The 288,358-nt window shown below is 41.9% G+C and overlaps 1 protein-coding gene across 1 annotated transcript; it reads left to right on the top strand.

The window, feature by feature from the left end:
• The first annotated feature begins 82,846 nt into the window (after positions 1 to 82,846).
• Positions 82,847 to 270,583, top strand: CTTNBP2 (cortactin binding protein 2). The gene is given in 25 exon segments (XM_073328165.2): positions 82,847 to 82,962; positions 100,632 to 100,739; positions 147,707 to 147,931; positions 160,004 to 161,663; positions 168,549 to 168,752; positions 173,865 to 173,964; positions 201,088 to 201,238; positions 204,805 to 205,059; positions 206,888 to 207,005; positions 209,690 to 209,965; positions 214,032 to 214,127; positions 214,625 to 214,704; positions 226,051 to 226,137; positions 226,218 to 226,317; positions 234,358 to 234,510; positions 234,805 to 234,992; positions 243,337 to 243,515; positions 246,674 to 246,879; positions 247,202 to 247,387; positions 255,222 to 255,282; positions 256,261 to 256,393; positions 258,986 to 259,087; positions 268,957 to 269,096; positions 269,098 to 269,143; positions 269,146 to 270,583. Coding segments are annotated over 25 exon segments (4,974 nt in total). The 5' UTR covers positions 82,847 to 82,899; the 3' UTR covers positions 269,203 to 270,583.
• Positions 270,584 to 288,358: the final 17,775 nt, after the last annotated feature.

Raw genomic sequence — 288,358 nt, 5'->3', positions numbered from 1 at the left:
ACGTGATCCACCCAGACCAGACCTACTGTCCCGGACCGCAGTATCTTTGATAACCTATTTCTGATTCAGGACCTTTTGGAATTCGGGTGTAGAGACGGTCTGTTGTTCGCCCTCCTGTCCCTAGATCAGGAGAAGGCGTTTGATAGGGTGGACCATGGGTACCTCCTGAACACTCTGCGAGCGTTTGGCTTCGGATCCCAGTTTATGGGTTTTCTCCAGGTGCTGTATGCCTCTGCAGAGTGTCTGGTTAAGCTCAACTGGACCCTGACCAAACCGGTCAGCTTCGGGCAAGGAGTACAGCAGGGGTGCCCCCTCTCGGGCCAGCTGTACGCTCTGGCAATCAAGCCCTTCCTCTGCCTCCTCCGCAGAAGGTTGACAGGATTGGTGCTGCAGAAGCTGGAGCTGCGGCTGGTCCTGTCGGTGTACGCTGATGACATGCTCCTCGTGGTCCAGGACTCGGGCGACTTGGCACGGGTGGAGGCTTGCCAGGCCATCTATTCGGCAGCCTCCTCTGCCCGGGTCAACTAGGTCAAGAGCTCTGGCTTGGCGGTAGGAGACTGGCGGCAGGCAAGCTCCCTCCCACCTGCGCTTCAGACCATCTGGTGGAGCGCGGGTCCGCTGCTCTACCTTGGCGTTTACCTTTCTGCCACGCATCCCTCTCTGCCGGAGAACTGGGAAAATTTAAAGGGCGGGGTGATAGAGCGGCTCCGGAAATGGATGGGACTACTCTGATATCTCTTCCTCCGAGGGAGAGCGCTGGTGCTTAATCAACTAGTCCTGTCCAAGCTCTGGTACCGGCTCAACACCCTGGTCCCAGCCCCGGGTTTTCTGACCAACCTCGGACATAGATTCTGGGGTTCTTTTGGTCAGGAATGCACTGGGCCCCTGTAGGGGTTCTTAATCTACCCCTGAAGGAAGGAGGACAGGGCCTGAAGCGTCTGCACGCTCAGGTCTGCGTCTTCCGCCTCCAGGCCCTACAGAGGCTCCTTTATAGTGCAGGCAGTTCGGCGTGGAGCACACTGGTGCACGTCATCCTGCACCGCATCCAAGGGCTCCAATATGACCGGCAGCTCTTTTATCTCTGTCCAGGAGGTCTTCCGCGAGACCTCTCCGGGCTGCCGGTCTTCTACCAGGACCTCCTCCGGACTTGGAAACGGTTTTTAACAACCAGGTCCGGGGCAGCCACCGAGGGGGCAGATCTTCTTGTGGAGCCCCTGCTACACAACCCCCAGCTCCATGTGCAGGTGGCGGAGTCCCGCTCAGTGCACCAGAGCTTGATCCTGGCAGAAGTCACAAGAGTCGGAGGCCTCCTGGACTACGACCGGGGAGACTGGCTGGATCCCATGACGCTTGCTCAGCGCATGGGGCTCTCCAGACCTCGTACCCCGTGGCGCGTACTTCAGGAAGTGAAGGCACGCCCGCTCGCCCTCTACCCCAGGCCCGCTGGACCTTTTAATTGGACCCCTGCCCCATAGACCCAATCGACCCCCTCATCCCTTTACAGCGAGCTGGCTGCATGAATTGCAACCAGTATGCTTCCAAACCACACCAAGGAAACATCTATACACGCTCGTGCTCCACACCCTTCACGCCCTCATCCTAGTGTCCCGCCCCGACACAAAGGGGTGAGACCTTCTGCCACCTTTGGAGGGTGAGCAGCCCCGGTGGGCCAGCCTATATTCCACCTTGGTTCCGAGGCCTATCAGGGACATCAGTTGGCGGCTCCTTCACGGAGCTGTGAGCACGGGCACGTACTTGGTGCGGTTCACCCCCTTTCCAAATACTTGTCCCTTTTGCGGTGTGAGGGAAACCCTGGCACACATATATTTGGAGTGCGCCAGGCTGCAGCCCCTGTTCCGGCTCCTCACAAATCTCCTATTATGTTTTTGGTTGCATTTTTCCCCTCACCTTTTTATTTATGCACTCCCTATCCATGGCCTCACAAAGTCACAGGATCTCCTAGTTAACCTCCTCCTGGCCCTGGCTAAAACGGCCATCTATAAAACCAGAGAGAGGAGGTTGGCCGAAGGAGTTTCCTGTGACTGTGGGGCCGTTTTCCGATCCTCGGTCCATTCACGTATAAGGGTGGAGTTCCTCTGGGCGGCATCCACCGACTCCTTTGATGCTTTTGAGGAGCGGTGGGCGCTGTCCAAGACTCTCTGTTCGGTGTCCCCGTCTGGCTCCCTTTGTTTTTACCCTTTGATTGGGGGAGAGAGTAAGGGACCGCAGCCCCAGCCATTGCTGCTGCGGACACCACCACCTTAGAGGGGTCCTTTCATACATGGCTGCATGTGCCCCCCCACCCCGGGTTGTCCACCCCACAGCCTGCCGCTTTTGTTGGGTGCTTTCAGAGAGGGAATTGTTTGTGACACTCGGGCCTGGTGCCAGGTAACTCGAGGGGGTGGCAGACCTTGAGAGTCAATGAAGCCCTCGCTCTGGACCACCAGGTAACTCGGAAGGGTGGAAGACCACGAGAGTCGAGGAAGCCCCCCGCCCTGGGCCCAGGCAAGCTTGAACACTTCCCTCCCCTGAAGCTAATGAGAAAACAATTGTGATTGGTTGCTGTGTTACACATTGCATATGCTGTTATTTTGTTTTTGTAAGTGTGTTATGCAAATAAAAAACACCTTTTTTGCTTCAAAAAAAAAATTACTCTCCTATAGCCAGCTGGCCTGACTGTGTCACACCGTGTTAATCAGAGTCATATGGGTCATTGGAGGCGTAAATGTACATGTACTGCATGGGAAGTTCAAAGGCAATAAACAACAAAAAGCAAATGAACTAAGCAAACTAAATCAAAAGAGACAGACAAAAAAGAGAGACACACACAACATGCACCGTGTTTGTTTTAAAGATAAAGGACTTCCTGTCTATTTTTTGGCTGAGGATAGTATTAGATGCTCAGTCACACGATTTTCAAATGATTCTCATCAGCTGCCATAGATGCATTAAAAGAAGCAGAATTCAATACATTATTTTTTTCTTTCAAAATAGTGATTGTGCCAACAAATAAAAGGTTCCAAAGCAAAGAGATTCATGAGCCTTTTGAACCTGGGTAGCTACTGGGATTCAGGGCTGACTTACAGCATGCATTAAATTTAAACTGCTTGGTTGCAGTTATCATTGGCGCACATCACACCAGCATCCAGCACAACCGACATTCTCTGCACACAAGAAATTTATGCTGAAATAGTACAGATGTTTCAGGTCTGGATTTAGCTGTGTGGTCCAGCTTGCAGTGTCTAACTAGAACTAAAAAGGGTGAGATGCTGCCCTGTTTTGCACTTTGCTCCTCTCTGTAACCCTAGTCAGTGGAGGTGGCAACCGGTGTGCAAAAGGCAGAATGTAGTTCAGTGTAGCTTACTTTCAGAATCACTAAAAGAAAATTCATCCATAAGGGACAAAACAAACTAGTGTTCCACAATCTATAGAGTATTTGGGTTGGGTGATTGCTATTGAAAGCTTACAGAAGTGAGTCAGTCAGTTTTTGAAAAGTGATACCTACCTAGACTTATACCAGTGGAGGTTGTCACTGCCTATTCACAGTGTATAATTGTCACGGAGTCCCTGGGCAATGCTCTGGAACTGCTCCCCATGAAGCCAGTCAGGACTCTGGGGTAGTCGCCTTTCTGTGAGCAGCCTGTCTTCAGGACACACAGCTCACACAGCTTCCACCTTCCTGGGTCTGACCTCGGAGCATTCAGCATCCTCTGCCCCTCCGTGCGCTTCCCCCCAGTGAGTCCACTCAGGTGGGGCTCCTGGGGAAGCCAGAGGGTCCTGCACCCCCAACTTCACAGTCAGACGTGACTCTCAGCCAGCCAGTAAAACAGAAGGTTTATTAGACGACAGGAACATGGTCTAAAACAGAGCTTGCAGGTGCAGAGATCGGGACCCCTCAGCTGGGTCCATTTTGGGGGGCAGTGAGCCAGACAACCACGTCTGCACTTCACTCCATGTCCCAGCCAGCCCCAAACTGAAACTCCCTCCAGCCCCTCCTCCTCTGGGCTTTGTTCCTTTCCCGGGCCAGGTGGTCACCTGATTCCTTTGTTCTCCAACCCTTTAGCTCTCACCTCCCAGGGGGGAAGGGCCCAGGCCATCAGTTGCCAGGAAACAGGGTGTCGGCCATTCTCTGTGTCCAGACTCCTGCACACACCGGCCCTCTAGGGCTCTGCAATGATCATACACCCTTACCCCACCACCCAGATACTTAAGAACTGCCTAGGGGAAACTGAGGCACACCCACACTATTCAGAGGAAACATTAAGAAGAGTCCCACTTCGTCACAATAATCAATTTTGACTGTGCAGAAAGTAAGATCTGAACTCTGTTCCTAACATAAAACACTGCATAATAGATACTCCTGCAAGCTCTATTTCCAGGGAAATGAATGTTAACATTTTTCTTTCCATACTGTGAATTTATTAGAGTTAGTTCAATAAAACAGGTATTTTATCCTGTTTCACTCTGAGAAAGATAAGGATTAGCTTGGAAATCTGCACATGGCATTATAATAGCATGATTTTGTTATTCCTTCAGGCTTTATAAGATGGGGAATTACTCTACTGTATTATGTGGGTAGAACAATGACTGACTCAGCCTGCACCATTTGTTTGTTCTTTGTAAATGTTACACCAAGAAGAGAATAGAATAAATCTCTAAAATATCTTTATTGAATAGGCCAAAAAATTTAAATGATGTGATCTACCAAGAACATTATTATTTTGAAGTGAATAGGAGTCATTTCAATTACTGTTCTGATTTTTCTTTACAAATTGATCTATCTCATGCTCATAAATCCTCTTGCCATTTTCTTAGCATAGCATTAAATCATCTCTGTTAAATGAAAACAAGATCTTCTGAGTAATTATATTAAACAGTAGAATTAAATTCTACCATAAATTTGGGAACAAAGTGTTGATGAGATGCTGGATTCTTTTACTATATAGATTCTATCACTATATACATTACCACTACAACTGCCTAATATGTCTCTGTTCCATGCCTTGTCAAGTTGTCAAAGAGCTTGTAACCCTCCCAGGAATATTCCAGAGAGAAATTTTTTTTAAATAAAACAGTAAAAATGAGGATAACCTATTTTCAAAGCATGGTGGATCATTGCAGCTTGACAGAATGAGTGTAGTGGTTACTTTATTTCCATGCAGCAGTCTTGTTTAAAGTGGTCAGTAGAGTGGCTATGTTAAAAAAAAAAAGAACTTTTTTACTTAATAGGTCTGTTCCCTTTTCATACTGTGAAACCAAGACATCTGTGGGAGAGTGAGTTGGATTGTATCCTGGCTCATGCATCATCAACAGAATTGTTAATGAGATTCAAGCGACAGGATTCTTATTACTGGTGATGTTGCAACAGGAGAGTAACCAGTCTGATATTCAGATTCCATACTGGGTTTGTAGGGTGGGCTCTCAATTTGGTGGGGGAGGAGGGGAATTTTTTCAGTAAAATCTAAGTTAATTTGCGCCCTGACTCAGGAAAGCAGTTAAATATGTATTTAACTTTAAGCATATACTTAAGTCGCATTGAACTGTGGCCTTGATGAGGAGTGTGACAGAGTGCTGGGCAACAGCCACTGTGCCACTTCTCTGATCACTGTATCACCAATAAATCGCCCTGGGGCTGTGGGGTGGGGGGAAGAGAATGGGAAACCTGAAGGGCAAAACTGTGCCTAATTGTTAGGTTAGAATGGCTGAGGCAAGTTAACATTAATTAGCCCATTAGCTCCGGGAGGAAAAGCATATGCAGAAGGATGAGAGAGATCAAGAAAGCTAAAGCAAGGCAGGATCTCAGAGTGATCTTGAAGGGAGAGATCTCCTCCCTCTCCTCACCTTGGTCTAATGGGGTTAAGGACTTACATATTATTGTAAATAAGGGGCTGCACACTGCTTTAAGGGTGATGGGGAAATATGGTAAATAACCACACCGTGGTGTTCACAAGCACAGAGTTTCTAAGCAGTCTCTGTGCACAGTGGAGGACAAGAGCAGAGGGCAAGCACCCAGTCACAAAGAGCCATGTAGCAATAAGAAATATGGACCAACACAATATTATACTTCACTATTGGCTCATAGTTTAGGGTGTGCACGATAGCTTAATAGAACATAAAAAGAAAAGGAGTACTTGTGGCACCTTAGAGACTAACCAATTTATTTGAGCATAAGCTTTCGTGAGCTACAGCTCACTTCATCGGATGCATACCGTGGAAACCGCAATTTCCACAGTATGCATCCGATGAAGTGAGCTGTAGCTCACGACAGCTTATGCTCAAATAAATTGGTTAGTCTCTAAGGTGCCACAAGTACTCCTTTTCTTTTTGAGAATACAGACTAACACGGCTGTTACTCTGAAACCTAATAGAACATAAAGCATACAGGAGCCTGGGGCTTAATTCTGCAAGGTGATGAGCATTCCTGGATGGTTCTGAGACCACTCACCTCCCATTAACTGTGACAGGACTGAAGGTGCTTCTCACCTCATGCTTGTGCTCAACATCTTGTGGAACTGAACCCCTGATGATCAACACAGTTCTTGGCACAATTTTGTAACAAACAAGACAGCAGTAACATTGAGAATCAGTCTTTTTATCTTTGATTTTAACTTTAGGGGACTTTTATTAAATCCATCCTTCTTTAAGGAGTTTTATACAACACTCATGTCTTATAATAGTTGTGTAATGTTATAGTTGCTATAAGCAGCCTTTGCGTTGTCTTTTTTCTATATTGTTATTCCTTTCCTTGCAGACTTCAAACATAACATAATAAAACAAAGTTCCTTGAAAATATACTCTTCAATCAGTGTAAACCTTCCTCTATAAAAGAACAACAGCTCATTTAAAAATCCCAAACATCAGAAAAAAAATTTTTTTTTTTTTAATACAAATTAGGTTATATCAGTATTTTAACTGAATACAGCTAATCCTGCTGGGACATAGCAGGATCTCTTACCCTCCAACAATAAACTGTCTAATCTACCCTTTTAAATTAGATGCTGATGAAATCCATCTCACTTCATTAAAGATCATTCTACTGAAGAAGCTAATAAAAGAATAAATTGGGACACAGCCCAGCACCTCTACCTTCTTGAAAGAGTTCTGACATTTTATTACTTTGTAATGAAGTATGTGTGCTGTGACATGCAGCAAATTCTGCCGCTAAAATGTGGAATAAGTTTTAGAACATTTTGCGGGGGGGGGGGGGCGGGAGAAGAGAAGGATTGTAGTTTGCTTGGAAAATTGATGGACTAATCCCCACCCAAATTCAGTTCTTGGACAAATATATCAAAGTGTGGAAGCTTATCAAAGCACACTTCAGAACTTTTTGTGCATTGTAACAGAGTCCACACAGCAGGACAGTACACAGCCAGCTAGTTATATTCTAGCTGCACACTCTGGCTTGCCATGCACTAACTTCCTGTTTAGACAAGCCCTTAGTGATTTCAGTCCAATACCTAGTAGATAGATAATCATAAAAGCCATCATTCCAGCTGTCACTTTTTAGTTGGCGCTCTCAGCAGAGAAGTTAATGGCTAAAAGGAGATGGATAGCGCATATCTCACCCCCAGATATAGCCTCCCACACCCCATGTCAGGTTGGAAGTACATTGGAAGGACAGTGTGGGAAGCTTAGAATCATAGAATATCAGGGTTGGAAGGGACCCCAGAAGGTCATCTAGTCCAACCCCCTGCTCAAAGCAGGACCAATTCCCAGTTAAATCATCCCAGCCAGGGCTTTGTCAAGCCTGACCTTAAAAACCTCTAAGGAAGGAGATTCTACCACCTCCCTAGGTAACGCATTCCAGTGTTTCACCACCCTCTTAGTGAAAAAGTTTTTCCTAATATCCAATCTAAACCTCCCCCACTGCAACTTGAGACCATTACTCCTCGTTCTGTCATCTGCTACCATTGAGAACAGTCTAGAGCCATCCTCTTTGGAACCCCCTTTCAGGTAGTTGAAAGCAGCTATCAAATCCCCCCTCATTCTTCTCTTCTGCAGGCTAAACAATCCCAGCTCCCTCAGCCTCTCCTCATAACTCATGTGTTCCAGACCCCTAATCATTTTTGTTGCCCTTCGCTGGACTCTCTCCAATTTATCCACATCCTTCTTGAAGTGTGGGGCCCAAAACTGGACACAATACTCCAGATGAGGCCTCACCAATGTCGAATAGAGGGGAACGATCACGTCCCTCGATCTGCTCGCTATGCCCCTACTTATACATCCCAAAATGCCATTGGCCTTCTTGGCAACAAGGGCACACTGCTGACTCATATCCAGCTTCTCGTCCACTGTCACCCCTAGGTCCTTTTCTGCAGAACTGCTGCCTAGCCATTCGGTCCCTAGTCTGTAGCTGTGCATTGGGTTCTTCCGTCCTAAGTGCAGGACCCTGCACTTATCCTTATTGAACCTCATCAGATTCCTTTTGGCCCAATCTTCCAATTGGTCTAGGTCCTTCTGTATCCTATCCCTCCCCTCCAGCGTATCTACCACTCCTCCCAGTTTAGTATCATCCGCAAATTTGCTGAGAGTGCAATCCACACCATCCTCCAGATCATTTATGAAGATATTGAATAAAACCGGCCCCAGGACCGACCCTTGGGGCACTCCACTTGATACCGGCTGCCAACTAGACATGGAGCCATTGATCACTACCCGTTGAGCCCGACAATTTAGCCAGCTTTCTACCCACCTTATAGTGCATTCATCCAGCCCATACTTCCTTAACTTGCTGACAAGAATACTATGGGAGACCGTGTCAAAAGCTTTGCTAAAGTCAAGAAACAATACATCCACTGCTTTCCCTTCATCCACAGAACCAGTAATCTCATCATAAAAGGCGATTAGATTAGTCAGGCATGACCTTCCCTTGGTGAATCCATGCTGGCTGTTCCTGATCACTTTCCTCTCATGCAAGTGCTTCAGGATTGATTCTTTGAGGACCTGCTCCATGATTTTTCCAGGGACTGAGGTGAGGCTGACTGGCCTGTAGTTCCCAGGATCTTCCTTCTTCCCTTTTTTAAAGATTGGCACTACATTAGCCTTTTTCCAGTCATCCGGGACTTCCCCGGTTCGCCACGAGTTTTCAAAGATAATGGCCAGTGGCTCTGCAATCACAGCCGCCAATTCCTTCAGCACTCTCGGATGCAACTCGTCCGGCCCCATGGACTTGTGCACGTCCAGCTTTTCTAAATAGTCCCTAACCGCCTCTATCTCCACAGAGGGCTGGCCATCTCTTCCGCATTTTGTGATGCCCAGCGCAGCAGTCTGGGAGCTGACCTTGTTAGTGAAAACAGAGGCAAAAAAAGCATTGAGTACATTAGCTTTTTCCACATCCTCTGTCACTAGGTTGCCTCCCTCATTCAGTAAGGGGCCCACACATTCCTTGGCTTTCTTCTTGTTGCCAACATAGCTGAAGAAACCCTTCTTGTTACTCTTGACATCTCTGGCTAGCTGCAGCTCCAGGTGCGATTTGGCCCTCCTGATAACATTCCTACATGCCCGAGCAATATTTTTATACTCTTCCCTGGTCATATGTCCAACCTTCCACTTCTTGTAAGCTTCTTTTTTATGTTTAAGATCCGCTAGGATTTCACCATTAAGCCAAGTTGGTCGCCTGCCATATTTACTATTCTTTCGACTCATCGGGATGGTTTGTCCCTGTAACCTCAACAGGGATTCCTTGAAATACAGCCAGCTCTCCTGGACTCCTTTCCCCTTCAAGTTAGTCCCCCAGGGGATCCTGGCCATCCGTTCCCTGAGGGAGTCGAAGTCTGCTTTCCTGAAGTCCAGGGTCCGTATCCTGCTGCTTACCTTTGTTCCCTGCGTCAGGATCCTGAACTCAACCAACTCATGGTCACTGCCTCCCAGATTCCCATCCACTTTTGCTTCCCCCACTAATTCTACCCGGTTTGTGAGCAGCAAGTCAAGAAAAGCACCCCCCCTAGTTGGCTCCTCTAGCACTTGCGCCAGGAAATTGTCCCCTACGCTTTCCAAAAACTTCCTGGATTGTCTATGCACCGCTGTATTGCTCTCCCAGCAGATATCAGGAAAATTAAAGTCACCCATGAGAATCAGGGCATGCGATCTAGTAGCTTCCGTGAGCTGCCGGAAGAAAGCCTCATCCACCTCATCCACCTCATCCCCCTGGTCCGGTGGTCTATAGCAGACTCCCACCACTACATCACTCTTGTTGCACACACTTCTAAACTTAATCCAGAGACACTCAGGTTTTTCTGCAGTTTCGTACCGGAGCTCTGAGCAGTCATACTGCTCCCTTACATACAGTGCTACTCCCCCACCTTTTCTGCCCTGCCTGTCCTTCCTGAACAGTTTATAACCATCCATGACAGTACTCCAGTCATATGAGTTATCCCACCAAGTCTCTGTTATTCCGATCACGTCATAGTTCCTTGACATCACCAGGACCTCCAGTTCTCCCTGCTTGTTTCCAAAGCTTTGTGCATTTGTATATAAGCACTTGAGATAACCTGTTGATCGCCCCTCATTGCCAGTATGAGGCAGGAGCCCTCCCCTCACAGACATTCCTGCCTGTGCTTCCTCCCGGTATCCCGCTTTCCCACTTACCTCAGGGCTTTGGTCTCCTTCCCCCGGTGAACCTAGTTTAAAGCCCTCCTCACTAGGTTAGCCAGCCTGCTGGCAAAGATGCTCTTCCCTCTCTTCGTAAGATGGAGCCCGTCTCTACCCAGCACTCCTCCTTCATGGAACACCATCCCATGGTCAAAGAAAGCAAAGCCTTCTCTCCGACACCATCTGCGTAGCCATTCGTTGACTTCCACGATTCGACGCTCCCTACCTAGGCCTTTTCCTTCCACGGGGAGGATGGACGAGAACACCACTTGCGCCTCCAACTCCTTTATTCTTCTTCCTAGAGCCACATAGTCCGCAGTGATCCGCTCAAGGTCATTCTTGGCAGTATCATTGGTGCCCACGTGGAGAAGCAGGAAGGGGTAGCGATCCGAGGGCTTGATGAGTCTCGGCAGTCTCTCCGTCACATCACGAATCTTAGCCCCTGGCAAGCAGCAGACTTCTCGGTTTTCCCGGTCAGGGCGGCAGATAGATGACTCAGTCCCCCGGAGGAGAGAGTCCCCGACCACCACCACCCGCCTTCTCCTCTTGGGGGTGGTGGTCGTGGAACCCCCAACCTCAGGACAGCGCATCTCATGCCTTCCAACCAGCGGAGTCTCCTTCTGCTTTCTCGCCCCAGACATATCATCTGGTCCACTCTCCGCAACGATACCTGTGGAGAGAACATGAAAGCGGTTAGTTACCTGTGTCTGTGTTACTGGAACCCGGACATTCCGCTTACCTCTTCTGGAGGTCACATGTTGCCAAGCTTCTTCACTGGTCTCTTGGCTCCTCTGTGCAACCTGCTCTATATCTGTAGAGCTTTGTGCCCCTAGAAGCCTATCCTGAGTTTCGTCCAGGAAATCCTCAGTTTCCCGTATGCAACGCAGGGTTGTTATCTGTTGCTCCAGACCTTCAATCTTCTCTTCCAATATGGAGACCAGCTTGCACTTTGTACAGACAAAGTCGCTTCTGTCCTGTGGAAGAAAGACAAACATGGCACATCCAGTGCAGGTCACAACAGCTGAACCCCCCCCTTCCATATCACCTTCCTACTATGAGCTTCCTCAGAGCAGTTTGCAAGACGTAAGCCTCACTGGGCTCCCTCCAGGCAAACTCCCAGGCAAACTCCTGCTGTGTGCTGCTCTGCTGTCCCCGCTGCTCAGCTGGTTCTCCGCCGCTCAGCTGGTTCGCGAAGCTCTGGCTATTTTTAAACAGCCAGGCTTCCCTGTCGCAAACAAACAGACACCCTACTGCCCGCCCCCTGCAGGCTAGCAGCCAATCAGACACTCACTCAGGCTTGTTCCATCTCTGCCTACATCCATTTTGTGGTTAAAAATAGATCTTCAATTTTCAGCACTAGTGACATAGTACCTTTTGCAAGTATTAAGATCCTCAAAAAGAAACAGAGGACATTTTTTAAAAAAAGAGAGCTTTGTATTTCACAAGTCAAAGTGTTAAGTGTATGAAAAAGTCTTAGGGATAATATGTGATTTTCATATCACAATCTGCAATGAAAAGGTTAAAGGAAAAAAACTGTGGATTTGAGGCACTATTATCAGTTTCATAATGATGAAAGTACCATGCTAAAAAAACCTTAGGCAACAGCCAGACAATCTGTGTTTAAAAAGATGATAAAGAGATTAGTATCTGATCAGGCTTCTATAAACAAGTAATGGGGGGGGAAAAGGCTATTTGCACAAAAAGCCTAATTACTTTGGGAGAAAAATCTTTGCACACAGAAGGGCCGATCGTGTGTTAGCTCTAATTTATGCTGATCCTTATATACACTGTACAGTAGGGATATGCCTTATCCCTTGGCTGGCTCAACGTGACATGCTATTTAGCAAACATGTCAGTGATTTGAGATATACAGAAGCAATTCAGCATGGAAAACAATAGCAAGCAAAAAATAAGTTGTACCAGCTCATGGCAATGCAATTGTGTTATCTCCAAATAATATTCAAGATAGTGCAAGATAACACTACTACTGCTTGCTCTTTGAGCAGCTGCAAAACCAGAAGGAATTTTTACAATGGGTCTTACACCATCCCTTTCTTTCCTCTCAAATATAGTTTTTCCATCTTTTTTTTTCCTTCCACCTTTCTTTTTTGTATAGGTACACTAATTTATTAAGGAAAGAAAGAGAACTTCACGTAACTCTGTGTAAGACTATTATCCAAAAGATCATGTCACCAAGAATAGACAGTTCATATTTATTTTTTTAAAAAACAATGAAAAAATACTTAGCTGATATTGATATAGTAAGTGTGGTTGTTTTAGGCAGATGTTTGTATTTCCATGTTAATAAGGGAAATGTTTAATATGGCAGTTACTAAAGTGACAGTTTCAGAGAGGAAAGAATCTTATTGTTAAGGTATTGGACTGGGATTCACATCTGGTGCTCACAGACTCTCTCGAACAAGTCATTCACATCTCTCTGAACCTCAGTTCCTCATCTGTAAAATGGGGAATGTTGTGAGGATAAATCCATTCATGTTTATGACGTATATAAATAATATTGTTCAGTATCAAAAAGCCTGTGAATAATTATTGTGATTGATTGAGGCAGCTCTTAGGAGCCCCGGTCATGTACCAGGACCCATTGTGCTAGGCACTGTACAAACACAGAACGAAATGACTGTCCAGGTCCCTAAGATCTTAAAATCTAAGAAAGGAGATACATTATCTGTATTCCTTTTCAAAAGACTGTGTTAAGGCTTCCCTAAATATACCCAACTTCCTTTTAAAATAATCTTTGTTATGCCTCAGTTTCCCATAAGGGATGGGCTTTTGCTCCTGGAAGATATGCAAAGGTGAAATGGGCACTTACAATCATAATGTGCAAAATAAATTGGGATAGCCCTGTTCCTGACCTAAGGGAATCAATGGCCTCTTTTTAAATGAGGGGTAAAGAAACTTTGATTTTGAAGGAATATGATATAGCACAATAATCTGCCATCGGCATTACCATTTCCATTTCCTGCCTGGAATTCTTCATTTAGCCCATGTGGGCAGCATTGATACTACTGCCATTTAACACAGTGCAGAAGGGCTTGGAAGGCCTATTATACCCATGTGCTTGAGCTAAGGGTTCAGCACCCAAGACACATCATAATCCTGCTTAGACACAATGTGACTTAAAAACCCAGCTTTAGATTTCAGTATTTTTCTCTTCATATCTAGATGCCTTGGCCTACACTTCAGTTTTGAAACTAATTGCCACAGCTCAGCTCAGCTAATTGTCCAGAAGGCTGAAAGAAATACTGGCATCTTCTGAGCTTATCCCCTTCAAAGCACTAGAGAATATGAACAACAATCTTTGCCGGTCCACAGGCACAGGGTAAACTGAGAATATAATGCCTTCTGTCAAGGTTCCTTCCCCACTCTGCACTTTAAGGTACAGATGAAGGGACCTGCATGAAAAATCCCCTAAGCTTATTTTTACCAGCTTAGGTTACAACTTCCCCAAGGTACAAACTATTTTACCTTTTGTCTCTGGACTTTATTGCTGCCACCACCAAGCATCTAACAAAATATAACGGGAAAGAGCCCACTTGGAAACGTCTTTCCCCCAAAAATCCCCCCCAAGCCCTACACCCCCTTTCCTGGGGAAGACTTGATAAAAATCCTCACCAGTTTGCATAAGTGAGCACAGACCCAAACTCTTGGATCTTAAGAACAAGGAAAAAGCAATCAGGTTCTTAAAAAGAATTTTAATTGAAGAAAAAGTAAAAGAATCATCTCTGTAAAATCAGGATGGTAAATACCTTACAGGGTAATCAGATTCAAAACATAGAGAATCCCTCTAGGTAAAACCTTAAATTACAAAAAGACACAAAAACAGGAATATACATTCCATTCAGCACAACCTATTTTACCAGCCATTTAAAAAAAACAGAATTTAACGCATATCTAACTAGATTGCTTATTAACCCTTTACAGGAGTTCTGACCTGCATTCCTGCTCTGGTCCCGGCAAAAGACACACAGACAGAGAGAGCCCTTTGTTCCCCCACCCCCATCCAGCTTTGAAAGTATCTTGTTTCCTCATTGATCATTTTGGTCAGGTGCCAGCGAGGTTACCTTTAGCTTCTTAACACTTTACAGGTGAAAGGGTTTTTCCTCTGGCCAGGAGGGATTTAAAGGTGGTTAGCCTTCTCTTTATATTTATGAGAGAGTTCTTCAGCAGGCATTGTAATATTTAGTAAATTAGATTAAAATGTCACAGTATCTTCGGAGAGCCCGTTCAGAATGAGCCATGTTCCATTTCTGAGCTCTGCTTTTTTTCCCCCCTCCTCTTTCTTTCCCTTTTAAAAAAATTGGCTTGTTTTTTTACTTTAGAAATACCGGAATTTCAAGTCTGGTCTTCCCTGGTTTTGCAGGAGACCCTCTGAGTGGTTCAGGGGAGATATACTGTGAATTCTTATACCTTTATTGAAACGGCAGGTGGTTGAATCTCTAAGAACATTTTTCTCCAAAATGTTAGTCATTAAAGTTGACTAGTGTTAAGAATAGCAGTCTTTAGTCCAACTAAATCACCCTTTTCACCTTTCACTTGCTCACTTTTCACTCGCTTGAGTTGTGTGATGTGGTTGTTTCACTAGTTTCCCAGTTGTACTGGAATCTTCTAAGCTAGACATAACTTGAATTTCTACTGTAAAAAACAAGCTATTTTAAAGTTTCAGGATCCCAGGTTTCTTTCAAGTTGAAAGCCCAAAGACTGCTGAAATGTTTGTAACGGCTGTGATGTGCTATTTGAATCTATTAATGCTAGGAATGCATGTATAGTATCTCCACCTATGTATATTGAGCCAAGCAGAAAATTCTTGATTAGGGAAAGCTAAAGTTGTACATGTGAAAATGAACCTTCCTACATGCCATAAAACAGAGGGATAATGATACTCATGGGAATTCAAGGACTGTGGTACTTCGTTGTTTCCATTATAATAGCCACCAGCAGAAACTGAAGGCTTTCCAAATGAAAGGCCTATGACACGTGGAATGCCAGTAGTGGGCCTTTCTTATTGTAATCACTTCCCCAACTGACCGTCCATACAAACTGAGTATACTGGAGAGTGCTAATTTTTCTGAAGAAATGTAAGATGTAAGTAAGACACTGACAGTGACTCATTTCACATGCATTTGGGGAAATAATGTACAGTGAGTTCTGAGCAACATCAATTTTCATATTAAAGTTAATAAACTGGTTGGAGAAAAGGAAAGCTAGAAAACAGTGGATACAAGGGCTACATGTTAGTGCAAGAGGCATTATCATGGACAAACACACCCAAAGGAGAATTAATGTGCGGTGTTTGAAGTTAGGGAGAGGATGCTTTACAATGCTCAGCAGATATAATTATACGTATACAGATGTAGGACACGGAGAAAAATCTGATGATTTACTGAAGGATTTAATGATATTCCACTTGCATAAGCTGTTCATCCATTAGGCACTGAAAGATTATGGTGTCTTTTCCCACTGATGCCTTACTTGTGGCATTTAAGCAAATATAGTGCATACTGGAACTCTACTAGGAAGGATGCAAAGAGGGCTTCTCAAAATGGAAGGATGCTTACTACATCATGGATATTTGTGTTTGTTGTAGTACAGCTTTGTGTCATATGGATAATAGTTAATGATATTTAAATCAGCTTATTCTTAGTGTTAAAGGATGCTGTTAAGACACTTTTAGAACAGTTTGTATATCTACATACACACGCTTTTGTTTGCAACTGCCTCTTAAATTAGAAAGTAATGTTCTTGAGACTTTTGATGTTTCGAAACCAAATAAGGAAGTTAATCACTCCTGAGCCAGATGTGTAGTGGCCAGCTCTCCATAGCAGCCTCAGGGCTGTTCTAGCTTAAACCAGCTACCAGTATCCCCAATATGGCTGCTACGATTGCCAGAGGGAAGCCTCGGCCCCAGACATATAGAAGTGGGGGGTAAAGGAGCCACTATGTTGGTTCTCTACCACCCTTACTGAATGGGGGAGGCAACATAGTAACAGATGTGGAAAAAGCTGAAGTACTCAATGCTTTTTTTACCTCAGTCTTCACAGGCAAGGTCAGCTCCCAGACTGCTGCACTGGGCAACACAGAGGAGGAGGTGAGCAGCTCTCAGTGGTGAAAGAACAGGTTAAGGACTATTTAGAAAAGCTGGACATGCACAAGTCCATGGGGCCAGATCTAATGCATCCAAGGGTGCTGAGGGAGTTGGTTGATGTGACTGAAGAGCCATAGGCCATTATCTTTGAAAGCTCATGGCAATCAGCAGAGATCCCAGACGATTGGAAAAAGGCAAATATAGTGCCCATATTTAAAGAGAAGAAAGAGAACCCAGGGAACTACAGCAGCAGCAGGACAGAGCCCCGGGAGAAGGCAGCACCAAGCTTCTGCCCCCATAGGAGAGAGTGGGGGGCGGAGAAGAGCGGCCAGGGCCCCTTCTGAGCATGGGCCCTTTAAATAGCTGCTGGAACTCCACCACCACTACCCCAGGGCTCCAGCAGCAGGGCTCTGGTGGAAATTTAAACGGCGCGGGGCTTCAGCCACTGCTGGGAGCCCCAGGCCCTTTAAATTGCCGCCTGGGGAAACCAGTCCGCCCCGGTACGGCACGCCGGCTCCTGCCGGTACGCCATACTGGGGTGTACCAGTTTACTTACACCTCTGCTATAAGGTGGATAGAAAGCTGGCTAGATTGTCAGGTTCAATAGGTAGTGATCAACGGCTCAGTGTCTACATGGCAGCCACTATCAAGCGGAGTGCCCTGGGGTCGGTCCTGGGGCTGGTTTTGTTCAACATCTTTATCAATGAACTGGATGATGGGATTAATTGCACCCTCAGCAAATTTGCAGATGACACTAAACAGGGAGGAGTTGTAGATATGCTGGAATGTAGGGATAGGATCCAAAGTGACCTAAAGAAATCTGATAAGGTTCAACAAGGACAAGTGCAGAGTCCTGTACTTAGGAAGGAAGAATCCCATGCACCGCTACAGGCTGGAGACTGACTGGCTAAGCAGCAGTTCTGCAGAAAAGGATCTGGGGATTACAGTGGACGAGAAGCTGGATATGAGTCAGCAGCGTGCCCTCTTTGCCAAGAAGGCCAACGGCATATTGGGCTGTATTAGTATTGTTGCCAGCAGATTGAGGGAAGCGATTATTCCTCTTTATTCATCACTGGTGAGGCCACACCTGGAGTATTGCGTCCAGTTTTGGTCCCCCCCCATTACAGAAGGGACATGGACAAATTGGAGTGAGTCCAGCAGAGGGCAACGGAAACGATTAGGGGGCTGGGGTACATGACTTATGAGGAGAGGCTGAGGGAAACTGGGGTTATTTAGTCTGCAGAAGAGAACAGTGAGGGGGGATTAGATAGTTGCCTTCTACTACCTGAAGGGGGATTCCAAAGAGGATGGAGCTAGGTTGTTCTCAGTGGTGGCAGATGACAGAAGAAGCAATGATCTCATGTTGCAGTGAGGGAGTGTAAAGATTCTGACCCACCCCTGAGGCGCCTCCTGCTGGTTACTTCTTTGGGAATTAGCTGGTCCAGCCACCAGAACACCCTCTGCGAGCCAGTGATCCGCCTTATCCCAGGCCCCATATCCCAGTTTCCCTTTCTCTGGGGTGCTGCCCCCCTGGCAGTACCCCAACACTCCCAGGTTCTGGGTCTCCCCACCCAGGGAAACCTCCACCCTCTAACCCCACCTCACCTCAGTCTGGACTACTGCCAGTCCCCACTTAGACCCTTGTATCGGGGTAGACTGCAGTTTATATGCCTCTCATCACAGGCAAGGGGGTTTTGGACCCGCTGCCTCTGCCTCCCCATAGGCTGCCCCTCTGCAACCCTGCCTCTCTTCAGCCTGTAGCTCCTCTGACCCTTCCCCAGCCCTGCGCCAGTCTGGGTGTCCTACTTGGCACCTAGCAGCCAGGCCCTTTCCAGGCAAAGGGAGACTGATTAGGCTCCTGGCTCACAGCCTCTTATAGGGGCCAGCTGGGCCTGATTGAGCTGGCCACAGCTTTGGCTGCTTCCTTAATCAGCCTGGGCTTTCCCCCACAACCCCAGCCCTCTTCTAGGGCTGGAGCGGGTAACCACCCTGCTACAGGGAGGTCTAGGTTAGATATTAGGAAACACTATTTCACTAGGAGGGTGGTGAAGCACTGGAATGGGTTATATAGGGAGGTGGTGGAATCTCCTTCCTTAGAGAATTTTAAGGCTTGACAAAGCCCTGGCTGAGATGACTTAGTTGGTGTTGGTCCTGCTTTGAGCAGGGGATTGGATTAGATGACCTCCTGAGGTCTCTTCCAACCCTAATATTGTATGATTCTATAAGATCCCCATATGCCAGGGCAGTCCTTCTAGAGCTGGGGCAAAGCAGTAGCTTCTGGGCTATTGAATTAAAATTGTGAGTGTATTTATTGTATCTAGGAACATTTTTCTCTTTGTCTTTTGGATGAATCTGGTGGTTTTCTTACATTAATTTCCCCCATCTCCATTATGTTTTGTGTGTGTAGGTGATCAATGATGTTGCACTAATTAGTACTGGTCACTGCATTTTCATATAGTCCTTCTGCCAGGAAGGAGACATTGGGATATATATTTTCTTAGATGGTAATGTTAATTTGGATGGCGCATGTACAAGATTTTTAAATGCTACTTTGATGTAATTCATATAAATAAATAAACTTATTTTACCTACACAAGCCTGTTCTTTTTCCTCTGGCAAATATTTATTTCTTTTTTCCTTGCATTTTTTGAATGGAGATGAAATGAACATGGCTATTCTGTATAATAATAAGAAAATGCCATTTAAACAGCACAATCACTAGAAAATCTTCTTGTTTGTAGACAAGCATCATTGACTGATGTCAGTGCAGAACTTGGAAGAGAGCTTTTTAGTTAACTGGTGAGGAGGAACCAACAGAATAATGCAAAATGTGTGTGTGGGGGGGGGTGGAGTTGTATTTGCTTTTGTTTTGTGGAATCTGCAAAGAGTATGCATTAGAGCTGGTTAGAACATTTAAGGAGATGAATTGGTTTAAATGATGTTTTTATTGGGAAGTCTTTGAAAGAAAGAGAGAGATTCTGTTGCCTGGAGATTAGAGCTCTGGGCTTGGATGTGGGCCAGCCTGGTTTAAATCCCAGCCAGATTAAAGCTGAAAAACTTTGCTCTGACGCAGGGAGAGCAGGGACTTTAACCTAAATCTCCAACATCCCAGACCAGTGCCTCACACACCAGGCTGCACACTTACCTTCCCAATCAAAAATGGACATTTTGACACAATTCTGTTTTCAGAAAAATTTTCAAAAGGTTCTGAAATCTTTTGAAATCTTTGAAATCTCAAAAGTTGCCATGAAATTGAATTGTCATCCTCTAAGCAACCCATGTGCGGTGTGTGTGTTACTCCTGGGGGAATTCTTCACCACTGCGAATGTGCAGAATTTATGTCCCCTACAGCTTTCTTTGCTTCCCTGCAGAAAAATGACTTTCTGACAGGGAAGCCACAAGAGTGGTCATGTGACCCTCCCCATAAGTATGTTTTGGGTGCCCAGGGCAGCCAGCAGAGACGTAAATCACTGTGAGTCAGGAAGCGGGACTGGGAAAAACCCTGCTAGTGGCTCCTATCCTATGCCGGGCTCAGCTGCTCGTCCCAGCTGGACTGGGGATGACGGGACTTCCTCTTCCCTTGCACAGCATCCAGGACTGAGTCAAACCCACCCTCAGATTTCCCCCACAGCTGAAGGAAGCTCTGCAAACTCCCCCTCCCCGCTTCCTTCACCCATCACTCCTCAGCTGCAAAGGAAGGGATCCCTGTACAGGGAGCTGCTCCCCCATCAGCCCAAACACTGTGTATGCAGACCCTCTCATACCCAGACCTTCCCGCCAAGCCTCACACCCCTGAACTCAGAACCCTCCCCCACGATGAGCCCCACTCCCCCTGCACCTGGACCAGCCTGATGAGCCACCCAGATCCTCACCCAACTGAGCCCCAACCAGCTGCATCTGGACCCTCCACTGAGCCCATTACACCCAGACCTCCCTGCCGAGCTCTATCCCCTCCACACCCAGACACCCCCCCCAAGCCCCAACCACCTTCACCTGGACCCCCTGTAGAGTCCCCTTACCGTTGCACCCAAAACCCCTCCCAACAAGCCCCTGTGCATCCAGATCCCCCTGCACCCAGATCTCCTACTGAGCTGCCCACACCCAGATTGCCCCACACAGAACCCTCTCAACTCATACCTGGATTCCCACACACTAAGCCCCTTCACACTTGGGTCCTGCCTTGCTGAGTCTGCCTTCCCACACCTGGCGCAGAGGGGCAGGGCCGTGGGGTGTTTCTGGGGCAGGCCCAGTCTTTGCACTGTGTCCGGTTTGGGTGCAGCCTCACCACTGACTCCCTGTCCTGGGGGAGCTGCACAGTGATCTCCCACCTCTGTGCAGCCAGTGGTCTATGCTCCCCAGTGCTATGCTGGAGCCTCCACATTTATTTGACAAATAAAATTTATAGAATTTTGCAGAATTATAAAATACAGTGTGCAGAATTTTTATATTTTTGCCTCAGAATTCCCTCAGGAATGTGTGTAGTATTATATATATGGACCTGATTCTAATAGTCACTAAGACCCCCTTCACACCGGTCTGGCAGCATAAAAGGGCCTTAAAGAGAATTTATATTACACTACTTCACACTGTACTTGGTGTAAAAGGGCCTTAGTATATCTGAGAATCAAGCATATAAGTAAACACACATATATTTGGGGCTATTTGTACTGTTAACTGTATCCGATAGGATTATTTTGCTAGCTATTATACCCTTCTAATCCAGCCAGCAATATCAATTAACATGTTTCTTTTTCTGAAATTAATCCATTTTATTCTTATATTTTATCAGTATTAATTCCTTGGAATTTAGGATGTGTTGAGGCATGTGTTTCCTAATAATAAATTTTGCTGAAATGCAAGAAGCCTACCGGCCTGTAAAATCCAGTAAGATCTGCTACATAGCAAAAAGTATAATCAGTTAAGAATATGTCAGCATAAAGGCTGGCAACCTTTGGCACAGATGAGAATAGTCCCTGAACTTTGGGGAACCGCTGATTCGCGGGAAACCAGGGGGTGGAGAAGCAGAGCCGGGCAGCGCATTCAGGGAAGGAGGCGGAGGCAGAGTGGAGGTGAGCTGGGGCCAGGAGCAGGGTGGGGAGCTGCTGAGCACCCACCAAATTTTACCTGTGGGTGCTCCAGCCTCAGAGCACCCACGGAGTCAGTGCCTAAGGTGCCACTTTTGATGTGATCAGTGGGGGGAGCGGCCGCTTTCCCTGCTCCCCCCCAGCTATGCTACCCTGCCCCTAGGAGCCAGAGAGACCTGCTGGATGCTTCCTGGGAGCTGCCCTGGGTAAGCACCGCCGGAACTCCCCACCTCGCCCCCCGGCAGGTCCCTCTGGCTCTGAGGGGTGGGGTGGGCACCCACTACGGTGGCCCAGGAGACCCTCCTGCCTCATTCTGGGGGCAGTGAGGGGACAGGGGAGGGGGGTGTCAAGGAACCCGAGGGGGTTGGATGGGGCAGGAGTCCTGGGGGGTGGGTGTGGACCATGACCCCCTTGTGGGGTGAGGAGGGAACCTGCTGTTAAGATTTTGGCAGCTCATCACTGAGTATAACTACTCAACATTCTTAACCATTGGGGAAGTCAGCACCATTGCGTAATCAGGCATGTCAGGAGTGAGGCTGTTCCTTCACCTCTGTCATAAATATAAAGAGAAGGGTAAACCCCTTTAAAATCCCTCCTGGCCAGAGGAAAAATCCTCTCACCTGTAAAGGGTTAAGAAGCTAAAGGTAACCTCGCTGGTACCTGAACAAAATGACCAATGAGGAGACAAGATACTTTCAAAAGCTGGGAGGAGGGAGAAAAACAAAGGGTCTGTGTCTGTCTGTATGATGCTTTTGCTGGGGACAGAACAGGAATGGAGTCTTAGAACTTAGTAAGTAATCTAGCTAGGTATGTGTTAGATTATGATTTCTTTAAATGGCTGAGAAAATAGCTGTGCTGAATAGAATGAATATTCCTGTCTGTGTCTTTTTTGTAACTTAAGGTTTTGCCTAGAGGGATTCTCTATGTTTTGAATCTGATTACCCTGTAAGGTATTTACCATCCTGATTTTACAGAGATTTTTTTTTTTTTTTTACTTCTGTTAGAAGTCTTCTTGTAAGAAAACTGAATGCTTTTTCATTGTTCTTAAGATCCAAGGGTTTCGGTCTGTGCTCACCTCCAATTGGTGAGGCTTTTTACCAAACCTTCCCCAGGAAGTGGGGTGCCAGAGTTGGGAGGATTTTGGGGGGAAAGACGTGTCCAAACTCCATTTTTTCAGGAACCCAGCTAAAGTTTGGTGGTGGCAGTGGAAATCCAAGGGCAAAGGGTAAAATTAATTTGTACCTTGGGGAAGTTTTAACCTAAGCTGGTAAAAGTAAGCTTAGGAGGTTTTCATGCAGGTCCCCACATCTGTACCCTAGAGTTCAGAGTGGGGAAGGAACCTTGACAACCTCCTATTACCGGGTCCTCAAGGAAGGGTGTGAGTATGCTAGGTTAAGGTACTTAAAATAGAAATTGTACCACCAGGAGTTTTCTTTTACTGTTTTGCAGTTATAAGTTTCATTGCATTTCTTATTTTTATGTTAATTTCAATGAAGGTTTTTTCAATTTGGTATTGTCCTCAGTGTACATGTTCTTGCCAAGCACCCCGAGAATCCTCTCCTGATATAGAACTCTGAGTTCTTGAATTGGATAAGAACCTATAAATCTTCTGGTCAGATGCGATCAGTGGCAATCCATACCAACTAACCCATCAAATTCAGGTCACCATAACTAACTAGCATTCTTCCCAGAGCTTCTCCTTCTCCACAAAAAATGACAGTTGCCTGAAGTCTAGGACAAATAACATTCAATCTTGCACCAGTAGCAGGTTTTCCATACATAAAAATGTCATGAATTTAAAGCTTCTGGGGTATCTCAGAACATCCAGAGCTAGAAATGGGAGCTTTATCCACTTGGGAATGAGAAAGTCATACCTTCTCAATGGGACCCAGAACTAGCTATCAGTCTTAGTATGTCCCGAGATGATGGGATCACAGGTGCCAACTTCAGTTGGCTCCGTTGGGAGCTTGCACCCGCCCCCCGGCCCCAGCCCTGACCCAACTTCACCCCCTCCTTGCCCCTATTGGACCCCTCCCCAAATCCACACCTCGGCCCCATCTCTTCCCCAAGCATGCCACGTTCCTCCTCCTCCTCCCCCCTCCCAGCACTTGCTGCACAAAACAGCTGTTTTGTGGCGCAAGCGCTAGGAGGGAGGGGGGAGAAGCAGGACGCGGCAGTGTGCTCTGGGGAGGAAGCAGAGGTGGAGCTGAGCTGGGGTGGGGTGGGGAGCTGCCAGTGGGTGCAGAGCACACACCAATTTTTCCCTGTGCATGCTCCAGCCCCACAGCACCCACGGAGTCGGCGCCTATGGATGGCATTGAAAGGCATAGGTCATTAAAGATTTTTATACTTCCTCTGAACCTTATGTAGGTGTACCGATAACTGGAACATCTGGATTTACGGGGAGAGAGAGATGAAAAGTAGGTCAATAACATTTCTAAAACCTCGCTAAAATGTTTTTTCTGTAACACATGGCATCTCACAACATCATGTATTCTGTACAAAGGTTTTAGGATGAGCTGCATGACTTACTCATGTTTTGACACTGTGTAACACTGCTATCCCAAAATCATGCTGATATCATCTTTATACCACTACGTACCTTTATACTACTACATACTATCAAATATTTTTTATGTAGTACATGATCCTTGTATTCTTTTTTTTTAAGAAGACACCAATGAAATTATACGTGTGTATGGTCTCAGTGTGTGTTTCATTTGTTTTTTTAAAAAACAAGACACAAAGGACCATGACTTTCCTTTGATATATGCACACACAAGGGAGTTTTGATCTGGATTGCTTAGAATTGAATCCAGAGAACTTTCCCCAGGAGAGTGACCACTTCAGTGAAGGTTAATGTTTGTGCCTAAAACTTTGATAGTGTCCCTTTAATCACATTAGAAACATATAAATGTGTATGGATGGGAAAGAGGGTTCATGATGCATGTTTGTCAGAAGGAGCTTGGACAAACATGGCTCAGTGTATAATTTTGTTTTTAAAAGCCAGATTTATAGATTACATCTTACTGGATCAATTATTTCTGTAAATATGAGAGAAATAACAGACTTTACAACTAGAAACAGCTGTGTTTTTCCAATACTATTGAAATTTGAATTAATACTAAAAGGAACAAAGAAAGAATGGAGTAAGTGGATTATAGACATTACTTGTTCCAAATGACATAATTCTACCACAGATTCTTCACAGAGTATCTATGGTAAAATGATACTTTTGTTTTAAACCATTATTGCTGAGCTATTTTTCCTGTTTAAAATAAACTCTTTTCTAAAGACTTGATCTCTTTCTTGGACAATCAAAAACAAAGGCAAAATGAAAATAAATAAAAATGCTTTTGTTTTAAAATGTGATTAGTTTAATCGCAACACAACTAGCAATGAGGTAACAATAGTTTCATAACATATGAATACGGGATTAGAGTAGATGAGTTTTTCTGCCCACACTCCCTCCATCCACTTTTAGGGCTGTTTGCCAGTAACTCACCTATTTATAATTAGTGGAAGTTTTGCTGGCGCATGCTTAGGCTCCTGCAGGTTTATCCATATCAGGGAGATATGTGGCTTCCAATAGTTGAACCTAGATTATTAAATAGCATACACATATACAGGAAATGAATTTATTTTAAAGACCTAATCCTTTAAATCATCTCTTAAATGAGCAGTTTCATTGGAGAGAGACAAGGTAGGTGAGGTAATGTCTTTTATTGGACAAACTTCTGTTGGTAAGAGAAACAAGCTTTCACATTACACAAAGTTATTCTTCAGGTCTGGGAAAGGTAACCAGAATGTCACAGCTAAATACAAGGTGTAATAGAGGGCAAGTCTACACTACAAAATTAACTTGACCTAAGCTATGTTAACGTACAGCCACTGCAGTATTTATTTGAATCGGTTTTACATGTCCACAGTATGCTCCTTGTGTCAGAGGTGCGTGTCCTCACCAGGAGCACTTGCACCAATTTAACTGCCACAGTGGGGCATTGTGGGATGGTTTCTGAAAGGCAGCAACAGTCAATGCAGTGTCTACACTGACACTGTATTGACCTAACTATATCGACTTAAGTGCTACGCCTCTTGTGGAGGAGGAGTTATTAAGTCAGTATAGTGGGCGAGTTGCATTGGTGGGAGCTACATTTTAATATAGACACTTGCAGAGGTAGGTTGACCATAAGCTGCCTTACGTTGACCTAACTCCACAGTGTAGACTAGGCCAGAGTCTGGAGCATAAGGAGTTAACACATATTGCAAGAGACCATTCAAGATGAAGTGGACAATTAACACGTCTTCAGTCAAAGGACAAAGCAGGGTTAGTGGGTTACAGGTTGTTGTAATGAAGTTGTAATTGAAATCAATGAAATATTTTTCTATATAAGGAGGCACAATCAGGTGAGTAAGGGCCTCTGTTCCAAAGATCCCTCTCTCAAATTATATCTGAACTTTAGCAGACAGACAACTGAACATTTTCACACAGGATTTCTAATTAAACAATATTATAACTTAGCTTCCTAGAAAGTAGAGTAAAATTTCAATTTCTATTGTAGATATCTGGAGCACAAGGAGTATCTTAATTACTAGATGATTTAAAAGCCTAGACTGGAGCATTGTAGGAGTGTTTGTGATTCCAGGGTGCTTATTCTTTTCAAAAGTGCATTTTAGAATAGATATTGAATGAGTACAATATCTAATTCATCATGCTCTAGGGAAAATGTGGGAAGAGAATAGGAAATTCCAAGGTTTCTTGTATGCAGAAACACCTACTGGAATCTAAACTCAGGTCTCACTAAGAATACAAGGTGTTTGTTTTACTGGTGTAAGAGTTGTGCATCTCCTTGCAATGATTTGCCATTGCTAGGAGGTTGAAGTCAGCTTTATAACATTCTCCTCATGTTTTTATCAATGGTCAGGCTGCAACCAGCCAGTGGGAAGAGGAGTTATCAGAATTGCTATGAAACAAGCACACTGAATGACCAAATAACAGTCACAAGAAATAGAATATCAGGGTTGGAAGGGACCTCAGGAGGTCATCTAGTCCAACCCCCTGCTCAAAGCAGGAGCAATCCCCAATTTTTGCCCCAGATCCCAAATGGCCCCCTCAAGGATTGAATTTAGAACCCTGAGTTTAGCAGGCCAGTGCTCAAACCACTGAGCTATAGCATCATGACAAGTGGTAAAGAGAGAAATAGATCTAATATGGTCTAAATGCCTGCCCTAAATGGGTCTCTTGAATGTGTTTTCATCTTTTGTGTGCATTGCAATAATACTAATTAAAATATCTCGCTCTTATATAGCTACTTATGCTACTGTTATAGTGCACAGGCTAAAATTAACTTCTGTGTCTATTGTATTGTGTTGAATGAGGCGCCGAAGGACAGGCTTTACTTAACTTGTTTTTGAAGCAGCGATACTGGAGCTAGAATTGCAGGAATAACATTCAGCCTTCTGTTCCTCAATGCACCACCACCATCAAATCAAACAAAAACAAAAAAGGAGGCTTTTTTACCTGTAAAAATTTTGATACACAAAGTTTTTTGTCCCAAACACTATATTTTATCTGGTTTCACAGTAGCATATTTTATCTATGATTTGTGCCTCCTTCGTGAATGAATGTGTACTTTGTTCTCTGAAATTGTTTCCAGCTGCAAAACTGCTACTAATAAGCACTAATGTATTTTGTTTTTTAACTTAGCTTTGGGAATTACCAGCTTTCACCAACAAGATCTTGGCAGTAGTTTACTTCAGGATGGCGTCATACCAAGATTTATCAAGTCGCACTATGTATTTTTAATATTTAATTAATATTTAATTTTTTCTAGGGAATAGCATGCATCCTGGTATTTAATAGAGTACTAACAGTCATGTAGTCTTCCTCTCTCGCTCTGTCATACTATTTGCCACACTCATGCAATGCTCCTATTGTAATTAATATGGTCTTAACTGAGGTCCTAATTCAGGGAAGCATCTCTATTCAGCAAAGCAATGTTTAAATCCCATAGTGGTCCTTAAGCACATGCTTAATTACCCCAATAGGGATGTAGTTAAATACGTGCTTAAATGATTTCCTGAACTGGGGTCTAAGGTAACAGTGGAATATGCCCCCAAATAGATGAAATTATACTTGTTTTTGTTGTCGCTTCTTGAAATATTGTAACTTTAAAACTTGTACATGAAACTTTCAAAAATGTAAAGCAGTAGGAGGATTTTCAAGTCAAGGGTTTTGGCAAGTTCATTGTTCCAGCTCTCACCCTATTCCCCCCCGACATTTGGGAGTTAAAGTTATGTTGACCCTAATCCAGCAATGAGCTCTTCCCTGCAGCTGGGTAGAACTACACTGAACTCAGTGGGGCTCCCCGCAAGCACAGGCATCTGCCCATGCAGCGGTTATTTCACAATAATTTGTTTCCCAAACTAGATATGATTTTGTAATATTCTGCTGTGCTACTGTGGTCACACTGTATATATGACCCATTCATGTGATGACAATTTCTAAGGGATTAAAAATTCCAGTGTATTAAACATTACTTTGCCATCCTCCAGACAGGAGATTTGGATGTACTAGACTGACCTATCTGACCCTTCTCACTCTACTGCCATCTCTCCAAGGGGAGAAAAGAAAAACCAGAGAAAATGGGACACTGTTAAATTTGGTTTGGGAAATGTCATTAATTTTTATATGAAATCAAATATAAATTGCACTCTGCTGCATATGCTGGCATTAGAATCATAGAATCATAGAATATCAGGGTTGGAAGGGACCCCAGAAGGTCATCTAGTCCAACCCCCTGCTCAAAGCAGGACCAATTCCCAGTTAAATCATCCCAGCCAGGGCTTTGTCAAGCCTGACCTTAAAAACCTCTAAGGAAGGAGATTCTACCACCTCCCTAGGTAACGCATTCCAGTGTTTCACCACCCTCTTAGTGAAAAAGTTTTTCCTAATATCCAATCTAAACCTCCCCCACTGCAACTTGAGACCATTACTCCTCGTTCTGTCATCTGCTACCATTGAGAACAGTCTAGAGTCATCCTCTTTGGAACCCCCTTTCAGGTAGTTGAAAGCAGCTATCAAATCCCCCCTCATTCTTCTCTTCTGCAGGCTAAACAATCCCAGCTCCCTCAGCCTCTCCTCATAACTCATGTGTTCCAGTCCCCTAATCATTTTTGTTGCCCTTCGCTGGACTCTCTCCAATTTATCCACATCCTTCTTGAAGTGTGGGGCCCAAAACTGGACACAGTACTCCAGATGAGGCCTCACCAATGTCGAATAGAGGGGAACGATCACGTCCCTCGATCTGCTCGCTATGCCCCTACTTATACATCCCAAAATGCCATTGGCCTTCTTGGCAACAAGGGCACACTGCTGACTCATATCCAGCTTCTCGTCCACTGTCACCCCTAGGTCCTTTTCCGCAGAACTGCTGCCTAGCCATTCGGTCCCTAGTCTGTAGCTGTGCATTGGGTTCTTCCGTCCTAAGTGCAGGACCCTGCACTTATCCTTATTGAACCTCATCAGATTCCATTGAAGCACATTACACACATATACTGTAGCACTCTAACAGAGAATAATCTGGGCGCTAATGTATCAATAAACAATATTTTAGACATAACATATGCACCTCTGAACCCAGGAGCGAGACAGAAGAGTGTTTATTCACAGGTAGGGTTGTTGTGCTTTCCATACTTGTTACTGTTTTAGATTCATCACTCATGAATGGAGCTTTCCCACTGAATGCATCTTGCTGAGTTTGATAGGTACAGTACAAAGAGACATATGTGGCCTGATTCACATTTACACAAAAGATATGGCAGTGCAAAGGGGCCTTTAAAGCAAGTGTAAATGTAATCTACATCCATTTTAAGGCTCCTTATGCTCAGAGCAGCGTGAAAGGGCCTTAATATAAATGACAGTCAGCTCTAGACATGATCATCATTTTTAATTTTAAAAAATGGCACTTCAATGACAATGATATGTTCTGCAAGAAAAAAATCTCTTTGAATTGTTTTCATTTTTCAACACATTTTTGAACGAAAATTTTCCAATAAAAGTTTTGAATTTTTTTTAAATTCTCAAAATTTTCCATTCAACTTGGTGGGGAAAAAGTGGGAAAGTTTTCAAAAAGTGACAGATTAAGGAACCTCTCCCCCACACCCTAAAAATTTTGAAACAATATTTTTTTAACCAAAATGTTTTGTTTCATTTTGAAAAATTTTGTGTGGAAGTTTTACATTAAAAAAAAGAAAAATTTCAAATGACACAAAAATATGCATCTTTTTCACTACATGAAATAAAATCAACCAGCTCTAATCAAGCCCCTGCATCGTAACAGCACTATTTGGCCCAACACTTAATTACATATGATTTAAGATTGAAAGTGTCTTTCAGTGGAGCTGAGATTACAACTATGGAACATTATTACAAAACTTCCCTACCTTAGAAAACAACAGCAGGTGTTTGGAAATGAAGAGATAAGGAATCTAGCCACTTCTCCACTGCTATACAATACCTTTTCACTCACTGACACCCCACCTAACAAACTTTGCACCCCTAGCCTTAACATTGCCCTCTAACTTTTACAAAAATAGAAGCAAAAATCAAAAATAACAAATTCCTATGAGATTATGGGTTGGATTCTCCCACCTGCAAGGGCCCCATTGCATTATCCTCTCCCCTTACCTCCAGAGTAAAAGGAGAGAAGGGGCACACTGGAACAGTTCTACTGGTGGGGGTGGAAAGGGGATGTGACAGAGCAGAGCTCTGCTATATGATTCTCCTCTGTTATAAGTCCTCAAAGTCCTGTGCGGCTCTAACATGCCCCAAAGCTGGGTGACTCCAGATCAAGGAGCCACATCCAGCTCCTTGTGCCCCCCACACCCCCAATTTACACTCAAGACCGATAAAATCCTGTTTGGTATTTAAGGGATCAATTTCTAATATGCCATAGCACTAATACATATTGCAACATTACGCGGATAAACTACTTATGTTAGTTGCTACACAGTGTAGTTAAAAGTAGGCTTGCAAGTTCTAGCTATACTTTTATAAATGTAATCATCATCTGATCAACATAGTTCAGAACACCAGCCAGATCAGTCATTCATCTAATATTTCTACTCCACCAGCACACCACCCTATAAGAGAGCATATAAAACTCTAACATAATCTAATGGACTGAGGCTAGACTCCTTTTAAACTATTATACTTTCAATTTTAAAAATATACATAATCAACAGTGTATACCCAACAGCATATTTCCATTACAAAATGAGGAAATAAAACTAAGGGGGTTGGCTGGACTGACAGGGGGTGATGGATGGCTCTGTGGCAGTGAGGATCTGGCCGCATCCTTAAGTTGCCCCTTTCCAGGCTTTCATTCATTTGGGTTTTCGAAAGGATAACATATAATATTGGTCTTGAGGAGGTAGCTGGAGTTCACTGAAATACACGATCAACTAAATCTTTTGTGTGTGAATTTTAAAATTATATTCTAGTGGCAAGGTGTTAAAGCAGCGAATTAGGAATCAGGAGGTCTGAGTTCTGCTGTGTACCACTCTATCCCTGACTTGGGTGGGCTCTTGAGAGGTCCCTTAACCTTTCTTTTCTCAGTTTCCCCATCGGTCATAATGGGGCTAGTAATCCTGAACTACCTTAAAAGTACTGTGAGAGCTTTAGATGAAAGGTGCCATATAAAGGTAAAATATTATTTTCATTAACAGTTGTACATAAAAGATATGCTAAAGACTCTGGGCCAAAACCTGCCTATATTTAGACACATATAACCCCACTGAAATCAATCAGGTTCTACAGGTATAATCAAGATAAAACTTTGGCCTGATATATTAGGTGTGAATCGCTGGTGCTGGATAGGTGAGGATTTTAATCAATATATATTAGGTATCCCAGTGAAGCCATAGATACTATACTCCCCTTTTATCCAGGTAAGGATTTTCCTTGAGGAAGAATAAACTGTTTAAAAATGTATTGTCCAATTGGCCAATTTATAAAAGAACCCTACATTTAAAAGCTCAGCCCAAACATTCCATTGGTGTTTTTGCAGGAGGCAATACCCCATTTCTGGTTTCATTTAGAACTAGTGTTCATTTTTGGTGAGATACACAGTAGTCAGTACAAAGTTACAAGCTGTTCAGAACCATTTAATAATTTATCCTGGAAAAAAAGATATTGGCATGCTGAGCTAATTGAACCATCAGGTCGGCTGAACATTGGCTGATGTGTTACAATACATTATTGACTTTTCCCAACTCATCACCCAGTTCAACCTCCTGCACGTTAATATGACCCTGAAAGAGCGCACACATCACAGGAGTGACTCCTCTTTTTCTATTTGCATTGAATGTGAATGTTTTTAAATGCTAGTCAGTACTGGTATAGGACCTTGCACTGCCTAAAGTCAGTATGAACTTTTTATGGCTGCCAGACTATTGCTTTACTAAAGAGTCTCTAGAAAGTCACATGACTTCTATATTGCCATTAAAAATAAAATCTATTACAAAACAAAGCTCTCAGCTCTTACACCTGCCTGTTGTACCATCTCAGTCAAGCGTTTACATAATATGTAATAATGGTTTCATGAATGCAAACCTACATGCATATATAATAATCATCTCTGTGTCATTGGTGTAATTCCAAAAGGAAAGAGAATATATCAGTGATTTTAACTGCAGTATTCTTTCATCATCTCAATAATTTGCAGTCAAAGAGAATTTCTGGGAAAGCTTTCAATCGCTGCCTGAGTCTTGCATCACTTTTGCACCCAAAGAGAAGTACCTCAATTGCTACCCACCCCAGACAGCTCAGAATCTTCCATCCATCCTGCTAAGAGAAGTCTGTAGCTTCTTCTCTGTCCCTTCACTGCTGCTATTGGCAGTGGTTAGTTTTGGTTTTTATCAAATCTTTTTATTTCTAGTGAAAAAACATCAAGGCAAGGGATATACTAGCCCTTTAAGGCCAGAGGGGGAAGTCTGACAGGCCAGTCTACCCCTTTTCAAGATTTGTGGGGTAGATCAGGGTGTGTAGGGAATGGCAGAGGGAAGAGAAGGTGGTCCCATGGTTACAGTGTCTGTGGAAAAATCTAGCCTACTGTTTCTTTAAGGCCCAGGACAAGGAGCTCTGTTGTGTTGGGTGGGCCAAGGCTCCTCACTCTCAGCCAACCAGGACAAGTTCTGGGAAGATGGTCAGCATATAAACTGCCTCTTCCCTTATCATAATGTGGGAGATCTGGTCTCCAAGAATGTCCCAGCAGAGATGCCTGGGAGGGAAGGACTTTGCAATGAAGGTAGTGTTTTCAGGTCTTTTTGTTTGGAAGGCTTTGCTGCCAGTTTGGATGGAGCTGTTTGAGGGCTGGCTAGAGCTGCAGCCTGCTACAATATAGTTGAAATTGATAATTACAGGTAGCAACTCAACAGAAAGAATCAAATTCAGTAAAAACTCTTATGTATGCTCATGGAACCCAGATAGAATCCTTTTTCATTCAAGACTTATATGACGTACATGTATCCCTGCTGTTGTGCTGCAGGGTAGAGGTTTTATAGACCTTTTGGGCCAAATTCTGCTTACAGTGGTGTAAATCTAGAATAATTTAATTGGCATTAATGGACTACAGTGGATTTACACCACTGAAAGCAGAGCAGAATTTGACACTTTGTTTCCACTGTCCCATGAAAACTCTGCCCTTCATAGTTGTAATCTGCTGGGAAAGCCCTAGTCACTGCTCTTCTTTTACAAGTGGACTGGCCTAGCTCTCGCTATTTTTTTAGAGTATCCTTTCAAGCTGCTGCAGGGGCTATTTAAGATAAACAGAAGTTCGAATAACCAGCTCTCCCTCTACACCAGAGGGAGAGTAAAGTTTTGCAGACTTTAAAACTTGGCTGCAATCAGGGGGGAAAGCTGGTTGTTGACAAATCTCTCTATTCAAGGAGCTCTGTTCTACGCAATTTTAAAAGGACAGCTAAGAGTGGTAACTGCACTGATTCCTACAGAATTTAAAGGCGTGTTTTTATATTTTAAATATTTAGGGCCAGATCCTGAGCTTGTGTAAGCTCTGATAGCTTTGTTGATTTAAATTGAACAGCAACATTTTATACCAGCAGAGGAGAAAGCCCTTAGTGTGTTACATTAATTTGAAATTAAATTAAAGGGAAAAATACTAAAGATAAAAGGTCATTCTCCTTTGCTTTCTGTTGTAATATTGGATGTGAAATGGCTTTCATAGGCCAGGAAATGAATATTTTATGAAGATGAACTATGGATCCTATGTGGTGTCAGACAAAAATCCATTCTTCATTAAACCTGCTGCTAATTCTGATACTAGATTTGCTATCCCTCTTCACCATATGGAGAGAATTCACACTTTGGAATCAAAACCCTACCCTGAGCTCTGTCCTTCTGCAATATTTTCTCGTGTTCTGTGACAAAAGTTGTGTGTGTGGGGAGGAAAATAAGAACTGAACACTTTTTTTTGCATTTTCTTAAATCAAAACATGTTGTAAAACATTTCGGTATTGTCACTCGAAATGAAGCTGACCTAAGGCCTTGTGCCTAATTGTGCAGTAGATGTGAATCATTGGAACCTAGTTCAGAACCTACGGTGACTTCTTGTTTAAGGAACAGTCAATTATTTCTCTGTATCACTTTTGATAGCCACTTTTACAGCTAATGACATATTTCCATAAATAGTATTCTTAATGATCATTGTGAGACAATCAGCTAGTCAGGGCGATCAGCATCCTAGAATATTATGGATATTAACAAATGACCTTCCTGTATCCCCAGCATTCATTTTAGAAGGGTCATGGAATAGCATGGAGAAAGGCAAAACCAATACTGATTTTTCAAAACATTGAAAGATGTCTGTTCCTGGCAATCAATATCCAGAGGCAGAAAGTCTGACTTCTAGGCCCAACAAAATAACTGAACAAATGTTGAGAGGTACAAGAACCAAGTGAGGAGGGAAGAATCTAAGGGACAATTCTCATTTACATAAAGGCCCCTTTACACTTCTTAAGGTTTTACACTGCACTACAGATATAAAAGACATAAAACAGGTGTAAATTAGATATGCTATAAAACCAGTATAAAGGGACCTTCCTGTAAATGAGAATCAGTCCCTAAGCTGTCTTATCTAACAGCACAGTGCAGTACTCTATCATGTTAAGAGGGTGAAGTAAGACTTCCTTATGGTCTCAGACATAAAAGAAGCAAAATAAGAGTAATATGGGTAGCAGCATATTTAACTTCTAATTTTCTATAGTGAAAGCCCAGTGTGTTTACTTGTTAGGGTGAGTAGATGCCAGTCTGGACAACCATTCACTGTTACGAAATTCATAAAAATGAGACTAAAACCAATTGTTTGCTGGAAGGTATAAAATTTGTGACTCACTGGTGTATATTAATGTGACTGAAGTTCATCATTCTCAACCTCTGTAAAAGGCTCCAGAGTGAGCCTTTATCCAGTGGCCAGGAGTTTGCACGGGTATCAGCCACTGAGGACATGGACAGAGATTGCATGGCAACAAGTACACAATAGGTGCACTAGCTCAGCAGATTTTTCCTTTAGGCTGAAAGCTGTCTCTTTGTAAAGTTTACTATTACTTTGCAAAGAGACAGTCTTCAGCCCAGACACATAGAAGAGAAGTCTGCTGATATGCCATCTATGCAGTTTACCTATTGTGCATTCGTTGCCACTCTGTGTCTGTGTCTTCAGCGGCTGATGCCTGTGCATCAACATGTTGACTTAGCTTACATGACACTAACAAGCATTCATTGACTGAAAGAGATTTCTCTGACTCTAAATAAATTAACTGACAGAAATGAAGTCATTGAAGTTAAGCTTAGCATGATGTTTTCAAATCCTGAAAACTGTTAATGCGGATTTGCATTCCTCTCTATACACAGTATAACCCAAATTCTGCTCTGTTACACCTGTGCAACCTGTGCACCTCAATGACGTTATGCTGATGTAGCTTAAAGTAGAATTTGCCTCATGCCTATCCAACTCTTTGACTATGGACAGGCATAGCTTACAGTGAAACAGAATTTCCGTCTGGAACCAACCAAACAATTATTCTCCCTGGCCACAACGTCCACCAAAACCAACCAAAAGAGGCATTCCAAATTGTGAGGTCTGATCTTCTAGCACACCGGGTTTAGGAGAGTCCAGCTACCTACTTGAAGAAGGTGAAATAGTGTCTTCACAACAGCATGCTCAGCATTCTGAAACATCCTTCCGAAGGAGATCAGGAAGAGTTCAAGCTTTGCCATTTTCAGATCATAATGTAAGACTTGCCTTTTTTGCTATAGCATTCCCCTGTGAACCAGAACAGAAGAAAATCCATGCACATGCTCCAACGATGCAACCCACGATTAAATAAAGTAGGATGGCATATTTGACTGGACTTCCGCAGAGTTGGAATTTTATAATTTATAGACAGCACCTAAATGCTGTAATGGTAGGCATTTGACATGAACTGATAATAGATATCCCTTGCTGAGGTGATGTATTGCAGAATGTAATTGCTCTGTGTTTTTTTTGTTTTTGTTTTTTGAGGGCAGAGGGAAGGGTCTGCAGCATTCCAAGCATTTACTTCTGGTGAAGAACAACTGTTATCTGATTTATTATTTTACTTGTTCTTCCCCACTGGTGCCATGTATTCTCTGACTGTTTAAGAATAAAAATGTGAATAAATAAGTTAATGAAAAATATAGCGCTCAGAGAAGATCAAGCTAACACCTTTATTTGAACAAGCACATAACCTACTTAGAGTTTGTGAAGCAAATATATATTATCCTGATAGGAGTTACTGATCACATTCAAGACTATTATTGTGTGAATTGTAGCAGTGCCCAGCCCAGTGGTCCCAGTTCGGGATTGGAGCCCCTTCTTGTTATGCAATGTACAACAAAACAAAGATCCCTGTCCCAAAATCTTACTGTCTGCACATATGATGAGAAACAGGTACATACAACCAACAGATGAGGAGCACAAGGAAACAGTGAGACAATTAGTGCAATAAGCAGCAGCCACAGACTAATCAAAAGCCAGACTTGCAGCATTTATACAAAACAAAGTCTTCCATTATCTCTTACATAGATACAAATTTTATTATTAAACAAAAAGAGCCAGGGATAGAAATATATCACTCTTCTTGTCACCTGCCTAGATTGTGATGTCAAAAGAAGGCTGCTTTCCATAACTTTGATGATACAACCATGAAATACGCATCTTTTAACTTGCCCAACAAAACAGGATGCCCAATAAAAAACTAAAAATTTTTCACTCTATAAATCAATATCAAAGAAATTTCCAGCTCATTTAATACATACTTCATTGTTATTACTAATCTTTTACAATAGTTAAGTACTAAGACTGCTGAGTAACTTCCCATTATGATGTAAACTGGCTAGGTATGAAAAGGGGAAATATGTTTCTTCCTCCTCAGACACTCCAACATTAGTCAAGTAGAAAAGAAGAAATATGTGGAGGAATCACCTTTAAACAGTGAGGGTGGGAACCAACAAAACAAATGAGGTCATAGACAAACTCCTCTGCCCCCAAGGTTATCTCTAAACTGTTTCAACTTGAGCCTTTATTGTTTAACCATTGTAGTATCCAGACGTCCTAATCAAGATCAGGACATACATCTACCACTAGACACATACTAGACACCATACAAACACATAGAAAGACATGCTCCATACCTGAAAGAGTTTACAATCAAAGATAAAAAGAAATATATGGAGGCGGAGGAGGAGGAGGAGAAGAATAGAATACAACTGGGTACACTCTTTTACATAGGTTACATAGGTCTTTTTTTTTTAAAGTAAAGAAATGTATATCAGTTATACCTGACTGCTCCAACCTAATCTTAATTAGCAGGCTAATTGCTTATAGGCATCCTGAATAGAGCTGACCAAATTCTTTTTTTTTTTTTCCCCTGAGGAAAATTTTGATTTTTCAGCAAAAAATTCAAATATCACTATATTGCAGTTGAACATGGAAAAAGTTCAATTCAGAAATGCTGCACGGTACCTCATAGGAGTTGTAGTTCTGTGCCTTATTCTCCTCTGTAAACAGGGTTCCCTGGCCAGACTACTTTTCCTAGGATGTACCACAGGCAGGGACTCCCAGTAGGAATGGCTTTGATGGTAAATGTTCAACCAGCCCTAATCATAAATTTGCCCTTGCAACAGTGGATTGTATATAGTATTATCCACCCTCTATCTAATTAGCGATTTCTTGTTTATTGTATATAGTACATACTTCAGTCTCTTTGGGATTACCTTGCTATGGTACATTCAAAACATTGCATATATCAATCATCTAATATTTTGAACACATAGTGCAACAATCCTAATCTAGTGCAAAACACAGGAAAGGTTTGCATGATGATATACATGTGATCATGAGACATCACTGTCAAGACAACTTCACTACGCTGACACAGTCCCTTGCAAAATGTAGTTTACATATGTACCATCCTTTTGACAATGAGCCATTTTTTGATAATGAGATGAATTCATTATCAAGCAGCCAGATGGCAAAATACAGACGATAACTCACAGAAAGGAATTTGGCACAGATCAGCAGAATTTGGCACAGATCAACACTTCCAGTCTGACTCCTACACCCCAGGAGCAGTAAAAAGATTAATAGCAAGGAAGTTTGTGGGCAAGGAAATAAAACTCTGCCCCCTCCCGGCTGAAGAATTGTTCAAAGAGGCTTCAATAATTGCAAACTCATTGATATGCAAAATGGCAACTACCAAAAGCCTCAAGAAATGCATTGAAACCCAAACCACAGCAACCTCAGACCAGTGAATAGCCATAGCATATATCCTGACTGTTGAAGACATAAACGATTCCTTTATGAGGCTACTAGAACAGCATGAAATGAGACAATATTATAGCACATGGGATAATTTAGGCATCATTCTGAGCAAACCAGAAGATAAACTTCTACCACAATCACAGAAAACTAGATCTGAGGGAGACTGTAGAGTTCTGTATTATAAAGATGCTCAGATACCATGGTGATGGGCAAAGTATAAGAACCTGAATAAAAAAGAATTTGCAGAAAATTGACCGCTGGTAAATGCCAAGAATAGGGACGGATGAATCCATTAAAACAAGCAAACAACCTGTCAAAATCCCTTTAACATTTTTGTTCAGATAAATTCCCAGCCAAAAACCCTTCTGTTTTTCCTTGTTCATGTCCATCTGTCCTCTCAAAATACATCTGCATTTGATCACAGAAATTGTGGTAGAAAAAGACCTATTATGTCATCCTCAGCCAATGCAGGATTCTTTTTAACAAACACTAACTTAATACTTTGTCAAATCTTAACGAAAGTGTTCACTGTGATTGGTTTTCACCACTTCCCTGAGGAGACTAGACTATAGCATGCTCTAGTAGATCTAATGTCCCGCTATTCAGCTAAAGATTTCCCTTCCTTTCATAGAATCATAGAATCATAGAATATCAGGGTTGGAAGGGACCTCAGGAGGTCATCTAGTCCAACCCCCTGCTTAAAGCAGGACCAATCCCCAACTAAATCATCCCTGCCAGGGCTTTGTCAAGCCTGACCTGAAAAATATCTAAGGAAGGAGATTCCACCACCTCCCTAGGTAACGCATTCCAGTGCTTTACCACCCTCCAGTGAAAAAGTTTTTCCTAATATCCAACCTAAACCTCCCCCACTGCAACTTGAGACCATTACTCCTTGTTCTGTCATCAGCTATCACTGAGAACAGTCTAGTCTAAGTTTTATTGCTTATGGAAGGGAAGCACTGATAACATCCGTCGAAGTGGGTATTCGCCCTCAAAAGCTTATGCTCCAATACGTCTGTTAGTCTATAAGGTGCCACAGGACTCTTTGCCACTTTTACTGATAACATAGGCTACAGCCACCCTTTGCAGAGAGACTATATGTATGCTTACCTCATAGCTTGACAATACACCTTTATCCCGACCTGTTGAAATATCCCTACTATTCTAAATCTTAGCCTTTCATCCTATTACTATTAATTATACCCTTATTCACAACATAATAATTCCGCTCCCTCCCTTAGGTTTACATCATTCAAGAATGTGTAGATTGGGATGTCCCTCCTCCTTTTAAATACAGCTTCACCAAACTTTGCAGTCATGTGCAGGTTTAGAACCTCCATCTAGCTGCCTGCCTCTAGCTGTGTTTTTTTGCTTGCATGATTACTTTGGGAATCTTTTAAAATGTGAGGGCTTATGATCTCTAGAGAAGATAAAAGGAAGGTGGTTACTAGATAGATTCCTGGAGATGGGGCAATACTGCCTGAAGTAGTAAATTCAGGACACTTGATATTAAATTTCCTCAGAGAAGATCAGAGGAATGTAGTGGGAGTGGGAAAATGTTCAATTCTATAGGGGAACCAAGGATCTGGGGTCTTGGGCCTATCTGCACCAATCTTATGGCTACCTGACATATTGGAATACGTGAATTTTTTTTTTAAAGCTCTAGCAGGGAACCAGGCGGGAGTGGTTCTGAGAAGAAGCTATGCAGCAGAGCAGAGAAAGAGAGGGAGACTAGTGGACTAGTGTTAGGGATAATGCTGTTTTGCTTATATTAAGTTCCTTGTTCAATATCAGTAGTAAGTAACTCTCTCTTTGAATTTACCATTGCCACATGACACCCCACTCTTGGTACAACTTCCTTTGGTGCCTCGGTGCCAGTGGCTTCCATCCACAGAGTACTCGCTCTCGCAGGGAGTGGGGAGGTGTTCTGCCAGCCATTCAGATTTCCGGTGGAAATCCAAATAGTACAGTGGGGATTGTACATGAAGGGGAGCTGAGAGGATAAATGAGTGAGTGAGATCTGGTTTTCCTTTGTATTCTTGAATTGCTGCTGTATTCTGTTATGTAAGCATGAACACCTGAGCTGGGATGTCAATAGAAAAGGGTATTGTGAAAGGCTTCCTGCTCCTTCAAGAGCATCTTTTGCTTCTGTATGGGGATGTCTGCTCTTTGTTTGGAAAAGAGGATTAGAAATAAAAATAAATGAAACTAGCTAGCGCTTGCATCCTCTGAGTGGTTTCTTTATTAAAATATCATAAATGTTGGTGGGTCACGAATTAAGAAGCAGACTCTGATGTAGCCAAGCCCCAGCCTATCAAGATGTGCATCAGATGTAAACTCAGAGTGACTGGACAGTGTAGAAACCTGATATGGTATGTTATGTGTGGCTTTTCCTACTATAGACATGGGCTGCTGTAATTTATACAGATTGGAATCTCTATGTTGCCTTTACCCTGAGACCCACATGTAGTGAGTTTCACAGTCAAATAATCTGAAGGCAAACACAGGGAGCACTGTGACTAGATCTTTGCCTGGGAGATTGTAGAAGAGAAGTAAGCTATTTTGCTTTAAAATACTCTGCCCTCATAAACATGCACAACTCCCACTGCTGCCTGTGGCAGTACTGTGTGTTTTATCTCAGGGCAGAATGTGGCCAGTACTTTATAGTTTAGCTTTCTCTATGAATCAGAATGCAATGTGCAGATCTTTTCCTTTTACTTTGTGTAACTTACTCATGAGTTTGGGACACTGCATGACCTAATTATAATAATGAAATGTCAGCCACTGTGTTTATTAGCTGTACTCATAAAATATATATGCACACACATAGTGTGAACAGGGCATTTAATCATTTTTGTCTACAAGAATTACTGAACTGCTGATAGCAGATTTATTTAAATTAACCTGGCTATAGGAGATTTAACACCAGGAAGCAATAGGAATGGAAATGTCATTTCTTAGCTGATAAACAGTAATCTTTCATACTCAAATGCTAATTGGTAATTTTGCCTTTCAGGCTCTTGCTAATATACTGGCCAATAAACTGAATAGTTCTAAACAACCCCTCCCCTCTTCTTCCTCACTTCCTTCATCTAGAGTTACAGGTAGTGTTAGAATTCAGCTGTTACTATTAACAATACTTAGGGTCATAGCTGTGTGGCCCAGGTAAAGGTTACAGAAAGCCAAAACTTCAGAAGAACTGGTGCAATTCTGTTGCCTAATGTGAAGCAGGCTATAGAGATCCTGCAAAGGGACACGCGCACACACACACAGTATGCTGCAAAGCTGTGCTCTGTTGAGGCTCCATTCACACTCCTATAAAGTAGTCTGTTGGAGGGATAGACTAGATACATTCCACAGTTCAATGACTATGCAGATCTACAGGCCAAATGCCTCCATTGTCACTCCACTACCAGAAGCAGGAGGATTTGACTGTTCCCACTCATCCCCTGGCACTGTATAAACTCCCTACTGCAAAGCCTATTTACTTGGACTTTTTGAAGGGTACAGGATTTGTCTCTGAAGACTTCACTGTACTTTTAAACTATATATGCACACACACATACACACATAATGTAAACAGGCCATAAGTACACAGCTGTCACTTCAAAGGACTTGAGGGAGATTCCCACACCACAGTCATTCTTTTTAGGTGACAAATCTGAGGAACTGTCCCAGATTGAGGTGTCAATAGAGGGGATTTTGGAACAAACTGATAAAGTAATAAGTCACCAGGACTGGATGGTACTGGCCCAAGAGTTCTGAAGGAACTCAAATATGAAATTGCAGAACCACGTATGTAACCTATTTCTTAAACCAGCTTCTGTACCAGGTGACTGGAGGATAGTTAATATAATGCCAATTTAAAAAAAGGCTCCAGGGGTAACCCTGGCAATTATAGGCCAGTAAGACTAACTTCAGTACCAGGTAAACTGGTTGAAATTATAGCAATGAACAGAATTATTGAAAGCACAGACGAACATGATATGTTGGGGGAGTGTGAACATGGCTTTTATAAAGATAAATCATATCTCACCAACCTATTACAATTCTTCAAGGATGTCAACAAACATGTGGACAAGGGTGATCCAGTCGAAATAGTGTACTTGGACTTTAAGAAAGCCTTTGACAAGATCCCACACCAAAGGCTTTTAAAAAAAGTGAGCAGTCATGGGATAAAAGGGAAGGTCCTCTCATGGAGCAGTATCTGGTTAAAAGAGAGAAAACAAAGGGCAGGAATAAACCGTTAGTTCTCACAGTGGAGAGGGGTAAATAGCAGGGTCCTCCAAGGATCTATACTGGGACTGAACAGCATTAGCTGTTCAACGTATTCATAAATGTTCTGGAAAAGGGGGTAAACAGGTGGCAAAGTTTGCAGATGATATAAAATTACACAAGATAGTTAAGTCCAAAGCTGATTGTGAAGAGTTTCAAAGGGATCTCACGAAACTGTGTGACTTGGTAACAAAATGGCTGATGACATTCGAAGATGATAGGTGCAAAGTAATGCAAACTGAAAAACATAATCCCAACTATACATACAAAATGATGGTGTCTAAATTAGCTATTACCTGTCAAGGAAGAGGCCTTGGAGTCATTGTGGATAGTTCTCTGAAACCATCTGCTCAATGTGCAGAAGCAGTCAAAAAAGCTAACAAAATGTTAGTAACCATTAGGAAAGGGATAGATAATAAAACAGAAAATATCATAATGTCACTATATAAAGCTATGTTGTACCCACGACTTGTATACTGCATGGGCAGTATGCACCCAGTTTTGTGAGTATGGTCACCCCCTCTCAAAAAAGATGTATTAGAATTGGAAAAAGTGCAGAGAAGGGCAACACAATGATTAGTGGTATGGATCAACTTACAAAGGAGGAGAGATTAAAAAGACTGGGATTGTTCAGTTGAGAAATGAGACAACAATGGGGAGATATGATAGAGATTATAAAGTCATGAATGGTGTGGAAAAAGTGAATAAGGAAGTGTTATTTATCCTTTCACATAACACAAGAACCAGGAATCACCCAATGAAATTAATAGGCAGTAGGTTAAAAACAAATATAAGGAAGTAATTCTTCACATAACGTACTGTCAATCTGTGGAACTCCTTGCCAAGGCAGGTTGTGAAGGCCAAAAGTATAACTGGGTTTAAAAAAAGAATTAGATAATTTCATGGGGGACAGGTCCATCAATGGCTATTAGCTAAGATGGTCAGGGATGCAACCCTATGCTCTGGGCATCCCTATACCTCTGCCTGCCAGAAGCTGGGACTGGACAACAGTAGATGGATCACTTGATAATTGCCCTGTTCTGTTAATTGCTTCTGAAACATCTGACACCAGCCACTGTCAGAAGACAGGATACTGGGCTCGATGGACCATTGGTCTGACCCAGCATGGCCGTTTTTATGTTCTTATATAGTGTTTGACGTATTCAAACTGCTTTACAAATATTAAGAACCAAGCTCAGCCAACATTACTGATATTGATAAGCACTTTTTCCCACAAGTAGCTGAGCCAGAGAAGTCACTGGGTCTACTTGCACAGTAAGGTGCTATTCAGTGTAAGGAAGCATGTGGTCCAGATGAACTAGGCACCAGGATGAGGATGATTGCTTGAGTCTGATATCCCCATAGTGATAATGGGACTCCTTCATTTACTACTATGTAGCCCTATAACTGCAGCATTTATAACTAACGTGACGATGAATTTGAGGCACAGATCATATAACAGAATTGCCTTCAAGGTGTTGTATACAATATGGTGATAACCATGATGGAATAGGATTTCAAAAATAGGAAGAGGTGGCTTGTCCCTCCCCTGAACACTGCTTTGCTTACACAGTGTAGAAGAGTTTTGTCCTATGAAAAATGGGCAAAGCAGATAATGTATGTGACAGATATGGCAGTATCCTTGGAAGACTTTGTTGTGTTTAGTACATGTATTATTGTGGACAGGAGTGTATGTAAATTCTCTAAGGGAGAGATGTGACAGAAGTGAGATCTGGGAGTTCAAAAGACTATGCAGTATTGAAAATGTGCCAGACAAGTATGGACTTTCGGGACAATCAGTGTTAAATGGGAAATCCCTGTGGAGAGATTAATGCACGTTTCCCTACTCCAGTTATGCACAAATCCTGCCTTCTGAAGCTATGCCCTGAGGACAATCCAGTGCATCCGATGAAGTGGGTTTTAGTCCACGAAAGCTTATGCCCAAACAAATTTGTTAGTCTCTAAGTTGCCATAAGTACTCCTCGTTCTTTTTGCTGATACAGACTAACACGGCTACCACTCTGAAACCTGTCTCCCTGAGGACAGAGTCACTGTCTTCTGATTACAGGGGACAGAAGGCCAAGATCAAAGGCCTGAGCTGTATAAAGAAATGGCTGATCTGCCTGGTCTGTGGTCTGGGTGTGGATCTAAGATGGATAAACTTGTAACCACAGGGAAAACCCAGTTGTGGGATTTGAAGGACTAACCCCTACCAGAGCCTTATATTGGAGTTGGAGGTGACCTCTAACAAGCTTTTTAGCATACATGTAGGTTCTTTTATTGTTTTAATATGTTTTCCCTATAGAATTTTACTTTAAGAATAAATGAGCCTGCTTAGAAAGAGCTGTGTGGTAACTTAAAACCGAGGGCAATATGCTGGTCATATCCCTTGGAAACCATAACTCTGGCCTTTTCAGATAGTCTGTCTTTTGGGGACTTCACAGAGTAAGGCAGGGAGCTGTGCAGTCTTAAAATCCCCAGTCAGGAGGAAGAGAAATGCAAGTCTCCACACAAAAGAAGTGATGTCTGAGAGCCAAAAGCCTAAATTGGGTGCTCTTGGTGGACCTTGGAGGGGGAAATACAGGGGCGGTTAGACTGAAACTGTGACAATGCATATAATACCTCTTTATAGCTGGCATTTCCTTGAGAGTGAAATGGAGATTGCAGAACACAGAGAAGTCTTGATAACACTCAGGGCTTGATCCTAATCTCAGATATGGGGTTGTGCATTGTGAAATCAGCTCCTGTGCATAGCACAATAGCAAAAACTGATTTTATAAGATCCATGGGGAGTATTTATCTGAGATTAGAAGTGTGTCCTTACTGTGAAACCATGTTGACAAAGCAAATTACCCTGTGAAATAAAGGAAAAATTATTTCAAAACAAGCATAGATATAGAATAGTGAATTCCCTAATAATTCTGTTGATGCTTAGAGATGTCTCTTCATTTGATCAAGTACAGGCATGTGTGACACATGTCAGTAGACTATGTTTATGGACAGCTTTCTTTATATTAGGGGATAGATAGTCAAGCATTAGTGATATTTTACATTTTTGAATGCTTGAAGAATTAACTTTAAAAATCCTACTTGATTTTAGGAGGGAAATCTACAAACATATTCACTAGGTTTGAAATTTACTGCAGTGCCAAAAGCTGCCCTCTCAGGGCCTATACACTACTTAACCTACACAATAAGGGCTTGATTCTGATCCGACTTAATCCTGTTTTATACAAGTATAATTTCCATTGACTTCAGCAATTATTTTGATTTAGACTGGTGTAGCTGAGATCAGAATTGCTCTCTTTTTGTGGGACTTGAGTGGTGAACAAGTCTCTGTGGGTTCCCTCATCCTACAAGAAAAGGATTTTTGCAAATCAAATTTAGACCTAAAAATCTTGACATGTTTTAAATTTTGTCTCTGCTGTGGTACACAATATCAGTACATAAATAGTTTATTTAGAACTGAAAGCTTTACAGTGCACTTGCTGAAAGTTTCACGTATTCATTAGACTAACCACTGCACCAGTGCAAAGAATTATTCTCTGCAAAAGGTCATAGCTTATTTTATTTATTTGTACTTATTTTTCACAAAACATGTATCTAGGCTAGCCATTAGTTTAAATTGTAGATCAGTAATTTACAATCTTGCTACAAACTCTTGCAGTCTGGCAAATAGCAGAATTTATTGGTTTCACTGAGACTAGTCCATTGCATTTCTCAGTGTAGGTGAGGATTTAGTTAAGAGCACTGATTGAGCAATTCTAATCATTCCTCGTTTGACACTTTCATCTCTAGAAAATAAACAAAACACAAAGTATGTTTGCTTCTGTGGTGTGTTTTTACAAGGCTACTTCATTTTCTTATACATTTCACATTAATTACATGTTTCCCTGTTAGAATCATAGAACTGGAAGGGACCTTGAGAGGTCATCTAGTCCAGTTCCCTGCACTTGTGGCAGGACTAATTATCTAGACTATTTCTGACAGGTATTTGTCTAACCTGCCCTTAAAAATCTCCAATGATGGAGATTCCACAACCTCCCTAGGCAATTTATTCCAGTGCTTAACCACCCTGACAGTTAGGAAGTTTTTCCTAATGTCCAACCTAAATCTCCCTTGCTGCAAATTTAAGCCTTTTGCTTCTTGACCTATCCTCAGAGGTTAAGAAAAACAATTTTTCCTCCTCCTCCTTGTAACAAGCTTTTACATACTTGAAAACTGTTGTTATGTCCCCTCTCAGTCTTCTCTTTTCCAGACTAAACAAACCCAATTTTTTCAATCTTCCCTCATAGGTCATGTTTTCTAGACCTTTAATCATTTTTGTTTCTCTTCTTTGGACTCTCTCCAATTTGTCTACACTGTTCCTGAAATGTGGCTCCCAGAACTGGACACAATACTCCAACTGAGGCCTGAGTAGAGCGGAAGAATTACTTCTTGTGTCTTGCTTACAACACTCCTGCTAATACATCCCAGAATCGTGTTCGCTTTTTTTGCAACAGCCTTACACTGTTGACTCATATTTAGCTTGTGGTCCACTATGACCCCCAGGTCCCTTTCCACAGTACTCCTTCCTAGGCAATCATTTCCCATTTTGTTTGTGTGCAACTGATTGTTCCTTCCTAAATGGAGAAATTTGCATTTGCCATTATTGAATTTCATCTTATTTACTTCAAACCACTTCTCCAGTTTGTCCAGATCATTTTGAATTTTAATCCTACCCTCCAAAGCACTTGGAACCCCTCTCAGCTTGGTATTATCCGCAAACTTTATAAGTGTACTCTGTATGCCATTATATAAATCACTGATAAAGATATTGAACAGAACCGGACCCAGAACTGATCCCTGTGGGGCCCCACTCATTATGCCCTTCCAGCAAGACTGTGAACCACTAATAACTACTTTCTGGGAATGGTTTCCCAATCAGTTTTGCACCCACCTTATAGTAGCTCCATCTAGGTTGCATTTCCCTAGTTTATGCAAGACAGTATCAAAAGCTTTACTAAATTCAAGATATACCATGTCTACTGGTTCCCCCCATCCGCAAGACTTGTTACCCTGTCAAACAAAGCTATCAGGTTGTTTTTGACAAATCTATGTTGACTGTTACTTATCACCTTTTTATCTTCTAGATGTTTGCAAATTGATTGCTTAATTATTTGCTCCATTATCTTTCCAGGTACGGAAGTTAAGCTGACTGGTCTGTAATTTCTTGGGTTATCCTTAAGAACATAAGAATAGCCATACTGGGTCAGACCAAAGGTCCATCAAGCCCAGTATCCTGTCCTCTGACAGTGGCCAATGGCAGGTGCCTCAAAGGGAATGAACAGTCAGATTATCATCACGTGATCCATGCCCTGTCACCCAATCGCAGCTTCTGGCAAACAGAGGCTAGGGACACCATTCTTGCCCATCCTGGCTAATAGATAGATCCTTCCGTGAATCTATCTAGCTCCCTTTTGAACTCCATTATAGTATTGGCCTTCACAACACCCTCTGGCAAGAAGTTCCAGAGGTTGACAGTATGTTGCATTAAAAAATACTTTCTTGTGTTTGTTTTAAACCTGCTACCTATTAATTTTAATTGGTGGCCCCTTGTTCTTGTATTATGAAAAGGAGTAAATAACACTTCCTTATTTACTTTCTCTATACCACTCATAATTTTATAGACCTCTATCATATCCCCTCTTACTCAATTCTTTTCCAAGCTGAAAAGTCCCAGTCTTATTAATCTCTCCTCATATGGAAGCTGTTCTATACCCCTAACAATTTTTGTTGTCCTTTTCTGAACCTTTTCCAATTCCAATATATCTTTTTTGAGATGGGGCGACCAAATCTGCACACAGTATTAAAGGTGTGGGCGTACCATGGATTTATATAGAGGCAATATGATATTTTCTGTCTTATTATCTGTCCCTTTCTTGATGATTCCCAGCATTCTGGTCACTTTTTTGACTGCTGCTGCACATGGAGTGGATAATTTCTGAGAACTATCCACAGTGACTCCTAGATCTTTCTTGAGCAGTAACTGCCAATTTAGACCCCATCACTGTATATGTATAGTTAGGAGTATGTTTTCCTGTGTGCATTACTTTGCATTTATCAGCATTAAATTTGATCTGCCATTTTGTTGCCCAGTCACCCAGTTTTGTGAGATCCTTTTGTAGCTCTTCACAGTCTGCCTAGGACTTAACTATCTTGAGTAGTTTTGTATCATCTGCAAATTTTGCCATCTCACTGTTTACCCCTTTTTCCAGATCATTTATGAATATGTTCAATAGGACTGGGCCCAGTTCAGATCCTTGGGGGACACCACTATTTACCGCTCTCCATTCTGAAAACTGACTATTTATTCCTACCCTTTGTTTCATATCTTTTAACCAGTTACCGGTCCATGAGAGAACCTTCCCTCTTATCCCATGACTGCTTATTTTGCTTAAGAGCCTTTGGTAAGGGACCTTGTTAAAGGCTTTCTGAAAATCTAAATACACTATATGCACTAGATCTCCTTTGTCCGCATGCTTGATGACCCCCTCAAAGAATTCTAGTAGATTGATGAGGCATGATTTCCCTTTACAAAAACCATGTTGACTATTTCCCAACAAATTATGTTCATCTATGTGTCTGACAATTTTGTTCTTTACGAAGTTTCAACCAATTTGCCCGGTATTGAAGTGAGGCTTAATGGCCTGTAGTTGCCAGGGTCACCTCTGGAGCCCTTTTTAAAAATTGGCGTCACATTAGCTATCCTCCAGTCATTTGGTACAGAAGTTGATTTAAATGATAGGTTACAAACTACAGTTAGTAGTTTTGCAATTTCACATTTGAGTTCCTTCAGAACTCTTGGGTGAATACCATCAAGTCCTGGAGACTTATTACTGTTTAGTTTATCAATTTGTTCCAAAACCTCCTCTAATGACAGTTCAATTTGGGACAGTTCCTCAGATCTGTCACCCAAAAGGAATGGCTCAGGTTTGGGAATCTCCCTCACATCCTCAACAGTGAAGACTGATGCAAAGAATTCATTTAGTTTCTCCGCAATGGCCTTATCATCCTTGAGTGCTCCTTTAGCATCTCAATCTTCCAGTGGCCCCACTGGTTGTTTAGCAGGCTTCCTGCTTCTGATGTATTTAAAAAAAAATTGCTATTACTTTTGGACTCTTGGCTAGCTGTTCTTCAAATTCTTTTTCGGTCTTTCTAATTATATTTTTATAGTTCATTTGCCAGAGTTTATGCTCTTTTCTAATTTCCTCATTAGGATTTATCTTCCACTTTTTAAAGGATGCCTTTTTGCCTCGCACTGCTTCTTTTTCTTTGTTGTTTAACCACGGTGGCGCTTTTTTGGTTCTCTTACTATGTTTTTTAAATTGGGGTACTACATTTAAGTTGAGTCTCTATTATGGTGTCTTTAAAAAGTTTCCATGCAGCTTGCAGGGATTTTACTTTTGGTACTGTACCTTTTAATTTTGGTTTCACTAACCTCCTCATTTTTGTGTAGTTCCCCTTTCTGAAATTAAATGCTACAGTGTTGGGCCTCAGTGGAGTTTTCCGCACCACAAGGATGTTAAATTTAATTATATTATGGTTACTATTACCAAGCGGTCCAGCTATATTCACCTCTTGGAACTGATCCTGTGCGCCATTTAGGACTAAATCAAGAATTGCCTCTCCTCTTGTGGGTTCCAGGATTAGCTGCTCCAAGAAGCAGTCATTTAAGGTGTCAAGAAACTTTATCTCAGCATCCCTTCCGGAGGTGATATATACCCAGTCAATATGGGGATAGTTGAAATCCCTCATTATTATAATTGAGTTTTTTTTATCTTAATAGCCTCTCTAATCTCCCTGAGCATTTCAGAGTCCCTAACAGCATTGTTACGAATTACACCTGATAGGACACGCACACAAATGCTATGAATTACACCTGGTAGGACACGCACACCAATGCTGCGAATTATACCTGATAGGACACGCACACCAATGCTGCGAATTATACCTGATAGGTCACGCACGGTTCGAATCTAGGCTGAGGCACAGAAACAAAGTCCACAACTGCAGAGTTCCCAAAAGACACTAAGTTTATTACGCTCGAGCGTGGTGCCCCCCTGCTAGCCAGGGGGGGACCCTGAATACAGATTATACAAAGGTTATATACTTTTTAGCAAAGCATGTTGCCCTCGTGCATCGGAAACCTTAGCCAATAAACAAACCCTTGTCTTATCTCCCACCTATCCCTGCTTGGTGCATTCCTCGTGCTATACCAGTATGTTAATTACACAGCATGGTCCTAAAGCCATGCATCAGTAACTTTTATTATCAGAATGGGAGGCTTCACATCAAGGCCAAGAGACAGGGAGTTAGAGACTAACAAAAACCAGATACTGGGAGTCAAGGCAGGCTGGAGACAAGGAGGAGGATTTTCACAGGGATTCAGTATCTAAGGATCACTCCTCCTGGTGTATGATGTGCTGGCATTTAAACAAAGGTGGGCCCCAAACCAAAATGGAGTCACATGTGCTAACTTTTCCTTAACAGCATCCTGGTCAGGTGGTCTATAATATAGCCCTACTGCTATTCTTATTTTTCAAGCATGGAATTACTATCCATAGAGATTCTAAAGTACAATTTAGTTCATTTAAGATTTTTACTTCATTTGATTCTACGCTATCTTTCAAATATAGTGCCACTCCCCCACCAGCACAACCTGTTCTGTCCTTCTGATATATTTTGTACCCCAGTATTGCTGTGTCCCATTGATTATCCTCATTCCACCAGGTTTCTGTGATGCCTATTATATCAACATCCGCATTTAATACTAAACACTCTAGTTCACCCATCTTATTATTTAGACTTCTAGGATTGGTATATAAGCATTTTAAAAACTTGTCATTTTTTGGCTGTCCCCATTGCATGACTTAATTGAAGGCGACTTTTTCATTTGACTGTTTCTCATCAGATCCTCCCTGTATTTTATCATTTTCCATCCTCTCCTCCTTATTAGGACATAGGGAATCTCCATTTATAGAGCCTCCCTTATTTCCCCTCCTTATTTCCCTTTTTATAGATGGGCACTATATTTGCCCTTTTCCAGTCTTAGATTAATAGATTCATAGATATTAAGGTCAGAAGGGACCATCATGATCATCTAGTCCGACCTCCTGCACAACGCAGGCCACAGAATCTCAAACAACCAATCCTGCAATAAACCTTTCACCTATGTCTGAGCTATTGAAGTCCTCAAATCATGGTTTAAAGACTTCAAGGTGCAGAGAATCCTCCAGCAAGTGACCCGTGCCCCATGCTACAGAGGAAGGTGAAAAACCTCTGCCAATCTGCCCTGGAGGAAAATTCCTTCCCGATCCCAAATATGGCGATCAGCTGAACCCTAAGCATATGGGCAAGACTCACCAGCCAGATACCCAGGAAAGAATTCTCTGTAGTAACTCAGATCCCATCTCATCTAACATCCCATTGGGCCTATTTACCATGAATATTTAAAGATCAATTAATTGCAAAAATCATGTTATCCCATCATACCATCTCCTCCATAAACTTATCAAGTTTAATCTTGAAGCCAGATAGGTCTTTTGCCCCCACTGCTTCCCTTGGAAGGCTATTCCAAAACTTCACTTCTCTGATGGTTAGAAACCTTCATCTAATTTCAAGTCTAACCTTCCCGATGGCCAGTTTATATCCATTTATTCTTGTGTCCACATTGGTACTGAGCTTAAATAATTCCTCTCCCTCTCCAGTATTTATCCCTCTGATATATTTCTAGAGAGCAATCGTATCACCCCTCAACCTTCTTTTGGTTAGGCTAAACAAGCCAAGCTCCTTGAGTCTCCTTTCATAGGACAAATTTTCCATTCCTCAGATCATCCTAGTAGCCCTTCTCTGTACTTGTCCCAGTTTGAATTCATCATTCTTAAACATGGGAGTCCAGAACTGCACACAGTATTCCAGGTGAGGTCTCACCAGTGCCTTGTATAACGGTACTAACACCTCCTTATCTCCACTGGAAATACCTCGCCTGATGCATCCCAAGACCACATTAGCTTTTTTCACGGCCATATCACATTGGCGGCTCATAGTCATCCTGTGATCAACCAATACTCCAAGGTCCTTCTCCTCCTCCGTTACTTCTAACTGATGCGTCCCCAGCTTATAACTAAAATTCTTGTTATTAATCACTAAATGCGTGACCTTATACTTTTCACTATTAAATTTCATCCTATTACTATTACTCCAGTTTACAAGGTCATTCAGATCATCCTGTATGATATCCCTGTCCTTCTCTAAATTGGCAATACCTCCCAACTTTGTAGCATCTGCAAACTTTATTAGCAAACTTCCACTTTTTTGTGCCGAGGTCAGTAATAAAAAGATTAAATAAGGTTGGTCCCAAAACCGATCCCTGAGGAACTCCACTGGTAACCTCCCTCCAGCCTGACAGTTCACCTTTCAGGATGACCCACTGTAGTCTCCCTTTTGACCAATTCCTTATCCACCTTTCAGTTTTCATACTGATCCCCATCTTTTCCAATTTAACTAATAATTGCCCATGTGGAACCGTATCAAACGCCTTACTGAAATCTAGGTAAATTAGATCCATTGCGTTTCCTCTGTCTAAAAAATCTATTACTTTCTCAAAGAAGGAGATCAGGTTGGTTTGGCACGACCTACCTTTTGTAAAACCATGTTGTATTTTGTCCCATTTACCATTGACCTCAATGTCCTTAACTACTTTCTCCTTCAAAATTTTTTCCAAGACCTTGCATACTATAGATGTCAAACTAAAAGGCCTGTAGTTACCTGGATCACTTTTTTTTCCCTTTCTTAAAAATAGGAACTATGTTAGCAATTCTCCAGTCATACAGTACAACCCCTGAGTTTACAGATTCATTAAAAATTCTTGCTAATGGGCTTGCAATTTCATGTGCCAATTCCTTTAATATTCTTGGATGAAGATTATCTGCGCTGCCCGATTTAGTCCCATTAAGCTGTTTGAGTTTGGCTTCTACCTCAGATATGGTAATATCTACCTCCATATCCTCATTCCCATTTGTCATGCTACCATTATCCCTAAGATCCTTATTAGCCTTATTAAAGACTGAGGCAAAGTATTTATTTAGATATTGGGCCATGCCTAGATTATCCTTAACCTCCACTCCATCCTCAGTGTTTAGCGGTCCCACTTCTTCTTTCTTTGTTTTCTTCTTATTTATATGGCTATAGAACCTTTTACTGTTGGTTTTAATTCCCTTTGCAAGGCCCAACTCTACTTGACTTTTAGCCTTTCTCACTTTATCCCTACATGTTCTGATCTCAATAAGGTAGCTTTCCTTGCTGATCCCTCTCATCTTCCACTCCCTGTATGCTTTCTGCTTTTTCTTAATCACCTCTCTGAGATGCTTGCTCATCCAATTTGGTCTACAACTCCTGCCTATTAATTTTTTCCCCTTTCTTGGGATGCAGGCTTCCGATAGCTTCTGCAGCTTTGACTTGAAGTAATCCCAGGCCTCCTCTGCCTTTAGATCCATAAGTTCTTCAGTCCAATCCACTTCCCTAACTAATTTCCTTAATTTTTGAAAGTCAGCCCTTTTGAAATCAAAAACCCTAGTCGCAGATTTATTTTTGTTTATCCTTCCATTCAGTTTGAACTGAATTAGCTCATGATCACTTGAACTAAGGTTGTCCCCTATAACCATTTCTTCTGTGAGGTCCTCTCTACTCAAAACCAAATCTAAAATAGCATCCCCTCTAGTCGGTTCAGCAACTATTTGATGAAGGAATCCATCAGCTATCGCATCTAGGAAAATCTGAGCCCTATTATTATTACTAGCACTCGTCCTCCAGTCATATCTGGGAAGATAAAGTCTCCCATGATCACGCAGTTTCCATTAGTATTTACTTTATTAAAAACATTAAAGAGGGCTCTATCCATATCCAAATTAGATCCCGGCAGTCTATAGCACACCCCAAGCACTATCACAGGGGAGGATCTAGTAGTTTTCTTCCCCAATGTGATTTTTGCCCAGACAAACTCTGTCTTATCCATTCCATCACTTCTTATTTCTTTACAGTCTACCTCATCATTGATATACAATGCTACTCCACCACCTTTACCTTTATTTCGGTCTTTCCTAAACAGCACATACCCTTCAATAGCTGTCGTCCAGTCATGACGACTATTCCACCATGTTTCTGTTATCCCTATAATATCTGGTTTCACTTCCTGTACCAGTAGCTCTAGTTCCTCCATTTTGTTACCTAGGCTCCTCGCATTGGTGTACAAACATCTTAATTTTTGCTGTTTGGCCTCCCTCACATTCTTTACCCGATTAGGCATGGTCATTCTACAGCCAGTGTGACCTATTAAACTGGTATCCACACTGCCCTCCCTCCTTATGTCCATTCTCCTACCCATGACTGTACCCTTTCTTACTTTGTTTTCTTCCCTCTCAATGCTAAAATCCACCGTGGAGATTACCTGGACATCTCCCAACCATATCCCCCAAATTCCTAGTTTAAAGCTCTCTTAATCAGGTGTGCCAACCTCCATCCTAGAAGTCTATTTCCTTCCCTACTCAGATGAAGTCCATCCCAAGAGAACTGTCCTCTGTCCATGAATGCCTCTCAGTGGCCATACATCCCAAAGCCCTCCTTATAGCACCACTGCCTGAGCCATCTGTTGGTAGTCATAATCTTGTCACACCTTTGTTGCCCTTCTCTAGGAACGGGCAGAATCCCACTAAAGATCACCTGAGCCTTGATTTCCTTAAGCGTCTTCCCCAGCCTGGCATAGTCTCCCTTGATACATTCCAGCAAGAATCTACTGGCATCATTTGTTCCCACATGAAGGATAATTAGTGGATTCTTTCCTGCTCCTTTTAGGATCCTTTTCAACCTCAGGTCTACATCCTGTATCTTAGCACCTGGAAGACAGCACACCCTTCTATTCTCTGGATCAGCTCTGGTTACAGGCCTGTCTATTCTTCTCAGTAAGGAGTCTCCGATCACGTAGATCTGCCTTTTCCTGGTGACGGTGCTATTCTCCAGTCTATACCCTGTTCCCTCTAGCTGCAAGTTCTTTCCATTCCTATTCTCCCTTGTAATCCTCTTCAACCCATTCTGTATCCTCCTGGGGCTCATATTTCGTGTAGTCTCCATTGACTCTTCCCCTTTTCCTATAGGACCAGCCGCTCTTCTCTTCTTCCTTGCCCTTCCACCTTCAGTGACCACCTGCTGAGCCTCTTCACTTTCCAACTCTGCAAACCTATTCTTCAGGTCTATTTCTCCTTCACTAGCCAGTCTTTTCCTCTGCCTGGTTCTCTTCGTCACATGCTTCCACTGACCACTTTCCTCACCCAGCAGTCTCCCCTCAGAATTCTTCAGTCCTGCTTCCGTCTGCAAGTCTGAGCTTTTCCCTTCAGCTGCCTCATGTCTTTGCTCCATAATCTGCTTGAACCCCTTTCTAAACTCTACCAGACTTTCCACCTGCATCTCCAAACCTTGGATCTTTTCCTCCATCAGCTCTATCAGATGGCACTTCATGCAGACAAAATTCTTACAAGGTACCCCCTCCAGGATCATGTACATACCACAGCTTCCACATCCAGTCATCTTCATTGTGTCTTCTGCTACATGGGTCACTCCCACTGTTGCCTCTGTATCTGTCATAGCCTTCCCACCTAAATCCTGTTAATCTGGGAAACACAAACCACACCAAAACACCACCACCCACAGCAAAAACAAACCCCAAACACACACCACAAGACAAAGTCCCCTTGCAAACTCCCCTGTTTACAGCTGTTTGCTGGCTCCTGTGCCGCTGCAGCTGTCTGGAATCTCTCCTGTCTTCCATGACTTTTCAAAGATAATCGCTAATGGCTTAGATATCTCCTCAGTCAGCTCCTTGACTATTCTAGGATGTATTTCATTAGGCCCTGGTGACCTGAAGACATCTAATTTGTCCAAATAATTTTTAATGTGTTCTCTACCTATTTTAGCCTCTTCTGTTCCTTCTTCATTTTCACTGGCAATCATTACATTAGACATCCAATCAGCACCAACGTTGTTGGTGAAAACCAAAACAAAGATGTCATTAAGCACCTCTACCATTTCCACAGTTTCTGTTATTATTTCCCCCCCACCCCCCCCCACCATTTGAGTAATGGGCCTACCCTGTCCTTGGTCTTCCTCTTGCTTCTAATGTATTTGTAGAATGTTTTCTTGTTACTCTTTATGTCCCTGGCTGGTTTGATCTGGGTTTTGTTCCTTGGCCTTTCTAATTTTGTCCCTACATACTTGTGTTCTTTATATTCATCCTTTGTCATTTGAACTAGTTTCCGCTTTTTGTAGGACTCTTTTTTGATTTTTAAATCATTGAAGATCTCCTGGTTAAGCCAGCGTAGTCTTTTGCCATACTTCCTATCTTTCCAATGCAGTGGGTAGTTTCCTCTTTTGCCCTTAAATAATGTCTCTGAAAAAATGCCAACTCTCTTCTATTGTTTGTCCCCTTAGACTTGCTTCACATGGGATCTTACCTACCAACTCCCTAAGTTTGCTAAAGTCTGCCTTCTTGAAATCCATTGTCTTTATTTTGCTGTTCTCCTTCCTATCATTCCTGAGAATCATGAACTCTGTCATTTCATGATCACTTTCATCCAAGCTGCCTTCCACTTTCAAATTCTCAACCAGTTCCTCTCTATTTGTCAAAAACAAATCTAGAACAGCCTCTCTCCTGGTAGCTGTCTCTATCTTCTGAAATAAAAAATTATCTCCAATACATTCCAAGAACTCATTGGATAACCTGTGCCCTGCTGTTATTTTCCCAACCTGTGTTATTTTCCCACCAGATGTCTGAGTAGTTGAAGTCCCCCATCACCACCAAGTCTTGTACTTTGGATGATTTTGTTAGATGTTTAAAAAAAGCCTCATCCACCTCTTCTTCCTGGTTAAGTGATCTGTAGTAGACCCCTACCATGACATCAACCTTATTTTTTTACCCCTTTTATCCTTACCCTGAGACTTTCAACAAGTTTGTCTTCTATTTCCATCTCAATCTCAGTCTAAGTTTATACATTTTTTATATATAAGGCAACACCTCCTCCCTTTTTTCCCTGCCAGTCCTTCCTGAGCAAGCTGTAGACTTCTATACCAATATTCCAGTCGTGTATTATCTCACTAGGTGTCAATGATGCCATCTATGTCATAGTTGTGTTTATTTACTAGCATTTCGAATTCTTCCTGCTTATTTCCCATACTTCTTGCATTAGTATACAGACACCAAAGATACTGATTTGATTCCCCACCAGTTCTGGCTTGTCTCTCCTTTATCCCGGCTAAAACAGTCCATGTTCCAAGCCTTTGGTCACCTGCCTCCTTCACACCTACTTTAAAGCCCTCCTCACTAGGTTAGCCAGTTTGTACCCAAATATGCTCTTTCCTTTCCTTGATAGGTGGACCCCATCTCTGGTTAGCAGTCCTTCTTCCTGGAACAGCATCCTGGGGTCAAGGAAGCCCGTAGCCCTCCTGGTGACATCATCTTCGTAGCCAGGCATTCACCTCCAGGATGCATCTGTCTCTGCCTGGGCCTCTACCCTTGACTGGAAGGACTGAAAAGAATACCACCTGTGCTCTGAACTCTTTCACCCATACTCCCAGAGCCCAGTAGTCACTTCTAATCTGCTGAGGGTCATACCTCGGAGTATCATTAGTGCCCACATGGATGAGTAGCATGGGGTAGTAGTCAGAGGGCCGGATGATCCTCAACAATCCCTCTGTAACTTCTCGGATACAGACCCTGGCAGGCAGCATACCTCCTGGGATGCCATGTCAGGATGCTAGATGGGTGCCTCCATCCCCCTCAGAAGAGAGTCACCAAGCGCCACTACCCTACGTTTCCTCCTGGGAGTGGTAGCTGTGATCCTCTCAGCCTTGGGGATACATGGATTCTCCTCCTCTGCTGGAGGTGATTCCTCATTGCTCATTGCCAGGGTAGCATATCGGTTTTCATCACCATGGGCAAGGCTGGCCCACAACATTTTGGCACCTGAGGCGAGGAGCTCAAATGATGCCCCCATGCCCCCTCGCTTGGGCCAAAACTTTGAAACTCTGGATCGTAGTGGTGCTCCCCCCCCCACAGTCTGGCACCTGAGGCAGCTGCCTCAGTTCGCCTCATGGTAAGGCCAGCCCTGCCATGGTGGCTGCGTTGGGAGTAGGGGTAGAGCACTGCCTGCTGCCAGAAATAACCAGCTGCCAGTGTCCTCCCTGTAACAGAGCATATCCTCCTCCCCTGGTGGTGTGACAGCAGTCCTCCCTAGCTGGATAGCATCCTCAGCCTTGGAAGGCTCCATATGAATACTGTCAATGAATTCCTCATGTGCGTGGATGCTCCTCAGCCTAGCCACCTCCTCCTGTAGCTCTCCTACCTGCTTCCTGAGAGATTGCAGCATGCAGCTTTCACACTCAATGGTCCTCCCAGCCTGGCTTTCTGTGAGTGGGAAATGCAGACCACAGTCTCTGCAAATCCACACCAGGATCTGGGTAGAGGCATCCATGGTTAGGTTCTATGTCTGGCTACAGGCGCAGGTGGAGGAGACAGGAGCAGCGTTGGCAGTGGCGATGCAGACCTTCCTAACCATAGCAACTATATTACGTCTCGCTTCCACAAAAACTCCCTCTCAAACTTCCCAGTTCGCTAGCTCCCCTTGGTTGCTTAGCCCCTGACTTTTAAGACCTTCTCTCCTAGGTCAGCCCTATCCCCTTGTTAATCACATGGGGGAGGGTGATCACAAGGCTGACTGGGGCTGATCAAAGATGATTAAAGATGATTCAGGGAACAAAGTCTCAAACAGTCCTCACACACACAATTCCAACTGAGCTAGTAACTGAAATAACCTGAAAGAAAAAGAAAAACACAAACAGCCAAACAAACTCCCTCACCCCAAAGTTAGTGCTCGCACCTTGTTCGTTCAACAAGGGGATCTCCTTTCCCCCTCCCCAAATCCCGTGTTTGAGCTCCTCTGTTTGCTAGCATGAAGTACACAAAGGAAAAAGTTAATTGTTCGGTTCCTTTAATGCCATTTCTCTCTCTCATGTATTCAGCATTCTGTTTTCACTCTTAACTGTATGTAACCCAATGACGATCATCTTTCTAATAACAAATACTCTCTTTAGTGCTCAAATGTTTGTTGCTAAAATGTGGGCAACGTGTCTAAAGCTATTGCAGCCAACTGTAAAGTTCATTATGAATATTTCTCTTACACCACACTCTTCTCTGTAGCACATACATTTATTAGACCCCCCTAGGCAGTGCATGACATTGGGAGGACAGAGTGACTAAAATAATGAGTAGTCACTGTGCAATAACATGGCAGGTTACAGCAGGAAACCTTTGTTTGGTAGGCATGGTGCCACAAACTGATTGATTAAAACCAGATGGTAAAAAACGCATTGCAAGTAGCACCCCAATGAGCTCTTTTGAGTAGTTATTGAAATGGTAGGATATTCTTCTTTAGAAAATATGTGCATTCAATGAAAAGATCTCTAAAGCATTTTCTGTTGTGGTCGGAGTTCCACAGTTCCAGAGTTTGGTGTTGGGGTGGGAGGGAGTGTAGCTGACTGTAAGGCTACTTAGATGTAATTATCTGCCTGTTATAGTCCAATAATTATAACCCTATTTAACTATAATTGAGAAGAAGGATGGTCTTGTAGTCAAATTACTGGACTAGGCCTCAGAAGATCTGGGTTTAATTCCTGGCTCTCCCACATACTTCCTCTGTGATTTTGGACAAGTCAGTGGCCCCACCGAAGTCAATGGCAAAATTCCCATTGACTTCAGTAAAGCCAGGATTTCATCCTTCATCTTCTTGTGCTTCTGTTCCTCATCTGTTAAATCTAGATAATGATACTTTTCTCCCACGCCCTGTCTGTCTTGTCTGTGTATTTAGATTGTAAGCTCTTTGGGGCAGAGACTGCTGCTTGCTCTCTATGGGCTTGTCTTCACTGAAAAGTTAACTCGAGTTATAACTTGAGTGTTGCCCTAACTTGAGTCCTGTCAATACACAAAAACCCTTAACTCCAGTGTAGTGCTGCTTTGATCTCAAGTTGTCTGGCTTCTCAGGGGGGTATAGGCTAAAGTGCAAGTCAGCACAACATGTCACCTATTAACATGACCATTCTGTAGTGTGGATGCAGGCTAGCTCCACTCTAGTGCCATTGGTCTTCCAATTCCTTCCAACAATTCTTCCTGTGTGCCCAGAGATACCAGACGAGTTTTCCCACAATTCACTGAGAAAGAATTCATAGATTGGCTCATCTTGCTGTGGCAAAAAGAATAGTGGGATGTGCTCCCAAAAGTTTTCATGCCAAACACGAATGACTGCAGCACTAATATGACCACATCAGCGTGAATGTTATTTCACAGTGTGGCTGCTCTCACTTGACTGGGCTAACTCAAGAGAAAGAGTATCAAATGTATGTAACCCCACCAGACCCCAGTCGTTGGCAGGTGAGATCGAACCTGGGACCTCTGGAGCTGAGTGCATGAGCCTCTACTGCATGAGCTAAAAGAAACCTGGCTTTTAGCTAAGGCTGTTGATCAGACTCATTCATCTCTAAGTGGTCTCGGTGCCACTACATGGGACAGAACACCACACCCAGGAGGTGTGTGGGTTACATGTAGATAAATCGAATGAACTCTGCAGTGAAGACATACCCTGCAAGTAGAGCAGCGAGCACAATGGGGCCCTAATCTTGGGAGGGCTTGTGTTACGATAATTAATGAATTGTCACTGTTGTTGTTATTCCACACAAAGTATTGTGGAAATGAGCTGATATTTAACAGTCTTAGTCCGATTAGAGAGAGACTTCTTAAACAAACTAAGATGGAGTGATAGAGTGTATTGCTTGTGGAAGAACAATAATGATTACTAATCACCGCAAGATCTGTCAAGGGTAGAAAATGTGATGGTGAAGTCTCCTAGAAAGTTTATAACAAATGACAGATTTGCAGCATTAGAATGTGTTTAAAAACCCTTGTTCTGCTAGTCCCACCTGTCCAGTTAAAAAGTTTTAAATATTTACTTACTGCAGCAGTTATTTCTTGTCCAGGGTTGCCTAATTTTAAAACTATTTTTGCAACCTCTTCTGCAGTAAGGCAATTAATTCCATTGGCGAGGGCTTGTATTTCTTCATCCTAGCAACACCTTTTTCCGGTGTGATGGATTTTCTCTTTTGCTACAGCAAAGAAGTGAATAATTTTCCATTGTAAGTAGGATTGTTTTCTCACTTCAGCAGAAAAAAATGCTTAATTTTCAGCGCCCTAGCAGTTAATTCACTTTGGGTCTATTTTACATTTTAACTGGTTGAGTAATTCATGCCCATCTGTTTCTCTCTAAGTCAAGTGATCATTTTTATTTCTGAAATGTGTTTTTCTTTTTGAGTACTGCAGTAAATCTCAGAATATTATTTTGTCGACCACTTGTCTATTATCATTTGCTTCAGAGGGGATATAAAAAGGAACATAAAAGAAAGATTCCATAACATCTATGTGAGGCAGTGCACAGTGGGTGTGAAAATCACAGCAGAAAGGAAGAAGCAATTTTTGTCCGAAATGCAGGTTTTATACTGTGCCTCCCCAGTCAAAGGTGAACTGTAGTTTCTAAATTCAAACAGTTTAATATCACCTCTCAACTGCAGGAGAATGTTTTATAGGAACACAGAACAGAAAATCCATGTCCTACTTCTGCTCTGCAAAACTGGATTCAGTTCTTATATAGTGTGAGAAAATAAAATACACTGGAGAGGTGGGGCAGGAAAAGCAAATAGAACAGAAAATGGAGCTTCAGTTACTTAGGAAAAGAGAACAAATTGCAAAGCATTCTCTGGAGGGTCATTTGCAAAGCCAAATAAGGTTCTTCCATTTCAGATGAAAATATTAAACAAGCTCTATATGTTATTCATTGTGGAGCATCTTTATATTCATATTATACCATTTGAAGATGGATTGTCCTAAATTTCCCGTGGCCAAGCAGGGGAGTAAGGCCCTGCTTATTTGAGATAGGGCTACTCAGATTATTGCTGCAGCTGCAGGTGTCAGAGCACAGTGTCTTCTGGGGTTGCTCCTGGGATGGTGCAGTTTACCCAACACCCCTTGCTCAAAGTCACGCCTAACATCACGTTGTTCTTGGTGTCCCAGCTTCTGTGCAGTTGTAGTTTTTCCTTTCAAATTTATGGGGAAATCAGCAGAGTTAATGGAACAGATCAAATAATTTCACCTGCCAGTGAATAACTCTCTTGGCAGAAGGCTGCAACATTTTTGTACTTTCATAAATATTTAAAGCACAGAATTAAAGTGGGTCTGCTCTTAGCCACGGTTTTCATCCAGATTCGGCTATTAGCAAGTCTGTCTTGTACACAGGTCCTCTCCTATGCAGCTCCCTCCGAAAAGACATCCACCGAGTCATTTCCTGGCTGATTTTATGGCATGCTGCACATCCTCTTTATTTCAATAGGCCTACCTTTGCCTATTTTCTAGCATCTTCACCGTGTTTTTTTCATCTGCTACATGGGAAAATCCCTTCCAGATTCCCACTCGTGACTTTAGAATGAATGAAGAAGAGACCACCCCTAAAAAACCATACCAGCTATTACACTGAGCCCAGAACTTGCTGGGACAGGATTTGGGGACTATTTAGACAATACTGTGTGACTACTCCTGCAGTGCAGGCCTGATCAAGAAAGCCAATAGTTACATTCCTCAAGAGTGAGTGTGGGTGCATTGATTCAAGAAGATCCCAGTAACCTCAGATAAATCAACCCCCTTTTATTTTCTCCACTCCTCTAAATAGTTGCAAATTGATCAATTTTGGGTTGGTATATGGGTTTTTTATGTTATCTGGATGAGATTTATTTGGCTAACTGCTCTCTATTTAGACTTTAGGGCCTGATTTTCTTTTAACATACACGGATATAACTCCATTGACTGCTGATTTACACTGGTACGAGTGGAGAATCCAGTCCTTAGACCCCAATTCTCTTCTCACTATTCAGTGTAAACCATGAATTACTCCAATGAAGCCAATGGAGTTACAACGATGTAAAACAGGCTAAAATGAATTCAGAATCAAGCCCTTAATAGTTTGATTTATCTTTACTCTATAGCATTTATCTGTTTAGGTTTTAATAATGCCTCCCAACATCATAATATCTGATCACCTTCCACAAGAAGTACGCGCAAAAGTATCTTTGGCTTGGTCTACACTTAAAAGTTAGGCTGACATAGCTGCATTGGTAAGGGGTGTGAAAAACTACACTTCTGACCAACGTAGCTATGCCAACTTAACCTCCAGTGTAGACAAAGCTGTGTCAATGGAAGAATGCTGCAGTCAACATAATCTTTATCCAGCTCTTGTGAAAATTCTAGCTCCTACAAATAAGAGTGTTCCCTTCTTTTCAGACCACTTCATTTTTCCAGTGAAGAGAATCTGTTGTGTGAGGTTATCATTGTGGAAGGAAAGGGTGAGCTCTTGGATGGCCACAGCCAATCCTATGCAGAACTTAGAAAGTCAGTATTGCCCCCATTAACTGAACCCTTTGCCCAAAAAAGAAACAGTGTATAGAGTGAGAAAACAGGGACAATATGTTCCTACTAACCTATGTTAGTGAGTAGACAAGCTGCTACATTCTGGACCAGCTTTCTTAGATGCCTTGCAAGAGGAGCCCTTTAAATAGATTAAATATCTAAACAATAGGTGGGCATCTTTCACTAAGAGTTAAAAGTCATTAAACAAACATACTGCAGGAGCATTCTTGGGGCCATCCCAGGATAATGTGGGCATTCCCCATTATTCCTCATGCATGTCAGGTTACAAGCTTCATGTTGTGTCATTTGGAGTCAAGCCACATTATTCCATGACTTTTTTTTTTCTAAATAGAAATACTCTTCTCTCAGCACTGGATATACAATATTCTAGTGCCAAAAAGCATCCATGTTATCTGCCTTTCAACAAGCACCACTTGTTCAACACCACTTGACTTGACAAATAAATAGTTTAATACAACTCTCAAAGGGTCAGATAAGCTGCCCTTGCTAGTTTCATGTGGTCGCTCAGAACCAGTCATCAATCAAGTATGTATACAAGTCTTTCCTGCACAAGGAATAGACAGCTAACAGTATAAATTTTCTTTACTAATAACACCTCAGTTCATTTGGAAAAAATTAAATAACACAGCACTTGCATCCCAAATAACAAGACACAACAAGAAAATACCCTGCATTTTAGAGCAAGCACAATATTCTGATACACCATATAAATTTAGGTTATATGCCAGTAAGTGGTTCTCAAGCTTTTCCATACCAGGACTCACCTACTGGCTAGCCAGAATCTAGCTGGGACCCACCTCTCATTTTGTAAGTGAAGGGCAGGGTAGTCATGACCCCTTGATGTCTTTTCTCAGCCCCCTTGGAGATTGTGGCTTCCATGTTGATAACCCCTACTTTAGTGATTACTAATAGGGAGTTATGGAGAGATCCTGTCACAGGTGAATGGTGCATGAGAATCAGGTCCACCTTCCCTCTGAAAAGGCCTTACTCCCACTGAAATCAGAATCCAGATTGGGAGCCCCCCCTTCATGTAGCTGTGTGATAACACCCTTCCCCCAACCCATGCACCCCATGTAATGGTTGCCCAGAATTGCAGCTGCTCCCCAGGCCAAGGAGAAGCAATTTGCAGAAGGGGAGTGGGCTGGAAAGTGTAAGGTCTAGCTAGAACTCTGTCCACTGTGGCCCAGCCTGTGTACTAACAGGGTGGTTTCCTTGGATAGCAGTATATAGTGATCTTCTTCACTCACTAGCTCTACCCATTGCTCCTAACTCACCTAACCAAATGGAGATCACTGCTGAACTAACTAAACTCATTTCTTGGCATCTGTAAACTTACCAGCTATCAAAAGTTATTACTAGAAGATAATGTCATTCAAAAGACAGTGGATTGTGAGGGTTTACACCCCTTTTTCTAATTTTAATGTGTTGGTCTGTCTAGTATCAAGGTCCTGGTTCTTACTTCAGCAAGCTATAGGTCTTGCATGAACAATGAAAGAAAACAGAAGTGAGGAAACAGAGGTTAACAATGGACAAAGCATGAATTCACAAGTGGCCTTGTAAATAATATGTAGCTAATGGATAAAGAAATAGTAAGAAGAAGATAATGTGTGATAGGCTTGCAGCTGCAGCTTTGCTAACTAGCACATTTTTTAGTGCATTGACAGCTCGTGATCTATACAGGGACTGGTTCACAAAATTGGTAAATCCATCATATAGCATGTGATGCAATGTAGAATGTAATGTGAATGTGTTAGTCTGTTTTAGAATATGTATATAATCTGATTTGTAATTATGTACGTTGGAGTTGTGGTGCACCCTAACCCACCCCACTATACATGAACCTGATCACCTCAGTTGTAGCTTTATGAAATGGCAATAAAGACACCTCAGTGATGAGTCCGAAGTCAAACCAAGTTTTTGGATTCGAGAGAACTGGATAAAGTGTTCTCACAGAATGGGACAAGGGGTTCTGGATAAGGTCTCAGAGGACATCCCAACATAAATTACTAGTCTCATCCAGCAAAGGAAAGCTTAAGTAGGAAGTAATTAAGCTAGTTCTAAGCAGCAGTACTAAGTGGTGTTTTACCATTCTTCCTGTGTGGTGGTAGATCTACAATAAACACAGAAATGTGATTGACTATAATTCCAATAGCCAAAGTTTTAAGGTTCTGTTCATACAATAACAGTTGAAATGTCTGAGGTTTGTATGGTATTATAGGTGGCATGGTTTCATATTGTCTTATGCACAAGGGTGTCTGTGGTTCTTTCATAGCTGGGGGCACTTCTACGCTACTGCACCTACAAATTCTGTGCCTGTCTTCAGTACATTAGCATTTTGAATGTTGTCTGGAGAGCATTTTATTTCTACAGTGATGCTGGTGCCAATAGTGTGGGTTCATTTCATATCAATCTTGGTTTATTTATGTCAATGAATGCATTATTTTCAGCTGCATTTCTTTCATTCCTGCATCATGTAGGTCACTATAATTATATGCAGTCAACCAGACTAAAACATTTTCTAAAATTGCCAGAATGTTTAGAAAAGATTGACAAATTGAACTATGTTCCTGTTTATTAATGTGCCATTATGTTTGGAAAACAGAGCATAAGTAAACACTTTAATTAGGAAAATAGGTAGAAAGTTCTGAGAGTTTGGACAAGGAGTTCAGAGCTTAGAAACAAACATAAGAATTTGCAAGAAAAAAACCCAGAGAATACCAGTTTCACAGAGAGTGAAGTATTATGAAACTTTCAAGTAACATTATGGCTTAGGAAAAAATCCAGGAGGCTTAGCAGGGCTGCAGCAAATTCTTTGTTGTTGTTGTTCCAGGTTTGTTGGGGTTACTTAGGTTCTTGCTGCTATTATTTACCATAACATGCTTGCAGTGCAGGACAAGTCTGATTTACTGATCTACATTTTAAGAAGGCAGCAATAAACCAGATAAATGAGCTTTACAAACTCTAGGCACTGAAGATGCTCCACAAATAGTCCATATCAGTAACATTCATGGAATTTTTGTTTTTAGGGTCTTTTGTCCTTCCTACAATATTTTGGTCACCAATGTGTGCTGGAGCAGGCATCTGTTTCCAAAAGTGATGTAAAAAGTGACGTTTGTATTTCCATCTTCTTATACTGAAGTTATTTTGTACCTCATTTTTCCATTTTCTGTGGGAGTCTCATTATCTCCTAGATATTTGGAGTAGCATGGGATTTAAGCACACTATTCCCAGAGATGTGGGAAATGCTTACCCCAATCTTTCTCCATAGTTGGCTGCAATGCAGCTGGATTGATCACTAATCAGTAAATACTAAGAACCCACTGTTCCCCAAACTCAGTATTGTGCACTTTCTTTAGCCCAGAGAAAGTAAAATTATCCTTACTGCAGTTCAGAATGTTCACTAATTAATCTTTTATATTAATTTTTTTAAAAAACAAGATAAATTGCAATTTCTTATTAGATCAATAGGCCGGTGAGTGACAACAAGTTGTCAGGGAAAATAAACTGGGGGAAGATGTAGTCGAAGTGACTGCTGTAGAGAAGCATGCACTGACTGTGTTGGAATAATCCATTGCCATGTCTTTATTTCACTGGCACACTCATTACATATAACAGTTAAGTGGTATATCTGGGCCTACCCAAGACAGGAGAGAGAAGATAGACCTAAGTTAACTTTAAATAGGATTATTCCTGTTACTGTTACTTTATTCCATATAACTGGGAAAATGATGGTGTAACTGAGGGCTCAAAAGGGAAGGTAACTAACCAGCCAGCCACTGGTAATAAGAACAAGGTAATTAAGATAATAGTAGCACTTAAATGTGGATCATGTGTGATTTGGTTGTGACACATAAGCTTCACTGTCCACAATTCATCTTTGATATAGAGTAGGATTAATGTTAAGATTTATTGTAGAGTAAAGGAAACCTGTATCTTTAAAAACAATTGGTTTCAGGGTGACAACAACCATGAAAATTAATATGCCAAAGGTAGACATCTTGGAGAGGAGCATGCTTATTTGGCGGGATAAGATGCAAAATTGGGACAGGAAACAGGAACTGAAACTGTCTAGGCACAACACTGAACACAGTCCTGAATGCATGGACTCCAAAGAGCACCACTTGTGGGGCATGTGTTTTATGACAATAAACGAGGTATACCAAAGGCATCTACCAGGTGTAACAGGGCTGTGAGAGACAACAAGAGGAGGAAATCCAAGAAGGAGGGAATTGTCTCTGAGAGGCGGAGTAGCCAAAAGGAACACCTGTTAGATTAAGACAGACTATACTCTAGAAACATCATCTTGTTCCATTATTACAAGTGATCCGAGATGTGTTGACCTAGTTTAACTCTGCTCAAGTATAAAACTATAGATGTTGCACAGCTTCTTTTTTAACTTGATTTTCTTTTTCTGTTCTTAAATCTTGTTTTTAATAAGATTTGAGTTCTAGATTGTACTGAGGTAAAGTCATTGAAGTATTGCATCCTTCATGGGAAGGATACCTATTGACCCTTTGGTAAGATGCACTGCAGGAGAAAACAATATTACCTATCTAAGAGGAGTTGGTTCAGAACGCCCGCTTAGAAGTACCACCAGATACTGGCTGTGGTCAGCAGAGGAACTGGAAAAGTTGGTGCACTATAAGAAAACACAGGAATAGGGTGCTGAAGGTTACAGGGTGTCCCCTAGAAGAGATGCTATGTCCATGTTGGTAAGGAGAGGCCCTTCATCCTTGAGGATGAAGTTTTGGGGTTAACTTCCAGACAGTTAAGAACGGGATAGGGAGGCACTCCCAGCGGGAAGCTGATTATGTGCATCTGATCCTATTTAGATCCAGCACTTTAAAGAGCAGCTGAGGGGAACTAGAACAAGCTGCTTGGGGATAGGGTGGAGGATAAGAGCATAAGAATGACCTGGTTTAGTTTGTATAATCAGGGGGTTGGCATAACTCTGCAGAGGGGACCCAGACAAAGGCTGGTTGCCAAGGTTATATCATTTTAGTTAACCAGAACCCATGCTGAAAGTAGGCTGAAACCCCAGAGAAGCGTATTTGTGCTTAAAACTGAGCTTCCAGTGAATTCTCTCTCTCTCTCCATTCCAACCCTGCCCTTGCCAGAATTTTCCTAAAGATGTATTCATTTTAACCTGGTTTAAGTGCTCCATAAATCAACATTCTTGGGATGCAAGATCTTGGTAGCACCTTAAAGCATGGGGCTAGTCAGTAGACATCTGAGTATCATTCAGTTCTTGGGGATAGTGATACTAGACTGCAGTCTTGGTGGCTAAAGACTGGGCAAGAATGGCTCTTATTGTTCAATAATTGTATAAGCCCTAGCAAACCTACTACGAGGACAAGTGGATTAAGCTCTTATTAACCAGTATTGTAGAACACTAAGCTGGAATTTCCGGGTAGGTTTTTTGTTCTGTTTTTAAATAGGTCAATGGAGAGTGCTGTACTGGACTTAAACAAAGCACAGGCTTGAGACTAGCTTCTCAGCTGGTAATAAATTGGCATAGCTACCTTCCCTTTGCTGGAGGTGAAGTCAGTTTATGCAAGCTGAAGAGCTGGCCCTCAGTAGCCATGGAGCTGCACCATGTTAGTACTGACTAAGTTGAATTCAAAATTCTCTAAGACAATAGATGACTGAAGAAGACTTGATTAGAGAGAGAGATTATTTACCAAGATAGACATCTGAGCAGGAACGGTATGGAAGTTGTAACTAACGGACATAACTAAAGGCAATGGTTAGTTTCAAAAAATTTCTAATCAAAGAGATGTAAAATAATAATAAAACTAATTGGCTCACTCTGATTGGAAAACTAAAGAAGAGGGGAAAGATGTACCAGAGTTACTGCATCAGGCATGATTCTAAGCTCAGTGTTCTGTGACAAACAACAGGGTATGCTAAAAGATTCCGAGGAATACAATTGCATTTCCCAATAAAATATAAATAGAAAATGTCTAAAACATTTATTTTCCTTTTCTCACTGATGCTTTCTAAACAGACAGCTACCAGAAAAGACAAACCTGTAGATCAATTGCATGAGAGAGAGAGAGAGAAATAAAGGGAGTATTTATAAAGTTGCATGAATTGGTGGTGAGCAGCAGTGGACTAGCTTGTGTTACAATGTAACGGTTTGATTCACATCTGCCCATTTCTCCTGGCTAATCATTACTTTTGCTGTGCCAGAAAGTTTAATCAAATCTTTAATATTGTAACAGATCTTTGGTCACCTTGGAATTTATGGTTACTACTGTGCTACATTGTGAGCGCCTAAGAACTTGATGGTGACAGCAGATCCACCTGATTTAAAAGCACTGGCCCCAACCTTCTGAGCTAAAAAAACTCTTTATTATCTGTTAGCAGCATAGTGCCTATGACAGAAATTTGAGCAATTCTGATTTTATCCAGACGAGAGCACATGTGCACTCTAGTTCATTACAGCATTTAATATTGCATATTAATTTTCTTTTCCAAGAAGACTAATTGAAGTATGCTAACTTGTCTCTGAATGTATGTGGAATAATCTCTCATCAAATTATGTAAATTACTTTACTGATTTCCTGAAAATAACGCTTTATTGAAAAGCATCTGTGGTGGATTAAGGCAGGATCCTTGGAAAACCAGGACCTGGGAACATGTCCGTCACAGTTTGGATTATGGAGCAGCATGTTCCAAGGATCTTCCACCCATAACTGGAGAGCAAACTGTAGTTCATCTCATGATCTGTCTACCTAAAAGTAGAGGGAAATGGTTGAGGCTCAGATCCTTCTGCCTGGAAGCAGGAGCAGAGAACAGTATAGCCATTCGTGAGCTCAGCACAAAGATATCAGTGCTTTTGAACAGCCAAGTCATCACTTAACTATCTGGGAGGCAGACCTGAGCCTTTCATGGAGCCAGGCCCCATTTAATCTAAAGTAACCCCCTGAATGTTCAGAGTCCTGATTGTCTCCTACTTGAGCAAGCAGAGGTTCAATTTTTTCCTGATCCCCCAACCCTGCTTTTATTGCTCACTCAAGTCATTTTTCCTGCTACTCAGATCTGTGGACACTTAGAGCAGCAGAGTACCAGTCATATTGACTAATACTCCAGGTGTACTGTGTCGGTATTCTGTGAAGCATTCTGTGTAGGTTCAGCAGATATCCATTTCACTGGTATGATTTGCTGCCAGCAAACCCCATCCCAGGGCAGCACAGCAGGGAAGCAATACAAGGGAGGGGTTTGGTTCTCTACCACCTTATATCTAGTGCAGCCATTTACACCTGTGCAAAGTCAGTGTCAAAATGCTCTCTTTCTTATTTGGTAGCATTTACTGCTCATGTTGCATAGGTGTAAATGTACACAAGTTACAAGGCCATGGAGAATCAGAATGTGCAGAGAAAATTGGGTATGGGAGGAGGAACTTCTTATGTGGACAAAGATTTCCATTTACAGAGCTGCTTCTCCCCTGTGTTGTCTTGGTCCCCTCCTCTCCCATCCATATTGTCTCCCTCCCTTGATTAGAAAACGATAGGCACTCTTTCACATACCCATGCCTTAGTGACCTGGAACTTCTCAGTGTTTTGTGATGTTTAAAATTTCAAACATTTCTTTCTATACTTTTTTTTTTTGGTCACTCAGTTCAAGTGGTGGAGGTGCAATTTTCTGGCTACACTGTGGTTATATACACTTTTGCCATCATCACTTCACTATAGTCTTCAATATGCTGCCAGTTTACTTTTCACCTCTGGTAGCACCATGGTTTTGTTCAAATTCAGTTTTTCTTTCCATTGGCCAAATGCTTCTCTCAGTTGCACTTGTGTAAATCTGGACTTACTGCACTGATTTCAGTTGGGTTACCCTGGATATACGTGGGTGTTCCTGAGAAAAATGTGATCCTGTACAGATGTCCAATGGAAGAACAGTATTACATAGGACAGAATTTTTTCAGCAGTACCCAATCATAACAATGGTATGTTTTACAATATTCCATCCCCTGCTATTGGGGATAGTTGCTGTTGAGTTGCTACTGCTCCTTATTTGGCATCATGTGCCTAGTATACACATTTATTTTACAGATTTCAGACACTAAATGTAAAGATATATTTATGCCCAGCCTGCAGCTTGACCTATCCTAAGTAAATCCTTATAAAGATCATTTTAAACTTGCATAATGACAGGTTTCAGAGTAACAGCCATGTTAGTCTGTATTCGCAAAAAGAAAAGGAGTACTTGTGGCACCTTAGAGACTAACCAATTTATTTGAGCATAAGCTTTTGAAGTGAGCTGTAGCTCACGAAAGCTTATGCTCAAATAAATTGGTTAGTCTCTAAGGTGCCACAAGTACTCCTTTTCATTTTAAACTTGTATACCTTCATCAGGCAACTAAAGGAAACAATATTACAGTTTATGCCTAGATTTTTTACACAATGTATTCGTATTATTCCAACTCTCAAAACTAACATGACAAAAGGAAAACTATTAGGCTGGATATAGTAAATCAACTTAGAATAATTGGTAGAATTTGTCTGAATTTTCTAAACATTAATAGTACTTGTCCGTCAGAATGTAAAATTACTTCTTATGATGTGTTTAATTACATATTTTCAGAACTTTCTACAGCAAAAAAAAATGACAATAATTAATACCTAATGGTATAAACATCACTGCTTTTGTGGTTGCCTGGCAACAAACTACTGTAGGCCTGTCAGCTTTTCAAGGGGGGCTCAAATAAATGAAAGAGAAGGATCCATTTCTTTCAGAGATGGGTGAGAGGCAGCTTTGTTCTGGACAAGCTTGTTCAAGTTATTTTCTAGAGTGACCTCAATAAGCCAAATCTCCTTTGTGGTCTAGCATGTACCAATGTCTTTCAGCCATTGTGAAAGGAAACAAGATGGTCTGGGAAATAAAGAAAACCTGTAATTGAATAAAACAATGTTATTTTTACACTTAGCGAGAGCTTTTATGGTCAGAAATACAATAGTAGGATTGTGGTTACTCACAATAGTCATAATATTATAATGTCTTATTTCCAAAGAGGGTGTTTTTGTGGGTTCACTTCTAGTTCCAATGGGAATGGTTTTCCCCTCGTCCCAGACATGAAGAGGATTGATTTCTTGTGCAGTGGTCTTAACCCTTTGCCAAATCATAAAATTGAATTTAAAAGGGGTTTTTCTTTGAAGCTGATGCACTATGCTGACATCTCAACAGCATAGGGAGTATGAAATGGAACAAATCTCACTGAAAAGTGGTCTCTTCCAGCTGCGAAAGCATTAGTTCCTGGTGCTATTTAGTTTGTCTAGGAAAGTATCAGTTAATTTCCAGTGCAAGTTCTTTTTCTTGGCACTGGGACATCTAATTCCCAGTCTGTTCAATTTATATATTTAGACAGATGGTCTACTGAATAAAACAAGGGACTGGGAATCAGTACCTCTGGGTTCTTGTCTCAGCTCTTGTTGCTGAATTGCTGTGTTGTCTTGAGCAAGTCACTTAGTTTTCCTGTGTCTTGGTTTTCCACATCTAAATAATGGCTCAAATATTATTTGATTCACAAGGGTGTTGTCAAGGCTGATTCCCCACTCTGACACTTTGAGTGCAGAAGGTGGGGGCCCACAAGGATTCTAAAAATTAATAGTGGCCACTCCCGGCTGGTATTAAACTCCCAAGGTCACAGCTTCTCTCTGACCTTGGATGCCACCACCCAAGTGCAAAAAACCCCTTTGGACCCAGGAAAGCGCACTTGGGAATTCCTCTCTGTGGGGTACTCTCAAGCCCTTTCACCCCCCCTCCCCCCCGGGAAGAGCTGAGAAAGAAAAACAAAGGAAATCAGCTGTTGCCACCAGCTAATTAAACAACATATGCACAAACCTCTTAGGAAAGACACACAAAAAACCCAATCCTGTTCTTAAAAAAGGTAAATTTTATTAAAAACAAAAAGAAAAAAATACACCTGGAACTTAGGTTATTGCTAGATTTTAAAAGAGCAAATATAATAATTAAGCATCAAGAATGGTTTTCTTGAGGTCCAGCTTAATGGTTACAAGCAAAACAAAAGCATTTGGGGGTTAGCACAGAGGAGTCCAGAAGCCAATAAGGTGGCGGGGGTGGGGGTGGGGGGGGAGATAAACCTACTAGCATCTTCCTAGACATTCCCTGATCTACTTTTACATATCTGGGGGTTTCAAATAAGTAGTCCCTAGGTATGATCTGACAGTTTTTCATACCTGGCTTAAAGCTTCCTATAGCATAGTTCAGCCCTGTTCCTGATCTGCGTCTCCTCTCTCTGGAGAACAACAATAGACAGACAAAGGGAACACTTTTTTCCCAATTTTAAAAAGTTCTAGCCCGCCCATTGGCTCTTTTGGTCAGGTGCCCACTTTCTTCCTTTTACCTATGGATTCCCCTGCCATCACAGGTAAAGCAAGTAAAGAACAGTTACTAACAGGGATTTTATAGCTGACTGGGTGTCCATAAAAGGGAGCTACCTCCCCCCACTTAATTTATCACAGGTGTTATGAGGCTTAATTAATATCTATAGAGTGCTTTGAAATCCTTTGAGGAAAGGTGCTAGATATATATTGCTGAACATACCCAATTTAACATATTTAACGTTATTTGAATCTTATATATTGTAGTAAGTATTAAAATAAAAGTGCTCAAATTATACTAAAATACTCCTCATTCCCAAACTAGTGGTATTCTGTCTCCCTGGCTCTGCCCCCACAGCAAAGTTTTTTAGGCCTGGACTTTTCTAGGTACCCAACTTTTAGGCATCTAGAAAATCACAGGAACAATACCATGTTCCACAAAGCCTGACTTAAGTGACTAGGCTCCCTAGACAGTGAATGGGGAGAGACAGACACCTAATAAAACATGCACTAGGCCAGTGGTTTTCAAACTGTGGGTCGTGACCCAGTACTGGGTCACAGAATGGAAGGCACTGGGTCGTGGTAGCTCTGGTCAGCACTGCTGACTGGGCCATTAAAAGTCCCGTTGGCAGTGTTGCCTAGCTAAGGCATGCTAGTTTTACTTGTTCTGACATTGCGTTGTGCCCTGGAAGTGGCCAGCAGCAGGTCCAGCTCCTAAGTGGGGGATAGGGCGCCATGGGGCTCCACGCGCTGCCCCGCCCCGAGCACTAGCTCTGCATTTCCATTGGCCGGTTTTCACCAGCATAACTGAGAACAGAATCTTGCCTAAGATCCCTCCCACCTAAGATCTTAAAATCAGTGTACACTGAAGGAGGGGAGGCTGCTTCGTCTCACACATTATTGCTAGTTGCTCTTCCTGCAGCCTCCTCTGTGTACAAATACACTAATTTTGCACACCTGTTGAATGCCAAGTTGATGCAAGTTCCTCTGCAACTTAGACCTGTTTTCTCTACTTACACCTGATGGATAACTTTCATCGCTATTTATGTAATCACTGAATTTGGGCGAAGGACTTATGTGTCAGTTGTATCTCTTTTCCTCAGGCTGAATTTGGCCCTGAATGTTAATTTCCATACCAGAAGTTCAAACTAGCTTATGAAACAGAGAAATCCTTAGATTACTGTAGTATTGATGAAGGAGGTAAGTTTCAAAGTTGGGAGTGTAGAAAATTCACAGTACAATGGTTCAGTCTCAGCAATGAGCCAGTGCACAGCTTTCATATGGGCTGCAAGTCTGTTTCTTTACCACTGCAGATGCTGAATTTCACCCCTGAGGGAGTAAACTTCTAGTAAACTTCCATATCAGCAGCAAGGGAACTAATTCCCCTGTGTTGTGGTTCTATTGATGGAGCTAATGACCTAGTAAAGCAGTTTTACTTCATTAGTAAGTAAACTTCTCCCTAGTGAAGCATTTCAATACAAACAGCATTTCATTACCAACTCCCTAGCATAGAAGTTTAATCCAAGTGCTAAGGGAGTTAATTCCTTAGTGTGATCAATCCTTCTTGGCAGTCAATTGCTTAAATTCCCTTGTGATTTTTATTTGCCCAGTTATACAGTTAACTTCTCAGTGAAACTGTTTCATGCAGTGAGTCCTTATTTCCTTAGCACAATATTACAGTCTGCACAGCAAGATAGTAGTGCAACACTGACAGCAAGAATAACCTCCACTGCACTGGAATTTGTCCCCCATTACAGTTGTTCCATTTTGGCAACACTACACTTTCAGCTTGGCAGGAGGACGGTCAACTGTCCCATTTTGTGGATGGGATGGCTGTGCCATAGGAATAATTTCAAAAAGCATCCTTTTGTATCCTAAAAAGGGAGGTATGCCAGAAGTGTTAAGGATAGCAATACATTTTTATTTTTTTTAAATGAGGTCCTACAATAATATCATCTGACATTCCCAGAGGAAATTAGCTCCGCAGGATAGTGGTTTGAGGGTTAAAAGTTAAATTCCAAAACAAGGGCATGTACTCCCAAGCACTGCAGATTCCTGCATCATTCCTGCCAGTGAGGGAATAAACTCTTACAATCCTGGAAGTTGGAACATGAATTCTCCTGCCATCACCATCACAGCCAATATGATCCCAGCAGCATATATTTTTACTATGTTCAGGGAAAACCTTGTTTTCTGACTGGAGTTGCTGTTGCCTTTAAAAGCAAATTAGTTACCAGTGCCTCCTCTTGAAAGCTGTTTGAGAGATATTGATTTACACACCCTTATTAGTTCAGTTAACTAATTCTTCACATTCCTTACTAAATCTGCAGATTATGTGAGTGAAAAATAAAGTAAGGTCTTTCTTTTTCTAAAAAAGAAAAGAAGTACTTGTGGCACCTTAGAGACTAACCAATTTATTTGAGCATGAGCTTTTGTGAGCTACAGCTCACTTCATCGGATGAGGTGAGCTGTAGCTCACGAAAGCTCATGCTCAAATAAATTGGTTAGTCTCTAAGGTGCCACAAGTACTCCTTTTCTTTTTGCGAATACAGACTAACACGGCTGTTACTCTGAAACCTTTCTTTTTCTAGACACTCTCAAAGAGCTGATCTCCTACATAACATGGACTGTAGGACTTCCCTGAATTAATTCCTGCATCATGTCCAGCAGCTATGCTTGAACATGATTGCATATTATTTCTAAAATGTATGTTCTATTTTAAAACAACATCCAAAATTTTAGGTGATGGACAATCTGTCAAAACCCTTTTGAAAATTATTACAATGATTAATTATCCTCACTGTTAAAAATATACACCTAATTTCTAGTCTGAATTCGTCTAGCTTCAACTTCCACCCACTGGTTCTTGTTGTACCTCTGTCTGTTAGGCAATGTCTACACTATAAAGTTAAATCAACTTAAGTTACGTCAACATACAGCCACCGCTGTAATTAAACCGTGGTTGTGTGTCCACACTATGCTCCTTGTGTCGGCAGGACTGGCCACAGGGTATTTTGGGAAGGGTTTGCAATGCTTCATGGGGGCAGGTTCAGTGTCCCATGACGCAGGCGTCTCAATCCCATTGTTCCATAGACATCCTACTAGGTTTCCAGCTGCTTTTCAACTGCCCTGGTAACCTGTGAGCCAGCCATCTGTGTCAGAAAGCATGGGATCCTGCCCTGCTCTTCAGTATTGTGCTAAGCATTATAAACACAGACTATAAGAGAAGCTCAAGGGAGGGAGGAGGGCTATTCACTACCACTGAGATCTCAGCCCCCTTCTCATAGAAGTGGTATGTCTGTGGCTCTGCACCAGAGGCGACTATTTGCCTCCCTTGCCTTCTGATATGCTTGCCGCAGCTCTTTGATTTTCACATGGCACTGCTGCATGTCCCTATCATAGCCCTTCCCCTCCACACCCTGAACAAGCTCCTGCGGCTGGGCAGGGAGCTGTGCCTGCACAGCCTCTTCTCCCCACAGACCCAGGAGATCCAGCACCGCCCGTGTACTCCAGAGTTTGCTGCATGGAGCCACCATACTCAGCTGGGCAGTTGCTATGTGAGCTCTCCACACCGAGGAAAAAGGAAGAGCAAGTTCAAAACTTCCTGGGACTTTAACGGGGGACGGGTGTCCACTTACGTACCTGGTTGTAGGGCAGTGGAGTTCAAAAAGGTGACCTGAATAGTCATGATGGGCATTGTGGGATACCTCCTGGAGGCCAGTTATGTCAATGTAGGCGACACAGGGTTTACGCTGACACTGCATCGCTCTAACTATGTCGCCCTAAGCTCTATGCCTTTTGTCAAAGTGGTTTTATTAGGTTGGCATAGCAGGTGAGTTAAAGTGGCAGAAGGAGCATTGCAGTGTGTACACCTCCATAGTTAGGTCAACGTAAGCTGCCTTATATCAACAAAGCTGTGCAGTGTAGACATGATCTTAGTCTGAAGAAGCCTCTATTATCAAATTTCTGTTCAATATGTAGGTTTTTATAGACTGATCAAATCACCCGTTAATATTTTTTTAAAAAATCTAGATTGAGCCCCTGGAGTCACTCTCTATAAGGCATGTTTTCTAATCCTTTAATTGTTCTAGTGGCTCTTGTCTGAAGCCTCTCCAATTTATCATCAACCTTCTTGAACAGTGATCAGCTTTGGGACTTTATTCTGATTGTACATAACAAACATGATCCAGTCATGATCACTTCCACCGGATCCCATCCCAGTGGTTGCTTAAGTACTTTTTATCTGTCAAGAGGTCTAATTTAGAATTCTCCCATGTTAGATGCATCACTTTGAGTTAGGAAATTGTCATTTATAATACTTAGAAATTCCAAGGAAGTTTTAGTATTAGTAGCATGAGACTTCAAGTATGTCACTCAGTTTGAAGTCCCCCATGATAAGTTTTTTTCCCTGCATATTTTAGAAAGGTGCTTAAGGAACCAGTCATCCTGTAGTGCAATTTGGTGGCAGACAATACCCCTAGCCTGTGCTTAAACTGTTAGAACATTGATACATAAGCATTCATGATTATTTGCTTCCTAGTTGTTAGTGATTTGGAAACAGGTTATGCCACTTTTGACATAGAGTGCCACTCCCCAACCTTTTTGCTCATTCAATTCTTCTTAAATAGGTTATAATCAGTCATTTTTAGCATTCTAGTCACGTAAATCTCTCCACCAGGTTTCAGGAATACCAGCTCCTAGCATTAGTGTATAGAAAATTAAAGAATATCTTCTGTTCATGTCCCTTGGCACCTTGATTAATTTTGTACTTGACATCTTGATTTTGTGCTAAATTAATGTTCGTTTGTTCTCTTTTTCACCTTCCCCTTTTGCTGTTATATTCTCCTGACTAGTCCTGCCAATCTGCTCACAAGAAAACTGGTTATCCTTCCACTGACATAGAGGCCATCCAAACTGTACAGTCCCCTCTCCCTATCGAAGGTGGCCCAGTATTCCACAAAACCCTTTTCTTTACACAACTTAACTAACTAGCAGTTCACTTCCAGAATCTTCATTCTCCTAGATCACTTGAAGAAAAGGAGTACTTGTGGCACCTTAGAGACTAACCAATTTATTTGAGCATGAGCTTTCGTGAGCTACAGCTCACTTCATCGGATGCATGCCGTGGAAACTGCAGCAGACTTTATTTATACACAGAGAATATGAAAAAATACCTCCTCCCACCCCACTGTCCTGCTGGTAATAGCTTATCTAAAGTGATCATCAGGTGGGCCATTTCCAGCACAAATCCAGGTTTTCTCACCCTCCACCCCCCCCACACAAATTCACTCTCCTGCTGGTAATAGCTCATCCAAAGTGACCATTCTCCCTACAATGTGTGATGGGCTATCACCAGCAGGAGAGTGAATTTGTGTGTGTGGGGGGGTGGAGGGTGAGAAAACCTGGATTTGTGCTGGAAATGGCCCACCTGATGATCACTTTAGATAAGCTATTACCAGCAGGACAGTGGGGTGGGAGGAGGTATTTTTTCATATTCTCTGTGTATAAATAAAGTCTGCTGCAGTTTCCACGGCATGCATCCGATGAAGTGAGCTGTAGCTCACGAAAGCTCATGCTCAAATAAATTGGTTAGTCTCTAAGGTGCCACAAGTACTCCTTTTCTTTTTGCGAATACAGACTAACACGGCTGTTACTCTGAAACTAGATCACTTGGACATTCTCCTTCTTCAGCGCCCATCCATGTTCTCTCAAGTCACGTATATTTTGGGAGGTATTGTGAGAACTGCTTTACAAGTTGGCATGATGAGTCTCACCTGGGGGAGATGGCAGAAGTGATCTAAACTCGCAACTAGGTTCACCCCTGGGAAAGACTCTGATACCTGAGGAGTCACTTTCATGATAAGCTCATTTTCACGCATTTAGCTTTCTGTAAACATTTTTCTTTGGGCTGAAGTATCTCCTGTGTGCTCTGAGCCCACACATACATTTTTATTTGATTTTATGAAAGCTTGGTAAAATCCCATTGTACTATTTTTAGTTATCTGAGTGAGAATGGTCAGCAGCCATGTAGACAGCCCTCTTGATGCAGGGTGGTTCAGTGTAACCAGGAATTCCCTTCCCTGTTGTTGTGCTGTGAAAGCAAGCAAACATCCCTTTCCGTGAGGGCAGTTTGTTTGGTAAGGGAGGGAGTGAATGCTCTTCTGCACAACAACTGTATCGTGAGGGTGAGGGACTGGACTTCCCAACCCTAGTGTGCCAGTTTTGTAACCACAGGAAGGAAAAGAGTTTAACTCACAGGTGTAGGGACCAGGCCTAGCAGCAGAGTGACCTTTCCAACCATCTCTTGAGCTCAGTAGAGCAGCCGCATCAGCGAGAATGCTATTTCTCTGCAGCTGGACAGCTACATTCCAGCCATAAAAAAGTGAACTTCTTCCTGCAACTATACAAACTCCTTTGCCTCACTACAGTGATTAAAATAAACCAGCCACAGCAACACAGCAAGCAAGGCCCTAGCATGAACATGTGGTGAGGGGAGTTTTTCTTCTCTAGCGTGGTCATGGCAGTGAGGGTGTTTTTTGTTTCTCCACAGCCCCAAAAGAGGAGACAAGACCATTTTTAGGGGTACAGAGGACAAGTAGCAACATGGAGCATAAAGAGGGAGGAGCATTCACCAATTCAAACCTCCCATCTGACCCCCATTTACCAGGTCTGGGACACTATGCTGCTTGGGGCATCAAGTCTGCAAAGCCATTCTTAGGTGAAGGGATGTCTCTGGCACAGTCAGAGCAGCCAGAGAATGACCATCACTTACTGCAGTGCCACAGTCTTTGTAAGCAAGAAATGAATAATTCCTAGTATGGAGAGAGTCAAAAAGTGAGGGAGTTCTCTGTCCAGCAAAAGCTCAAACAATCCTGAGCACAGTAGGTACCACTGACAATGGTGCAGTGACCAATGCCCAGCATGGCAGTGTGGTCCCTGTAGTGATTAGTCTGTAATTAAGTGCTGTGGGGTCAATAAAGGAATTAAGCACTGATGCTGTCATGACAAGGAAAGGGTTAAGCATGTAACCAACCAATAGGTGCTAGAATAACTGTAGTGGGAAGTCGGGGGCAGAGCTAAGGTCAGCCCTATGTCGGGAGTGGAGCTTGGGCTAGCCCCACAGGGCGACCCACTTTCCCTTTGGGAAATATGGTCACCCTAGTTAAGTGTGGCCCTGAAACAAGAGCAGCTCCAGCAATGATGGGCTTAAGCATGGTCCTGCCAGGGAGAAAATTAAGTGAGGCTGTGGTTTTAGAGGGGGTTAAATGCAGATCTAGCTCCACTACGGAGCTGGCTAGCTGCGGCCCTTTGCAGCAGAAAAGCAGTAACATGAATCTGGAGTGAGCTCCACGCTCCCGCAGCTAGTGTCATGCGTGGAACAGCCGGGGCGAGGAGAAGACTCGCTGCTCAGCCTGGGAGGGAGCGTGGGTGTTGTAATTTAAGCACAGCTGCCTCAGGTCTGGCATGGAGGAGTTAAAGGTGGGTCCGAGGGGGGCTTTGCTTTGAAAATTAGAGGGGGGAAATACAGCTTTGGTCCCAGCATGGGGGGGAGATTACGTGCAGTTCCGGGGTAAGGGGAGAGGACTGGATTAAGGGACATCGCTGCCCTGTCTGCCCCCCATCTCACTTTCAGGAGTGGCCGCAGCCTCCTGTCTCCCCTCCCCAAAGAGGCAGACGTAGCAGCTGAGGGGTCCTAAGCAGCTTGGGCAGGTGGGCTGGGCCCACCACGCCCCCCGCGGGCACCACGCCGGGACGCTCCGCGGTGGGGTGGGCAAGGCAGAGCCGTGGGCCCCAGGGTGGATCCCCCCACTCGGGATCCCCTGCCCCAGCTTTCCCTCGCCCCCCGCGCCTGGACGAGCCGCGGCCGGGCCCGGCCCTACTGGCTGCCCTCACTCCGCTCTGGCGCGCAGGGGGTTAAGGGCTGCCGCGGGCGGGCGCGGCCCGGCAGGGAGGGGGTTAAGTGCTTGGCTGCTGCGGAGGCTGCCACTCGGCTCCGCGGCTCGCTGGGAGTCGGAGTCGCTCCAGCGGGAAGATGGCGACGGAGGGAGCGAGCGGGCAGCCCGGCTCTGGCGGCCCGGAGGACCCGGCGGGAACGGTAACCCGGCTGCGGGGACAGGGCGGCCACCGGGGCTCCGAGCCGGCCGGGGCGGCGCTGGGCTGGGGCGGCTGCGGGTGGCCCCGCCGCGGTGCTACCAGCGGGGGCGTGGAGCCCTCCCGCGCAGCTCCCCGAGGCGGTAACCCGCCCTCCAGCGGGGCGCCCGGGCTGCCGCCTCCCGCGCTCTCTGCTCGGGGGCTCTGGGAGCCCGCCCGGGCCGGGGGCGCCGGACGGGGGCTTGCGGGGCTCCTGTTGTGGCCGCGCCGGTGTGGGAGGGAGGTGGTGGCGCGGGGCTGGTGGGATCGCTCTGACCCAGTGCCGGGCTCACACCGCCCGCCTGACCCCCACTCCGCCCCCAGGCGAGCGGGCCGGCGGCTGCTCCCCCCCCCCCCCCCCGGCCAGGTCCCCGAGCAGCCCCTCGGTCGCAGGGTCGCGGTTTTCAGACCAGTCAGACTCGCTTCCTGGGGGTTTCTCGGATGGCTGAGGGTTGTGTGCTTTTATGGCTGGAGGAGGCAAAAGCAGCGTGGTGGGGGAGAGCAGGATGCGGAGCTTGATGCCAAGGCAGATTCATTTGCCTTGCTTCAAACGCTTTGAGTAGGAAAGAACTGTCCCCGCTTAAAGAGCCAAGCCGGAGGTTTCCTTTCATGCTGACACACGCTATATCGGGGTTAAAATATCCCATAATGACCGATGACTTTCACTTTGGCTGCTTCTCTCTCCAGTTATGCTGATCAGTCTAACGCGGCTAGACTGATTTTGCTGCTGTGGCTGTTTCTCTTGGTTTTCTAGTAAACTAAAATCTATGGAGTCAATTTCTAGGGCATATGCCTGGGGATTTAATCCTGTAACTCCCATTAGTACAAATAAGAATTGTATGGCAAAATCTATAATCAACTTCTAGACGTACAATTTGTAAACAACATTAAATTTTCACTATGAGAGAATGCATTGCTTAGCATATCAAAGCCCTTACATTTTCACTTTTTTTTTATTGGATCCCTTGCTGGGGCATTGACCCAAGACTAGAGAAGAGCACATCTTTCTGTGAAACTGCTCATAAAATTGTATATGAAATATTCCATACATGTTTTTAGTCTCTTGCTTATTTGTTTTTCAAATGAAAAAAGAAAAGGAGTACTTGTGGCACCTTAGAGACTAACCAATTTATTTGAGCATGAGCTTTCCTGAGCTACAGCTCACTTCATCGGCTCAAATAAATTGGTTAGTCTCTAAGGTGCCACAAGTACTCCTTTTCTTTTTGCGAATACAGACTAACACGGCTGTTGTTCTGAAACCTGTCAAATGAAAAAGCTATCCTAGGATTTGAATGGTGCTTCTGAAAATAACTATTGCAAGATGAAAGTCCATAAAATAACTAGTATGTCAAACTAGTCTAATTGATCTACTAAGTATTTTTAAATTAATATCCATAAAACTGTTCTGAATTGATATTGGAATCCTTTAAAGGGAATTTAAACCCTTAACTCAAGTTTATAGCTTTTTTAATGTAAAACCTAAGACCAGTATAGCACTACAACTATTTCTACAATAGTATTTAAATATTCCAGAGAAAATAATTGTTTTTAAACAATAAACTTTGTTTAAATATTGCACCATTAAGAGGCTCAAAATGATAATAAAGAAGTGTGTAACTGGCTTCATTAATTTTCGTTGGTGAAGCTGCCATATGCAAAGTGATAAGTAAACCTTTTTAAACATTGTTGGTTTTAGAAACTTCAAGTAATTTAAATAACATAGGCAAACACGTTTACTTGTTCAAGCATTGGCATATTTAGCTGTCTAAATAAATGGGCTGGTTTTTAAAAAATACTGAGCAAAACTCAGGCCAGATACTTTGATTCCTAAATACTATTTTACTAGCCAAGCCTTGGGCACCCATTTAGTGAAAAATCTTATTTTTAATTTGCCAATTATCCTTCAAATGTTTAAATTGCTTGTCCTCTGTTTTTGCTCAAACTAGATTATAAATTTTGTGTTTGAGTACATTTCACTTCCTTGTAGCTCAGTCCAAAATAATTCTCCAATAGAACAAAACTGGGTGTGTGTGAATATATTGGAGTGAGTAGTTTTTAAAAGGGCAGATACAAGTAGAATGATCAGTTCTCTTTTTTTCTTAATTATTTAGAAGAGAAATCAGTGTTTTTGGTTATTGCCAGGACACAGGATTAATAATAGCTTGAAGTTCAGCAAGATTTCCAGTGGAGTTTATTAAATTTGGTTTGATGTTTTGTTTGGTGGTTGGAATCCTGAAAGCATAGACAATCCAATGAATGATTTAGAGCGAGTTATACAAAAAGAAAAGGAGGACTTATGGCACCTTAGAGACTAACCAATTTATTTGGACATAAGCTTTTGTGAGCTACAGCCCACTGAAGTGAGCTGTAGCTCACGAAAGCTTATGCTCAAATAAATTGGTTAGTCTCTAAGGTGCCACAAGTCCTCCTTTTCTTTTTGCAAATACAGACTAACGCGGCTGCTACTCTGAAACTAGTTATACAGTAGTATTCTACTATACTTAAATAGCATCTAATACTGTCAACAGTTCAGCTAGACTGCTCTTCACTTGTAGGTATTGGATGCTAAATAGTTATCCTGATGTCTTGGTACAACATTAAAAAAAATAATTTTTAGGTGCTGGTTGGCTGCTCTTGGTCCTACTTCATTGTCCACGGAATTTGACTGAAAAAGAGTGGAGTATTTTTTAATGTGCTATAGTTGGGAATGAAGCCAACATTCTTGTCGTTCTGAGTGTGTGTGTTCCTCTCCTCTCCCCCCCACCCCCTTCCCTGAACTAAATGCTGCAGCTGGTATGCAAAAAAAAAAAAATACTGGGTATTCACATTGTTGTCATGGTAATAATGACAGTGGAAAACTGGGAGAGAAAGTGTATCTGAGTCTGTTCTCACACCTGTGTGTATCAGGGATGATTGCGGTAAAGTCAGTGGAGTTGAATCAGCATAAAGCCATTCTAATTTAGAATAGAATGGGGTAATGGTTTTAAAAAGAATAAAATTCCACCTGCATGATACCGATTGATAAGGATTGTATTATCAAATGTATCATTCCTTTTGCTGATATTTTGGGGGCAGCAACCTACACTGCAGTGAAACCTGGCTTGACAGATGTGGTAGTCTAACAGTATATTTAAAGAGGACACTGTGTAAAGCCTTTCTAACAGCTCTGTTTGTTACTATTACCCAGTAAAATATTGCTTTTTCTGTTGTGATGGACTAGCAACTGTGGAAACGATAATCCACAATTTGGCCAAATGTGGGAACTCTGTAAAACTCTGCATAAAGTACATATAGAATGGAATATTGACACCATTGAAGTCTGTGGGAGTTTTGCTGCTCATGTCAATAAATCGACGATTCACCAATAGTGTTAAGTGCAGTCTGCAAATATCAGTCTTTATTATTGCTCCTTTATATTTGTTTTCTTTCAGTAACTCTGTATTGTTGCTGATTTAATAACAGGAACTTCCTAGAATCACAGGAAAGAGTCTTAAATGGTTGTATGATATTTTAGACCCACAACTGATGTTGATACCTTGAGCTTTCTACAACAACTAAAACAACCCCTATGGTCAGAAAGGTTAAGGACAATAAGAATCTTTTAAATATATTGGGAACAAACTAAAACTTAGTGGTCTAGGTCTGATACTGGACAAACATGGTAAAGTTATCAATCATGATGTATAAAAAGCTAAATTTGTAAAGAAGCAGGATGATGTATTCATATCTTACAGTGATAATGAAATTCTTCCTGTTACATCTGTAACTAGCGAGGATGTTAAATATTAAAGTGACTATTAAAACTAAACATTTTTGAATCTGCAGTCCTGCATATCTCTCTTAACTAGGAGCAGTAAAAGAATTGGATGAGGAGCTCTCTCAGCCATTAGTATTTGTTTTTAAAAAAACAAAACCACCCACAAATCTTGTAAAACTGTGGAAGTTCCAGAGGACTGGGAAAATGTTTCAGCAATATTTTTAAAAGGTAAATGAGATGACCCAGGAAACAATGTCAGGTTAGTCGACCTATAAATCCCCAGCAAAATCAAGGGAAGACTGATATGGGATGCCATCGATAAAGAATTAAAAGACTATAGCATAATTCATGCTAATCAACATGGTTTTATGGAAAATTGGTCTTGTAAAACTTCAGTCAGATCACAAGAATGGCTGCTGTAGGTAACTCTGACATAATATACTTAGCCTTCTGAACGGCATTTGTCTTAGTCCCACATGACATTCTTAGATTTTTAAAAAAGCAGGATACAAAATACAGCCTCGGTGAAATGGATTAAAAACTGATAAAGTGATTGTAAATGGGGAATTATCACGTTAGTGGAGTATTTCTAGTGGGGTTTGACAGGGATCTGTTCTTGGCTCCATGCTAGCTAATATCTTTATCTATAATTTGGAAGAAAATATGTAATAACTGGTGGGGAAATTTCTAGAAGTGGTTGAATACTAAATGACTAGGACAGATCAGTAATGTAGACTGACCTGGCTCACTTTGAAAGCTTACCTCATTTGAAGCATGTCTTAGCACCACCAAATGCAATGGCGTAACATAGGAACACAGAATGCAGATCATACTTCATAGAATATCAGGGTTGGAAGGGACCTCAGGAGGTCATCTAGTCCAAGCCCCTGCTCAAAGCAGGACCAATCCCCAATTTTTGCCCTGGATCCCTAAATGGCCCCCTCAAGGATTGAACTCGCAACCCTGGGTTTAGCAGGCCAATGCTCTAAGATGAGGGACTGTATCCTGGAAAATAGTGACTCTGAAAATGACACATAGGTGTTGGTAGACAACCCATTGAACATGAGCTCCCAGTACAATGCTGTTGCTTAGGGGGAAGATATGATTCATGGATATATAAGCAGGCGAATGTCAAGTAGAAGTAGGCTGACCAGACAGCAAATGTGGAAAAATTGGGACGGGGGTGGGGGCTAATAGGCGCCGATATAAGACAAAGACCCAAATATTGGGACTGTCCCTATAAAATCAGGACATCTGGTCACCCTAAGTAGGAGTAGGGAGGTGGTAATATCTTTGTACATGGCATTATTAAGACCATTACTGGCATAATGTGTCCAGTTGTGTTGATAACACTTCAAAGAAGATGTTGACAAATTGGAAAGCAATCAGAAAAGAGCTACAAACATGCCTTGTAGAGAGAGACTAAAGCAGCTCAATCTACTTACCTTATCCAAGAGAATGCAAAGAGATAATTGATCAGTTTACAAGTATCTACATGAGGAAGACATTTCTGATGGTAGATGGATCTTTTAATCTAGCATTAGAAGGCATAATGAGATCCAGTGGTTGAAGGCTGAAGCTAGAAAAGTTCATATAAGAAATAAGGCACATTCTTAACAATGAGGGTAATTTACTAATGGAAAAACCTGGGAATGTGTTGGAGTCTCAGTCACTTGAAGTCCTTATTTAAAGACTGGATATCTCTTTAAATAAAAGTTATGGCTGAAACAGAAGATAAAATTGGAGCAAGGTTCTTTGGTCTCTTTACACAAGAGATCAACTAGATGATCATCATGATGGTCCCTCTTGTCCTTAAAATCTGTGAATAAAATTAAGTATATGTGTAGGTGTTTGCAGAATTGAGCCTTACATGCACTTCAAATTTTATATCATGTTGGTAGTAGGAATTAAAAATCTAGAGTTGGTTGAAAAATATAAAATTTCTTGAGAAATTTTCCACAATTCTTTTCACTGAAACAGGAAATTTTTGATATTTCCATCACTAAATTCAGTCAAAACAAATTAAAAAAAAATTTGAAATTTTGAAAGATTTAAAACAGTTCTAAAAGTAAGGTTGAGACTACCGTCTGCCAGGCAAATTAGATAACTGAAACCTCCAATAACTACAGAAACAGAACACAGAGTAACTTTAACAACTTTTAACTGTTTCTAGATCTAATCATGTAGTGGTGTTTGCCTTAGAAATTACACTTATTTTTAATGTAATTTTTGGTGACAAACTGGATTAGCATTGCATGTAAACTAATTGGTATAAACATTATCATTAAATAATAGTTTCATAAAAATGATTCAAAGTTATGAGAACCTCTTTAGCTGCATAGGTAGTTTTGAAGATAAATGCAAAACAGCAGAAAGATTTATTTTTTTGGCTTTGATGGAATATACTTACTTCAACCTCTGTAAAAAGAAAAGGAGTACTTGTGGCACCTTAGAGACTAATCAATTTATTTGAGCATGAGCTTTCGTGAGCTCATGCTCAAATAAATTGATTAGTCTCTAAGGTGCCACAAGTACTCCTTTTTCTTTTTGCGAATACAGACTAACACGGCTGTTACTCTTCAACCTCTGTGTACATCATAAAACAAATTTGTTTACCCACCTTGTCCCTCTAATCAATTTAATAGTCAGTGTGTTTAAGAAAACAAAACAAAAACAACCCAACTCCCCAGCATTTGAGTAAAACTCCACCAATTTAAGCAAAAGTACAAATGAGTAAATAAACCCTGAAAATTAAACTCAGGCCATGGGACCCTGAAAGACTTAAACGTGCTTAATTTCATGCACTAAGAGTGGTTGACTGTAGGGCTGTTGAGTTAACTGTGATTAAATCACACAACTCATTTTTTGATGTTTTCTACATTTTCAGATATATTTATTTCAATTACAACACTGAATACAAAGTGTACAGTGCTCACTTTATTTTTTGGTTTGAAATATTTGCACTGTAAAAAAACAAGAAATAGTATTTACAATTCACCTAATGTGTAAGTACTGTAGTGCAATCTCTTTTTATCATGAAACTTGAACTTACAAATGTGTTTTTGAATGCAGTTATTTATTTTTATAATTTGACAGTGTAAAACTTTAGCACCTACAAGTCCACTCCGTCCTACTTTAGCCAATTGCTAAGACAAACAAGTTTGTTTACATTTGGGGGCAGGGTACTGCTGCCTGCTTCTTATTTACAATGTCAGTGAAAGTGAGAACAGGCATTCACATGGCACTGTTATAACCTGCGTCGCAAGATATTTACGTGCCAGATGCACTAAAGATTCACATGTCCCTTCATGCTTCAACCACCATTCCAGAGGATATGCATCCATGCTGATGAGGGGTTCTGCTAGATAACCATCCAAAGCAGAGTGAACTGACGCATGTTCATGTAACTTTCATCATCTGAGTCAGATGCCACCAGCAGAATATTGACTTTCTTTTTTGGTGGTTCAGGTTCTGTAGTTTTCACATCTGAGTGTTACTCTTTTAAGACTTCTGAAAGTATGCTCCTCACCTCGTCCCTCTCAGATTTTGGATGGCACTTAAGAGTCTTAAACCTTCGGTCGAGTGCTGTAGCTATTTTTAGAAATCTCACATTGGTACCTTCTTTGCATTTTGTCAAATCAGCAGTGATGGCGTTTGTAAATAAAACGATGTGCTGAGTCATCATCCGAGACTGCCATAACATGAAATATATGGGTAAAACAGAGCAGGGGACATACAATTCTCCCCCAAGGAGTTCAATCACAAATGTAATTAACACACTTTTTATATAAATTAAACAAAGTGTTAATTTAAATTCATTATAATAAAAATGAACATCATCAGCATGGAAGCATGTCTTCCGGAATGGTGGCTGAAACATGAAGGGACATGCAAATGTTAAGCATATCTGGCATGTAAATGCCTTGCAATGTTGGCTATGGAAGTACTATCTGAATGCCTGTTCTCGCTTTCAGGTGACATCGTAAATAAGAAGCAGGCAGCAGTACACTCCCTTCCCCCCCGCCCGAATGTAAACAAACTTATTTGTCTTAGCGATTGGCTGAAGTAGGACTGAGTTGACTTCGTTTTATTTTTGAATGCAAGTTTTTTGTATATAATTTGACATTTGTAAGTTCAACTTTCATGATAGAGATTGCATTACAGTACATACTTTAGGTGAGCTGTATATACTACTATTTTACAGTGCAAATATTTGTGATAAAAATACAAAGTTTACAGTGTTCACTTTATATTCGGTGTTGAAAATGAAATCAATATAATTGAAAATGTAGGAAACATCCAAAAATATTTAAATGGTATTGTATTTAACACTGCAATTAATTGCAGTTTTTTTAATTGCTTGGCTGTCCTAGTTGACTTCAGTGGAATTCCTCACGGTGTGTAAGGTTAAGTGCATGTATCTGCAGGATCAGTGTCTCGGTATCTAGCAGACTGATGAATAAGGTAGCAAATTCCAGTTAGTCTCCCCCTGGTTTTCTCCAGTCTCTCAGAACTCAGATTTGCTTCTGTTAGCAAGAGCCTTCCAGCTGATCTGAAGTGAGCACTTGAACTCTTTTCAGAGTAACAGCCGTGTTAGTCTGTATTCGCAAAAAGAAAAGGAGTACTTGTGGCACCTTAGAGACTAACCAATTTATTTGAGCATGAGCTTTCGTGAGCCGCAACTCACTTCATCAGATGCATGCCGTGGAAACTGCAGCAGACTTTATTTATACACAGAGAATATGAAAAAATACCTCCTCCCACCCCACTGTCCTGCTGGTAATAGCTTATCTAAAGTGATCATCAGGTGGGCCATTTCCAGCACAAATCCAGGTTTTCTCACCCTCCACCCCCCCACACAAATTCACTCTCCTGCTGGTGATAGCCCATCACACATTGTAGGGAGAATGGTCACTTTGGATGAGCTATTACCAGCAGGAGAGTGAATTTGTGTGGGGGGTGGAGGGTGAGAAAACCTGGATTTGTGCTGGAAATGGCCCACCTGATGATCACTTTAGATAAGCTATTACCAGCTGGACAATGGGGTGGGAGGAGGTATTTTTTCATATTCTCTGTGTGTATATATAAAGTCTGATGCAGTTTCCACGGCATGCATCTGATGAAGTGAGCTGTGGCTCATGAAAGCTCATGCTCAAATAAATTGGGTAGTCTCTAAGGTGCCACAAGTACTCCTTTTCTTTTCACTTGAACTCTGGTCACCTGCTCCTCCCTTAAAACATCTCTGGAGTGAAGTGCTACCAGTGCTTGTCCTATCCCTATCCTCTTCCCTCCCCCCTCCCCACCCCCAAATTAATTCAGGATTTGGGAATGTCCTCCTCTCTGATCAGCATCCATCAGTTTCAGGTGATGGGGAGAACTAGGGCCCTCCAAAATCATGCTCCATTTTGGTCAATTTCACGGTCATAGAATTTTAAAAATAGTAAACGTCATGCTTTCAGCTATTTAAATCTGAAATTTCACGGTGTTTTAATTGTAGGGGTCCTGACCCAAAAAGGAAGGAAGTGTGTGTGGTTGAGGGGGTGGGGGTTCACAAGGTTATTTGGGGCAGAAGTAATGGTGGCATGGTATGGTATGACCACCCTTCTGCACTGCTACTACCATGGCGCTGCCTTCAGAGCTGAGTACCTGGCCAACAACTGCTGCTCTCCAGCCACCCAGGTCTTAAGGCAGTGAAGTAAGGGTGGAATAGCACAACCCACCCTTAAAATACCCATCCCCACTCAACTTCCTTTTTGAGTCAGGACCCCCAATTTGAGAAACGCTGGTCTCACCATAAAATCTGTATAGTAGAGGGTAAAAGCACACAAGACCAGATTGCACTGGGGAGACCAGATTTCAGAGTTCATGATGCATTTTTCATGGCCATGAATTTGGTAGGGCCCTACTTATAATAGGAAATAAGACTAATAGCTCCTTCGTGTCCTAACTAAACACTCCCTCTGGGGATAAGAGAAAATCAAAGATTCTGATTAGAGCTTCTGTTGGTAGCACTTCTGCCTTGATCTGTGAAGATGCAGGTTAGCAATTTGCCCCTCTCTGGCCTAACTATGGCCCATGGGCCACATCCGGCCCGCAGGACCCCTCCCTCTGGACCCCGAGCTCCTGTCAGAGTGGGGTCAGGACAGGCTTGCGGAGGAGCCAGCCCAACTCCCTGGCAGCGGGGTGGAGGCTAGCCCCTGACCCCTCCCTGCTCCATCACAGTCACAGTTCCCCCAGCACCTGGGCAGTGTGGCTGCAGCTCCTGCCAGGTGGCACAGCTATAGCGCCTCCGGACCTGGTGCTCTAGGGTGGCATGGTCAGGGGAAGGGAGGGTTGGAGGGGGACAGTTAAGGGGCCTGGGCCCTGCTGCCAGGGAGAGGGGCAGAGCAAGCCGAGGCCCTCTCTCCACTCCCAGCATGCTTCGCCCCTGTCCCCAACAGCCAAGCCCAGACAGGGAGCGAGCCCTACCCGACTGCCAGGGAGAGCAGCCAAACGAGCAGGGCACATGCACAGGGAAAGAACTGAGCCTCCCATTTCCCCCCACTTCACAAGTAACATGGGGCAGGGAGGGTTGGATACGGGGCGGGGGCCCCCAGAGGGACAGTCAAGGGGTAGAGAGCAGGGGTGTCTGGATAGCATGTGGGAGTCCCAGGGGCAGTCAGGGTGGGGAGCAGGGGGGTGTTGGGTGGAGGTTCTGGGGGGCTGGATAGGGGGCAGGGGCTAGGCCATGCCTCGCTGTTTGAGGAGGCATAGCCTTCCCCAGCCTTCCCTACCTGGCCCTCCATACAGTTTCTATACCTGATGTGGCCCTAGGGCCAAAAAGTTGGCCCATCCTTGAATTAGGCTGTGCTAATGTTCAGGATGGGCACCCAGCAAATTGGTTGGGGCTGAGCTAATTAGTTGTGTGGTTTAATGACTCTCTATCAGCTGCTAGGCAACACTAACTTCTTGCAGAATTGGATTTTAAAAAACGACATGGCATTCTAGAACACTCAGACTCCATGTGAACAGACTTCATACAAATTTAGTTTGAGGTGGGGGAATAAGAATTTTCCTGTGTTTGGGTCTTGTGAATATGTTGTTCCAAGGTGAAATTTAGCATACATCTCTGTTGTAAAACCAATATAACAGAATGGTGGTTACAGGCTCAGTGCTAGAAGTGTTGTAACTAAGTCTCATAGGACACATGAGTGGAGAGCCACTAATGTAGAATATATTGGCTGGCATGAAAACGAATGATTGTCCTGTTGATTATAATGCCCAATGCTTGAGGCTCAGTAAATTAGGGAGGTTGCTTTTTCAGCCTGAAAGGCAATAGTTTTCACTAAGCAATTTTGTTTGTTAATGCAATCATTCACAAATCAGAAAACAATTTTATTGCTTGCTCCCTGCCTGCCCAACTCCTTCCCTTATGCTTCCCTTTTTTTTAAAATTTTCTTAATACTGCCAATTTCTCCACTTTCTCCTGCCTACTGCCTATAAACAGAAGCAGGATTGTGGGTACTGGGTGCTTATATGTATATAATTGCTCAGGTAACTGCAACTGCTACTCTGAGGCAAAACAAGAACCTAAGCAAGTCTGTTATGGTGAAGCCCTCCTGCTTCCAGGAAGTGGCAGGCAGGGAAATATGTGGGAGTTAGTTGACAGCATAATCATATATAAAATATATATTTTAAGATCTTAACTTGAGGTAGTCAGGAAAATACACAGATTTATTTGTCTAGTCAAGTAGCCAACTGGATTGCATGCTGGCCATTCAGGGGTGTAAAATATTGTACATGAATAAGTTGAGTGGATGGCCTACTTTACTCCTGACTTTGTCTTTTTTTTATTATTAGCGTTATAGATCTGGTGCAATACTGTATCTATAATTACACTAAAATCTTCTTTTCTGTAAAGAGATGCAATTCTTATTTTATAAATCAAAGCCAGGGAATACTTCTTCTCCCTGCCCTCCAAGTATCTGAGCTGCTTTTTCTCTTGCATCTTATTTTGTTTTTTAAACTTCAACCCACAAAATTGTACAATAAGCTGCTTTTGCCAATTCTGAATTTTAAAAAAAATATTTCAAATGTAAAATATAACCATATAAAACAGTGGTTCTCAAACTTGTGACCCCTTCCACATAGCAAGTCTTTGAATGCAACCCCCCCCACCCCTTATAAATTAAAAACGCTTTTTTATATATTTAGCACCATTATAAATGCTAGATGCAAAGTGGGGTTTGAGGTGGAGGCTCACTGCTCATGACCCCCCCCCATATAATAACCTCATGACCCCCTGAGGGGGCCTAACCCCCAGTTTGAGAATCCCTGATATAAAGCATACTGTACTTGTATCTGTTGTACGACTGGCAATTCAGACTTCAATTCTCAAGGAAAAACTTGACAGGCCAGTAGTCAAATATAGTTAAGAAGATAAGGATTTTAATCCTTAATCATCTCCTTCCTCGAGGAATAAAAAAGATTTCAGAATAAAACATTGCAGAAAATTACCTAAGAAATAGGTTCTGGCTCTTTTTGCTTGTGTATTATTGTAGCTAAACTAAATTTAAGATGACCAGCTGACCCTCTTAACCACCCATTGCTGCTACCATTTTTATGCTCTGGTTCATGTCAAGAAAGAATTTTATTTTAATTTATTTTAAAATACATCACCTGATCAGGTCCCCATTTAAAATGCTCATAATTGCATCCTAAGTGTTGAATAGATGTCTCAGGTTATTATTGGGGGGATAAGAAACTCTTCATTTATGTCTCTGGCTCAACTCTGGTCAAGGACTAGGGTGGATAAAAATCATTTAAAAATTGAATTAAAAAATTAAATTTCAAATTGACAAATTAGGGTCTAATTTATTAGCTCTTAATCAATTTAAATATAAAAATTATTAAGCAGTATGTTTTCTGCCAAGCTTTAAAATAACCCAAACCACAGAACTTTAGAAGTCACTGGCTAAGCATCTGGAACCAGAGTTTGCTGAAATGCTAACCTGGCTTTTGACAGCAGTAGCCTCTTCTGCAAAAGAGTATATTTTCTTCTTTTCAGTTTATTCACCTAGTTCAGTTCAGTGACTAATTCACTGTAAGATAAGAAACCAGTTGGACATTGGACAAGCAGGGAAAACTTTTTTTTCTTTTGCAATTTATAATAAAACTAGGGGGAGGAGAGGATCTACCTGAATCAATACAATTCACTAACTACAGATACTTCCTTTTGTTTAATGAATGTTTGTTTTTTAAACGCAAAATGTTCTGTTAAAACTTTTGCTAAGAAAATATATTTATGTATCTGGTTGTTTTATAAAATTTACATGTATTTTTTTAATTTGAATTTGAATTTCCATCCAAATAGACTTGGCACATATCACAAGTAAAAATAAATGCAACATTCACAATTTTCTAAATAACATCTATACATTTATTCAGATACTGAATTTTAATTGAGCTATATAAAAGTTTAAATATATAGATACGATAGTTTGGGGCTACTTTTTGCTTAATGTAAAAGCTGCATTTAGTTGCAAATCAATATGTTTTAATAATTACCAACCAATACGAATAAACTTTCCTTAGAAAAATAGCTAAATGCAAAACATAATTGAAATCAAATCAATTATTTAAATCCAGGTTTTCTACTTGCTGGTTTAAATCATGATTAAAATTGGTGATTTTAAACAGCTGTGATTTAAATCAGTCTACTTTGTCAAGGTTCATAGTAACTAAAAGTCTTCACCAATGGTGTGCTGCCAAGAAATTAACAGGGAACTTTTGTGTACTTTACCTATTGACAGTGAATTCTGGACTGGGAAAGACCACACTGCCTCCTCTGTCCCCTAGTGGCTGCATCCCCTACCTCCTTTGGATATGCTTATCAGAAATATCCTTATGGGCTAGGAGTGGAATTACAGTGTACAGAGGAAAGATGGTCTTGTAATTAAAGCACTGGATGAGGTCTTAGAATATCATGGTTGAGTTTCTGGCTCTGCCATACGGACTTCCTGGGTGACTCTGAACAAGCCACTTAATTTCTTCCTCAATTCCCTATCTGTAAAATGGGGACAAGAATATTTCCCTACCTCACAGGGCTGCTATAAGATTAACTTATAGTGTTTATGAAGTGCTCAGATACTGCTGCAATCTAGGTCATAGAAGAAGGAACATGGGGAGGTATTGCTGGCTTCAGAGATCAATTAGATAGAGGAGGGGAATTCTACTGCTGGGAGGGAGGAAACTAGAGGCTTTATACTAGTATTGATGATCGGTGTAATGTGCTGTGTTAGTACAGTGAGTACTGTAGAGCAGGGGTTCTCGATCTTTTTCTTTCTGAGGCCTCCAACTCCCCCCCCGCGACATGCTGTTAGAAATTCCGTGGCACAGCTGTGCCACAACGGGCTTTCTGCGTATAAAATCCAGCGTTGAGGGGTAGCAAGCAGGGCAATTTCCCGGGGCCCCATGCCATAGGAGCACTGCAAAGCTAAGTTGCTCAGGCTTCTACTTTAGCCCTTGGTGGTGGGGCTCTGGGCCCTGGACTTCACCCCCTTGTAGTGGGGCTTTGGACTTCTTTGCTGGGCCCCAGCTAGTTTAACGCTGGTCCTGTTTGGCGGCCCTGCCAGGGGCCCTGGACCTCTGGTTGAGAACCACTGCTGTAGAGAGTTTTAAAAGAAGTAGTGAAAGAGGTTGCTTCTGCATGTGTGAGAATGCAGAACAAGGAAAAGAAGCTTTCAAAGTGACCTGCTGCTTTTTTGTCCACTTGGCATGAGATCAGCTAAGGAGGGGGTAGTTCTGGGAAAGCAGGTTGGGAACTTTTTCTAACCTCCAGTGCACAGTTCTGCATGTAGCTTGACCTGAATGTGGAACAGCAAGAACAAAACAAAGGGCATTTAAAATGAAGGGTTTCAAATGTTTACTCTACTTTCTTTACTGGTATTTACATATCAAGGCTATTGGTCTATTTGTAAAGAGTTAGTGATTTCAGCAACAGTTTCTGAATCCATCAATACTAATTATAGCCCTGTTCATTGTTTCTCAAAGGCTGATGCATGTTGGCTAAGTAGCCTAGGGAAGCTTGCCCTGATGTTTTACATGTACAGATAAATAAGGTTCTGGCTTGCAAGTCCTTTTCATCTAAACTCACTTCACATGTGGGAGGGAAAAACAAGTATCTCAAAATTACAAATTCATTCAAAATCAGAACAAGCAAAGTAATGATAGCTGAAACCAAAGAATTAGAGATCGGTGTGGGTCGTGCACTAATTCCCTAAGAAAACCCCCATGTCGTAAGATACTGTTGTCACCGGCCTAAATTTAATTTTCATTGGGTTTTGAGGTTCTGCTTTCTGAAAATCAAGCCCTTCTAGGGTTTGGGAAGTTGGACATCCATAAATTGATCCATAATCACTTGTCACTTAAGATTTAATCCAGTGGTATATATCTTTCCTCCTAAGGACTATATATTTTTCTCACTCATCTATTTTCTCCTGTGGAAGGCATGTTCCCAAACTTTCAGATCATAATAACTATGCCCCTTTTAATTGCTTTTCAAGACTAAGCCCTCATTACAGCTACAGAATTGACGCAATGTTTACTAGCTACACTTACACCCACATGTTCACCCCCTCACACAGGGTTCCTCTGCATGCTTCAGCTACAACAGTAGCAGTATTTGGGGCAACTTTGCTTCCTTGCCCATCTGAGGAAAGAACAGCTTATCTGCTCTACTCCCATTTTGAGAAAGCAGCAGCATCACTTGGGCCAATTCGCTGTCAAATTCTCCTTTTTAAAAAAACAGGAGTACAACTTTTGTTCATTTTCTGAGTTTGCTGCCCTCCTTCAGTGGAAGTAGCCAGCAGTTCTAATTGCTTTGCCCCTTGGCCGCTGCAAATTCCTACTCATTGTGGACTAGTGAGTGTCTGCAAGCAACATCCATAAAAACTGACTGAAAACAGCTCTGTTAAAAGGCTAACTGAAAGCAGACTTGCACAGTGCTGGTCAAATGTCAATGATTTAACTATTAAAAAGGGAGGGAGGGAAATAAAAACTAAAAAGGCTTAGTTCTAGAATCCTGATTGCTCCTGGATTCCCAGGAGCAGTTGCCCAACGGGGTGGATGTGTGTGTTCATGGAACAATGATTGTGACAATTTCTTCTGGATGTAGACCTTGATACAGTCATTCAGGCCTTTGTCACCTCCCACTTCCGTGTTTGTCTACATGGGATTACTCCTGAAGACCTCAGAAACCGCAGTTGGCATAGACTATGGTGGCCAATTTATATAGTGGGATTGGTTGAAAAGAGCATAGTGCCTCACTGCTGCAGAGTTTGTACCTACCTATCTTCTTCTGGGTGCAAGTCAAGGTGTTAATATTGTTCTATGATACTCTGTGGCTTGGGCTGTAGCCATCCAGGAGCATGCCTCTCTCCCTGTGTCCTGTCATGATACTTGAGCTCAGATGAAATATTCAAGCTAACAGTAGCAGGAAAATAGGAATTGCCATACCAGATCAAACCAGTGCCCAAGTCCTAATATCCTTCCTCCTGATTATCAGCGCCTTTTGTGAAATCCTCAAATTATGGAATAACTTCTACTTTGGGAAAGTTTCTTCCCAACCATAGGCAATCAGTAGCTGGTTTACACTCTGAAACATGAGGGCTTATCCCCCTTGCAAAAATTTATTTTACTGTATAGAACTGTGGATGATATCTTAATCCTTATAAAAGTCTGGTACTGTTTTTGTGTTCAGTTGGCTGCTTTGCTTCAATGATATATTGTGGCAATGAGTTCCAAAAGCTAACTGTGGGTTTTTAAACATAAAAATACTTCCTTTAATAAAATTTAAATTTAGTATCTTTCAATTGGATTTTAATGCCTTTTTTTGGGGGTGGGGGTGGGGGGGAGGAGGGGACTAGAATTTCCTGATTTACCTTATCTATATTGTGCAGTAGTATTCATCTGTATCATGTCTCCTTTTATTAATCAGAGCTCTAAACAATTATTTCAGCATCTACTTGCACAGAAGTTTTCCATGAATTTTTAATCACTTTTGTTGCCTGTCTTTTGGACCTTTTTCTGCCATGTCTTTTATTAGATGGGGTGACCAGTACTTGATTGACTTATCCATGGGCTGTTGGGCAATTTTTAGTGAAGGGATCTTAGCTGTGGAATTAAATTTCTCTTGTTGGTCTGAAAGTACTTTTTTATTTTTTTTCACCCTTTAGGGCAGGGCTCATCTGTTCACAGAGGCTCTTCTGTGATTGTGTGTTCTTATTTACCTACTGGACTAGTCTTTTTGTGTGTGTGGTTTTTTTTTGTGAATTTGATTTAAACTTTCTTATGTGTAATTGATCTGAAACACTGTAGATGGAATCATTTGATAGGATGGAAAAATAGAGTTCAGTTATTTTGTAGGCTTTTAGTTGACAACGTGAAGCCCCAAGACAGCTAAAATACAAATGCTTAACTTTGACTGAATTTGACTTCAGTGGGACTACCCTTGCTTAAAGTTAAGCACATGCATAAGTCTTTTCAGGAGCTGGCCCTTTGAAAGAAAAATTATTTGAAAACAGCATGTCATACTGGTAAACTCCTTGTACTTCATCTTAAATAAAAAGGGTAAAACTACTTGATACTCACCTTGACCCTGATTGTTACAATTCAGATCATGTCAAATATTTACAACACAATAATAAACCTTAGAAAAATATGGTCTGTGATGGAAATGCTGACAGACTTTGACTACATCAGCAGAAACTAGCACTATTATCATGCCCTTTCTTTTTTGTTTTTGCTTTGTGGTTTTTATCTTGGTTTTCCCCCCTATTTACTGTAACCATCATACCCGCGTTTAAACAGTGTATTCATCAATTGTACCTCTCTTACAGAAAAGAGAGTTTGATGTGGATAATCTGAGCAAGCAAGAACTGCGGATGCTCCTTAGTGTAATGGAAGGGGAACTGGAAGCACGGGATCTTGTAATTGAAGCCTTGAGGGTAAGTTACTGTTTTTTAGATATCCTCCCTCCCACCCCTGTTTTAAGCATGGTTTGTAACACTTTCTTAGTGTTCAAAAAAAAGAGAGAGTATAAATTGTGATGTGTAGCGCTCTTCGGCTGTTCAGACCCTACCACTCATAAAGTGCTTTCTTGGCTAAGAGGTACAGTCAATCCTTGTTCCCAAACCATCATAACAAAATATACAGTAAATGAATTTGGAATTTGAAAGGGTAGAGCATGGGGTAAATAGTAAAATAACAGAATGTTACGTTGCATCATACTCCATTTGCAATAGGTGGGAATAACTTTAAAGAAGGGCTGTCTATCACAGTTAACTCAAGTGATTAACTCAATTAAAAATTGAATCGCAGCTTTTATTGAACTGTTAAGCAATAATACCAATTTAAATAAATATTTTTGGGTGGATTTCTGCATTTTCAAATATTTATTTCAATTTCAACACAGAATACAAAGTTTACAGTGCTCACTTTATTATTTTGATTATAAATATTTGCACAGTGTAAAAGCAAAATAGTATGAGATGAATTAAAAATACTTTTTTACAGTGCAAATATTTATAATCAAAATAATAAAGTGAGCACTGTAAACTTTGTATTCTGTGTTCTGCATTTTCAAATATATTGATTTCAATTACAAAACAGCCACAACTATTTAAATTAATGGTATTCTGTTTTTGTGTAACAGTGCAATTAAAACTGTGGTTAATCATTTATTTTAATCTCATAACTAATCGCAAATTTAAAAAAAATATTAAATTGAATCAAGTCTTCATTTATTTCAGCAGTCTTGATGCTTGGATTTAATAAATGTTTAGTGGGCATTGCCAGACTTCTGAAGTGGAGATGAAAGGGAAGGTCATGTAGATGTAGAAAAGCGTGATTTTATTTATTTTAAACCCTGGGACCCAGTTTTGATTAGGGCCTCATTCTGCAAGGTGCTCTGCAAACACACATTGGTGTGTGTTTCTTACCCCTGTCTAAAGACAAGTGACATACAAAGCTGCCTGGAAACTTTGTAGACATAACTTTGATCCTCATCTGATGGAAAATATAACTTTAAAAATATTCATTAATGCAAGAAAATATAATGCAGAGTATCCAAATAAGCCTTTAGTAACAAAATAAAGATCCTTCTAAATTGCTTCAATTTATAGCAAAATTAAAGTTATAGTTGGATATCAATAAATGTACATCTTTTAAGGTCTTCTAAAGAGAAAACCCAATGTAGTGGAGTATGCTTCATACTAGATGTTAGTAGTGTGTAATATATTATGGTTATCAGGTACTGCATTAACACTTTCAACTGTAATGTCACAATAAGAGATACCTGTCTTAATTTTTTAAGAATTGCTTTTGGCTTTAGACCACTTGATACAAATGGAGCTGTCTAAATAGCTGTCACTAATATACCTATATTAATAATGATCAAGGGCCTGGATAGGACCTTCTTTTATGAAATAGTTTTAATTTTTAATGGAAATAAAACACTAGAGACAATAGGTTTCTAGAGGATTACTGCACTGTGAAATAATTTAGTCTGGGGTTTTCAGGTGCATGCACTCCCAGAATTGCACTCTTATAATTTCAGATCTTGTGCCCTGACTGCCAGGTTAAACTAAACTAAAAATAAAAGAGGAGTGCAAATAGGATATTTGAGCACTTTCTCTTTTCTCATATGCATTTATGGGCAGTTGACTCTACTGCTCAGAGTACAATAATGGTACACGTGCCAAAAGCACACATTGGCTATATTACGCTAGTGTACAATGTAGAATCATAGAAACATAAGGCTAGATGGGACCTCGAGAGGTTGTCCAGTCCAACTCCCTGTGCTGAGGGAGGATCAAGTAAACCTAGATCATCTCTGACAGGTGTGTGGTGTTTGTGTATATTTTTTTTTTAAATCTTATTCTTAAAAATCTCCAACAATGGGGATTCCACAACCTCCCTTCAAAATATACTTCAGTGCTTAACTATCCTTATAATGTGTTTCATAATATCTAACCCATAATATCTCCTTTGCTGCAGATTAAGCCAATTATTTCTTGTCCCACCTTCAGTGGACATAAAGAACAGTTGATCAACATCCTTTTTGTAACAGCCCTTAACATATTTAAAGACTATCAGCTCTCCCCACTCCCTGCTCCCCACCAGTCTTTTCTCAAGACTAAACATGAGAAAAGAGTGGGAAAAAAAAAATCGGGGCACAAGTCAGGTTTTCTAAACTGTTCATCATTTTTGTCTCCCTCCTCTGGACTCTTTCCAGTTTGTCCACATCTTTTGAAAAGTATGGTACCCAAAACTGGGCATGGTACCTCAGGTGAGGCCTCCCCAGTGTCAAGCAGAGTGGGACAGTTGCCCCCCCTGTGTCTAACATATGACACTCCTGCTAACACAGCCCAGAATAAAATTTAGTCTTTTGCAAGTGCATCACATTTTTGACTCATTCAGTATGTGATACAGTATAACCCCCAGATCCTTTTCAGCGGTACTACTGTCTAGCCAGTTATTCCCCATTTTGGGTGTGCATTTGATTTTTTTTTTTTTCCCCCCCTCCCTAAGTGTGATGCTTGTCTTTAATCTACAATTCATCAAAGTCACGGTGAATACTAATCTTATTCTCCAAAGTGATAGAAACCTTATCAGGTTGGTGTAATTTCAAATTTTATAAGCTTTCTCTCCACTCCATTATCGAAGTCATTAATGAAAATATCAAATAGTACCAGACCTAGGACAGACCCTATGGGACCCCACTAGATATGTCCTCCAGTGTAACTGCAAACCATTGATAATTACTCTGAGTACCGTGTCTCAACCAGTTTTGCACCCACCTCATAGGAGTTTTCTCTAGACCACATTTCTCTAGTTTGCTTATGAGAAGGTCATGTGGGACTATGTCAAAAGCCTTATTAAAATCTAGATATATCTCATCCACAGCTTTCCCCTCTCCAGCCCCCCCCCACATCCTCTAGGCCAGTAACCCTGTCAAAGGAGGAAATAGGTTGGTTTGTCATTATTTGTTCTTGACAAATACATGATGGCTATTTTTTTATAACCCTATTATGCTCTAGGTGCTTTCAAATTGATTGTTAATTTTGTGCCAGTATCTGTTCACGTATTGAAGTTAGGCTGACTGCTTTATGATTCCCCAGGTCCTCTCTGTTCCCCTTTGAAAATATAGGTATTATGTTTTGAGACTTCACCCGTCCTCCATAAGTTTTCAAAGATCGCTAACGTTTCCAAGATCAGCTAGTTACCATTCACCATAGGGTGTATGTTTTTTATCAGGCCTTGCTGACTTGAATACGTTTAACTTATCTAAATACTCTAACCCATTCTTTCCCTATTTTGGCTTGCATTCTTTCGCCTTGTTGATGATGATGATGATGATTGTGCTGAGTATCTGGTTACCATAAACTTTTTCAGTGAAGACTGAAGCAAAATAGGCATTAAACACCTCAGCCTTCTTGATGCCATTAACTCTTTCCTCCCTAAGTAGAGGACCTACAACTTGCTTTGTTTTCTCTAATATATTTAAAGAACCTATTCTTATTGCCTCTTATGTCTCTTGCTAGGTGTAACTCATTTTGTCTCTTAGCGTTTTTGATTTTGTCCCTACATACTTGTACTATTCTTTTGTACTCATCCTTGGCAATTTGTCTGCTTCCATTGTTTGTCAATTCCTTTTTGATTTTTCAGGTCATTATAGAGTTAGTGATGGCACCATATTGGGTTCTTCCGGTCTATCTTTTGCATTGGGATAGTTTGTTCTTTTGCCTTTAATATTGTCTCTTGGAGTTCAGGTGAGCTGGCAGTTTCACAATCACCCTTTCATTTTCTTCTCATGGGACCTTATGTACCAGTTCTGTTTTTGTGTAAGGACAATTGACTTCAAAAAAAGACTTTTTCTGCTGCTTCTACTCCTTCCTTTCCTTAGAATCATAAAATTTAGCAGTTCATGATCACTTTCACCAAAACTGTTTTCAACCTTCAGAATCCCAACCAGTGCCTCCTTGTTAGTCAGATTTAGGCTTAAAATGGTTTCCCTCAATTACTTTCTCCACTTTCTGTAACAAAAGGTTGTCTCCACTGCATTCCAAGAACTTATAGGATGTTTTGTGTCTTGCTATTTTACTTTTCCAACAGATGTCTGGGTAGTTAAAATTCCCCATTACTACCAGGTCTTGTGTGTTGGATACTTCTGCAGTTGGCTCTAGAAATGCATTCTCCACCACCTTGTCCTGATTTGGTGTCTATAATAGACCCCTGCCATGATATCACCCCTGTTTTTCTGCTGCCCCCCCATTTATATTCATCCTCTGACTCTCTTGCCCACTTCTAGACCTCAAAACAAGTGTATACATTCTTCACTCCCCCCTGCAATCTCCTGAACAAGCTGTACTCTTTTATACCAATATCCCAGCACATTTCTCCCACTGATACCTCTCTAGTTGCTCCTTTGGCCCTATTTTCCATTTAGACATCTGTTAAGGTCACATTACTTCATACTTGCCTGTGGGCTTTTGACACCTGCCCCTTTTGAATCTAGTTTAAAGACCTCCTCACTATGTTGGCAAATTGGTGTCCCAAGATGCTCTTCCTCTTATTGGTCAGATGGACCCTATCTCTCCCCAGCAGTCCTTCCTAGAACAGTGTCCAATGTTCAAGCAAGTCAGAGCCCTCCTGTCGACACCATCTACTCAATCACACATTCATCTCCAGCATGTGTGTGGATGGAGGATGGGAATATGTAAGCATATGCATTGTACACTAGGGAGTATTAAAATGGCTCAGTATAGTACAAGTCCAGGAGGGACAAAATACAAAGTGCAAGTACCCAGCCACCTGTTGAGGTTGGTAGTTTATGCATAACAGGCTGTATTAAAACTGCTTTCTGGAGAGAGAGAGAGAGAGAGAGGCTGAGAGTGGTAATTCTATTTCATGGAGGATTTCAAGACTTCAAATTTGGTTTCATTCTGATTTGAATAAAAACCAAAAGTTTAGAAATTCTGTTCCAAGCTCTACTGTAGGCTCTGGCTTTAAGGCAGTCCACCGGGCAGTTGCCTGGAAGCCCTGATGGCCTGGCCTGCTGAGGAGCTGAGAGTCAAGGCTTCCAGACTATTGACTCCATATTAGCCACTGGGTGGAGTGCTAGGAGCCAGGAGTCCTGGGCTTCCCAGCAGCCCGCCAATTGGGCTGCTGAGGAGTCAGGCAGGCAAGTTGGTAGGAAATGAGGCAAGTTTTGAAGCCTGTCTGGTAGGCAAGGTTGTATCAGAGTTTTTCCAAACTCAGCATGGTCTGCAGAATGTTTTGATTTTGACAAATTGGCAAATTGGGTCAAAACAAAAATAAGTCTCAAAATTTTCCAGACAGTTCTAGTGATCATTCTACAGCTTGCTCCGCACTGCACAGTTTCCCAAGGTCCCTGCTGGTATAGGGACCGGGGTCAGCAGTGTGGAGTACCCTGTAACTGTCTGATAAATACATTGAGCTACTCAATTCTCATGTGTCAATCTATTTTAAAATTTCTGATTAAAACTAGTTACTCATAGTATACATTATGCTAATGACATGAAAGGTCCTTAACCTACATTTGAAATGGAAATGTAATTGCTTCTAAAATGACATACCTTTTCAAAGAGACTGACTAGCTAATCTGAGTGATGCTAAACTTTTTATGTTAGTCATTACTTTTTTGTGGAACACTTTGCATAATTTGATTCAAATCTTATTTTGTATAAATTTTATATTTAGTTGTATCCATTTTGATAACTAAATGTATTTACCATAGTTAAAACATTCTCAAATATCATGCTAGTTAAATAGCTTCTTCACAGAATATCTTAATGATATTTATCACTGAAACTTTCCTTAAATACAATATTGAAAATATGAAGCTCTTTCCATTAGATTGTCTTAAATTCATGTTACTCTTAAGGTAAAATTGGTGAAATACTGAACATATTGTAAAATAGAATTTATGAAAAGGTTTTGGGTTTTTTTGTGATTGGATGGTACTTTTGATTTCAAATGGAAAGGAATAGAAGGCAGGCTTAATGTCTTGGATACTGGCTTGTTACATAAAAGTAGAAAACCAATGTCCCTTAAACAAATAACTGTCTTCTGGTAGCTTATGAAAATCAGAATTTCAGCTGCAGCATTTAGAAGGCTCTATTTGAATATGGAAAACTTTTATGAATAGTCTGTTTTCTTTGGGAACATGAAAATTTGCTTTGTTTAATGGTATGAAAACTCTTTAATGCTAACAGTCAAGCAGGTGACCTAGTAGTGGGCAAAACAGTGGCTTTTATGTCAACATAAGACATTCACTTTATTAAAATCATTCTTGTAACTACCATTTTCTGCTAATTAGTACATGTTGTGCCCTTCTTCCTTCTACAGCTATAACAGGTTAATTTACTGGACCAAAAATTTCTTTAGGCTATTTAACAATATATTCATGAGCAAAACAAAGCTGTAGATGTGAGTTTTTCCAGCTGTGTAAAATTCATGTCCTGCTTGTTGTTGATACTGTATAAGGCTACAGTTCTACATGATGTATCATCTTAAGAGAACTGAGTATTTTCAAATTCCTACTGTGGTAGATAGTTTTTCTTGAAACTACATTAACGCACATTGATTCCTTGCTAAACTTACTGTCCTGCATTTTGAACAAAACACAAACATGTGGGTGGGAAAAATGTTAGTTGCTCCTAAACTACTTAGTGATAAATTCACAAACTATTTCAATATTTACTTAATTTCTGCACACTGCTAATTATTTGCATGTTTTCTATAGCACGTTAACACTATGGCAAGTAGCTGCGTAATCATTTAATAGATTAATATTGATATTCAGCTTATTATATATAACAGTTTATATGTGTTGAACCTGGAAATGTCTTATGCATTTAACTGTAAGAAGCTATAATGTAAGTAGCATGATTTTGCTCAGATAAAACAAGGAAATGATTTTAATTCTAAATGACAGCAGGTGAACCAGTTAATCTTCATTTCAGATCTTAAAATATAGATATGTGCCAATATATTCATCAGAAAACATTGACACCTATCTTTTGACTCTTATAGTCTAAAATGGCATTTTATGAACAGCTAGGTTTATTTTGTGGAGCAGCCTCTCCCACTCTTTAATGCATGAAAATGACATTTAACCTACTTTCTTGTTGGCCATGTGCTATTGAAATGTCAAAATTAATGACCTGGAAGAAAACATAAAATCAGTATTGATAAAGTTTGAAGATGCCACAAAGATTGGTGGAGTGATAAATAACAATTCCCTGCTACAGCATGGGCAGAAGCAAACTGTGTTTCAATATGCCAAATGTAAGGTCATACACATCTAGGAACAAAGAGTGCAGGCCACACTTGCAGAATGGGGGAACTTGATCTTGGGAAGTGGTGACTCTGTTTATTGGGAATCATTGTGCAGAAATCAGCTGAACATGAGCTCTGTGTGCATGTCTATACTGTAGCATAAGCCCAGGCTCAAACTCCACCATGAGACCAACCCCTCCCTCTGTCTGTGTACAGTTCTGTCTGACTCCATACCATCACAGACTGGTCCAAGAGGATGCATTTTTGTGATGAACTTATGGTTGACGTTCTGGATAGGGCCAACAAGCAGGTGCGGTACCAAAGAGAGAAGGATTCACAAGAAGTGGAGAGGCAGACGGAAAGGCACAGACAGTCCACAGAGCTCTAGGACAGAATTACAGTACATGAGCAAATACTTGCATTGCTGTTTCTGGAACAGGAATGTCCATTGAGGGAAAAGACTGAGCACAACAAAAGACCTGTCTGAGCAGCTGCTTTTGCTAAAGGCCTCAAGAGTTCAGGCTTCTGTTACACCCATACCATGGCCTGAGTCCCCCTCTCCGTAAGAATACTTTGGACAATTCCATGGTTGGGTAGCCTGTGCAAGTGGCTCTTAGCAGCAGCAGGGCAGGGAGAATCTACTCCTAGCACACTTCCACCTCCGTACTGACCCTCTCCCTCTCCTTTATCCAGCCTCCCCCTTGCAGTCCACCACCTTCTCGAGGCCTACACACCTGTACAGTGGCGTCAAGTGCATGCTAAATGCACAAGGAAAGGAGAACATGGCAGGGGACATGCAAAATTAGGGAATTTTATTTGCGCTCTTCAGTTTATTTATGCACTTTGTGGTGTTGGCTTATTACTGCTGTTTGGTGGTCTAATGGCAGCTGGCCTGTCTGGCAGTGCTTCAACATGGTGGTTTCTTTATAATTTAAAAAATTATTGCTATCACTACATCACATTTTATGTGATTGTTGAATGATAAAGATAATACAAGGTAAGGTAAATACAACATGTAGGTTGTATCCAACACTTAATAAAACTGTGTGTACATAAATCAATACTGTAAATGCAGTTTCTCCCCATTACATTAACAAACCTCTCATCCATAAAAAATTTCATAATAATGAATACCCATCTGGTCATTGTGTACAGTGACAGTATCCTTCCTCCCACTTCATTTTGTGGTGTGGTAGTACCTCCTTTATGTTTATGAATGGCTTTGCAAGTTTACAGTACTGTTCTCCCCCTTCCCTTGGCCTATGCAAGTCCATAATCTAGGAGCACAGAGCATTTCTGTTGACTTGCAGCATCCTGCTTCAGCTGTGACAGGTACACTGAGTGTACTGGTTCAGCAATCCATTACTGTCATAGGTCCATTCAGGGCAAATGGCTCATCTTTGTCTGTACAAAGATTGTGCAGAGCACAACAAGCCACAATAATGCAAACAGCATTGATGATACTGGGGTCCAGGTGGGCATCAGTGGGGTTTCAATCCGCCAAACATGCGATCAGGCAGAAAACCCAGCATCATGAACTTTTCCTGTAGAGCCCATGTTAGTGTCCATAAATCTGCTGCTGTGGTCCACAAGGGCCTGCATCATAATAAAGTAGTACTCTGTGCTTCAGGTACTTATGTGCTTCTTGAGAAGGGCAAATTGTGGGTGTAGTTTGGAAAGTCCATTCTCTCAAAGTCAGCAGTTATTTAAAGGATTTGTTTATGCTCACCCCCTTTGGGTATAATCACATGCCTGATCACATCAGACTGTACCCTGGCCACCCTTTTATCCACAGTTGACTTTCCAACACCAAACTGGTTAGCAATAGACCTGTCTGGGGTAGCAAGCTTTCAGAGAGTTATAGCAACCTGCTTCTGGACTGATATGGCCATCCTCATTTATGTCACGGTGCTGGAGATTCGAGACAAGCTGCTCACAAAGCTTCAAAAATGTAGCTCTTTTTCATGTGAAAACTCTGAACCCACTGTTGGTCATCAGAGATCCACGTGACTATAAAAAGCACTGGTCTACATAGTGTCATCAACAGCTATACTGAGAGTCCTGAGCAGCATCAGCCAGTTTGTCTTCCATGTTTGTATTGTTTAGCGTCCTCTTTCTCCTGCTCTGTTAGCTCTTTCAGATGCCTTTGGTGGGTCATAAAATGCTGCCAAATTGTCCACCAGCATTTTACAAAAGCTCTTCCCGCTTCCTGAAACGGGAGTGAAAACCCAAGCAAGAGAAGCTCTTCAAAATGGTGACTCCTCCATGTTGCTGGCTCTGCTTGCTGGGAGTGTGCAGTTCCAAAAGTCAGCTCTTCATAATCCGTTGGGAATTTGGGCTGTGACAGTTTTCTTTAATGTGCAGGGTGGACAATCAAGTTTTCCCATGCTGCACCATGAACAAAAGGCTAAGAGCGGCCACATCTCAGGAGAGCACTAGGAAGTCTGGGTTATGATTGGTTGGACTTGAGCCTGGGCCTGACACAGGGGCTCCAGCATCGACACTGCAGTACCCAGACCCAAGTGTTGATGCTCCAGCCCCAGGTTTTCAAACCCAGTGACCTGTAGATTTGAGTTCCACTAACCCCAGGCTTATGTTGCAGTGCAGATGTAGCCAATGTGATGCTATGGCTAAAACAGCTAATGAGAATCTTTGTTATATAAATGGGAATCTTGAGTAGGAGTAGGGAGATTATATTACTTCCTGTATTTGGCATTGGTGTGATCACTGCTGGAATATTGTATCCACTCTGATGTTCAGGCTTCAAGAAGGATACTGAAAAATTGGAGAGGGTTCAGAGAAGAGCCCCGAGAGTGATTAAAGGATTGGAAAATAATCGGAGCGAGAGACTTGAGGAGTTCACTCTATTTTATCATAAAGAAGGTTAAGGGGTGACTTGATTCTGTTGAGCATGCAAAGATACAAGAAGCTCCAGTGGCTGGAGGTTGAAGCTAGATGAATTCAGGATAGATATAAGGTGCAAAAATCAACAGTAAGGGTAATTAACCATTGGAACAACTTACCAAGGGTTGTGCTGGATTCTCTATCACTCTACATTTTAAAATCAAGATTGGGTGCTTTTCTAAAAGTTTTATGCTCTAGTTCAAGTGTGAATTAATTCAGGGAAGTCATGGCCTGTATTATGCAGGAGATCAGAGTAGATCACAATTATGCCTTTGGCCTTCAAAATCTATGAATACACTCAAATGATCTCTGGGCTGTTTATTACTTCAGATTCTAAAGTAATAAGAACTTTGTCCATTGTTTGGAAGTGTTTATTCAGACCATAGTTAATGTTGTGTTCAGATTTGCGTTTAAAGCAGGTTATTGATTATGATCAGAGCAATTTCCCTGAACATGAACTATGTGGTATACAGGAGACTTTTTTTTCCTCTCAATGCATGCATTTAAATCCAGCCTATGCAACTAAGAATTATGTGTACATGTTAAGGGGAGAATAAGGGAGGGAAGGTGGTCTTTTACTTGAGATGTGAGACTGGGAGACAGGACAACTGAGTTCTGTTACTGGCATCACCAATAACTATATGCTTGTCTAAATGATTTACTCCACACTAAAAGTGCCCATTCTAACAACATGGGCCAGGTAGTGCGCAAAAGGCTCATGTGGAGCCCACTGGTGTGCATAAAAATTTCCCTAGTGCACATTAACATAGCCCATTTCAAATACTACTATATTAATGAGCACTGCGGAACTTTTACTACATGCCAGCATGATCAACATGTGCCATTTAGTATGCAACATGCTAGCATTTACACCCCTCTAGTGTGGACTAACACACTGTGTAAATAAGCCCTATGTGACATTGGACAAGGCACTCCTTTTTTTTGTCCTTAAAATATGGATAGTATCTACCTGCTGCTTAGGGGAGTTAATGAAGTTTAATATTTTTGTGAAGTACATTTTGATCCTTGGATGAACTGAAGGTGCTAGTGCTACCTGAGAATGGAACCATAAAGGATAAATACTATAGTTATTGGTAAAAGAATGAGGAGTTCTTGTGGGCTAAAACCCACTTCATCGGATGCACGCAGTGGAAAATACGGTGGGTGGGTGTGTGGGGGTGTGTGTAATATCTAACAAGACTAATCAATTAAGGTGAGCTATTATCAGCAGGATGTGATATGTGCAGCAGCGCTCCTCTATCATGTATATTGGCGAAACCAGACAGTCTCTACGCAAAAGAATAAATGGACACAAATCGGACACCAAGAATTATAACGTTCAAAAACCAGTCGGAGAACACTTCAACCGCCCTGGACACTCAATTACAGACCTAAAAGTTGCAATTCTTCAACAAAACTTCAAAAACCAACTCCAATGAGAAACTGCAGAACTGGAATTAATTTGCAAACTGGACACCATTAAATTAGGCTTGAATAAAGACTGGGAGTGGATAAGTCATTACACAAAGTAAAAACTCTTTCCCCATCCTAATTTTCCCCTCACTGTTACTCACACCTTCTTGTCAACTGTTTGAAAGGGGCCATCCTGATCATCACTACAAAAGGTGGTTTTTTTTTTCTCCTGCTGATAATAGCCCACCTTAATCGGTTAGTCTGGTTAGAGTTGGTATGGCAACATCCATTTTTTGTGTGAATATATATATATATATATATATATATATATATATATATATATATATATATATATATATATATATATATAATCTATCTTCCTACTGCATTTTCCACTGCATGCATCCAATGAAGTGGGTTTTAGCCCATGAAAGCTTATGCCCAAATAAATTTGTTAGTCTCTAAGGTGCCACAAGGACTCCTTGTTCTTTTTGGTGATACAGACTAACATGGCTACCACTCTGAAACCTATAGTTACTACTGATTTTCCAATTTTAATTAAGTCATTTGCATTATTCCTTTTAAGGTGGTGGGTTTTTTTATATCAAACATAGCTGGCACGCTTTGTTTAATGTTGTTACTTCCTTACTAATTTCTTTTGTCTAAGTCTCTGTAGGTAGTAAATGAGTTGGAATATGAAAATAAGTTTGCATTTCACCTGATGCTATGATGTGCATGTAATTAAATAGTGCAAGAGAATAATGACTTACTCCTATGGCTACTTTAATTTTCTGCACATGGGATTAGAATAAATTCTGTTGATTTCTGGAAAAAATTACCACTATGGATTTATTGCAAATATAACTCAAACTTTAATGCCAGAGGGGACCATCTAATCCAACCTACTGCAGGCCATAGAATCTCATCAACCCACTCCTGTAATAGACCCATAATGTCTGGCTGAATTACTGAAGTTCTCATAACATGATTTAAAGACTTCAAGTTTCTGTGAATCCACCATTTACTGTAGTTTAAACATGTACATGATCTGTGCCCTATGCTGCAGAGGAAGGCAAAAAAAGACCAGTGTTTCTGCCCATCTAATCCTGGGGGAAAAAATCCATCCAGACCCCAAATATGGATCCATTGGACCCTGAACATGTTGGCAAGACCCACCAGCCAGACACCTGCAGAAGAATTGTCTGTAGTAACTCAGAGCCCTCCCCATCTAATGTCCCATCTCTGGCCATTGGGGATATTTACTACTAGCAGTTGCAGATGGGTCACATGCCGTTGTAGGTAGTCTCATCATACCATCCCCACCAGTTTACCAAGCTCAGTCCTGAAGCCAGTTAGGTTTTTTGCCCCCACTTATTCCCTTGGAAGGCTGTTCCAGAACTTCACTTATTGGATGGTTAGAAACCTTTGCCTAATTTCAAGCTTAAACTTGTTGATGGCCAGTTTATATCCAATGGTTCTTAAATTAAAGAACTCCTTTCCCTCCCTGGTATTTATCCCGCTGATGAATTTATGGAGAGCAACTGTATCTCCCTTCAGCCTTCTTTTGGGTTGGATAAACAAGCCAAGCTCTTTGAGTCTCCTCTCGTAAGGTAGGTTTTCCATTCCTCAGATCATCCTAGTAGCCCTTCTCTGCACCTGTTCTAGTTTGTTTAATCTTTCTTAAACATAGGAGAGCAGAATTCCACACAGTATTCCAGATGAGGTCTCACCAGTACCTTGTACAATGGTACTAACCCTTCCCTATGTCTTCCCTGGAAATACCTCGCCTGATGTATCTTAGGGCTGCATGGCATTGGTGGCTCACAGTCCTCCTGTGATCAACCAGTACACTCAGTTCTTTATCTTCCTCTGCTTGTTAGTCCTTAAGTGCATGACATTGCACTATTAAATTTCATCCCATTTCTATTACTCCTGTTTTGAATGTTGTCCAGATTTTCTTGCATGATATTCCAGTCCTTCTCCATATTGACATGACCTTTGTGTCGTCCACAAATTTTATTAGCACACTCCCACTTCTTGTTCCAAGGTCATTAGTGAAGATCTTAAATAAGATTGGTCCCAAGACTGATCCTGAGGAACTCCATTAGTAACCTTCCTCTAGCCTGACAGTTCACATTGTCGTCTCTTTAACCAGTTTCTTGTGAACCTTCCAATTCTCATATTAATCCCTATCTTTTTGAATTTAACTAATTTCCCATGTGGAACTATATCAAATACCTTACTGAAATCCAGGTAGATTAGGTCTACTGCATTTTCTATGTCTAAAAATCACTTATCTTCTCAAAGTAGGAGATCAGGTTGATCTGTCAAGATCTCCCTTTTGTAAAACCATGTTGTGTATTATCCCAATTATAGGTAAATGGTATGCCCTTAACTCCTTTCTCTTTCAAAACTTGTTCCAGGACCTTGCATACAATTTGATGTCAAACTGTCAGGTCTGTAGTTTCTCAGATTAAAAAAAAAAAGTACTATATTAGCAGTTCTCCAGTCCCTGAGTTTACAGGTTCATTAAAAATCCTAGCTATTGGGCTTGCAATTTCATGTGCCACTTTCTTTACTGTTCTTGGCTGGAGATCATTCAAGCACCCTGATTTGGTCCGATTAAACTGAGTTTGACTTCCACCTTAGAGTAATTTCTACTTCCATATTGTCATTTCTATTAGCCACCCTGCCACTACCCCATATCTCCTCATTAGCCTTTATTAAAAACTGAGGCAAAGTATTCAGTCAGGTGTTAGGCCATGTCCAGATTATCTTTAATTTTCACCCTATCTTCAGTGCTTAGTGGTCCCACTTCTTCACTTGTTTGTTTTATTTATATGGCTATAGAATCTTGTACTATTGGTTTTAATTTCTTCTGCAAGGTCCAACTCTGCTTGGCTTTTGGCAGTTCTATTCTTTCCCTGCACTTTCTGATGTGCAAGAGGTAGCTTTCCTTGCTACTCCATCCTATCTTCCATTCCTTCGAGGATTTCTTCTTTCTCTTAATAACCGGTTTGAGATGCCTGCTCATCCAGTTTGATCTGTAACCCTTCCTATGAATCTTTTTCCCCTTGTTTGCGGTTCAGGCTGCAGAAAGCTTCTGTAACTTTGACTTACAATTACTTTTAAGTCTCCTCCACATTCAGATCCTTGAGTGCTAAGCTGTTTTGCCAATTACCCAACCTTTTCCACCAATGTGTTGATTTGGTTCTTTTTCCTAGCTTCCTAATACTGGTGGTAAAGTGGTAGAAAATGAAAAAAGGAGACAGTCACTTTGAGGTCATTTAGCAGAGAAGGCTTGGCTGAAACAAGGATGGGAGACTCAGTGAAGGTGCAGGATCCACCTCAGTGTACAGCTCAAACTACATAATCACTCTTCTAGTGTGGACTAACTCATCATTTAGACAAACCCTTCTCTAAATAGCTGCCTTTGAGATGCATATGCACAAGTAGAAGGTGCCTGACAGTAAGGAGGAAATTTTGCACTGGCAAATAGCTTCTAAAGTGCTATGGGCTTAGTGGACCCGGAAGGGGGTAGTTCATTGGAAATGGGGATACAACAGAATACGGGAACTGACAGAGCTCCTCCCCCCCCCCCCCCCCAACCAACCCACATGTTCCCTCTTCCTAGTGTCCTGTCTCTCCTCTCCCCCTCCACCAGACTGAGACCCCAACTTCTCTCTCCTCTCCTTGCCATAGCCCCAAACTACTCTCTCCCCTGTTTTTCACCCCCAACTACTACCCTCCCAGCAAGCAATTGTGTGTACCTGTTCCAGTTTTAAGGGGCCCCTGCTTCTCCTGGGGGTATCTGAGCCCCTCTCCATGGCTCCCTAGGTAAACTGGGATGGGGGTGGGGTGGGGTCTGAGGGTATCACAAATTTAAACTTCTGAAAACCAGGAAATACAAAATTTAAAGTACAATCACCACCTGTGGGGTGGAGGGGTTGGCTGGAGTGGGAAATGGACTGTATGTGTCAGGGGCATGATTGGGAAGGGCCTAGCTGAAGTAGGGGTTGGGGCTTAGAGGGACCATGGGACTCATCTTGGTATACCGCTAAAGCAATATAATCAAGGAAATGTGCTGAGACAGATATGGTGATTTCCTCTAATAGCCTGGACAAGCTATATTGAATTTTTTAGTATCTTAAAATCTCATTGTATTAAAAATGCAAACGTTTGTTTTGTGGAAGTGTATGTAAGGTCTGGGGGTGATGGGAAAAGATGACCAGTGTAAATCCTGGGGAACAGTATGAGCTTCAAAGGACTATTTTTGAAACAACGGGCTAGACAAGAATGAACTTTTAAAGTTAAGTGGGTTTCCCAAGAAATCTCTAGGGGGAGGTGTATGTAAATGTACCCTCTCTGCATATGCGCGCACACTGCCTTTTGAAGCTTCACTGGGAAAAGGGAACCTTTGTCATCTGATCACCTGTTGTATGTGGACAATCAGAGGCCCGATTTGTACAAACTCATGGGTATGCTTGTTCTGAGCCAAGGTGGTTATTAATTTGTAAGCCCAGAAAAACTTGCTGGTAGTTTGAAGGAGTGATCACCTGCCAGTCCTTTTTGAAGTTGGTGATCTCCAGTAGGCTTGAACAATAAAAACCTACATGCATGCTAATGTCTTCTCTGTAATGATTTCACTTAAGAATAAATGTGCTTGCTCAGAAAAATCCATGTGGTACCTTATAATTGTGGGCAATTAAACTGTTTATCTCTGAAGAGAAATGCAAAGCAGGCCTGCTTAGTAATCCGACTTGCTGGGGAATTTAGTGAAGACAGGAAACTGTGCAGCCTAGGAAAACCGTGGTCCTCCAAGAGTGACAGTTGTGGAGCCAGGAGCCTAGAGTGGATGCTTTGACAGGACTGGGGGGGGGATAGTTACCTGAACTGTGACATATGTAAATCCTCCAGTAAGTACCTGCCTGTAATTTTTATGTATGTGTCAGCAGAAGGTGGCAGACAGCAAGGACCAACTTTTTACATGCTAGTGTTTTCTAAAGTGCTAATGGCTTAATGGGAGGGGAAAGGTAACATGAACTGGAAATAGTAGAGTAGGAGTGATGCAGGGAGATGTAACAGGCTTGCTTGAAGTTATAGTAACCACTAGGAATAAAACTGTCATGATTTTGGGACACTGATCATACAGCCTCAGTCAGTCATGGCATTTCAAGGCACTACTATTTTTCTCCATCCTATTATAGCAAGTGCACAGGAACAGGATGGACCTAGATTTCAGGGATCTGAGTTTTGCTAAACTCATTGTTCTGGAATGGCATAAGATAACACAGGGCAACCTCAATTCTGTGTTAAAGAAATGAATATACAAGTTGTATGTGAGACACCGATACCACATGAACATTTTCTAAAGCGTTTCCTCTGAAAAGTCCTCTCTTGTTTTCTGTCATATGATAAACAAATTTGTGTGAAATTAAGATCTTTATTAAATTTTTCCAATAACACCACAAGGGGAGCAAACACTACTGTTTGGTCTACACATAAATGTTGGGACTACATACTAACATTGGTTAGATGTGAAATCCATACCCTTCCCCCATATAATGATGTTAACCTAACCTGCAGGGTAGATGCAGCTATGTCAACAAAAGAATATCTTTTGCAACATTAGCAACCATTGTTTGTGGAGGAAAAATCTGTTCTAGCAGCATAGGCTGCAGCTACACTATGGGGTTACACCGGTAGGTCATCAGAGCTATGCCATTTAGTCTCCCTCCTATAGACAATCTAAATGTAAGGGGTAGGTCTAGACTGTAGCTAGAAGTATGCTTCCCAGTGCCAGCAGACAGACATGTGCGATCTCTGCTAAGCTGTGTAGCCAAGGGTAGCACAGGCAGCAGCTCGTGCTAGCTGCCTGAGTACAAAGCCAGCTGGAACCCCCCAGCTATGTACTTGATTGGTTAGCACAAGTCACAACCTAAATACTAGCCCCTCCTCAGGCAAAAGCCCAAAAGAAGAAAGGAACTCTGAAAAGATTAATTGATCTAAATTCATCAGATCAGCAAGGGAAATGAATACCAGAATCCAGAACCCTTCACTAAGAGTGCCACATACTTGTCCCTAGATATTTTAACCTATTAACTGTTCGTTTGACACCTCAATTGATCACAGGGCAGCACTCCTACATCTAGGAAGAGATGCCTAGCATTCAAACCATACAGGCCCAAGGGTTGGAGACCCTGCTTTTGTCAGCATCATCCTCTTGCCTAATCCAGGCTCCTCTTAGGTGCTGATTTTCCTTCATTACCTCTATAGTCAATACACAGGGTGAGTAATGCAGCTGATGCTGTGTAGTGGTGTTCCTCAGTTGCAGGCTGCAACCTTCCAGCTAGTTCCACTGACTCCTTTCACTGAACTGTTGCCTACATACATTTAGCTGTGCTCCAGTACTAGGGTTCTGGCCATTGCCAGTGGCACAAGAGAACCGTTCTGTTTGAAAAGTCAATTTTCTCCTGCAGTAGCTTATCTGCATGGTCACTGAACCTAATCAGAAGATCTGTTCATTGTGATGCCTCACTTCATGGCCAAAAAGTTACTTTATCTAGGGTAAGCGGGAGTCAGTGCCCACCTGTAGCAAAGTAGTGATTAATTACTACACACCTGTAGCAGCCATTCCATGTAAGCAAATCAAACTTTTCCAACTTGGGTACCTATCTGACACTAACAGCGAGTTAGTGGGTTTCTGGTTCCAACAAATGAACTGTCTTAAAGTGCTGAGGATATCAGGTCACAAAAGGTAAAGATGAGCCGGGGGCTTTGGAGACCTCATATTCCTCCGCTATTGTAGTGGCGGTAGAGGAGAATCTACAGGAGAGTTTGCATTCCTGCCAGAGCTGTTAATCTGTAAAAATGGGGGGGGGGGGGTGGATGACCAGAAAATTAAGGCAGTCTTTTTAGAGTTTAATGAAGGATCACAATGCTTAGCTATCTATTCTAGACATAATCCAGTCCACAGCCCATTTCAGAGACTGGCTTCTGACTTGTGAACAGTTAGCTGAGAAAAGGGGCTGCAGCAGTGGGGTTTACTTTTTGGCTATATCTTTCAAAAGCATCCAAGGAAAAAAAAAGTCTGGAGGCTCAACAGTGGGACAATGTACCAAATAATGAAGAACATATGTACGGCTCATCTAATTCATTATGTTGGATCTACACAGTGTTTCTTATGCACAAAGAAGATGAACAGGTTTTTTGTTTTCCTTTCCTTCCAAATGACTTTCCACATGCAGTTAATTGCTAAGGGTTCAGCTCTTTTAAATGACCATGTGCTTCTCTGGGCAATATAAATATATGGAACTAGATGACTCAGGATAATGGAATATGGAAGTAGAGCTGGGTGAAATTTTTTTCAATAAATAGTTTATTCACTGTGAAAAGTCATTTCAATCAAACCCAGACTGTTAGTGAATTCATGTTGGAGTCTGTCAAATAGTTAAACTGAACTGAAAAATACTGGAGTGTTTCACTAATGTCAAAGTGAAATGTTTTGTTTTGACCTGACTCAAAATTTTTCATTTATAGTTTGAGCATTGACAAAAATAAGAGGATCGGATTTACAAAACCTTGAGGAGATTGAGGGAGGAGTGGCAGCCTCCCTTTAACCTATAGCCCCATGGTTAGGGAACTCACCCACAGTGTGGGAGACCCAGTTCAATTCCCCTCAGCCTGAAATGGAGCAGGGCCTTAAACCTGAATCTTCCCAAAGTCACGACTAAGGCACGATGGAAGGAGAAAAGCTGCTCTTTCTCTGAGAAAGTTATAACATTTTCTAGGGTAAGTAGAAGACTGACAATGCAAATTGAAAGCTGCCTTGTTTAAGGAGGATTAAATTCATTTTTTTTCAAACCCCACACAGATTTTTTTTAAACTCATTAGCATCTTGAAGTGCTGTATAATAAAGAAATGTGTCAAAAATATAAGTAACGTAACCTAGTAGATTAGAAGGAATTCATTTTGAGATTTACGATGAACTGGGAAATAGATTCTATAATCATTGCTGAAAAGGTGTTCTTAAAGTAGGTAATCTAGAAGTATGTTCACCCAATGACAAACCGAAATTTATACAGACTATGCTGGATATTTATAAACCTAGAGAACAACACAGAAGTAGCAACCAGCATTCAAAAGTAATTAAGGAAAATCATTTCACTTACTGACCAGTTCAAGGGTTAAAAGATCAAACTTCAGAGTACAAGTTCACAAATTCAAACAGCTTGCAATATTGAAATAATGCTTTTTGGATGCCAGATGCAGTGAATTACAAAAAAGCTAATATTTAAAAAGGATTTAATCATAAGAGATGCAGTGTGATAATCCGTGGACAAATAAATACTGTCTAGATCCTTGAGCAGATAAAAAGCAAATGTAACCACATTTAAGCAATCAGCGACACTCGCCAAATCAGTAAGAACAAATTACACACAAACTGTGTCCATAAAATTTCAGTAGTAAAGTACATTTCTAGTTTTAAAAAAAAATAAAAAATTTCCAATATGAGGAAGTTACAAGGTAAGCACTGTCAGAGTCACTCCTTTTTGGCTCACTTTTCCCCTCAAAAACACAGGCCTACCCTTGCATTCCACAGAAAGCCTGCAAGCAAGTTCTCTCCTCATACATATATGTTGGCATCCCTCCTCCGTGTGTGGTCTTTCTGATTTCCAAAAGGCACTTGTTGCAACACAGTCTGTCTTGTTGGCAGCCAGAAATACCAAATTCAGCCTTTCACCTATTCCTCAAATTTTCCTTTTTGGCACACGGAGACATAGGACTTCTTGCAGAAGAAATATAGATTTATTCATTAACTTTATCATTACCAGGCACACAAAGGACCAAACAAGAATATATTGTATCTTCTAGATAGGCAGAAATGTTATCAGCCATGTGATTATTTGCTAAACAAAACTATATATTGCTACTCTTTTGCAATTCCTCTTAAAAACAAAAACAAACAAACAAAAAACCCCACAGTTCCCAGGCTCTTCTCCAGTAACCCGAAGTTAGTTCCGAATAATAGTAGGTGTTAACTTTGCGGCTCTGATATTTCTGTGTAATTATGTTTTCTCCTAAGAGTTTAACAACATACAGAACAATTTTTTGTTTGCAGTAATTCTATTTGTATGTGTGGTGCATATATCACTGTCAAAAATGTAGTATCACATTACATGACAACCAACACAAGACCGTAACAATATACAATGGGCACTCAAATTCAAATTGGTGTATAAAGTTTTATTATATACAATTTATTATTGCACAGGCAATGATGTGAAAGCATGATTCCAATTCAGCTGTTGAAATGCCAGTCAGAGGTATGCATAAATATCTCCACTTTAGATTAATACTCATAAATTATGCACAAGTCATTTTCAGTAATCTATAGTATTTTGTTCTAAATTACCCACCAAGAAATTAAAATCATGACAATGATAAACTTACAGTATCAAGTGTCGGGGGTAGCTGTGTAAGTCTGTATCCACAAAAACAATGAGGAGTCTGGTGGCACCTTAAAGACTAACAGCTTTATTTGGGCATAAGCTTTCGTGGGTAAAAACCCCCACTTCTTACAGTATGCCACAATATATTGCTCTGTTTTATTTAGATTTGTTTTTGTGAAGGTTAAACAATATATCTGGAACAATTTAACTGCAAGCCTGTGTATATGTATACATGCTACAAGTGAATATGACAAACACCTGATGCTTTCAATCAATATTAAAAAATATAATTGCACTAGGAAGTCCTAAATCAGTGAGGAGTCTGTCTGCAATTAAAAGACAGATCTTCTAGTAACAGCATTCCACAATGTACAGTTCAAGACTTGAATTCTATCTTCTGTAACCAGACAGAGCTTTGGGGTCAAATGTTTTCTGCCCAGGGGAAGCAGAGTCTTAAGACCCATATGGCCATTTTACATGTAGTGTCTACCCATCTGTCATAAACCCAGAGATTGTCACAATGATAGGAGGCTTTAAAAAAGAAAAAGTGAAAACAGGGAAGGTGACATTCACAACTTCACCTCTTCTAAATTTAATGAGTAGAATGAGTTAGTAACACAATGCTGTTGCAATAAAAAAAGCAAAGTGCAGTTTTGGGTTGCATTAACAGAGGCATAGCACACAAGTCACAGGAGGTGATAGTACCACTCTACTCAGTCCTGTCCCTGTGAACAAAAAAGACATCACATAGATGTCCCTGTGAACAAAAAGAAACAGGGCAGATTCTGTAACCAGCGATTCTGGTCTGCCCCATACACCCAGCCTCAAAGACATTATGACCAATGCCGCAAGCAGTGCCAGAAGAGATGCTGACAAACGCAAGAGCAGTCGTCTACATCTCAACCATCCACTTTCAGGCAAACATTTTGAAGTGTTGGTTGAGGACACTAGAGCCTCACATTCTCCAATTCCAGAGACACTTTTAATTTCCAGCCCATTTGGGGACTGCTTTACACCTTTCTACCCAGTCTGGAGATCCATCACCTCAGACAGGTGGGTTCTGGAAATTATACAGAAGGGCTATTCCATCCACTTTGTTTCTATTCCACCTACCCACCTCCTTCCCCATCCCTCTTTAGAGACCGATCTCATGAGCATCTGTTACAGCAGGAAATAAACCATTTCTTGCCGTTAGGAGCAGTGGAACCTGTACCAGCTCAGCACAGGGGCAGAGGGTTTTATTCACATTACATCCTCACTCAGAAGAAAACAGGCAGATGAAGGCCCACACTGGACTTGCACAAACTAAACAAGTTCGTGAGAATACAGCACTTCAAGATGGTAACCCTAGCAACCGTAATTCTGGCATTGGAGAAAGGATATTGACTCTCGGCCCTCGACCTATAGGATGCTTACTTTCACGTCGCCATCCACCTGACGCACAGGAGGTTCCTCCGATTCACTCTTGGGAACCTGCATTACCACTGCAGGGTGCTCCCCTTCGACCTATCCATGGCCCCACGAGTATTTTCCAAAGTTCTTGCTGTTAGGAACATAACATAAGAATGGCCATTCTGGGTCAGACCAAAGGTCTATCCAGCCCAGTATCCTGTCTACCAACAGTGGCCAATTCCAAGTGCCCCAGAGGGAGTGAACCTAACAGGTAATGATCAAGTGATCTCTCTCCTGCCATCCATCTCCACCCTCTGACAAACAGAGGCTAGGGACACCATTCCTTACCCATCCTGGCTAATAGCCATTAATGGACTTAACCCCCATGAATGTATCCAGTTCTCTTTTAAACCCTGTTATAGTCCTAGCCTTCAAAACCTCCTCAGGCAAGGAGTTCCACAGGTTGACTGTGCGCTGTGTGAAGAACTTCCTTTTATTTGTTTTAAACCTGCTGCCCATTAATTTCATTTGGTGGCCCCTAGTTCTTATGGGAAAAAGTAAATAACTTTTCCTTATTCACTTTCTCCACACCACTCATGATTTTATATACTTCTATGATATCCCTCCCTTAGTCTCCTCTTTTCCAAGCTGAAAAGTCCTAGCCTCTTTAATCTCTCCTCATATGGGACCCGTTCCAAACCCCTAATCATTTTAGTTGCCCTTCTCTGAACCTTTTCTAATGCCAGTATATCTATTTTGAGATGAGGAGACCATATCTGTTCACAGTATTCAAGATGTGGGCATACCATGGATTTATATAAGGGCAATAAGGTGTTCTCCGTCTTATTCGCTATCCCTTTTTTAATGATTCCTAACATCCCATTTACTTTTTTGACTGCCGCTGCACACTGTGTGGACGTCTTTAGAGGACTATCCACGATGACTCCAAGATCTTTCTCCCGATTAGTTGTAGCTAAATTAGCCCCCTGTGATGAAGTGGGACTGTTCTTAATGTTTTCTCTGAATATTGTAGGGGTGCCTCAGTTTCCCTTATGCAGTTCTTAAGTGTCTAGGTGGTGTGATAAGGGTGTATGATCGTTGCAGAGCCCTAGAGGGCAACTGATGGCAACTGATGGCCTGGCCCTTCCCCACTGCAAGGTGAGAGCTGAAGGGTTGGAGAACAAAGGAATCAGGTGACCTCCTGGCCCGGGAAAGGGACAAAGCCCAGAGGAGGAGGGGCTGGAGAGAGTTTCAGTTTGAGGCTGGCTGGGGACATGGAGTGAAGTGCAGACGTGGTTGTCTGGCTCATTGGCCCCCAAAATGGACGCAGCTGAGGGGTCCTGTTCTCTGCACCTACAAGCTCTGTTTTAGACCATGTTCCTGACGTCTAATAAACCTTCTGTTTTACTGGCTGGCTGAGAGTCACGTGTGACTGCGAAGTTGGGGTGCAGGACCTTCTGGCTTCCCCAGGACCCTGCCTGGGCAGTCTTGCTGTGGGAGGCGCACGGAAGGGCAGAGGATGCTGAATGCTCCGAGGTCAGACCCAGGAAGGTGGAAGTTGTGTGAGCTATGTGTCCTGAAGACAGTCTGCTCACAGAAAGGAGACTTCCCCAGAGTCCTGACTGGCTTCGTAGGGAGCAGTTCCAGAGCATTGCCCGGGGACTCAGTGACACCCCCATCATACAGTATGTATAATTTTTTCCAATGTGCATTACTTTACATTTATCCACATTAAATTTCATTTGCCATTTTGTTGCCCAATCACTTCGTTTTGTGAGATCTTTTTGAAGTTCTTCACAGTCTGCTTTGGTCTTAACTATCTTGAGCAGTTTAGTATCGTCTGCAAACTTTGCCACCTCACTGTTTACCCCTTTCTCAAGATCATTTATGAATAAATTGAATAGGATTGTGTTGCAGCAGCACATCTTCGCAGGCAGGGTGTGATAATATTTTCCTACCTAGACGATTGCCTGTTCAAAGCACCAGCATACCAGGAGGCAGTTGACGCCACTCACACCACTATAACCTTGCAGGTTTGACCTGTAAATGCAGACACGGTTTGCCACTAATTATGTGGCAACTCTCTTAGAATACATTAGTTTGAAAGCTCTAAAAATACTTAATCATAAAAATACTTACTAATAGAGTAGACGTGAAGTAATTTTAGATGTATAAACTTGAATGTTATTATGGTGCTGTAATAAAGCTTCAAATCACATAGGGTCAAATTGTGACACCTTCCTCCCTCCACTGTTCTCTCTCTCTCTCTCACACACACACACACACACACACACACACACACACACACACACACACACACACACACACACACACACACACACACACACACACACACCCCCCCCCCCCCCCACTGGCCTGCAAGAAGCTCAGCACTGACTCTCAGTGAAGTCAGTGGGACTGCTCACATGGTAAGATTTCAGCACATGCTTTAGTGCTTTGCTGGACAGGATCAAGGCCAAAGTGTTTGGATCCTTGCAGGACTGATCACCATTTACATACTTCAGTTTGTACCTCATTTAATAGAAGGAGATAAAATCTGTTCCTTTGTGGGAGCAGCCTTACCTCCCTTCTGGAAATCATGATGGTCCACATGATTAATCCCACTGGAGCATCTGTTTTTGAACATATATTAAATATTTTAAAAGCAGTAGGTTGAGCAAAACATTTATTACACACAGTGCCTTATGTGCTAAGTGAAACATATATGAAGAGAGAGTCCCTGCCCTGAAGCACTTACAATCTAAAAAGACAATATGATAACAGGTGATGTAGTGTGATACAGCATTAGATCAAATTAGTCAGAGTGATGAATGGCACTTGCCTTGTCAGTTACCACATTTTGTTGCTAATCTTATACTTGTCACTCAATATTTTAAAATATTTAACCATATTTGATGTCTTAACCCTTGTCTTCTCTTTATTTTTTTAAATTGTTTCATTCTTACCTAGTTTTAAAGTTATATTTGTTTACTTTTCAATGCTGTTGTAAATAACTGTAGCCCTTTTTATTTGCTTTAAATCCAAGATGGATTTAACAACTTGATACAGACACTTAGTGACTACCCCATTTCTGACAGTACCAGTTACCATTGTTGTTCCAACTTTATTTCTAAGTAAATATTAGAGGGTGAAGGATTGCACAGCCTTGCAATATCTGATGGAGTTGGAAAATTACTGCTGTACAGATTAATATATATAATTCGGTCTCTAATTAGTATAAAAATGTTGTCTTGTGAGGCTTAACGGTAAACGATGAGGCTTAACATTTCATAGGTTGTGTGAATTAAATGAAGATGAAATGCTATCCCTACTCCCAATGGACAGTGATGACCTCACGGTCAACCTGAGACTCTTATAGTGTGATTGAAAATTGGTCTTGGATTTTATTTTTTTTTAAACATACAACAAGAATCTCAACAGCTACAGCAGAGGCAAGAGGGAGAGCACGTGAACAGATCCCTTTCTGCCAGAGGATGGCAGATGGGTCTGAAGCAGCGCCGGCTACAATGAAAAAAGCTGCCTGCTGCCTTTATTTCAGATGTGTCTTGAGGTAACTGCAGATTGTTATATTTACTATATATTCCCCGCAATTTAAAATTATTGGAACTGGTGTGTTGAAACAGAACTTGTGGTTCCAATCCTACCAGATCTCTTGTCCCAAGGTTGGAGTGAGATTCTTAACCCAGAATCAGTCCCGATGAAGTGGGCTGTAGCTCACGAAAGCTTATGCTCAAATAAATTGGTTAGTCTCTAAGGTGCCACAAGTACTCCTTTTCTTTTTGCGAATACAGACTAACACGGCTGTTACTCTGAAGCTTGGCTTCTGCAATGCTGGGTATACTAGTATTCTGTGTTCCGTGAGGTCCAAAAGAAGCCTGTTGGAAAAGCTGGGAGACTTGGACCAGACAAAACTAATCAGTGAATTAGAAGAGATTCTTTAGCAGGACAGTTGCAAAGGTTGAAGACCAGAGCCTATATAGAAAGTCTCTTTTATTTTGGCGTGTCTTACTATACTTGTACCTGTTAACTGTGTAATCATGCTCAAGTATGAGGTTCCCCTTATCTGTCACTCTAGCTTTCTGTACTCCACTGCACAGATTGGCAATCTTTGCTCACTGTACCAGCTTTCTGAAAGGCATATTCGTCTCAAGGTCCATAGACAATGGTCCCTAGGAAGCATATTTACTATTGTAAGAAACAACTTTTATAGTTCTAAAGGCTTAATCAACCCATGCATTATTTTCATTTTACATTTAAATGACCTCATCTTCTAGTTTAAACTTCCTCCTACAGTTCCAATAGGTTTTTTTGAAGTTACTGCATTTTAATTTAACACTTTTGAATTTCTTCCAGTTTCAGTTTTAAATAACTCTCTCAAAATATATATAAGGGATTTAGAATTATAAGTTGAATAAGCTTTGAACATAAAACCATTCTTAATAATTCTCTGACATCTCTCTAAATAATATCTATCCTTTAACCTCTGTGGTTTATCTTAGTAAACATTACTATTTAGCCAGGAAACAAATACTTTGACAAATAACCAAATATTTTTGAGACAAGATTAAACTAACTAACATCTGTATTATAAATAGAATTCATATCAGTAAATTCAGGTACCTAATGTCAGAGTGCGATAGAAATGTATAGTAGTATTACTATGATGAACCTAAGCTGCCAAGGGGAAATCATATGCTACTTATTCATGCACAATAGAAAATCATATTATAAAGATGTATTTCATCAGCAGTCATCCGCACTTAAGTCTTTAGTTATAACTTTACCACATTGTATATACCAAGCTAATGCATCAGCATCTCCATTATTAGATTTTAAAAATGTCTCCCTAATCTGTATTTAAAAACAAATAGAAAACTATTTAGGATGCAGACATTCCACCCAATGGAGTTTCTTTCAAATGTGGTCGTTTCATAGTGTTTGTATTCCCATTCATGCGCTCTTTACTCAGGCAAAACTTCCATTGAAATTGTGAGAGTTTTGCCTGAATAAAAACTTCAGCTTGATACTTGGTGTATGGTGTTGCATTTTTTAAAATCTTTATCTAGCAGTTATCCGATGATACTTTTACCAGGTAGTGTTTAGAAATTTGAGAATATGATTTATTGTAAAACACATTTTAATACAAATATTTGTATGGCTAACATTGCTCACTAATGCAGATGAGTGACTTTCATTTTTTTAGCTCTCTAAAAGAGTCATTTTTAAAAGAAAAAAATAAAATATAAAAATGTTCCCAAAGGGAAGGCAACTTCAACTAACAGATAGTATGACTTTAGTTAGTAATTTGACAAAGCTACTTAATGTAATTTATTAGAGTTCTAATGTAATGTCTAACAGAATGACTGACCTTGAACAAATCAGATGATTAATCATAGTAAAAGGTTCATTTTTTTTTTTTGCTTGAGGACCCAGGCGTAAGTAACTCTACTGTTACTGCTTTTATTCTTAATATGTGTGCACTAGTGTCTCTTAAGTTTGTATTAATAGCTCCTGCAGATGTTTGAAATGCATTCACAGTACTACATAGAATGAGGTCTGGAAACATATTTTTCTTTCCACCATCCCCATATTTTCTTTTAAAACTTTGCTCTGTGCTGGTTTTGTTTATAGTTAAGGCTACGTTTTAGTCACGGGTATTTTTAGTAAAAGTCACGGACAGGTCACAGGCAGTAAACAAAAATTCATGGCGCGTGACCTGTCCATGACTTTTACTATATACCCCTGACTAAATCTTGGCGGGGAGGGCAGCTGGGTGATGATGAAGGGGGTATGGGTGCTGGTGATGAAGGGGGTATGGGTGGCGGCGCATGGCCCGGGACACCCGTTGATGCTGGGGTTGTGTGGGTGGGTGGGTGGTGGTGCATGGCCCGGGCCCCTCACTGGTGCTGAGAGGGGTTGGCGAGGCCAGCAGGCTCCACCTCCTGGCTCTGTGCCTCCGCCCCCTCTCCCCCCCCACAGCAGCAAAGTTTCGGTGTGGGAGGAGGGGGTTGGGGCACAGAACGGGGTGAGTTGGGCTCTGGGCAGTGACATCCCCCTTGCTCAGCTCCTAGGCAGAGGTATAGCCAGGCAGCTCTGCGTGCTACTTGCGCCCAGAGCACTGGTTTGCAGCTCCCATTGGCTGGGAACCGCGGCTAATGGGAGCTGCAGGGGTGCTGCCTACAGGTGGAGGCAGTGTGCAGAGCTGCCTGGCCCCCACCGCCTAGGAACTGAGTGAGGGGATGTCGCTGCTTCTGGGGAGCCCCCCCCCCCGGGTAAGTGCTGCCCACCTCACCCCATCCCGTGCCTCAGTCCCCTGCTTCCTCCCACTCAAACTCTGCTGCTGCTGGGGGGGGGGGGGTGCAGTGGCCAGAGATTGCCCCAGCAGTGGCCAGCGCGACTGGCACAAGGGCTGCCTGAGCAGAAGTCATGGAGGTCACAGAATGTCACAGAATCCATGACCTCCGTGACAAACTGGCAGTCTTATTTATAGTTAAGATCTTGTTTACTATCAGTAACTTGTAGAAAGTAGGCTTTAACTATTTCCTCTCCCACCCCACACTTGTGTGCTTAAAAACTTTTTGCAACAACTCCACAATACAAGTCAGTGAAGGTCTGTTAAAACAGTCTTAGTACAGGTTATTATTTGGAAAAGGAAATTTAATTAGAGGAACAAACTCTGACAAGGAAGGAAATTTTGTTAAGGGTGCTAAAGTAGCCTTAATTCAGTTCTATTGTTCTGTAACAATGCTGTTATGTATAGTCGTGTATTTGATGTTTATCATCAGCTGCAGCATGGAAGACTTGGAATTTCTGAACTTCAAATTTGGAAGGTAAATGAAGGAGAAACTCAAATATTTTATGTTTAAAATAAAAATAAAAAGATAAAATTCACTTTTAATCTTAGTCCTATAGATTGTATATTCTATCACTGATTAGGTGTATTTGTTTAAAATGTATTTAAACAAGATTGTCCAGTCTCCATAGCTAATTTTCACCTGGGATTATTAACTGAAAGACTGTTAAACATAATATAATTTATGCTTTATATTTACTTTTTGTATTTTAGTTAGCTTGGAACATTTAAAATTCTATTTTGTCATAGCAAACATCTGTTCAGATTCACTGTCTGATTCTTGTGTACCATCACATGGTTGGTTTTAGTTCTCAACAAAGCAATGTAATGTTTAAATTGCCCAAAACTTACTCATTTAACTTTAAAAACATCATGAAACATTGGTATTCTTACTAGGTTATAAAGCCCCCCTACGTATTTTTAAAGTCTGTATTTTGTAATTTAAATAGATGACAGTGTCACTGCTGTGAACAATTGGGGGTTAGGGGAGGGAAATCTCTGCAGATCCCCTCTCAAACTTGTACTAGCTTGTGCATTTTGTATCCTTCAAGAAGTAAATATTATTCTCTTGATATAGAAGTATTACAGACGAGCAAATATAGCCCAATTCTGCAGGTATTTTGCAGGTGCAAGCTAAGTGTGTATATTTTTTCAACAATTTTTTGTAACAGCGCCTGTCCTCTGAACTAATAGGCAGATTGCTGAAGTAAGGAATAAAAATTAAAATATTAACACCATATTAGAGGAAATTACTAGTGAGGATTTAATTGCCTCAAACAAATTTCTCAGGCACAAACTTGAACAAAATGGTAATGTAAAATGTGCTTCATTTTTCCTGTACCTTTATTTTTGAAAATATTCTTTTGAATAGATGCTTTTTCCCTTCAACCCAGATTCTGCCTAATCCTTCAGTGAAGTCATAATTATATGTTTGTGGCATGAGTCTGTTGCCATGGAAATGAGTGTGATATAACAAATTCGGTGCTACAGCTTCACTGCAGCATCAAATAGGAAAAAGAGAGTTTAAACACTATTCTTTGATTATTTTCCCCTCCCCCCGACACTTTTGATAATTCTGGAAAATATTTTTATTTTATGTTAATTTATTCATTTTCTAGGTTCCTTTCCAAATGTTAAAAGTAAAACAACAGGTGAATGTCTTTAGTACAAAAATATTTTTCCACTCTGTGTTGGGTTTGGCTGCCCTGCTATGCGTCCTAAGCCTATATGCAACATATCAAGATCACAAATTGCCTTGTGAACAACAAAGAAACTTTTCATCCCTTCTGGCCTTCAAAATCTATGACTCTTTTCATAGATGATAATACTCCATAATCCGCTAACCGAAGTCCTTTAATTTAACCCTTAAAAAGATGGAGAAAATAAATTAGCCATGCACCATTCCCTGAATGTCAACCAATCTGTGTTTTGTTGGACCATGGGTAGGAAACAAGTTCCAGAAGTTCTAGGATTTGGATCCAGGGGGTAATTATCTATACAATATTTGCTTGTGCATGGTAAATTAATTTTCCATTTGATTGTCAGGTAAATTTATTGCATAATTACCAAATCTATTTGTGGATTTTTTTTTTACAGTGTCTTGTTCTTCAGTTCTGTAAATATAGATTGTAACACTATGACAAAGCTCTGGCAATATCCTTAATGCTGTAAACAAATGGAAAATATTTACCCTTATGGTTTTGCACAGGAATAATATATTTTGTTTACAAGTGTCAAAGTCAGATTCAAGACTCACTGAATTTGTCAGACCACTCTGTTTATTAGCAAACCGCTTTGCCAATGCACCCAGATATATGTGAGCCTTCTGCAAAAGCTCAAGCTAACTTATTTATACAGATAAGCCAAAGCCAATTTAACATAGGAGACAAAAGGAAGCAGAAACTGACAAATATACATACATATCTTATTTGCATACTAACGTTTACCAGTCTCCTAGCTCAGCAAGAGCTCTAAGTTAATTAGTTTGAGGACCCATTGTCTCACACTCCTTATTGTTTCTCTTCCTGACAACTATATTTTAACAAACTCTTCAAGCAGCATTTCTTTAATGAATTATAATTTCAAAATAATTCATTCTACTTTCACAATCCCTCCTTTTGGTCAAGCTACGCAATGACCAACAATGACTGGGTTCCACATATCAATCGTTCTTTATCTCTTTGTTCATCAGTGATATTTAAAATCATCAAATTAGCACTCTGGTTTGGGGCAGCTATCTGTGTAGCATGCCTGACACAATTTTGGATACAACAGGAAAGTAACTGAAAACATACAAAAATTATTAGGATTCCAAACAGGAGAGTTAGGGCTCCCTGAAACAACCAGTTTCCTATGCCAGAGAAATTGAAAAGGTTACATAGCCACTTCCATAAAGAACTTGGCTCTTCGTGGGGAAGATATGCGATTTGTTCTAAGTGGCTAGCACGATCTATTACCTCATTGGTGTTGTCTGGTACATACACACAGCAGTCTTTTCCAATGAGAACACAAGTCCCTCCTTTTGCTGCCAGCACTATGTCCAATGTCTGATGGTTTTGGAGGGCCATCTGTCGGATTGCCCCTGTTTCTTTGGCCAGGGCTCTTTGAAATTGAAATTTCAAATTCTCCGGTTTCATTTGCCATTATTTCAACTACTGCTTGTAACCGGAGGAGCCTTTTTGCATGGTGTATTACTCCCCCTAACGGTATTAAGGAATCGCCAATGGCCTCTTCCCAGGTTAAGGGGCTTATGTTATTTACATACCATTGGGCATCTGTTAAGTCCCTTCTTTTTCACCTGAAATTGCGGAGGCATTCTCGAGGGAAGGTTCCTAGCACTCGGAATTGTGGGAAGAATCAGGCGGGATAACAATTTCCTGACCAATTAGCTGGTAGTGCGGTATAAGCTCTGGTCCCACACACCTAGTGATGGCCTATTAAGGCCGGGAAGGGTCGGTTGCACCCATTTGTCGTATAGGTGTTTGCAAAGGAGGAGGAGTATCCCCCAAAGGGTACAGGGTAATTCTCCTTATGAGGAGTGGTGTTATTTGCATGACATTGAAAGATTGTATTGTTTTCACTAAGGTTACTGTATGGGGAACATGAGATTGATTTCTCTGTTTGATCACAGGTTGAGAAAAAATTCATATGTCCATACCCAGCCTGCCACTTTTTAGTTTTGTTTGAATAATCCCATACACCATTGGCCACAATATGCTGAAGGCAATGGCTTTTCCCCAGATCCAGCCCTGTCCCATTACACACCCAATGACCCTTTCTCTTCACCATACTTATCCATTTAGATGCATTTATTCCCACCACTTCCCAAGTGTCATTGCTGTTCCATATTTTGTTAAACGGACGAGGCCCTCCAGTGAGTTCTGGGGACTTGAGTGGGATAGCCAGGACAGGAACACCAGTTTGAGAGTGGGCTGGGATGTGGCTGCAGACCCAGCAATTAGAAATAAGGGTCTGAGCTATCCACACCTGCTGCTGGATAAAAGAATTGTCATCGTGGTCTCCCCAGACCGTAAGATACCAGCAGCCGAGGAACAGGCAGAGGTGCATGTTGGAGGCAAGGCTCTTCTGGTTCTGACAACCTCAACTGAGGGAACTGCAGTCACGGTTTTATGCCCACCAGGCAGTAGGCGCTAGGCTTGCTACTGCTTTTTTTTGTTCGTCGTCTGCTTCTGGCAACCCTTACGAGAGTGTAGATTGCAAGGTATTGCAGACTGTTTCTCTACATCTTCTTCTGGAGTCAAAATTAACTCTGCGTTGTCCTGAGGTGATGATTGGTTCTCTGGGGATGGTGCCTTCTTATACTGTGAAGCATGTATCCACGCTGCGATGCCAAATAGTTTAACAGCTGTCTGTGTAGTAAGCAGTACCTGATGAGGACCCTTCCACCGGGGCGCCAAGGCACGATTTCGATGAGGGCACCGTACGTAGGCCCAATCACCTGGGTCGAGGTTGTGGCAAGCGTCGGAGGTGGGTTCCGTGAGCCAGGCGGCTTGAACCTGTGAATGGAAGTGACTTACAGCTTGCATTAGTCCCTTGCAATACTGAAGGAGCGCACTGTGAGTCAAGTTCAAATCTGGAACGGAAGTAATGGTAGTCATAGCTCGCATAGGGCGTCCCATAACAATTTCAAGGGGACTTAATTTATGCCTTTGGGATGGAGTGGATCTCATGTCCATAAGGGCTAATGGTAAGGCTACTGGCCAGCTTAATCCTGTAGAGTTACAAATTTTAGCAAGCTTATTCTTAAGTACACCATTTCGTCTTTCAACTGCACCTGCACTCTGTGGGTGGTAGGGACAGTGCAAAAGGTATTTGATATGCAATATATGGTCCAGGTGTTGAACAAGTTGTCCAGTAAAATGTGTACCCCGATCACTGGACAGAGTAGCAGGAATTCCCTTGGCAGGCATAATATTATTTAACAAACATTTGGCAGCAGACAGTGAGTCAGCCTTGTGACAAGGAAAGTCTTCAATCCAACCAGAGAATAAACATGCCACAACCAATATAAATTCATACTGTTGACACTTAGGCATTTGTACAAAATCAAGTTGCCAATGCAAGAACGGTGCTTGAGGCAGGCCCCGGCACCCTTGGGCCACTTTTACAGGTTTACCAATATTATGGCTTTGGCAAATGGTACAGGCTGCACAGTGGCGGGCTGCAAAAGAGCTAAAATGGGGGGCCCACCATCCTGTCTTAGTTACAGCAGAGACCATCCCCTCCTTTCCGACATGCGAAACACCGTGTAGCAGGGCGGCCAGAGATGGGTAGAGTGAAAAGGGGCTACAAAGGTGCCAGTAGGCGAGCGCCAAAGAGAATCGGGATGTAGAGAGCAACCTTGGGCAACCCAGGATTCTTTCTCGGTTTCTGGGGCAGAGTCTTGGAGCAGGGTGAGGTCAGTGAGGGACGGCGGTGGTATAGAAACAGAAAGGGAACCTAGAAATGCATCTGGGGAAGGTTCTATGGCAGCAGCATGTTTAGCAGAGGCGTCAGCAGAGGCGTTACCCTTAGCAACATCAGTATCTGCCATTGAGTGGCCAGGGCACTTAACAATAGCTAGGGCAGACGGAAGTAAAACTGCATTAAGGAGGGCAGCGATGTAGGGCCCATTTTTAATAGCAGTACCGGCAGAGGTAAGGAAACCCCGAGTTTGCCAGAGGGTACCAAAGTCATGTACAACCCCAAAAGCGTAGCGGGAGTCAGTGAAAATGGTGGCGGAGCGTCCCTCCACCAAAAAGCAGGCATGGGTGAGGGCAACTAATTCAGTGACTTGTGCTGAGGTTACAGAAGGTAAAGGCACAGCTTCCAGGGTTTTAGAGAGAGAACCTACAGCGTATCCTGCAAGGAGACGACCATGGTCATCTCGAAAACAGAAACCATCAGTAAATAAAACAAGGTCAGAGTTAGGGAGAGGGACATCAGAAAGGTCAGAGCGTGGGACGGTGACAGCAGAGACAGTTGCAAGGCAGTCGTGGGGATCACCGTCAGTAGACAAAGGAAGGAGAGTGGCAGGGTTTAACTGAGAACAACACTTTATGGTGTAATATGAAGCTGATAGTAGTAAAAGTTCATACCTGGTAAGGCGTAAGAGGAGAGGTGGCCTGTGTTACGTTGTAGCAGGAGAGTTTCTACAGAGTGAGGGACCAGGAGGGTAAGAGGAGAGCGGAGAACAAGGGAATCAGACATTTCGACTAGGCGCGCTGCAGCAGCACAGCATGCAGGCGGGGGGTAAGCCTTGGCAACAGGGTCTAAAGTGGCAGAGAAATAAGCCACTGGGCGGTTCTTTTCTCTGTGCATCTGAGTGAGAACTCCAAGTGCGCACCCAGATTGTTCGTGGCAGAAAAGGGTAAAAGGCTTAGAATAGTCAGACAGCCCTAAGGCAGGGGCAGAAGCCAAACCCTGTTTGAGGGAAACAAAGGCAGAATTGGCCTCAGGGGGCCACAGCATGGGGTCAGGCACAGAGAATCGAGTGAGTTCCTGGAGAGGTTTTGCAAGGTAGGCATATTGGGAAATCCACTGTCTGCAAAATCCAGCCATGCCTAAAAACTTCTGGACCTGGCGTGGGGAGTGGGGTTGAGGAAAGCTAAGGATAGCTTGGACGCAGGTGGGAGAAAGTGCGCGGGAACCCTGGGGGAGGAGAAAGCCAAGGTATGTGACAGAAGCTTGACAGAGTTGTAGTTTAGAGCGAGAAGCTTTGTGACCCTTATTTGGTAGGGCAGTAAGGAGCACTAAAGAGTCAGTTTCAGAGGCAGACAATGAAGGGGAACAGAGGAGTAGATCATCTACATATTGGACTAGTGTGGACCTGGACGGGAAAACAAGGTCAGCAAGGTCTCGGGCTAATGCTTGGGAAAAATATGACGAGCTTTCAGTATACCCCTGAGGCAGTGTGGCCCATGTGTACTGTTGCTCCTTGTAAGAAAAGGCAAACAAGAACTGGGAGTCAGGGTGAACCGGGACAGAAAAGAAAGCAGAGCACAAATCAACAACAGTAAAATGAGTTGCATCTGGTGGGATAGAAGCCAGAATCATCGCTGGGTTAGGGACAATGGGAAAGGCAGGTATGACAATGCGGTTAATGGCCCGAAGATCCTGAACAAACCGCCACGATTTACCATCAGCTTTTCGAACTGGGAGGATAGGGGTGTTACAGGGGCTGGAGCAGGGGATAATAATGCCTTATTCCGCAGGGCGGTCATGACTGGAGCAATTCCAGCCTCTGCTTCGGGGTTTAAAGGGTATTGAGAGAGGCGAGGCAGAGGTTTAGAGGAATCAACAATAATGCAGACGGGGTCAGTATGTAAACGGCCCACTTCAGACGGGTGGGTTGGCCACAGAGAGGATGGGACCTGTGAAATTAGGTGTTCAAGGGACCGGACCAATGGGCAGCAGGGGACCGGAGTGGAAAGGGGAGTTTCAGACAGCAGGGAGGCTACAGAATCACTCAGAGAGGACTGGGGGATTTGTAAGTGGACACCATCCGGGGAACAGTAGATGGTACAGCCAAGTTTACATAACAGGTCCCGACCCAAAAGGTTCACCGGAGTGGAATCCGAGAGGAGGAATTCATGGTCCGTGGAAAGGGGACCAACCTGGACTGGTAGAGGTTTTGAAAGGGGATAAGGGGTTGGGACTCCCGTAATGCCCACAGCGGATATGGTTTTTTTTCGGAGCGGGAAACCTCAGGCAGGTCAGCAGTATGAACTGCAGAGAGCGAAGCTCCCGTATCAACAAGGAAAGGGAGAGAAAGATAATTAATAGTCAAAACACATTCACCCGTGGGAGTGAGAGGTAGTAAAGGAGCTAAAATTTCCTGAGGTTCCCTGGTGTTCTGTCATTGCTGTGGGACAAAGTAAGTCTGGGGACTGTCGGGCTGTGCCAACAGGGGGTCTAGCTGGTTGCTTACAGAGCTATTAGGCCGGCGCGGACACTCGTTTTGCCAATGTCCAGGTTGTTTACAGTAATTACAAACACCCCCAAAACCCGAAAATCCAGTACCACGGCCCCTTCCGTGGCCCCATCTCCCTCCCCGGTACTGTTTACCTTGCCCTGAATAATGCTGTATTTGTAGGGCCATTAGCTTTTGGGAAGATTGTTCCTCCTTTCCCTTTAGAGTGCGATGGCAGTGTTCTGCCACTGATGGCAATTTATCCATGGTTTCAGTTTCCTACCCAACACTTACTCGCTTTAGCATACTGCCAGTAGCAGGTAGGAGGCCATTAACAAACGCATGAGCCAGGGCGCCTTTCCCATTTTCACCCGGTTGCTGTATACCAAAATGTTGCAGAAAAACATCAGTCAGTTTGGTGCGATAGTCACCCGGACTTTCTCCCTGTCGCTGTTTACAGCAATGTATGGCTGCCCAGTTTGTTTTTGGAGTCCATACTTGAGGGATGGCCTCATGTAGGTTTTTAGCTCAGTATTTACACTTTTTCCGGTGTTCAGCATCAGGATCGGTGTCTGGTAAAGTTGAATGGCGCTCACTGATGGGCCAGTTGGCTGCTGTGAGCCATTTTTCATGCTCGCTAGGGGTTACAAATAGCTTGCACAGCTGCAGGAGGTCTGCCTCAGAGGGTTCATAGGTATCGCACACTCACAAAAATTCCTCTGCAAATGTGGTAGGATTTTCCAGGGGCTTTGGAAAGCCTTTTACAATTGAAAGGAGCTCTGTACGAGTCCAGGGCTTATAGCTCCAAGTGGGACCCTCTTCTTGGCCCCCAGTATCCAGGATTCAGAGGGGAGCCTGGATAGGTTTAGAGCCAGAATGTAAGCGTTGGGCCCAATCAGTGTCCAGGCTATCTTCGTATGTATAGGGAAAAACAGAGAAGTCAGTCAGACTGGAGGGTTTCGAGGGAACGGGGGTTGTTTTTTTTACGGGTCTGAGTGGTACTGGAGGAATGGGCCTGGGCGGTATTGGACGATCCGGACCGGTCTGAACTGGAGACCCCTGGGAGTTGTTGTGACCGTCTATTGATCCAATGCAAGGATGCCAGGCCAATTAATGCATCTTCCTCATCGTATGCCAGGCCAATTAATGCATCTTCCTCATCGTCATCCCCAGAATTTAACAAGGGGGTTTCTTCGTCCTTTCCCACAATGAGATGGGAGTATGAAGGGGGATGGGATCGATCCTGATCTTCTCAGAGAACGGGATAAAGGGAAGCGCTCGGTCTGGCAGTGGGAGAGGAGGCTTCTAATAAAGCTTTTAACTTATCATTTGAATCCTTGAGAGAGGCAAGTTTTGATTCTGTCCACCTATGATTTGCCTCTTCCCACCACAGCATGAAACAATCAACCTCTCCTTTTGCCAATTTAGTTTTAGGTTGGCCGAGTTTGTCTTTTAAGACGTCTACTCGGTTTTTGTCCCAAGATCCTAACAGTGGCCACTGAATTTTGGGATTCTTCTGAGTTAGCCTAGACCATTTTTCCAGAAATTTACAGGAGTCCGGACCCTTCCTAAAATACATAAAATGAGCTGGTGTTCCTTTAGGGAACTGTCCTGACTTAGACATCTGGTTACCCATACAGGAGGACTTTACACACCAATCACACAAGAAGGAAAGTCGGTTTTGTCAGAGCGATGCCTGGTGCAACACACAAAAGGAGCCCACAGGCTACTGCCTCAATTGCCCTTGCTTTCACACCAAGGGTTTTACCCAAGGCGCGGTGCGGCTGCGACTGTGCAGATTTCACTCACTCAGACTGTGGGGACAGGAACCCTTTGGTCAGCTGATATCCGGACGGAGACGGCGCCCAGACTCAAACACAGCACAGGGAGGATGGATAAACACAGAGACGAGACAGTCCTCAGTCTGGACAAATCACAGAAATAATTACCTGACCAGATTCCTGATGTCAGATCCTGGGATCCCTACCAGAACAGAATGGGAACCAACAGGTTCGATGGCGTAGACTTCACTGTGGTCATGCACCCTTCCGTTCTGGTGGAGGACCACTCGGGCCAAATGCCCAGGTGCCGGCTTGCCACGGCCGTCCTAAGAATGGTCAGGAGTCACACGGCCCCAGTGAAGACAGTTGCCATCTCGGTGGGACCTCCAAATTGTCAAAGTCAGATTCAAGACTCATTGAATTTGTCAGACCACTCTGTTTATTAGCAAAGCGCTTTGCCAGTGCACCCAGATATATGTGAGCCTTCTGCAAAAGCTCAAGCTAACTTATTTATACAGATAAGCCAAAGCCAATTTAACATAGGAAACAAAAGGAAGCAGAAACTGACAAATATACATATGTATCTTATTTGTATACTAACATTTACCAGTCTCCTAGCTCAGCAGGAGCTCTAAGTTAATTAGTTTGAGGACCCATTGTCTCACACTCCTTAATGTTTCTCTTCCTGACAACTATATTTCAACAAACTCTTCAAGCAGCATTTCTTTAATGAATTATAATTTCAATATAATTCATTCTACTTTCACACAAGTTAAACTAGTTATGAGAATTAAAAAATTACACTCAGTGAATTGTCTTCCTGTCTCAGAATCTTATTAAATCACTTAAATTATTTCAGAAAAAGTGTTTGCAGTTCTTTACCATTAACATTAATAACTCCTATATATTAATACCCATGAAAATTCTTTTGTTATCTCTAAGTAATGAAATACCTCAGCCAGTACCCTTCCAAAATAATATACACCAACTTTAATAATGTCTTCTATTACTCTGAAAGACTTGTTGGGTAGGATTCTTTCCCAGAAGTATTTAAAAAATAGACGTTTAGTTCTTTCACTTCTCTTCACTGTAATCTGTTTCAAAGATTGGGATTTGCCTCAAAACAGCATAGGAGTGTTGATTTACAAGTTAAATTTTAATTTACTGTGTCCTTTGGGATTATTCAGATGTCAATTAAAGATGAATTTGGAAAGCAGAGTCTGTGGTTTGTCTATTGATGTAGGTAAATGAAATAAGAGTGAAGCTGTACCATCTCTGCTGGCATCTCCAGCCTGTCAGCACAAACCTCTGTCTTTCATCGGTCTTTAAGAGACTGCATACAGAAGTACCCATCCCTCTGAAGATACCCTCAGCATTCTCTGCAACTTTCTTATTCCTAGGATACATCTCCCAAGATTCTACCTCCTTCCTATGCTCTCACAGGATCTTTACTGGTAACCTTGTGTGACAAATAGGGCAACTTAGAATCATAGAATATCAGGGTTGGAAGGGACCTCAGGAGGTCATCTAGTCCAACCCCCTGCTCAAAGCAGGACCAGTCCCCAATTTTTGCCCCAGATCCCAAACAGCCCCCTCAAGGATTGGCCTGGGTTTAGCAGGCCAATGCTCAAAACACTGAACTATCCCTCCCCTCCCATCTTTTTATCGTATTATATTAAGTGTATGAATGGTTTATATGTCATTGTGGGCCAGGGATTGAATGTGTAACCTTTTGGTTAAAGAGATATCTCCCTATTAAGCATGTGGGTTACATATGCACTCCATGGGGGGAGAGGGTTACCACAGCTCTTCCAGGAAGTGAAAACAGTAGGGGATGATTAAAACCAATTACTCAGGTTATAACACCTCTAGAGAGAAATTACTTCCTGGGGAGGCTTGCATATTCTTGGTCAAACTGCATTCTCCAGAGATCAAGAGACAAAGAAAGGACTTTTGGATAAATAGCCTGAGCTTAAATTGACTGGAGCCTTTGGTCAGGTTCCTGATCTAAAGGCTCATATAGACTTGTAACCACCGGGAAAACCCAGTTGTGGGGTTGGAAGGACTGACCTGTATCAGAGCCCTATGCTGGAGTTGAGTGTGACCTCTGGTAATCTTTTTAGAGAAGCTGGTAGGCCTACCAAAGTCTGTTGGCCTCCAAGATTACTGTACTTGGCTTGCCTCCAGCGTACCCTCACAGGCCCTCCAGGTGCTTGACCTTTCTTCTGGGAACATACGAATTACTGTATCAAATTAGACCAGTGATCCATCCGTGTCCCAATAGACAATTGTGGAACAAGTATCCCATAAAGAAAGTTTCCTCCTACTCCCATCAGTTGGTGGCTGGTTTATGTATTTGAAGTGTGAGTGTTTATAATCTAATTCATTATTTTAAGTCCTATAAAATGTAACTGTTGGTTATTTTATTTACATAAATGTCTAATCCTGTTTTAAAGCCAACTAAGCTCTTGCTGTCAATTATATTTTATGGGAGTGTGTTTCATTGGTTAATATATAATATGTTTTAAAAATTAAAAAAAAAAGGGTTTTCTTTAATCGGTTTCAAATTTGTTTCCTTTTCAATTTGATTGGCTATCCCCTTTTTCATGTATTCTGAGAGAGGGTAAATAAGAGCATTTGATTTAACTTCTGTATACCATTCATCATTTTGCACACTTATATAATATCCCTTATTCTTTTTCTCTCTCAACTAAATAGTGTTAAACTTTTCTATACCTCTTCCTATGGAAATCTTTTCACGTCTCTAACTACTTGCTTTGTCAATCTCGTCTCCTTCTCGTTCCATGTCTGTGTCTAGGTGTGAAAAGCTAGTGTGTTTGTGTGTGCAAAAGTACAGTTTACTGTTTATACAGTCCCATCCAATCCTTAAATATGGCAGTGCTATAGCAAGGGCCCTCGGAAAACCATGTTTTCACGGAATGTGTGGAAAATGTGACGTTAGCCCAACGCTGTGATTTTCCCGACAGAAGGGAGGAGGAAGCCGGTACCCGCACGTGGAAGTCTCATGCTCGGTACGGCTCATCGCACACGGTAGTGTCATGTCAGAGTAGCAGTTCTAAACAACAGCGGCACTGCCTCACATAAAACTCGCCACAAAGTCCCCCCTCCGCCCCCCAAATGCTTTGATTTACTCTGGTGACTGCAGAGTGTTTTCCTTTTCTCTCTTCCTTTCTCCCACTCAGTGCCCATCTGCCCACCAAGCTGGATGATATACTGCAGCCTTGGGAGCCCATTTTGTACAAGGCAGTGCTGCCACCACTTGGAACATGAGGAGCTGTGGCTTCAGCAGGGGGGTGGAAGTGCTTGCTGGTTGCTGAGTCCTCAGCCAGAGTGGTGCTGATTTTTCCACTGAGCATGATACTGATGCACATGGATGCCTGCTTTCGCCTACCTGCTGTTGGAAAAATCGCAGCAGCTTGGGGGCGATTTGGTGGCCAATGTGCAATTCAACCTCTCCACTGAAGTAGTTGCTGCTCATGTTCCAAGTACCTCGCCTAAAACTGACCACAAAGTCCACAGCAGTGAGCCAGTGTAGCAGGTGGGCAGGCACGGAGTGGGAGAACAGGAGCGACGGAGGAAAGAGTAGGAAGCCACCATATTAAATTGCAGCAGTTTGGGAGGAAAATGGGGGCAGGAGAGCTTGGCGGCCAGTTTTATGCATAGGAATGCAGCGGTGACCTTTTGCTGACTGCATTCCGTGCATATCCTGTGGAAACTGATATTTTACCGCTCACACTGCTGCACATTTTTAAAACATAATCTGCAATTTTTTTTAGGGCCCTAGTCATAACCATACTTCCCATAGTAAAGGATGAATTTTATAACTTCAGGTTTTAAATTATATAATGAATTTAACAGTAGTTTAATTGTACAGCAATAATCACAAATTAAAATTTGCTATGTACAAACATTTTTAAATTCATTGTATAAGAAATTGATAATTTTGTACTAGTGCGACCATAAAATAATGCAAATAATGCTGTAAGGAAGTGAGTATTCAAGTGAAGTTAGGACTGTACATTCTGCAAAAGATGAATAGCATAAAAATCGACTTCTTGACATTGGCAACATTAGATTTGATGACTTGAGGCTCACAGTATAGAGAGAGAACTAGAGATAGCAAAGGTTTTATGATTTGTGCTTCCGTGGGCATGAGAAGTACAGCCAATATATAATTCATCTACGGATGCTCTTTGTACTCCTACTCACTAGCTTCTCATGCCTTTCTAAAGGTTGTGAATGGAGCAGTATTGTAAACACTGAACATATTAGTTTATTCAGGTAGCCCAGAAATTCAGCATTTTGGCTAAATTACGGTTATAGATCTGAGGAATGTTTTGTGCTGAGGTTATGCTGTCAGCTTCTCTTCCATAGTGAGTCTGTGTTGACAGTGTAATTGTTGGAAGCTGATAATCTCAAACAAATATACCGTGACTAGTCAGCATTTAGTAAAATTCCATAGTTACCTGCAGTGCAAAACTTCCAACTAGCACTTACTTAGAATTTGGAGCCTTATTTTGAAGGCAGTTCTTGGCAACTCAAGAATTTATTAGATAAATTATAATACATGGATGTTGGTGCAGTGGAGAGTCTGTGTACAAGTCTGATACTTTCAGTGGGAGAAGTATACATTCTATGTATGACTGGTCTGTCCGTAGACATGCTATATTTTAACATGAAAATGTTTTATCATACCAGTCAAATGCTAATTGCTTCTTAAACTGCTAAAAATTTTAACTGTGTAAAGCTAAATATAAATCATGTATAGTTATAAATAGTGACCTTTCAATGTATTGTGCTATTTGTGCTGTCTGTACAGTACATTGTTTAGTGTGTAAGAGATAGCATGCTCCAGAAGTGATAAAGGTTTCAGGATTTAGAAACACCAGGTGTCTGTAAGTAACAAAGCTGCACTTGTTTAGAAGCCAGCAAAAGCTATCCTGTAATGAAAAAGAAAACACTTCTGGAGCAAAAGAGCTAATTAGTAATTTTTGGGGGTAATTGTTAAGGTAAAGTGTACTGATTTAAGTCATCTTTCATTTGGTAATAAGAAACAGGGCAGTTATTAGCTTTTAAATATTGGCCTGAAAAATGGAACAGTGGAGTCTCTCTCATTACAGTCTATAAAATGACAAATTGTATTTAATGTACTTTCTCCCTAACACACATTTAACTTTTTCTAAATGCAGAGAAACAGATAATTTCTTGGAAGTTGATCTGCTTTTTCCACTGAATCTGGCAGATGATCTCTAGAAACCTACAAAGTAGTGTGTATTTTTAAAAAAAAACTCTGAAAAATGCATTTAAAAATATTTCTGTACGAATGCTATCTGTGCAGGCCACTCCTTGGTCTTAGTTTCCTAGCCTGGGAAAGGTGGAACTCTCCATGCACTTCAGGATTCCAGTCTCCAGTCCTTTGTTGAATTGGCCTTGGCATTTTGGCACTCTTCCTTCAGTGCTTTTTGACACTGTTGTATCAGTGTTAGCATTTTACCTTGGAGTTTCATTGTGATTGTTGTTGTCTTCATTTGAAACTTCTTGCTTTGAATTACTTATATATTTCCAGGTCTTTATGGCATACTGGCCAGATTCCAGGAGTATGGAACAAGCATGCAACAAGCATGGAGCTTCTGGCATAGAGTGCCATCTCATAGATACAGTGGGAGCCTCTGCGTCAAATTTGCTGAGTGACATACTGACATGCTGCTGGCAGAAAGGGCTGCTGGAGTCCTTTCATCCAGTTCCAGCCATCTGCTGATGTATCCAAAACGCCTTGCTGGGAGCACCAATGGAGTTCCTATGTTGAGCTCTGGTCACTGACATATCCTGGGTGTGTGCATAAAGCACAGATGGGAGGCCCTGTATTAAGCTCTGGCTGCTCGCAGGTGCATCCTAGTTCAGCCATTGCATCTGGACTGCGAGTGCAGAGCACCAATGGGGAAACTGAGCAGTAGATCAGTTTTGATGTTTTAAGTATTTAGTAATCCTTAGCAATCTCAACATTGACAAAATGCTGTTGCATTTAGGTCATCTCTTGCCTGAAGAGCCATTTGCATTTGTATATGAAGCGCTTAACCTTGATTCTGATGTCCTCGGCAGCCTCTGTGACAATTATCTTTTTATTGAACCCCAGATACATTAGTGGAACAGTTGAAATTGATGCTTTAATGAGTGAAGCAGCTAGCCTACGGAGTGATGGCTTCTGCTTAGTAACAGCAGATCTGATGCTGAGTATGTTTCTGCAGTGGTCCAAAAACACTCCTTTATGAGGATGAGGGGTATTCTTACTCAGAGGATTTGGTTTTTTTCATACAGGTGCTACGCCTCTTCATACTAGAAACCAACAGTACTGAACAACTTACAGACCTATGGTGTCCTGAAGGGTGATCCTACTTCAAACAAGTAATCGGGCCAAATGGTTCTTGACATTCTTACTTGCTATGTGCCTAAGCAGAGGGAAAACGTTATCATGCAGACCAAATCTTGCCCTGTTTCCAGTCTTCTTCTGGCATCCCACAGGAGATCATATTTGCAAGGCATAACTTCCCTGTCCTCTGTGTAGAGGCTCAGATACGTCTTTCTACCAGTACTTATGGTAGCAAAGGCAAACCTCAAGAGATTAAAAATACAAGCATTCAAATAGGACTCACATTGTAATGGGATCTTATTAATTGGCCAAGAGTTCTTATTTTTTCATCAGTCTAAAAACCTGCTCTTGGATAATCACTGAAAACCAGGGCATCTTTCTCCATTCCAACCAAGGAATCCTCTTCCTGACAAATGTGGCTTCTGAAGAATAAGGCTTTGCAGGCCTGGTGTGTCTGAGCAGATGGTCTGATTTTCCTGACTTATCAGAGATCCCCACTGGAGGGAACACAGTATCAAACAGAAAAGTATCAAACAGAAAAGGTTTGTAACTGAGCTCCCTTTGTCCTCACATATGTACTACTTCCTTTGTTATTGCTGTCTAACTCAAAGTCTACCCTAACTTCTCCTAGGTCTATTTGACAAATATTTTGCACGTTCAGGGACTACACTCAAGCAGACTAGTATCTTTACAACCTCTCTTCAGATACTTAGGAGGCCTGATGCTTTTCAACCTCCAGCCATACATTCCCTTGTGTCTGAGATCTTCTTTGGATCTTGAGTAAAATAGTGAAAGCTTTTCCTGAGCCACATTATCAGACAAATGTCAGGTTTTCTTTCATTTAAGTTCACTTCCCTGCTAGCAGCGAGTGGCTCATAGTGGTATTGTGCTTATAAACTTAGGCTGTGTCTACACTGCCACTTGCAGCACTAAAACTTCAGTCTTCAGGGGTGTGAAAAAACACCCCTGAGTGACAAAAGTTTTAGCACTGAAAAGCGCCAGTATGGACAGCACTTTATCACTGGGAGCCGGGCTCCCGGCGATAAAGCTACCACCACTCGTTCGGGGTGGGGTTTTTTATCGTCGGGAGAACTCTCCCGGTGATAAAGCATGTCTACACTGCCCACATCACAGCATAGACATACCCTTTGTGCCTATTTCTGTACATACCAGCTTTTTCAGAATAAGGTGGGGCTACAAAATCTTTCAACATCTCTTCTCCAGATGGGGATGGGCTCCCACCTTTGCCTGTTATCATGCCATCTTTCGCACATCCACATGTCCAATCCTGTGAAACCTCACTTCACAAATTCAATGGGAAAGGTTGCTGATAAAGGTCACTAGAGGTGGATATTCGCTTTTAGGCAGTCCACCCAAATTTCTGGTTTTGTTTGAGATCCATGTGCTGCTGTTACAACATTGTATTCAGCTATGACTGAGCTAGAGCTCTGGGACCCTCCAACCCGAACCTGGAAGTCTACACAGCAGTGAAACAGACCACAGCCCGAGCCCCACGAGCCAGAGTGGAGTGGTGTGGGCCAGCTGCAGGTTTTTCTTTGCTATGTAGACATACCCTGAGTGTCATTCTTTTTTGTAAACTGAAGTTTTAAAAATCATTCTACAGTAAAGAAATAAAGGTTTTTTTTTTCCTTTTCCCTTCTTTTCTTCTCTGCAAATCAGCAACTTTATAGGTTCTTCCTTCTATGGTATTCCTGAAACGATTCCAGAGAATTTAAATTTCTGTAGTCAAAAGGAGAAGACTTTGTTTGCTTACATGATACACTACTTTGATAAAATCAAATCAAATCTCTGTGTGTAATATATCTGACCACTTCTATTTAGATATAAATTATGAATAAATGTGCTCATACAGAATATTTTTTACAACTGTAAGTATTTATTGTCCTTCTCCTTTAGGTTTACAGCTGTTGTGTGTATGGATGTACTCTGAAAAATCCATTAATTACTGTTTTTGTTCATCTGTTTATATTTTAGGCACGGCGGAAGGAGGTTTTTATCCAGGAACGGTATGGGAGGTTTAATCTTAGTGACCCATTTCTGGCTCTGCAGAGAGACTATGAGGCAGGTGCTGGTGGTAAAGAAAAGAAGTCCATCTGTACCAACCCCCTCTCCATTTTAGAAGCTGTCATGTCTCACTGCAGAAAAATGCAAGAGAGAATGTCAGCTCAATTGGCTGCTGCTGAAAACAGACAAAAGAAGGTATCATAGCTACTAACTTTTTAAGATTATTATCCACTTTAGTATTGTACAAACACTAATTGCTGATGGTATTTTATGTGCAGATTGCTGTTCCGTGAATTAAGGATTACGTATGAATGAAATAAGATTTAACTCTTACAAACCCATGAACTATTTATCTCTGCAGTACTAGCTGTGCTGGGTTAAAAGAAAGTACCACATTTGAACAGATCTGTTGTTTTTTTTTTTTTTTAAATCCAACCCTGTTTCAGCCTAAAATAGCTGCTTTTACATAATTTCTGCTTTAACTAAACAGCATAAAGTACAGATATCATTTATTGATGTGTGAAATGAGGACAGAATAACTATAAACCAAGCAGCTCTGTTTTTAATACATTAGTAAATAAATTTCTATTTTAAAAACAAAGCGTATTTCTGATCCTTTAAAACATTAGGAATACAGAGAGAATTCTTTTGGAACCAACATAACAAAAAAGGATTGCTGTCATACTCAAAAAGAATTCTTTTCCATTTTGAAATTGTGTTGTTGATATGCAACGCTGGGTACATATCCACTGTTATAAAAGACCTGTGGCTAACTCAGGTCAGCTTACTTGGAGTTATGGGGCTCGGGCTGTGGGGCTATAAGACTGCAGTGTAAGTGTTTGGGCTCGGGCTGGAGCCTATTCCCTGGGACCCTTCTCCCACAGGGCCTCAGAATCCAGACTCCAGCCCGTATACACTGCAGATTTTTAGCCCTACAACCTGAGCCAACTGACCTGGGCCAGCTGTGGGACTTATTGCAGTGTAGGCATACCCTCTGACAGAATTTTCTGCTCCAGTGTCTCTGCTTTGTGTATGAAGAAACATCTGATAAACCATTCTTAATAAATTCTGTATGCTACCCTAAAAATCAAGGGCATATCTAAGCTATATCATAGCTCTTAACAGTTTCCTTTTCTGAGGTTACTGGTGCATTAGATTCCAAGCTTGTCCACAAAGTTTTCTAGATCATCTTCCATTAATATCACCGGTTTTTTCCTTCAAATTCTATTCTCCAGCATAATTTACATTTGGCTTTCCATTAGTTTCTCGTTAGGAAAACGATTGCTAGAAATGAGAAATGTAGTACCACATTTTAATTAATAATAATAGCATAAAAGAGATGTTTTTATCTCAAAAAGTTATGTAGTGAAAGGGTCTGGAACTGCAGTACTCTTCTCTGTGAATTCCTTTGAATAAATTAGGCCAGGTCTTCACTAGAAATTTGTGCTGGTTATAGTAAAGTTGGGTAAGGTGTGTATTGGGTTAGGGGTTTTTTTGGCCATTTTTTTTATACTTGCAAAAACCCTGGTGTAGACACATTTATACCATTATAAAGGTACTTTTCCCTATATTGTTTATTTTACTTTGGGGACTGGTATAAGCTATATTGGAAAAAGCACTCTTTTTTGACAGAATAAACTGTGTCTGCGTTAGGTATAACTAAGCAAGCAAACCTGTTCTAGTGTATTTAGACTATATGTTCTTCTATAGACTATGCCACTATATAAATCCATGGTACACCTATACCCTGAATACTACATGCAGTTCTTCAAGTAGATGCAGCAATGTATTTCATATAGGTGTGTGTGTGACCAGCGCATCAGAGTCAGAGAACTTTGCCTAGCAGTTCCTGAAGGGGCAGCGCTCGCATCTTGTGGCCATAGCCCCTCCCCTGGCTATATGAGGTGGCACCGCCCCCTACCCCCGTTCCTTCTCACTGCCTGAGGCTGGAGTCAGAGCTCTGTGTGGTTTTCACCTCACAGTCCTTCTCACTGGCTGAGAGTTCTCTTTGTATACAGTTGTATAGTTAGCACCCTTCTTAGTGTTAGTTTTAGTTAGGACCAGTTATGGACCAGTATGTAGGCAGTCTGGCCTAGTAGTTAGAGCAGGATTCAGGTCTAGTGGGTGGAGCAGGATTCAGGTCTAGGTTGGGGAGCTAAGCCAAGGGTGAGCACCAGAGTCAACTGCCAGTTAGTAGAGCCAGGGGTCAAGGAAGAGAGAGAACCAGGAGTTAGAGCTGAAGTCAGATGCCAGAGCCAAGAGTCAAGCCAAAGTCAGAGGCTGGAATTGGAGCCAGCACTGGTCACTGAGGATTAGCAGCGATGCATAAGGACTGAGAGAGGCAAGGGTCAAGCACGGAGCAGGAGCACTATGGGAACAGGAGTGAAGGTGGGAGTAAGGCAGGATCCATAAGGAGAGCAGGAACAGGGTTGGGTGCAGGAGGCAGGCACAAGCAGGGCCCAATGCAGCCACAACAGGAAACCACCTTGTTGCTCAGGCAAATTTGCTATTCCTCCTCCTAGCTTAAATAGCATAGTTATACCAACCGGTGGAGCCGGGTGATCCTGCAGTCAGAGTTCCCATGGGTTGTGCCTTGGCTGGGGCTATAGCTGCTCAGCCCACCTGATTTCAGTAGCCATTGGGTAGAGCCAGGATGTGGTAGCCTTCTGCAGTGACTTAGGCTTGGGTTCAAGACTCGGGACATTACAGGACCCTGGTGGTGACCTGACCTGGGTTCAAACGCTGTCCATCAAGGGGTGGGGGAGATCTCCACTTGAGGTGCTTGCTCTGTTTGGGTGAGGGTCACACCAAAGAGCGGTGTTCAATTTGCAATATTTCACAATATGGACTCAGGTGTCTAGAGATCTTTGTTTGAAGCAGCACTTCCTCGAACAGGCCATGGGACCTGTTTCATCACTGAGGCCCACGTTGGATTGGACGTTGTCCTTGGGCTCAGTGAGTGATGGAACCCCGATCTGGGGCTGGTGTCTCCCCTTGAGTGTGCTGAGGAAGAAGTCTCAGAAGACCAATCAGGACCACTCCAGGTCTTGTGGAGACTCCTCTTCTTCCACTAAGAAGAGTACATACAAACTGGCATAGTGCTATTGCCGGCATGTGGAATGGATCAGTCCTTCAAACTGCTCCCCAGTACCATGTAAGGATGTGCAGGATCCTGTATTGTTGACTATGGTTCTGATCTGGATGTGTCTGTTGAGTCTGGTACTGAGGACCTTGATGTCGGCACCGGCTGTGTGCATACTGGTAGTTTGCAAAGTGGCAAAGGATCTACTCTGCCTATTGGTTGTGGGCTCCCCTCTAGTCCAGGACTTTGCCAGGATTATGGCATCCGCTGTCTTGTTGGCACCATCTGGGAATGTCACTGAACCTTTGGGTCTGTTAGCATCGTAGCCTGATCTTTCCCTGCCACAGACTGCTGAGTTGAGGCCGGCACCGGGCATGGCACCAGTGCGCTTCTTGGAATCAATGTTGCTTTGGCGGCAGTCCCTGTCTTCCACCTCAGCCCCGTAAGCTGCACCAGCAGTGCGGCTGACTTCAGTACTGACAGTGCTCCCAGCACGGGAGGCAACTATAATGTATTTGGTGCCAGCTATGCCACTTCCATTGTTAGCACCAATATCTCTCCCCTCTTGAGTGGCTGATGAGTCAGACTGGCTGTTTGCACCCTTGGGCTGGCTGTTTGCACCTTTTGCACCCCTGGCCCCGCCCTTGTCCTCAGAGACCCAGGGTTCCTTGGGATCCAGGTTGGGGTTTTCCTCTTGCTCTCCATTGCCTGATCTGCATAGAGTACTGTTTTCAGAACAGCACTGATACCAAGATTGCCATCTTCCCGTAATATGGATGGGACACCTGGCCTGGAGCCTTCTGGTCACCAGTGTCACTAATGCCCTGTCCTTATCCCCAGGGACCTCTTTGAAATCCGTGGGAGGTTCTTTCATCTTGGAGGTTGCACTCCAGTGGCTGCGACCAATGATCTGTCACAAACTCAGGCATTGGATGAGAATCTGTGGTGTCTGCTGGAGTAACCCGTCCTGGGTTCAACAAGTCAGGGGCAGGACCCATCCCCTGGCACAGTTAGCTGCTTCTTCATCATCTTCTGATGGTGTGTTGGTGTCCGGTTCTTCTTCCCCCTCAGTTCCTGATGACTTCAGGACCTACCAGGACCTTTTGCAGTACGTGGCTGCTACTTTGGGCATCCAGGTGGAGTTCTTGTAGGAGAATACTCAAAAGTTGCTGAATATTCTCCAGCTGCCTGTTCCAAGGAGGTGGCCCTCCCTATTAATGATGCACTTCTAGAGGCTGTAAAGTTTCGTTGGAGTACACTGGCTTCAGTGCCGCCCGTGGCAAAGCCTTCAGAGAAACACTGTTTTATTTCTATACAGGATTTTTATTCCCATTTGGACCATAATTCCCAGGGAGGAATTCAGAGCCTTTGTAGCTGAGGGCTGTCTGGTGGCCAAGATATCTTTGCATTCAGCTTTGGACGTGGCTGATGGATCGGCCAGAATTATGGCCTCAGCGATAACCCTGAGGGCTGCAAAATTCTGGCATTGCACCTGACATACAGCAGACTATTGAGAACCTGCCCTTCAATGGTCAGGTGCTTTTTTTTTCCAGAAAAGATGACTGATAAAACTCTTTGCATTCATTTAAAGACCCTACAGCCACCTTGCGCTTGCTGGGCATTGCACTTAACTTGTTGAGGGTGAATCTGGTGGCAATTTTGGAATTTCATCTGCCCCTCCATGGAACATCGGTGTTTTCCAATGGCGTGGCAGGAATGTTCTTAGCAGCTCTGATGGGACGTCCATTCAAGCCTCTGGCATCTTCCCTTTTTACTCTTTTGTGTCAAAAAACTGCATTCAAGGTGGCAATAACATCTGCAAGGAGTGTGTATGTGTTACAGGCTTTGATGGCAGATACAGAAGGGTACAGCTTGCTCAGAAAGGACAGTCAGGGGAAAGGGTGTTTCCTTATTTATTAAAAATGTATACATTTGAATTGAGGTTGAGATGGAAATAAGAGACAGACCTGTTGAAAGTCTCTGGGTAAGGATAAAAGGGGTAAAAAGCCAGAGTGATGTCATGGTAGGGGTCTACTACAGACCACCAAACCAGGAAGAAGACGTGGATGATCCTTTTTTTAAACCACTAACAAAATCATTCAAAGTATAGGACTTGGTGGTGATGGGGGACTTCAATTACCCAGACATCTGTTGGGGAAAATAATACAGTATGGCACAGATTATCCAACAAGAATGTATTGGAGACTATTTTTTATTTCAGAAGTGGAGTCATGGACTGGACTGTCTTAGCAATTGGCTGAACAAGAAGTAGGACTGAGTAGACTTGTAGGATCTAAAGTTTTCCATTGTTTTGTTTTTGAGTGCAATTGAGTGCAACAAAAATCTACATTTGTAAATTGCACTTTCAGGACTTCAGATTGCACTACAGTACTTGTATGAGGAGAATTGAAAAATACTATTTCTTTCATCATTTTCACAGTGCAAATATTTGTAATGAAAAATAATATAGAGTGAGCATTGTACAATTTGTATTCTTGTTGTAATTGAAATTAATATATTTGAAAATGTAGAAAAACATCCAAAAATATTTAATAAATTTCAGTTGGTATTCTGTTAACTGTGATGAAAACTGAGATTAATCGTGATTAATTTAATTCTGTTTTAGTTAATCGCATGAGTTAACTGTGATTAATTGACAGCCATAGTATAATTCTATATGTAGGTTTATATTTGTCTTAAAACTTTATTGTAGGTAGCATGCGGGGCAGTATGTTTAATCCAGGTTACTAATCATATCCATTCTAAAAGATCTCATGTATTTGTCAAGCTGAAATTTTTCTTGTGTGCTCTAAGCCAGAGAACAGTTTTGTTTTTCAAAAAGCTTTAGCTAACACAATTCAGATACCTTTGAGGACAAAGAAAGTGGGAGAAATACACTTTTTTGCCATTATAAAAATCTTTTTCTACTTTTTTTGCCAGATTTATTGCCTCATTGGTTTTGAAATTCCAAATAGCAGATGAAAAAAGAAAAGGAGAACTAGTGGCACCTTAGAGACTAACAAATTTATTAGAGCATAAGCTTTCATGAGCTCGAGCTCAGTTCATCGGATACATACAGTGGAAAATATAGTGGGGAGATTTTATGTACACAGAGAACATGAAACAATGGGTGTTACCATACAGACTGTAACAAGAGTGATCAGGAAAGGTGAGCTATTATCAGCAGGAAAGCCAGGGTGGGGGAGGAACCTTTTGTAGTGATAATCAAGGTGGGCCATTTCCAGCACTTTACAAGAACAGTAGGAGGGGAAATAAACAAGGGGAAATAGTTTTACTTTATGTAATGACACATCCACTCTCAGTCTTTATTCAAGCGTAAGTTAATTGTATCCAGTTTGCAAATTAATTCCAATTCAGCAGTCTCTCGTTGGGCGTCTGTTTTTGAAGTTTTTTTGTTGAAGAATTGCCATTTTTAGGTCTGTAATCGAGTGACCAAAGAGATTGAAGTGTTCTCCAACTGGTTTTTGAATGTTATAATTCTTGACGTCTGATTTGCGTCCATTTATTCTTTTATGTGGAGACTGTCCAGTTTGGCCAATGTACATGGCAGAGGGGCATTGCTGGCACATGATGGCATATATCACATTGATAGATGCGCAGGTGAACGAGCCTCTGATAGTGTGGTTGATGTGATTAGGCCCTATGATGGTGTCCCCTGAATAGATATGTGGACACAGTTGGCAACGGGCTTTGTTGCAAGGATAAGTTCCTGGGTTAGTGTTTTTGTTGTGTGGTGTGTGGCTGCTGGTGAGTATTTGCTTCAGGTTGAGGGACTGTCTGTAAGCAAGGACTGGCCTGTCTCCCAAGATCTGTGAGAGTGATGGGTCATCCTTCAGGATAGGTTGTAGATCCTTGATGATGCGATGGAGAGGTTTTAGTTGGGGGCTGAAGATGATGGCTAGTGGCGTTCTGTTATTTTCTTTGTTGGGCCTGTCCTGTAGTAGGTAACTTCTGGGTACTCGTCTGGCTCTGTCAATCTGTTTCTTCACTTCAGCAGGTGAGTATTATAGTTGTAAGAACGCTTGATAGAGATCTAGTAGGTGTTTGTCTCTGTCTGAGGGGTTGGAACAAATGCGGAGGTATCATAGAGCTTTGCTGTAGACAATGGATCATGTTGTGTGGTCTGGATGAAAGCTGGAGGCAAGGAGGTAAGTATAGCGGTCAGTAGGTTTCCGGTATAGGGTGGTGGTTATGTGACCATCGCTTATTAGTACTTTAGTGTCCAGGAAGTGGATCTCTTGTGTGGATTGATCCAGGCTGAGGTTGATGGTGGGATGGAAATTGTTGAAATCATGTTGGAATTCCTCAAGGGCTTCTTTTCCATGGGTCCAGATGATGAAGATGTCATCAATGTAGTGCAAGTAGAGTAGGGGCATTAGGGGACGAGAGCTGAGGAAGCGTTGTTCTAAGTCAGCCATAAATACTGTGGGGCCATGAGGGTACCCATAGCAGTGCCACTGATTTGAAGGTATACATTGTCCCCAAATGTGAAATAATTATGGGTGAGGACAAAGTCACAAAGGTCAGCCACCAGGTTTGCCGTGACATTATCGGGGATACTGTTCCTGACAGCTTGTAGTCCATCTTTGTGTGGAATGTTGGTGTAGAGGGCTTCTACATCCACAGTGGCTAGGATGGTGTTTTCAGGAAAGTCACCGATGGATTGTAGTTTCCTCAGGAAGTCAGTGGTGTCTTGAAGATAGCTGGGAGTACTTGTAGCGTAGGGCCTGAGGAGGCAGTCTGCATAGCCAGACAATCCTGCTGTCAGGGTGCCAATGCCTGAGATGATGGGGTGTCCAGGATTTCCATGTTTATGGATCTTGGGTAGCAGATAGAATACCCCTGGTCGGAGTTCTAGGGGTGTGTCTGTGCGGATTTGTTCTTGTGCTTTTTCAAGGAGTTTCTTGAGCAGATGGTGTAGTTTCTTTTGGTAACCCTCAGTGGGATCAGAGGGTAATGGCTTGTAGAAAGTGGTGTTGGAGAGCTGCCTAGCAGCCTCTTGTTCATATTCTGACCTATTCATGATGACCACAGCACCTCCTTTGTCAGCCTTTTTGATTATGATGTCAGAGTTGTTTCTGAGGCTGTGGATGGCATTGTGTTCTGCACAGCTGAGGTTATGGGGCAAGTGATGTTGCTTTTCCACAATTTCATCTGCTAGGAATGTTAATGAAATTATTCTTTGGGATGCCCTTTAAACTTACTTGATTCATTGTTCTGTATAAAAGTTTGTTGGGGGGGATCTTTAAGTGTATCTCCCAGTTCTCCCTCAATGTCATAATGCAGAGGTGGAGCCCAACTGCATATGCGGTCAGCTGGCATTAGTATGATTTTAAAGATATATCTTCACAGGGAAAAGGATTAGAGAGTGATCTATTACTTCTGTTAACAAGGGGCTTGACAGGCCTGATCCAGCTCATTAACGCTGTTCCCGCAAAGAAGACGACAAACCTTTCAGATAAAAGCCTTATATATAAAGATATTTTACAATAGAATGAGGGAAGAAAGTGGTCTTTGACTTTTGAAGAGTGGAGTCCTTTCAGCCAAGAGCAATATTTGGAAGCAGGACGAAAGCAACCATTTTTGAAACTTGGATGAGAGCATTCCTGGGCTGCAAGCTAAGAACTAATTTTAGCTTGATGTGTCAGATAATAGATGCTGCTAGTTGACAGCTCAGTGTAATTAGATCAGTTGCATGACACTTGAAACCAAACTTTCTTCTTTATTTACATATGCTTTGCCAAGTCATTATGATAAACATGCTTCATTTCAGCATTTTGGTTCCTGTGCATAACAGTCTGATGTATTGCAGTATTAGCTGAGTAAAACTTGCTTGGTTCTTGGTGACTCTACAGTTTGAATGTTGATGAGGACAATGTTGCATGCTTCAGCTTATTCACAAGTTAGTTATCTATGAATTCATTGTATAAAAGCTATTATTAAAGGATGGCTGTTTTCCCTTTTTCCCTAGATGTTAATTTGATCTGTGAGCTCTTAAGTGCCTATTTAAGGGTTCTGAGTTACTAGCAACTTGAGCTATATTAGATTATTATCTGTGTCTGTAACAACTTGAAAATAAGTTAGTTTTATTTCAGTTAACGTACAAAACCAACCTCCCTCCCAACATGCAGTAATGCTCAGTGTAATCTATTGTCTTCAGTTGGGTTAACGTAATATGGGTAGTCTGCAGAGGACTGAGACATTTTCTTATTGTAAAATAATCTACAGTGTCAGACTCTGTCATATGTACCTTTTCCATGCCTTTTTTCAGTCACTCTAGCAACATTAGTACAGCTGTTGCTGGAGAGGTTTGCACATGAAGGTGCTAATTCCTAAGTGGTAAAATGGCAAATGGAATGACTTTTGCTGGACAAGGAGCATGATTTTCTGCCTGTGGTTGACTGTAACTGAAGTCTCAGGGACAGTCCTAATTGCAATCTGATAAATCACGGTAAATTAATCTTTGCTGGTGTACTATCATTGACAAATGCTGCTGCTACTCTTCACTTAGCAGTGCCTTTGGATTTCCTATTATCCTTTTTATACTGCTACTGAATACTCTCTTGTTAATGAAGAGCAAACTAGTTTGGGCCAATGGAGGTGGGCAGGATGGGTTGTGTGATGGTGGGTGTTGCTGTTAAATCATCATAGGGCTACTGTCACTAGTAAATCTAGAGCTTTAGTTTTAGCCACTGCAGTCTGAGGACCTCTTTTGATATGGGAGATCAAAATGAAACTTGTAATGTAGGAGCTTGGTTAGTCACAATGTCTTTGTTTTAACTTGACCATCCTCATGATGATCAGGCACACCAATAAAATTTTACTGTATGTAAAACATCTACCACAGTTGTTAACATCTAGGGTGATAAGATGTCCCAGTACTGGGGGCTTTGTTTTTATATAGGACCTATTACCACCCCCCCTTCTCCACTCCATCCCAATTTTTCACACTTATTATCTGGTCACCCTATCAACATCACATACACCCACTCTCCCCACATACACTTTTTGCCCTCTTTCCTCCTCCCAACAAAGCAGAGGAAAAATTTTCAAGCAAGAGAACACTAATTATAATAAGAAAAGGAGTACTTGTGGCACCTTAGAGACTAACCAATTTATCTGAGCATAAGCTTTCGTGAGCTGTAGCTGTAGCTCACGAAAGCTTATGCTCAGATAAATTGGTTAGTCTCTAAGGTGCCACAAGTACTCCTTTTCTTTTTGCAAATACAGACTAACACGGCTGTTACTCTGAAACTAATTATAATGTTGGGGAGTTGAGACAGCCATATCATTTTACCAGCATTTCATGACGATTATCCCTCCAAAAGATTTACCTAACATTCCTTCCGTTTTCAGAGTTCTCTGTTGTGTATCTGAACTGGACTTACCAAATGGGTAAAATGTAGCTTCCAAAAATGAGCGACAGCAAGTGGAATCAAACTTCTGACCTGCAGTCCTTTTCCCTATTCTGTTCCCCTCCTGATGTGATGCAAGTTTTGTTTCCACTAAATATTAGATAACAGTAGAGGACTAACTGAACAACCCTAAGAAAAATTGTATTTATTACCTTCGAAACAAAATAGAGACTAGTGAGAGAGAGCGAGAGAGAGGGAGCGCGAGCACACATGTAGAAATAAGGAAAACATTTCAGAAGCTGTCCAAGAAACTGTCAGTCTTCTACTGGAGGAGGACCTGGGATACCATTGGGTAACAGCAGGCTCCCTCAAAAAGTCATCATACTGTAATTACTTTCTTTTGATAGCAACTAAGGCCAAAACCCACTGACTTACAGATGAAATGCTCCATATCCCATTACCAATCCCCTGGGCCATCTGTTTCCCCAGATTACAGTTTACATGAAATATATTCACTGTACAGTATCTTCTTACAAATCTGAAATGAGTGTCATTTATCATCTAGTTTAACATAAAATCCTTCCTACCTCTGTAGTAATCAGCAGTGCTGAAGTGAAGCAGTTATTCCAAGTGAGCTCATTTTAAGTATATTGCTGTTTGCTCTGACCCTCTATAGATCAGCTCTTAATCCATCTGTGCAGCAAACTGTTAATTGCTGGAAAGTGAAAAATTCTAGTAAGATGGAAGCAGGAAAGAACTTTCTTACTGAAATCAGAGTGAAGCTTGCAAGTTTGCAAGCACTAGACTTTTAGTTGCCTGTAAATATTTTCCCAGAGTTGGTAAAAATATTAAACAAGTAAATGCACTTCAAAAGTGTAGTGGTTCTTGATCTTTCTGCACATGTACAGTAGGTAAGGTTAACCTCTTAATTTGTGGTGGTTATGGTGGGGTGAGAGGGAGAGACTTTCAGGCTGCATAGTAAGATCATAGGGTCAAGTTAAAGAAATTGTAAGGGTATTTGGAGAATGCAGAATTTTTAATTTTTTTTAGCCAGTCATTCAGATAAACAGCATAGGAAGAGGATGCTGCAGCATGGGAAGTGCTAGTTAGCAATTTTCGTTTGACGTGTATATGAGGCTGATAGGGAAATACTGAAGTGTTTTAGGTTGTATTGCCATCAGTAGAGCTAGGTGATGTTTTTTCAGTGAATAGTAAATTTGCTATATTTATGTGGGCAATGGGATGGATCACTTGATGATTATCTGTTCTGTTCATTCCCTCTGGAGCACTTGGCATTGGCCACTGTCTGAAGACAGGATACTGGGCTAGACGGACCTTTGGTCAAACCCAGTACGGCCGTTTTTATGTTATTTTTTAAAAAAGGCAAAAAAGGGTGAAAAACATATGAAAATGAAACAAAATGAAAAATCACAAAATTTTGTTTTGGATAACACAACACCCCGGAAATTAAACATAATCCTCTTACATTTAGTTTTGCTTTGGTTTTTTCGGTTTGTGTGTTTTTTGAAACTGAAATGATTTTCCCCCCTCATTCGTTTGAGTGAGTAACTGAAGAAAATCAATTTTGGTTTCAAATAAAATTTTTTCTGGATTTTTTTGGTTTAGTCCGCAAATATACCAACATTTTGTACCTCAACTTTCATGTAATGGTAGAATATTGGAATTTGCTTACATAATACAGCATGTTTTTTAAAAGGTTGAAAGAACAGTGTCATGTTAAAAACATGCCAAGTTGAAAAGCTGTATTTTGTATGTTAATGAGAATTTACCTATACATTTTTATTTCAGTTGGAAATGGAAAAGTCTCAGTTACAGATGCTTGAGCTGGAGCATAAGAAGTTGTCTGCTCGTCTTGAAGAAGAACGTGGCAAGAATAAACATGTAGTATTGATGCTAGTGAAAGAATGTAAACAGTTGTCTGGGAAAATTGTAGAGGAAGCCCAGAAACTGGAAGAAATAATGTCAAAATTTGAAGAAGAAAAAAAAAAAGCTAATGAACTGGAGGACTCTCTTGCAGCTGAGAAACAAAGGAGTACACAAATGGAAGCTCAAATGGAAAAACAACTCTCTGAGCTTGACACAGAAAGGGAGCAACTGCGTGCCAAACTTAACAGAGAGGAAGCACATACCAGTGACCTCAAAGAAGAGAGAGAGAAAATGAGAAAAATGGTTGAGCAGTTAAAAAAGGAAAATGACTGTAAACCAAACCTTTCTCTCACTTGTAGAAATAAAGATAAGGGTTTTGTTTCTGTATCTGTTGGAACAGAAGTCCCAGCTTTAAGAACTATTGCTTGTCAGACAGATACAACACCGACAGACATTAGCACTGAAAATGTTAGGAAGCTGCCTTTGACTGTGCCTGTAAAACCTTCGGCAGTGAACTCTTTGGTTTCTGGCAGTACAAAAACGAATATATCCTCCAATGCAGCATTTGTGAAACCAGTCATTGATAGGCACTCTTCCTGTAGTGAACTGATTGTCCCATCCACAACTCCTGTTCTGACTCCAAGTCAAAACAGAATTGAGGAAAATGGGCCAAGTACTGGCTCATCACCAGATTTAACAAATAACACTTCCCCCTTTCCAAGTAATGCTGCCGTCTCCGTTTCTCCAGCATCAAGTATTGCATCTCAGAACTACCCACTAGCTTCGTCTGTGCACAGTTTACAGTCACAGTCTGCGAACACTACTGTGCATCCAGGCCTAAATCCTCGAGTCCAAGCAGCTAGATTTAGATTTCAAGCTAATGCTAATGATCAAGACCAAAATGGAAACACTACTCAAAGCCCTCCGTCAAGGGATGTGTCTCCCACTAGTCGTGACAACCTAGTTGCCAAACAGCTAGCTCGGAATACTGTCACCCAAGTCCTTTCAAGATTTACAAGTCCTCAAGGTGGTGCTACTTTGCGGCCTGGAATGTCACATTCAGTGGAAGTTGGCACCTATCCCCCAGTTGGTAGAATGGGTTTAAAGACTCCCAATGTATCAAGAATTGACAGAGGAAATCCGCCACCTATTCCTCCAAAAAAGCCAGGGCTTTCGCAAACTCCTTCTCCACCACACCCACAGCTTAAAGTTATTGTGGATAGTAGTCGATCCTCTAATATAGGTGTAAAATTTGACAGCAAAACCATGATTTCACCTCCTTCCAGTTCACCACAAGGAATCAGGGTAATAAATGAGGAAATTATTTCTAAGTCCTCACCTCAGCTGCCACCAAAACCAACTATAGATATATCTATGGCATCTGCAGGCTGTGCCATACCAGCCATGGCCACATCTCAGGTGGGTGCCTGGCCTTCCCAATCCCCTGGACTGAACCAACCTGCATGTTCAGAAAGTTCCTTTATCATTCCCACCACCATTGCCTGTAGCTCCTCCATAAATCCTGTTAGTGCTTCATCCTGTAGACCATGTGATTCAGACAGCCTACTGGCAACAGCATCAGGTAAAGGGATTGATATACTTCAAACTATCTCCCTCTAAGAATGTTCTCTGTCTTTTTCTCTGGGTCTATGTCATTTGCTTTATTTATCTTTTACAGCTTTTTCCCTAAACTGGTTTATCTTTTTTTAAAGTGGAAATTTACATGTATATTATTTTTTCAAAGTTTCAGGGGTATGGGAATTTATCTTACTTCATAATTATTTTGTTTTTAACAATGATCATAAGTCAGTTTCCTTTTAAGGAAGCCTTCATTTTAGTGTATCCTTAATAAGAGAATGAAAATTGATGTTTTGAGCAGATTGGCCATTCTGAGCTGATGTTCTAAGAAAATTCTGGAGTACTCCAGAAAAGGGAAATTCCTTAATAATACTTTTGGCTTTCTGTAAGTGTGAGGATATTAGAGCTCTACAAACATGAATAAATTTTTAAAATTGCCTATGTATAGTCTCTCTGATGGTATGTACTCCTCCAATGCCACTGAGTTTTGTGAACCTTCTAGAAAACAGTGCCTATCTGGAGCCATTTGATCCCCTTCTCCTGGCACCAAACAATTTTATGACCGCTTATAAAAGAGCAGTGCAATCCTAACCACCTTTCTTCACACCTGGAGAAATTCACATTTAAGCAGTATGTTTGGTGTCCTGCTGTATTTCTGGAGTGTGTGATGCATGCACCTGCTGTTGAATTTCTCTGAGAAAGAGGCTCACTCCCTACCTCGCTAACCAATGCTTAGCATGGAGGACCTTTACATCTTAGCAGCTCCAGATTTTCCTCATGATGAAGGCCTTATGAATCAGGGCCGTGATCCACCTTTGAATCAACTGCTGAATCAGTCATCATCTTTGTTTCCAAATATTCCCTTGTTGGAAAAGGTCAGCACAAGAATAGCAAGTATTAGCCCCTTTGTAGGGCATGACTGCACAGGGAGAGAGGACCTCTTCAAAAATGAAGTCAGTCAATGCTGGGACCCTGTAAATTGGGGGTAGTCAATAGGCAAACCGCAGGCCAAATCTGGACTACCAGACGCTTTTGAAAGGACCCTGAAATCTTTTTATTTACTACTTATTATTGTCATCATTATTATTTTTTATTATTTTTTCTGGAGTCTGGACCTTGACTATACCTTGACCAAGAAATTTGGACCTTGACAAAAAAAATGGACTCTCCCTACTGTAGGCACAGGAACTTTCATTAGCACTGATGAGCACTTAGATGGTTCAGAGGTTTTGGTGCTGTCAGTCTCGGTCCTGGAAGACTCCTCCAGCCCTTTCTATACTTCAGTCCCTGAGGATGTCTCCTCCTTTGTGAGATGATGTGAATCCCTAACGCTGCTAGTATGCTTCTCTCCCAGGAACATCTACTCTTTACCAATGGGATCCGGTAGCAATGCCCCTCTCTAATCCAGGGCGTTAGACTAAATATCCTGTCTCAGACAACAGTTCTAAGGACTGCCTAGGTTAGTCCTTGTGCCATCTGGTATGGGCTTCAGGGTTCACCCAGACATTCAAGACCTCCCATTCTGCATCCAATTGTATGAGGCATTTCTATAGTTTCTTGGAATAACACCTGTCAATTTTCCTTCCCTAGTCATCCCTTTAACTCTTGGGTTATGAGAGCATACTCGGAGGGAGCACCTTCTCTTCCCCATCTACACTTTGGTGGTCAAGAGACCACAAAATATCAGGTCATAAATTCACCACTCCTCACTCTTCCGTAACTGCTAAGAGTGAGCGAGCTGCAGGATTTAACGGTGGGCATTTGCTTCACTATATTTCATGGAGACAAAGCTGTCCTGCATGCTAATCCCATGTTGTTACCAATAGCTGTGTCTGAATGCCACTCAAATCAGATGATAAATCAGGATTTTGCAGACCTCATTTGAATCCAGGGGAAGTTAGACTTCATACTGTAGAAACTTGAGTTTTTATTTGATAAGACAAAATCATTAAGGGAATTAACTACAATCTATGTAGTTTTTACAGTGACAGTAGGACAGAAGCCATCTTTGTATAAATTCTATCAGCTCTACATATGGAGAGCTGTTTTACATGTTAACTGGTTCTCAAAGCCGGTCCGCCGCTTGTTCAGGGAAAGCCCCGGACAGGTTTATTTACCTGCTGCGTCTGCAGGTTTGGCCAGTCGCCGCTCCCACTGGCTGCGGTTCGCCGCCCCAGGCCAGTGGGGGCTGCGGGAAGCAGCAAGGGCCAAGGGACGTGCTGGCCGCCCTTCCCACAGCCCCCATTGGCCTGGAGCGGTGAACCGTGGCCAGTGGGAGCCACGATCGGCCAAACCTGCGGATGTGGCAGGTAAACAAACCAGTCTGGCCCGCCAGGGGCTTTCCCTGAACAGCGGCGGACCGGCTTTGAGAATCACTGAACTAGGTGATGGTACATCAAGCTGTCCGGATCACTCTATTGTGACTAAGGCAGTTTTGATGCCATACCTTCATAATGCATAGAAATCTGTCAGTCTGCCTGCTACATGGTATTCTTAACCTGTGTTTTGAGAGCACTTTTCAGTCAATGTGGCATCTAGATATGATCCTTGCTTTGTTGTATTGCTTGTCAAACTCCTATATGTGGGAATATACAGAGGTAATTCTCAAAGAAAGAAAGGTTATTCATCACAAACCGTTTGTGTCCTTTTCCTCTTGTAATTCAAATTTTATAGTTTAGGACTTTGAGGTTTAGTGGAGGGAGCTGAAGGAGTTTGGACCACTTGCTCTGAAAGTTTGGTGCGGTCAGAGGGCTCTTGTGTGACTGTAACTGGGACTGCTTTCTACAAGATTTCTAAAGCTCAGTGGTAATGGGAACATATCCCATAAATTGGAATGTGCAGAAGTAGGTAAATACTAATAACTGTAATTTATAGACCTAGAAACTGAGTCAGAAAGAAGAAAAGTGACTTGCCTGAGATCCCCCAGCAAAACATTGCAGTGACAGAATTTGTCGAAGCCCCTTGCTTTAGACTTTTAACCATACTTCCCCTTGTGTGTGTTTTGTTCCTTAAATGTGGGGCTTGATGAGGAATTTAATCTGCCTTCATATATTTTTGGGATATGCTAAGAGAACTAAGCTTTTATGTGCAGGATGATGTACAAACATGAAAGATCTGGTCCCTGCTTTGAAGTAGCTTATGCTTAGTAAAGGCAAAACAGACAGATAGTAGTTAGTTTGGTATATGGGGATAGATTTAAATAACACCTTTTAATTTACAATATATGGTTAGTAACCACCTGACAGTCTCTTTGTAAACCCCTCCCCCTGATTTACCATCTTTGTTTATTTTGCCTTTTTAGAGGTTGAACTCTTGGAGGCAAAGATTGTTTTCTAGAGTTTGTACAGCACCTATCGTGTTATAGGCACTACTGGAAACAAACAATAGTATTTAGGTTTCCAAACTCTCTCAATGGCCACAGATTCAGTTATTAAAAATAACATTAAACTTAATTTAAACCTTATTTGTTTAATTTTTGCACAGAATGTTTAATATTTTAATTTGTATCAACAAGATTTAACTGTCATTTAAAAATTAGAGTGCTGAAATGTTGTTTGTATTTTATTGTATAGTAAATCCTGGTGAAAATCAGTCAGAATTTATTAGTATTCAAAAACATAGTAAGCCGGATTGGTTAATATATTTCAAAGATTTTTAGAGTCAGATTGAAATCTGATGTTTCTTGGCAGGTCAGTAAATCCATGACTTAATTTCCTTTTAATGTGAAGTCAGGAGGAGTGTAAGAAAGCCTAATCATTGAATTTTTTCTTTCATTAATGGCAAATCGGTTCACCTGCTTAGGTCAGTTTCTTTACAGTGCAGCATTTGCTTTAAGAACACTGGAATAGTATCACTTTCTGTGGTGGAGTATTTTGGTTCTAAAGAAGAACGAACACTGATATAGAATAAAAGGAGATTACAAGTTGCATCAGTAATATGTCCTTTTATATCAACATGACAATACCTACAGCTTTAAATACAGCCGAGAAAAGAAACCGAACTTTTGTCATATATGTTGAACAAGGTGTATGTGAAAAAGTGAAAATGTAGTGTTTCCAGTTTGTTTTGATTCCTAAATATCCATGGATTTGACTTCCTAGAGAAATAAGTGTTTAAAACTGAAATGATTATAGTGAATTGGATTTCCATACCCCTGGAATTTCTTCTTTCTTTTTCTTCTTAGTTTTGAATTTCTCTTCAATTTGAGTATGTATTTATTCAGTTCATTCCAATATTGATTGATTTTTCCTTTGTATGTGATTGGCTTAGAAGGTAAATAGGATATGAGGAGAGATTGATCTCGGCTTTGAAATTAACCATCTCCACATTCTGAAGCTGATGCCAGAAGCTGGTTTTCTATCCCTCTGCCCTTCATCATTGTATGTCCTGCAAGCTGTCACAGATGCTTCACTTTTGCATATGAAACCATATACCTTACTGATATTTCCTAACCCTATTATACAGTATCCTGGATGAATACAAATCTGTTATTCTGCTTTGCAGAAGTTGATAACAGAAGTTAAAATTTGCGTTTATGTGATTACTTGGTTTGTGCAGTAGAAGCTTTTCATCCATTTTTAATCCAGCACAATGAGTTTCATAACTGGAATGCAACAGTATATTTGCCCTTTCAAGAAGCTGAAAATGAGAATTGAGGTATCAGATGTCCGTTTACAGTAATGCACAATAAGCATTCTTTCTCTGATATTCTTATTAATGATGCTGAAAAATCTTGTGCTACTTTTCAACAAAAGCAGAAATCTCAGAAATGTTGTTAATGTTTCAAAATGGCTTGGCATAGTGAACTTTATGTGTTCAGTAAAGTGTTAAGCCCCCTACTCACCCTACCTCCCAGTGTCCAAAAATCATTCCAGCACAAACAAGACTAATTCCTAAAATGGAAAAGCAAGTTCAGACAAAGAGGATTAACATCTAAGGAGATGCTGATACACTAGATATATCCACAGGAAGCAGTATCAAAAACACAAGTGAAATACAATAAAGTCAGATAATACCATTTGTTAGTTCAAACAAAATTTCTACCTACAGTAACGGTTTAAACACAGGTTTACAAGATGATACAAGGCAGAAACAATGGAAAGAAAAACAGCTTTCATAATTGTATTTTATTTTTCTTTCCATTATTCCTCAGTCACTTTTGTACCTTGTAAGAATAAATGTTCACAAACTTCTGAACTGCTACTTTATATGTACAGTATTTCTGACTTCTCAAAAGGTGTAGTTTGGTTTATATTTTTGTTAGTAAAGAAAAAATAGTTCTTGAGGATTTTTCTGTAATCTAAAAAGCACAAGGTATAGAATTTATGAGAAGTAATTTAAATTGTATTAATCCTATTTTATAAACCTCTAGATTCTCTTTCGTAGCCTGTTTTTAAAAATAAGAGTAAAACTATTGATTATATCTTCATACAACTTCAAAGTTGGCCTTCAATTTGAAGTAGTATACCATGTAACTTCAAATGATTGATATGGCTGCTGATATATATGGTAGTGGTTTTTTATAGTCGCCTATAAAATTTATAAAAAATTATAAAATGAGTAATAAGTTAATTTATCTTTCTGAAAGTACTGCAAATAAATGTTATGCTGCCTCTCTGTACTACAGTAGTAAAATTTATTTTATTATGAAATTATCAAGCTAAAAGTACCTTATTTTGAAAACAATTCTAAAAGAACCCCAATTAATTATTTTTGTTAGTTTGAGCTGGGAATCTGACTATGTACTTCGTTATGTTATCAGATTTCAGGATCATATAGGAGGGTGTTTGTGCACATACAAGCGCTGCAAATAGAGTAATCCATTAAAAAATGAAAAATGATGTGAATTCTCATTTTCAAAGTGTAAAGTGTGTGTACACACACACACAAATATATTAACATTTATATTTTTCAATCCTTTTTCCTATTTTCTTTTGCAGTCTTTTAATCAAGGAAGAGTACACAAAGTCTTCCATACTATATGCAGCAGACTGCATGCATTTAACAAACTCTCTTCTAAAGCTGCGAAGTAATAATATGTGGAATGTCTAACAAGATAACTCCTAAGATTTCTAAAGCTCTGTTTTGTAGATTGCCGTTTTCATTGGATGACTTGAAAACTTTTATCAGTAATTTTGATGTAACTAGCTACTTATTCTACATTGGCTCTTCTCTCAAAATAAAATAGAAATCACACTACTGCTGAGTAAAATGAACATATATATTAAGGCAAAGTTCAACAACAAATATGTTTATTACAGGGCTTCTGCAAATCTTTATGTTGAACTGTCCCCTTGTTAATTCTTTATTTTTAAAGTATAACTGAAGCACTTTGAACCAATTTTTCTATCTTATTTGGCTATGATACTCTTTCAGGTTTAAATATTATTATATATTAGGTTAAGATTTTGAAGAAAAATCAAGTTTGCAGATGAAAGTAAAAAGCACCTACTTATATGAAAATATATCTGTTTTTTTTTATTTTTATGATTTTGAATGATTTTAAATTTAGCTACAATTAAACTAAAACCAGAATTGTATAAGATCTTTATTAGTTTTTGAACTTAAGGTAGTAATGTCAGAAATTTTGGACTGTGGAAATTATTTGTGATGTTCCCAAAGTGTTTATTTGTGTTAACCCATGATGATAGAATCCTATTAATTTGAGTTAACAATGAACATAACTTCTTACCACTGTGTGTAATTTTAATTATCTTTTGATGTAGGGAAAAAAATAGCATTACAAGACTCATGCTAAACCATAACAGACCCTATAGTGTTGATGAACCTGTTTAGGTTTTCTTTTATATATTTGAATAGCTCAGAAATAATGCACAGCCGTAATTTATTCATGTGTCTTCCCTCTAACATCTATCGCTTTAACTCGCAGGCTGGTCTCCCTCCCTAACCCCTTTGTTAACGAGTGGTGGTCCTGTCCCCCTGGGTGGCAGGCCCACCCTTCTTCACCAAACTGCTGCCCAGGGAAATGTCACTTTATTGTCAATGCTGCTTAATGAAGAAGGATTGGACATTAATTATTTCTGTGAAGATGGTTATTCTGCCTTGTATTCTGCTGCTATGAATGGACATACAGGTAAGGGGTTCACAGTTTTGGTAAACCATATACATAAAGTAATGGAAGCATTAACAATTTGAAAATAAAGCCCACTTTGTGCCTGATCCAAAACCGGTTTGAAGTCAAAGAAAAGACTTCTGTTGACTTCCATGAGATTCTGATCAGATGTTTTAGCAGTAAGAATGTCCGTAGATGATAAATTTGAGCAAAATATCAGTTGGCATACACTTACATTTGAAGTCTGTTGTCAGTGATTTTCTGTGGAAGAGATCATGGATTCCATTATTAGTATGAAATTAGAGATGAGAGATTTAAAAAAAAAAAGAGGAGTACTTGTGGCACCTTAGAGACTAACAAATTTATTTGAGCATAAGCTTTCGTGAGCTACAGCTCACGTCATCGGATGCAAAAAGTGATTTTATCTAAGCAAGTTAAAACAAAGTAGTGTCGTTCATTCAAATAAATTTGAACATGCATTATGCATAGGTAGTACTTATGCTTGAAATGTATGTTGGTAGCAAAGTAAAATGCTCCATCTAAAATTACTTTCATTTGAAACAAAGTAGCCCTAATTTCCTTTACATAACAGATAACTGATGTGAGCGTTTGTAAATTCATGATGTATTTGTTAACTTCTGTTTCTATTAAATTAAAGAAAAAGAGTTCTAGAAAAGTTCAAGTGCCTGAAGCCTTTCAGCGGTATGCTGTCTTGCACCATTTTCTAATCTGATCCAACCAAGTGTCAAGTATATTAGAAATGAACAAAATATTTCATTGATACAAACCAGGAACAATATTTTTAAAAATAGCTGATACAAGTGTACCACGCTTGCCTTTTTACGAGCACTTTCTCTCTAAAAATTGGAAGATACAAACTAAATCTGAATCAGTATTGATATAAAATTCTGCTTGGTATAGACACTGCAAACCCTATATTTTTCCTCTTTGAGACATCACAGTTGAAATCCTGTTTCCACTGGAGTCAATGGAAGTTTTGCAATTGACTTCAGTAAAGCTAGGATTTTACCCCAGGAGAGGTGATGGAGTACAGGGGGTTTGATTTATAGTCACTGTTTTTAATATTGTGGGTTTAGATCTATTAAGTTTAGGTTGGATATTAGGAAAAACTTTTTCACTAGGAGGGTGGTGAAACACTGGAATGCGTTACCTAGGGAGGTGGTGGAATCTCCTTCCTTAGATATTTTTAAGGTCAGGCTTGACAAAGCCCTGGCTGGGATGATTTAGTTGAGGATTGGTCCTGCTTTGAGCAGGGGATTGGGCTAGATGACCTCCTGAGGTCCCTTCCAACCCTGAAATTCTAACTGGAGATTGTGTAGGGAGTTTCTGATTATGTGACTGGTCTTAAATTGTTATAGAAAGGCTGTTCTAATTTTGTTACATTCACAGGCCATGTTTTCAAACTAAAAGCATAAAATTAGCTCCTAAATCCAGAATTAGGCACCTAAACAAATGGCCTGATTTTCAGAAGTGCTGACTACCCAGCAGCTCCTATTGATCTCAGTGAGAGTTTATGGGAACTCGTTTTACCCTTGAAATACCCAATAAGAAAGTTTTATAGAATTAATGGAGACAGCATTCTTTAAATATTTAATTACAGTAATATAAGTCTTATAATTGTAGCTGAATATATTCTGTAATTTTTAGGTATTAGATTGTTGCTTTTTAAAATAAGTAATATGATGCAGTAGTTTTGATTCTACGTCTATATTTAGAACCAATAGTATCTGAAAAATATTTAATAATTGTATGAGTTAGGTTTTCACCCTTTCCTTAGCTACCAACTGGCTTGTATAAAATAGGGCTCTCATTTGTTTCTGGTGTGATCTTAAAGTACAGTTTTCAGAGTAGCAGCCGTGTTAGTCTGTATCCGCAAAAAGAACAGGAGTACTTGTGGCACCTTGGAGACTAACAAATTTATTTGAGCATAAGCTTTCGTGGGCTACAGCCCACTTCATCGGATGCATAGAATGGACTATATAGTAAGAAGATATATATATCTATATATATATACACACACACACATACAGAGAAGTGGAAGTTGCCATACAAACTGTAAGAGGCTAATTAATTAAGATGAGCTATTATCAGCAGGAGAAAAAAACTTTTGTAGTGATAATCAAGATGGCCCATTTAGACAGTTGACAAGAAGGTGTGAGGATACTTAACTTAGGGAAATAGATTCAATATGCGTAATGACCCAGCCACTCCCAGTCTCTATTCAAACCCAAGTTAATGGTATCTAGTTTGCATATTAATTCAAGCTCAGCAGTTTCTCATTGGAGTCTCAAAAAGAAAAGGAGTACTTGTGGCACCTTAGAGACTAACCAATTTATTTGAGCATGAGCTTTCGTGAGCTACAGCTCACTTCACGAAAGCTCATGCTCAAACATTGTTGGAAACATTGTTGGAAAGGAGTCCAGGAGAGCTGGCTGTATTTTAAAGAATCCTTACTGAGGTTACAGGGACAAACCATCCCGATGTGTAGAAATAGTAAATATGGCAGGCGACAAGCTTGGCTTAACAGTGAAATCCTTGCTGATCTTAACCACAAAAAAGAAGCTTACAAGAAGTGGAAGATTGTACAAATGACCAGGGAAGAGTATAAAAATATTGCTCGGGCATGCAGGAGTGAAATCAGGAAGGCCAAATCACACCTGGAGTTGCAGCTAGCAAGAGGTGTTAAGGGTAACAAGAAGGGTTTCTTCAGGTATGTTAGCAACAAGAAGAAAGTAAAGGAAAGTGCGGGCCCCTTACTGAGTGAGGGAGGCAACCTAGTGACAGAGGGTGTGGAAAAAGCTAATGTACTCAATGCTTTTTTTGCCTCTGTCTTCACGAACAAGGTCAGCTCCCAAACTGGGCAGCACAGCATGGGGAGGAGGTGACCAGCCCTCTGTGGAGAAAGAAGTGGTTCAGGCCTATTTAGAAAAGCTGGACGAGCACAAGTCCATGGGGCCGGATGCGCTGCATCCGAGAGTGCTAAAGGAGTTGGCGGATGTGATTGCAGAGCCATTGGCCATCATCTTTGAAAACTCATGGTGATTGGGGGAGGTCCCGGACGACTGGAAAAAGGCTAATGTAGTGCCCATCTTTAAAAAAGGGAAGAAGGAGGATCCTGGGAACTATAGGCCAGTCAGTCTCACCTCAGTCCCTGGAAAAATCTTGGAGCAGGTCCTCAAGAAATCAATTCTGAAGCACTTAGAGGAGAGGAAAGTGATCAGGAACAGTCAGCATGGATTCACCAAGGGCAAGTCATGCCTGACTAATCTAATTGCCTTCTGTGACGAGATAACTGGCTCTGTGGATGAGGGGAAAGCAGTGGATGTGTTGTTCCTTGACTTTAGCAAAGCTTTTGACACGGTCTCCCACAGTATTCTTGCCAGCAAATTAAAGAAGTACGGGCTGGATGAATGGACTATAAGGTGGATAGAAAGTTGGCTAGATTGTCGGGCTCAACGGGTAGTGATCAATGGCTCCATGTCTAGTTGGTAGCCGGTATCAAGTGGAGTGCCGGAAGGGTCCTTGGGCTGGTTTTGTTCAATATCTTATTAAATTATCTGGAGGATGGTGTGGATTGCACCCTCAGCAAGTTTGCAGATGACACTAAACTGGGAGGAGAGGTAGATACGCTGGAGGGTAGGGATAGGATACAGAGGGCCGTAGACAAATTAGAGGATTGGACCAAAAGAAATCTGATGAGGTTCAACAAGGACAAGTGCAGAGTCCTGCACTTAGGACGGAAGAATCCCATGCACCGCTACAGACTAGGGACCGAATGGCTAGGCAGCAGTTCTGCAGAATAGGATCTAGGGGTTACAGTGGACGAGAAGCTGGATATGAGTCAACAGCGTCCCTTGTTGCCAAGAAGGCCAATGGCATTTTGGGATGTATAAGTAGGGGCATTGCCAGCAGATCAAGGGATGTGATCGTTCCCCTCTAGTCGACATTGGTGAGGCCTTATCTGGAGTATTGTGTCCAGTTTTGGGCCCTAAACTACAAGAAGGATGTGGAAAAATTGGAAAGCGTCCAGTGAAGGGCAACAAAAATGATTAGGGGACTGGAACACATGACTTATGAGGAGAGGCTGAGGGAACTGGGATTGTTTAGTCTTTGGAAGAGAAGAATGAGGGGGGATTTGATAGCTGCTTTCAACTACCTGAAAGGGGGTTCCAAAGAGGATGGATCTAGACTGTTCTCAGTGGTACCAGACGACAGAACGAGGAGTAATGGTCTCAAGTTGCAATGGGGGAGGTTTAGGTTGGATATTAGGAAAAACTTTTTCACTAGGAGGGTGGTGAAGCACTGGAATGCATTACCTAGGGAGGTGGTGGAATCTCCTTCCTTTGAACTTTTTAAGGTCAGGCTTGACAAAGCCCTGGCTGGGGTGATTTAGTTGGGGATTGGTCCTGCTTTGAGCAGGGGGTTGGACTAGATGACCTCCTGAGTTCCCCTCCAACCCTGATATTCTATGATTCTATGAATGACTGAATACAGCCTTGAAACTTTACTATGCAGAAGAAAAATGCTGCTTCCTCTTTATTACTTTAATAGTTTACGTTTAACACAGTACTGCACTGTTTGCCTTTTTAAATATTTTTTTTGTCTCTTCTGCTGCCTGATTGTGTACTTCCGGTTCCAAATGAGGTGTGTGGTTGACTGGTCAGTTCGTAACTCTGGTGTTTGTAACTCTGAGGTACTGCTGTAACTATGGAAATTTTTCTTGTAAGAAATGTACTTTGAGCAGGTTATATGCTTTCTTAAGTTTAAATGCATGTAGATGGCATTCCAATCTCTTGTGGAAGAAAAGCCAGAAAATTATATTATTAATATATACTTTAAATACCTTGAATGAATTGGCTGTGGAATGTAGTAGTAGTTTAGTAGTTTAATTTTCTACTCTTTCATTTAACATGTTATTTTGGAAAAAGTTCACTATAGAATGTGTTAAAGTTTGCAAATGTAGTTCAGTTATAAAGTCATCTGTAGTAATATGATGTAATTTTAGAGCATTGTGACACCTGTGGAAGTTTTTAAAAGATCAAGTACATGCTCTAGTTTTAACATATCTCATTTATCTTGTCGCACCACTCTTCATTTGTGTCTACTTAATAGATTGTGTGAGATTGCTGCTGACTGCAGAAGCACAAGTTGATGCTGCTGATAAAAATGGCTTTACACCCTTGTGTTCAGCAGTTGCTCAGGGACATTTCAGGTAAGTGACATAAGTTTTTTTTCATGAAACTGTAGTACTCTTTAACCATTATATTTTTAGCCACAGTTGCGCTTTTATCACGTATGGAAAACAAAATACCCAATCTCATACTAATGGTTATGGTTGAGAATGTAAACAGATTTGTATGTTTCCCATTGCAGCTTTAATTTGACCACCCACTGTGCACATGTACTATTTGTAACTGTACCATGACAATTACAGTTTCCTTGGGAACTACGACTTTGAATTTCCTGACTTTCTTATACACAAATTCTCAGCTATAATGTAGGCTTTTTCATTCATTTTCTTTGTTTGATTTTTCTAAAACAAAAAGGGGAGAGAGCCAAAAGGAAGAGACTGATTCTACACTCAGATAAATAACTGCATTTATTTTAATTTGTGACATGAAATTCAAATGCATAAAATGTATTTGAAGTTCAAAAAAATTCTCTTTACACAATGACAGTCATTTAAAATCAAATAGAGTTTAACAAATAAAAAAAGTCCTAAATAATCTGACTAAAAATTCCTTCCCTTTTCTGTTGCTTGGCTTGCACTACTATGTGCTGTCATTATTTATTTATTTTTATTGCAGTAGTGCCTAAGAGCCTTAGTCATGGAACTGCAACCCACCATACAATACAGAACAAAAAGACACTCTCTGCCCCTCCATCATAGAGTCTTTCACACCCAACGAACTTGTATTTCTAGAGCAAAAATGCCTTTGAGACCTGCCTTCCTGACGTAACTGAAAGAAGCAAAAAAGAGCTCAATGCTTTTTTACTTTCCATTGCAGGACATTTAGAAGTGGAAATTCTGCCTTTGACTGAGTGTCTCTTCTGACATAACTGTATTGTGTGTACTGCAGATCTTGCCTATTTTTAAGCACCACTTCTTCTTTAAAATGAGAGTGCAAGGAGCATTGAAGATTCTTGCTATATCTAGAAGGTTTTCAGATTCACGAACTCAGGGAGTACCAGGAAATGGATACTCAGGGTGGATGACCTGTAGGGATTCATGACATTTTCATTTATTTCTTAGTTTCTTGTTTTTTGTTTTTTTTGTTTTTTAAGGGAAACATGGAATTTATCCAGACAAGTGTGTACTGAATCTGTAACCTTGTGGTCACATTGCTGCTATCCTTGTTTCCCCAAAACTCCCCCCCACCTCACCCCCGCCCCTTTCTCCATATGCCACACCCATTTATTGTATGTTGTCATAATATAAAATCATCTGGCCAGGGACTGCCAATAGAGTTCCAGTCCTGAGAACTACTCTACAGATAATAGTGTATCTAGCCAAATCATAGAATCATAGAATATCAGGGTTGGAAGGGACCTCAGGAGGTCATCTAGTCCAACCCCCTGCTCAAAAGCAGGACCCATCCCCAATTAAATCATCCCAGCCAAGGCTTTGTCAAGCCTGACCTTAAAAACTTCTAAGGAAGGAGATTCCACCACCTCCCTAGGCAACGCATTCCAGTGTTTCACCACCCTCCTAGTGAAAAAGTTTTTCCTAATATCCAACCTAAACCTCCCCCACTGCAACTTGAGACCATTACTCCTTGTCCTGTCCTCTTCCACCACTGAGAATAGTCTAGAACCATCCTCTCTGGAACTACCTCTCAGGTAGTTGAAAGCAGCTATCAAATCCCCCCTCATTCTTCTCCTCTTCTGCAGACTAATGTTGCACTATTTAATGTAATATTTGTAAATTGACAGTAACTAGAGTAGGAGATGCCGGCAAACTTCACCAGTTCGCATCCTATCACTAAAATACATGTAACTTAGATATTTTATTTTACATATTAAGTTATTTATTTCTTCTATTTACCCTGTCAACACTTGGGTAGTTATGGCTCTGTTATGCTTGTGGCACAGCAGAGCTTATGCTCTCTCTGTCTCTGAGGGCTATTTATAAAGCTTGACATCCCTAAATATTTGTTGCTTTGCTTGTCCATCTTTTTGATGTCTTGAGCATGGACTGCTTTATCATGACATTGTGAAAGAGAGTGTAATAATAACAAAGCTGGAAATATACAAACAGTGCTGAGAGATGGAGTAACTTCAGTAATGCTTTAGGCTGCTTGATCTGTTGATCATTTTAAACTTCCTGCTTTGAAGAATTCTGCCATGGGCAATGCAATAGTGTGTTCTGTCCTTCCTTTCTCTCAGCATCATATGGTCAGGAATCTGAATTGAATGACAGTGATGGACTATGAGTATTGGCTAGTGCCAAGAATAGCATAGACAAGTTTGATGCAAGTTTCCCAGTATGTATGTCAATTAACCTATTTCCTGAATTATGACAACCTTCCTGTACCAGCCATAGACGTAGTCTCTTGAGCAAAAATTGACAGTTCTTCTGAATTGTTTGGTGGTTTTGTGGTTTGAAAAAATGTCCACTAACAGCTGAGACCACTAAACTCATTTTACTAGTGGCCCAAACCAGATTTTGACCCTGGATTTCCAGAGGTGAAAGGTTAGTTCATAAACTCTTGCACGACCTAGTCTCCCAGAGACTAGTCTAACATAACATGAGGGGAGCAGGAGCTGTGATTGGGAGACCCAGAAGATGACAGGCCACTCTGAAGTATTGTAAGGCAGCAAGATGTATTGAGTTTAAGAAGACCTGTTAGCTCAGTAATATCACGTGAATTAATATTTAGGCTTTTTTTTTTAAATTGTAGACTCACAATATCATGGTTTCACTAGAATCATTATGCATATTGTTTCTATAATATTTGAAATGTCAACCTATACTGTAAACCTTCTACAGATAAAAACAAGAAAATAAATATTCATAAATTATACTTGTGTTTAAGGCCATAAGGTGATTATGATCACCTCCATCATAACACAGACCACAGAAGTTCAACTAGTACAGTAACTCCTCGCTTAACATTGTAGTTATGTTCCTGAAAAATGCTACTTCAAGTGAAACGATGTCAAGCGAATCCAATTTCCCCATAAGTATTAATGTAAACGAGGGGGCAGGGGGGGGTTAGGTTCCAGGGAAATTTTTTTTTGCCAGACAAAAGACTATATTTTTATATATATATTCTATTCTATATTATAAATGTGTATATATATATATATATATATACACACACACACACATATATACACACACATACACAGCAATGATGTTTGTGAAGCTTAGTTGAGGTGAAGTCAGAGGGTGGAAGAGGGTGGGATATTTCCCAGGGAATGCCTTACTGCTAAATGATGAACTAGCACTCGGCTGAGCCCTCAAGGGTTAATATGCTATTGTTAATGTAACCTCACACTCTACAAGGCAGCACAAATGGATGGAGCGGAGACAGCATGGCAGAGAGAGACAGAGACACACGCTGTGTGAGAGAGAGAGAGAGACAAGCATTGCCCCTTTAAGTATGCTGACGCCACGCTAAGTACATTGCCTTTTTAAGTAGATCAGCAAGATAAGACAGCAGCTGCTGCTCCCTCAGTCCTGAGCCCTGTCATGTCCCCCCCTGCTCTGTGCGGTGGGGAGGGGGACACTCTGACATTAGCACCCCTCTTCCCCCCTCCCCTTACATAGCAAGCAGGAGACTCCAGGGAGCAGCTCCAAAGCAGAGGGCAGGAGCTGCACATAACAGTGGGGGGAGGGACAGCTGAACTGCCCGGCAGTTGATAGCCAGCTAGGCGGCTGCCACACAGGGAACTTAGGGGAGCGGGGAGCTGACAGTGGGGCTGCCGGTCCGCCCTCATTCCCCACCAGCTAGCTCCAGTGGGCTGCTCTTTCTGCAAGCAGTGGACAAAGCAGGAGGCTGCCAAACAACATTATAAGGGAGCATTGCGCAACTTTAAACGGGCATGTTCTCTAATTGATCAGGAACATAACAACGAAACAACATTAACCGGGATGACTTTAAGTGAGGAGTTACTGTAATTCCTGCATCAGACTCATGACTTCTAATTGTGCTAGAGCATATCTGTTTAGGACATCAAGTCTTGATTTAAATCCATCAAGTGATATAAAATGCAGCAGATGCCTGTATGAGTTGTTCAAATGGTTAATTACCTACACTGTTAAAATAATTTGCCTTATTTCTAGTCTGAATTTGTCTAGCTTCAGCTTCCAGCATTTAGATCTCATTATGCCTTTTCCTGCTAGATTAAAGACCCCTCTATTATCAGAAATATTCTCCCCACGTAGCTACTTATAGGTCATGATTAAGTCAGCTCAGGGGTAAGCAACCTATGGCACGTGCGCCAAAGGCGGCACGCGAGCTGATTTTCAGTGGCACTCACACTGCCCAGGTCCTGGCCACCAGTGTGGGGGGGCTCTGCATTTTAATTTAATTTTAAATGAAGCTTCTTAAACATTTTAAAAACCTTATTTACTTTACATACAACAATAGTTTAGTTATGTTTTATAGACTTATAGAAAGAGACCTTCTAAAAACGTTAAAATGTATTACTGGCCCGCGAAACGTTAAATTAGAGTGAATAAATAAAGACTCGGCACACCGCTTCTGGAAGGTTGCCGACACCTGAGTCAGTTATTAATCATTTCTAGGGTAAACTGGATGCTCACCTCACTAGCTGGGCTACAGTTTTGATGGGGCTTTGAGCAGTAGAGACACCTTTTAGTGTCTGGAGGTGGTGGATGGAAGTGGGTGGGTGTCTCAGCGGAAGCAGTAGCTCAGTCTCCTTTTCTTTCACTCCCCCATCCCCTTTTGTTTTCAGCATTTGGGGGCTGTTTTTTTCCTGCTTTTTCCTTCTTTCTACTGAGAAGTAATTCTTCTGCTCTACTCCACGCTGATTAGGCCTCAACTGAAGAATTGTGTCCGGTTCTGGGCGCCACATTTCAAGAAAGATGTGGACAAACTGGAGAAAGTCCAGAGCAGAGCAACAAAAATAATTAAAGGTCTAGAAAACATGACTTATGAGGAAGATTGAAAAAACTGGATTTGTTTAGGCTGGAAAAGAGAAGACTGAGGAGACATGATAACAGTTTTCAATTACATAAAAGGCTGTTACAAGGAGGAGGAAGAAAAATTGTCCTCCTTAACCTCTGAGGATAGGAGAAGACTCAATGGGCTTAAATTGCAGAAAGGGTGCTTTAGGTTGGATATTAGGAAAAACTTCCTAATGTGGCTAAGCACTGGAATAAATAGCCCAGGGAGGTTGTGGAATCTCTAGATAATGCTTAGTCCTGCCATGAGTGCAAAAGACTGGACTGGATGACCTCTCAAGGTCCCTTCCAGTCTTATGATTCTATGATTCCTCATGCTCAGGGTATTTGGATCTGGGCTCTGGTATCTTTCCCACCCATTGCTGGGGCCAGGTGATTGGCTCCTGTCTGAGGGTGGAGTGTGAAGAGGATTGATACAGTTTGTTGTCTGGGTGGGGTAGCCATTCTGGATTTCCTATTTTAGGCTCACCCTTCCCACCCTTAATTTAGTTGCTGGATCTCTGGTGATTCTGTGGGCTAAGCTGATCACCAGTTTTGGGGTCTGCAAGTGTTTTTATAACATGGCAAAATTTGCAGACTACAATGCCTTGACAGCATTTTGCTGGACATCTGCTGGGAGATCTTGGGAAAGTCATTTCACCTCTCTGTGCCTCAGTTGCCAATTCTGTAAAATGGAGATAGTGTTACTGACCTCCTTTGTAAAGTGCTTTGAGACCTACTGATGAAAAATGCTGTATATGACCTAGGTATTATTTAATCTCTCACTATAAGGCAGGATAAGAACATAAGAATAGCCATACTGGGTCAGAACCGTGGTCCATCTAGGCTAGTATCCTGTTTTCTGACAGCGGCCAATGTCAGATGCTTCAAATGGAATGAAAAGAACAGGGCAGTTATCAAGTGATCCATCCCCTGTCATCCATCCCCAGCATTTGGCAGTCAGAGGGTTAGGGACACCCAGAGCATGGGATTGCATCTCTGACCATCTTGGCTAGTAGCCGTTGATGGATCTAACCTCCATGAACTTATCTAATTATTTTTTGAACTTATACTTTTGGCCTTCACAACATACCCTGGCAGTTTTATGTTTGTTTTAAACCTACTGCCTATGAATTTATTGGGTGACCCCTGGTTCTTGTGTTATGTGAAGGGATAGTAACACTTATTTATTCACGTTCTCCATACCATTCATGATTTTATAGACCTCTGTTATATCCCTCCCTACTTGTCTCTTTTCCAAGCTGAAGAGTCCCAGTGTTTTAAATCTCTCCTCATATGGGAGCTGTTCCATACCCCTAATCATTTTTGTTGCCCTTCTCTATACTTTTTCCAATTCTAATATGTCATTTTTGAGATGGGGCAGCCAGAACTGCATACAGTATTCAAGGTGTGGTGTTAGGGGGCTTATTCCTTCACCCACTTACTTCCCTGGTCCTTCTCGCATGAACAGAGAGCAATAATACCCAAAGTCCAAAGATACAAACAATTCGATGTTTATTGGGGTGAATGTCCAGCAAGCATGATTCCAGTTTCCTTCCTTAGTGTCCCCCTTCCCAGCTCTGACACCACAGTCTTACCTGTGTCCCTGTTCCCATTCCTGCCCTTAGCAAAACATGATTCCAATTTCCCCACCCCCATTACCTGTTCTCATTTCCCCCCGCCACACACACACTTCCTGATTGACTGCAGACTATATAGTAAAACTGGAGTTCTGCTTATCTATACCTTAACCAATCATTTTACTGAAATTTAACTAACCAATTGTAACATATTGTAACATGATTATGTAACCAATTATATCCCACCATCTTAATTCGTTTACACCCAGCAAAATTAATTATACAGCAGACAGAAACAATCACAGAACCAGACAGAGATTATACAGACAAACAATAGGGAAATGGGGACTACAATGATAGACCAACACAGAAATGAGGATTTCACATCCCAGCTATTGGTAAGTGAGTTCTTGCCAGATAGGATGCTATCAAACTAAGTTTCCTTTTACATCTTCTAGGCTCTTCCCTTTCTCTGGAGGTGATAGGCATTATCAGGACAGGATTGTATTCCTAACAGCCCAGTAGCACCTTATTTCAGTGTGACTAGTTTGGAATGTGAGGATGTGACCATTCGCTTGTGGCTGCCTCTGATCTATATCCTAACATGTGGGTGTATCATAGATTTATATAGTGGCATTATGGTATTTACTGTCCTTATTATCTATCTCTTTCCTAATGGTTCCTGAATTCTGTTAGCTTTTTTGAATGCCGCTGCATATTGAGCTGATATTTTCAGAGAACTATCCACAATGACTCCAAGATCTTGTTCTTGAGTGGTGATAGTTAAGTTAGACCCCATCATTTTGTATGTGTAGTTGAGATTGTTTTCCAATGTGCATTACTTTGCGTTTATCAACATTGAATTTCATCTGCCATTTTGTTCCCAAGTCACCCAGTTTTGTGAGATTTCTTTGTAACTCTTTACACTCAGCTTTGGACTTAACTATCTCGAGTCATTTTGTATTGTCTGCAAACTTTGCCACCTTACTGTTTACCTCTTTTTCCCAGGTCATTTATGAATATGTTGGACAGCACTGGTCCCGATACAGAACTTGTGGGACCCCACTATTTACATCTCTCTATTCTGAAAACTGACCATTTATTCCTAGTCTTTGTTTTCTATCTTTTAACCATGATCCATGAGAGGACTTTCCCTCTTATCCCATTACTGCTTACTTTTTGCTTAAGAGCCTTTGGTGATGGACCTGGTCAAAGATTTTCTGAATGTGCAAATACACTATATCCACTGTATTACGCTTGTCCACGTGTTTGTTGACCCCCTCAAAGAATTGTAATAGATTGGTGAGGCATGATTTCCCCTTACAAAAGCCGTGTTGACTCTTCCCCAGCAGATTGTGTTCATCTCTGTGTCCGATAATGCTGTTCTTTGCTATAGCTTCAACCAATTTGCTGGTACAGAAGTTGGGCTTATTGGCCTATAATTGTCAGCATTGCCTCTGGAACCTTTTTTAAAAATCTGTGTTATATTAACTGTCTGCCAGTCATCTGGTACAGAGGCTGATTAAAGTGATAGGTTACATATCAGTTAGTAATTCTGCAGTTTCATATCTGAATTCCTTCAGAACTCTTGGGTGAATACCATCTGGTTCTGGTGACTTATTACTGTGTAATTTATCAATTTGTTCTAAAACCACTTCTATTGACACCTGAAACTGGGACAGTTCCTCAGAATTGTTACCTGAAAAGAATGGCTCAGATGTGAGAATCTCTCTCACATCCTCTGCAATGAAAACCAATGCAAAAAATGTGTTTAGCTTCCCCACTACAGAAAGGATATGGACAAATTGTAGAGAGTCCAGCAGAGGACAATGAAAATGATTAGTGGGCTAGGGCACATGACTTATGAGGAGAGGCTGAGGGAACTGGGCTTATTTAGTCTGCAGAAGAGAAGAGTGTGTGTGCTGGGGGATTTGATAGCAGCCTTCAACTACCTGAAGGGGGTTCCAAAGAGGATGGAGCTCGGCTGTTCTCAGTGGCAGATGACAAGGATCGATGATCTCAAGTTGCAGTGGGGGAGGTCTAGGTTGGATATTAGGAAAAACTATTTCACTAGGAGGGTGGTGAAGCACTGGAATGGGTTACCTAGGGAGGTGGTGGACTCTCTGAGGTTTTAAGGCCCTGCTTGATAAAGCCCTGGCTGGGATGAATTAGTTGTGGTTGGTCCTGTTTTAAGCAGGGGGTTAAACTCCTGAGGTCTCTTCCAACCATAATCTTCTATGATTCTCTGCAATAGCCTTGTCTTCCTTGAGTGCTACTTTAGCATTTCAATCATCTGGTGGTCACAATGATTATTTGGCAGGGTTTCTGCTTTGGATATACTTAAAAAAAAATTGCTGTTAGTTTTTGTGTCTTTTGCTAGTTGCTCTTCAAAATCTTTTTTGACCTATCTAATTATACTTCAAGTGGTTGCAGATGTATATTCCACTCAGGTGTGTGAGCGCCTAGCACACAGAAGCTGGAGAGCTTTGCTTAGCAGTACCCGTTGTGATGGCACAAACACCCTTTGGCCCTTGTAGCTTCTCTAATGGCTATTTAAGGATGCCACCCCCTCCCCCCCTCGATCCTCCCCCTACCTCCAGCTCCTTCTCAATGCCTTCGGCTTGAGTTGGAGCATCCTGTATGGTATTTACCTCATGCTTTTTGTTGTTAACTTGGAGAGATTTCTTTCAGTATTTTGTTATGTTAGTAATTATAGTTAATAGAACCCTTAGTATTAGATTAATTAGTTTGTTTTTTGCCTGGTGTAATGCCTTCCCTGCATTTTAAGCACTGTCCCTCATGTGGAATAGCCATTCCCAGTAGCAGTCCCCATACTCATTGTTTACTGTGCCATTGAGAGGGACATATTAAGAAGTGCTCCGTATGCAAATCCTTCGGAAAGAGTATTCAAGAGACTTACACCTGAAGCAGTACCTGATGGATCAACCCATGAGACCCATGTTAGTGCTGGGATCAGATTGTCCAGCCGCTCAGAGACCTTCGGTGCCATCGCGAGACTCAAAATCTTTTCTTAGGAGAATAGACCATTCTCCTTCCTCTTCTTCCCCCAAGAAAGAGGACTCATAAAACTGACCTCATTTACTCTAAGATATGGGAGATTCTTCATCCCCTTCAAAAAGGAGTGCTGGTAGGAACTGGAATTCCTCAAATACTCAGGTTAGAGCAGGGCTCTCTACCCACTCTCCAGTTCAAAGACAAAGTCATTCAGGCAAAATACCATTGACTTTGGTATCTTCTGTGGGGCAGGCATTTAATCTGGTACCAACAACATTGGTCTCTGCACCAATCATATCAACACCACTGGTTTTTGAAGCAGCGTCAGATTTACTTTGTCTCTCTTTGCCAGACTTGCCTGTGATACAGGAGTCCTCAGCTATAGTGGTGTCTTCGGAGTTCTCTGGACCATCTGGGTTGATTGCCGGCTGTTGCAGGCACTGCTTAAAAATCAGATTGTGGAGACAAGACCAGCACCAAAGGCTATTTTGTTGGTGCCGATTCCATCTTTGGCCCTGGAGACAGTGTCTGCTTCTACAGGTTGAGTACAGGCTAGAGCTACAAATGCAGTACCGACCTCTACTTCAATACCAATGTCTAGTCCTGGTGTCTGAGTGTTAGGGCTGTCTCCGTGACACTGCTGATATTGAAGGCTCCAACTGCTGTCTTTTTTGATGTGGCCAGTGTACTGGGTTTCCAATGAGTTAAGACTTGGGATGACTCTGTGATGCTAGCAGACTGGGTGCCAGCTCATGCCAAGGCCCCTAGGCCCCAACTGAACACTGATGAATACATAACTGGAAACTAGTCAGGCTCACCTGTGTATTAGTATTTTTAAAATAGGTATTAGATTTATAAAAATGTGTTTTGTGTTTATATGTTATGAAATGCTTGTAAGATGCTGCATGTATTAATCTCACTTAACTTCTGTACCCCATGCTATATAGTTACACTGAGGGCAGGTCTTCACTACAAACTTTCAATGGTGCAGCTGCACCAAGGCAACTGCACTGCTGGTGAAGATTCTCTAAACCAACGAGAGAGAGCTTGGCTTAATAATTAATTGGCTTAATCCTGTTGGCTTAATAATTCCACCTATGTGAGAGGCAGTAGCTGTATCAGCGGGAGAAGTTCTCCCACCAACATAGTGCTATATATACCAGGACTTAGGTTGGTATAACTTCATCGCTCAGGAGTGTGGATTATTCATATCCCTGATTGACATAGTTATACTGAAGTAATTCTGTAGTGTAGACCAGGGCTAAGTTTTTGCGTTGTAAACCTCTGTAACTGTGTAGCTCACCAAACAGAAAAGAAGCTTTAATTAATGTAAAGGCTGGCTTCCTACAGAAGATGCTAGGGCCTGGACACAGGAAGGCCCATTGAAACCAAATGGGCCATTGTGAAACATCAAAGAGCAAAGACTTTGTTTGCTCCTCCCACACCCATGAAGAGGAAATGTGCACAAGGACTCGTCCCATTAGCTTGAACTCTGGGGGAAGAGAATAAAAATCTCTGATCAGAAGAAACTGGATCTCTCTATGCTGCTTGAACTCTGAGGGGCAAAGATTTCTAAGCATAAACAAGGGATTTCCAACTGTTTGGCCTGGGTCATCCCCTAAAGGACTTACAGAACTTAATATATTATAGCAGCTTCTATTATTACCTTTTGGAACCTAAGGTTATAACTCCTTTGTGGGTTTATGTTTACCTGCTTTGACCTTGTAAATAACTCTCATTTATTTTTCTTCTTTAATAAATATTTAGTTAATTTATTATAGGATTGGCTAAAAGTATTGTCTTTGATATAGGATCTAAGGTACAGTTGACCTGGAGATAGATTCAAGATAGATTGGAGTACCCAAGAGGGCTATCTGTGACTCCATATTAAGGCTGTTATAGTGCCTGAGAATTCACACTGGATACTTGGTAGCTGAAATCTAAGTATAGAACTCACAACCACTTTGGGGTTTGTGCTCTGCATCTTCACAGTCTGCCCTGAGGTTAGTACTCATGTTCCTGAGCCACTCCAGACATCTTAACAGGCTCCTCCAGATGTGGCTCCTCTGTTCTTATCAGATTATTTAGAGAGTTTCTCCTGCTAAAGTTCAGAGTCATCTTCCACTTCTTCTTCTTCATCTAGACACCGAGCTCAAAAACGCTTTAGATCTTTAGGAGACCACCATTGGTACTGGGATTGGTACCATTCTCACACCAGAGATAGGGGTTTGTGGCCCGGTTCCTACAGGCAGTCGATGTCATATCCCTTTCCTCAGTGGTATTCGTGGAACCCTTGGGAGATCCCTTGATCTTCAGGGTCTTGATCCTTGGTTCACTCCAAGGTACAGTCACCAAACTTTCCTGCTCTCTTGCCGCCTGACCCAAGTAATCTAGAGACCATATGGAGGTTCAGTCTGAGCCTTTATTGCAGGAGCAAGTAGAATCATAGCAGATCCCTTTGGCCTTGATTTCGTTTTCCTCTTCATCGGACAATTCTTCTATATCAGATTCCTCTTCTCCTGTGCCTGTGAATTTTAAATAGTGTCAAGATCTCTATGGTGAATGGCTACAGCTTTGGGCAGGCAGAGTATGTTTGGGAGAATACCCATAAATCGGTAGATGTACTCCAGTCTTCAGCTCCAGGGAGGGCAGCTCTCCCTATAAATGAAGGACTTTTGGAATCTGCAAAGCCTTTGTGGCATACCCCAGCTTCCTTACTACCCATAGGGAAGCCAAATGATTTAAATTGGTGCTGAAAGACATAGTGTCTTAAAATTGAATTTAATGGGAAGACAAACTTATTCAACCTGATCTTTATAAATGTGCATTGCCAATCAGCAGGTTCTATTGTCAAAATATGATTTTGTGAATTGTGAATATGACAGAATTTTCAGGTAAGCTGCCAGAATCCTCCAGGAGAGATTCAAGCTTTCATTGCAGAGGGCTGGTTAGTGGCCAGGATGTCATTACAATCAGCACTGGGTATAGCAGACACCTCCTCTAGGATTATGACCTCACCTGTAAAAATGAGAAGAGCTTTGCAGTTACAGAATTCTGGCACAGTCCCTGAGGTCCAACAAAGTATAGAGGACTTATCATTTGATGGTCAATTTTTGTTTTCAGAGAAAACTGATGAGACATTAAATTTGTTTAAAGACTCTTGAATTACTTTACATTCACCGGAAGTTTATACTCCAGTGATAAGGAGATGTCACTGTTGGGGTCAACAACAACAGCAGCAACAATAATGACTCTATTTGAAGAACTATTTTCAGCAGTTGGCTTATCCAGCTAGACCACAAGACTTGTCCAGGAAGAGACATTAATCTCAAAGGAAAAGGCCTAGTTCCAACCAGCCATCCCATCCGCCATCTGCTTTGGACAAACGGTCAATTTAACTCTTCTAACAAGGGTAGTATCCCAATGAGCTGGGTGCACACACAGTCAAGTGGAATACGTGTCGGCACCCTTGTCTTGAAGAACAACTGTTGCAGTACAGGTAAGTAACTGTTTTTGTTTTTGTTTTGTTTTTTTTTATTGTTGTCATATCATTCTTTTAGCTCTTTCCTCAGTCTTTTCCAGTCAGAACTGGAAACAATATTCTCGTAATGGTCTTACTAATACTGTATCCAGAGTTAATACCATCATCCTACTCCAACTTGATATTCCTCTTCTTTTATAGGCAAGGATCAAATTAGCTCTCTTAGCTACCACATCACATTGGGAGCTCAGTTTCAGCTGGGTATCATCCATGACCCCATGTGCCTCACAGTCTCACTGCATTCCAGAATATACTCCTTCATGCTGTAAATTTGACCTACTTTCTTCGTTCCTAGATGCATGATGTTGCTTTTGGCGGTATTCAAATGCATGCAGTTTAGATGAACCCAGTTTACTAATCGATCCTGTTTGCAGTGTAGAAATGACATGTCAGTATAATTGAGAAGAATACAGCCAGGGATTGGGATGGTTGGGTCAGATGTGCCTGGGGTCTGGTACTGTACTGATCTCTGCATTGGCCTTATTGGATGCCCCCAGCATCCAGATCCACAGTTTCGCTATGCTGTATGAACAGATCGCCAGGGAGGGAACCTTCTCCTGCTGGTATTGAGACCAGTGACAGTCAGTACCAATCAGCCTATGGACTCTCAAGTTTGGGACTTGTCTTAACCTGCTCCAGAACTGCACCCAACCCTAGCACAACAGAAGCAGTCTTAGGAGCCCTCCCCTTTACACATCCTCTTCATCACCTGATAAGGAAGGCTCTGGTACTGGAGGCACGCTCCCCTGGTGCTAGATGATTTTATGGTGTACCAAGAGTTCTTCTGGAGAATGGCATTCAGGTGGAGCTAGTGGAGGAGAGTACCCACAGACTGATATGCTACATCCCACGATGGCAGGAAAGGTGGCCCTGCCTATAAATGATGCTATGATGCAGTTTACTAAAACATTGTGGCGAACCCCTTCGTCCATCCCATCTGTGGCCAAACAAATGGAACATAAATACTGGGTTCTGTCCCAGGGGTTTGAGCAGTTTTATTTACGTCCTATGCCAACCTCACTAGTAGTGGCTGCAGCAAGTGAGGGGAGTTGTCAAGCCTGGGCTAAGGCTACCCCTAAGGAAAGAGATGTGAAGGTCTTTAACCATTTTGGTAAAAGTATTTGTTCTACAGCAAGTTCACTGCTCCATATTGCCAATCACCGGGCATTGGTGTGTAGGTACAACTTTTCTAACTGGGAGGCAATCTCTCAATTTGCAAACAAACTGCCGGAAGGTTCTGGAGAGCAGTTTTGGTCCCTTGTTGCTGAAGGCTGCCTGGTCTCTTGATGCAGGCCTCCTTTTACACAGTGGATTCTACAGCTAAGGCTATGGCGATGGCAGCGACTATGCACCTTTACTCCTTAAAGTCTTTAGGGATTTCTGTGGAGGTGCAACAGACAATTGAGGACCTTCCCTTTGAGGAATGTGCTTTGTTCTCTTCCAAAACGGACAAGGCTTTCCATATACTAATGGACTTAAGAGCAGTTTTAAAGTCCTTTGGTCTCTACATGCTAGCTATGAAGAGGACAAAGTATCGTCCTCAATACCAGCCTTGACAGCAGCATTACCTATTCCATCAGGCTGACCAGTGTAAGAGGAAGAGATGATCTCAGAGGAGGAGACCTATGCCTTCTACTTCCTTGGTCTTTTCTTCTAGACATCCCCAGATCTTAAAACAGTCAGTTTGACTTCTAGGTCAAGGACAGCATGCTATCCATCCAGGATCTCCCTTGCCCCCATTTCTGGGACATGTTGTCTTATTTCCTACTTGTGTGGTAGTCCATCACTTCAGACAAATGGCTGCTAAGCTGGAGTTGGGATATACCTTGCATTTTCTTTCTGTCCCTCCATCGTGTCCCCCCACTACACAGTTCAGAGACCCCTCTCATGAGGTGCCCTATCTTCATTGGGGCCATGATATTTATTCCCGATATTTTCTAATATCCAAACCTTGGGGGGTCTGAGACCCATTGTACACTTTTGGCATCCCAACAAATACATGAAGATAAAGGTCTGCATAATGTCCCTGGCTACAGCTATCTCTTCCCTAGATCCAGGAGATTGGTGTGCTGCCCTCAGTTTACAGGATTTCTGCTTCCATGTGGTGGTCCGTCCTTGCCACAGGAAGTTTCTGAGGTTCATGATAGAAGACAATCATTGTCAATTTGCTATTCTGCCCTTTGGTCCGTCATCAGCATCCAGAGTATTCACACAAGTGCATGGTAGTGGTTGCAGGCTACCTCCTCCAGAGAGATTTCCACATTTGTCCTTACCTGAACAATTAGTTGTTTCAGGCTCTCTCCAGACAACAGGTCGAAGTTGCTGTTCATTGAATTCTTTCTGTTGGGTCCTGAAATTAAACACAGTTGATGTTATTGCCTCTAAAAAGGGTCTTTCCAGATGTACCTCTGTACATCCCTCAAGGATCACTGGTGGACCACTATGAGGAATTGCTTAAGACTCATGGGCCACATGGGTGCATGTTCTCATGTGACCCTTCAGGTGAGGCTGTACCTCAGAGCATTACAGGCATGGCTCAAGTCTGCCTATTGCCCTCATATCTACCACCTGGACAAGTTAGTGTGCATCCCTGATGAGTATTCTCATCTCTGAGCTAGTTTATGAGTCAAGACCATCTCTGTCAGGATGTTCCCTTTACTCCACCTCTCCCTTTTATGACTTTGGTGAGGGATGCTTCATTATGGGATGAGGAGTTCATCTGGACGATCATCAGGCTCAAGGTGATACTCTTAGTACCTTTCTGAGACCCGAGGAAGAACTCTGTGTGGCTCAAAAGCTTGTCTCTCCAACTGAAGTTGGTCCAGTAAACGATATTACCTCACCCACCTTCTCTCTGTAGCTTTCTTAGTGGCCATCATCATTGCCCGCAGAATGGGAAACCTGAATGCACTGCTTGAATAATAAGAATATACCAGTAGGGATATACTACCGACCACCTGACCAGGATGGTGACAGTGACTGTGAAATGCTCAGGGAGATTAGAGAGGCTATAAAAATAAAAAACTCAATAACAATGAGGGATTTCAACTATCCATTATATTTCAACTATTCCCTATATTGATGGGGTACATGTCACCTCGGGACAGGTTACAGAGATAAAGTTTCTTGACACCGTAAATGAGTGCTTCTTGGAGCAGTTAATCCTGGAACCCAGAAGAGGAGAGGCAATTCTTGATTTAGTCCTAAGTGGAGCACAGGATCTGGTCCAAGTGGTGAATATAGCTGGACTACTTCATAACAATGACCATAATGTAATTAAATTTAACATCCCTGTGGCGAGGAAAACACCACAGCAGCGCACCACAGTAGCATTTAATTTCAGAAAGGGGGACTACACAAAAATGAGGAATTTAGTTAAACAGAAATTAAAAGGTACAGTGCCAAAAATGAAATCCCTACAAGCTGCATGGAAACTTTTTAAAGACACCATAATAGAGGCTCAACTTAAATGTATACCCACAAATTAAAAAAAATAGTAAGAGAACCAAAAAAGTGCCACTGCAGCTAAACAACAAAGTAAAAGAAGCAGTGGGAGGCAAAAAGGCATCCTTTTAAAACGTGGAAGTTAAATCCTAGTGAAGAAAATAGAAAGGAGCATAAACTCTGGCAAGTGAAGTGTAAAAATATAATTAGGAAGGCCAAAAAAGACGGACAGCTGCAGCGGCACAGGAGCCAGCAAACAGAGCTGTAAACAGGGGAGTTTGAGTGGGAGTTTGCAAGGGGAGTTTGGGAAGAAGACTAAGAGAGCCAGACAGAGGAACAGACAGGCTAATGAAGGGAGTGTGTGGTGGTCTGGCAGTGTTGTGGTGCTCACTGGGGGTTGTTTTGCTGTGGGTGGTGGTGTTTTGGTTTGGTTTATGTTTCCCTGACTAACAGGACTAACTAGGTGAGAAGGCTATGACAGATACTGGGAATTGGTCCTGCTTCGAGCAGGGGGTTGGACTAGATGACCTTCTGGGGTCCCTTCCAACCCTGATATTCTATGATTCTATGATTCTATGATACAGAGGCAGCAGTGGTAGTGACCCAGGCAGTGGAAGACACGATGAAGATGACTGGATGTAGAAGCTGTGGCATGTACATAATCCTGGAGGGGGTACCTGAAAAGAGTTTTGTCTGCATGAAGTGCCACCTGATAGAGCTGATGGAAGAAAAGTTCTGAGGATTGGAGATGCAAGTGGAAACTCTGGTTGAGTTTAGAAGGGGGTTCGAGCGGATGATGGAGCAAAGACATGAGGAGGCTGAAGGGAAAAGCTCACACTTGCAGATGGAAGCAGGACCAAAGACCTCTGAGGGGAGACTGCTGGGTGAGGAAAGTGGACAGTGGAAGCATGTGACTAAGAGAACCAAGCAGAGGAAAAGACTGGCTAGTGAAGGAAAAATAGAGGACTTCAGGTACCGGTTTGCGGAGTTGGAAAATGGGCACAGCAGGTGGTCACTGAAGGTGAGAGGGCAAGGAAGAAGATAAGAGCAGCTAGTCCTATAGGAAGAGGGCAAGAGTCAATGGAGATAACACTGGATGTGGGATGGGTTGCAGAGGATTTCAAGGGACAATAGGACTGCAGAGGATTGCAAGGGACGAGAGGATTTGCAGCCAGAGGAAACGGGATGGACAGGAGAATCACACCATCACCAGGAAAAGGTAGGTCTACATGATTGGGGACTCCTTACTGAGAAGAATAGACAGGCCTGTAACCAGAGCTGATCCAGAGAACAGAAGGATGTGCTGTCCACCAGGTGCTAAGATACAGGCTGTGGACCTGAGGCTGAAGAGGATCCTAACGGGAGCGGGAAAGAATCCACTGATTGTTCTTCATGTGGGAACAAATGATACAGCTAGATTCTAGCTGGAATGTTTCAAAGGAGACTATGCCAGGCTGGGGAAGACGCTTAAGGAAATTGAGGCTCAGGTGATCTTCAATGTGATTCTGCCTGTTCCTAGAGAAGGGCAACAGAGGTGTGACAAGATTATGGTGATCAACAGATGGCTCAGGCAGTGGTGCTATAAGGAGGGCTTTGGGATGTATGGCCACTGGGAAGCATTCATGGACAGAGGACTGTTCTCTTGGGATGGACTTCACCTGAGTAGGAAGGGAAATAGACTTCTAGGATGGAGGCTGGCACAACTGATTAAGAGAGCTTTAAACTAGGAATTTGGGGAAGATGGTTGGGAGATGTCCAAATAATCTGCACGCCAGATTCTAACATTGAGAGGGAAGAAAACGAAGTAAGAAAGGTTACAGCTGTGGCTAGGAGAATGGACATAAGGAGGAAGAGTAGTGTAGATACCAGTCTAATAGGTGATACTGGTGGTAGAATGTCTGTGCCTAATTGGGTAAAGAACGTGAATGAAGCCAAACAGCAAAAATTAAGATGTTTGAACACTAATGCGAGGAGCCTAGGTAACAAAATGGAGGGACTAGAGCTACTGGTGCAGGAAGTGAAACCAGATATTACAGGGATAACAGAAACATGGTGGAATAGTCGTCATGACTGGAGTACAGGTATTGAAGGGTATGTGCTGTTTAGGAAAGACAGAAATGAGGGCAAAGGTGGTGGAGTATCATTGTACATCAATGATGAGGTAGACTGCAAAGAAATAAGAAGGGATGGAATGGATAAGACAGTCTGTCTGGGCAAAACTCACACTGGGGAAGAAAGCTACTAGATCGTCCCATGAGATAGTGCTTGGGGGTGTGCTGTAGACCACTGGGATCTGATTTGGATATGGATAGAGCCCTCTTTAACGTTTTTAATGAAGTAAATACTAATGGGAATTGTGTGATCATGGGAGACTCTAACTTCCCAGATATGACTGGAAGACAAGTGCTAGTAATAATAATAGGGCTCAGATTTTCCTGGATTCAATAGCTGATGGATTCCTTCACCAAGTAGTTGCTGAAACAACAAGTGGGGATGCCATTTTAGATTTGGTTTTGGTGAGTAGTGAGGACCTCATAGAAGAAATGGTTGTAGGGAGCAACCTTGGTTCGAACGATCATGAGCTAATTCAGTTCAAACTAAATGGAAGGATAAACAAAAATAGATCTGTGACTAGGGTTTTTGATTTCAAAAGGGCTAACTTTCAAAAATTAAGGAAATTAGTTTGGGAAGTGGATTGGACTGAAGAACTTGTGGATCTAAAGGTGGAGGAGGCCTAGAATTACTTCAAGTCAAAGTTGCAGAAACTATCAGAAGCCTGCATCCCAACAAAGGGGGAAAAATTCAGAGGCAGGAGTTCAGAGTAACAGCCGTGTTAGTCTGTATTCGCAAAAAGAAAAGGAGTACTTGTGGCACCTTAGAGACTAACCAATTTATTTGAGCATAAGCTTTCGTGAGCTACAGCTCACTTCATCGGATGCATACTGTGGAAAGGTAGAAGATCTTTTTATATACACACAAAGCATGAAAAAATACCTCCTCCAGGAGTTGTAGACCAAACTGGATGAGCAAGCATCTCAGAGAGGTGATTAAGAAAAAGCAGAAAGCCTACAAGGAGTGGAAGATGGGAGGAATCAGCAAGGAAAGCTACCTTATTGAGGTCAGAACATGTAAGGATAAAGTGAGAAAGGCCAAAAGCCATGTAGAGTTGGACCTTGCGAAGGGAATTAAAACCAACAGTAAAAGGTTCTATAGCCATATAAATAAGAAAAAAACAAAGAAAGAAGAAGTGGGATTGCTAAACACTGAGGATGGAGTGAAGGTTAAGGATAGTCTAGGCATGGCCCAATATCTAAACAAATACTTTGCCTCAGTCTTTAATGAGGAGCTTAGGGATAATGGTAGGATGACAAATGGGAATGAGGATATGGAGGTAGATACTACCGCATCTGAGGTAGAAGCCAAACTCAAACAGCTTAATGGGACTAAATCGGGTGGCCCAGATAATCTTCATCCTAGAATATTAAAGGAACTGGCACATGAAATTGCAAGCCCATTAGCAAGAATTTTTAATAAATCTGTAAACTCAGGGGTTGTACTGTATGACTGGAGAATTGCTAACATAGTTCCTATTTTTAAGAAAGGAAAAAAAAACTGATCCAGGTAACTACAGGCCTGTTAGTTTGACATCTGTAGTATGCAAGGTCTTGGAAAAAATTTTGAAGGAGAAAGGAGTTAAGGACATTGAGGTCAATGGCAATTGGGACAAAATACAACATGGTTTTACAAAAGGTAGATCGTGCCAAACCAACCTGATCTCCTTCTTTGAGAAGGTAACAGATTTTTTAGACAAAGAAAACACAGTGTATCTAATTTACCTCGATTTCAGTAAGGCATTTGATACGGTTCCACATGGGCAATTATTAGCTAAATTGGAAAAGATGGGGATCAATATGAAAATTGAAAGGTGGATAAGGAACTGGTTAAAGGGGAGACTACAACGGTTCATACTGAAAGATGAACTGTCAGGCTGGAAGGAGGTTATGAGTGGAGTTCCTCAGGGATCGGTTTGGGGACCAATCTTATTTAACCTTTTTATTCCTGACCTTGGCACAAAAAGTGGAAATGTGCTAATAAAGTTTGCGGATGACACAAAGCTGGGAGGTATTGCCAATTTAGAGAAGGACCGGGATATCATACAGGAATATCTGGATTACTTCGTAAACTGGAGTAATAGTAGGGTGACCAGATGAAACGGACAAAATATCGGGACACATGGGGGAAAAAATAGCCGAAGTGGAGTTGCCAAAGCAAAATAAAAAAAAAAAAAAGCAGCCAGACCAGCCAAAGCCACAATATCGGGACAAATGGCATCCCAACCGTGCATCAGTCGGGACGTGGGACAAAGAACTAAAAATCGGGAGAGTCCCGATTTTATCGGGATGTCTGGTCACCCTAATTAATAGTAATAGGATGAAATTTAATAGTGAAAAGTGCAAGGTCAAGTATTTAGGGATTAATAACAAGAATTTTTGTTATAAACTGGGGACGCATCACTTGGAAGTAACAGAGGAAGAGAAGGAACTCAGAGTATTGGTTGATCAGAGGAGCTGCCAAAGTGATATGGCCGTGAAAAAAGCTAATGCGGTCTTGGGATGCATCAGGCAAGGTATTTCCAATAGAGATATGGAGGTGTTAGTACCGTTATACAAGGCACTGGTGAGACCTCATCTGGAATATTGTGTGCAGTTCTGGTCTCCCATGTTTAAGAAAGATGAATTCAAACTGGAACAGGTACAGAGAAGGGCTACTAGGATGATCCGAGGAATGAAAAACCTGTCTTATGAAAGGTGACTCAAAGAGCTTGGCTTGTTTAGCCTAACCAAAAGAAGGCTGAGAGGAGATATGCTTGCTCTCTATAAATATATCAGAGGGATAAATACCATGAAGGGAGAAGAATTATTTAAGCGCAGTACCAATGTGGACACAAGAACAAATGGATATCAACTGGCCATCAGGAAATTTAGACTTGAAATTAGATGAAGGTTTGTAACCATCAGAGGAGTGAAGTTCTGGAACAGCCTTCCAAGGGAAGCAGTGGGGGCAAAAGACCTATCTGGCTTCAAGACTAAGCTTGATAAATTTATGGAAGGGATGATATGACGGGATAGCCTAATTTTGGCAATTAATTTATCTTCAGCTATCCGTGGTAGATATGCCTAATGGCCTGTGATGGGATGTTAGATGGGGTGGAATCTGAGTTACTACAGAGAATTCTTTCCTGGGTGTCTGGCTGGTGAGTCTTGCCCACATGCTCAGGGTTTAGCTGATCGCCATATTTGGGGTTGGGAAGGAATATTCCTCCAGGGCAGATTGGCAGAGGCCCTGAGGGTTTTTCGCCTTCCTCTGCAGCGCGGGGCACAAGTCACTTGCTAGAGGAGTCTCTGCACCTTGAAGTCTTTAAACCATGATTTGAGGACATCAGCAGCTCAGACATAGGTTAGGGGTTTGTTACAGGAGTGGGTTGGTGAGATTCTGTGGCCTGCGTTGTGCAGGAGGTCAGACTAGACGATCATAATGGTCCCTTCTGACATTAAAGTCTATGATTCTATGAAAAGAATTTGAAGATCAGCTAGCCAAAAATGCAAAAAGTAATAGCAAAAAAAATTTTAAGTGCATCAGAAGCAGGAAACCTGCTAAACAACCAGTGGGGCCACTGGATGATCAAGATGGTAAAGGAGCACTCAACAACGATAAGGTCATTGCAGAGAAACTAAATGAATTCATTGCATTGGTCTTCACAGCTGAGGATGTGAGGAAAATTCCCAAACCTGAGCCGTTCATCTGAGTGATGAATTTGAGGAACTGTCCGAAATTGAGCTGTCATTAGAGGAGGTTTTGGAAGAAACTGTTAAATTAAACAGCAATAAGTCACCAGGACCAGATGGTATTCACCGAAGAGTTCTGAAGGAACTCAAATGTGAAATTGCAGAACTACTAACTGTAGTCTGTAACCTATCCTTTAAATCAGCTTTTGTACCAAATGACTGAGGGATAGCTAATGTGGCACCAATTTTTAAAAGGGCTCCAGAGGTGATGCCAACAATTACAGGCCAGTAAGCCTGGCTTCAGTACCGGGCAAAACTGGTTGAAACTAAAGGGTAGAATTGTCAGACACATAGATTAACACAATTTGTTGGGGGAAGAGTCAACAGGGTTTTTGTAAAGGGAAATCATACTTCACCACTGTTCTAGAATTCTTTGAGGGGGTCAACAAGCGTGTGGACAAGGGGGATCCAGTTGATATAGTGTACTTAGATTTTCAAAAAGCCTCTGATAAGATCCTTCATCAAAGGTTCTTAAGCAATGTAAGCTGTCATGGGATAAGAGGGAAGGTCCTCTCATGGATTGGTAACTGGTTAAAAGATAGGAAAGAAAGGGTAGGAATCAATGGTCAGTTTTCAGAATGGAGAGAGGTAAATAGTGGTGTCCCCCAGGGGTCTTTACCGAGTCCAGTATTATTTCAACATATTCATAAACAATCTGGAAAAAGGGGTGAACGGGGAGGTGGCAAAGTTTGCAGACAATGCAGAATTACTCAGGATAGTTAAGTCCAAAGCAGACTGTGAAGAGCTTCAAAGGGATCTCACAAAAATGGGTGACTGGACAGCAAAATGACAGATGAAATTCAATGTTGATAAACGCAAAGTAGTGCAGATTGGAAAACATAGTCCCAACAATACATATAAAATGAGGGGTCTAAATTCACTGTTACCATTCAAGAGAGAGATCTTGGAGTCATTGTGGATAGTTCTCTGAAAACATCCACTCAATGTGCAGCAGCAGTCAAAAAAGCAAACGGAATGTTGGGAATAATTAAAAATGGATAAATAATAAGTCAGTAAATACCATAATGCCTCTGTATAAATCCATGGTACACCCATATCTTGAATATTGCGTGCAGAGGTGGTCGCCCCATCTCAAAAAAGATATATTGGAATTGGAAAAGGTTCAGAAAAGGGCAACAAAAATGATTAGGGGTATGGAACAGCTTCCGTATGAGGAGAGATTAATAAGATTGGGACTTTTTAGGTCGGAAAAGAGACAACTAAGGATGGATATGATAGAAGTCTATTAAATAATGACTAGTGTGGAGAAAATAAATAAAGTGTTTTTTACTCCTTCTCATAATGCAAGAATTAGCGGTCACCAATGAAATTAATAGGCAGCAGGTTTAAAACAAACAAAAGGAAGTATTTCTTTACACAATGCACAGTCAACCTGTGGAACTCTTTCCCAGAGGATGTTGTGAAGCCCAAGGCTATAGCAAGGTTCAAAAAAGAACTAGATAAATTCATGGAGGATAGGTCCATCAATGGCTATTAGCCAGGATGGACAGGGATGGTGTCCCTAGCCTCTGTTTGCCAGAAACTGGGAATAGGTGATAGGGGGTGGATCACATGATGATTACCTGTTCTGTTCATTCCTTCTGGGGCACCTGGCATTGGCCACTGTTGGAAGGCAGGATACTGGGCTAGATGGACCTCTGGTCTGAACCAATATGGTCGTTCTTATGTTGTTATGGTTTCTGATCTGCCATGCACCATTTTCCATAAGCATAAGAGTGCTGCAGCTGGTGATCCATTTAGAGACTGTCTAAATGGATCACCAGCTGTAGCAGTCTTATGCTTCCAAAGGGATAGTGCTCCCTGGCAGGCTGACTGCACACTCAACCAGAGCCCATTCAGCCTCAACAGCGTTTGTGGCACACATCCCTATTGTGGACATGTGCAAGGCAACTATGTGGTCTTTAGTTCGTACATTCACCAGACATTATGCACTGACTGCAGCATCAAGGGAGGATGCAAATGAAGGTCCTACAGTCCCTTTTTCTAATGAGAATCCAAGCCCCACGGTCTGGGATAAGAGCTTGGGGGTCACCTACAGTGTAATGGACATATTCAAGCACTTGAAGAAGAAACGGTTACTCAGCGTCTCATAACTGTTGTTCTGTGAGATGTGTTGCATATGTCCACTATATCACCTGGCCTCTTCCCCCAGTGCATCGGAGACTACCCTTAGTTTCTGGTGTGAAGGAACTGAAGGAGAGGCGAAGCAGCTCCTCCCTTTTTTCCCTTGGTTTGGAGCATGAGGATCTCAAGTGTGGGCAAGGCCGTTAGGGGTACTGCTAGGGTAGTGTTTTTCAAACCAGGGGTTACGACCCAAAAGGGGGTCGCAAGGCTATTCTAGGGGCGGTCACTGTATTGCCATCCTTAATTCCGGGTTCGTTTTAGAGCTGGCAGCCCGAGAGTGGTGGCTGCTGGTCAGGTGCCTGCCTCTGAGGGCAGTGCCGCCGTCAGCAGCAGTCCGCAGAAGTAAGGATGGCATGGTGTGTGTGTGTGTGTGTGGAGGGGTCATTGCAGCTTGAAATATTTTCAAAGGGGGGCCCATCAAAAAAAGTTAAAGAACCCTGGCGCTGGGGAAAACACTCTAGCACTGGTGCACGGGACAGGCAGGCACATACAGTTGCAAAGGACATATGCAACACATCTCAATGAACTACAGTTATGAGAAGGTAACTTGTTTTTTCCAATGAAAACTTTTTCATTTTTTTTATCAGCTTTACTTGGTAACATTTAAGATTATTAAAGCTGGTTCTTAGACACTAAGTCAGTGCTTGGGTTGCAAACACTGCAGAAGAGTGTTTTAAAAAAATTCCACCGTAATGTTTTAATGAATGATGGAAGCATTTCTGATAGTTTTAGGTTTTTATAAAAGGCTGATAGTATGCAGTCTAAATGTTGGACCAAGTTTATAACCTCACTACATCCCTTTAATCCATTCCACCATCCCTCTTGTTGATCCAGCCTGTCATCTTTAACTGGTCTCCTCCCTTGCCAGACATATTCAGGCTGTGTCCAATTCCTGCAGCTCGTTCCTCCATAACATTTTGAAGATTCATCCTTTCATTGCTGTAGAGACAGCCAAAACTTTCATCCAGGCTGTCATCATCCTCCCATCTTGATTACTGTAACCACATCCTCTCTGGCCTCCCAAACACCATGTCCCTTGAATCCATTAACACAGTTGCTAAGGATGTAATTCTTGTCTATCACTTAGAGCATATTAGGCATCTCTTTGAATCCTTCCAATAACTCCTTCTGTTTCACTGTATCAAGTTTAGCTTCTTGTCTTCACCTTGTAAGACTCTTCACACAACTTTGCTCCTCAGGGTAAGATTAAAGCAATTCAGAGTGCTAGTCAACCACAGCATGGGGCTCCTGTGACCCAGCCTTCTCACTTTCATTGGTGGTTGTTGGAGAGGCTCCTTACCGTTCCAGAGAGACAGTGGCATGGGCATTCCCTTCTCCCAGGAAGACAAGCAGTACCTCCCCTCATTGGGAGTAGCTGAAAGATGGGAGTGGCAGCAGGTGGCCCACATCACTCTTCTCCTCTGACCACAGTGAAAGTGATGATGTTGGGTTTCCTCGCAGCTTTTTTGCTTTTGTTACAGCCTCATTGAGATGCATGGGGCAGTTCACACATCTCTTTACAACCATTATGGCTAGAATCTTCATTTTTTAGTTGAAAGCTGAGATTCTGATGTAATCACATGGCTCCATGAATGGAGACCCTAGTTATACATGCCTGACTTTATCTGAATACCCCTCCCTACTTGTATTTTCTTGCATTTTATTCTGTCACTTCCAACTTTACCTTCTCAATCAAAGATTCCAGCCTCCTCTGCCTACCTGTCAGCTGCACTGTCATCCATCTCCATGTGTTCTTTCATGTGTCTCTGACGCATGGAACATGTTCCCTGAACTAATCCATAAAACCCTCTCGTCAAGACCCAGCTGTATTGCAGTGCCCTTATGAAATAAGCCAATGAATGACAGCTGGGTAGAGGGACATTTGGGAATATGTCTATTTATAATTGCAAGGGGGAAAAAGTGTATACTGTATACAAATTATACACACAAACATACACACACAATTGTGTCCTCTTCCATTCTCTTTATGTTGCTTCTCTTTGGTCAGAGATTGTGTGTTTGAATAAAATGTTTGAATAAATGTTGAATAAAAAAGTATGTTATGAGGAGACAAGAGTGTGTATGGCTTTTGTGACAAATCTTTAGTCATCTGAAAAGCAGTCTTTCACAGCTGTTATATTTCATGAGTAGGAGACCTCTCTACAGTTCTGTTTGTCACTTTAGATGCTGTTTTCTAATGAAAATATTGTAAAGCTTCACAAGTTTGTGTTTTCAGTATTTGCTGCTTTGTCGAACTATAACTGCTGTGAGAGGAACAGAGGGATTGCCAAATATTTAAAGAGCTAGCACTCTTATGTCAGTGATCAGGGAAAAAAAACGTTCCTTTGTTACTCACACTTGAAGTCTTTTATTCAAATAGCTGTCAACTACAAAGTTTTTGTCAGCTCTTGTAAAATACAGTTTTCCAATCTCTCCAGTTTTCAACAGAACTTTAATATATCTGCAATAATTTAGGATTGATGTGATTAGTTTAACTAAATTAGTCTGTGCTAATATATACATCAATACATTTAAATATGGTTTTTAAATGTGCATGTAAGTTCACATGGCATTTAAAAAGTCAAATACAGGAATCTTTTATTGTGTTGTCACCTGATGTTTCCACTCATAGGTGTGCAGAATTATTAATTATGTATCAGGCTGATGTTAACCATGCTGCTGAAAGAGGACAGACACCTTTGTACCTAGCCTGTGGAAATGGAAATAATGAATGTATCAAACTTTTGCTGGAAGCTGGAGCACATCGAAGTGTAAAAACCAGTGTAAGTTAAAAGAATTTCTAAAATCACAGTGTGAAGTGAACAGCTGCAAAAATCAGAATTCCTTGCACTGTCATTTTTAACTCTTTAATGATGTAATACTCAGTGTGTTTTGGAATTAGTAAAAAGCTTTGATTTAATATTGCTTTGTCTCATTGTAAAATGTTTTCTATTTGTTTAGGTTGCATAGTTTCCCTAAAACCTTATAAATCACTTCGCTTTCCTCTCGATTTTACCAGCCTCAGTTTCAAAATGCAAGATCTTGTATACCATGTTCCTGTGTAGGATAGCAGAGGTAGAATTGATCTGCTTCACTGTCAACTCTCATGGTATGCAGTGTTGTTGTTGCCTTACTGTTCCTGGTAGCAGTCATGAATGAGGTGGGGATAAGTGGTAGCCCATGATACCTCTATAGCTCTGGGGCAACTTGTCTAATTACAGATCAATGTTATCCTTGAAGAAAACGTTCTTCACAAATATTGTGAAAGAAATTCTTAGACATTTGTCACAAAGGGAGAGTGAGGAGGACAAAGAAAGTATCTGTGCTCTGTGGATTGGATGAGAGTAGGTGAGAGTCTTCAAATTTGAAGGTTAGGCATTCCCTTATTCACGTACTTCAGGGCTATTGCTTAAAAACTTGACATGTACACACAATATTGAGACTTTTTATCACTTAATGTTGTGAGATTTAGACTCTCCAGAAATATTGTATGAAAGATATTTTGTATGTGTTGTAGCCTTTTAAACACATACTTCGTGTTAATTAGGTTGAAAGGGGCTGATTTTTTTGTGGAAAGTAACCTGAATTCATTTTGAAATTAGAGGAAAAGAGGATATAGAAAACATTATTGAAAAGTTCTTGTCTGGTTAAGAAGTTGACTTTTTATACCAAGTGGTTACAGAAATTGCTATTTACTAATTGCTTCTTTGTTGTAATATTAAGCCACACCCTATGGAAGGTGGTGCTACAGAAGTGCATCACCATGAGGAGAAGACCGAGAGTGGTACAATGCATAAAATTTTCAAAAGCACTTAAGTCCCATTGAAATTCAGTCAATGGGACTTAAATGCTTTTGTTACTGAGACACTTACACATTTTTTCCAAGTAGCTCCAGAGTGCTCCCCACTGCCACAGAAGTCTTGCCACTGCACTACCTTTGGAGAAGGCACGGCGTGCTTTTCCCCCACATGGGAACAGACTCCCTATCTGGTGTCAGGAGGCCAGGTCCATGAATCCATCCTTTCCTACCAATTTTGAGGAAGATACCATAGTCAGAGGAAGAATCATGAATCGTGGCTAGTCTACGCTGGCAACGTGCCTTGTGTGGTTGTGGCACAGCACTGGGAGGGAGCTCTCCCAGAGCTCTAAAAAAACCACCTCAATGAGGGGCGTGGCTCCCATCGCTGAGGCACTGTTTACACTGGTGCTTTACGGCGCTGAAAGTTGCTGTGCTCAGTGCGTGTTTTTTCACACCCCTGAGACAGAAAGTTGCAGCACTCTTAATTGCCAGTGTAGACAAACTGTGGGCTTGTCTACATTACCCACTGGATCGACGGGCAGTGATCAGTCCGGGGGGGCGGGGGATTAATCTAGATGCGATAAATGAACTGCCGAGGGCTCTCCCATTGACTCCGGTACTCCACCAGAGCGAGAGGCACAGGCGGAGTCGACGGGGGAGTGTCAGCTGTCGACTTATCGCAGTGAAGACACCTCAGTAAGTAGATCTAAGTATGTTGACTTCAGCTACATTATTCACGTAGTTGAAGTTGCGTAACTTAGATTGATTTCCCTTCCCCCCCCCCCCACTCCCCCCCGCCCAGTGTAGACCAGGCCTCAGACTTTGCTGTTAAAAGTGTGTAAGCACTGCCATTGTGCTCTGCTCTGCTGGGTAATACGGGGGAATGCTCCTAGTGCCTTTTTGCCCACTCTCATTGTGGAATGCTGGCTGCAGATGACCAATAAATGACTTTAAAATTTAGTTTTTGAGGTCAAGATCTGTGAATACCTTAAACGGTTTCATTTTTTTTTCAATTGGAAAAACAATCTACTGCAAGACATTTCTCTCACTAGGGCATGCATTTTCTAAGTGGATCTCTTTGAAAGTAAAATCCAAACCATCAAGCATCCCTGAAATAAAAAAAAATCTTTTCTCAAAGTAGAAAATGCAGTAGCAAAATGATGAAGGGTGGAACCAAAGGAGGGTGGAACCAATATTACAGTGTTGAGTTCTATGAATGTGAGTGTTGATTTTTCCAAACTAAGGAGATTGCAAAACTCAGACCATAGATATATGCTGACATAGGCACGGGAAGTAGAGCTGCGGGGGGATTTTGTACCCGGCATCCTGGCTGCTGGCTGCCCTGCCACCCTGGGTCCTGGCTGCCAGCCCCCTATGGGCTGGAGGTTCCACTGCTGGTCCAGGGTCCTCCTTGGCTGCCGTCCCTGGGGGCTCAGCTGCCAGCCCCAGGGTCCCGGCCTCCAGGCCACCTGCGAGGTCCTGGCCGCTGGGGCCCCAGATGCTCTGCTGCCAGCTCCAGGATCTTGCTGGGCCCAGGCTCCTGGCTGCCAGCCCCACACCCGGGGGCTCCACTGCCAGCATGAGGATCCCAGCTTCCGGCTCGCATGCGGGTTTCCAGCTGCCGACCCGGGGTCCTGCTGGGACCCCAGGGGCTCCACTGCTGGCCCCAGGGTCCTGGCCGCTTACTCTGCATGCAGGTACCTGGCTGCCAGCTACATGCCTGGGGGGTCCTGGCCGCTGGTCCTGCATGCAGTGTCCCAGAGGCCAGCCCCATGCCTGGGGGCTCTGCTGCCTGCCGTAGAGTCTGACTGGGGCAAGAGGGGTGCAGCTCAGTATCCCCACTCCAAAAACTCTTCCAGCGCCACTGTATGCTGATAATCTTTTTGTCACTTACAATGGAAAGAAGCTTATTTGGTCAGCTCAAATGTAGTGATAATTTAGAAGAAAATAAGAAGGAGAGACAAGTTCAGACTGTGGCCTTTTAAATGAAGGACATCAAAGGAGAATTAAGGATTGAAAATTCTTCCAAGAGCAGCTGCATTGGCTTTGTTGTGCTAATGCAGAGAGAAGCTAACATTGTGCATAGCCAAAGAGGAGAAAAGTGCTATATAAAATTGTACACAATAGTATATAAAAAAAATCTGACAAAGGTCCAGTTACAATATTACATTAGCGCACAATGTGCAACCCAAAACATCCCTGGCAAAGGGTTGCTTTGATTCAGTTTGACCTGCACTGGGCATGTTTTCTGTGGACCCTCACGACCTGCGGTGACTCAATAAATGTCTTTTTCCAAGCAGGGATTATGGGACTGTAACCCACCTTTTTCCTTTCACACCAGGCATCTCACACACATACTTATACATAGAGCACAACAGATGGGCTGTCTCATACAAAACTGTGACATTTGTTTATAGCCAGCCATTGTTGGATGCTTAAAAGCTTTACAGACAGCATGTTTGATAGAAAGCAATTAGTAATATAAATTCTGTAACTAACCACTTTTCTCCATGTGTGGTGGGGTTGTGCTGTTCATTTTTATCTCTTTAGGATGGCTGGACACCAATTCATGCAGCTGTGGATTCTGGTAATGTTGACAGCCTCATGCTCCTTATGTACTATGGACAAACAGACAATGGAAACTTTATGAATGATACACAGCCTAATTCAGACTTCTTTGACTTGGACTGCAGAGAAGACAGCTATCCGAGTAAAGCAAGGCCTGTTGTTTCTGCAGATCTCATCAACCATGCTGACAAAGAGGGTTGGACTGCTGCCCATATAGCAGCATCAAAAGGCTTTAAGGTCTGTCTGTATGTTGTTATAACTATTGTAGCGATTAAATGACTTTTCCATTAATTGTGTATCTATTTAATATAGACACGTCAAGTTAATGATCTCCTTAATTGTAAATGTAACTGTTCATAGTTAAATGAAAATTATCTTAATTTTGCAAATACAGTCTCTACAGAGATATTTTTTATTTTATTTTTTTAGTATCTGTGCTTTGTGCAGGCTTTTCAATACGAAATGAGTAAGTTAGCTGGAAAATTTTATGTTATGATTCCAGGGGGAAATCCAATCTGACCTACTCTACCCTGGCTAATTGATGTCAGCAGGGCAGTTTCTTGACACCAGGCATTAATGCAACATTTGGCATCAGAAGCTTTATGCTACTAACTCTGAATGGTTAATTGATTTTTTTTTATTTTTTTTTTTAAATGAGAAGTAGGGTTTGTATCAATTCAAAGCTGAGACTGTTGCTGGAAGAGAGAATGGAACAGAGATGTCATTGAGGGGCATAGGGAAGGATAGTTTTGAGACACAGGGCCCAAGATTTTAACAATTAACTAGTAATTTTGAGTGCCTAATCTGAGACATTATAAAAGAGGCTTGATTCTCAGAAAAGGCACCCACCCTGTGAAAATGAGGCCTCTTTAGGTATCTTGGATTGGGCACCCAAAAATGGATGCACTTAAAATTTCTCAACACTTTGAAAAATCTTGGCCAGATCTGTTTATCATCTGAGTCTGGCTAGGAGGTTGTGACGTTTTCTTCATATGAGGACCTTGCCACTATTCGCCATTCTTTGTTACCTCAAGATTAAACTACTGCAATGCACTCTACATGAGGCTACCCCTTAAAACCATTTGGAGACAGATGCTGCTGTGGAATGCAGTGGCTTTCTTAATGAATGGGGCATCTTGCTAGAAGCAAATAAATGACACTTGTGCTTCAGGATCTGCACTAGCTGCCAGTTGATCTGCAGGTGGAGCTTAGGTTAGTTATGACCTATAAAGCCCTAAATGGCCTGGGACAAGATAGCTTGAGGGATGACCTTTCTCCCTGTGCCATACTATCACAGCTGCAGTCAGCAGGGTCACTTGAGCTACATTTCCCTCCTTATAATAGCTTCAAAAATTTGGGCTGGTGTGCCTAAATGTTCCTATTCTGTTGTTTCAAACTAAGATTTCTTTGCATGATTGATATTCTTTCAGAAATTCAAATTTACTTGCGGAAGGAGGGACTTGTAAGGTGAATTTGCAACTATCATTGTTGGGTTATTGTGTATCACTCACATACCAAGCATGGATGGGAATTTGTACCCTGCTAATGTTTCTGTATTGCTAAGTAAACACTGGTTCAGTGGGTTGCTCTTGTCATCTGAATACCCTAGTAGGTTAGTCATTACTAAACCTTCAACTTGCCTTTTAATATAAGCCAAAACTGAAACCAAGATTTTCAAAACTGGATGCTTAAAGTTAGGCTCTTAAGTAAGTGACCAGATTTTCAGGCGTGTTGACTTCACTGGGAGCTATAGGGTTCCCAGTGCTTAGAAAATAATGACTTTAGGTATTCTGTTTTAAAAACCTTGGCCTGAGAATTTCAAGTCCAAGGCAAAACATTTGACACCTGTACTTCAATTCTGTGAGAAACACCTTTTGGAGCCTCAAGTTTAGTAATTCTGTTAGTTGCCTTTCTTTGGATATTTGAAAAAAGCATGCATATGTATTGAATCAGAAGTCTAATGGCTAATTGTAGGACTGCCTGCTTCAGGAAGCAAACAATTTTTGAGTATTTAGCCCAAGTTAATTTAGTTAAACTGCAAATAATACAGCTCTTATCTTTCCAGAACTGCCTAGAAATCTTGTGTAGCCATGGTGGACTAGAGGCTGAAAGGAAAGATAAGTGCGATAGAACACTGCATGATGTTGCCACTGATGACTGCAAACATCTCCTGGAGAACTTGAGTGAGTTACTGTTTGCCAACAGCACTGCACTAAAATATTTAGCCGCCAGGGTCTTGTGGGACACAGAAGAAACATTTAATACAATGTTTGTTTACCCTTAATCTCACCCTGCTCACATTTTCCCACCACCAGGCCAGTTTATTTTTTAAAGAGTGCAGACATATTACTCAGAATTCTGCTACAATAAATGACAAAAAACATCTTGTTGGAAGATATTGGGTGACCTCTTATTCTGATTTTTAGTAGTACCTTAAAATATGCCAACTTTAAAAAATCAAATAAATTGCTCAATTCTGGAAACAAACCTAATCCTTTGGAATTGGTAAATTAATATTTAGTAGTTATTTTTCATCAGAACTTTTACCTTTCTTCCTTTCATTGTTCTTATCCTCCTCTTTTCAGACTCTTGGGGAAAAATCCGCATCAGGTTTAAATGAAATCATCTGTTTGTCATTGGATTTGGAGTAGAACTGGGTGATTTTTATCCAGACTAATAGTTTATTCACCAAAAAGTGCAAGTTTTTTTTGCCCTGAAACTACGAGTGGATTTGATACAAATTTGCCAAATAGTATTGGCTCAAAACCATTTTTCCATAATTTAGATGCCATTCAAAAATGGGAGGAGGAGGTGGTGCTGGTGCCCTGCTTACAAGTTTTTGCCCAGTGGTTAGGGCTCTTAACAGGAATGTGGGAGACCCAGGTTCTAGTGTGGATCTCTTTCATTCTCTCCTGTTGTAACTGTTCCACTATGTATAAATAGAGTCACTGAAGCAGGGACTCGAACTTGAGTCTCCCATGTTGCAGGAAAATGCCTTAACTACCAGGCTAGAAAGTCATTCTCACTCTCTTTTCCCGGCCCAGTAGCTAGTCAACATCATTATGGATGACTGTGAATTGTCGCTGGCTGAGAGTGCCCAAAGCACTGGGCTAAATGTTACAGGTGGCAGCACTATCCCTACCAGACATTTTGTGAATCTAGCCTTTTAAAAATCCCCGAAATAAAATGTTGCAGATTAAATTAGATGGTTTCTTCTACCTGAAATGGATTTTTTTTCAAATCTCTGACCTTTTTTGCCATATTTATATCAGTTTGACCTCAATCAGTTTTTTCCCCGATAACCTACAGTGAACCAAAAAAATTAGATTATTGCCCAGCTCTGTGTTGGAACTATATTGGTTAATATCATCTGAGGACCTCGCCATTGAACTATAAGAACAAAACCAAAACAGCATTGAAAGTCGTGTTACAGCAAAATTGCTCCCCAAACCAGACAGCATCTCTCCTGTAGCTGCACTTCCTCAGTATTTCAGGGTCATTTGCTGATACGTATTATTTTTCCAATGAAGGTGTGGGAGAGTGAGGCTTGCAATCCTAGAGTGACCTTTAATGATGCATATAGCAGGGATGGCCAAACTTACTGGCCTTCTGAGCCGCATATGACAATCTTCAGAAATTCGAGAGATGGGGTTTGGGCTTTCAGCCCTATGGCAAGATGGTGGGACTAGGGGGTTTCTGCCCTGCAAGGTCCTGGGTGCGGGGTCTCGGGGCTTCAACCCTGCAGGGCACACTTGCTGAGGCACGGGGTTTCAGCCCTGCTCCCGCTGAAGCCACACGCCCCAGCAGGCACCTCCTGCAGGGCTGAAGCCCCAAGATTCCTCTCCCTATTGGGCAGAAACTCCTAGCCCCACCATGTCACCACAGGGCAGAAGCCCTGAGTGCCTCCAAACAATCTGGTAGGCAGAGAAGCGAGGGAGGGAAGGGCATAAGGGGCTCTGAGAGCTGTAGTTTAACTGTAAAAGAGTCACATGTGACTCACAACTCACTGTTTGGCCATCTCAGGCATACAGTATAAACAGATATTAATCTACTTAATCTATTGCTAGTATGGAATTTTGTCCCGATTCTCAAAGTACAGCAAGATCCAAAAATTATTCCTCTAATGTGTTATGCTGTGTATGTAATGCGCCCTCCCCCCCACACACACTTTGTTCCTTTATTATTTTTTAACTTTTTTTCTCTGGTGACACTCTAAAAATGTTTACACACTTAAAAATAGACAACCCAGTGGAATGTCTTTATTTTGCTATGAGAGAAAATGTCCACAAAGAGAAATCCATTTCAAAATTTTTGCTTTCCAGACTCCCATTAAAAATGTTTTGATTGGATATTTTCCCCTGTAACTGTAACAAAATAATTATTAGCTTTTTTCTATAATGACAGTAAAATTGCATTGACATACATATGCATAACCACAAATGAAAGCTCTTCCCTGTTAGAAAATGAAACGTTAGGAAACCACTAGCCATATGACTAAATCTGTAAGAATTTGGATCTGGAAAGAGGAAATAAAAGATTATTTAAGCTTGTCTTATAGACCAATAGTGTATTATTATTGATACTTATAAAATGAAGGTAGTGATGCTGTGTGCTTTGTATAATAATCTGTAATTTAATACTGGTTTTATGACGTTTTTGCATTGTGATATGGACCATGCTCTTTCTCCATATTCCCTAATGAATAATAGGTGTTATAATACTTGTCTGTCTCCAGAGGGCTATTGAGATACAGTGCTCTAAAGATGTAAAAGTGCTTCATATTATTAATCTTATTTACAATAGCTCTTTTATTGTGTTTTTTGTGTGATTTTAACTATCTTAGGTTCTCTAATTTTTTTTTTAATAGATGCTCTTAGAGTACCTTTAAGGATTTCAGTCAGTGAAATAGAACTAGCCTACTGTGGTACAGAGGACTGTGACACAGAAAACACAATATGTTCTTTAAATATCCGCAAACAGACATCATGGGATGATTTTTCGAAAGCTGTGAGTCAGGCGGTGACAAACCATTTCCAAGCAATCACCTCTGATGGATGGAGGAGTCTAGAAGACCTGACATTTAATAATGCTGCAGAATCCAGCCTTGGCCTCAGTGCAAGCAGTATATTATCCATCAAAATAGGTATGAATAATCACTGTTAACTTGAAAGAAAAGCAAAACCTTTTTCCTGTTTGTGGGGTGCATGATGTGTTGTTTAATTCCTTAGTTAAGTATATTTAAGATTACTTGTGGCAGCTTCTGGGCTAGATCAGGCCATCATGATTGCATTCATTACACAAAACACTCCTTTGGATAAAGATAATGACTTAAGTATAACTTACTCCATAAAATAAAATAGTATGAAAATATTTGATGTGGTTTCTTGATATGCTGCTTTAAACCTTAGAGACCAAGGAAATTCCCTTTTGGGAAAGGAGGAACCCATCCTAAAACAAAATGAAGCCAGATTGCTGGCATGTAAAATTAAAAACATCACAGGGGAGTTTTTAAACTATGTGCTGAGGAAAAGCTGACAGGTGTGGAGGAGTAGACAGGTCTGACAGACACATCCATTAGGGGAGGATTTGTTAAAGGGGATACTCTATATCCTAGTAAAGAGGAGAAGATAGATGATAGATTACAGGTAGGAACTAAAGAGAAACAGTGAAATGAAAGAGTCCCATTCAATTACAGCACATGGCAGACAACTAAATATTGACAAATTTTATGAGTGCTTGTATGCAAATGCAAGAAATCTAAATACTAAGATTGGTGAACGTGAGTTCCTGGTATTAAATGAGAATACTGACATAATAAGTATCACAGAAACTTGTTGGAATGATGATGATCAATGGGGCACAGTAATTCCAGAGTACAAAATATATGGGAATGACAGAAGGTCTCACTAATGGTGGAATGGCATTATATGTGAAAGAAAGCATAGAGTCAAATAGCGTGAAAATCTAAATTAAACTTTACCATAAAATCTCTATGGATTCCATGCTTGAATAGTAAGATATAGCAGTAGGAATATACCACGAGCCACCTGCCCAGGATGATGAGTGACTGTGAAATGCTCCAGGAGATTAGAGAGGCTACAAAAACAGAAAACCAAATAATTATCGGGGATTTCAACTGTCCCCATACTGACTGGGAACATGTCACCTCAGGATGGGGATGCAGAGATAAGATTTCTAGACACCATTAATGACAGCTTCTTGGAACAGCTAGTCCTGGAACCCACAAGGGGAGAGGCAATTCTTGATTTAGTCCTAAGTGGCACACAGGATCTGGTGCAGGAGGTGAAGATAGCTGAACCAATTGGTAATAGCAACCATAATGTAATTCAATTTAAAATCCTTGTAAGGGGAAAATACCAAAGAAACCCACCATAGTAACATTTAACTTCAAAAAGGGGAACTATGTAAAAGTAAGAAGGGTCATTAAATGGAAATTAAAAGGAACAGTCATAAGAGTGAAATGCCTGCAAGCTGTATGGCACCTTTTTAGAAAACACCATAATAAAGGCTCAAACGATATGTATACCCCAAATATATTTAAAAAAAAAAAAACAATAAGAGGACCAGAAAAATGCCAGCATGGTTAAACAACAGAGTAAAAGAAGTAGTTAGAGACAAGACATCACTTAAAAATTGCAAGTCAAATCCTACTGAGGAAGATAGAAAAGAGCATAAACTCTGCCAGGTCATATGTGAAAGTATAACGAGGCAGGTCAAAAAAAAAAAAATTGATGAGCAATTAGCAAAAGACACAAAAACTAGAAGCAAATTTTTTTTTAAGTACATCAGAACCAGGAAGCTTGCCAAACAGTCAGTGCATCCACTGGATGATCGAGGTACTAAAAGAAGCATTCAAGGAAGATAAGGGCATTGCAGAGAAGCTAAATGAATTCTTTGCATTGGTCTTCACTTCAGAGTACATGAGGGAGTTTCCCACATCTGAGCCATTCTTTTTAGGTGACAAATCAGAGTAGCTGATGGAGATGTTGATAAGAGGAAGTTTTGGAACACATCGATAAATTAAACAGTAATAAGTCACCAGAACCAGATGGTGTTCACCCAAGATTTCTGAAGGAACTCAAATATGAAATTGCAAAACTGTGATATGTAACCTATTGCTTAAATCAGCCTCTGTACCAGATGACTGTCAGACAGCTAATGTAACACCAATTTTAAAAAAAAAATTAGAGGCAATCCTAGCAATTACAAGCCAGTAAACCTGACTTCAGAACCAGGCAAATTGGTTGAAACTATAACTATCAGACATACAGATGAACACAATTTGTTGAGGAAGAGTCAACTTGGGGAAGTTTAGCTTTTCTAAAGGGAAATCATGCCTCACCAATTGATTTAAATTCTTTGAGTGGGTCAATAAACATGGACAAGGATGATCCAGTGGATATATAGTGTACTTGCACTTTCAGAAAGTCTTTGACAAGGTTCCTCACCAAAGGCTCTTAAGCAAAGTAACAAGGAGTCTGGTGGCACCTTAAAGACTAACAGATTTATTTGAGCATAAGCTTTCGAGGGGAAAAAAACTCACTTCTTCAGATGCATGGAGTGAAAGTTACAGATGCAGACTTAAATATATTGACACATGAAGAGAAGGGAGTTACCTCACGAGTGGAGAACCAGTGTTGACAGGGCCAATTTGATCAGGGTGGATGTAGTCCACTCCCAACAATAGATGAGGAGGTGTCAATTCCAGGAGAGGCAAAGCTGCTTCTGTAATGAGCCAGCCACTCCCAGTCCCTATTCAAGCCCAAATTAATGGTGTTAAATTTGCAAATGAATTTTAGTTCTGCTCTTTCTCTTTGAAGTCTGTTTCTGAAGTTTTTTCTTTCCAGTATAGTTACTTTCAAATCTGTTATAGAATGTCCAGGAAGATTGAAGTGTTCTCCCACGGGCTTTTGTGTGTTACCATTCCTGATGTCCGATTTGTGTCCATTTATTCTTTTACATAGGGACAGTCCAGTTTGGCCAATGTACGTGGCAGAGGGGCATTGTTGACATGTCCAAACCGGACATGTCATGTAATGGATCCTGATTGATACTTACATGTATAGGCAAAAGAGAAGTCCCATTTTATTTCAGTGAAAACTCTACTTATCTAGGAACTGATAAGGAAAATTAACAGATTATCATTCCAGTATGATACTTCCATCTTAGAATAATCATGGAACAATACTGGGAAAACCATACTACATGAATGTGTTTGGCCAATATATTAATAAAGCTACTGTTTTCACTGTGGCCCATCTTTTCATAAATAGCCACTGCAACACAAAATTCAAGCATATCTTAGGGCTTGATCTTCCATCACCCTGTACCTTTGTGTAGTCATTCCACTAGTGCAAAGTGTGCTTAAAATGCTGTTCTTCAGCTTTCATGGCTTTTTACACAAGAAGTGAATGCAAATCAGACTTGGTAGCATTTTATGGTCACTTTGCACTGGTGTGAATGACTATGCAAGATATAGAGCAGTGGAAAATCAGGCCCTTCGTCTAACATATATATTATGCTTTGAATCAAGCAAATTGCCATGGTTTTATTCAATGTTTACTGTTTAATATATTAAATGTAAAGGTTCGTTCTTCTTTGAGAGGTGTCCCTATGCGTGCTCCACTTCCGTTACTTCAGATCAAGGTGTGTCCCAGAGCCTTCGATCAGAGATTTCTACAGCAGTACCCCACGCACTGTGCCTGCCTCATGAGCTGTCAGTGTTTGCATAGCACGTGCACGGCCTTGGCTCCTCAGTTCCTTCTCTACCATCCCCACTTAGAGACGGAGTTCAGCAGTGCTCTCTGAGATTTAGCTAGCTAGTTTTGTTTCTCAGTTTATTTAGATAGTTTTTAGTCATTAGAGTTAGTATTTAGGTAAAATACCTTAGCTATTACATTTATTTATTTTATTTATTTTATTTTAAAAACCTCATTACAAAGTGATATTTTAAACTATTGTTTTAATCTCCATACAACAGCAAATGTTCAAATGTCATCACCCATATATAAAATAATTAAAAGTTCTTATACATGGAACTGATCCGTTTTTCAAAATAGCAGAACTGAATATATATGTACACATTCTGTGTGGGCGGATAGGTTTACTGCGTGTGTGGAGGGGTGTATGCAGATATAGTATGTATATGTCTCTATTCTCTCTCTCTCTTGTTTTTTTTTTTCAAACAGGAAATGTTTCCTGGTCAACAGGTCAGATTTTTCCACAAGCACCATGGGATTTTTTGAAGAGAAATAAAACGGAACACATAACAGTGTTTTTGTTCGGTAAAGGCATTTGCAACTATTTTGTTTTTGAAAATTGAAAAATTCCATAGTAATAGAGATTATGAATCATTTGCTACCATTTGTTTTCTTTAGTATTTCATGCGACTTTCCTGCTTCCCATAAATTTGCGATTCAGTTAGCAAAATAATTATTACTTAATTTGGTTGAAACCAAATATGTGGGCCTGGAGCATTTAGAAACACATGGTGGCACTTAGGAGCTGTAAACATTGTAGGTACAGTTATTTTATAATATCTATACCACCTATAGTACCTCACAGATATCCTTTTAAACCTGTATTACGAGATACGGGTAATTCTTTTCCTGATAAAAGAAGTTGATTAGCAACTCTGATTGAATCTGTGATGTCCATATAGAGTCTTAGAGATTCTTCAAAGTCTCACAATAGCTAGTATAGGAATGTTTGTTTGTTTATTACACATTCTTATAAATCATGAGGATTGCAGGTATTAGATAATAACATATGTATTTTAAAGGTCCTCAAGAAGGCTGCTTAAACAGTGTGACTTACGCATCTATGATCCACCTTCCGATACTGCAGAACTACCTCCGGCTGGTAGGTACCAGACTAGCACCTGTCTGCTGGCTCTCATCTCCTTTAGGCATATGTGAAAACCTCTGCTTAATCCAGTCTGCAGTGCTGCTACCATCTCGCCCTCGATTTCTGTCTTTTGTCGCCTTATTGATCAATGATTGATTAATACTGATTATTGATTAATCTCTTAGACCTCAGTGGTCAATAAAGGTTCAGTCTTTAGTAGCATCAGGAATATTATAATCAGTATCATTAGAATAAGAGACCCTAGAAGCACATGAGAAACAATCACAATTTTTCACAATTTTCTTTATGAACAAATCTACTAAACTAATAAATAATCCCACAAACACTAAAATATAATATCAGATAGAGAGTGTGATGGGTTGGGTCACAGAAACCCGCTTGGGACTACCACCTGTTGTGCTTGGATTACATCTAAGCCCGTTTTCCCTGGCAGCTTGGGACTTCAGTGCCCTGCATGTTTGTGCCAGACACACTAGCCTGCTACAAACACAGAATGAGGTCTGAACCAAAAGCTGCAGGCTTAACTGAAAACAGCTTAAGAAGTGCTCCTGTCTCCAACACTCAGATACCCAGTTCCTAATGGGATTCAAACCCCAAATAAATCCTTTTTAATCTGTATAAAGCTTATACAGGATATACTCAGAAATTGTTTGCCCTCTATAACACTGATAGAGAGATATGTACAGCTGTTTGCTCCCCCAGGTATTAATACTTACTCTGGGTTAATTAATACATAAAAAGTGATTTTATTAAATATAAAAAGAATGATTTAAGTGGTTCCAAGTAATAACAGACAGAACAAAGTAAATTACCAAGCAAAATAAAACAAAAACACGCAAGTCTAAGCCTAATACAGTAGGAAACTAAATGCAGGTAAATCTCACCCTCAGAGATGTTCCAATAAGCTCCTTTTACAGACTAGACTCCTTTCTAATCTGGGCCCAATCCTTTCCCCTGGTACAGTCCTTGTTCCGGCTCAGGTGGTAGCTAGAGGATTTCTTATGACTGCAGCCCCCTTTGTTCTGTTCCACCCCCTTATGTATCTTTTGCACAAGGTGGGAATCCTTTGTCCCGGTGTGGGTTCCCACCCCTCCTTCTAAATGGAAAAGCAACAGGTTAAAGATGGATTTCAGTTCAGGTGACATGATCACATGTCACTGTAAGACTGCAGTACCCACTTACCAGCACACAGATATACAGAAAGACTTACAAGTAAACAGAGCCATTTACAACCAATTGTCCTGGTTAATGGGAACCATCAAGATTCCAAGCCACCATTAATGGCTAACACTTTGCATAATTACAATAGGACCTCAGAGTTGTAGTTCATATTTCTAGTTTCAGATACAACAATGATACATTTATATATAGGACAAACACACTCAGTAGATTATAAGCTTTGTAATGATACCTTACAAGAGACCTTTTGCATGAAGCATATTCCAATTACATATTCACAGACATTAGCATATTTTCATAACATTGTATGGCGTGCATCCTCACAGAGAGAGTGCAAAGTGTTTAGCCCTGTGGCTGGCATCTCTCTCGTCTCCTGCTGAGGGACAGTCATTGTCTTCTTCATTATCATCTTCATCGTCATCAAAATTCCGATAGTAAGCCTCTGAGCAAATATCTCCCCTTGAAATCCTCCCCTGAGGCCACAATTCCCCTACGCTGCAAGGAAGTAATCAGGAATGATTGGGATAAGACAGGCATGAGCAAGCACATTAACAGAAATTATCTTAGGTTCAGCAGGATCCAGGAACCAAAAATCCCAATTACTGAGATACCAAAAGTTGACGCTGCCATAGTGTCCCTGGCTAAAGATATGGTTATCCCCTCAAAGGGAAGTTCTAGCCTAAGGACTTCCCAGATAGAAAAATGGATGCCACTATCAAAAAAAGACTGTGAGGCCTCCTGAGCTCCCTCAGTGCGTCACTAGTAGCTTTTTTTGTTTGTTTGTTTTTGGAGGGCATCTCTCTACTGGGTGGAAAACTCAGAGCTCTCAAAGGTAGAGAGCTCTCTGACTTTGGTTCTATTTTAAAAAAAGTTACCTTGGAAACAACATTCATTGCTGACACCTCAATGGATGTAATTAGATTCTGAGGCAAACACATGGACTCCAGCTCAGTGAACAAATGCCACCTACGGCTCTGGAAGATGGATAGCCACTCAGAGTGGGTGTTGTGCTCTGCCAAATTCACAGGAGCCCTGTATAGAAAGAAGCTATACAAGTTAGTGGTAGACAATGCCACAAAAATCTGAACAGTTCCTTCCAACATTACACCATGCCTTTAAAAGAGAATGCGGACTGGCCTTCAAAGGTGTTCTTTTTGGCCTTTGGCCTTGCAGAATACAAGTGAAGAGACAGCAGATTCTCCAGAAGAATGCCATGGAACCAATGCTTGGGAGGAAAGCCCCAAGGAAACCCTCCTCTCCCAAAGCCTCCATCCATTTGTGACAGAGACTGCAAAGGTCTCCCCTTGAAGCTGAAGATTGGGAGCAGGATTTCCCATTTCCTGGAGGAATGAGTTGCTTCAACCGCAGACTAGTGGGTCAGGGATACTCGCTTGAGTTACGGGCTCCACCCTGTCCATTTTTCATCCAGTCCCCCATCACCTAGTAGGCTCACCACTAAGAGTGTCAACCTGAGGTCAGACTGTCAGAAAATAGGGCAGACGTCCCAAGTTGGTGGTATATTCTATAATGAGATTTTACCAAGCCAGTAACAAATGTGCACTCCTGGATTACTATATTAGTCTTACAGTGGAGCCATAGACAGTCCCGTTATGCTTGCTCAGGCCCCTCTTTGCCTCCCAGACAAACTAGACTTTGTGTTGAAAGGTTATTAAAACCAAAAAATCACCTCACATTAGGTTACTCCCAACCCCAAGGGGTCGGTCACTTACTCCAAGTTAATGCATACTCTGAATTACACACCAAAAACAATGCTGAGAAGCAAATTTCTCTAGTAAACTAACTAAAGGTTTATTAGCTAAGAAAAATAAATGAGTTATTAAGAGGTTAAAGCAGGTAAAGTACATTAACAGATGAGTCCAAATTTGTAAATCCAAACTGATAGCAAAGATGTAGCAATCTGCTAGTTTCCCATAAGTCTCTCAGGGTTGCCCAAAATGACTTTGTGGATTTCTGTCTTTGTATCTAGAATGCTCTCTGTACGTGTCCATGGCAGCTCAGAAATACAGGATCGATCCCTGGATTCATTAGTGTAGCATCGTCCATGGAAGGCAATTAGGCCAGTGTTTTCATTCACAGTGGGGCTCTTCCTTTATTGACTAAATGCAAACTGAGCTTGTGAGCTTTCAGTGTCGAACATAATAATCCATGCTTTAAAGTTAGCAATCTTTTACATTTTCCAGGCTCCAATCTCATGTAATGGGTAAATGTAATGTAAATACAATGTGATAGTCAGAAACAATCCTTCATTAGTTTTCATGAAGTTTTACACATTAATAAATTTTCCTCCTAATACTAATACACGTTTGATGTAGGATTATCTAATTGAAGGGCATAGATAATGTAATTACATGTAATGTGATAGCAGAAAACAGAATACAGATAGGTGAAAACAGTACAATCGACATCTTTTGATCTATTCTCACAAGTGAATTGGCTTGAACACACTAAGACCTTTTAGCATTTCTTTGATATTCACACACAAGTGAATTGCCCTATTGCTCTAGCCTGAGCTGGGAATGTGTTAGACAGCATCACGCCCCCATCTTGAACAACCCTGTAAAACTCTAATTCAGAATGAGATTTCTCACCTCCTAGATATGGGAGTAATGGGGTATGTCTACACTATGAAATTAGGTCGATTTTATAGAAGTCGATTTTTAGAAATCGATTTTATACAGTCGATTGTGTGTGTCCCCACTAAGCACATTCAGTCAGCAGAGTGTGTCCTCACTACCGTGGCTAGCATCAACTCACAGAGCGGTGCACTGTGGGAAGCTATCCCACAGTTCCCGCAGTCTCTACTGCCCACTGGAATTGTGCGTTAAGCTCCCAATGCCTGATGGGGCAAAAACATTGTCGTGGGTGGTTTTGGGTACATGTTGTCAATCTCCCCTCCCTTCCTCCCTCCGTGAAAGCAGCTCCAGACAATCATTTTGTGCCTTTTTTCCTGGGTTACCCGTGCAGATGCCATAGCATGGAGCCCGCTCACCTCACCTCTGCTGTTGCAATCATTGTAAATATCTCGCTCATTATACTGCAGTATGTGCAGAACCTGGCTAAAAGACGGCAGCACGAGGACGATTGTGAGGAGGACATGGACACAGATGTTCCTGAAAGCCTGAGATGTGGCAATTGGGACATCATGGTGGCAATGGGGCTGGTTGATACAGTGGAATGCTGAGTCTGGGCCCGGCAAACAAGGACAGACTGGTGGGACTGCATAGTCTTGCAGGTATGGGATGATTCCGAGTGGCTGCTAAACTTTCGCATGCATAAGGCCACTTCCCTGGAACTCTGTGATTTGCTTTCCCCTGCCCTGAAGCGCAGGAATACCAAGATGAGAGCTTCCCTGACAGTTGAGAAGTGAATGACGATAGCTCTGTGGAAGCTTGCAACGCCTGACTGATATCAGTCAGTTGGGAATCAATTTGGAGTGGGCAAATCTACTGTGGGGACTGCTGTGATTCAAGTAGCCAATGCAATCACGTTCTGCTATCAAGGGTCGTGAGTCTGGGAAATGTGCAGGTCATAGTGGATGGCTTTGCTGCAATGGGTTTCCCTAACTGTGTTGGGCGATAGATGGAACGCATATCCCTATCTTGGGACCGGACCACCTTCCCAACCAGTACATAGACTGCAATGGGTACTTCTCAATGGTGCTGCAAGCAGTGGTGGATTCACAAGGGACGTTTCACCGACATCAACGTGGAATGGCCGGGAAAGGTGCATGATGCTCACATCTTTAGGAAATCCGGGATGTTTGAGCAGCTGCAAGGAAGTACTTACTTCCCAGACCATAAAATTACGGTTGGGGATGTTGAAATGCCAATAGTTATCCTTGGCGACCCAGCCTACCCCTTGCTCCCATGGCTCATGAAGCCATACACAGGCAGCCTGGACAGTAGCAAGGAGCAGTTCAACTATAGGCTGAGCAAGTGCAGAATGGTGGTAGAATGTGCCTTTGGACATTTAAAAGCTTGCTGGCTCTGTTTGCTGACTAGGTTAGACCTCAGCGCAACCAATATTCCCATCGTTATTACTGCTTGCTGTGTGCTCCATTATATCTGTGAGAGTAAGGGGGAGATGTTTATGGTGGGGTGGGAGGTTGAGGCAAATCTCCTGGCTGCCAATTTTGAACAGCCAGACACCAGGGCAATTAGAAGAGCACAGGTAGGCACACTGCGCATCAGAGAGGCTTTGAAAACCAATTTCATGACCAGGCTACGGTGTGACAGTTGTATGTGTTTCTCCTTGATGCAAACCCGTCCCCTTTGTTGATTTTAATTCCCTGTAAGCCAACCACCCTCCCCCCTTCGATCATAGCTGGCAAAGGAAATAAAGTCACTATTGTTTTGAAACCATGCATTCTTTCTTTATTAGTTAAAAAAAAAAGGGAGATAGCTGATAAGGTAGCTCAGGTGGGGTTGGGGAGGAGGGAAGACAAGGGCACATTGCTTATGTAGCCACACTGCAAATCAAAACTGTTTGAATGACAGCCTTCTGTTGCTTGCCATCCTCTGGAGTGGAGTGGCTGGGTGCCCTGAGGGCCCTCCCCCCACATTCTTGGGCATCTGGGTGAGGAGAGCCGGTGGTTGTACAGTGGATGCAGCAGCGGTCTGTGCTCTTGTTGGCTTTCCTGCAGCTCTACCAGACACCTGAGCATGTCCGTTTGCTCCCCCATTAGCCTCAGCATTGCATCCTGCCTCTTTTCATCGTGCTCACTTAATGCTGTCCCGGACTCTGCCACTGAATGCCCCCATGCATTCAGCTGTGCCTTATCAGTGCGGGAGGACTGCATGAGCTCAGAAAACATGTCATTGCGAGTGCGTTTTTTTGCCTCCTAATCTGCGATAACCTCAGGGACGGAGATGATAGGGGGAGCATAGAAACATTTGCACCTACAGGGAGATAAAAAGGGAGAGAAAAATTTAAGATAATACATTTCTGAGAACAAAAGGGAGACTCTTTCCACAGTGAATCAAGCAATTCATAGCAGACAGCACATGCTTTAGGTACAAGGTTGCATTTTGCCTTTCACATTGAGCGCCTGCCAGTATTGTGACACATCACACATGGCTGGGCAACAGAATTTGGTTTCCCAGCAGCCATGGTAAGCCAAAGGGTACGCAGGTTTGGCTTCTAACACCTTCATAACATGTGGGAATGTTTTCAAACTGCAGCGTCCTCCTTTCCCATAGCAAGCAATGCTGATTGGGTTTGCCATTTAAAAGGAAGGGCTGCAGTTTTCGAGTGGATGTGCAACACACAGCTCCCTGCACCCCTCCACGTGGCTATTTGGGATGACCCCTTCACCCCTCTCCCCACTGCATGGCTATTCTCAGGGATGATCCCTTTTAGCCAAGCACAAACAGCCCAGCATGAATGGGGTCCTTTTACTGTTCCCTTACAAAAATTACCCTACTTCAGCCAGGTGACCATGAATGATATCACTCTCCTGAGGCTAACACAGAAAGATAAAGACCGAATGTTGCTTGAATGCGACCAAAACCCAGGACCAATCACTGCCATGCTTTGTGCTGCAATGATTCCAGACTACGTGCTACTGGCTTGGCATGGTAAAGTGTCCTACCATGGAGGACGAAATAAGGCAGCCCTCCCCAGAAACCTTCTGCAAAGGCTTTCAGAGTACCTCCAGGAGAGCTTCATGGAGATGTCCCTTGAGGATTCCCGCTCCATCCTCAAACACATTAACAGACTTTTCCAGTAGCTGTACTGGCTGCGAATGAATCCCAAGTCTTCAGGGCAAATCAAACATTAAACACTATTGCTTTTAAACTCTGTACTGTAGTTACAAATGTGCACTCACCAAAGGTGCCTTCTCCGCCTTCAGAGTCGGGGATCCCACCTTGCGAGGGTTTTGGTTCCAGGGTGATGAAAAGGTCCTGGCTGCCGGGGAGAACGGATTCACCGCTTGCCTGCTGCACATTCTCCTCCTCTCATCCACAAAATCCTCCTCTGTGTTGCATGAGACTCCCCCCTGGCAGGTGTCCACAGACAGTGATGGGGCAGTAGTAGGGTTCCCCCCCCTAGAATGTCATGCAGCTGATCATAGAAGTGGCATGTATGGGGCACTGACTCAGAGCGACCGTTTGCCTCCTTTGTCTTTTGGTAGGCTTGCCTGAGCAACTTGACTTTCACGTGGCACTGCTGTTTGTCCCTGTTGTAGTCTCTGTCCATCATGCCCTGTGCGATTTTGGCATATATATTTGCATTTCTTCTTTTTGATCAGAGTTCTGCCTGCACAGATTCTTCTCCCCATACAGCAATCAGATCCAGTGACTCCCGTTAGCTCCATGCTGGAGCTCGTTTGCGATTCTGGGGGGACTGCATGGTCACCTGCGCTGCTGAGCGCGCCACCCCGACCAAACAGGAAATGAAATTCAAAAGTTCCCCGGGCTTTTCCTGTGTACCTGGCTAGTGCATCAGAGTTGAAAGTTCTGTCCAGGGCGGTCACATTGGAGCACTCTGGGATAGCTCCCGGAGGCCAATAACGTCGATTTGCGTCCTCACTGCCCCAAATTCGACCCAGCAAGGTTGATTTTAGCACTACTCCCCTTGTCGGGGAGGAGTACAGAGGTCACTTTAAGAGCCCTTTAGGTCGACGGAATGGGGTTGCTTGTGTAGACGCATTCATTATAAAATCGCAGCTAAATTCGACCTAACCCTGTAGTTTAGACCAGGGCTATGGTAATAGATATGGGAGTAATAGAGAGCATTCCCTCAGAAGAAAGATTCTCAAGGTGCTACTCCATCTTCTTTATCGTTCAGAAGTGTATGGAAGGAGTCTGAGCCAATCCAGATCTCAAAAGGCTCAACAAGTGGATGAAGGAAACGTAGTTCCAGATAGAGACTCTAACTGCTACAGTGTCATCCCTGTCCCCAGGGGAATCTTCTGACTTCAGTGGATCTGACAGATGCACATATCCACAACCCAATCAGACTGGGCCATTGCAGGTTCCTAAGGTTTGCCAATGGCAGGTAGCAGTCTCCATTCAGGACACTCCTATTCAGCTTGTCATTGGCCCTTCTGGATCTTTACAGAGATGGTGGTGGAAATTGTAGGCAAACTCATGTCACCTTCCCTGACGACATCTTAATCAGAGCTCTGTCCCTAGCAACAGCACACTGAGCTACAATCCTCGACCTTGAATCTCCTGCAGGAGCATGGCTTTATTATCAGCATCAAAAAAGCCTTGAGAAGAACCACATCCTGATTGTCAGACAACATGATCCCAGTCACATATGTGAACAACCAAGGGGGCAGCAAGAAGCCCAGCACTACAAGCTGAAGCAATGAAAATCATGCTGTGAGTGGAGAGTTCTCTCCTCTCCCTCAGGGCAACTCATATAAAGGGAGACCTGAATGAAAAGGCACACTAACTCAGCAGGCACAAGGTGAACAGATGCAAGTGATGCCTGAAGCAGGAGGTTATCTAGTTAATCATCCAATTGTTTGGCCTTTCCTTAACCATTTAAGAACCACATAAATGTGTAGAAATCAAAGTAATTCCCCAGGAAAGTGAACCCCAGATCCATGGACAACTCTCCTTACTCCATCGAGTTGGTGTCAGACACCCTGGACCTTGGCTGAGGTGCGCACCTTGGAGATCTTCAGACCCAGGGTATGTGGTCCCCGGAGTAGATGGCGCTCCATATAAACATCATAGATCTCGGAGAGGTCTGATTGGCGTGCGGTGTGTTCCTACCTCACCTGTCAGGCCAAGGTGGTGAGAGTCCTGACGGACAACACAGCCTTGATGTTCTGCATCAACAGGCAAGGGGGAGCGCACTCATCGGCTCTCTGCCAGGAGGCACTTTGGCTCTGGAACTTTTGCGTCAACCACGAGATCCACCTGGAGGCTTGTCACCTCCCTGGCATCAAGAACACACTAGTGGATCACCTCAGCAGGGCCTTTTCCTTTCACCATGAGTGGTCGCTCCACTGCGATGTAGCCTACATGGTCTTCCAGAGGTGGGGAACTCCTCAAGTGGACCTATTCACCACCTGGCAAAACAGAAAGTATCATCTGTTTTGTTCTCGGCAAGGACTCCCTCTCCAGTGACTTCCTCCTGTCGTGGGTGGGGGCCTGATGTACATGTTCCCTCCAATCCCACTCATCACCAAGGTCCTGGCAAAGATCAAGAGAGACAGGGCGCGGGTTAGCATGATCACCCTGGCGTGGCCTCACCATCACTGATTTGGCACATTCATGAACCTGTCAGCAGCCCTTCCCTGGCCCCTGCCCAACTAACCGGACCGGCTGTAACAAGACCACGGTCAGCTCTTACATCTGAATTCATCAGTCCTTTGGTTCAGTAAAAACTATGTAACTCATTATTTCTTTCAAAATGGCCCTAACTTGTTCTCTGGACATCAGAAAAACTGACAGTCTGATATGTTGACATTTTTCCACTAGTGCTTCATAATTTCTGTGCACCTTTTTAGGATTCACAGGACTGTTCTGATTTGCCTTTGTGTGGGGGAAGGAGGAGGAAGGTATGCGAGGGAGTAGTATTTTAGTTAAAAGATATTTTTTAAAACTCCAGCGTGTACTGTATGGACAACACTTAAAATAACATTTTCTCTTTTCAAAAGGACATTTTTCCTTCAATCCCTTATTTTCTGTCACATAAAAAATAAATTGCAAGCCTGGAAATGAAGTCATTAGATTAATTTGTACTAGCTACCAATTGATTGATGAATTATTTATTGAAATGTAATATACAAGTGATTATTAGCAGCTTTAAAGAGGAAACAAAATTAAAATAAGTTGGTTCATATCAACCATTATTAGAGAAACCCTATTCCTTACTGAGCAGCAGCTTTGTTTGTATAAAAATATCATTTTTCATTACACAAGTTATTTGGTGTATGAAAACTGATGAGAAAGCAAATCTGGGTAATTTAGCTTTTGGAGGTCATTGTTTTCATAGCGATAGAGCCAGTTTAAACCTAATTAAAACACAAGTAAAAATTTACCTCCAGAGCCCTCTGCTGGTAAATTAGGTAAACAATGTTTGCAGTAGTCGGATAATTACCCAGTAGTTTAACTGTGCTCCCTTGACAGTTAATTAAACATGAGCACTACTTTAATAGCATTTTACAAAGTGAAGGCCCACAAGTAGTTTTGATTTGAAATGGGTTTTAGTTCTCCAGAACATTATACAGTGCATTTGTGAGTTTCAGTTCGAGATAAAGCTGCAGCTTTGTCATTCAGTTAAAAAAAATAAAACATGTTGAAGTAAAATCATCATAGAGAACTGGAAATATTTTTTTTTAAATGTGGGCATTATAATAGTATGGAACAGGGGTCAGCAACCTTCAGCACGCAGCCTATCAGGGTAGTCCACTGGCAGCTCCTGGTGGGCGCGGTTTGCCGTTCCCGGCCAATGGTTATATAAAAGTAGCAAGATGGTTATATAATGGGGAAAAAAAAGTTCTTGTTTTTAAATAAGAGAGACTGATGCATTTAGATAATAGGTAGTAAACCCAAAGCAGCTACCTTTAAATATGAATAGTGGGATAATTGGTTTACATTTCATACTTGTAGAACAGGTATCTCTTTGCCTCTTCAGCATGCTTTTTATAACCCAAGAGGTCAAATTAAATCAGCTTAGTCAAACAGGTCTAATATTATGACACTGGGTTACTACATTGTTAGTGTAAATTATATTTTTGGAGTTTGAAGAGTAGTTTTTGCCTTAACTTAAAATAAATCTGGCAAAAACTTAAATGTTGATGGGTTTTATAGAATAATTTGGGTTTGAGGGGTTGTCTTATGAGTTCTGCCCACTCTGTCATTGAATTTGATTGTTAACTATAACCCTATTGTCTGGGTTTGTCAGATTCAACCATTGATGGGACAAAAGAATGTTTTTACATAGCTTTATAAATTAAGAACAATCCCATGTCATTTCTATGTAAAAATCGCTCTTTAAAAGCTGTGACACACCAATACTGCACATGTAGAACACTGTATTGTAAGGCATATCAGTTTCATGATTGTGAAGTGGAAAATTCCAGACATACCCAACCCCTTGGTTTTTGGTTGTTTTGTTTTGATTAAAAATATCCAGGTCTATGAATATTCATGTAAAGTTTACTTTGTTTATGTGTAGGTTGAACAATACCATAATGTCATCTTTCATGGTCCAGAAGGAAGTTTGCAAGACTACATAGCACACCAGATAGCGCTCTGTATGAAGGTAGTAAACAAGCGTACAAAATAAATAATTCTAGAAAAGAGCATGTAAAGCTTCCCTAAACCTGTGAATTTTCAACACAGAAAAAGCAAGTGGCTGCCGGATTCACCTGTGAAATAGTTAAAGTTGAAGTGGATGCTGATTTCTCCAAGGAGCAGCTTGCAGAATTATTCATCAATAACGGTAAGATTATTTCAGTAGATCTATTTTGATAAGCAGAGGGCTACTTCTAAAGATGCTTTCACAAGAAACAGTAAAGCATGTTGTATAGCTTACAGCATATTTTTAATAGAGATCTGAAAATCTCACAAATTCTGGAGAAGGAAACAAGGGTCTCAAGTGAGCTAGTGCTAAAGATGGCAGTCCAAAAATGAGCTTTGTGTAAACTTTATGCCTTTTACATTAATGGATTCTTAATATTTTTTCTCCTATTCCCTTTCATGTTTCCTTATGTTAGTGAACATTTCACTTGATTTCCAAGGTTCAGACCTGTTGAACCAGAAATATAAGAACATTGCTACTTTATCATGCCTGCTGGCTGAATACAGCACTTTATTCTCCAGAGCTGTCAGCATCTTTCGCAAGCAATGAAAAATAGTTTTTAAAAATTCTATAAAGAAGTTGAAAAACAGAATTGCAGGTATTATTTTCTGGAAAAAACAAGGAAATTATATATATAGAGAGAGATCCAATAAACTGGATTAAAGAAAAAACAAATACTGATTATCCTAAATGGAATATTAGCTAGAGTTATTCTACTTATCCAGTTCTTAAGTTTTGAACTTATTTGTACTTTTACTGTCTACTGGAATTTTTCACAACAGCCATAAGAAGAATGCCATTTCTCAACTTCAGTTTATTAAAACAATAGGCTTCAGACTGTGTGAGAGTCCATATTAATGAATGTCTCCAATTCCAGGAGACCTGGATAAATGTAGTGAGCCATTTCTATAGGATCACTTTTAGTCCTTTTAAAATAAGTGGGTTGTTTGTTGTTTGTTCTACATAGCCTTTTTTGAAAACCCAGATTGTTGTGATACTTCATTATTTATTGCTTAAATACTATATTTTTCTGATTGGTAGGTGGTGTGTTAAATATTGAACTAATCGTATTCTCCAGTTTTCCATGGTATTACATTTAACAGCATACAAGCACATCTCTTATTTGGAATACTAGAATAGTGTTATGTTAACACAACGTTATTTCCCCTTAAGAGAGCTTTCACTGCATACATCTTCTTTAATCTGTCCAGTACTTAATAAATACTTCTCTTCACTGTGGCTCAAAGTTTCAACTGTCAGTGAGAGCAATGGGTTTTCAGCACCTCTGAAAATCAGATTTGTTCTTTAGATATTTTAAATGTGGATTTAAGTGCCTAACTGTAGGCATCAATCCATGTGTATTTTGTCTCATTGCGACAGAACAAAGTTAAATTCCTGTTGTTAGTGTAATGTGAACCACTTTTTAAAACAACAGTAAAGTTATACAAGGGTTGAAATATCCCACAAAGATATTTTGAGCAGCATACTAATTCTTGAAATTGTTCTGGTCAGTATGCCCTAACTATAATTTTGGGATGACCAGTAAAGAAGAATAAAAAAGAGAGATGACTAAGTAACGAAAGCTGATAAGGAAGGCAGGATGGACTAACACCAAACTTGGTAAAAAAAAAAACCGGGAGAAAAACTAAGGAGGGGAGAGCATAGAAGAGGAATTGAATGTGGGAAAGAGAGGGATAGAGCAGACACATAATGGGATTCTGCTCTGCCCTGTAAGGTTTGTTGTTTTGTTTTGTTTTTATTTGTAAAAAAGAGAGAGTCTGAGAAAAAGAAAACGGAATAGACAAAAAAATTGGGGGAGAATCAAGAAATGGTAAAGAAAAGAGAGAATACATTTAGTATTTAGGCTAGTTAAATGTGTTTTATTTTCCCCAGGTCATCGTATTTCTGTGAATAGAATCCTATAGCCTTCCTAGTTTGATGAGAAGGCAGGTGTTGATTAATAACAAGAATTTTTGTTATAAACTGGGGACGCATCACTTGGAAGTAACAGAGGAAGAGAAGGAACTCGAAGTATTGGTTGATCAGAGGATGACTATGAGCTGCCAATGTGATATGACTGTGAAAAAAGCTAATGCGGTCTTGGGATGCATCAGGCAAGGTATTTCCAGTAGAGATAAGGAGGTGTTAGTACCGTTATACAAGGCACTGGTGAGACCTCATCTGGAATACTGTGTGCAGTTCTGGTCTCCCATGTTTAAGAAAAATGAATTCAAATTGGAACAGGTACAGAGAAGGGCTACTAGGATGATCTGAGGAATGGAAAACCTGTCTTATGAAATGAGACTCAAAGAGCTTGGCTTGTTTAGCCTAACCAAAAGAAGGCTGAGAGGAGATATGCTTGCCCTCTATAAATATATCAGAGGGATAAATACCACGGAGGGAGAAGAATTATTTAAGCTCAGTACCAATGTGGACACAAGAACAAATGGATATAAACCGGCCATCAGGAAGTTTAGACTTGAAATTAGATGAAGGTTTGTAACCATCAGAGGAGTGAAGTTCTGGAACAGCCTTCCAAGGGAAGCAGTGGGGGCAAAAGACCTATCTGGCTTCAAGACTAAGCTTGATAAGTTTATAGAAGGGATGATATGACGGGATAGCCTAATTTTGGCAATTAATTTATCTTTAAATATTCATGGTAAATAGGCCTAATGGCCTGTGATGGGATGTTAGATGGAGTGGGATCTGAGTTACTACAGAGAATTCTTTCCTGGGTGTCTGGCTGGTGAGTCTTGCCCACATGCTCAGGGTTTAGCTCAGGGGTTTCAAACACGCAGCCCGCGGGCTGCATGCAACCCGTGGGGCTATTTTCTGCGGACTGCCAACTCCCCGCAGCCCCCCCCGCCCACCAGCATTTACCTAGAGCGGCTCTGGCCTGGCGCGACCAGGGACAGGGCAGGCTCCCTCCCTGCCCTGCCCCCGTGCCGCTCTGGGAAGCAGCCGGGACCTGGGGGCACAGGGGTCTGTGTGTTGCCCTGGCCGCTCCTCCAGCTACCTTCCCCGAAGCTCTCATTGGCCACGGTTTCCTGTTCCCAATGGAAGCTTTGGGGGAGGTACCTGGAGGAGCGGCCAAGGCAACACACAGACCCCTGTGGCCCCCCGCCCCCACTTCCCTCAGGTCCTGGCTGCTTCCCGGAGCGGTGCGAGGGCAGGGCAAGGCAGGCAGGGAGCCTGTCCTGCCCTCGGTGCGCGCCGGGCCGGACTTGCCCCCAGAACCCCTCCTGCAGCTGAACACCCTGCTGCACCCTGCACCTCTCCTGCACCCCGCACCCCTGCCCTGAGTCCCCTGCTGCACCCTGCACCCTTCCTGCACCCCCTGGGGGCAGGGAGGGGGTAGAGTTGGGGTGGGGATTTCAGGGAAGGGGTTGGAATGGGGGCAGGGAAGGGCTGGCATGGGGGCGGGGCAGCAGAGTGGGGATCAGTGATGCGGCCCTCAGGCCAATGTACTAGTCCTCTTGTGGCCCTCGTGGTCATTTGAGTTTGAGACCCCTGGTTTAGCTGATCGCCATATATGGGGTCGGGAAGGAATTTTCCTCCAGGGCAGATTGGCAGAGCCCCTGGGATTTTTTCGCCTTTCTCTGCAGCATGGAGCATGGGTCACTTGCTGGAGGATTATCTGCACGTGGAAGTCTTTAATCCATGATTTGAGGACTTCAGTAGCTCAGACATAAGTTAGAGGTTCGTAACAGGAGAGGGTGGGTGAGATTCTGTGGCCTGCGTTGTGCAGGAGGTCAGACTAGATGGTCATAATGGTCCCTTCTGACCATAAAGTCTATGATTCTATATTATTGATGAGACTGGGGCAAACTGCTGGTTGCTACTGTCACTGACAAAATTTAACAAGATAGCGTTCTAAAATAAATAAAATTGACATGAAACAGGTAACTTTTTTTTTCTGATTTAAGTGCTAGCATAATAATGCATTTTAATGGGCTTTTTTATATTTATATTGACAGAGCTGTGATGATTTACCCAAGCTGGGAATCTGGCCCATTATCACTTTAAAAAATAAAACAAGTAATAGCTGAGGATGGGTTCTTGAGTTTCTTATTGGGATGAGAAATTTTGAGAACTCATACAGACAAGCATACGCAGAATTCTTAAGCAGGGCCTTTGTTTTAAAATACACTGGTTTTTTTGTGATTTTTCATTTGTGCTTCATTCTCTGGTAGTCAAAAAAGCGAACAGAATATTGGGAATCATTAAGAAAGGAATAGATAGTAAGACAGAAAATATATTGCCTCTATATAAATCCATGGTACACCCACATCTTGAATATTGCATGCAGATGTGGTCGCCCCATCTCAAAAAAGGTATATTGGAATTGGAAAAGGTTCAGAAAAGGGCAACAAAAATGATTTAGGGTATGGAACAGCTGCCATATGAGCAGAGATGTGTAAGACTGGGACTTTTCAGCTTGGAAAAGGGACGACTAAGGGGGGATATGATAGAGGTCTATAAAATCATGACTGGTGTGGAGAAAGTAAATAAGGAAGTGTTATTTACTCCTCCTCATAACACAAGAGCTAGCAGTCACCAAATGAAATTAATAGGCAGCAGGTTTAAAACAAACAAACGGAAGTATTTTTTCACACAACAGGCAGTCAGCCTGTGGAACTCCTTGCCAGAGGATGCTGTAAGGCCAAGACTATAACAGGGTTCAAAAAAGAGCTAGATAAATTTATGAAGGATAGGTCCATCAATGGCTATTAGCCAGGATGGGCAGGGATGGTGTCCCTAGCCTCTGTTTGCCAGAAGCTGGGAATGGGTGATAGGGGGTGGATCACATGATGATTATCTGTTCTGTTCATTCCTTCTGGGGCACCTGGCATTGGCCACTGTTGGAAGACAGGATACTGGGCTAGATGGACCTCTGGTCTGAACCAATATGGTCGTTCTTATGTTCTGTGTTCTTATGCTCATACCTAATTGAGATTTTGTCATGAATGCAGTTCTTCACTTTTTGTACAGAATTTGAGTATGGGATCATGCTCTTATGTATGAAGTTATTCCCAATAACTCATGTGAATAATGATACATAAAGGTAAGAACCAGTGCCTTAATTGCCATGGCCACAGTGTCAGATAATTTCTGAGCAGCATCATAGCTCTTATCAAAACTGGTAAAATATAGATGTGAGAAAGGTAAATTTAATAAATTGATAGAATTTGTAAATTTTGTCCTCATAGAAAATACATTTTTATCGTTGTACAGCGGGATAGTTGGTTTCACATTAAGCAGTAAAATACATAGGATATTTTTATATAATGTCTTTCATATAAATAATCAGTTGCGGTGGAACACCGTTATAAGTGGGGTGCTGAAAGCCAGCCCCCTTATACCTGTCTATGCCCCACCCCGAGCTGGGGCCAGGAACAGCGCTGTGTCTCCAGGAGGGGGGGACCTAGACAGAGGTAAGGGGGCCGATGCTGGGGCCACAGCTGGGGGCGGGCACAGGTCCAGGAGCAGAGCCCCAGGGTGCAGGGCTTGCAGCCAGGATCCCGGGAGCAGAGCCCCCAGAGCAGGGCCGGCAGCCAGGACCCTGAGTGGGGGGGAGGAGGGAAGAAGCAGAGTCCCACATAAAACCTGGGGGTGCTGCAGCACTCCCTGCACCCTTAGTTCCCACACCTATGTAAATAGTATTCAAAAGCATTTTACAAAGTCACTACAAATAATACAGTAGAGTTTAACACACAAAGAGACGTGATGCTGAATTGGAGATACAGAAATGCTATCTCACAGTGCAGCAACTTCAAAGAAAGATGAGACTTGTGCCAACCATGACCAGGTTGCATGGAGAGGCAGAGGAGGCTGGAGTAAGTGGTTTGGGGATTAGAGAGAGACTTGACCTGTGCTGTTGGGTGGAGTGAGTTTATGGAGTTTTAAAGGGGACAATTTTGAACTGAAGCTTGATGTTATTGGGGAGCCAGTGGAATTGTTTGAGGTTGGGGATGATGTGGTTATGGATAGAAACCTTCCAGACTTGCCTCACCCTGGAGAGCTAGGATTCAGAAAAGCTATAAAGAAAGCAGTTGTAGTGAGAAGTGATTGAGCCATGCAGATTTGAACAGAGGTGAAATCAGTGCAATATCTTAAGTGGATAATGTTGTGAACGTGATAAACAAGTACATTTGAAAACATGGAATATATCAGAGAAGAAAAATTTCAAGTTATGATTGATGTTAAGGTTAAGTCACATACACTGTCCTCATGCTCAGTGTTCACTCTAATTTTTCCCACCCATGTGCAGAATGTATTTTGTTAGGTGCATCAGTATGGAGGTGATGTGTGACACGTGTGATGTGTGACCTCCATATTGGTGCACATAACAAAATTCATGTGGCGGGGTGGGGCCGAGGTGTTCAGAGTGTGGAAGGGGACTCAGGGTTGGGTAGAGGGTTGGGATTTGGGCTCTGAGGTGGGGCTAGGGATGAAGGGCTCAGGCAGAGGGTTGGTGGGTGTGGGGGGCAGTGAGGGCTCTGGCTGGGGATGCAGACTTTGGGGTGAGGCTGGAGATGTGGGGTTCAGGGTTGGGGTGCAGGGGTGCAGTGGAGCTCCCTGGGGCTACAGTGGGGAGAGAGGGTTCCCCTCCAGCTCTTTCCCCGCAGCAGCACCTGGGCTGGTGGGGAGAGGCGCATGTCCCCTGGCTGCAGCAGGCTGGGGGGAGGCCACCTGTTGCCGACCGAAGCAGGTTCGGAGCCAGGCTGGGTTGGAGCTGGGGAAGAGGGGGGGTGCCATGGCAGGTCCAGGGCTTGGGAAGAGGCACCTCTCCCCACCTCAGTCCTGAGCGCCTGCGCAGCACTAAATAGGTAGCTGCATGGCCGCGCAACTTAGAAGAAACTTAGCTCATAGGAGGGATCATCCTAACTTTAGGAAAGGCAGTTTAGGAATGTGGAAGCTAGTTAAAAATGCGTAGCCAAAAGACTAGCCATGTGGCACATAATAGGGGCCTGTAAAGAACAGACATGCCTTTAGAGCCTATGATCCCTAGTGTCATGCATTAGCAGATGTTTAAGCAATGAAGTACAAAGTTAAAGGATAAATGGTTAATTTTCGACATGGAAATAGGTTAATAGTAGAAAGTTCCAAGGACCTGTACTAGGACTGATTTGACTTTCATATATTTACTCATGATCTGAAAAGAAAAAGAAAAAAACAGTGAAGTAGCAAAATTGTGCTTGACACAGTTATTTAAAGACTAAAGATTGTGAGAAACCTCAAAAAGGTCTAACAACGTTGGGTCAGTAGGTAACACAATGGCAGCTGAAATTCAATCTTAGACAATTTGTTGTTTTTATTGTTTTATATTTATATTGCAGTGGCACACAGATGCCTTAGTCAGAGTATGGTACCATGCATATATATATATAGAGAGAGAGAGAGAGACACATCTCTGCCCTGAAGAGTTTATGGTCTAAGAAAACAAATGGCAAACCAAGATTAGGCAAGATGGAGGGTGGAATATAATCACATGTATACAATTTTTATATACATTTTGCAATTTTTTTGATGTTATAGATAAAGAGGCAACTATCCCCAACTATGCCTCAACCTAGCTATCATTAATTGGCTGGTTTCCTATAGGCATCACATAAGAGGTGGGTCTTGAGGAGGAATTAGAATGCAGAGCGGGTAGTGTCCCCATGAGTCAGTTCAGGGAAGGCAAACTAACACAGTGTGGGAAAAAAGAGTGTCTTATGAATCTGGAATGACCATTACATCACTGCCTTGTGTACTGGTGTAGGCTTTACGGTGTGCCAGAACGAGTAGGAACAAGCACATTCCCAGAGATCTTCTTGGCTCACCATCTTTTCTTCTCCACCTCTGAAGCAGGGATCATTGTATTAGGATACTGAAGTTAGTAGTAAATGTGAAGATGAAATGGTATTCAGTTTAGGATTCTTTCTTTATATAATAACTTCAAAAAACATTCTTTTCTTACTATATAGTATAATTTTTTTCCCCTGCTGTTTGGTATTTCCATTTCGTTTTTGAACACTAAATGTTGCATAATCCATTCAATCTGTACTATTTTCCCCATAATTTTAAAAGGCAAAAATAAAAAAAAGTTTCTCAAGCAGCATGCTAATGCTAAATGTAATATTTGTAAATAAAAAGTAATTTGCACAAGTAGATATTAATGGGTTCTTTTTGTTACAGCTTGTCTGGTCCCAGTGAAACAGCTTTCTGTGAGCAAGAAAACCATTGTGATTTTAGAGAATCTGGAAAAAGCTTCATTATTTGATTTACTGGGAGACTTTCTGGCACCTCTTGAGAATCGTGGTTCTGAAAATCCTTGCACTTTTCAAAAAGGTATTAAAAACAAAGTTGAGTAGAGAAATATTTTTTATAATAATACAGGTTTAATATAATAATGTGTGGAGAGTTTATTTTGAGGATTAAGATTCTATAGTTTTGCTGGTTTTATATATAATTTCAAACTATCTGTTCTCAACTGTATGTGAGAAATGTTAGTTATTTTTTATTTGTAATTTAATTGCATTTATTAGAAACATATATAATGCTGCTTGCTTTTAATAATCATTTACGTAGATTGTAGGAAAGCTTTTGATTATTGCAGTAAAATGTCTTTTGGTTCATTTTTAGCAAATGGTGTGCCTGATGCATATTACTTTCATGAGAACTGCTTTCTAATGGGGACAATTGCAAAGTCTCGTCTCCAAGGCTCTGACTTGTTGGTTCAGCAACATTTCCGCTGGGTTCAACTAAGGTGGGATGGGGAACCAATCCATGGCTTGCTTCAAAGGTTTTTAAGAAGGAAAGTTATAAATAAGGTAAGAAACACTGAAATTGGCTACAGTATTTTGTTCAGAAGAAAGTATGCAGTGCTATTGCCGAAAGAATAGCCAGCCACATAGTGAATTGTTCAGAAAAAGTGACCCTTTTATTTAAAAAACTTGTGAGCATACAATATCATAACTATTCCACACCAAAAACTACACTAAAATAACAATGTTACAGAACATTAAAAACAAACAAAAGTCAGTTAGAAGGATAAATGTACCATGTCTATAAATATAGTTATTAGTTAATTAGCATGACCTCACTTGATTGGCATAAAGACACAGGGCTGCCACAGACAGTAGTAAAGGTAGTTACCTTTTGTTTGCAAATATCTACATGAAAAAGATCTCTTTGAAGGTGTTTATAATCCTGTAACTGTACATGGTAATAGAATATGAAGCAAAAATAGAAGTCTTTTCCCAGAGAGTCTACAATCTAAAGATGTAAGTGGATCTGATACAGTTAAGTGTCCTGTGTATCTCTGCTAGGCTTAACAGAACAAAAGCGTTTTCAGAAGCAATTTGGAGAAAAGGAAGGGCTTAGCATACATTGGAAAAAAAAAGTTAACATCATTCTGGGGTGTATTGGCAGGAGTGTTGTAAGCAAGACACAGAAAAATAATTCTTCCGCTCTACTCCATGCTAATTAGGCCTCAGCTGAAGTATTGTGTCCAGTTCTGGGCACCACATTTCAGGAAAGATGTGGACAAATTTGAGAAAGTCCAGAGAAGAGCAACACAAATTATTAAAGGTTTAGAAATCATGACCTATGAGGGAAGATAGAAAAAAATGGGTTTGTTTAGTCTGGTGAAGAGAAGACTGAGAGAGGACATAACATTTTCAAGTTCATAAAAGGTTGTTACAAGGAGGAGGGAGAATAATTGTTCTCCTTAATCTCTGAGGATAACACAAGAAGCAATAGGCTTAAATTGCAACGAGAGCTGTTTAGATTGGACATTAGGAAAAACTTCCTAACTGTCAGGGTTGTTAAACACTGGAATAAATTGCCTAGGGGGGTTGTGGAATCTGCATCATTGAAGATTTTTAAGAGCAGGTTAGACAAAAACTTGTCAGGGATGGTCTAGATCAGCGTTTCTCAGACTGGGGTCTGCGGACCCATGGGGGTCCCCGAGGATACTCCAGGGGGTCTGCGAGCCCCGCTGATCAAGTCCTCCCTCTACTACTCCCCCTCTCTCTATCTCCCGGAGGCTACTGAAGCCAAACAGGGAGATTTTAGGCTCTAAAAGTGCAGCAGGGCTAAGGCAGGGTTCCCTACCTGCCCTGGCTCTGCGCCGCTCCCGGAAACGGCTGGCACATCAGGGCTCAGGGGGTCTCTGCACACTGCCCTCGCCCTGAGCACCGACTCCACAACTCCCGTTGTCTGGGAACTGTGGCCACCTGAGGTAAGCACTTCCCAGCTGGAGCCCACACCCCTCACTCCCTCCTGCCCGCCAACCCCGTGCCCCAGCCCTCTCCTGCACCCAGACTCCCTCCCAGAGCCTGCACCTTGCACTTCCTTCTGCACCCCTACCCCAGCCCAGAGCCCCCTCCTGCACCCAAACTCCCTCCCAGAGCCCACACCCGGCATCCCCTCCTGCACCCGAACCCCCTGCCCAGCCTGGTGAAAGTGAGTGAGGGTGGGGGACAGCGAGCGATGGAGGCAGGGGGGATGGTGTGAGTGGGGGGGGGGGGCGGGAAGAGGTTGGGCAGGGGTGGGGCCCTTGGGGGAAGGGTTGGAGTGTGGGCTGAGCGGGGGGGGGCATGGGAGGTCCCCAGAATTTTAAATCAAAATGGGGGTCCTCGAGTTGCTAAAGTTTGAGAATCGCTGGTCTAGATAATACTTAGTCCTGCCATGAGTGCAGGGGACTGGACTCGATGACCTCTTGAGGTCATTTTCCAGTCCTAAGAATCTATGATTCTATAAATTGGAAGTTTGTTCTGAGCTGAAAGGCAGTATGCAGTAAGATATACATGAGTAGGAAAAGGACACAAGAGGAGGAGAAAAAATTGAGTATTAAGAAGCAGCTGGGAATAAGGGCAGAGATAGGCAGGAGCAGAGTTGTGGAATTCTTTGAAAGCTATTTGGTAACAGATAATACTAACAAGATGGCAGCCATTGCAGAGTTGAGAAATATGGGGGTTTGGAATGGGAGCTTGGTCAGAACATCTGCAAAGGAAGATAACCTTGGATAGCCTGAAGAAGAACAGGTTGCTGTCAGAGTAGAAAAGATGATCTGTTGTTCAATTTCTGGAAAAGATAGGGAATTCAGAAGACCTATTGTTCAATTCCTGTTTCAGCTACAGGCTTTCTGAATGATCTTGGTTAAATCACCAGTCTTACCCCTGTGCCTGATTTCCCTTTACCTGTTAAATGGGAATAATACCTCTCTCCCTCAGAGAGGTGTTTCGAAGATAAAATCTATTAATGATTATGAGGTGCTGAGATGCTGTGATGAGGCAATATTTATATAACTTTTTAAATTAGACAAATCATTCTGATGCTAAAAGTGGTGCTTGTGGGATGCCATACTTGCTAAATCCACTTGTGCTTAAAATTGACTAAGAAGCCTTAAATAGTTTCTCTATCCATTATGAATGTCCTCAAATTACTTATTTCAAAAGGCTAATTCCTTTCATATACTTTTTTCTGTGTGAATTGTTTATTTTTACAGTGCAACGGAACTCGTAGAATTTATTTTAATACGTGAATTTCTGTGATTTTTTTGGTCTGTGAATTAAAATTTAGTAGTGTATTTTACCCTTCATGTCTGCCATTAATGATGAAGATTATATTTACACAGAGAGTAAAGACAAGGGGTAAAATGTTAAGAGGCTCTTAAGTCCTATTTTCAAGAGTCCCATTTTCAAGAGTGACTTAAGCTCCTAATTGAGACACTTTGGACCAGATTTTTAAAGGCATCTGTCTGCATCTTTAGGTGCCTGAATACCTTTAAAAATCTGGTCCAAAGTGTCTCAATCAATTTTGAAAATGGGACATAGGTTCCTGAACCACATAGTGGTTAGTGTTAAACTCTCTTTCATAAAACAACCTTTAGGATTGGATGCCTGTTAGTTGACTTGGCTGCAGGTTTCCAGATTATACCTGAAGAAAGATCTAGGACTGGTTTTACACTGGCGACAACTTGTTTGGGGAGCAGGAGGAGGCCATAGTACAGAGAGTGAAGGAAAGAAAGGCCATACTCCATTCCTCTGGACCTGTGTCTTGCTCTTTAGTTCCTCCTTTGGAGGGAAGGGAAGGGAAAGACCTTTCTTAGACAGCTTTTACCTCATCAGTTGGCTTCAAGGGAGCTCAGTACTACTCAGCACAGAACTCTTAGCCTCAACAATATTAGAAACCAAGGGTTCTAATCCCTTTTTCAGCAAGCAACAAAACCTGAAGAGTTTAGCTGGCCTGTGACTACCAGTAGCTTGCCAGAATCTACTTCTAAAAGGCTCCCCATCTAGTTCTGATGTCTCTGGGGATCTGATCACTGGTCATCTCCTTGGCAGCTTGGCTCCTGACATAGTAGTGATCTTTAGTGCACGGATGGTGCATTTGAGGGTTGGGTGTGCACTGCTCATTTTGTGTGAAGACTGCGGTTTGTGAGATTCAGGCCATCGTTACTTGTCTCTAGCTTTAAAAGTATAGAATCATAAATTAATGCTGTATGACAGTGTGCATAACTATTAATGAAAGAAAATTGTTAATATGCTTTTCAGTTTCTGGCAATCTGAATTTTTTCGAATATTCTGTTTTAGAAAATGAGTTCAAATCAAGCATCTGGTACAGATCTGTTCAAATCAATGGTCTTGGAAACGTTGAAATTCCGGTCCTATTGAAGTCAATGGGAGTTTTGTCACTATGTTCAATGGGTCAGCATTTTACCCAATATCTTTACAGGAATTTGCAAATGTTTGCTGCAAATATAGATCACAGAGTTGTATAGTAGTTAGATTTAGAAGAAAAGGTTCTTTCTCACAAAAATAATTCCTTTTTATCTACTGCCCCAAAACAAAAAGTATGTCTTGGTTGAAATATCTATTTTGGGACTTGCAAGAAAGAATAGCGGCAGTACATTGGGAAACAAAGCTACAGAATTAAATTGATTTTAATAGTAGCAAACTGTCATAAATATATTTATATTAGGTCACTTTGTGGAAATGTCACTTTTGAGTCCTCCTAAATAATAGTTAGATAAAATAAAATAACTTTTTAAAGATGTTTTTTCCGCATTGTTGTTCCCAACTTCTGCTTCTATTTGTACATAAATATGTTAAACTATTTGTACAGAAAACAAAACTGATTTCAGTTAGTCTTCAGATTGAATAACACACTGAGGCTGCCTTCTAGGGATGACCATGATCAGTTAATTCTCTTTTAAGCACAACTTGCACTATCTACCTTAAGTCTAAAACCTTAAGGTAGATATAAGATAGATCAGGGAACAATTTTGACTTTTCAGTGAGAAATTGAAAAATAAAATGTTTTAGCAAAAAAAATAATTTCAATTTGGAAATGCTGCCATGATACCTCATTGCTCCCAATTTCTTCTATAGACTGAGCTCCTTGGTTGGACTGCATCTCTCATGATGCTCTGTGATCTCTCCTCATAGTGAGGAAACCATTTGCATCCTCAGTCTCTGGCTATGGTATATCACGGGAGATGTAGTCTAGCTGGGGTGCCAGCCCATCAAAGACAATGGGGACATAGGGAAACCAAACTACAACTCCCATGAGGCACCACAGCAGGATATTCTAATTGAAATATTTTGTGTTTCTTTTTTAAGTGTCCTATGCATATTCCCATCCATGAGATGCTCCAACCGGTTCAGCTGAACAGTAGAACCCTAGTTAGCAGCAGCTATTGGAATGGTTACATGCCTCCCGCACCTCTCCCGTCAGTGAATGTTGAATGTTCCAGGGCAAGGGTACAAAAGAGACATGGCGCTCCAGCCACCTCCGTTCCTTCCAACTGTGACCAGCTGAACAGATCAGGAAATGCTCCAGGGAGCTTATGGCTCTGTACCTTGTTAGCTAGATAATAATTTTATAGCTAGAATTAGTAGTTTGTTAAATAGTATTAGTTTAAGTTAGTTGTAAATCTTTGGTTTTGAGATAGCGGAACCAAAGGCTAGAAAGCCTGGTTTTAAAAGTTGTGTGTCGTGTCCGGTAGTTTCTAGCACCCGACGAATGTACCAGATGTCTGGCATGTTTGGATGAGGGACACTCAACGTCAGAATGCTCAGTTTGCTCGACTTTTATAATGTGAGCAAAAAAAGGAGACAAAACAGGCTTCAAGCAATTTTATTACAAGAATCATTGTCAGCAAAACCACCCAGAACTGAGTGAGTGAGTACAAAGTTCAAACAAATCTCAGTGACCAGCATCAGCTCTAGGCAAGTCTGCAGGGAAGAACAACAATTTCTCCACCGTAGTACCAAGTATTAAAGGATCCATAAGTGGGAAGGATCCAAAGAGGAAAACTACTGTGGTGTTAGTCTCAGTTTCCAGAGCCAATCCACTACAAAAGGAAATCACTGTTGAGGCAAACATGAGCGCTTAGTCCTCATTGGTGTCAGCCTCTTTGCAAAGAGCTAGTCAACATGAGAAAGACCCATCTGACCAGAGGGTCTTCAAAGAACTTATCCTGAGTACAGATTCTCATGGTAGAATAAGGAGACATTCTTCTTCGGATCCAGTCATGTTGATCCAAATGAGGCAACTCTGAAAGCAAGAGCTATGGAACCAATGAGGCAGGAAAAAGATAAGTCAATACCCTTTTACTCCGGGTACTGGGTCTCTTAGCATCAGTCACCTCAATGACCCCATATGCTTATCTTTGGATGTGAGACCTGCAATACTGGCTAGCAAGAAATTACAAACCAAGCTTTGACAATGTGCATTGCAAATTGATAACTTCACAGCAGGTGTTAACAGCACTGATGTGGTCGACATGTGCTCTAAATGTAACGATGATGAGTATACCTTTCAATCTCCCTCTACCTTCAGTACTATTGACCTCTGATGCATCTACACTGTGATGGGGGCTATTAGTCATAACTGTGGTCACCAAATGAAAAGAATCTGCATATAGGTATCTTAGAACTGAGAGCAGTCAGGTTAGCTCTAATGTCATTTCTGCCTGAGACTGAACACAAGATACTTCAGGTTTTGACAGATCATGTGACAGCATGAAATTATTTGCACAAAGAAGGTGGGACTTATTCCTTCCATGACCATTTTTCCTTGGCTAGACATACTCCAAGGTTGGCAAGTCTCATAGCTGTATTTGATGTAGAGGTATTTGTGAAGCTGACCTCTCTCTTTGGAAAAATTGGGCTGAGACTATCCACAGAATGGCAATATTTTCCAGTCACTAATAACCTAGCTTACATTTGATCTAACAATTTAAAAATGAGAGGCTGCGTAGAAATGAAAGTAGATGACCAGTCTGCTGAGCCATCAAGACTCACTTAACCACACTTCTCTAGCTCAGTTGTGATTTTTTTTTTTTTTGGTCCAAAAGTTATGGCCGCAGTTTGTTAAAGTTGCTGTTTGGGGTGCAGGTGTGTGTAGGTGGATGGGAGGTGGGGCATTGTGTAGGACTAAACTCTGACTAGATGTCAAGTTGACAGTAGGGTCCTTTACTCTCTAACAGGGGTTGGATAACACCTCCACCCATTCCTCCAGTCTGCAGAAAGGGTGAGGCAGGGGGGAGGCAATCCCCTGCACCTTAAAGTCAGCCCCAGCTCAGAGATCTGTGGATGCCCTGTAGGTGGCTGACACCACTGGTGCTCTTCTCTCCAAGCCCTTTAGGAGGCACAAGCCTCAGCCTGCACCCATCCCCACTCACTGAGGCCTCCCTAAGCCTGTCCCTTGGAGTGGGTGGAGAGACAATGGAAGAAAAGTCCTCAGGGTCTCACAGGAGTTGCTGCTGCTCAGAGCAGGCCCAATACACACCACCGGGTGAAGCTGGAACTGTATCTGGGCATACTGTGAGGCCAGCAGGACTGAGTGGAAGTGGCAGCACTTGGCAGAGCCAGAGCCAGGGGCAGGAAGCAGGGCGAGCCCCCCAGGGACCTTGGCCAGGCTCCATCATCTTCCTTATCCACCACTTTCACTGCCCGTACCAGGTTATGATGGAGGGGAGTCTGGGCCATATTTGAGTGAGTGGCATTGCAAAAAAGTTGTGGCAAATGTTGAAAGTAGCAGTTTACCTCAACAAAATCGTGGCCTGTGATTTTCTTTCTTTTCTTTTCATATACACAGCCTTATGTATAACATAGTAAAGAATCTGTCTACGTTAGCTACATGTTGTGACTAAAATGAATTCAACTGGTGGAAAATATTTTCCTAATTACTTGGTAGTGCCAAGAGTCCAATCTTACCTACAATTTGAAAACAAAGAATCTTTGCCATAATCTTTGCCATAATCTTACACAGTGAGATGCATATTGTGGGACAATATAAAATAATCACAGTGCATACCTTTATTTGGCTGTATTGTTAAACAAAGAGTAGGGAGATTTTATTTTTTTGATTTTTAATTTCTAAGCACCAGGAAGAGATTTGTGATCCTATGAAAACCAAGTGTTTTACTGCATGTCATTTTAAAATTAGCACATTTTGCATTTTGAATATAAACCCTCTAGAGCCAACAAGACAGTTCAGCATTCATGTGATCTTAGCACCTGAGCTTCATAGGGATTTTCACCTTCGCAGATTTTTCATTTTCACTAGGAATACTAACATGCAAGTTATTTAAGTCCAGATGCCTAGATATCATGAAATGTTAATTTAGGAAAAATGTCATTCCCAAGTGTATCACTCTTATTTATTTAAAAAAGAACCTGCATGTTTTATAAATCTGTGTAAGCCCCAGCTTGTCAAAGTGAGGTTACTAAACAGTAGCATCAGTCATCTGTATGTTATTCTCTGTAGGAATACATAAGCTTCTTATTATTTATATCATTGTGCTTTGTTTCTTCTTTTGCACGTGCGTGTGTGTCTGGTGGTATGTGTAACTTGCACGTTCTAGGTCACTGGAGCTTTTTTCTTTGACTATGTTCACAAAGTTATTTGAGCTCTTTGTTTCTATGAAAATGTGTTTAATATATGTTTAAGGCAATAAGATTTAATGCAGCAGTTCAGGATACTCAATGAAGATTTGATCGTCTTAATCTTTCTTTTCCTGATTATTTAGATGAGGTATATTAAGTGGTTTTTGAAATGTACCTGATTTCACAATGGGCAACATGCCAAAGAGCCGATCCCTTTCCTTCCTGATAAAGGTATGAAATTATGTCAAACCCTTTGTCTTTTCTGTCTTTGTAGTTCAGAGGTAAAGTGCCCCTTCCATGTGATCCAGTGTGCAAGATCATAGACTGGATTCTTGCCGTTTGGCACCAGCTGAACTCCTGCTTATCCCGTTTAGGTGCACCTGAAGCACTCATAGGGCCAAAACATTTCTTCTCTTGTCCGATGGAGCCTGGGCATGGCCAAGTCACACTGAAGTAAGATTTATATTCCCTGATTGCCAGTGTTAAGGCATAGTGAGGTACTAAAAATATTTATGAACATAATGATCATGTGTTTCCCAAATCCAATAAGATATTTTTATGATCTTGAAAATAGAAGTATCATCTTTTAGTTACAGTTATTAAAACTATGGTGTGCATAGCCTAAAATTAAACAGCCAGTAAAATTGTGCAGAAAACATACAAAGTTTCCTGTTTTTCCTGAAAATGTCACAATTGTTTGGTATGTTAAATCAACATACTCTGCTTCTGAAAAGAGCCTATGTTCCAACACTTTTGAAAACATGTTTGTGATTAATCAAAAGAATAGGGAAATAGCTAACATATTTGTGATTCATAACTGTCAGCTAAAACACACTGCATGGCTACATTAGATAGTCAATGAATCTTCAGTTCATATTTGTTTTGTGTGCCAGTCTGGCTACTTGGCATATTCATACAAAACTCCTCCAAACACATTGTCCAGCCTGCTTTCCTACACTCTCACTAATGCCACTATTAGACCCTGACTATTAGTCTCCTCCAGATCCTGCCTGGCCCCTGGCTCCAGTCTCCTCTGCCGAGCTCCTGCAGCTGCCTGACTCCTTCCTGTCACTCTGTTATTACGTCCAAAGCTCATTTACTTGCATTTTCCCTCCACCCTCTTCTATCCCAAAGATGTCCCAATCCCCACCAGGTGTCTCCCCAAAATATCATTATCCAAATGTGGATTTGGTATCTGCTTGAAGCTTAATGGTTGTTACTGTTACACAATGAATCAGTTATGGCATTGGGCATGGGCAATATGGAAAAAAATCTGTGTCTATAAAAATCAGTTAAATCTAATCTGGGACCTTAAACACTGAAATGCCTTAATCTTAACTATGTGGTTATTGCATGGCATCACAACAGGACAGAGTTAAAGTTGCTGGAGTACTTTAACTATAAATTTCCAACCATAATGGATTTAGATTTATTTTAAGTGTAACCTTAACTCTGAATTAACTAGTTTTGGGATAATATGTAGTTTTGGGATAATTACAGCATCGCTGTAATGTTGGTTTTTACCCTTAACTTTTTGATATGTACTTTCAACCTTAACTCCATCTTAATGTAGTTTTTGTCAGGGAATAAACAATAAAAATAAACATAGCTACAATGAATACTTACTGGATATATCTTGCTTGGTAGTGTGGTAATTAATAGTGTTGGGATTTAAATGGCGATAATTAGGTTTCATTGATGGCTCACTGGGTGCTGTTGTTTCAACCTATCCGCCTGAACAGTATGCTCAGCAAGACATCAGTGGCAGCTGTTTTTGCAGCCAGAAGTGTGTTATACCTTCCTCCTTTGAAAGTGGCAACTTAGGCCTGGTCAACACTAAAATATTAGGCCAGTTTAACTACATCTGTCAGGGATGTGAAAAATCCACACTCCTGTGTGGTGTAGGTAAGCTGACCTAAGTCCCTGTCTAGACAGCTCTAGGTTGATGGAAGAATTCTTCAGTCAACCTAGCTACTGTGTCTCAAGGAGGTGGATTACCTACACCAATGCCAGAATCTTCCTATTGGCATAGGTAGCATCCATACTGAAGCACTACGGTGGCACAACTGCAGCGGCTTAGCATTTTAAGTGTAGACAAGCCCTTAGATTCTGGAGAGCAGAACAAGTAAATTCGGAAGACTCCAGTTCCATCTTGCTGATTTTCTATGCCCTTGTATTTCTGTTGTCCTTGGTCTTGAGAATTAAGTGTCATCTTCCAAAGGGAATTTTTTGTTTTGTTTCATTATGATGTATAAAGGAGGTGTGAAAGAGACTTTTTGTAACCCTTTCTTTCCCACCACCCCCCTTGTTTTAAAACTTATACCTTAGAAATATCAAATAGGCTCAAGGCTAGCGTTTGTTTATATTGTAGGACTTAATAGTATCTCATGTATTTGGGGAGCTTGAGCAGGAGATGCCAGAATGAAAAACAGACACAAGGACTGACTTAAGTGGCCAGATGCAACTTTATTAACTTAACAATAGGGAGGGTGTTATATGACCACCCCTCACATACCAGACATTTCACTGGCTGCAGGTTAACAGGACTTGTATCATATAACTAATAACCAAGATAGATGCTCTTCAGCCTACCCTTCATATGCTGTTCACTTCTGTAGCCTGTCATCCCCTGCACATGGAAGGATGTGGGTACAGAGTGTCAAAGGGGACCTGGGTCTGCAAAGACTTCACGTTCCCCTTCTCTTTATAGGCCCAAGTTCATCTGCAAAGTCCCGGGTCTCATTTTCCTTTGGGAGCTGATCTTGTATAGCCTTTATCTGCATTATACACTAGCAGCAAGTTGCGACAAACAACATTCCTATATTATCTCTTAATATTATTTGCTATTTCTTCTCTTTTAACCCAGCTGTGCCTCCACAATGCTGTGAGGAAGGCAAAAAAATCACCAGACTGTTGCCAGTTTGACCCAACGAGGAAAAATTCCATTCTGATTCCAAAAACAGACAAGTGGTCAGACCACTGCATCCTGAAGCACAGCTTAGTATACATCAACTACAGGAAAGGAAGGCAGAGCAGTCATAAAACAATATGGCTCATGAAGTCCTGGACAGGTTTCAAATTTGGGGAAGGAGCATAATAGCTAACTGGTTTCTCCATTCCCTCCCCCATCCCCAGACCAGCAAGGGGCAGGCAGAGAAAGCCTCTTCCTCATGCACATTTCTCTATGCAACTGATATTAGAGGCGCTACCTGCTCCAACTTTCCCTCCTTCCCTTTATTTGGGAGTTTGGGCATCATGCATTTTAGTTTGACCAAACATCATCCCTCTGCCTTGCGCTGATTGGGGAGAGGGTGGTATTTCAGACCTCAAATTAAGAAAGAAGGATATCAAATTTTAATGGAAACCACTTTTCTTCTAACTCTTTGGACAAGCATTTGAGTTAAATTGTTAACAACAATAAAAAATGCAAGCCACTTCCTCTTTTGGTCAGGCTAACCAAAGATGTCAGTTTCTAATGTTAAAACAAAAACAAATTAAAGGCACAAAATCCGTTTCCCTACCCTACTTGTAAGTCATCTTTAATAAATAAGTTATGTGTAAAACATGTTTGATAACTTGTCCTGATTGTAAAGTTTTCTGTATGCTTCAAGGTGGCTGTCCAAATTATGGAACACTGTCATTGCTCCCAGAGTTCAAGAAGCAATACTCTCCAGAGTGTCTGTGAAGAGACCGTCTGCACTGGGACAGACAGCAGCCAAAAAAAGTCCTAGTCAAGGCCAACAGGCTGTAGTTAAAGCAGCTCTCAGTATCTTGCTAAACAAAGCTGTTCTGCATGGCTGTCCTCTTCCACGAACAGGTAACAGTGAACAAGCTCAGCTAGAAAGCAAGCAGTTATATACTGGAATTTCTTAAGCAGGATTAACATTATTTAATGATTTTTTTTTAAATAAATGTAGCACTTCTCATCAGTATATCTCAAAGCACTTTAGAGAAGACGTCAGTACATAACAGTAATTTCACAGATATGGTAAGTCTTGTGATTAAAAGAGTTTGATCCCATTGAATGGAATAGTGATGAGAAATCTTAGAGGCCATGTTAGTTCTTTGCTAACTGCATATCTCTAAATGCTGCAATGCACTCAGCATTTTTTTTAAAATGTGTATTAATATTGTTTCAGATCTGGATAGATGCATAGCAGACTTTAAAGGAGGAAATTTCCCCTTAGCCATGGTTTCAAGCTACAAAAATTGTAATAAGAAAAGAGGAGAGAATGCTTCCTGGAGAAAGGTGAGCACAAGTCCTCGTAAGAAGTCAGGCCATTCATCTTCCCAATCATGGAGTAAGCAGGAGGCAAATACAGAAGGTAAAGCTTGTTATTTGGGACCACGGAAAACATGTTAGTCTTTTGTGATGGGGGAGGGTGTTTTTTTGAGATGAGTAGATATGACCCTGGAAAGAAACTGGTTTTTATTTTTTTCATGTTTGAACTTCCTTTTAATTCTCAGCAAAAACAAGGTGCATTTAATGTTCATGTCTTTTGAAAATTGTTCAACTCTTTTGCTCTTTTTCTGGTACTTTTGCAATAGCCTACTTAAATTTATTTTTGTTCTCGTTAAATGTCCTTCCTGTTATTTATAGCACATAAAGTGTTAAATGACATAGTAAGTATGTCAGTTAAATAATCTCATTGTTTTACATGCTTTTTATATATACACAACAATAATGTAAATGGTTATCATAAAAATCAGACATACTTTCTCAATCTATGATCTTTTCACTTTTGCCAGCTAAGTGGAATCAAGCCAGTTTTGGAATTGAATGGGAGAACTCCAAAGAATAAGATAGGGACTGTAGGAAATGATGGTGGAGATGCAGTTGGTGGCATTCTTTCCTCTACCTCAAAATTATCAGATGGGCAAAAGTCTCTGGTTTTTAAATTGCAGGGTTTTTTCTAAGGTTTCCTCTTCATTGCCAAAAATAAATTCAAAAAAATCCAGAGTTCACATAGGGAAAGACATTGTATTTTAGAGGTTCTAAGATGTTCTAGGCCAAGGCGTTCGAAGCACCGCAGGCTAGCAGAGGTACTCTGGAAAACGAGACCCACATGCAGCTAAGCAGTGAGTTATTGGCTTTATTGAAGGTTAGTGACACACTTGCAATGGGGACTCCAAGCATTGCTGTCACAGAGGCGGAGAACCCAGCACACCGGAGCTTTGCCTGGGACGGAGTCCGACGAAGGGGCAATCAGCGAGCCATAATAAGCAGTACACAGAAACAGCTCATGAATATATAATTAGGTACTTTCCTAAGGGGGCTTTCCGCTACCTGGCAACGGGCCATGCAAGGCAGACAAAACCGGCCTAAAACTGGTTACAGTTGGTTCTCCATGTCCTGCAGTGACCGGGCGGCCTTGAGAAAGCGGAAGTTCCCTAGCTAAGCCGTAACAAAGGCTTCCACAGTTCCTTACATAAGAGGTTACTATATAGTTGATAACTGGTTTAATGCAGCTACAATAGTGTGGCAGATATAATTAATAAGTGGCATTTATAAATTTATAATGCCTGTCACCCAGAGATCATGAATCAGCCAGTAAATGGTTAACTATAAATTATACACGGATTGCATTATCGATATGTAAAATCAACTACTTCTGGAATACAAAAAATAGCATTTTTTAAACAGCACAGAGAGGACTTCAGAGGGTGCTGTAACCAAGGTGGATGCAGGTTGCTTGAGCTCTGAAGTAGTCCATGGGGAATCCCTGAACATCATCCCCTAAACCCACCATCCCCAACCCCAAGAAATATTGTGCCTGACTGCTGAAACCCCCAAGGTGCCCTCTAGCTCTGCATCTTCCTCTCCAAATCTGAAAACACTGAAAAAATAGAGATCTGCCTTCCTGATTCTGCAAACAAAATGGTGCCTGAATCTGATGGAGCGCAGCTGATGGTTGTATTGCAACAGATGGCTGCAGAGACTGTTGAAATTAAATCTAGTTTCCACCCTACCACTGTGCCTCAGTTTCAGAGTTCCCTTACATGCTCTATCCAGATGAATGGGGAAGTAGAACACAGAACTTCTGAAGTGGAAGATAGTCTCAAAGAGAACAAATTCCAGGTTATGAAGAACTGTAATGATATCAAGACTACTGAGACCAAGCCAATTGATCTAGACAATGGCTCACAACAATGTAACACAAGAATTGTGGGTGTCCCTGAGGGAATAAGAAAAGGCAAACCCTCTGAATTTGTCCCTAACTAAGTTGTTGGATCTGCTGGTAAATTTTTGTTTTGAAATTGAGTGGGCACACTGGGCCATAGCCCTTCCCGCCAGCTCCAGGAGGTCAGCCCAGAGCATTGATTGTGTAGTTCCTGAAGTTTACCACTAAGGAGCTTATATTGCAAAAATCCAGAGGAAAAAAGGAGCTCTTGGGGGAGAACCAGCAATTAAAATACTGCTTTTTCAAGTTTCAGAGTAGCAGCCGTGTTAGTCTGTATCCGCAAAAAGAAAAGGAGTACTTGTGGCACTTTAGAGACTAACAAATTTATTTGAGCATAAGCTCAAGATTATCCCTGTGATATGGTTGCAGTGAGGGCAGCTTTTAACCAAGCACAACAATTGGCTAGGAAGATGGACTAGAATTATTTTATTAAATATCTGGCAATGTTCAATATTAAAGATGGCAACAAGATAGTATCATTCAGGTCCCCTCAGAAGGCAGAAAAATACCTCAAAAATCTGCAAACTCCTCCCTCACAGGAGGAGATATATATGGAATGATTTGACTATATGTAATTTATGTATTGTTCTCTGAGATCTGATATGGCTGCTCTAAATAAGTTGATAGGTGGTAGTTGAATGATATGTATGTTCATTTTCTTTTCTTTTTTTCTTTCAGTCCTTTATAAATCTGCTCCATCTCCATATAAAAACATGATTACTTGTCAGGTACTTCATACCTACATACATGGGTGATTTAGGTTTACAGGATGTGTGGAGATTGGATAATCCAATGGCTAAAGACTATAGGTTTTTGTTTTGTTTATTTGTTTGATTTTTTTCCTGCAGCTCATTCAACTTATTCAGAATTGGACTATTTCTTAGTGTGAGAAGACTTGATCAGTTCTTTCACTGATTATGGCATTTGTGCTATTGTTATAGCTGACTGTGCTCCTAAATATATTTCATAGCATCATAGAATATCAGAGTTGGAAGAGACTTCAGGAAGTCATCTAATCCAGTCCCCACTTCAAAGCAGAACCAACACCAACTAAATCATCCCAGCCAGGGCTTTGTTAAGTCGGACCTTAAAAGCCTCTGAGGATGGAGATTCCACCACCTCCCTAGGTAACCATTCCAGTGCTTCACCACCCTCCGAGTGAAACAGTGTTTCCTAATATCCAACCTAGACCTCCCCCACTGGAACTTGAGACCATTGCTTCTTGTTCTGTCACCTGCCACCACTGAGAACAGCTGAGCTCCATCCTCTTTGGAACCCCCTTCAGGTAGTTGAAGGCTGATATCAAATCCCCCCTCACTTTTCTCTTCTGCAGACTAAATAAGCCCAGTTTCCGTTAGCCTATCCTCATAAGTCATGTGCACTAGCCCCGTAATCATTTTTGTTGCCCTCTGCTGGACTCTCTCCAATTTGTCCACATCCCTTCTGTAGTGGGGGGACCAAAACTGGACACACTACTCCAGGTGTGGCCTCACCAGTACAAAATAAAGCAGAATAATCACTTCCCTCGATCTGCTGGCAATGCTTCTACTAATACAGCCCAATATGCTGTTGGCCTTCTTGGCAACAAGGGCACACTGCTGACTCTTATCCAGCTTCTCATCCACTGTAATCCCCAGGTCCTTTTCTGCAGAACTGCCTCTTAGCCAGTCGGTCTCCAGGCTGTAGCGGTGCATGGGATTCTTCCTTCCTAAATGCAGAACTCTACACTTGTCCTTGTTGAACCTCATCAGCTTTCTTTTGGCCCAATCCTCCAATTCGTCTAGGTCACTCAGGACCCTATCCCTACCGTCCAGCCTATCTACCTCTCCCCAGAGCTTAGTGTCATCTGCGAACTTGCTGAGAGTACTATCCATCCCATCATCCAGATCATTAATAAAGATGTTGAACAAAACCGGCCCCAGGACCAATCCCTAGGGCACTCCACTTGATACCGACTGCCAACTAGACATGGAGCCATTGATCACTATCCGTTGAGCCCGATGATCTAGCCAGCTTTCTGTCGACCTTATAGTCCATTCGTCCAATCGATACTTCTTTAACTTGCTGGCAAGAATACTGTGGGAGACCATATCAAAAGCTTTGCTAAAGTCAAGGTATATCACATCCACTGCTTTCCCCATATCCACAGAGCCAATCAGGTTGGTCAGTCATGACTTGCCCTTGGTAAATCCAATTTGACTGTTCCTGATCACCTTCCTCTCCTCCAAGTGCTTCAAAATGGGTATCCTGAGGACCTGCTCCATTATTTTTCCAGGGACTGAGGTGAGGCTGACCTGTCTGTAGTTCCTTGGATTCTCCTTCTTCCCTTTTTTAAATATGGGCACATTTGTCTGTTAGGCCCCCAGGGTATATACCCCTATCTAAAATGTGGAGCTTAAATACCATTCCACTGTTTGATACATCATTTGTTAACTCTCTGCAACAAGAGTTAGAACTTTTAAAAAAAAACACACGTGCCCCCACCACTTCATCAGCTGCCACGCTTTGGGAAACCTTTAAAGCCTTCATCAGAGGCCATATCATCTCTTATGCCTTCTATAAAAAGACATGGAGAGAACACAGAATTGAAATCAATACACTTCTGTCCCAAAAAACAGAGTTTGCTTTATTCTGTTTCAAGCAAAACTACTGGGAATCTGGCGAGAGAGCTGGCAAGCTGTGGGCACACAGACTTAAGCAAAAGGCTAACGATAATTGCTACATAGTCCAAGGTCTTTCCTGGGTGTAATAATAACTGAAATTACAATTCATTTAGAGTAGGCTGGAGAGTTTGCTCATTCTTGGTCTCACTGAACATGTTCAATAATGTAGGTGTTAAGGTTTCAGAGAACTTTTTGTAAAAATTCAGTTGGGAACCTGTCTGTGCCAGGAGTCTTTCCAGCCTTCATTTCTTTTATAGTCAGTTCCACAATTTCTAGAGGGGTATCAGAGATCTGTGGCAGAGGCAATCTGCTAAAAATGTTATCTAGGGCATCTTTACTGATCCCTCTTCAGCTAAATATAGCTTGCATAAAACTGTTGACATTGTTTATTAATATCTGACTGTGTGGTATGTAGCAATAAATGGGACAAAGCACTGTTACTCCTTACACACACAAATCTTCCATAACAGACATTGCTCCGATAATTTGCATCATCTGATTGATAATATTGCCACTTAGAGAGATTCTAAAGAATCTTTAGCTGTTGTTTCTTTAGATGCTGAAAAAGCTTTTCAACGCATACCCTCTTTTACATATTAGCAAAATTTTGGACTTGGTATATAATTTATTTCTTGCATTAAGTTTTTATACTCCAATCTAACTTCCAGGATAGTTACCAATAGTATTATTTCTGCCCTATTTCCATCACAGAGAGGTATGAGGCAGGGCTGCCCCCTTTCTCCTTTTCTCTTTGATTTAGCTCTAGAACCTTTAGCCATTGTCATCTGAGCAAATCAAAATATTTATGGCATTACGGTGGGCCAAACAGAGAACTAAATTGTGCTCTATGAGGATGATGCTCTTGTATCTACACCTAAGATTACCATTCCTAACCTTCTAACACTGTTAATAAGTTTAAATTCAGGATGTAAAATTAATTAAGGTAAATCAGAAATCTTGTGCATTAACAAATATGTCCACAAAAGCCTTTTCTCAAACTGGGATTTTCAATGGCAATCCTCTTATATGAAGTATTTAGGAATACTGATCCCCAAAAATATTCAGGACATCCCTAAAATAAATATAGAACCAGTTACTGCACAAGTGGTTAATGATTTGGGGAGATGGAGTTTGTTAACTTTCAGTGTGTCCGGTAAAATTAATGTCCTTCCTAGAATTTTGTATGTCCCTATTTCTATTCCTCAAACTGTTTTTAAGAAATTCAATAATAATTTAAGAACATTCCTTTGGGTTGCAGGTTATTTGGGCTCTGAACAAATTACACGTCCCTGAGTCTGTGAGGATTTCATGTTCCCAGCTTAGAAAATTATTTATATCTCCTTTTTGTTAGTTCATGCACCTTTGTGGTTATTAGATGTGACCACACACATTCCTCTTTGGGTTCACGTTGAACAAGAATTTGTAAACCCTACCTTCCTTTCAGGCATTGCAGGATCGTATTAGGGCAGATTTGATGGCTCCAGAGTTCCCACAACAATGAGGGAGGCAAGCTTGGTCAAACTTGGCCAGAAAATTCTGCTTCCATCCATTCTTCCATGTAGAGGTGATCCTGTGGAGCAATCCTGTCTTTAAAATGAGTGGCAAAACCTTGGTGTGGAGGAATTGGATGGACAGAGAGGAGTTATAACTGTGTTACAGCTAATTGATGATAATAAATAAATTGAAACCATTTTTAGGTCTTCAGCAATAATTTGGCTTGCCCTGCTCTGGAGCATGAAAATATCTCTAGTTAAAGCATTTACTTACAAATGTATTTGGACCGGATGCAATGGAATGGATTTACTCAGCCAGAGGTATCCTTTTATGATTCCCAGTCCCTAAAAACTCTGTCAAAGATTGATACTTTGAGAGTTGCTTGAAATAGCAGTTTGGATACACAGTTATCATGGACCCCCTTCAATACAATTGTATCTAATGTTAAAAAAGCAACTACAGATTTGAAACTATGGCTTATTCACCAAAAGACACTTTTTCAAATACACTGATCACCACATAGGCTAGTGATAACGGATCTCATAAATGCTGGCCACTATTTTAAGTGTAACTCCCTTGGTGTCACATTAGCTCATATGTTTTGGAAGTGCCCCTGTATCAAGAATTTCTGGTGTGAGTTTGGGGGTGAGGGGGGATCAAAGGACCAGTTTGATATTGGAAGCTAAGATGGAGCCCTCTCCCTTAAGTTCATTCTTGGATATGCTCCTGGTACCTGGGGGAGATTACCTGGTAACAAGGTAGCATGGCTATTAAGCATCTTATGCTGATAAAAAATTAATACTGCAAAAATGGAAAAATCTATTCCCACCAAATATTGATGCCTAGTTTTAACTATTTCCCCACGTTTATTTCCCCCCACACACACACACACTGTTCCTCACATGTTCTTGTCAACTGCTGGAAATGGCCCACCTTGATTATCACCACAAAAGGTTTTTTTTCTCTCTTGATGGTAATAACTCACCTTACCTGATCACTCTCCTTTCAGTGTGTATGGTAACACCCATTGTTTCATGTTCTCTGTGTATATAAAATCTCCCCATTGTATTTTCCACTGCATGCATCCAACAAAGTGAGCTGTAGCTCACAAAAGCTTATGCTCAAATAAATTGGTTAGTCTCTAAGGTGCCACAAGTACTCCTTTTCTTTTTGCGGATACAGACTAACACGGCTACTACTCTGAAAGGGAGAAGAGTGCTATTTCTGAATTGTCACTAACACTTCCTGAAGCAGACTGGTAGTCTTCCATCCAAATTCTGACCAGATCTAATCCTGCTTAATTTCTTAGAGTTGATGTGAACACAGCTCAAGGTGATAAGGTTATTGCTGTCATACTTTGTATCTAAGGATCCTCTTGCACTCTTGGTAACGTATATTAAGAATAAACATTTGGAGGGAAATTGAGACAAAATGGGACAGTGGATTTCATTTTAATAGCCTTTCACCTCTGAGTTCAAAGGCTCACTCTGATAACAAGTAATGATGAATTGGGTTGGTTTCCTTCTTTTTGAGAGGACCATACTGGTGTCAGTAGTCACTGTGTTGGCAGAACTTGGTGGGGAAAAGACTACCTATACCACACCTGCTCAAGAAAGTGGGCAGATCCTGGCCCCCGCTCAGGCCTCTTTGTGCAATTGCAATAGGGCCATGGGGCCTTAACATGATCTTGACAGGACACGGGGTGTGCTGATGATCAGAAAATAGGAATATGTTTTGCCTATTCATTACAGCTTTTAAAATGAAGAAAATAATAGAATTATGCTAAGTATAACAAGTTAACTTCCCTCCCTTTTGTGCAGGTATAAAAACAAAGAACATGTTGCAACAGAATTGCAACAAAATGGCTTCTCTTATCAAAAAGTAAGTCAGGTTTTTTATTCTTGTAGTATTTAGCAAAGATGACAGATACTACTATGTCAAAACCCAGTTCACTCTTCTGAGTAAGTGGATGGTTTACGTTTGGTATGGTTACTTTTGGGTTCAAAGCTGAAGAAGTATAGGCTTTTTAATTCTAATTTGGGGGGGGAGGAGAAGTGTTGAAGGCTTTTAATTATAATTTAGAACCTATTTCAGTAGCTCAAACCTTGCCACAGAGTATGTTCCTTTATTTATTATTAGAATTTTCTAGGACTTGGGGAATATTATATAAAACTCCTCTTACTTTGGCTTATAAAAAGCATAAGGCTGTCTTTTCATCTAGAGGTGTACAAAGAAGACCTTCTGGCTTTTTCAGCCTACTGAATGGAAATCTGAAGTTTGTATAATACGTGCATTTTACTCTAAATGATATGGAATGTCTTTAAGTAGCTACTGAGCAAATGGTCCAAGGGGACTGCATTTTATGTTACCATATGCAGGAGACAACTCCAGATCTTAAATTCACATCTTTGCAGAGCACAGAAACCTTTGTGCTTCTAGCAGTGGCTCCTAAATAGTTAGGAATAGTTCCAAAAAAGGAGCGTGGGAGGATGGCTGCAGCACTGAATTGGTGTAGGCAAAAGAAAGAAAAACTCTCCTGTCAAATGGCATTTATACTTGTCACACGGAAGCATCCTTTGCTGAAACAGTGGAGAGAGTAGATTAAATTGGGTAGAAGAGGGTCTATTATGAAGCAACAAAATTAAAGACTGACAACTACTGATGCCTAAACTGGATGCTATTTCCATTCTGTTTGTTGCTACATCCTAAAGTAGGGGTGTTACTGAATAGACAGTGTAGTTATGCAATCTTTGTGAAAGGAGGATACCATTTCCTTGTGCCCTGTGTGTGTGTATAAATATATTAATTATGTGCCATAGCCCACTTTCAGATGTCTTGTCTCTTGTTTTGTTTTCATAGCTCTTCAGAGAATGAGCAGCTAAAAGTGTTAAATCTGGAGCAAAGGCTGTCCCTTGGTTCTGATGATGAAGTAGATCTTGTGCAGGAACTTCAAAGTATGTGTTCCAGCAAATCAGAGTCTGATATAAGCAAGGTAAACACTGGGGTTTAAATAATTTACATAATAATCATATGCAGTTGTTTAATCCATAATAGATCTTAGATTTTAAAATACTTTTTCATTAACTCTAGATGTGCTAAAATAGACTAATATATTATATGTGTGATAGATTTTATGATTTATTTTATTTTAAAAAAAGTTTAACCTTAAATGTCATGTCATACACTCAGGAATTTGCAGTGAATGCTAAAATGTATTGAGCGATGAATTTAGAGAAGCTAAAGTTCTATCAGATAATCTGCTTCAATGCATTGTTGCTCTCCACATCATATTTTCTATTGCTTTCAGCAGCCTAATTTTAAGTGATTGAATCAGTTGTGTTTTCACTACTTCCACTGGGAGACTATTTCATAGTCTAATAGCAATATAAAGCTTTTCTGATGCACATTGTACACTTATTTTGCTGACCATAATCCCATTATACCTAATTATACACCAAGGATTTCCATAAACAATTCCCTGGTTGTTTAAACTTTTCCAGCGATTTTGCTTTATTGCACATTCTCTGTGATCTCAGATACCAACAAACTTTTAATTAAGAAATATTTGTGGTGGGAAGCTTTGTAATCATGTTTTATATAATTCTCTGTGCAGTTAGGTTTTAACAGCTGTATGCTATGAGCCAGATGCACTGAAGCTGCACCAGCTAATCCCTTGGCATCTCAGCAGGGATTCACTCCAAGACCATGTCTGGCCTAGGGAAAATAGATGGTTTAAAAGCATGTTAGCTAACTCATTTTAACTAACATTTTCAAACACTTGTGTAGACAGGGTTTAACACCTTTAAAATGTGTTTACTGGTTGTGACTATCTTAAAAGGCATATCTTAGGGGACGGCAACTGGATCCTAGCCAGAATAGGGAAAGACAAGATGAAGAATATTTAAAGAAATTAGATGTATTAAATTTGACAGAGCCTGATGAAATTCACCCTAGGACTGAAGAAATCTTGGAACCATTAGCAGTTATCTTCAGAAATTCATGAAGGATGGGTGAGGTCCTAGAGGGCTGGAGAATGGCAAACATATATAGTACCTATCTTTAAAAAAGGGGAACAAAGAGGATCCAGGAATTATAGACCAGTCAGCCTAACTGCGGTAACTGGAAAGATACTGGCAAAATTATTAAACAATCAATTTGTAAGAATCTATAGTATAATAGGGTGATAACTAATAGCCAATGTGGATTTATTAAAGAACAAATCATGCTGTCCCAGCCCAATTTCCTTCTTTGACAGGGCTACTGGCTAGTAGATAGAGGAAAAGATGTAGACATGATTTATTTTGAATTTAGTAACATTTTTGACACTGTACATGATGTTCTCATAAGCAAACTAGGGAAATATTGTCTAGATTAAATTAATATACAGTGGGGCCCAAATGGTTGAAAAACTGTACTCAAAGAGTAGTCATGGTTCATTGTCAAACTGGGAGGATATATCTATTGAGATTCCACTGATGACTTAGATAACGCAGCAGAGAGAATGTTTGTAAAATTTGCAGATGACACCAAGATGGAAGGGGTTGCAAGCACTTTGGAGGACGGGTTAGAATTCAAAATGACCTTGATAAACTGGAAAATTGGTCTGAAATTAAAGAGATGAAATTGAATAAAGAGAAATTCAAAGTATTACACTAAAGACGAAAAAATCAACTTCACAGCTATAAAATGGGGAATAAGTGGCTAGGCAGTAGTACTGTTGAAAAAGATCTTGGGCTTATAATGGATCACAAATTGAATCTGAGTTAACAGTGTGATACAGTTGCAAAACAGACAAATATTATTCTGTGGTGTGTTAACAGGAGTGTGGTATGTAAGACGTGATTGGTAATTGTTTTGCTCTACTCAGTGCTGGTGAGTCCTTAGCTAGAGTACTATGTCCAATTTTGGATGCCATGCTTTAAGAAGGATGTGGACAAACGAGAGAATCCAGAGCAGAGCAACGAAATTGATAAAAAGTTTAGAAAACCTGGCCTGTGAGGAAAGGTTAAAAAAACTGGGCATGAAAAAAGAAGGCTGAGTGGAGACCTGATAAGTCTCCTGATAAGTCTCTGATAAGTATGAAAATATGTTAAGGACTATTATAAAGAGGATGGTCATCAACTGTTATCTATAGCCAATGAAGGTAAAACAAATTTACTCTGCAGCAAGGGAAATTTAGGTTAGATATTAGGATAACTTTCTAACTATAAGAACAGTTGTACACTGGAATAGGGTATCAAGGGTTGTTGTGGAATCCCCATTATTGGAGGTTTTTAAGAGCAAGTTAGACAAACACCTGTAAGGGATGGTCCTAGGTATACTTGGCGGGGGGGAAGAGGAATGGACTAGTTGATCTCTGGAGATCCCTTCCAGCTCTACATCTCTATGATTCTGTAAACTTAAATTGAATCTGGCTCCCCTTTTTTTCTTGGATACAGTGAGGATTTATAAATCATTCTTCTGAAGTTTACACACAACTCTTATAATCTCTCATGCAAAGTAAAATGTGCATTAAAAATAGACTCCAAAAATCTTCAAAATGAAATATAAAGGACTTCCAAAATATTGTTTTCTTTTCTTTTAGATTGCTGATTCTAAGGATGAGCTGGTTATGTTCAGAAGCTCTCAAATTGATCCTATATTTTCAGCAAGCAGTACTAATCCAAGTAAATCGGTGTCACAAAAGGTATGGGACGCATAGTATGTTTCATAAGAGTGTAAAAAAATACCTGTGTACAAACTATTTTGAACATTTTCTAGAGCTCACTACAAATCTATGTTTGAGTTCTTGGTGGGAATCAGAAAGATTAAAATGCCTTGAATTCTCTGTTAATTAGAGACAAAAGGTATTTATTGACAGGTTGGTAAACCGATATGATTCATAATTTTTAGGAAACATACTTCAGGCACCGTGGGCCAATTTTTTCCCTGGTGTGTGTCCACCAAAGTCATTGGTTATTAAACTAGGTATGCGTTTGGCCCATGTGTGATTTTCATATTTATATGATGATATCTACTGAATAAGTATCATAGCTAGTCATGATATTTCAATTATTTTAATCAAACTTTTCTGAAATTTGGACTTTTCTAGCACTCAACATTTTCATAGTAGCCTTACAAGCTAAAATGATTAAATGAACAGAAGTAGTCAAAATTCCCGTTACTTCTGGACACTAATTGCTTGAACACGGTTTACTTTGTCATCCTTATTAGTGATTACCAAAGCATATGCCAGTTTGAACCAGATTCCTCCTGAGTGTCTTCCGTAACTAGAAATGAGTCAGCCTGATATTGAGTGGAAATCTTCCTGCTGGTGGAAATTTTGAGAACCTGAAACCAATTATAGCACAGGAGGCTGAGCAAACAAGACATAGATCAGCTTTTATTTTTTTTAAACGGGGATTAACTTCTTTCCCTCTGAACTTGTTGTATGTTTCAGTGCACTGCTCTCTTGGCACGCTATCTTAGAAGAAACCAAAAAAAACCCAGAAAGAATAAATCCATTTGGAATTGGTCCTCCCACGTTTGGGAAACAAGAGTCCAGATGTAAACAGACAATATTAACTACAGGATAGTTTGAACATATGAAGGCTTAGGTGCCAAAAAGCTGCTGATTTGTTACTGGAGGGCATAAATTGTAACTCAGAAAATAATTGGATGATCACAAGTATATTTGTTGAATGTCAGTTATTTTTCTGAAGAAACGACAGGGGGAAATTACCTAAATTCTTTGCAAATTACATCCGTTTGAAATCTATAAAGGGAAAATATTACTATATTAAAAAATTCAATATGTAGCATAATGATACTGAGTTCTGCAACAACACTGAGACTCTGATAATACTTTACTTGTATAATGTTCCATCCTAGAATTTCAATGTACTTTATGCACAGCAATTTAGTCTTATCACCCCCCAGTGAGATAGTTAGGTGTATCACCCATTTATTGATGAAGAAACTGAAATGAATGACGTGCCCGAGGCCACACAGGAAATCTGTGATAGGGTTGGGAATGGAATCCAGGCCCCCTTGAATTAATTTTATGTGTAAACCACAAGACCTTCCTCCAGAGAGGATGTACAAGCCTTTCTCTTTTTAACTTCTGACTTAAGCCCAGCAGTGCAATGTTCATAGAGAGAGTTAAATTCTCCCTAGTGTCACAGAATTAAAGTACAGTTCTACATGGTACTGAAGGTCTATTCTGACCAGAAGATTTTCAGGACTGTAATAGGAGGAAGGATGGTGTGGTGGCTGAGGCACTGGATTTAGGAGATCTGGACTGAATTTCTAGCGCTACCAGGAACTCTGTGTGTGTATGTGTGTGAGAGTGACTGACTGACTTTGGGCAAGATACTCAATGTCTCTGTGCGTCAACTCCCTGTCTGTTCAATGGGGATATGCTTCCCTACCTAACGGAGATGCTGTGAGATCATCTGTTATCTCTGTTGCCCTATCCATAAGGTTTTGTTCGGTGCTTAGCACCAGAGTATCAGAATGTGTTCCACGTAAAATCAGAAGCAATAGCAAAGTCTCTAGTGGACTTCATGGAGTTTCTGGCACTTTTTCCTTTTGGGGTAAAAACTCCGTTTGGGGTTAAATTAGTGAATGTTTGTGAGGTGCTCAGATACTGCAGCAAAGGGGACTCTATGTTTACTTACACAGCTAACAGGAGTATTTTGATGCATTAATAGAACTGAGGGGAAGTTTGCAAGGTAGGAATCAAGACAATCAGTCCTTCACTTTCCTTTTTTCATAAATAAAGAACAGTTAAAGAAGGGGGTTGGCAGAATTTAAGTAAATCGGCATTCAGTGAAATTCATGCTTCTCTAAAGATACTGGCCTAGATCCTCAGCTACAGCTGAGAAACATACATTGCATCTTGGCAGGTGTGTGTGCGTGAAACTGGCCTTTGTGCTCCTTTAATCTACGCCATCTAAGGGATACTCTAAATTATGCCAGCTCCTGAAAGCCCCAAGAGGCAGATGTGGCAGCAGTGATTGCCAAGGAAAGGGAGCCCTAGCCATGCCTAAGTTTTCCCCAGCTAGACATCCTACACTAGGATGACCCTTTTGTAGCTGGCTACAGTAGATTTGTGTATGACAGTGTCTGAAATGTAAAATAACTAAACACAAAATCAAGGCCACCATCTATACGGGATCTTCACTTCTGGGTCTTAGCATAAGACAAGCAGAACTCCTTTAGCTCTTAAGATTTTTATGATCCTTGAGGGCAGCAGTAGTGGGATAAAGTATGGCCCCCCTACTAGCAGTCGCACACAACTCCCTGCTGAGTATAAATGCTCCCCTTGGGACATTCCAGTCAATTTTTTCTTGATCACAATCAGTAAAGGAGCTCCCTTAAGAGACTGTACCTGATTGGCCATCACTGTAGCTCGTCACCAGTTCCAACGATGCCTTGCCAGGTACCGTTCCATATCTATTGGCTCTTCTTCGAGTGATGCTCCCTATGGTATTCCATTAAGGGTTACACATGCAAACTATGCGTTTGGAGCTGGTTGGTCCGCACATGCACCCTGGCTCACCTTCTGCTTCCATCCATGGCGATAAAGAACAGGGTGGACTGACTGCATCTCTAGTTCCTTGTCACCGCCGCATGGTCCTGGTCAGAACTTTGTGTCCATATTTCCGATGCACTTTTAAATAAGATAGTTGTACATAGTTTTAAGAGTTTTATAATTGCTTTACCAATTTATTGTAGTTTTAGTGCTTTGTTTAGATTGATTTGGGGGTTGTTTTCTTCTTCACTTCCTCCCCCCATGCCCACAAGCGAGTACTGGACTATGCCCAGGACTCCAGGCCTCAAACTCTGTGCCTCCTGCCTGCTCTCCTTCTCGGTCAGCGACAAACACCAACGCCCCCCTCTACGTCTTGGGGGGAGCTCACATTGCATCAAGGTGCAGTATTTGCCAGTCCTTCCCCAGCCACACCCAAGAAAGCCAGGCTCTCTGCCTCCAGAAGCAGTTTATGGAGTTCGCCATGAGGCCTCATTCGGATCCATGCCAGGGAACTCTCCCATACATCAGCCTGAATTAGCACAGAGCTCACCTATTGCTACCATATCCAGATCTGGTGCCAGGGGAACCACCACCATGTACCCCTGGTGGGGCCTAGTCAGGAGATAAGGAAATGTACCCATAAGCGTGGGACTAAGTCTTCCTCAAAATCAAAGAAAGTGGACACTCCTTCCTTAGCTCATGCTAAGTCCCATAGGCATGAGAAGAAATCCCACACATGGTGGTATCCAGTTGTTCCGAGCCCTGCTCCACCAGTACCAACATCACTGGCACAAGATGTTGGATCCTCCCATTTTGGGAAGGTCCATGGCGCTGGCACCAATACAAATCAAAGACAGGGTACCCCTGACACTGGGGAGATCCTGAACCGTATCTGAGCCACAGCACATGTTGGCCGTGAGAGACCCAGAGTCACCCCTCCATCTCGAGAGATTATTTCTCTGCCACGGGATATGCCCTGGGTACAGGACCCCTCACCATCCATTCCAATAATCTGCACCCTTCCCAAGGTACTACCATTTAACTGGAGTCCATCTTCTCCTCCTCCTCTGAATCAGAACCAGGAGAGGAGCTGACCATGTCATATCACCCCTATGCACCTTCACAGAGACTGCCACATCCATACCAGCATCCACCACTTCCACCATCTTGGAGCCATTGGTACCCCATGCTGTACCCCACAACCTCCCTCGGATATGACCTAATGGTCATACTGGGGACCCTGGTCCCAATACCACCCCCTTAGAACCAGCTCAGTCTATGAGGAAATATTCGCCTGCCTCCCCTCTATGGGTTCCTTCTAACAGGTGCTCAGATCCACTGATAGAGGAGGAACTCCTTAGTCCAGTCGCAGTGGTGTCACCGGAACCAGTGAAATTTCCCTCTTCATGAAGTGGTTACTGCAGCATCCCCTTCTCCTCCGGATGACTTCAGGCAATTTCAGAAACTGTTGCAGAGAGTTGTGAGGGAACTCCAAATTCCCCTGAAAGAAATCCAGGACACCCAGCATAAGCTACTTGATATCCTCCACACCTTGGTACCAGCCAGAATTACATTGCCAATTAATGATGTTATTCCGTTCTGGAAGACTCCAGTGTGGCACACCCCGACCACATGCACAGCTACCCCCCCGCCAAAGTTGCCAAAAAACATTCCTATAGTTCCTGCCACGGGTCTGAGTTCCATTTTTCTCAGCCTTCTCCAAACTTCCTAGTTGTCCAGGCAGCGACTGAACAAGCCAAACAATATCACCCATGATCTACACCAGCTGATAAGGAGGGCAAGCATTTGGACCTTTTAGGATGCAAGATATTATTCTCGTCTACCCTTCAATTCAGAATTGTGAACTGTCAGGCATTACTAGCCAAGTACCAGGGGGTAGCCATGTTCGTCTGTATCCACAAAAACAACAAGGAGTCTGGTAGCACCTTAAAGACTGACTAATTTATTTGGGCATAAGCTTTCGTGGGTAAAACACCATTTCTTCAGGTGCATGGAGTGAAAATTACAGATGCAGGCTTATGTAATGACATATAAAGGGACGGGAGTTACCTCACAAGTGGAGAACCAGTGTTGACAGGGCCACTTCTATCAGGGTGGATGTAGTCCACTCCCAATAATAGATGAGGAGGTGTCAATTCCAGGAGAGGCAAAGCTGCTTTTGTAATGAGCCAGCCACTCCCAGTCCCTATCCAAGCCCAAAATAATGGTGTTAAATTTGAAAATGAATTTTAGTTCCACTGTTTCTCTTCTATGGGCCCCCCATTTTACCCTCAGAGACCTGATGAGCCTCTGAGGAAATGCCAGAAATCTCAGCGATCTCACCTCCGGGGCCCTCTTTTTAGGCTTTGACGTCGCAGTTACAACCTCTAGCCAAGAGGTATTTCTGAGGTGACCCCAAGAGTTGCCAACTGCTATATCTATCACCTCACAATCCTCCAGCCACCTCTGGGAGTTGGTTAGCCCTCTTTTTCCACACTTGGAGTGCAATAACAATGGACAAATGGATGTTGAACGTCATCCGCCATGGCTATACAATCAAGTTTATCATGCTACCTCCTCCAAAACCTCTCCCTCCTATCCTCTTCAGAGACCACTCTCATGACAGCATCCTCACCCAACAGGTGAACTCCTTATTACAACAGGGAGTAGTAGAACATGTCCCTACAAAATTTCAGGGAACAGGGTTTTACTCAACTTCCTGATACCCAAGAAGAAAGGTGGGGGAAGACCAATCCTTGATCTCCAACATCTCAATCACTTCATTCACAAACTCAAGTTTTGCATGGTCACCTTGGCAGTGATTATCCCATCCTTAGAGAAGAGCATGGGGTTTATGGTTCTCAATATGAAGGACACTTATTTTCACATTGATGTCCATCCAGCCCACAGACATTTCCAGAGATTTACATTGGGCTGCTACCATTTCCAGTACAGGGTGCTCGCCTTCAGAATAGCCACCGCTTCCAGAGTCTTTACCAAAGTCTTTTTCTGTTGTAGCGGCCTATGTCAGATGTTAGGGGCTCTTCATGTTTCCATATCTCGACAATTGGCTTCTGGCTGCGTGGTCCAAGCAAGAAGCACAAGTTTAAACCTCCATGCTGTTCAACCTTCCTTTGTCCCTCGGAGTCAGCGTCAACATTGAGAAATGGATCATAGACTCCACACAGTCTCTGGACTTCATAGGGCCTGACATCAGTTCAATCACAGCATGGGCCTATTTGCCAAAAGAACTGTTCCAGTCAATGAGCAACATCATAACTCGCATTGTGAGCAATCCTGTCTACCAGCCTGGACTTGCCTATCCCTCCTAGACCACATGGCTTCATGTACACATGTGACCCCTTTTGCATGACTCCACCTTTGCTGTAGTCAGATGTGGCTCCAATCCATTTACTCACCAAACCTTCATTCCATGGACTTCATGCTAACAGTCCCCACCAAGGTACTGTCATGGCTTCAGTGATGGACAGACCCACATCGCATATGCATGGGGGGTCTCTCCAGACAAGGCGATCATCACCGACACATCCCTGGCAGGCTGCCACATGGACGATTATATGACACAGGGAACGTGGTCTCCCCAAGAATCCAGGATGTTCATAAATGTCCTGGAACGCCAAGCTGAGTGGTGGTCTTCCTCTTTTGATGCCATACTTGCAAAAGGAAGAGAAAAGGGGCCTAGAAAAATGAGAGAAGGACCAGATCAACAGAGAAAATGAGCACTGAGCTGCAAAACAGAAATCCAACATCAGAACAATGTAACATGCACCTATGGGCATGTAGCCTGAAAGATAGCTAAAAAAATCTGTGATGCTGAAGTGCGGGATGTCAAGCAGCAAACTTAATGGCAAGCTCTCCTTACACTTCCCATAAGCACAGTGGGTGAACATCACCACACCAAAGCACTCCATCCCTTCGGCAGTAAAGTCAAGGGCCCCATCGAGCATTGATTCCTCAGAACTTGAAATACCAAGCTCCAGCTCAAGAAGTCAAGTTAGGAGACACACAGAGCATGAGCAGCTCCTTGACATGCCTCTGTTGAAGCCCCTGGTCCCCAGTGAGACTGCCAGGAATCCCATAGTACCAGCTCTAAGGCAATGCTCTTGCCCTAGGATGGCCAGTGTAGAAGCTCTTGGAGCAATTAGAATGCTTTTTACTCTGAAGTCTGTGCTCATGCGGGAAATTCCAGTCTGAAAGCCAGTACCTCTTACCATGAGGGCTCTGGCACATCTTGATGTCTAGCTTGAGTAATGATGGCAGAATTCAGCCCTATGTGATTAAAAATGTTCCAATAAATAAAATAAATTAGTTTTAGGAAAGAGTTTTCATTCATTAGCTGCAAGTCTTTGTTAAACTGCATTACAACAGTACAATATATATAACACGCCTTTTTAATGAGAAAATAAATTATAAATGTAGCTCTGTAGGTTCATTAAATGTTCTCTGTTCTGTTATTTTATAGGGTTTAAATTTAAGTCCCCTGTTCTGTATTGATATGTAGAGGAGTTAGCATGTCTGACATAAACATAACTGCAAATTTTAATGAAGAGATGTGCAACAAAGCTAACTGCTTTGATGCCTATGAAATGCAGCTGTCCAGCTATACCATGCACTCTTGACTTATTGCTCTTATGAATTAGCTTGTCACCTCTCTCTTGTAACACTTACTGTATGTTTTATTGGCCTATTGTCAGTTACCTTAAATATTTAAAATGATACTGTATTCCATATTTTTATTTAAAATTTGGAGATCAGTTCCTCCTACAGTTTTGAAGGTAGATGAAAGTTTGGGGCTATACTTCTTTTGAGTGTTTTTCTTTTAACAAAGAAAGATTACCTACTGTATTGATATTCTTTTGTTGTTTAAGCAAAGAAGTTCCTAGCCCCATATGGCTGTGATTTGATATCTGCATGGTTCAGAAACATAGCTGACCATACATGCATTCATATCATAAACTGGAGGTCTCTCCTTTTATTGAACTCTATGTAACAATGTGAAACATAACTGCATTTGTGCTAATATTATGAATTTTGATACCTGGCGACATGTTTTATATTGTTAGTTATGATTTTTTTTTCCTGTCAGAATTATATTATATTATGGTTTGTAATAACTATGTAAGTTTAGTTAATTATTTTGTTGATAAATTGGAAACAAAAATTATGAGTGTTAGATAGTCATTCCAAGGTGCTGTTTTGGGAATATCTGTATTTTACTTTTTGACCGGTGGTATAGCATAAGTGCAGTATGCTAATGTTGGGAAGAACACGCATTTTCCCTTCCTCTGTACGTTTCCGTAGCACAGCCAGTGCTTGTTCCCTGGAAAAGATGGAAGTGAAATGTATGTCCTGTCCTTAGGCCCTACTATATAAATCCCAGCACTGCCTAGCAATCTCCTTCTTCTTCTCATGGGAAGTTAGAATGGAGTATTAGCTGGTTTCAGTCTCCAAATTAGGAATCTGCAAACTGGTTTTTAAAAGTACCATCTGTTCTGCAGCAATACTGAAGACAGCTGGAAATCCCCAGTGCCTCTCATGCCTAGGGCTATTTCATCTTTCTGCTCAATGCAGTTTCTGCCACACCAAATCAGCTACTATATGAGTAGAGAGGAGAGATAAGAAAACTGCTTTCATAACAGGGATAATATCACTATCCTTGCATCACTTCTGTGCTGATAAGACATATTTTGGAGGGGAACTGATTTGGCCTATGCTGCATGCTAAGCAACTACCCTCTGTGCCTTTTGTGCTGGGGGTTCTTCCTCTACCCCTATTCCCACAAAGGCTATGTCTACACTACCACGGTAAGTCGACCTATGCTACGCAACTCAGGAGTCAGTGTACCTTAGGTTGAGTTACTGTGGGGTCTACACCGCGGGGGGTCGACGGGAGAAAATCTCCCATCGATTTACATTACTCTTCTCGTTGGAGGTAGAGTACAGGGGTCGACTGGAGAGCGATCTGCAGTTGATTTGGCGGGTCTTTACTAAATCGACCGCTGGTGGATCGATCTCAGAGTGTCGATCCTCACTGTAGTGTAGACTTGCCCATAGAATTATAGCATGACTACGCCACTTTTTTAATGATTGCTGCTACCCTGACATTACATTATAAAAGAAAGAAGTTGCAGTACGAATTGCAAAGATGATGGTTAGCTGATTATGTGATCACCCCCCCCCCCAACAAAGAAGAGAAGAAGCTCTCAGTAACAAATCAGCTGATTGGATAGATTTACAAAACTACTGAATCTTATGACAGGCACAAAAACATCAGGTGGTATTTTACGAGCACAGCAGATGTACTGAATTAGAATTTTGAAAGGCCAATTAAAGGTTTTAGAGGCTTTGAAATACTGAGTGGCTAACAAAGACAGTTGTGAAGACGAGCCTGTATGGCAGATAGTGAATTTTAAAACAGTCCATAAAGTAGGATGGTGTCCTTCCAGGAGCAGTTTAAGGGTCTCCGTACACACCTACCTCTCTGCTTATTGTTCACACTAAAGTAGTGATTTTTCAATATTTTAAATTTAGATTTGAAAAGAATGTAACTTAAAAGTGCCAGTGGTGCCGCAAACCTCTGCTAAAAGGACTGCTGAGCTTCTGGGGATGAGAGGAGGGAGAAATTCTCCATATAGTCCAAGGAATCTTTCTTCTTCAGAGGAAGAGAGAGAGAGAAAAGTAAAAAGAGCGGTACCAAGCATCAGCTGGTATAATTTGTCCAGAGCACTACTGTTGTCCTTGTATGATATGTTAAGAAGTTTTTATTGAAGAAATGCCCCGTTAGCTTTTTTTTACAAAAGCAACTTCTATTAGAGTATTGGATTCTAACTGGTTAGTGAAGCTAAAACTGTAACTGTTTCACAAGGACCTGAAAATTTATCCTTTTCCTGAGGCTATCATGCTTCCAAAAAGTGCAAGATGCTGTAAACAGCAGACACTCACTGTTTTGCTCTTTTTTGGTGCTCTTGGTTCTTACGATGGATATGCTTATGCTAAAAAGATGCTGTATTTTATTCACAGGATGAGATCCGTCCTCTCAGCAGCAATCGCACTGTGGAATGCACCAACAGTAAATCAAAGACTGAGTTGGGTGTTTCAAGAGTTAAATCTTTTCTTCCTGTTCCCAGAAGTAAAGTCACCCAACCTTCTCAGTATGCAAAAAAGCAGCAGCAGTAATACAAGGCAAATAGAGGCAGATGATGACAACTTAAAAGCAAAGATTGGAATTTGCACAAAAAAATACAAATAGAAAAATCTAATAAATAGACCTGCCTAGTATACAGATTTCAGTGTTCACATAATCTCTGTATTAAAGAACAAAGAACTCAAATATGTAAATAATTTTTTAAAATTAAAATGGTTTCCTTGTAATATAATGTGTGTACGGGACCACAGTTTAATTTGTATGTAAATAAGATGTTCATAATGAAATATTGTATTGCTTTAATCTGGAAATTATATTGATTTAAACTTAGTGGGAAGTTATGCCAGCCTCATAAGTGGGTTTTCTAATATGGAAATTAGCATTGCTTAAATGATGTTATTCAGGGGTATTACCACAGAAAATTGTGTGTGTGTGTGTATATATATATATACAGTATATAAATATATTCTATGAAATTCATGTGTTGCATACAGATGAGTTGCACAATATGTACAGTACTGGCTTAAAGCTAATGTACATGCATTTTAAAGACTGAACATGTTTTTATCTTCACTTAATGAAAAGTGAATGGAATGTGGCAATAATTAAAATGATTGGAAACCTGGATCAATTACTTTCAGCTACAAGCCATATTAAATATTTTGATTACCCCACAGTTTGCCTGCTGAAACGTGCTTTTGTTTCTCTCTTGCTTATTGTAGGCTTCATGTGTTTGAACTGTTATGAGTTTGCATTATGTCTCCTATATTTAAAAAAGAAAAGGGAGAGAAATTATAATGCAATAAATCAGTTACTTCACACAACTTCCCACTCTTTGGGATGGTCCTCTAATAAATGAGTCTTAATGTATGATGTAAAAGTTTTCTACTCTTTCAATAGCATTTTAAAAAATGAATCCAGGAAATAATGTTGTTTTACCAAAACAGTTCTTATTGAAAGAATTACAGCACAAGTTTAATTACATGGTTACCCAGAGATAATGTATCAGCAATAACATGAATTACCATGTAATTACCAATTTTTATAGTGGATTTACTATGTAGTTACTGTGAAATAACATTTGAATTGCAGTTAACCTGAAATATCTTTTATCTCACTACAGACTTAAATTACTTTCCCATTAGGGGAAGTGTGTATGTGAAAGAAATATTCCATCCACCCACCCTCTTTATGGTGGCCACAATTTATACTTGTGAATAGTAATAATGTGGATACAATCACTGTCTTGGTACCTTATTATCTAGTCAGAAGAGGAGGATACATGGCTTCCTTAAGATCAGACCTCAGTGCCACCTGGTGAATTACCAAGAGGTTGCTTTGAGAGAGGTATGGGCAACATGCTCATCGCTGCACCTTCCAAAAGGCCACTGTTCAAGTTAATTTTGGAAGGGGCAAGGGTTCCATAAATGTACTCCGAGCACTTCACCACAATGAGTAAGGCAGCCATCCCAAACTTATGTCAATAAAACTTTTGTACTGCTCCATGTTTGTCTGTCTCTTGGTCTTGTGTGTGTATATTGTATCTGTGTGGATTTAGAAGGATTAAATGGCTGATTTCATAGTTATCTCCTTTAAAATATATTCTGGGAGGAAATGCATAAATTTCAGCATTGTTTTCTTACAACCTGTGATGGGGTGTCCACCCCACCCAAGGCCTGAGAGGGTTAAGGTGGTGAGGTGGGCCAATCTGCCTTGGCTGCGCCTGAAAGAGGAGCCAGGGAGCAAGGATTAATTAGAGACAAGGCTCATCTGGATAGGAACAGGAAGGGCCTTTATAAAGCCTAGGAGCTGACAGCCAAAAGGGACTGCAGGGAAGTAGTCTGCAGTCACTCCCTGAGAGAAGGGTGATGTGTTTGGGGCTATAGAGTCAAGGAGCCTACAGTTACTCCCTGGGAGGAGGGAGTTGTGTGGCTGGCAAACCCAGAGAGAGTAGAGAGCCAGAAAGGTAGAAAAGGCTCAAGGGAAAGCAGCCAGGCAAAGGATAATGTAGACCTTAGCTGTGGAAGATAGGGCCCCTGAGCTGGAACCTGGAGTAGAGGGCTGGCCTGGGTTCCCATACCAAGCACTGGGGAGGTGTAGACCAGGCCATAGCGAGCAGACTGCCTGGGATGGTTTGCTCTGAAAGATACCCAGAAGGGGAGGACCGTAGTGACCTGGCCGGAGAGGCAAGTCACAAAGAGGAAGCTGCAGCTCCTGGAGTGAGAAGGAGCCACAGGGCGAGAGAGGACGATGGGTGGAGACTCTACCAGAGGAGAGTGCAGCACCTGGAAGGAACTAATCCCACAGCAGCCAGGAGGAGGTGTCCTTAGCGGTGAGTGGATCCCGTGACAAACCTCAATTATGTATAAATTCTTGTGCAGTAACAGACCAGTGATTTCCAGTGAACACTGACCAAGAGTTTTCATATCTCCTGACCTTGTCATCAGTTTAGGTGCTGAAAACATGGCATGCATCTGTTTAACAGCAACTGGTTTTCAGCATCATTGATCAGCTGAAGATCAGAGGAATGTGCCTTAGCATCTAGCATCTGAGTACTGAAGCATGGTAATTGTAGCTTACTCTGTGTGTGGAGGGTGGGGGGTAGTGGAGGGGAAAAGCAAATCTGAAGAGAGATTTGTAATGATCACACAGGATGCAGCATCATATGTTTAAATTCTGCAAGAAGTCAGGGAGGTGAAAAAGGGAAGGAAAAAAACTAGGGGTGGGGCAACACCTAAGTTACAGCCTGAGCTAACTTTGCAGGAGGACATATCCTAGGAGACAAAGACCTCTCCTTTAGGCCCTGAGTGATGACTGTAGGACCAGGGCCTTAGTTTGTGTGTGTAAGGAGTGGAGCTGGGCATGAAACTGAAAAATCAGACATGAAACTGAAAAATCAGAAAAAATGCTCAGCTCAGTTTGGCATTTGCCTGGGATATAGGAAACCCAGGTTTGAATCCCCTCTCTATAGCAAGGAATTGAACTCAGATCCCCACACCACCAAGCTATAAGCTATTCTGGAGCAGGTTGCTCTCGATCTTTCCTTTTGAAGCTGTTCCAGTTTGTATAAATACCTAAATATCCATTGGGCTAAAGAGAGAGTGAGAACAACTCTATGGTCTGTGGATTAAGGCACTCCTAGGAGGGGATGTGGTCTGGTGGGAGATGTGGATTCAAATCCCTCTTCCGAATGAGAGAGAGAGAAGACCTGAGTCCACATTATCTACCCCCTAGGGAGTGCCTAAGGGTACGTCTACACGGGGATAAAAGACCCCCAGCACAGCTGCAGCTGGCCTAGGTCAGTTGACTCAGGCTCACAGGTCTGAGGCTGCAGTGCTAAAAATCTCCATGTAGACATTCGGGCTTGGGCTCCAGCCTGAGTCCAAATGTCTACACAGTGATTTTTCAGCCTTGGAACCTGAGCCCTGTGAACCCAAGTCAGCTGACCTGGGTCAGCTGCAGGATTTTTATCCCTGTGTAGGCATACCTTTAATCACCAGGCTATACAGACGTTTATATTCTCTCCTTGGCTTTAAACAGAAGAGCATAAGAACAGACTAGCCTTTAGCCTGGGAAGGGGGGAGACCGGAGTTCAACTCTCTGCTCCAGGGTGGGGATTCAAATCTGGGTCTCCCACATCCAGGCAAGTGCCCTAAGCACTTTGTTAAAGGGTGACATCAGGCCTGTCTGCATGCAGTCTTTGTCCCCCTCACCAAAAAAGTTTTTCCCAGCAAAAATAAATTAATCCATCCTTAAATAGTTTCAGGTCAACTGAAATTGCATTTTTCAGTAAATAAATTATTAATCCAAACTAATTTGCCCTGCTCTAATAAAGAGAAAACTAGCAGTTCTAAACTGAACTATCAGATTTATTTTAAGAAGGAATGTCACTCATGAGAGAGCAGCCATGCAATACAAGGAGTGAAAATCTGCATAGGAGTGAAAAGAATTGTTTCAACTTTGACCACTATGTCCACAATCTTAAGGGAAAAAAATATTATCGCTACATTTAAAAACGTCTTTTGGACCTCTAATTATCTTCTCCTTCTGTGAGCCATGGTCCCTATGTGTATTCCACACGTGGGTATGCATGTGCTTCAGGAGCCTGAGACTGGAAATTCTTCAAAGCAGTGTCTGTTGGCCTGCCCATGTGCGGTAGCTCTCCTCATGCTCCTTACTGAGAGAATAAGAGGCAGTGCAGGCTGATGCCTCTCCACTTCCTTCCTTCTGCCACATGGCCTGACTCAGAATAATGTTCTCCTTCACTCGCTTGTATAACCTGCAAAGACAGAAAATATTTTTAAGTAGTTATGTATTTTATAGGGCTGTTGATTAATCAAAGTTAACTCATGCAATTAACTCAAAAAAATCATCACTATTAATCACAGTTTAAATCTTATTGTTAAACAAAAGAATCCAAATTGAAAAGTATTAAATATTTTTGGATGTTTTTCTACATTTTCAAATATGACTGATTTCAATTACAACACAGAATACAAAGTGTACAATGCTCACTTTATATTTTTATTACAAATATTTGCACTGTAAAAATAAGACAGTATTTTTCAGTTCACTTATACAAGTACTGTAGTGCAATCTCTTTATCGTGAAAGTGCAACTTATGTATGTCAAGTTTTTGTTGTTGTTACATAACTGCACTCAAAAACAAAACAATATAAAACTTTAGAGCCTACAAATCTATTCAGTCCTACTTGTTCAGCCAATCACTAAGACAAACAATTTTGTTTACATTTACAGGAGATACTGCTGCCCACTTATTTACAATGTCAGCTGAAAGTGAGAACAAGCGTTCGGATGACACTTTTGTAGTTGGCATTGCAAGGTATTTACGTGCCAGATACGCTAAACATTTGTACGCCCCGTCATGCTTCAGCCACCATTCCAGAGGACATGCTTCCAGGCTGATGACGCTTGTTTAAAAAAAAAAAAGGTGTTAATTAAATTTATGACTGAACTCATTGGGGGGAGGGAGGGTGTGATTGTACATCCCCTGCTATGTTTTACCCGCATTCTGCCATATATTCCATGTTATAATAATCTCCAATGATGACCCAGCACATGTTCGTTTTAAGAACACTTTCACTGCAGATTTGACAAAACGCAAAGAAGGTACTAATGTGAGATTTCTAAGGATAGCTACAGCACCTTGACCCAAGGTTTAAGAATCTGAAGTGCCTTCCAAAATCTCAGAGGGAAGAGGTGTGAAGCATGCTTTCAGCTATCTTAAAAGAGCAATACTCTGATGTGGAAACTACAGAACCCAAACCACCAAAAAAAGAAAATCAACCTTCTGCTGGTGGCATCTGACTCAGATGATGAAAATGAACATGTGTCTATCCACTCTGCTTTGGAGTGTTATTGAGCAGAACCTGTCATCAGCAGGGATGTATGTCCTCTGGAATGATGGTCGAAGCATGAAGGGAAATATGAATCTTTAGCACATCTGGCACATAAATACCTTTTGACACCGGCTACAACAGTGCCATGCAAATGCTAGTTCTCACTTAACAGTGCTATTAATCATGATTAATTTAACTGCTTGACAGCCCTAGTATTTTAGCTTAGTAATTAAAGTTATAGTTAGCATAGAATATTTCTTTTCCCCAGTTAGGGAACCCCACCCTGGCACTGGGACCATGCTCAAAGTCCTGGGATTCAAGAATTGCTTCTCCTGCTCTCACTCTTCTCCATCAGTTACAAACATTAATGGTGTCTGTAGTGTCTGGGTGAGGTGCATATCTCTGTAGCGTGCAGCATCTGTCACTCCTTCCCATCCAGAACTCGAAAAGCCCAGGAGCTTTGCCTACAAAAGCATCTGATGGAGAAGGTTGTTAGGCCCCTCTCCGATCCAGTCTAGGGAGACCCCCCCCCCCATACATCAACCTCAACTGACCAGCAGTGCCCCTCCAAGCACATGCCTTGGAATGGAGCTTTCAATATATAAGCCCAAGGACTCTTTTTCTAGCACAGTGGCTGTTAACATTTTTTCATTTGTGGACACCTAAACATTTTTGAATGGAGGTGCAGACCCCTTTGGAAATCTTAGACATAGTCTGTGGATCCCCAGGGGTGTGCAGACCACAGTTTGAAAACCACTGTTCTAGGGCTTCCCATGAGAGTAGAGGGTGCTTTCATGGGCTCAAGGACAGATCCTCTTCAAGGACTGTGCATAATAAGTATACTTCCTCCCCAAGCCTCTCCAAGTTGGGTGAGATGTTGCATATAGAACCTAAGGAACTGGCTTTGCTAAAGACTCCCTAGATTGGAGGGCAAAGCGTGTAAAAAGAAAGATCCACCGATTCCAGTCACCTCTGAACCCAAGCATGAGGACAGATGTTCACCAGTTCCTCTACAAGTACTGCCTCATTCATCTAAAGACCATCCAGCTGTCACAGATGCACCGGGTCCTTTAGACTTGACTGCTGGAACCCCTTAGACACCAGGGCATATGGAGACATACAGAACACTGGAGAATAGTCATTCCTTATCCACTGTCTCCACTTCTTTCCAGCCCGCCCTCCTAAGGAATGTTCTTACTCCAAGAAGGAGTCTATATCAATGTCCCAGGAGCAGTCCAATTTCCAAACATCTGGCAGAAGTGTCCTGGTACTGAAGGCATCATCGCTACCAGTGGAACAGTTCTTGGGTGAGTCAGAGGAGATGGCCGCACCAGTATCTCTACGGAGATACTCGAGCCCCGAAAGATAGTTGTGAGGTTACATTCACCATTCCTCTGGATATGTTCCCCTCTGGGACTTCTGGTATCCACCTGGACTGATCAATCCCTCTTTCGGGCATTATTGGGGTCAGTGGGATTCTTATGGCAGGCATCCGGGCTCTTCTCCTCTCCTCTCACCAACTTGTTCAGTTAGTATATGAGGAGGAAAGGCCAAAACCAGAGCTGCAGGTACTGATGGTTCCGATGGGTGCCTCTTCATCATTCCAGGATGACGTGGTCCCTCCTTTTTTGCCTTCTCTGCTGGATGACCACCGCTAGTACCAGGAGCTGTTACAAAGAGTTGACAATGACCTACAGATCCCATTAGGGGAGATCCAGGACCCTCAACACTAGCTCCTGGACATCCTGCAACCTCCGGAACTGAGTAAGGTGGCCCTTCCAATCAATGAGACCATACTAGAACTGGCCAGAGCAGTATGACATGCTGGGGCATCATGTGCCCCGACACCACAAAAAGTCGAGAGGCAATACTTTGTTCCTGCTAAAGGAGTTGAATGTTTATATTCCCATCTTGACCCCAACTTTCTGGCGGTACAGGCAGCTACAGAAAGAGCTCAGTCACACTATCACTGGGCCACTCTGGCAGATAAAGGCGCTAAGACACTGCACCTCCTGGGAAGGAAGTTCTTTTCCTCCACAGGGGTGCAATTTCAAGGTGCTAATTACCAAGCTTTGTTAGCGAAATAGGGCTTTAGTAACTATTCCAAGCTTGTGGACTTCCCATGGAGGACAGAGCCCAATTTCAGTCTCTTTTAGAATAGGGGACGTTAGTGGCAAAAGTAGACCTCCAGGCTCCAGACGCTGTAGACCCAGGTTCCAGAATTTGGCCACTGGCTTGGTCATGAGAATGGACTTTTGGTTGCAATTGTCAGGGTTTCCTAGGGAGGTCCAAAACATCATCCAGGACTCCTCTTTGACAAGTACAGCCTCTTTAAATGGGAAAATAGAGGAGTCCCTGCACTCACTAAAGGATTCAAGATTGACTTTCTATTTCCTGGAGATTTATACCCCAGTCTTCCAGGAGGAAATGGCAGCCCTTTAGATCAGGTCCACCTCCTCCCGATGCTCCTTGTTACCAGAGCCCAGCCAAGCCTCCATGCAAATGCCACATGATTCAGAGGCCTGGGTTTTCAGCCACCTTTACTGCTACAATTTCTGCTCTCTCTCAACTGTAGGCCAAATGCCATTTTCGACATATTGCTCGAGACCCACGTAACACTGCTGATGACACCCATTTATCCCCCTGTTGCCTTTGGGGGCTGTCTTACACTCTTTGGCATAACTGAAACAAGATCACTTTGGACAGTTGGGTTCTGGAGATTATCTATCAAGGATACTCCATAGAGCTTCTCTCCTTCCTTCTTCACAAACCCCCTTCCAACTCCCTCTTCGGGGACCATTCTCACTAGGTGATTCTTCAGTGGGAGGTGGAATCCCTTTTACGCTCAGGGGCAATAGAGCGCATCCCACCTCATTGCCATGGGAGTTGGTTCTACTCCCCGTATTTCCTAACTCCCGAAAAAGACAGAGGATGGAGACCCATCCTATATCTTCAGCAACTCAACATTTTCATTTGAAAGCTGAAATTCCAGATGATTCCAGGTGGCATCAATTATTCCCTCCCTTTAGGAAGGGATGTGGTACACAACTCTCAACATAAAGAACTTGAATTTCAACATGGATATTCACCCATCATACGGGACGTTCCTGTGTTTTACATTTGGGCAGGAACATTTCCAATTTTGGGTCCTCACCTTCAGACTCGCTACAACACAGTATTTACGAATGTTTTCTTTGTGGTAGCCGTCCAGATGATGTGCCAGGGCTATACAGTGTTCCATACCTAGGAGATTGACTCCTGGTAGGCTGGTCTCATCAGGAGGTCAGGTCAGCAATAATGTCTCTCATACAAATTTTAGCAGCCCTAGGCATTTGCATAAACAAATAAAAGTTCGTTTTGTTACCCAGAAAGACAAACTTTATAGGAGCAATGTTACACTCAGTTTCTGCAAGAGCATTCCTCCTTGGAGACAGGTTTCATACAATGAGCAATCTGATTTCATGAATTACCCACAGACCATGAACTACAGCATATAGGTGTCTTTCACAGTTAGGCCAGCTGGCCACATGCACCTATGTTACACCATTTGCCAGACTCCAATTGTGGTGTCTGCAAGCTTGGCTCCATTTGATCTATCGAGCAAACAAGGACCACATCAACTCCAAGCTGACAGTTCCCACCAGAATTACACCTCCCACGGTTGGTGGTCAAACCTAGAAAAAGGTCATGGTGGAGCTTTCCTTCAACCTTCCCATGCCCAGGGCCACCATTGTAATAGACACCTCCCGCCTGGGGTGGAGCACTCATCTGGACATACACACTGCTTAGGATACATGGACTCCATGAGAAGCCAGGCTAAATGTAAATGTATGGGAAGTGAGGGTGGTCTACCTTGCATGCAAGGCTTTCCTTCTGCTCATACATTCACTACATGCACAGGTAATGTCAGACATTGTCACCATGGTGGTCTATATAAACAAACAAGGATGAGTGAGAGCCGATCCAGTCTGCCTGGAAGCCGTTAGACTTTGGAACTGGTGCATCAGGAATCACATCATGATATAGGCTGCATGTGTCCCTGATATTCACAACTCCCTTGCATTCAAGCTAAGAAGAAGCTTTTTGGCAGACCATGAATGGGAGGTTTGTGAAACAATCCTGAATAAGATGTGTACTTAGTGGGGTACTCCACTCTTTGCATCCCAAATCCCCCCATATCCTCCCTGGGGCCAGGGAAAACCCTGCTACCTCAACCCAGAGGGGCAGCCCTAGGGAAACATAGGCGCCGACTCTGTGGGTGCTCCGTGGCTGGAGCACCCACTGGGAAAAAATGGTGGGTGCTGAGCACCCACTAGCAGCCCCGCTATCAGCACCCCACTTTACTCCATATGCCTCCTGCCTGCTGGTGGGCACTGCTGATCAGCTTGGGGGGGGCGGGCGGGCGGGGAGGAGGAGCAGGGATGGGGCGTGCTCAGGGGAGAGTGCAGAACTGGTCAGGAAGAGGCGGGACAGGGTGGGGCGTTGGGGAAGGGGTGAAGTTGGGGAGGGGCCTGGGGCAAAACCAGGAGTCAAACATCTCCTGGCACGTTGGAAAGTCGGCACCTGTGCAAGGAAATATAACCCCCACAAGCACAGGGGACCCAGGAGGGGACATGGAAACCTTCCCACACCCCTCACATACCGTGGTAGTGCCCATCGCCTCATCCTTGCCTCTCAATGTTCAATCTCTCCCCTAGGTATGATCTATTCTCTCCCCTCCTCTTCCAGTTTTTTTTTTCATGTGTCTTTTGGTGATTGCAAAATATATGGTGAGACACAGGCTTTGTTTGGGGTTTTTATGCCTCCATCCACAGTTTTGAGGCCTTTGGATGCCCCTATCCCTGCATCTCACAATGAAGCATTATTTACCCCATCTTAATATGTCATGATGTACCCTATTTACCCCCACCTGCACCCCTGAGACCTTTGTGAATCCCACCTCCCCATGCGTGTGGTTCACAGCATTGTCATATGGCATTATTTACCCACCTGCTCAGCTGATATGAGGCCTCCTGTATTATAGTTCTCCCATCTTAGCTTGGAAGAGGAAAGATTATAGAGTTATTTACCCCAGACGGTACTTTTAAGATCTTTGTGTATATTTCCTCTCTCACACAGCATGGGCCAATGTGGCACTGTTTACACTGGTCCACAGCTTCCAGACCCAGCTCCCTCAGCTATGAATTTGACAGATGAATTGTGGTCCACCCAAATTTACTTAACAAAAATGGTCAGTGGAATCAACTCATGTCATTGGCTAAAGGTCATCTGTTGCTATGTGAATGCCAAAGCCAATCCTGGTTGGGGAGTAATACATAAAGGACAAACCCAGATAGTTATAGAAGTGGGAGAAATTTATCTTGTGAGGACCTTCAATTCCAGTGACTTTTTTTCCCCTCCATTACACCGATGATCAGGCATTGGTATAATAGAGTGATTGAATATTCTCTCTCTGCAGTATTATTGGAAAAACTATATTCTCATTGGGTTAGTAATGACCGAATATCCCGTGATGTGCTGTGGCTACTCAGAACCTGGAATATTCTTAAAAGTGTGATTTAAAGTATACGTATAAACTAGTTTCTGAATAGCTGAAATAGTTAGTCCTAAAACTTAATTAGTAAAATGTCAGCGTTCTCATGGTGTGACATGAATTGCCTTTGGCAGAAAGCCATGAGTCACTTTGGCGCACACAGCTTCTTTTAACATTTTTTTCATAGTTTATGTGAGCAATTGCAAACTTTGTTTCAAACCACTTCTCACAATTGGCTGAAATTTAAAGTTCTTAATAATAGAAAAATTTTACCTCAGATTAGGATTATTTCTTTTAATTAAGTTCTTTCTGGAATTGTGACTATTGTCTTTCAGACATCTTTGCTTCCACAGTAGAAAAACTGGACTGTAACAGGATCAATGGGTTGAAAAAAATGCATAATGGTCAAGTTTAAGAAAATTGGGGGAGATGAAAGAACCATTTGTTGACCTGTGAATGACAGATACTTGAAACACTAATGTTGTCCAGATTAGCAATGAACGCCTTTGTGTGATGCTATGGATAATATCTAGCCATATTCATTTTCTCTGAGGAAAAACTGAGCAATTAATTTAGGCATAATGAACTGTGTTATGATATGCTTTATTATTAATGCAGTGTGTAAACATTGAATGGAGTCTTTGTATTAATGCAATTTGATACATTTGTAGTTTTAATCAGCTGGGGGGGGTGGACAAGTGTTCTTTGTGCCCAGGGTCCCAATAAATCTTAATCCAGAGCCGTCCTTACGTATACGCAGCATACACAACTGTGTAGGGCACCTGAAAATTTGGGGCACCCCTGGGTCTTAGTGTCCACCATCCCACCTCTTCCTATCCCGTTCTGACCCTTCCTGCAGGCTCCCACCACAGCTGGCTGCTGCAGCCTGGTGAGTCTTCCTCCAGAGGGGATCTAGTACTTAAAAGTGAAAAAGCCTCCAGCCTGCCAGACCTATTAGCACAACATTGAAACTGTGAAAGAGCTATTCAAGTAGTATTTAACACTTTTAACAGGCATTTGCCAAACCCCAGGTATATACTGTCAGTTTCTGAATTTACTGACAAAAACAGTTGTGCATTACTGTAATATTTACTCAGAACATGTTAGTCTACAGGACCTTAGTTTAAAAATTTACTTTAAAAATATTTAATTAGTGTGTTGCTGAAGATTATTAAATCACATCTCTAAAAAATCCTTGCATAGATTTTTAGATGCACAATCTGACTATTCATCTTTAGCCTTAAATGCTTGGGTCTTCAAACATACAGTTTTTTAAATAAATCCTTCAAAAGATCACACTAATCTAAAATACACATGTGAACCTGGGCTGCCGTCGGGCATAGGGGCACCAGTTTAATAATACTGCATAGGGCCCCATAAATCCTAAGGATAGCCCTGTGTATATCCAATTGAGGAACGAGCTTGGGGGCCCCAAAAGGGAACACCTGAAAAGAAATGAGGCCTGTCCTTCAACAAGGACAATCATTCTCCCCACAAAAGGCAGTATAAAACCAAAAAGGCCAGAAACCTTCCAGTGCCTCATCTCCCTCCAAGAACTCCAGCTTCTCCAATGAAGAACAAGAACTGTCAGCTTTGTATCAGGATAATCCAAAGTTAGAGACATGTGGGAGAGTGTTTTCCCCAGACATCGTTGGAAAACCTTGGAAAGAAGGTGATACCAACCACCGAAATTCAGCCAAAAAGAGAGGGTGAGCATGCTAACAGCTAATGCAGTGGCTCAGCCAATGCTTGACTTGACTTTATACCTGGAGAGATTTAACTATTCAAAGCAAATCCTGAGAGCTTCAAAATTCTCAGCTGGAATCCTCTTCAGGAAGAAGCTTGATAATGTGGTAACTGATAGACAGACAAGTCAAAGTGTTTGTTCCCAACCTCAGCAAATTCCAAGGAGTACGACATGGCCATGTAAAAGGGCAGAAGTTACTTTTGTTCATACCCACAAATAAGATGCCAAAGGAAGGCCTTCTCTTAATCAAAGGACCTGGAACGGCAGAAGGAAGCCCAGATCAGGAAATGGGTCTAACTCTTTCTTCTACTCCAGACAGTCAGTATGACTGAAATTTGATGTGCCTGGGTCCACAAATAGGCCTAAGAGGAAAGATATCTGACTTCTCAGATACCTAGATCCAATTGACTTCAGATAGAGGAGCACAGGAGACAGTGCATCCACAGGTGTTCCAGGCTTCTCCATATCTCTTTCCCACTTCAAGAGATAAGTATCAAACCATCCTGAAAGAGTCCTTGCATCTCCTAGACGTGGGGGGAGTAGAACCTTCACAGTAAGAGAAAGATCTGCAAGAGTCTGGGCTGTCTTAGCCCTTGTCTACACTAGGAGTTGAGGTCGAATTTAGCAGCGATAAATCGATTTAACCCTGCATCCATCTACATGACGAAGCCCTTTTTTTCGATTTAAAGGGCTCTTAAAATTGATTTCTTTACTCCACCCTCGACAAGGGGATTAGCGCTTAAATTGGCCTTGCTGGGTCAAATTTGGGGTAGTATGGACGCAATTTGATGGTATTGGCCTCTGGGAGCTACCCCAGAGTGCTCAGTTGTGACCGTTCTGGACAGCACTCTCAACTCAGATGCACTGGCCAGGTAGACAGGAAAAGGCCCGCGAACTTTTGAATTTCATTTCCTGTTTGGCCAGCGTGGCGAGCTGCAGGTGAGTGCTGAGCTCATCAGCAGAGGTGACCATGATGGAGTCCCAGAATCGCAAAAGAGCTCCAGCATGGACTGAACGGGAGGTACGGGATCTGATCACTGTATAGGGAGGGGAATCCGTGCTATCAGAACTCTGTTCCAGTTTTCAAAATGCCAAAACTTATGTCAAAATCTCCCACGGCATGAAGGACAGAGGCCATAAGAGGGACCCAAAGCAGTGCTGCGTGCAACTAAAGGAGCTGAGGCAAGCCTACCAGAAAACCAGAGAGGCAAACGGCTGCTCCGGGTCAGAGCCCCAAACATGCAGCTTCTATGATGAGCTGCATGCCATTTATCAGGGTTCAGCCACCACTACCCCAACTGTGTGCTTTGACTCCATCAATGGAGAGGGAGGCAACACGGAAGCTGGTTTTGGGGATGAGGAAGATGATGATGAGGTTGTAGATAGCTCACAGCAAGCAAGCGGAGAAACCAGTTTTCCCGACAGCCAGGAACTGTTTTTCACCCTGGACCTGGAGCCAGTACCCCCCGAACCCACCCAAGGCTGCCTCCTGGACTCGCCAGGTGGAGAAGGGACCTCTGGTGAATGTACCTTTTTAGATAGTATACATGAATTAAATCAAGCATGTTTAATGATTAATTTGCCCTGGCATTCGCGGCCAGTCCAGCTACTGGAAAAGTCTGTTAACATGTCTGGGGATGGAGCAGAAATCCTCCAGGGACATCTCCATAAAGCTCTCCTGGATGTACTCCCAAACTTTGCAAAAGGTTTCTGGGGAGGGCTGCCTTATTCCATCCACCATGGTAGGACACTTTACCATGCCAGGCCAGTAGCACGTTGTCAGAAATTATTGCAGAACAAAGCATTGCAGTGTATGTTTGCTGGCGTTCAAACAGCATCCGTTCTTTATCTCTCTGTGTTATCTTCAGGAGAGTGATATCATTCATAGTCACTTTGTTGAAATAGGGTGCTTTTCTTAAGGGGACATGCAGAGGTGCCCGTTCCTGCTGGGCTGTTTGCCTGTGGCTGAACAGAAATGTTCCCCGCTGTTAGCCATGGGGGGTGGTGATGAGGGGCTAGCCACGCAGTGCGGGGAGGCAAAATGCGATCTTGTAACAAAAGCACATGTGCTGTGTATGTAATGTTAACAGCAAGGTTTACCGTGAAAGTGTGTACCCATTGTTCTATAAAATGTGTCTTTTTAAATACCACTGTCCCTTCTTTTTTCTCCACCAGCTGCACGTGTTTCAAAGATCACAGGATCTTCTCCTTCCCAGAGGCTAGTGAAGCTTAGAAGGTGAAAAAAACACACTCGCGATGAAATGTTCTCTGACCTCATGCTGTCCTCCCACACTGACAGAGCACAGACGAATGCGTGGAGGCAGACAATGTCAGAGCGCAGGAAAGCACAAAATGACCGGGAGGAGAGGTGGCGGGCTGCAGAGAGTAAGCGGTGGGCTAAGAGAGGGCTGAAGCTGATAGGTGGCGGCAGCGTGATGAGAGAAGGCAGGATGCTGAGGCTGCTGGAGGATCAAACTAATATGCTCCAGCATATGGCTGAGCTGCAGCAAAGGCAGCTGGAGCACAGACCACTGCTACAGCCCCTGTGTAACCAACCGCCCTTCTCCCCAAGTTTCATAGCCTCCTCACCCAGATGCCCAAGAGCACGGGGGCCTCTGGTCACTCAGCCACTCCACCCCAGAGGATTGCCCAAGCAACAGAAGGCTGGCATTCAATAAGTTTCAAAGTTTTAAAGTGCTGTGTGGCCTTGTCCTTCCCTCCTCCACCACCCCTCCCGGGCTACCTTGGCAGTTATCCCCCTGTTTGTGTGATGAATTAATAAAGAATGCATGAATGTGAAGCAACAATGACTCTACTTTCCTGTAAGCTAACCACCCTCCCCTGCCCCCTCGATCACCACTTGCAGAGGCAATAAAGTGAACCAAGTGGGGGGGGAGGTTTCATCAAGGAGAAACAAACAGAACTTTCACACTCGCTCAGCCTGTAGTTGAACAGCTCCTGACCACTGCCCAGGGTGCCTGTGTACGGCTTCATGACCCATGGCATTAAGGGGTCGGCTGGGTCCCCAAGGAGAACTATAGGCATTTCAACATCCCCAACAGTTATTTTCTGGTCTGAGCAGGAAGTCCCTTCCTGCAGCTTTTGAAACAGACCAGAGTTCCTGAAGATGCGAGTGTCATGTACCTTTCCTGGCCATCCCATGCTGATGTTAGTGAAACGTCCCTTGTGATCCGCCAGAGCTTGCAGCACTATTGAAAAGTACCCCTTGCGGTTTATGTACTCGCCGGCTTGGTGCTCCGGTGCCAAGATAGGGATATGGGTTCCATCTATGGCCCCACCACAGTTAGGGAATCCCATTGCAGCAAAGCCATCCACTATGACCTGCACATTTCCCAGACTCACTACCCTTGATATCAGCAGATCTTTGATTACGTAGGCTACTTGCATCACAGCAGCCCCCACAGTAGATTTGCCCACTCCAAATTGATTCCCAACTGACCGGTAGCTGTCTGGGGTTTAAGCTTCCACAGAGCTATCGCCACTTGCTTCTCAATTGTGAGGGCTGCTCTCATCTTGGTATTCTGGTGCTTCAGGGCAGGGGAAAGCAAGTCACAAAGTTCCATGAAAGTGCCCTTACGCATGCGAAAGTTTCGCAGCCACTGGGAATCATCTCAGACCTGCAACACTATGCGGTCCCACCAGTCTGTGCTTGTTTCCTGGGCCCAGAATCTGCGTTCCACCACATGAACCTGCCCCATTGGCACCATGATGCCCACATTGCCAGGGCCCGTGCTTTGAGAGAAGTCTGTGTCCATGTCCTCATCACTCTCGTCACTGCGCTGATGTCACCCACTCGCCCGGTTTTGCTTTGGCAGGTTCTGGTGCTGCATATACTGCTGGATAATGTGCGTGATGTTTAATGTGCTCCTAATTGCCAAAATGATCTGAGCGGGCTCCATGCTTGCCGTGGTATGGCGTCCGCACAGAAAAAAGGTGCGGAATGATTGTCTGCTGTTGCCCTGATGGAGGCAGGGGCGACTGACGACTTGGCTTACAGGGAATTAAAATCAACGAAGGGGGTGGCTTTACATCAAGGAGAAACAAAAACAACTGTTACGCAGAATGGCCCCCCTCATGGATTGAACTCAAAACCCTGGATTTAGCAGGCCAGTGCTCAACCCACTGAGCTCTCCCTCCCCCTGGTATTCCAGACAGGACTGAATCTCCATTAAACTTTTCAAGGTGCCCCTGACAGACCTCACCAAAACGATTGTCGGCTGTTGATTTCATGGAGGGAGGGGGGAGCAAATGAATACAAAACATATATGGTCTATTTCTTGTTTTGATCCACTCCATCTATCTTTTACATCTTTGGCTGGCGGCAGACGGTGCAGTAGGACTGCTAGCCATCCTCATCTCCTGTCTGCTCGCCAGAAGATGGTGCAATAGAACTGCCAGCAGGACTAAAGAGAATGACCTGGTCGAGTCACTCCTATTTTAGTCCCTGCACCCATGTCTGCCCAGGCGCTCCTGACCAACCTTACTGAGGTGCCCAAGAGCACCTTGGACATGATGACTATGGTCATCAGGCCTATTGCACCATCTGCTGCCACAAGGCAATGAGGTGCTGCTGTGTAGCAATGCAGTACCACGTCTGCCAGCACCCAGGAGACGTACAGTGACAGTGAGCTGAGCAGGCTCCATGCTTGCCGTGGTATGGTGTCTGCACAGGTAACTCAGGAAAAAAGGCGCAAAATGATTGTCTGCCATTGCTTTCACGGAGGGAGGGAGGGAGGGAACGGGGGCCTGACGACATGTACCCAGAACCACCCACAACAATGTTTTTGCCCCAATAGGCATTGGGATCTCAACCCAGAATTCCAATGGGCAGCGGAGACTGCGGGAACTGTGGGATAGCTACCCACAGTGCAATGCTCCGGAAGTCGACGCTAGCCTCGGTACTGTGGAAGCACTCCGCCGAGTTAATGCACTTAATGCACTTAGAGCATTTTGTGTGGGGACACACACAATCTACTATATAAAAATGATTTCTGAAAAAACAACTTCTATAAATTCAATCTAATTTTGTAGTGTAGACATACCCTTAGACCTCAAGGGGCTGAACAAGAGATTGAAAACAATGAAAGTCATGATGGAGACTTGAGCTTTCAGCCTTTGTTGCGGTCTGTGTGAGAGACCAGTTAGGAGATCATCTACATATTCTAATTAGAATCTATCATTAGTAAGGCTACAACTTAATCATGGGTATTTTTAGTGAAAGTCATGGACAGGTCATGGGCAAGAAACAAAAAATTACGGCCCATGACCTGTTCATGACTTATACCATAAATATCCATGATTGAATCTTGGGGGTGGAGGTGTGCTATGGAGCAGGGGAGAAGCCCACAGCACCAGTTGCCGGGGGGAAAGCCCCGGGGGGGCCTGCAACACCAGCTGTGGGGAGGAGCCCTGGGCGCGGGGCAGCTGCCAGAGGGGCTCCAGGAGGTCAGCTGCTGCTGTGGCCACCTGGGCCTGTTGCTGGGAGCTGCCAAGCTGTGGCTGCTCCCACTGCCCCTGGGACCACTGCTCAGGCAGTCCCTGGGACCAGCTGCATCAGCTGCTGCTCAGGAGGTCCCCGGGGCCAGCTGCTCAGGGTTACCAGAGCAGCGGCTGGTGCAGCTGGCTGTGGGGCCACCCAAGTGGCGGATGGGGTGGCTCTCCCCAGGGCAACTCTGGGAGAGCCAGTGGCTCAGGTGGCCCTGGGGTCAGCCACACTGGCCTCTGGAGAAGTCACAGAGGTCACAGGAAGTCACAGAATGCATGACCTCTGTGACAAACACAGAGCCCTAATCATTATCAATTTCTTGAGTTTGTCTATGGGAATCACCAGCATCAGTACAAAACATTCAGTGTTAGTCTGTTGTCCACCCCCAATGTGTTCACAAAGGTACTGGCTGGTAGCATTATTAGCCCCTGAGTAATCCAGAGATTCATCTACTCTCAGTCATAGACAACATACCTTGGGAATCTCTCGCAGAACAAGACAAGGGAAACCGAGCATTCACTAGAAACCTGATCACAATGAGCATGGGGGGCCTTGAAGCTGAGAAAGAAAAGGAGAATATCAGGAAAGAGGGTGTTAGTCACAACTCTAAATTTCCAAGAATCAAATGACTGGTACTTCAGTCTCCATCGTAACCAGGCAAAAAACTCACAAAGCATGGAATCCAGCTGGTAATTTTGGCTTTGGTGGTGACCTAGATCATTTAGCAGCCAAACAAAAGAGTAAATGTAAGTAAAATTGCCCCATGCCAGCCATTACGAAATGCCACAAGAATAAGTGTTAGAAAGAAAGACTAGTTGGGGCACCCGCCCGTGACGTAGGGCACCCACCTTCAATTTCTGCTCCACTGCAGACATCTGTGTGACCATGGGCAAGTCATTTAGGGACGACTTTCAAAGGTGCAAGTGGTAATTGGGCACCTAACTGCAACTTGTGCCCTTGAAAAGCCTCCCTCATAGTCTTTCTGGGTCTCAGTTCCCCATCTGTAAAATGGAAAAAGCAATAGCACTTCCCTACCTCACAAGGGTGCTGTCAAGGCTGATTCCCCACTCCGGCACTTTGAGTGCAGAAGTGGGGACCAGCAAGAATTCTAAAAATTAATACCAGCCACTCC

This window comes from Lepidochelys kempii, chromosome 1 (genome assembly GCF_965140285.1).
Source record: "Lepidochelys kempii isolate rLepKem1 chromosome 1, rLepKem1.hap1, whole genome shotgun sequence".
Taxonomy (NCBI): Eukaryota; Metazoa; Chordata; order Testudines; family Cheloniidae; genus Lepidochelys; species Lepidochelys kempii.
The sequence above is the reverse complement of the archived record's forward strand: the minus strand, read 5'-3'. Positions and strand labels throughout refer to the sequence as shown.